The 205,236-nt window shown below is 44.7% G+C and overlaps 1 protein-coding gene across 4 annotated transcripts; it reads left to right on the forward strand.

Moving 5' to 3' along the window:
* The first annotated feature begins 53,574 nt into the window (after positions 1-53,574).
* WDR33 (WD repeat domain 33) lies at positions 53,575-204,535 on the forward strand. Of its 4 annotated transcripts, XM_073581161.1 has the most exons (22): positions 53,575-53,775; positions 71,207-71,279; positions 77,025-77,254; positions 77,636-77,704; positions 77,990-78,094; positions 78,200-78,295; positions 96,063-96,214; positions 166,316-166,413; positions 167,813-167,939; positions 175,553-175,707; positions 175,797-175,875; positions 175,953-176,063; positions 176,218-176,312; positions 176,455-176,541; positions 176,635-176,774; positions 177,774-177,926; positions 178,478-180,148; positions 199,025-199,106; positions 200,496-200,886; positions 201,032-201,192; positions 201,729-202,022; positions 203,466-204,535. In XM_073581161.1, exons 1-22 carry the CDS (start codon positions 53,767-53,769, stop codon positions 203,648-203,650), a joined length of 4,563 nt encoding a protein of 1,520 aa, XP_073437262.1. In that variant the 5' UTR covers positions 53,575-53,766; the 3' UTR covers positions 203,651-204,535. The 4 variants fall into 4 exon arrangements, with proteins under 4 accessions (XP_073437262.1, XP_073437263.1, XP_073437264.1 ...); XM_073581162.1 differs by lacking the exon at positions 71,207-71,279; XM_073581163.1 differs by lacking the exon at positions 71,207-71,279 and having other exon boundaries at positions 53,575-53,764.
* The last annotated feature ends 701 nt before the right edge of the window (positions 204,536-205,236 follow it).

A 205,236-nucleotide genomic window follows, 5' to 3' on the forward strand; every position in this document is an offset into this window, starting at 1 on the left:
AAGTGAATGGGAGGCAAAACCAAACACAAAGAGAACACCTTCAGGGGGGCCTGAAAGATGACAAAACAGCTCAAATTAGGGGCAGACACCATAAAAAGCGACATCACATACCCAGAGTACCAGTTTATTTAACTCATATAGCACCATTAATTCCACAGCGCTTTACAGACAATGTCATCACTGTCACCGATGGGGCTCACAATCTAAATTCCCTATCAGTATGTCTTTGGAATGTGGGAGGAAACCGGAGTACCCAGAGGAAACCCACGCAAACACGGGGAGAACATACAGACTCCTTGCAGATGTTGTCCTTGGTGGGATTCAAACCCAGGACCCCAGTGCTGTAAAGCACCAGTGCTAACCACTGTGTCGCCAAAATAGTATAATTGCACAGCATGGGACAGGGCTTGGACCACCATTTCTAGCCCTGCCAAATGTAGGCAACACACAAGTCCAAACATTTCCAAAAATTAAGTTGTAAGGAGGTGGCGGGAAACCTCATGTGCCTTCTCTCCCTTGGCTTTTATCTTAAGTCATATTACAAGACTCGTTAAAGGGTTGATTGTGACTTGTAGGATCGCTACTACCAACAGGTGGCGCTATAGAGTCCTCTTTCTATCTGAAGATGCGATTTGCATATAAAATTCTCTCCTTTGGACGCTGTTCGCACAATTACGGCACCTCATTGTTCATTAATGTGAAATGTAATGTTCATGTACTGTGATGTCATGTATCTGCCATGTACTGTGTATATGTTTAGGATTAAGGATAGAAGTTAGCATAGAGTAAAAGCAGGGTTAGAATAGAGGGGGGCACATTAGAGAATAGATAGGAGTATTAGGCTGGCTTCACACTAGCGTCCAACAGGGCTATGGATGGCAGCCTACTTCTTTCTTCCTCCATTAAGCCCCGCCCACTGCCGCACCTCTTCTTTCATCTCCGCCTACATCTGCATGCATCCTGCGTACCTATTTTTAACATTGGGTACGCAGGCCATGCAGATGTATGCTGACGCATCCGCATGCGTCGTTTTGACGCGCACGCCGACCGCAACAAAATGCAACTTGTTGAGTTTGGCGCAGCGTCAAAACAACGCATGGCCTGCATACCCAATGTTAAAATTAGGTATGCAGGACGCATGCAGACGTAAGCGGAGCTGAAAGAAGAGGTGCGGCAGTGGGCGGGGCTTAACGGAGGAAGAAAGAAGGAAGTAGGCTGCCATCCGCAGCGCTACACTACGCAAGTGTGAAGCCAGCCTTAGTTAGATGCAGGTAGCATATAGGTTAAGCAAATGGGAGGGGCCACAGAGGAGAGCAGCACAGAGTCAAAGGGATATAGGAGAGACACTTCCTGTATAGGCAGCAGGGTCCGGGCAGGCTTGCCCAGGGCGAGCAGTAAGCAGCAGATAAGCAGATGGCCATGGGGATAAAGCTGTTATGGCACCAGCTCAACGGGATCATCCTCAGGAAGGATCCGGGGTCTATGACCAGGGCAGGAACAGTAGAGATGGCATTCCTGGCACCTTTCCCAATTGGAACCAGACGAAGGGCTGACAGGGAGCTACTGATGTCGGTGGCTTGAAAGGGACACGAATTGTCCAAGGAAATGGCAGGGATTGCCTGTACGAAAGAAAGAAAGAGTACAGAAAGAGTTGAGTCTGCCCGGAAGGCAGGGAAAGCGCAAGATGTGTGGCTCTATGTGAATTGTGCTGACAAGGTGATGAGTGCCCTTTAATAAATAAAGTTGAATGGTTTGAAAAAGACTGGGACTCTGAGGTGTTATGTGAAATTTGGAAATATGGAACCGAAGTGCTAGAACTTTATGGAACTCTGACAGTAACCGTATGTGTTTTGATGCGCACTCTGCACGTGCAGCAAAATGGACATTGTGTTTTATACAGTGGGGAAAAAAAGTATTTAGTCAGTCAGCAATAGTGCAAGTTCCACCACTTAAAAAGATGAGAGGCGTCTGTAATTTACATCATAGGTAGACCTCAACTATGGGAGACAAACTGAGAAAAAAAAATCCAGAAAATCACATCGTCTGTTTTTTTTTCATTTTATTTGCATATTATGGTGGAAAATAAGTATTTGGTCAGAAACAAGCAATCAAGATTTCTGGCTCTCACAGACCTGTAACTTCTTCTTTAAGAGTCTCCTCTTTCCTCCACTCATTACCTGTAGTAATGGCACCTGTTTAAACTTGTTATCAGTATAAAAAGACACCTGTGCACACCCTCAAACAGTCTGACTCCAAACTCCACTATGGTGAAGACCAAAGAGCTGTCAAAGGACACCAGAAACAAAATTGTAGCCCTGCACCAGGCTGGGAAGACTGAATCTGCAATAGCCAACCAGCTTGGAGTGAAGAAATCAACTGTGGGAGCAATAATTAGAAAATGGAAGACATACAAGACCACTGATAATCTCCCTCGATCTGGTGCTCCACGCAAAATCCCACCCCGTGGGGTCAGAATGATCACAAGAACGGTGAGCAAAAATCCCAGAACCACGCGGGGGGACCTAGTGAATGAACTGCAGAGAGCTGGGACCAATGTAACAAGGCCTACCATAAGTAACACACTACGCCACCATGGACTCAGATCCTGCAGTGCCAGACATGTCCCACTGCTTAAGCCTGTACATGTCCGGGCCCGTCTGAAGTTTGCTAGAGAGCATTTGGATGATCCAGAGGAGTTTTGGGAGAATGTCCTATGGTCTGATGAAACCAAACTGGAACTGTTTGGTAGAAACACAACTTGTCGTGTTTGGAGGAAAAAGAATACTGAGTTGCATCCATCAAACACCATACCTACTGTAAAGCATGGTGGTGGAAACATCATGCTTTGGGGCTGTTTCTCTGCAAAGGGGCCAGGACGACTGATCCGGGTACATGAAAGAATGAATGGGGCCATGTATCGTGAGATTTTGAGTGCAAACCTCCTTCCATCAGCAAGGGCATTGAAGATGAAACGTGGCTGGGTCTTTCAACATGACAATGATCCAAAGCACACCGCCAGGGCAACGAAGGAGTGGCTTCGTAAGAAGCATTTCAAGGTCCTGGAGTGGCCTAGCCAGTCTCCAGATCTCAACCCTATAGAAAACCTTTGGAGGGAGTTGAAAGTCCGTGTTGCCAAGCGAAAAGCCAAAAACATCACTGCTCTAGAGTAGATCTGCATGGAGGAATGGGCCAACATACCAACAACAGTGTGTGGCAACCTTGTGAAGACTTACAGAAAACGTTTGACCTCTGTCATTGCCAACAAAGGATATATCACAAAGTATTGAGATGAAATTTTGTTTCTGACCAAATACTTATTTTCCACCATAATATGCAAATAAAATGAAAAAAAAACAGACAATGTGATTTTCTGGATTTTTTTTTCTCAGTTTGTCTCCCATAGTTGAGGTCTACCTATGATGTAAATTACAGATGCCTCTCATCTTTTTAAGTGGTGGAACTTGCACTATTGCTGACTGACTAAATACTTTTTTTCCCCACTGTATGTGGGGCACTAAGGTGTGGAAACTATAGAGCCTGTTGCCACAACTACCACCCTGGCCGCTTTACACCATTTGGAGCCCTACTGCTACAGGCAACACACATGAAGGAGACCCAACTTGGAGTCTCCACATTTCAAAAAATTATTGGCACACTCCAGTAAAGTGGCATCACTTTCCTCAGAGTAGAAACAGTCTAAAAAGACTCTGACGCCCCTTCCACTACAGGCAAACCACCAGAAGGAGACCCAACCTGGAGTCTCCACATTTGAAAAACTTGTTAGTCACATCAGCAGCAGTAGCAACAGTAGGCACAGAAGACACCAAAAAGATGGCACGGACTGCAATAACGCAAGATCAATACATGACACTAAAAACGACACCATCTGTCCAACCAGCGACTGCTGTGCAAAAGTCATTGGAGATCCGTGACTTGTTCATCTTGATGAAAGTTAGGCGGGCTACACTTTCAGGGGACAACCGCATATGCTTATCTGTCCGGACACCACCAGCAGCGCTGAAGACACATTCTGAGAGGCTGGCGGGCATGACAAAACCTCCAAGGTGTGACAGGCGAGCTCAGGCCACTCTTACATTTTTGAAGACCAAAATGCAAAAAGGTCCAAACCAGCCCTGATGGCATTGATATTGAGGTTGAGATACTCCTGAACCATCCTCTCCAGTCGTTCTCAACGTGTCAGAGCACGGGCTAGTCTGAAAAACTGTGTCAAGCGACTCACAGAAATTGCTTCTGCTACTTATACTGCTGCTGCTAATGTTTTTGCATTGAGAAGTAGACATTCCCAGGGTTGGAAGTATATAGGTGCAATGCACACTGTCTGCCTCACTGCTGTCTTGGGGAAAACCATTCATAAGATTGTCTATAAGCGTATTTCGATACTCCAGCATGCGCACGTCCCTTTCTGGGGGGGAAGCACCTGGAAAACTTTACTTTTGTACCGTGGATCTAACAGAATGGCAACCAAGTAATCAGCACTATTTCTAATCCTAATAATATGGGCATCATGTTGCAGATAGAAGGTGCTCATGTGTTGGGCACTTCCATGAGGTCCAAGTCCAAGGTGTGTTAGTGGCGGGGTAACATTCTTGCTTGCTTCCTCTGCCCCCTCCTGCCAAGCACGGACAACATACAGTGGATCATTATCCTCTTCATCTCTTGACTGTTGCACGCCACTCACCTCTTCCTCCTCCTCCATTTGTTCAATGGCTCCTGCACCTTCAGTAACAGTTTATCAGGTACCATGGGCCCTCCTTCGATTGCTGTAATCCACCCTTCTATGGGCCCGCCTGTGCGACGACAGTCCGAAACTTAGAGATATTGTTATCCCTTCCGCATCCTCCTCTGCTTCCACTTCTTCATCTGGGACCAGCACCTCCTCCTGCAGACTATTCTCTGTGCCCCAGCATGTAGATGAACGGAATAATGATGCTGATGGCAGCATCGTCAATGCTTGCCATCTTAGTAGCCGTTTCTAAACTGTGCAGAAGGGTACAGAGGTCCTTCATCTGTGCCCACTCCACAAACGTGATTTGCACAACGTCTGTACTGTGTTGGCAAGGCTATGCAAAAGGACATACTGCACCAGGGCTCGTCGTTGCTGCCACACCTGATTGCGGTGAGCCACGGTTGTGCAGTAGGGAGGTGGGGGAGATTCTCTCTGCACTGTTGGAGTGCTTGTCTCATTAAGGGAAGAGGATGAATGAGCAGATGGAGGAGGCAGAAGCAGTGGAGGAAGTGTTATATACAGAGGTTTGTCCCACAAGCCCTGGAGATTCCAAGACTTGTGGAGCAGCCCCTTGCCCACCTGCCCGCAAAGCCACCAGTGTCATCCCGTGTCCAGTCAGTGAGATGTAATGCCGCTGGCCATGTTTTCTCATCCAGGTGTCAGTGGTGAAATGCACCTTGGCAGACATAGATTTTTTTAAAAGAATGGGTGATGTCTGCAACATGCTGGTGTAGCACAGGCACAGCTTTCTTAGGGTATGTTCAACGGCCCAGAATCCCTGCGCTTTGGACGCAGCGGATACCCCACTCCACCCAAAGCACCGCATCCTGTTGTACGTGCGGTGATACCACATGTGTTCATTGAACACATGCGGAATCACTGCATCCTATTCATAGACTGGGTTATTTATCTTGCGGAGACGGAGCGTCTCCACAAGATAAATAGACATGCTGCAGTCTATAAAGACGCGCCGAATGTCCGGCTATATGCAGGGCCGCCGGATACAGCCGTGCACACATAGTGGAAATGGGATTTCATAAAATCCCCTCCACTATGCTGTAACATCTGGATGCTGCAGATTGGACGCTGCAGCTGTACGCTGTGTGTAAATGGGTAAGTAACTGGCTTAGTGATAGAAAGCAGAGGGTGGTTATAAATGGTATATTCTCTAACTGGGTCGCTGTGACTATGGTTAGGGTTGTGGTTATGGTTGGGATTACGGTTAGGGTTGGGATTAGGTTTACGGGTGTGTTAGAGTTAGGGTTATGGTTAGGGTTGGGATTAGGGTTAGGGGTGTGTTGGGGTTAGGGTTGGAGTTAGATTTGGAGGGTTTCCACTGTTTAGGTACATCAGAGGGGTCTCCAAACAAGACACGACCATTGATTCCAGACAATTTTGCATTCAAAAAGTCAAACGGTGCTGCCTTCCTTCTGAGCCCTGCCATGCACACAAACAGTGGCGTTTCCCCACATATGGGGTATCGGCGTACATAGGAGAAATTACACAACAAATTTTGTGGTCCATTTTCTTCCTTCCACATTGCTTTAGCTCTCGTAAAGCACCTGAAGGGTTAAATAACTTCTTGAATGTTGTTTTGCTCACCTAGAGGTTTGCAATTTTTAGAATGGTGTCACTTTTGGGTATTTTCTGTTATATTGACCCCCCAAACTCACTTAAAATGTGCCCCTAAAAAAATTGTTTTGTAAATTTTGTTGGAAAAATAAGAAATCGCTGGTCAACTTTTAACCCTTAAAACGTCCTAAGAAAAAAAATTTATGTTTACAAAATTGTGCTGATGTAAAGTAGACATGTGGGAAATGTTATTTACTAACTATTTTGTGTGACACCACTCTCTGATTTAAGTATACAAAAATTTTCAAAATTTTTGCCAAATTTCTGTTTTTTTCATAAATATACACAAGTTATATCGAAAAATTTTTACCACTAACATGAAGTACAATATGTTACGAAAAAACAGTCTCAGAATCAGTGCGATACATTGAAGTGTTCCAGATCTATAACCTCATAAACTGACAGTGGTCAGAATTGTAAAAATTGGCTTGGTCATTAAGTATCAAATTGGCTCTATCACTAATGGCTTAATTACCCTTACAGCTCTGTACAAATTTTTAACAATCCAATAAAGTTATATTTTTTAATATTACATCTAGGTTCTTTCTTGGTGTTTTTTTCTTTATATGTTTCAATATGCCTTAATGCACTGAACCATTTTGGACTAATCCTTCTATGTTGACACAGGTGTCTATATTAACATTGACATGGTGTATTGTTACCTCTATATATTTTATCTGGTTCATGCAAGAAGTAGTTAAGTCATTGCAATTTTTGCCTCTACTGAGTTGGGTCATCCTTTGTGGTCCCAAAAAGGCCCAGGCTAGGCAACTTTTGCTGCCCTGCAACCACTGCTGTTCACAGCCACAGTTGTTTCTTAGGATTCAGTGCTTGTCGTGGTTGCATCACTCCATGTCTGTGCGTCAAGCCACAACTTAACCTCCTCATCTTCCTCCTCTGCTGAGCTACTCAGCTGTGTGCGTCTAGGTTCACACTAAGTGGGATCTACAACCTCATCATCATCCTCTCTGTTCTCCCACTCATTGACCCTGAGAGTCACCCTTTCTGCCCTGACGATGTAAGAAGATGAGCCAGGACAGAGTCAGTGGTTCCCTCTGCACTTTGGGACCTGAACTATTGGGACTGTCACCACTGTTGCCGGGGGGCAATTCATCTGGGAGGGGAGCACCTTTGCACTGGACAGCAGGGGGCATGGGGGAGATAAAAGGGGCTGAGCGCTGGAACAGGGGAGATTTAGCGGGAAGGTGACAGGAGAACAAGGAGAAGGTTGACTCCCTCCCGACTGCGAATGTCGCTTCCTCTAGTTCCCTGCAGATTGACTTACCAACGGAGTGTGTCCTGACTGAGCTGCCCCTGGACGTTCCTGTACTGTTCCGGTCATTCTCGCTCCCAGTGAAAGATAATTTTACTCGCTCTGTTCATAGCGAGTCCGTTAGAGGTTCACATGCTTCCGAGGCCTGCGGGCCTGCATGCTGCTCGTGTTCTGCGCTATCCCAGAGGAATCAACATAAGAGACTGTTTCTACATTCCAAGGTACTCAAGCCAAGTGAGTCCGGATCCATCAGCATGGTTGGGAGGCAGTGCATTTCGTTCCTCTGTTGTGAGTTCATTTTCCCCTTCACCATTGAGGTCTGATGAACTCCCTCTTCTGGTGAAGGAAGGTAGTGAGGCTGATTACCAAGCACCTGAGCAGACTGATGATGACTGGGTGACTGGAATTGCTGACTGGATATAAGGCAGCCAACGCCCTTCTGCCTTGCGGGTGATTTCTCTGAGGGATTCTAGGAGACCAGTCTGATTCCTGCTCCTCAAAAGCTAAGTTTTCTGCTCTGCTTTTTGCATTTGTGTTTTGGTTTTGTTTTGCCTTGTTTTTCTGGATTTCTGCCATTCCCTGCTGGGGTGAGCTGAATTCCTTTTTGCTCTGTCTTCAGAAAATACCTGAGTGCTGATATAGTCTTTTTGAAGCCTAGCGTCTTCAGGGCTTTTATCCCTATCAGTCTGTTGGCTCTTGTTTTGATAGGGTTTTTGGCGGATTGCAGACAGCAGCTTTTCTATCCTGTCCTATTTAGTTAGTTTGGGCCCCATCATTTGCTCAGCTTATCTTTCTATCTGTGTGTGCTTTTTCATCTTGCTTCACCGTCATTATATGTTGGGGGCTGCCTATTGCTTTGGGGTCTGCTCTGGGGCAGTTTAGATTTCCCTTTCTGTCTTTAGGCTATTTAGTTCTCTGGCTGTGATCGAGGGGTCTAGGGCACCGTAGGAACCCCCCACGGCTACTGCTAGTTGTTGTTGATAGGTTCAGGGGTCTGCAATCCGATAGCTGCCAACTTCTCTGGTTTTCTGGACTTAGCTAGTATTTCTGTTTTTGCCTCCTACGGTGACTCATTCATAACTTTCCTCCGTAACAGAGCCATAGACATTGTCCACAATCTGCGACGTCGGCAGGAGATATTCCAGCCCTCCCCAACAAGAACTTCAAGCGATAACTTACCTTTTCCATACACCCTTTTTCCCAAAAATTGTGTTTTTGTGCAAATTCTGTTGTTGCGCTCAGTGTTCCTGTGCCATTTTGTTGTTGATTTTACCTCCCTGTGCGGAGTATTCATTGTATGTCAATAATCTGTTTAAGTAAATTCTGTTAACCCTTTCTCTGTCTCCGGCTTTTCACTGGATCCAACGAACATCACTTCCAGTACCTTACAACAGTGCTTCAGATATCTCATCAGGATCGCCATCACCCCAAGGGGGGGGTTAACATCTGATGATGAGGGTTTGGATTCTGCTTGGACTCTACATCGTCCAGCCCCTGTTCCAACAGGAATAAATTTTGGGCATCGGTACAAATACTTTCCTCCTCTGGATTCTGTAAATCTTTGGAGGAGACCTCTGATGCACGTTTAATAGAATGTGTAAACTGCTCTGCGGACTCGCCCATCTGTGGTTCCCCACAGTCAATTCGGTGGTTTGAGAGTTGTGACACGGGGAAACAAGGGTAACTGGGGTGCCATCTCTGAGGACTGTGCTGTGTGTGATGTTATGGTGGAGGAAGAGGAGGAGAGGCCACTTGATGCAGCGCTTGCCATCCACTGGAGCACATGCTCTTTCTGGCCCTCACCTACAAGACTTACCGCCGTACGGCTGCCAAATAAAGGGAGTCGAGTAGCCCATCCAGTAACAGATATTGTCAGTTGTCTTTGGGTAGGATGAGACAGTGTTTGTTCAGTAGAGCTTTCAGTAACATTACCATGTTTCAGACCCTCAGGTGTTTAATCATTGTAATCTAGGGCTGTGTGCCCACGTTGCGCTTTTTAAGCATTTCCGCCGCGTTTTTGCCACTGCGGAAACGCTTAAAAAACGCATTCCCATGCAAACCTATGGGATTCCGCAGTTGATCTGCCAATGCTGCAGATTTTTCTGCTGCAGAATTGCATAGCGGTAAAATCCGCAGCATGTCCATTAATTCTGCGGAATCACGGCGATTCCGCCGCCATAGGATTGCATTGAAACACTCACTTTATGCATGTGGCTATGCCCACCATGCGTAAAGTGAGCGCTTCATGTGTGGATGGTACCCAGGGTCTGGAGAGAGGAGACTCTCCTCCATGCCCTGGGTACCATATTCCTGTAAAAAATAGAATTAAAATAAAAAATAGGGATATACTTACCCTCTGTCGGCCCCTGGAGTCCTCAGCGGTGCACGCGGCGCTGCCAGCAACTTCAGTTCCCAGGGATGCATTGCGTGAATGACCTCTGATGATGTAGCAGTCACGCGAGACCACTACGTCATCAGAGGTCATTCGAGCAAGGCATTCCTGGGAATGGAAGTTGCTGGCAGCGCCGCGTGCACCGCTGAGGACTCTGGGGGCTGACAGAGGGTAGGTATAGCCCTATTTTTTACTTTTTTTTAATTATTTTTAACATTCTATCTTTTACTATTGATGCTGCATAGGCTGCTATGCTAGGCTGAAGTGGATGAATGTCATCCACTCAATGCCGACTTTTATTTCCCATTGACTTGCATTGGGGTCGGGTTTCGGACGAAAATCCGACTTTTTTTGCACTAGTCGGACCAGTTTCATCTGAAACAAATTTTGTTTCATGAAACCCGATCCAACTAAAGTCGCTCAACTCTACTGGAAGCTTGAGCTATCACTACCACTGGTCAGCAGGATGTGAGAGACTGAAATAGCCCAGCTAGCTCCAGAACGAGGCCGAGGAGATTAACCCCCGCATGACCAGTCCAGAGTGAAGACAGCAGAAAATAAACTTCGGACTGGACCATGACACTCTGGCCTTGATGTCACCCGACAATATAAAGGTGACATCAACCCCCCATCTATCACCCCACTTGCCATCGCTACATGGCAAGTGGAAAGAGAGAGGCTAAGCACCAGATTTGGAGCATCTTATAGATGAGCTGGTGTTTTTAGTCTGGGAGGGGTGAATATCCATGGCCCTTCCCAGGCTATTGATATCAACCTGCAGCTGTCTGCTTAGCCTTGCTGGTTTTGATTTTATAGGGGGACCCTACGTTTATATTTTTCTTGGATCCCCCTGTAAACTAGCCAGTAAAGGCTAAGCAAACAGCTGTGAGCTGAAATTGATAGCCTAGGAACCTTATGGCTATTAGATCTTTTCCAGAATATTAACATCAGCCCTCAGCCATGGGTTTTCCATCTGCTGGTTATGAAAATTATGTGGGAGCCCACACAATTTTTTTTTGTAAATACTAACAGTTCTTGTTTGACTCCAGCCTATGTAGGTTCATACTGTTAATGCTCCTACATAGGCTGGTGACAATGTGTGTGTGTTTTACCGCTTGAATAATGAGTGTGTCATTACTAAACCTAGAGCTTGGTGTCAATGGCAGCTGCTGACACCAATCCCTAATCCCATTACCCTGATGCTACTGCATCAAAATAAAAAAGATGGTGTTGAACCAAGAAATTACCTCACAAAACTGTTTTTTTTAAATATCTTTATTTAGCTAATTAACACTTTAATTGCTGTACAAAAACGCATGTCAATACGCATGTAAAAAACGAATGCAAAAACGTGGCAAAACGAGAGATTTTGCTGCCAAGGGATGCAGGAACCTTGCAGAAATTTCTGCAAGCAAATACTTAATGTGGGCACATATCCTAATGGTTCACATGGTATAGTAAGGGGTGGGTGATAAATGCAGAAGTGGTGACGTGCTTCTGTGATACTTTCCCTCTGTTACACTCCTGGTTTTGGCTTAGAAATACTGAGGTAAAAAAACTCACCAAATACTGAACGTGTGCTTTAGGTCAGAATGACCAGCAGGGACAAGAGGTGATGGTGGAACAGAGTGGGTCTTGACATCAGGGTCGGACTCAGGCACGGGACACCAGAGAATCCTCTGGTGGGCCCCGCCCCCAGCCCCAGCTCCTGCCTCCTTCTTTATTCCCAGCCAGGGCCACCATCAGGGCATGACAGCCCTTACAAGTGTATGGGGCCCGGTGATTAGGGGACCCGAGCACGCTGGAAGCCCTGTCCGCGCTAGGCCCCCCCACATTTTGTTCAGGCTTCTCCATCTTTATATTAAATCAAAACCAAGTGTCTGCCGGGCTCCCCGGGTAGGCCCCCTGCACCATGGTCCAGCCAGCGCCGCAATCTCCCCCGTGCACAATGGTCCAGCCACAGCGCCGCCCTCACGTGACGTCTCACGCTGCTCTGCTCCGCTTACTCATTCCGGAGCAGAGCAGCGTGCGGTGTGCCACGTTGGACTGGGAGGCAGTGGGAGCAGTCGGACTTGCAGAAGACGGTGGACGTGGACTGTGAGGCGCAGACCGACGGCAGGCAGAGCCGCAGAGACACAAGGAGGCGGCAGGGTAAGGTAAGTAGCATGTCTGTGTCTCAGTCTGTCTGTTGTGAACTCTCTTAATCTTACTTTTGAGGCAAGGCTCCCTCTGGTGGATACTGCTGGTAGTGGAGCTGGTCAACATGATGTTAACCCAACAGCTGCAGATGATAATTGGAGGAGTGGGGGTAGTGACTGGGACTACATAAGCGAGAAAACTTCTCTCAGTAGCTGCCAGTGACACACCTTTCTTTGCTTATTGAGGATTTCTGTCTCCTGCCTGATCCTGCATTTTTCAGCTAAGTGTCTCTTGCTAAACCCTTTGCATCTGATTTTGCCTTGCTGTCAGGGGTCAGCTTGCTCCCCCAGGGGCTGCTGGCTCCTGCCCTGCATTTTTGTATCTTGTGTTTGTTTGCTCAGTCCCCTGCTGTATTAGCCTGTTGCTAGCCGCCAGTTCACACCTGAGTGCTAATATAGTGGGGACGAGGTTTGTGCAAACCTCAGTATTTTTGTACATCAGTCGTGTTGGAATTTTTAGGGTTTTTGCATGATTGCAGACAGTGCCTTTTCTGTCCTGTCCTATCTAGTCAGTGTGGGCCCCATCATTTACTCAGTCTATTTTCTGTCTGTGTTTGTGCTTCATCTTGTCTCACCGACAATATATGTTTGGGGGCTGTCTATTCCTTTGGGGATCTGCTCCGGGGCAGTTTAGATTTCACCTTTCTGTCTTTAGGCTTAGTTAGTCCTCCGGCTGTGACGAAGTGTCTAGGGCAACGTAGGAATGCTCCACAGCTACTGCTAGTTGTGTTGTTAAGATCAGGGGTCTGCAATCCGCTGAGCGACAAACCTCTCTGGTGTTCTGGTGGCATAGCCTATTGCGCTCTCCTCCTCGGTGACCCTTTTCATAACAGAATCACCGGCCCAACTGTAGATTCTAGGGTACTCAAAAGAAGGAAAAAAAAGTCAGAATTTTTTATATATTTTTTTTCCTCTTTTTTCTCTGGGGCCATAGGAGTATTTTTCCTTAATGGAGACTAAGCAATTGTCCGATCGTGTTGAGCAGCTCGCTGCTGAAGTGCGGAGAATTTCTGCTTATCTTGCCCAATCATCTGTTGTTGAACCAAAGATCCCTACTCCTGATGTGTTTTCTGGGGATCGGTCTAAATTTCTGAACTTTAAGAATAATTGTAAACTATTTCTTGCTTTGAAGCCTAACTCCTCTGGGAGCTCGGTGCAGCAGGTTAAAATTGTAATTTCCCTGCTGCGCGGCGATCCCCAGGACTGGGCCTTTTCTCTGACAACTGGAGATCCTATTCTGGCTAATGTAGATGCGTTTTTTCAAGCTCTGGGGTTATTGTATGATGAGCCTAATGCTATTGATCAAGCTGAGAAAACCTTATTGGCATTAAAACAGGGTCAAGATGCTGCTGAGTTATATTGTCAAAAATTCTGAAAGTGGGCAGTCCTTACTAAGTGGAATGATGATGCCCTAGCAGCTCTCTTTCGGAAAGGTCTGGCAGAATCCGTAAAGGATGTTATGGTGGGATTCCCTGTCCCTTCTGGTCTTGACGACTCTATGTCGTTGGCCATTCAAGTTGATCGACGTTTACGAGAACGTAAAACTACACGAGAGGCTGTGCCGCCTTTCGAACAAACCTCTGAACCCATGCAATGTGATAGAGTTTTGTCTAGGGCGCAACGTCAAGAGTTTAGAAGGCGTAATAAGTTATGCTTCTTTTGTGGAGATGCTTCTCATGCTATTTTAGCCTGCCCTAAATGAGAGAAACGTTTTGCTCACTCATTTACGATGGGCAGTGTGCAGCCTAAGTTCCTTTTGGCTGTTACCTTGATCTGCTCCTTGTCCACATTTTTCGCTAAGGCATTTGTGGATTCAGGAGCAGCTTTGAATCTGATGGATTTTGACTTCGCTAAGGGTTGTGGTTTTCCTATGGTACCCCTGCGGACCCCTATTCCTTTGAGGGGCATTGATTCTACCCCTTTGGCGGAGAATAAACCCCAGTTTTGTACCCAGGTGATTATGCGGGTCGCCCCGGACCACCAAGAGAATTGTAAATTTTTGGTGTTGCACAATTTACATGATACTATTGTAATAGGTTTTCCATGGTTGCAGACCCATAACCCTGTGTTGGATTGGAAATCTGTGTCTGTGATGAGTTGACGTTGTCAATGTGCTCTTGGTGACACTCCTGTTTTCTCAACCTCTCCCCAGTCTCAAGATGTTCCTGACTATTTGGCTGATTTTTCTGATGTATTTACTGAGAGTAAGTCTGCTTCTTTGCTTCCTCAAAGGAGTTATGATTGCGCAATTGAGTTGATGCCCGGGTGTAAATTTCCCAAAGGTCGGCTTTTCAACTTATCGGCACCTGAACATGATGCTATGTGCTCTTATATCAAGGAGTCATTAGAGAAGGGTCATATAAGACCATCCTCTTCACCTTTAGGTGCTGGGGGTTTTTTTGTGGCCAAGAAAGATGGCTCATTAAGGCCATGTATTGACTATTGCTCCCTTAATAAGATCACTGTTAAATATCAGTACCCGTTGCCCCTGATTTCTGATTTATTTTCCAGGGTTAAAAGTGCTTGTTGGTTTACCACACTTGACCTTAGGGGGGTGTATAATCTTATTTGCATCAAGTACGGGGATGAATGGAAGATGGCTTTTAATACTCCGGAGGGACATTTTGAGTACCTGGTGATGCCTTTTGGGTTCACTAATGCCCCTTCTGTCTTCCAGTCTTTTATGAACGATATATTTCGGGACTTTGTGGATAAGTTTTTGTTCATTTATCTGCATGATATTTTGATTTTTTCTAGTGATTGGGATTCTCATGTGGAACATGTTCAGACTGTGTTCCGGATCTTGAGAGAAAATACTCTGTATGTTAAGGGATCTAAATGTCTCTTTGCTGTACAAAGGATTTCGTTTTTGGGATTCATCTTCTCCCCGTCTGCTATTGAAATGGACCCGGCCAAGGTACTGGCCATCTATGATTGGGTTCAGCCCACTTCTCTGAAGGCTCTTCAGAAGTTTTTGTGTTTTTCTAATTTCTATCGTAAATTTATAAGTAATTTTTCTGGTATTGTTAAACCACTGACGGATTTGACCAAAAAAGGCGCTGATGTGGTGAATTGGCCTCCAGAGGCAGTCTCGGCTATTATGAATGAGTCACCGAAGGAGGAAAAAACAAAAATACAAGCTAAGACCAGAAAACCGGAGAGGTTGGTAGCTATCGGATTGCAGACCCCTGATCCTATTCACACAACTAACAGTAGCCGTGGGGGGTTCCTACGGTGCCCTAGACCCATCGTTTACAGCCGGAGAACTAAATAAGCCTAAAGAAAGAAAGGGGAAATCTAAACTGCCCCAGAGCAGACCCCAAAGCAATAGACAGCCCCCAACATGTATTGTCGGTGAAAAGCAGATGAAAACACAAACACAGACAGAAAGACAGGTTGAGCAAACGATGGGGCCCAACTAACTAAATAGGAAAGGACAGAAAAGATGCTGGCTGCAATCTGCAAAAATACTGCCAAAATAATGTCCAACACGTCTGATAGAAAAAAGGCCCTGAAGTCACTAGACTTCAAAAACACTATATCAGCACTCAGGTGTTGTGAGTTCATTTTCCCCTTCTTCACTGAGGTCTGGGGAACTCCCTGTTCTGGTGAAGGAAGGTAATGAGCCTGATTATCAGGCACCTGAGTCTAATGAGGATGACTGGCTGAGTGGAGTCACTGACTGGATATAAGGCTGCCGACGCCCTCCTGCCCTGCGGGTGATTTCTCTGTGGACTCCTAGGACACCAGTCTGATTCCTGCTTCCCTAAAGCTAAGTTTTCTGCTTTGCCTGTTAGCATTTATGTTTTGTTTGTTTTCCTTGCTTTTCTGGATTCTGCCATTCCCTGCTGGGATGAGCTGAGTCTCCTTTTGCCTGTTGCTCTGTCTTCAGAATATTCCTGAGTACTGACATAGCTTTTTTGGAGCCTAGCGTCTTCAGGGTCTTTTTCACTGTCAGTCTGTTGGCTCTTATTTTCATAGGGTTTTTACGGATTGCAGACAGCAGCCTTCCTGTCCTTTCCTATCTAGGTAGTTTTGGGCCCCGTCTTTGCTCAGTCTATCTTTCTGTCTGTGTTAGTGTTTTCATCTTGCTTCACCGTCATTATATGTTGGGGGCTGCCTATTGCTTTGGGGTCTGCTCTGGGGCAGTTTAGATTTCCCCTTTCTTTCTTTAGGCCTATTTAATTCTCCGGCTGTGATCGAGGGGTCTAGGGCATCGTAGGAACCCCCCACGGCTACTGTTAGTTGTTGCGATAGGATCAGGGGTCTGCAATCCGATAGCTGCCAACCTCTCTGGTTTTCTGGACTTAGCTAGCATTTTTGTTTTTGCCTCCTACGGTGACTCAATCATAACAGAATCACCCGCCATACCGCAGATCCTAGGGTACTCAATAGCAGGAAAGAATTGTGTTTAAAAAAAAAAAAAAAAAGTGTGTATATTCTTTCCTCTATATCTCTGAGGCCGTAGGGGGAATTTTTTTTTTCTCTCAATGGAGATAAAGCAATTGTCTGATCGTGTGGAGCAGCTCGCTGCGGAAGTGCGGGGAACTTCCGCCTACCTTGCTCGTTCGCATGCTGTTGAACCAAAGATCCCTACACCTGATGTATTTTTTGGGGATCGATCTAAATTTTTGAGTTTCAAAAATAATTGTAAATTATTTTTTGCCTTGAAGCCTAACTCGTCAGGGAGCTCCGCGCAGCAGGTTAAAATTGTCATCTCTTTGCTGCGTGGCGATCCCCAGGATTGGGCGTTTTCTTTGAAACCAGATGATCCTATTCTGACTAATGTGAATGCGTTCTTTCAAGCTTTGGGGTTGTTGTATGACGAACCTAATGCTATTGATCAGGCTGAAAAGACCCTGTTGGCATTAAACCAGGGTCGAGATTCTGCAGAGTTGTACTGTCAAAAGTTCCGAAAGTGGGCGGTCTTTACTACCTGGAATGATAATGCCTTGGCTGCTCTCTTTCGGAAGGGTTTGTCAGAAGCCGTAAAAGATACTATGGTGGGATTTCCTGTTCCCTCTGGTCTGGACGATTCTATGTCATTAGCCATTCAGGTTGATCGGCGTTTACGTGAACGCAGGATTGCACGAGAGGTGTTGCCACCGGTTGAACAGACGTCTGAACCTATGCAATGTGATAGAGTTTTGTCTAAGGCGCAACGTCAGGAGTTCAGAAGGCGTAATAAGCTGTGTTTTTTCTGTGGAGATGCCTCGCATATTATTTCTGTTTGTCCTAAACGAAACGCTTTGCACACACGTTTTCTGTTGGTGGTGTTCAACCTAAGTTTCTTCTGGCAATTACTCTGATCTGCTCCCTGTCCACATTTTCCGCCAAGGCTTTTGTGGATTCGGGAGCAGCGCTAAACCTAATGGACTTGGATTTTGCTAAACGTTGTGGATTTCCGATGACACCTCTGCAGACGCCTATCCCTTTGAGGGGGATTGATGCTACTCCTTTGGCTAAAAATAAACCAGTTTTGGACCCAGGTGGTCATGCGGGTCGCCCCAGACCATCAAGAAAATTGCAGATTTTTGGTGTTGCATGGTCTGCATGATGCCGTTGTTCTGGGGTTTCCCTGGTTGCAAATTCATAATCCAGTTTTGGATTGGAAGTCTGTGTCTGTGGTGAGTTGGGGTTGTCGGTGTGCCTTTAGTGAGGCTCCGGTTTTTTCCACCTCTCCTCAGTCGCATGATGTTCCTGACTATTTGGCGGACTTTTATGATGTATTTAGTGAGAATGAGTCTGCGTCCTTGCCTCCTCATAGGAGTTATGACTGTGCAATTGAACAAAGCCCGGGGTGTAAATTTCCCAAGGGTCGGCTCTTCAATTTATCTGTACCCGAGCACGAGGCTATGCGGTCCTATATTAAGGAGGCGTTGGAGAAGGGTCATATTAGACCATCCTCTTCACCCTTAGGTGCCGGGTTTTTTTTGTGGCCAAAAAGGATGGTTCTTTAAGGCCTTGTATTGATTATCGTGCCCTCAATAAAATCACTATTAAATATCAGTATCCGTTACCCCTGATTTCGGATCTATTCTCTAGAGTTAGAGGTGCTTGCTGGTTTACCAAGCTTGACCTCAGGGGGCGTATAATCTTATCCGCATTAAGCAGGGGGATGAATGGAAGACGGCGTTTAATACTCCGGAGGGACATTTTGAGTACCTGGTGATGCCTTTTGGGCTCACTAATGCCCCTTCTGTCTTCCAGTGCTTCATGAACGATATTTTCCGAGACTTGGTCGATGCATTTTTGATTATCTATCTGGATGATATTTTGATCTTCTCCAAGGATTGGGATTCTCATGTGGAACATATTCGGACTGTGTTCCGGATCTTGAGGGAGAATTCCCTGTATGTCAAAGGATCGAAATGCCTTTTTGGAGTACAGAGGATTTCATTTTTGGGATTTATTTTGTCTCCGTCAACTATTGAAATGGACCCGGCCAAGGTACAGGCCATTTATGATTGGGTTAAGCCCACTTCTTTGAAGGCCCTCCAGAAGTTTTTGGGGTTTGCTAATTTTTATCGGAAATTTATAGCAAAATTTTCTAGTATTGCCAAGCCATTGACTGATCTGAGTAAGAAGGGTGCTGATGTGTTGAATTGGTCTCCGGAGGCTGTTGCTTCCTTTCAGGAGCTGAAGCGAAGATTTACCTCCGCCCCGGTTTTGCGGCAAACGGATGTCTCACTCCCGTTCCAGGTAGAGGTAGATACTTCTGAGATTGGTGCAGGAGCTGTTTTGTCCCAAAAGGATCCTGTAACATCTAAAATGAATCCCTGTGCTTTCTTTTCCCGAAAGTTCTCTCCATCTGAACGTAACTATGATGTGGGGAATCGGGAACTGTTGGCCATGAAATGGGCATTTGAGGAGTGGAGACATTGGTTGGAGGGAGCTAAACACCAAGTTGTGGTCCTCACTGACCACAAGAATTTGATTTACCTAGAGTCAGCTAAACGCTTGAACCCTAGACAGGCTAGGTGGGCCTTGTTTTTTACACGTTTTGATTTTGTGGTTTCTTTTCTTCCTGGAACTAAGAATGTCAAGGCAGATGCCCTCTCTAGGAGTTTCTTTGCTGATTCTCCTGTGGTGACCAAGCCTGCTACCATCTTAGGCGAAGGGGTAGTTCTTTCTGCCATCTCGCCCGATTTGAGACTTGCTCTGCAAGAGTTCCAGGAGGACAAACCTGAGCGTTGTCCCAGTGGAAAGTTGTATGTTTCTGACCAGTGGAAGAAGAGAGTGATGTCTGAAGTTCATTGCTCTGCATTGGCTGGTCACCCAGGTATTTTTGGTACTAGAGGTCTGGTGAGTCGCTCTTTTTGGTGGCCCACCTTGTCTCATGATGTCAGGAATTTTGTGCAGTCTTGTGGGACTTGCTCCCGGTCTAAATCTTGTTCTCGCTCTAGTGGGTTGTTGATGCCTTTGCCGGTCCCCAGGAGGCCATGGACCCATATTTCAATGGATTTTATCTCTGATATGCCGGTCTCGCAAAGAATGACTGTTATTTGGGTGATTTGTGATAGGTTCTCTAAGATGGTTCATCTTGTACCACTCCCTAAGTTGCCATCTTCCTCTGAGTTGGTGCCCCTGTTTTTGCATCAGGTGGTTCGCTTGCACGGGATTCCTGAGAACATTGTATCTGACAGAGGAGTTCAGTTTGTGTCTAGATTTTGGAGGACTTTCTGTTCCAAGCTGGGAATTCAGTTGTCCTTCTCCTCTGCTTTTCACCCTCAGACCAATGGGCAGACAGAGAGAACAAACCAGACCTTGGAGTCGTATTTGAGATGTTTTATTTCCGTTGTTCAGGATGATTGGGTTTCATTTTTGCCCTTGGCCGAATTTGCTTTAAATAATAGAGCTAGTTCTGCCACTTTGATGTCACCTTTTTTTTGTAACTTTGGGTTTCATCCTCGATTCTCTTCAGGGCGGGTGGAGTCTTCTGCCTGCCCAGGTGTTGACACTGTGGTGGAGAGAATGCACCAGATTTGGGACCAAGTGGTGGATAAGTTGTCTCTCTCCCAGGCAAAGGCCCAGTGGTTTTCCAATCGACATAGGACCATTGGTCCCCAGTTTAAGATTGGTGATATGGTGTGGTTATCTTCAAGAAATATTGCTATGAAGGTGGCTTCTCCTAAGTTTAAGCCTAGATTTATTGGACCTTACAAGATTTTGGAGATTATTAATCCGGTCTCTTTTCGTTTGGCTCTTCCTGTCACATTTAAAATCCATAATGTGTTCCATAAGTCCTTGTTGAAGAGGTTTGTTGAACCAGTTGTTCCTGGGGTGGCACCTCCAGACCCTGTATTGGTTGAAGGTAACATGGAATATGAGGTAGAGAAAATACTGGATTCCCGTCTGGCTAGACGGAGACTCCAGTATTTGGTTAAGTGGAAGGGTTATGGTCAGGAGGATAATTCCTGGGTCTCTGCCTCTGATATTCATGCCAAAAGATTGGTGCGTGCCTTTCATCGGGCTCATCCTGATCGCCCTGGTGGCGTGGTTGAGGGTTCGGTGACCCCTCCTCAAGGGGGAGGTACTGTTGTGAGTTCATTTTCCCCTTCTTCACTGAGGTCTGGGGAACTCTCTGTTCTGGTGAAGGAAGGTAATGAGCCTGATTATCAGGCACCTGAGTCTAATGAGGATGACTGGCTGAGTGGAGTCACTGACTGGATATAAGGCTGCCGACGCCCTCCTGCCCTGCGGGTGATTTCTCTGTGGACTCCTAGGACACCAGTCTGATTCCTGCTTCCCTAAAGCTAAGTTTTCTGCTTTGCCTGTTAGCATTTATGTTTTGTGTTTGTTTTCCTTGCTTTTCTGGATTCTGTCATTCCCTGCTGGGATGAGCTGAATCTCCTTTTGCCTGTTGCTCTGTCTTCAGAATATTCCTGAGTACTGACATAGCTTTTTTGAAGCCTAGCGTCTTCAGGGTCTTTTTCACTGTCAGTCTGTTGGCTCTTATTTTCATAGGGTTTTTACGGATTGCAGACAGCAGCCTTCCTGTCCTTTCCTATCTAGGTAATTTTGGGCCCCGTCTTTGCTCAGTCTGTGTTAGTGTTTTCATCTTGCTTCACCGTCATTATATGTTGGGGGCTACCTATTGCTTTGGAGTCTGCTCTGGGGCAGTGTAGATTTCCCCTTTCTTTCTTTAGGCCTATTTAATTCTCCGGCTGTGATCGAGGGGTCTAGGGCATCGTAGGAACCCCCCACGGCTACTGTTAGTTGTTGCGATAGGATCAGGGGTCTGCAATCCGATAGCTGCCAACCTCTCTGGTTTTCTGGACTTAGCTAGCATTTTTGTTTTTGCCTCCTACGGTGACTCAATCATGACAAGGTATATTCTGAAGACTGAGCAAAAGACCAACTTGACCAGAGACAAAAATGGAGCTAAGCCTGTACCAACAAGGGCAGGCAGAACACAAACACTTAGTAAACAGACAATATCTCATGGAAAAATAAGAGAGCAAATACTTAGCTTTCAGAAGACAGGTACTGAACTGGTTTGCAAGAGCTCAGAGCAGAAAGGATCACCAGCACCCCTGTAGGGCGTCGGCTGCCTTATATCCACTCTCAGTGATTCCGGGTGTCCAATCAGGCTCCACCTGTTCAGATGACAGGTTCTTCCCAATCAATTTCACTACCTCTCTTCACCAGCAGAGGTAGTTCATCAGACATCAACGGTGAAGGGGAAAATTAACTCACAACAGTACCTCCCCCTTGAGGAGGGGTCACCGAACCCTCATCCACGCCAACAGGATGATCAGGATGGGCCCTATGAAAAGCAAGAACCAATCTTTCGGAATGAATATCGGATGCAGGGACACAAGAATTATCCTCCTGGCCATAACCCTTCCATTTAACCAAATACTGGAGTCTCCGTCTAGCCAGATGAGAATCCAGTATCTTCTCAACCTCATATTCCACATTACCTTCAACCAATACAGGGTCAGGAGGTGCCACCACAGGAACTATTGGCTCAACAAACCTCTTTAACAGAGACTTATGAAACACGTTATGGATCTTGAATGTAACAGGAAGAGCCAATCGAAAAGAGACCGGATTAAGAATCTCCAAAATCTTGTAAGGTCCAATAAATCTAGGTTTAAACTTTGGAGAAGCCACCTTCATAGAGATATTCTTTGATGACAACCAAACCATATCACCCACCTTAAACCGGGGACCAATGGTCCTATGCCGGTTGGAAAACCACTGGGCCTTTGCCTGGGAGAGAGACAACTTATCCACCACTTGGTCCCAAATCTGGTGCATTCTCTCCACCACAGTGTCAACACCTGGGCAGGCAGAAGACTCCACCCGCCCTGAAGAGAATCGAGGATGAAACCCAAAGTTACAAAAAAAAGGTGACATCAAAGTGGCAGAACTAGCTCTATTATTTAAAGCAAATTCGGCCAAGGGCAAAAATGAAACCCAATCATCCTGATCAGCAGAAATAAAACATCTCAAATACGACTCCAAAGTCTGGTTTGTTCTCTCCGTCTGCCCATTGGTCTGAGGGTGAAACGCAGAGGAGAAGGACAACTGAATTCCCAGCTTGGAACAGAAAGTCCTCCAAAATCTAGAAACAAACTGAACTCCTGTCAGATACAATGTTCTCAGGAATCCCGTGCAAGCGAACCACCTGTTGCAAAAACAAGGGCACCAACTCTGAGGAAGATGGTAACTTAGGGAGTGGTACAAGATGGACCATCTTAGAGAATCTATCACAAATCACCCAAATAACAGTCATTCTCTGAGAGACAGGCATATCAGAGATAAAATCCATTGAAATATGGGTCCATGGCCTCCTGGGCACCGGCAAAGGCATCAACAACCCACTAGAGCGAGAATAAGGTTTAGACCGGGAGCAAGTCCCACAAGACTGCACAAAATTCCTGACATCACGAGACAAGGCAGGCCACCAAAAAGACTGACTCACCAAATCTCTAGTACCAAAAATACCTGGATGACCAGCCAATGCGGAGCAATGAACCTCAGACATCCCTCTCTTCCTCCACTGGTCAGGAACATACAATTTTCCAATGGGACAACGCTCAGGTTTGTCCTCCTGAAACTCTTCCAGAACACGTCTCAAATCGGGCGAGATGGCAGAAAGAACTACCCCCTCACCTAAGATGGTAGCAGGCTTGGTCACAATAGGAGAATCAGCAAAGAAACTCCTAGAGAGGGCGTCTGCCTTGACATTCTTAGTGCCCGGAAGAAAAGAGTCCACAAAATCAAAACGTGTTAAAAACAAGGCCCACCTAGCCTGTCTAGGATTCAAGCGTTTGGCCGACTCCAGGTAAATCAAATTTTTGTGGTCAGTAAGGACCACGACTTGATGTTTAGCTCCCTCCAACCAATGTCTCCACTCCTCAAATGCCCATTTCATGGCTAACAGTTCCCGATTCCCCACATCATAGTTACGTTCGGATGGGGAAAACTTTCGGGAAAAGAAAGCACAGGGATTCGTTTTAGATGTTACCGGATCTTTTTGGGACAAAACAGCTCCTGCACCAATCTCAGAAGCGTCCACCTCTACCTGAAACGGGAGTGAGACATCAGGTTGCCGCAAAACCGGAGCAGAAGTGAACTTTCGCTTCAGCTCCTGAAAAGAAGAAACAGCCTCCGGAGACCAATTTAGCACATCAGCCCCCTTCTTAGTCAAATCAGTCAATGGTTTGGCAATACCAGAAAAATTAGCTATAAATTTCCGATAAAAATTAGCAAAACCCAAAAACTTTTGGAGGGCCTTCAAAGAAGTGGGCTGAACCCAACCAAAAATGGCCTGTACCTTGGCCGGGTCCATTTCAATAGTTGACGGAAGCTAGACAGAATAAAGCTGCCAAACTGTTTGCTGGGTTTACCGCTGAATCTGCACATGTTTCAACAAGCTCGAATGTGGAGCTAGAGGATTTGTTAGCACTTATGCTAAAGGAAAATCGGATATGGTGGAATGTGAGTTCGTTAAGAAATTATAGAGATAAAAACATTATTCCAAGAGGACTTAGAGTTAAAAAAGTCCCTAGTACAGTGTACTCAGATGGGTTTGTACAAGAATGGAATAATATATTATTGGACTGCTCCTTGAAATTGATTTCCCTAATCATAAGAAATGAAGAAATTCTCTTGCAAGATTTACAAAAACAAGAGATATCTTGAAATCACTAATAATATTAGTGTGCGCTTGGAACACTCAAAGAAGAGGGAAATCTAAATTGGGTGGTTATAGAAAAAAAAAAAAAAAAAACCTCTTTAAAGTGCTCTTTATGTAGCTGGATAATAGCGAGAAAATAGCAATTAGTAATAGTCAATTGTAAGACCTCAGAAGAAGTGCTTAAGGGAAAAAGAATATATATAGATGCTGGTGGCAATCTTAGTTCCAACCTGAACAATCACAAACTAAAAAGGCATGAGTGAGGGTAAAAACCTGGTTAAAATAGCGCTTTTTGCTCCAGCGCTGCGGAAAGTCCATTGGTCCCCGTCGCAACCACCAACAAGTGAAACTGACGTGGTCATGTGTTGACTCACATCACGAAGGTCCTGTATACCTGGAGCAGCTCACAGACGCCGGGAGCACGAGAGGCCGCTCACGTCTGCTCCACAGCTGGAGGTACACTGACAGGAGGCTGCCACCGGCCGGGGCAGCCCCTGTAACTCGTCTATACCCCAGTGTACAAACCCCCCCTCCTTTTCCAAGCGCTGGAACAAAAAGCGCTATTTTAACTTGCACCGCTTACTGGAGTGAGGACTTCGCATCGCACTATCTTTACAGGTACCACTCTCTGACTTGTGCATTTACTATTGCGGCTACTCTGCACAGCCGTTCACAGGCTGCAATTTGACTTTGACTTTTTTTTTTTTTTTAAGCTACTATCAGGGAGAATTACCCTGCAGTATATAACCTGTTCAGTGATTTCAGGTTTTTACCCTCACTCATGCCTTTTTAGTTTGTGATTGTTCAGGTTGGAACTAAGATTGCCACCAGCATCTATATATATTCTTTTTCCCTTAAGCACTTCTTCTGAGGTCTTACAATTGACTATTACTAATTGCTATTTTCTCGCTATTATCCAGCTACATAAAGAGCACTTTTAAGAGGTTTTTTTTTGTTTTTTGTTTTTTTTTTTCTATAACCACCCAATTTAGATTTCCCTCTTCTTTGAGTGTTCCAAGCGCACACTAATATTATTAGTTATTTTACCTTATTTCTTTGACACCCTTGTGACAGGTGTCTTAGTGTTTGCTGCTGGAATTACACTCATACACAAGCGCCACTGAATCTCCATTTGCATATCTTGAAATCAAATGCGCAAGATAAATTATCGAAAGAAGTTTATGAGGAATTTTTGCATAATACTACTATCAAGATTAGAATCATAGAATCATAGAATCGTAGAGTTGGAAGGGACCTCCTGGGCCATCTGGTCCAACCCCCTGCTCAAAGCAGGATTCGCTGCTTTGAGCAGGGGGTTGGACCAGATGGCCCAGGAGGTCCCTTCCAACTCTACGATTCTATGATTCTATGATTCTAATCTTGATAGTAGTTTAATAAAACTGAGGAAAAGATTATGGATACTAAAAAACGCAAACTGGAGCGTGATTTATCTGATTATTCCAAAGAGCAGGTGTACGAATGGGGGAGATGGGAAAATGCTTACACGTCTCCCAGGTCTATACTACGAAGACCTAAACGACACACCAGTGCTAATCAAACTCCCCGACAAGTGACTTTCAGTTCATCTGATGCTGAAACTTCGAATGGAGCTACATCAGACTCTGACATGGATGTGACGAGGCAGTCAAAAAACTCATATTACAAGAGAAACAGATCCAGAAAAAAAGAAGGAGAAAGGGAAGGAAGCATAGGAACATCAAGAATAACGCAAAGATATCATCTGAGGAATCCACGTTAGGTGACTTTGATGTTATTAATCTTTCATCATTGAATCTAACTGCTGATCAACGTGAGTTACTTTCATTTGGACTTTCTTTTGTTCCTAGTTGTAATTTTAATCTTTTCTCCACAATATGTGATGTTAATAGATTTATTAGGAATATTACTTTGAAATTGCATTTTGAAGATAACCCTGATATTATTGTGGAAAAAGATGTGAATTTTGAAAATACTTATAGTAATTGTTCCTTTCCAGAACAAATGTCTATTATCAATTTGCAGGCTTTACAAAATGAAAGCGTGCCAAATGTTGATATTGCTGCTTCTTTAGCAAAAGGCATGAGTATTCCTAATCCAAACTATTATCCGGTTAAAGCAAGGAGACCTGTGATGGATAGGTTTCAAAGTGCTGTTGAAAATTACCTAAGATTATTATCTGAAAAAACGCATGGTGTGAATTGTGCCTGCAGTAACTTGAGGCCGTCCCTGAAAAAAGCATTGTTAGAACTGAAGGCAAATGAAAATATTATAATAAAGAATTCAGATAAGGGTGGATCGATTGTCCTTATGAATAGGGATGATTATGTGAACTGGGTTGAAAATATGCTTAATGACCCCATGATTTATAAACGTATTTTAGAGAATCCTTCTCTTAATATCAAAGAGCGTATTTTTCAGATTATTAATGAAGGCTTTTGTATGGGTTTTATTACTATGAGAGAGAAGGATTATCTAAAGGTGTTAAATCCAGTTACACCAACGCTTTATGCGTTACCAAAAACCCATAAAAAAAGCTTTCCTCCACCCATGAGACCGATTTTATCAGGGATAGGATCTGTGAGTGAGAAACTAGGGGAATGGTTAGATCTGCTTGTACAACCCTTGGTTCAGAGGGTCCCTGGTTTTATTAGAGACAGTACAGAAGTATTAAACTCAATGGATGGTTTAATCTGGGATTCCAAATTCTCATGGATAACTACTGATGTTGTTTCTCTCTATACATCGATTCCACACACAGTAGCAATTAACGCATTAAAATTTCATCTACAAAAATATAGTAATTTCTCGTGTGACTTCCAAGATTTCATCTTGGATGTCACTTTTTTGTTGATTTCCAACAATTATTCTATATTCAATGAGAATTACTATACACAAGTAAATGGCGTATCCATGGGAGCTAAATATTCCCCTTCCCTAGCAAATCTCGTTATGAGTTGGTGGGAAGAAATGCATATCTACAATCTTGATAATCCTTACACTGATTGTATACAGTTTTACGGTAGATACATTGATGATATTGTCATTATTTGGAAATCAGATATAATAACAGTACAGAAATTTGATGCATATATCAATTGCAACTCTCTGAATTTAAGATTTCTAACACGACATGAAAAGACCACTATTGATTTTTTGGATTTAAATCTGACTGGCATACCTAACAAATCCGTTATTACTCGTACATATCGCAAGGAGACAGCTGGGAACACAATTCTCCATGCAAAAAGTCATCACCCCAGGCACACAATTAAGGGTATTCCTGTGGGTGAAATGACGCGTGCTAAGAGAAATTGTAGTTGTCCCTCTGATTATAAAAAGAAGTTTTTGACATTAGACAACGTTTGGGTAGGAGAGGTTATGATCGATGGAGTCTAGACAGGGCTGAAAAGATTGTTTCAAAAAAATCTCGTTTTAAAGACTCGCATAAACTGTCCAAAAATTCTGCTAATCCTATAACAATGGTGTTACAATTTAGTAATCAGTTTTCCAATATTAAAAAAATAGTTGAGGATAACTTGGCAATTTTAAAAGAAGATCCAGATATTGAAAAAATAATAAAAAAAGGACTAAGGATAGTTTCCAGAAAAGCACCATCCTTAAAAAATAGTTTATCACCAATTTTTCTTTGTACTCAGCAAGAACATATGGGCAATTGGTTGAAAACGAGGTTTTTTTTAAATGTGCTGCCAGTCAGTGCAAGATGTGTACCTATACCAAAAGGTGTGATAAATTTGGAGATTTTGATGACAGTAATCTATTTAACATCAAAGATTTCATAAACTGCAACACCAAAAGTGTAGTTTATATCATGGAATGTGTTTCATGCCGACTAAAATATGTGGGTAGCACAAAACGCACGTTAAAAACTAGGATTAGAGAGCACATTCTCGATATAGAGAATGCTAATATGAATAGAAACATATCGCAGCTCTCCCGACATTTTATTGAGACTCATAGTAAAAAACTGGACTCATTAAAAGTATATGGGATTGAGAAAGTCCACAATCGGATTAGAGGTGGGGACTTAGAACCTGTGCTTAGGAATAGGGAGGCGTGGTGGATGTTCAAATTAAACACCAGTATGCCACGAGGCTTGAATAAAAGAAAAGACACCATGCTCTTTTATTAGACTAGCACTTATCCACCCTTTCCTCTTTGAAATATCTATTTTATTACATTTATAATGAATCCTCATGTTCTGATTAAATATATATTAAAGTATGTGGGAATTTGGTAGTTTTTTTGCAAGGTTTTTCATAGGGTATTTTTTGTGCATAGAACTGTATTTTCATGCCGTTTTTCGAATCTGCATGTTTAAAATATAAAAACTAAAATATTCGACAATTTTGTGTTGATCAGTTACTCAGGAAATACTTCATTTATTTGGGAAAGTTTATGATAATAATCTCTCTATATATGCATTAGAACGGTTTTTTTCAGTGATGAAGGGGAAATATAATAACCGAATGCTCCCCCCCTTTTTTTGGGTTGCAGATACAAACGAAAAATTAAACATAACGAAAACATTTTTTTTTTTTTTTTTTTAGTGTAAATTGAAGTTTTCCATCTTTCTGTCTTGAGAAAGTTTATAATAATGACTTTTCAATAAATATTAGAACGGATTTTTATGATTGGTGTATGATGGGGAATAAAATAATGAAATGCTTTTTGGCTGTGTATATAAACAAAAAAATCATATACACTGAAAAAAATTCTTTAGAACAGTGCAAATTGGAGTTTTCCATCTCCTCTTTAAACGAATATATTATGGCTGTGTGCACATTTGGTGCGCTAATTGAAATAGTCCCTGAAAAAATCTTTCTAATCTTGATCCCCTTTTTTTTTTCTTTGTATACATGTGTATACCCAAAAAACGGTTTGTTGTGCTAAAATTAACATTGCACAAAAAAGAAATAAAAATTTGACATGTAATTGAAAACCGCATGTATTTTTAAAAAATTGTATCTATGTGAATTTTACTGTTGTGAATGGTTGCAACATTGAGATCTGTTATGTTTCTCTTCTATTTCAGAAGTTTGCTTCATTTTTTCATGGATAATAACAAGAGACTAATGAATAAAAATTAAGAAATAAAAAAAAAGATAAAATACTACTGAAGGCGATAATATTGTATCTTAATGAATCAAATTGTTATATTTAATTGTGATTGTTAGTTTTCTCTCCATTTGTTTTATATTTGTTTTAATTAATTATTTAACCGGTGTGTAGACCGGATAAAGTATATAAGATCTACCCATGGACAAAGCTGCGTATCATGATTAAGAGTGCTTAGCCACTCGAAACGCGTAGATCGATCGCATGCCTTGTAACTCATGCTGGCTTTTAAACCTCATTTCTATTGAGTGAATAAAGAATATTTTTCACTACATCGTGGAGCTGGACAAAGTTTTTTCTCATTGCCTTGGATTGTGCGCTTTGACACAGCGGTCTCGTGCTCCGATGTTGGAATGCTATGTCTGGTGAGCTGGATTTGTATCTAAAAAGAACTACCCCCTCACCTAAGATGGTAGCAGGCTTGGTCACAATAGGAGAATCAGCAAAGAAACTCCTAGAGAGGGCGTCTGCCTTGACATTCTTAGTGCCCGGAAGAAAAGAGACCACAAAATCAAGGTTACTTTTTTGTGCATTTAATCTGTCAGATCCAACCTGGATCATGACAAAGCTCTGTTCTGCTCAAATATCTCTGGAGTAAGCTCTGTTCTTCTCCCATATCTCTGGAGTAAGCTCTGTTCAGCTCCCTTATCTCTGTAGTAAGCTCTGCTCTGCTCCCTTATTTCTGTAGTAAGCTCTGTTCTTCTCCCATATCTCTGGAGTAAGCTTAGTTCTGCTCCCATATTTCTGGAGTAAGCTCTGTTCTGTTCTCATATCTCTGGAGTAAGCTCTGTTCTACTCCCATACCTCTGTTCTGCTCCCATATCTTTGGAGTAAGCTCTGTTCTTGTTAGGAACGGCGGAACGCACTAAATAAAAATAAATAAAGTGCGTTCGCTGCTCGGGGTCCACCGTGCAGTAGGTGTAAACACTGCTGCTAAGTAGTGACATACGAGCAATAAGGCGGAAATGCGCACGCGGGTTGAACGTCACCCAAGTGCGCTAAGCAATCTCTGTTTTTGTTTTAAACATCTTTTTATTGGTTTAACAAAGAGAAATAATATTACATGTGACTGATATGATCAAGCATTATTAGTTTCTCGCATTTCAAGTTTGATCTTACTAATCATATATTCACATCTCATATATAGCTGCTTGATACTCTTTGCTATGCAGTAAACCAGGTAGTATCCGTCTACGTTTTATTGCTTAAACTCATGAGTCACAGACAAAATCTTTGACGTAGATCCCTGGAAAAGATGTACACATCAGTCGTAACAAAATACAAACTTTTAACTGAATAGGAAGAATAAAAGTTAGGTAGAGAAGTAGAGTGGATAGAAGGGGGCGCAATTAAGGGTGGGATGGAGTAGGAATTCCAGTCAGGGGGGTGATGTCCATTCGGCAGGGGGTTTTGCCCTATTGTCTGAATGGTCAACCAATGTTGCTCCAAGATTAGTTGGTCTTAGGGCAATTTGATAAATTTTACTAAGGGTTTAGTAGTTTTAAGTATTCATCTGTTTCGCTAAAGAGTGTCCAGGGCGCCCAGGTCAATCTGAATTCACCTATCTTAAAGGTCTTGCTGGCTATTATTTCTTCTATGTAATATATTTGATTCACCTTGTGCAACCATTCTGCCAGGGTAGGACAGTCCTGTGATAACCAATGTAAGGGGATAAGCATTTTGGCTGCTGCTAACAAATACATAAGAAATTTTTTATGATTGTATTGTGCAAGATCGCTTGACCAGTTTGGAAAAATCAATTTCAAGGATGGGGGGTTTGGAAGCTGACAAAGTCTTGTTGCAATTTTAAGTACTTTCCTCCAGAATGGTTGAATATTTTCGCACTGCCACCATATGTGTAAATAAGATCCCCTCTCCCCGAAACATCTCCAACAATTAGAGGGTGCATCAGGCTGCCACTTCTTTCTAGTGTCAGGGGTGGTGTACCACCTAGGATGGACTTTGTAAGAATTTTCTTGGCTCCTCACACAGCCAGAAGGACTATGCGAGCTTTTATATATCTTTTCAACCTCCCAATCTTGCAATACAACCTCAAGGTCCCTTTCCCATTTCATTATAAACGCTCGTTTAACCGAGGTTGAGTGGGCCAGGAGCATCTGGTAAAGCTTACCCAACACGCCCCTTGGTTTATTTCTCTGAGTCAGCAACTTTTCAACTCTCTGTGCGGAAGTCAAGATTGTAAATACGATCTGATCGAGTTTTTGAGCCTGTTGTAATGAAGAAAGTTAATATGATAGTGTGGAAATCTCATTTGTAAATCTTGCAGAGGGAGGATCACACCATCCTCCATGAAAGCATCTAGACTTTCGTTTATTTTATGTAGAGAGTCTGTGTCCTTAAGAAAAGGGCGATCTAAATAGAGGCCAGGTAGGTCCCCTACTTTTATCAGGGGTGATGGAAGTGGCATTAGTGAGGATGAGAATCTGGCCCAGGTCCTGATTAAATTTTTTGTTATTGCATTTGGGGAGAGAACCTTCTTTATAAAACCCGTTGGCGAGTGAAGGATAGTAGAGATTGGTACTGACAGTGACTCGCTAGCAATCCCTGTCCAAAGTTTATGATTACTCTCTCTCGTCCAATCGATTAATAGCGACAAAGTTGCCGCTGTGTGGTATTTTTGTGGGTTATACCCCCCTTTATGTTTAGGTAGGGAAAGAGTATTATAGCTTATTCTAGGTCTTAAGCCCCCCCATATATACTTCCCAAAAAGAGATCGGACCTTCTGAATAAACGTGTCAGGGACTTTAATTGGTAGCATTCTGGATATATAACTATACTTGGGTAAAATAAATCCTTTGATGAGATTTTTTCTTCCTATCCAGGAAATATAGGGTGCTCTCCACGACTTAATGGCTTCAAGAGTATCATCGAGAAGGGATACAAAGTTGAGTGAGAAAAGGGAGTTCCATTGAGGACTCAGTTTAATACCTAAATACTTAATATATTTAGAGTTCCATTTTATTGGGAATTTAGCTTTCAAATTTTGGATTGTTGTATGTCGAATATTTATCCCCATCGTCTCAGACTTCTCTAGATTAATCTTAAAGTTCGATAACTCTCCAAATGCCTCAATCCTCTCCAACACCGCCGGAATTTCTTTTTCAGGGTCCGATAGAAGCAAGAGAAGGTCTTCTGCGAACGCTGCTACTACATGTGAGGAGTCCGAGATCTCGATACCCCCTATTGCTGGATGCTGTCTAATACGCTGAATTAACGTCTCAATGGTTAGGACAAATAAAGCTGGTGAAAGGGGGCAACCCTGATGTGTGCCGTTTTTGATCTCAAAGGGTGGAGAAAAATCCCCGTTTACCCTTACTTTCGCAGACGGTGACATACATTTGAAAAATGGCGTCTATAACTGTGGGAGGAAAACTAAACCTCGCAAGAGTCTCACGCATGAATGTCCAGTCCACCCTGTCAAACGCTTACTCTGCGTCGGTGCCCATTAAGACTAGGGGTTTGTGGTGGCTGTGCGCATGCTGCATCAGGTACAGTAGTCTAAGGGAGTTGTCTCTTCCCTCCCTACCCCTGACAAAACCTACTTGCTCAGGTGAGATGAGTGTGTCGAGGATCAGGCCTATCCTTGTGGCTAACATCTTTGCAAATATTTTTAGGTCATTATTTAATAGTGAGATCGGCCTGTAATTACTGCATAGTTCGGGGTCTCTACCTTCTTTGTGTATTAAGGATATGTGTGCTTCCAGTGTCTGTCCTGCAAAGGCCGCACCCACCAGTACACCATTGCACAGCTTCAATAAAAACGGACTCAACGTGTCCTGAAAAGTCTTATAATAGGATGCCGGGAGGCCATCTGGACCAGGGCTCTTGCCCATAGGACAGTCTGACAGGGTAGACTGGAGTTCCCCTATCATGAAAGGGGCTACCAGTTCCTGTTGTGTTTCAGATAAGGTAGGGAGGTTTATAGATTGTAGGAATTCCTTTATATTCACTCGTCTTTTTTCTAACTGTTCTACATTCTCTCCCAGTCGCAAATCATACAAGGTGGAATAGTACTCCCTGAAAGCTGAAGCTATCCCGTCTGGGTTTGTAATTTTGGCTCCATCCGACCCCTTTACCGTATATATAAGAGACCTAGCCTAAAGGTACTGTCACACTTAGCGATGTACCAGTGATCCCGACCAGCGATATGATGCGGTCAGGATCGCTGGTGCATCGCTAAGTGGTCGCTAGTGAGCTGCCACACAGGCAGATCTCACCAGCAACATAGCAGGGGTCGGGGGTCGCTACTTACCTGTCAGACGAGGTGATCCTGACGTCCTCCCACCCGCGTCCACGCGTCGCTCGTCTCCACAGCAGGAAGCCCCAGCAGGAAGCTGACGACGAGAAACGGCCCAGGACGTTCTCGCGCGATCAGCGATAACCAGCGGGGGAGCCGGTCGGAGGTAAGTATCAAACATAGCGATACTGCTAGCAATATCGCTATAACGTCACAAAACCAGTGACGTGCTAGCGATATCGCTTAGTGTGACAGGCCCTTTACGCTTTTTAATCATGGTTGTCATAAATTTTGACATTTTGTCTCCATGAGCAAATACCCTGTTTCCATCTTGTATAAATTTTTATTGAGTCTATGTTTAGTAAGTCTCTAAAAGATTGTCTCTTCTGTGACAGGAGAGCTAAGGCATCAGGGTCCAGTGTCATTCTATGATCTCGTTCCAGTGTTTGGATCTCTTTATAAAGAGTGTCGGTTTTTTCTTTTCTGCTTTTATTCTTATGCAAGGCCATAGAAATCAATTCACCTCTTATTACGGCCTTGTGAGCCTCCCAGATAGTAGAAAATTGAATATTTTCACTCAAGTTGATCTCAAAGTACTCTTGAATTTTATTTTATTTCTGGAGGGTTCATCTGCAATTAAAGTTTCGTTTAGCCTCCAAGGGATATTATTTGGTCTATGGCCTATCATAAGTTTGTTTATTAAGATGGAGTGGTCGGAGTGAACGCTCAGAATTATTTGTGAGTCTTTCAGATGTAAGGACATCTGGAATGGGATAAAAAGATAGTCAATTCTACTATAAGACGATTGCGCTTGTGAGAAATGTGAGAAGTCTCGTACAGTGGGTGGAGAAATCTCCAAGTATCAATCAGTTAGTTCAGATGTAGGGTTGTTCGGATGCATGTTAGTGCATTCTTAGGAACACTAGATTTCCCAGTAGAGGAGTCTATTGGTGGTTCAAGAGGAACATTCAGGTCACCTCCCAGGATCAAAGTGCCCTCTACAAATTGACTTGCCTCTCTCATAATTCTGGAAAACCAGGAGTCTTGTTTTGTGTTGGGGGCATATACACATCCTATCATGACCAGTTTGTGTGCCAACTTCCCCTTCATGAAAATATATCTACCATCTCTGTCATGAACCATGTCGATATACTGAAATGGTGTATTTTTTGCAGGAGTGATTGCCACTCCCCTCCCCTTCCTGGAAGAGGAAAACGAGTGAAACCATGTATAAATAGTAGTGTTTCTCAAAACTCGGGGATTTTTCCTGTATAAAGTGGGTCTCCTGCAGGAGTGCAATGTCAGCCCCCAATTTCTTAATATGTGCCAATACCTGAGCTCTTTTAATTGGCGCATTCAGTCCTCCTACGTTGTATGATGCTATTGTCGTTTCTCGCATACGATCAGCCATGTCGGGTCAGTGGGCGCCGGGGCTCAGGACAAGATGAAAGGTGATTCGCCGATGGACATGGGAAAGGTTGGGGAGGGGAAGAGAGAAAGGTAAATGACAAAAACATTAGCATATATTCAACAAAAAGGGCTTGTTGCCCTAAATTAACAACGTTCTTTGTAATAAGCAAAATTACAAATACCACTGTAATACCCATCAGGGAGTGTAAAGGAGAAAACATGACAATTTTTCAATTTGTTCCATATGTTAACTAGGCAGTCTCTGTGGATCAGCTTAAAGGATCCATACAGAGATGGTTAGGAGACAAGGGTCCCTAATTCAATCGCTGGAGGAATGCTGCTTCCCTGCTTGTCGTTTTCTGCTTCTTTGTTCTTTAGAGTTGCTCGCTCTTCTCCAGGGTTCTTGCAATGGCAGATCCGGAAGACTGAAATTAGTGCGGGCGAGACGAAGATCAGGCAGCGAGTCGAGTTGAATACCCAGCTCTGCACATACTTTGGCAATGTCGGAAGATGACTTAACTGTAAATCTCTTGCCGTCTGTTGTGATGAATAGACCGAATTGAAAAGCCATCTGAAAGGAAACTGTCTCTGCTTGAGGGTGTCCGTAAAGGGTTTCAATAAGAATCTCTTAGACAAGGTTGATGGTGCCAGATCCTGGAAAACACGAATTGTAGAGCCTTTATATTCCAATGAGCTTAGTGTCCTTGTCTTTTTTGAGAATTTTCTCTTTCATGCGGAAGTCCAGAATTCTGCAAATTATATCTCTAGGGAATTCTGATTGTTTGGGCTTGGGTTTAGTGCCCTATGTGCGCTCTCAAGAATTAACATCTTTCCTTCTTCTGTGTCTAGCATAGGCAGAAAGAGTTCATAAAGAATGGCTGGTACATCCTCTCGGTTGGTCACCTCCGGCACTCCCTGGACTCTGAGATTGTTTCTTCTGTTCTTGTTTTCAATATCTTCCATTGCAGTATAGACGGAAATGATATGATCTTCCTGTTGCTGAAGGCCCATTTTTAGATCCCCAGCGAAGGCGGACAGCTTCGACTGCGCCCCCTCCAGCTCCTCCACTCTGCTGCCAATCTGCTGAATGTCCTTTTTAATTGTAGATAAATCTTTCGCAAGGGGGGCCAAGGCTGAGGACAATACACTTTTAATGAAGCTTCTAGAAATAGGTTTATCTGAGTCCGCAAAGTCAGAAGGATCTTCCTGCGATTCCTCCAAATCTGGGTCATCACCTGGGTCCCTATACTGTGATGGCCCTTGTTTAGGTCCACTTTGTTTTGTGATAAATTTTTCCATCTTTTTGGTTGTTTGTGACCCACTATTAGCGTTTGTGTCAGCTGATCTACCAATCTTAACCATGGTCCGCTTTTGCTGAAGACAAAAAAAAAACTGTTGATGTAAATTTCGCCACTAAAAACCGTGGGCAGGTATCCGGACTGTTAAATGTAATATCTCTCGGTAGAAGTGGGATGAGAGATCAGAGAGATTTCTCAACTGGCACTTTCCAAATGCACCACTAGATGGGCATCACTCCCCTTTTCCTCACAAGCCTTTCAGTGGCCTAGCCACTAGTGTACTTTATAGCATGGATAAGAAAGAAAAAAAATTGCCTAACAGCAGCTTGGCGGTTCATTCAGCAGTCAGCATTATTTTATGAGAGAGAAAGTAGCTATGACTCATGGGAGTCCCAGGTCTCCCCATCTCCATGGAAATTTCATATATGTACCTCCCCGGTGGGCATAATGTCAGTTCTTTAAATCATGACAGGAACGGAAAGACTGAGCGGTTGTTCAGAGAAATAGTGCTTAACAAAAGCAGAGATAGGTGTCGTGCATAGCGTTGCCTCTAATAAATGTTGAAAATGAATGCTCTTATTTGGAGCTTCCAGCTATGATCGCTGCTGCATATATCTTCCTCCAGGGGAGGGGGAGAGCAACTGTTGCTGGGGTGAGTGGGCTTTATATATCGCCATGAAAATACAAGTCAATTTGGCATCTGGGCCTAATGGTGGGTCTATTAGTGGGTCCCAGTGGCACCTGTTTCTTCCCACTTTACTCGGGCAGATTGTCACCCCTCTGCTACACCAGTCACCCACCTAGTGGATGTTGGTCAATCCTCTGTGTTTCTGCTCCTCTGTAAAGGCTGCAGGCACAGTTCAGTTCAGTAATAGGAGCAGGGATGTTTACTCACCGACAGTAGGGATCTTCTTGTCTAGAGCTGTGAAAGCAGCCTGGCAGCCATATTGGGATCTTGCAGCAGTGTGATCTTATTATCTTCTGTGATGAATATCTTTGGATTAAATGGTCCAGGGGTTCGACTTAGGGAATAATCCTATGGTGAATTGGAACCTCAAAGTCCGCTTTTGAGTTGCTTTTCAGGGAAATCCTGTGGGAGCTCCAGACTTCTGCTTCCTCACATGGCAAGAGCTAGGCCACGCCTCCCGCTAAGCAATCTGTTTGCTCACAGAGATGTCAGCAGAGGTAAACATAAAAGGCTGAGCCTGTAAAGGCCCCGTCTCACATAGCAATCTCGCTAGCGAGATCGCTGCTGAGTCACAACTTTTGTGACACAACAGCGATCTCACCAGCGAGATCGCTGTGTGTAACAGCGATCAGCGACCGGCCCCCCTGCCGGTATCGCTGATCGCTGCAAGAAACCTCTGGACATTTTTTTCGTCGCTGATCTCCCGCTGGCCAGCACGCATCGCTGCGTGTGACAGGCGGGAGACCAGCGATCTGCTGTAAAATAATAAAAAATATTGTTATTCTCACCTTCCGATGTCCCGCACAGTCTTCCCACCTCTCTCCACACTCCTGGTCCCAGTAATCCTTTGCAAGAATGACCACGAGACTTAGCAATCCCGTGAGAACGGACGTCATCTCGGTAATTCTCGCAAAGGATTACTGGGACCGGAGCGTGGAGAGAGGCGGGAATGCTGCGCGGGACGTCGGAAGGTGAGAATAACAATATTTTTTATTTTAATTCTATTTTTGACATGAATATGGCATCAGCGCTAATGAACACAGTGATGCCGCACGCTTGGCATCGCTGTGCTAATCGCTGGTGAAGCTGTCTGTTTGACAGCTCACCAGCGATCACATAGCGACTTATCAGCGATCCTGACACGTTGATATCGTTGTGGGGATCGCTGGTAAGTTGCTATGTGTGACTCCAGCTTTAGTGTCACAGGTCTCAGGTAAATGCACACACGGTATCTGGTCACAGGAGCAGGACCCAAGACAGAGGAGCTGCGTCCGTCTAGACCTACCATGTGTGCGGTGTCACTACTGCGGACGCCAAAGAGGACTGCAACTGCAGCGCGGCGTAGGACACTGCCGCCAGTCGACAAAGCAAGGAAGCAGGAGCAATGTCGGACGCTAGCACTGTGGATGATGCTGTAGTGGCTTGAGGCTTGCCACGCGCTGGTACTGACTCTAATCTAAGTCCCTGTACACATTCGTAATATCAGAGGGAGGGGATCTTAATGAGTCATTCGCAGGTTCATACATCCATCATCATTCACACAGTAGCAACTAAAGACTATACTAGCGCATGACCGAACGGTCATGCGCGCTTTTTATAGCCGGGACCTTCCAGATCTCCGAGATGGACCAATGAGATCTGGAGTAGGACCTGGACACATGACTCCAGTTCTCCAATGGGAGATCGTCTCATGAGCATGCCCAGTAGGAGAACAGAGGGACTTAAACTCTGGAGTGATCTGCTGCAAAGCAATCTCCTCTGTGGTAGACAGCAGGAGACCGCAGAATGTTAGGCTCTGGATTCCTGCAGAGCAAATGCAGAAACCTGACGCCTAACATTACCCCCCTCCCCTCTGAGCCTTCCAATCCACCACCTTGTGCCCATCAGAGGCATAGGCCTCAGACTCATCCGAAGGCAAGTCTGATGTCCCAGCAGGTGACACGGAAAACCGGGACACGTGGAAGGTATCAGAGGCAGCAAGATCGCCAGGTTTAAGAAGGGACACGTGGGAGACAATGGGAGCGGAAAAATCGCCAGGAGCAGAAGTTGAAGTGGAACGCCGCAGTGTGTCAGCGGGCGTCATCACTCTCTGTTTAAGGAAGCTATTCCGAGCACAAGAGGCACATGCCCGAATATATTTTTTAATGTCCCGAGCCCTGTGCGGCCACCAATAAGACCCTGCCAGGAGTTTTGTGGTCTGCATGTAGCCACAGTGACCACCCACCCTGGACGCATGTGCCCACACGAGAACCTTCGGCCGAAGGCGAGGGGGGACAAAGGTCTTGCCCAGCAGCACAGAGCTTGGCCATTGCGGGGCCCTGTTATCCTGGGGAACAGAGTGCTGATAGTGGTATACGCGAGTGGAACTTAGTGCCGGGCGCACCTCGAGACTGGAGCGAGACACCTCCATGGGCTCTGGGAGTGAACACACTCTGGCTCTGGTAATTCTGGAGGTTCAAAAAGGTTGGGAGCCGAAGTAACCATCCGTCTGGTTTGAGCACGCTCCAGCCCGCCCTCTGAAAAACGGAGATCAATGCGGGTGGCAATGGCAATCAGCTCTTCCAGACTTACAAGAACCTCTCTGGTAGACAGAGCATCCTTAACATGCTCCACTAAACCTCTCCAAAACACAGGGATGAGGCCTTTATCAGACCTCTCCAGCTCGGAAGCCAGTGTCCGAAAATGAACGGCATACTGGCTGACCGAGAGAGATCCCTGAGTTAATGCAAGTAGCTGAAGAGAGGTATCGTGAGTGACCCGTGGTCCTAGGAAGACCTGCTTGATAGATGTTAAGAACTCAGCAGCGGTCCGAACCTCTGGGTCACCACGCTCCCATAGTGGCGTGACCCACTCCAACGCCCTGCCCGACAGTAGGGAAACAATAAACCCCACCTTAGCCCATTCCGTAGGGAATCGCGCAACCAGTAACTCCAGCTGGATAGAACACTGGCTCACGAAACCCCTACAGGAGGCACCAATCGCCAGAAAATTTATCGGGCAACGGGAGGCGGGAAACTGTCGGCACAGGGGAGGACGTGGACATACGTGAAACCGCCTCTGCGATTGCCTGTACAGCAGCCTCAGTAGACTTCGCAGCTGAGATACCACTCTCAAGAGTAGCCAACCGGCCCTCTAGCTGCCGAATGTACTGTAGGAGTTGCTGCTGATCTGCCATTACTAGCCAGACCCTGGCGCTAGTATAATGTTAGGAACGGCGGAACGCACTAAATAAAAATAAATAAAGTGCGTTCGCCGCTCGGGGTCCACCATGCAGTAGGTGTAAACACTGCTGCTAAGTAGTGACAGATGAGCAATAAGGTGGAAATGCACACCCGGGTTGAACGTCACCCAAGTGCGCTAAGCAATCTCTGTTTGCTCACGGAGATGTCAGCAGAGGTAAACACAAAAGGCTGAGCCTGTGTCACAGGTCTCAGGTAAATGCACACACGGTATCTGGTCACAGGAGCAGGACCCAAGACAGAGGAGCTGCGTCCGACTAGATCTACCATGCGTGCGGCGTCGCTACTGCGGATGCCAAAGAAGACTGCAACTGCAGCATGGCGTAGGACACTGCTGCTAGTCGACAAAGCAAGGAAGCAGGCGCAATGTCGGATGCTAGCACTGTGGATGATGCTGAAGTGGCTTGAGGCTTGCCACGCGCTGGCACTGACTCTAATCTAAGTCCCTGTACACATTCGTAAAATCAGAGGCAGGGGATCTTAATGAGTCATTTGTAGGTTCATACATCCATCATCATTCACACAGTAGCAACTAAAGACTATACTAGCGCATGGCCGAACAGTCATGCGCGCTTTTTATAGCCGGGACCTTCCGGAAGCTTCCAGATCTCCGAGATGGACCAATGAGATCTGGAGTAGGACCTTGGCACATGACTCCCGCTCTCCAATGGGAGATTGTCTCGTGAGCATGCCCAGTAGGAGAACAGAGGGACTTAGTCTCTGGAGCGATCTGCTGCAAAGCAATCTCCTCTGCGGTAGATAGACTGCAGGAGACCGCAGATTGTGAGGCTCTGGATTCCTGCAGAGCAAATGCAGAAACCTGACGCCTAACAGTTCTCCTCCCTTATCTCTGTAGTAAGCTGTGTTCTGCTACCTTATTTCTGTAGTAAGCTCTGTACTGCTCCCACATCTCTGGGGTAAGCTCTGTTCTGCTCCCATATCTCTGGAGTAAGCTCTGTTCTGATCCATAGCTTTGTAGTAAGCTCGGTTCTGCTCCCATATCTCTGGAATGAGCTCCATTCTGCTCCGAAATCTCTGGAGTAAGCTCCGTTCTGCTCCCAAATCTCTGGAGTAAGCTCCGTTCTGCTCCCAAATCTTTGGAATAAGCTCCGTTCTGCTCCCAAATCTCTGTAGTAAGCTTGGCTCTGCTCCCATATCTCTGGAGTAAGCTTGGTTCTGTTCCCATATCTCTGGAGTAAGCTCGGTTCTGCACCAATATCGCTGTTGTAAGCTCGCCTCTGCTTCCATATCTCTGGAGTAAGCTCGGTTCTGTTCCCATATCTCTGGAGTAAGCTCTGTTCTGCTCCCATATCTCTGGAGTAAGCTCTGTTCTGCTCACAAATCTTTGGAGTAAGCTCTGTTCTGCTCCCATATTTCTGGAGTAAGATCCATTCTGCTCCGATATCTCTGGAGTAAGCTCTGTTCTGCTCCCATATCTCTGGAACAAGCTACGTTCTGCTCCCAAATCTTTGGAGTAAGCTCTGTTCTGCTTCCATATTTCTGTAGTAAGCTCTGTTCTTCTCCCATATCTCTGTAGTAAGCTCGGTTCTGCTCCCTTTTCTCTGTAGTAAACTTGGCTCTGCTCCCATAACTCTGTAGTAAGCTCGGCTTTGCTCCTATATCCCTGTAGTAAGCTCGGTTCTGCTCCCATATCTCTGTAGTAAGCTCGGTTCTGCTCCCATATCTCTGTAGTAAGCTTGGTTCTGCTCCCATATCTCTGTAGTAAGCTTGGTTCTGCTCCCATATCTCTGTAGTAAGCTTGGTTCTGCTCCCATATCTCTGTAGTAAGCTTGGTTCTGCTCCCAATGTTACGGGTTGGCGGAAAGCACCAAATAATGAAGATGGTATTTAGGTGCATACGCAGCCTGTGGTCAACCATGCAGAGGTGTTAACTGCTGCTCGGTAATGGCTGGCGGTATAATAACGGACACACGAGGTTAACCTCACCCAATGTATACAGAGGTGGACTCTTATCTCTCAGAGCCGCACAACCACCAAATAATAAATGCCGTAGCCTGTTATTGCTCACAGAGCTCGGCAGTGTGAGCGCTAGCATATAGTCACAGAACTCAGCCCTTAGACCGCAGGACTGAAGTCCCTCTAGACCGCTAGCGCTCGGCACCGTAACTGCGATGCCAGCAAGGGTTAAATCACGTGTGCAAGTGTGCACAGTGCCACTCAAGTGGACGCCACTAATCGCCCTGGGTTGGGCCAGGTAAGCGCACAGGTTGCGCAAGGCGTTGCCCCGACATGGCTGTCACTTGCTGCGGTTCGATAGTGCCCTGCAGTGGGCGACACCATCGGACGCTAGTGTGCAGATGGCTGGTATGCACTGTGGCCTATAGACTAGCCACTGACAGGCGCTGACTCAGACTCTAAACCCTAACCACATTCGTATTATCAGAGGGAAGGGGTTTCATAATGAGTCAGGCACCAGATACATGCATCATCATCATACACTCCAAACTATTTCAGTCTATACTAGCGCATGGGCGAGCGGCCATGCAAACCTTTTATAGCCACGGGCGTCCGGGACCTTCCTGGCTTCTCGGATGGGCCAATCCGAACACGAGCAGGACTTGCGCACGTGACCCTCGATCTCCAATGGGAGATCACTCCACGGGCATGCTCAGTGGCCCGACATGAGGACTTAGTCCCTGGAGAATCTCGCTGCTGAGCAGCATACATTGTCATAGCTGTGCCAGAGGTGGCAGCAGCAAGCAAACCCATGAAGTTGGCCTGGGCAGAGCGCTGGGAGCGACGAATCTGCTGAGCAGGCTCCACTGCGGCCGAAGAAGAATGGGAGACCGCTGGGTGCAAGGCTCTGGATTCCTGCTGTGCAGTGGCAGGAACCCGACGTCTAACATTACCCCCCCTCCTATGGCCCCCTCCCCTCTGAGCCTCGCTACGCTCAAACGCTGCAATGAGGAGCGGAGCGTGGATGTTCTCCACTGGCTCCCAGGTCCGAGCCTCTGGACCATGACCCTTCCAATCCACCAAATAAAACTTTTTGCCCCGCATCACCTTGCATCCCACGATGGCATTGACCTCAAACTCGTCCGAAGACAAGTCTGATGTCCCGGCAGATGACTCGGAGAACCGGGACAAGTAAACAGGCTTAAGGAGGGAGACATGGAATGTATCAGAGATAGTCAAGTGTGGTGGAAGGGCCAAATGGTAGACCACAGAGCTGATCTGCTCGAGGACCTTGAAGGGGCCAATGTAGCGCAGTGCGAACTTAGCGGACTCTACCCGCAGCCTGATGTTTCAGGCGGAGAGCCACACCAAGTCGCCAGGGGCAAAAGTCGGAGCAGGGCGCCGGTATGCATCAGCAGAGGTCCTCATTCTCTCCTTGAAAGCCGGGATAGCATCTTGGGTGCGATCCCAAATGTCGCGTGCCTCCACCGCCCAGTCTGCCACCCTGGAGTCGGTGGATGACATGGGCATGGGCACAGGGACGCGTGGATGCTAGTCGTAATTTAGGAATGGGGTCTGACCGATGGAGTCGGCCACAGCATTGCTCAAAGTGAACTCTTCCTACGGCAGCAAGGATGCCCAGTCGTCCTGCCTGGCCGAGACAAAATGTCGAAGATATGTGATCAGGGTCTGGTTGGCTCTCTTTACCAACCCGTTTGTCTAAGGATGATAGGCTGAGGAGAGATTCAGCTCAATGCTGAGCAGGGAACAAAGCTCTCTCCAAAACCGGGACGCAAACTGAGGACCTCGGTCACTGACAATCTTGTCCGGCATGCCATGCAGGCGGAAAACGTGCTGATGAACAACACTGCCAGGCCCCGCGCAGAAGGTAACCGGGAGAGAGGTACCAGGTGCACCATCTTAGAGAAATGGTCGGTGACAACCCAAATGACCGTGCTGCCACTGGACTTGGGTAGCCCCACCACAAAGTCCATACCGACCATCTCCCAGGACCTGTCCGCTACCGGCAGAGGATAAAGAAGCCCAGCGGGCCGCTGCCGAGAGGACCTATTCTGGGCGCAAGACGCATGCCTGAATATAGTCCCTGATGTCACGGGCCATATGCGGCCACCAGTACGTCCTCGTCAGAAGCTCAGAGGTCCGTTTGTCCCGAAATGTCCACCCACCCTGGACGAATGAGCGCAAGAAAGGACCTACGGTCACAGACGGGCAGGGACAAATGTCTTGCCGGGAGGTACTGACTCAAGGGCAACCGGAGCCACAGTCCCCAGGCTCTCGGATGGGACGATCAGCCGAGGCTCCTCCTCCTCTGATGACACCACGGAGCGGGAGAGAGCATCGGCCCGGACGTTCTTCTCCCCGAAGACAAAATGGAGGGTGAAGTGAAACCAGGAAAAGAACAAAGACCATCTGGCCTGGTGAGAATTTAGCCACTGGGCTGTTTGTAAATACACCAAGTTTTTGTGGTCGGTGAACACCTGGAAAGGATGGCGAGCCCCCTCGAGGAGGTGTCTCCACTCTGAAAAGGCCAACTTCATTGCTAGCAACTCCCTGTTTCCGATGGCATAATTCCTCTCCGCCGGTGTAAAGGTCTTGGAGAAAAAGAAGCATGGGTGCTTCCGACCTTGCGTGTCCTTCTGAAACAGGACCGCTCCAGCACCGACGGAAGAGGCATCCACTTCCAGAATGAAGGGCTTATCTACATCGGGGTGATGTAGAATGGCAGCGATAGCGAAATGGGACTTAATGGAGAAGGCTTTGGAGACCGGTTCCGACCACAACTTGGGGTTTGCATCCTACCAAGGGTGCTACCAAAGTCGAGAAGTGGGGGGATGAATTGGCGATAGTAATTTATGAACCCCATAAAGCGCTGCACCGCTTTGAGAGAATGAGGATCCTGCCAATCCATCACCACCTGTAGCTTGGCAGGATCCATGGCCAATCCCCGGGCGGAGATGATATAGCCCAGGAAAGGCAAGGACTCCTGCTCAAACACACACTTCTCCAACTTGGCATAGAGGGAGTTTGCCCGCAGGTGATCGAAAACTTTGCAAACATCTCTCCGGTGGGAGTCAATATCTGGTGAGTAGATGAGAATATCATCCAGATAGACTACAACCGAGGTGGTAAGCATATCCCGGAAGATATCGTTCACAAAGTCTTGGAAGACGGCTGGGGCATTACAGAGGCCGAAGGGCATCATCAGGTATTCATAGTGCCCATCCCTGGTGTTAAATGCCGTCTTCCATTCGTCCCCATCACGGATGCGAATCAGGTTGTAAGCCCCCCGCAGATCAAGTTTGGAAAACACCCTCGCTCCCCATAGCCTATCAAACAGCTCTGATATCAGGGGCAGAGGATACTTATTCTTAACGGTGATGGCGTTAAGACCCCTGTAATCAATGCAAGGACGTAGTTCCCCACTCTTCTTCTGGAAGAAGAATCCCGCCCCCGCTGGTGACACTGACTTCCTAATGAATCCTCTTGCCAGATTCTCCCTGATGTATTGAGACATGGCCTCTGTCTCCGGGAGAAATAGGGGATAGACTCGACCCCGGGGAGGCTCAGCACCAGGCAAGAGGTCAATAGGACAGTCATAGGTGCGATGCGGTGGAAGGTTCTCCGCCGCCTTTTTGGAGAACACGTCCGTATACTGTCGATAGTGTCTGGGGAGCGAGGAGAGATCTGCGGGAACCACGGTGGAGGCAACCTGAATGCACTCCCTCAGACATCTACCCTCACATGATTTACTCCACCCAATAATCCTCCCTGAGGACCACTCTATATGGGGGGAGTGGTACCGCAACCAGGGGACCCCTAGAAGTACCTGGTCAATACCCTCGGGCATGACGAGGAGGGATATCGTCTCCTGATGAAATGGAGCCACTGAGTAACAAGGGGGCGGTCTGGTGGGTTATCTGTGAGGGTAGAGTGGCGCCGTTCACCATTCTGACGGTGACTGGTGTAGACATCATAACCAGGGGTATAGCGTGCCGTTGAGTGAAGGCTGACGACATAAAATTGCCCTCTGCCCCGGAATCCACGCAAACCTCCACCGCCAGAGTGGAAGAATCAACCTCAAGTGTCCCCTTAAAGGACAGCTTGGAGGAAAACGCCGCTGATTCTAGTGCACCGCCTCCTACGGCCACTAAGCGTGAGCGTTCTCCCAGCTGCTGTGGGCATCGGTTGGCAAGGTGACCGGACTGCCGGCAAACATGACAGCTCACAGGAGCTTGAGCGGATCAGGGCCTGGATCCCTTACGGGAAGCCCCCTGAAGCTCGGAAGATTCCAGAGGTTTAGCAAAGCTAGGTGCCAACCTAAACCTCTGCCTACACTGGGCCCGCTCCAACCTTCGCTCAGCGAAGATCAATACGGGTGGAGACAGTGATAAGCTCCTCCAGTGTAGCAGGAATCTCCCTGGTGGCCAGAGCGTCCTTCACATGGCCAGCCAAACCTCTCCAGAATGCTGGAATGAGGACCTTATCTGGCCACTCTAACTCCGAGGCCAGCGTCCGGAACAGGATGGCAAAGTGGCTGACCATGGACGAGCCCTGTGATAATGCCAGCAGCCGGAGCGCGGTGTCATGGGTGACTCGTGGTCCCAGGAAGACCTGCTTCAGAGTGTCCAAGAACTGCGAGACACTCTGCACCACATGATCACCACGCTCCCACTGCGGTGTGGCCCACTCCAAAGCCCTGCCCGACAAGAGGGAAATAATAAATCCCACTTTAGCACGCTCAGAGGGGAATCGTGCGGCCAGCAGCTCCAGCTGTATAGAGCACTGGCTTACGAAACCCCTACAAGAAGCACTATCACCCGAGAACTTCTCGGGCAGCGGGAGGCGGGACAAAGTCGGGGCAGGGATGGCTGTGGTCACACGGGAGACAGCCTCTGTGGCTGCCTGAACAGCAACCGCAGTAACATCCGCAGCTGAGGCTGAACGCTCGAGAGCCGCCAACCTGCCCTGCAGCTGCCGGATGTACTGCAGCAGTCGCTGTTCATCCGCGATTACTAGCCAGACCCTGGCGCTAGTATAATGTTACAGGCTGGCGGAATGCACCAAATAATAAAGATGGTATTTAGGTGCGTTCACAGCCCGGGGTCCACTGTGCAGAGGTGTTAACTGCTGCTCGGTAATGGAGGATGCTATATGGCGGTATAATAACTGGACACATGGGGTTAACCTCACCCAATGTGTACAGAGGCGGACTCTTATCTCTCAGAACCGCACAACCACCAAATAATAAATGCCGTAGCCTGTTATTGCTCACAGAGCTCAGAAGTGTGAGCGCTAGCGTATAGTCACAGAACTCAGCCCTTAGACCGCAGGACTGAAGTCCCTCTAGACCGCTAGCGCTCAGCACCGAGACTGCGATGCCAGCAAGGGTTAAATCACGTGTGCAAGTGTGCACAGTGCCACTCAGGTGGACGCCACTAATCGCCCTGGATTGGGCCAGGTAAGCGCACAGGTTGTGCAATGCGTTGCACTGGCGTGGCTGTCACTTGCTGCGGTTCGATAGTGCCCTGCAGTGGGCGACACCATCGGACGCTAGTGTGCAGATGGCTGGTATGCACTATGGCCTATAGACTAGCCACTGACAGGCGCTGACTCATACTCTGAACCCTAACCACATTCGTATTATCAGAGGGAAGGGGTTTCATAATGAGTCAGTCACCAGATACATGCATCATCATCATACACTCCAAACTATTTCAGTCTATACTAGCACATGGGCGAGCGGCCATGCAAACCTTTTATAGCCACGGGCGTCTGGGACCTTCCTGGCTTTTCGGATGGGCCAATCCGAACACGAGCAGGACCTGAGCACGTGACCCTCGATCTCCAATGGGAGATCACTCCACGGGCATGCTCACTGGCCCGACACGAGGACTTAGTCTCTGGAGAATTTCGCTGCTGAGCAGCATGCATTGTCATAGCTGTGCCAGAGGTAGCAGCAGCAAGCAAACCAATGGAGTTGGCCTGGGCAGAGCGCCAGGACCGACGAATCTGCTGAGCAGGCTCCACTGCGGCCGAAGAAGAATGGGAGACTGCTGGGTGCAAGGCTCTGGATTCCTCCTGTGCAGTGGCAGGAACCCGACACCTAACACCCATATCTTTGTAGTAAGCTCGGTTATTGTCACGCTGCTACAATGTAGGTAGGTGCAGGCACCAGTAGAGTGGAAGCAGGGCTGCACCTAAACAGAGCTGGCCTACAGCGCAGCAGTGAGGCTACTACAGGTGACACAGTTGTGACGGAAGGTTGGCAAGTAAACTGGGACCAGGGGCACCTTTCCTGGCCCTGACACTAGGGGTCACCCTGTTCCTAGGGATACCTCAGATGGTGAGGACACTGGGGCCTCCGCCCTAGCCCTGTCTCCTACCCTCAGCCCTGCGTCTGTCCCCTTCCTCCCACCCGGGGAAGAGAGGCGCTACCGTGCACCGAAGTACACAAACCTGACAGACAGGGGAACAAGAGAAGGGTAAAAGAAAATTCCACTCACAAATAATACTCTCACAAACCACAGAGGTATACACCAGAGCATGAAGGACAGGGGAAGAAAACAAAGCAGGATGGGATGAGGAATTTCCAGTCGCACAACAAATTCCTCCAGCTCTCCAAACACCAGCTTCTCCTTCTCCAGACCTTTGCAGCAAATTCTAAGGGTGGTTTCACATTAGCGCTTTTTAAGCGCACGCACGGCCGGGGGTAGCTCCGCCCCCGAGCCGGCTCTGTGCCCGCCCCTTGCTTGTAGCGCCGCCTCCTATCGCACAGCGGCGCCTGCGATCGGCGCACCCTATCTTTAGCATAGGGTGCGCAGATCGTGCGCTAGTTGCGCTTTGACCTGCGCTGCGCACTTTTGACGGTGCGTCGTGCGCGCCAAAATCCGACTTTTCGGATTTTGGCGCGCACAGCGCACCGTCAAAAGTGCGCAGCGCAGGTCAAAGCGCAACTAGCGCACGGCCTGCGCACCCTATGCTAAAGATAGGGTGCGCCGATCGCAGGCGCCGCTGTGCGCTAGGAGGTGGCGCTACAAGCAAGGGGCGGGCACGCCGGGCAGAGAGCCGGCTCGGGGGCGGAGCTACCCCGGCCGTGCGTGCGCTTAAAAAGCGCTAATGTGAAACCACCCTAACTCAGACAAAGATCTGGCCAGCAGACCTAGCTTTTATAGGAGAGAGGAGTGGCTAACCAAGCACAGCTGGTAGCAGGGATTTCCACATGGCAGATTAACCCCTGTCCTGCTGAAAGAAAACAAACACCCTTAATATGCCGGAGAAGTGCTTCTTCTCAGCGGCAAAGCAGGAGCCGTCAGACGCTGCGGTCTTCCGGCTCTGTTCTGTCACAGTAAACCCGTGACAGTTCTGCTCCCATATCTCTGGAGTAAGCAGCTCTGTTCCTCTCCCATATCTCTGGAGTAAGCTTTGTTCTGCTCCCATATTTCTGGAGTAAGCTATGTTCTGCTCCCATATCTCTGGAGAAAGCTCTGTTCTGCGCTCAGATCTCTGGAGTAAGCTCTGTTCTGCGATCATATCTCTGGAGTAAGCTCTGTTCTGCTCCCACATCTCTGGAGTAAGCTCGCTTCTGCTCCCATATCTCTGGAGTAAGCTTTGTTCTGCTCCCATATCTCTGGAGTATGCTCCGTTCTGCTCCCATATCTCTGGAGTAAGCTCTGTTCTGCTCCCATATCTCTGGAGTATGCTCCGTTCTGCTCCCATATCTCTGGAGTAAGCTCAATTCTGCTCCCATATCTCTGGAGTAAGCTTTGTTCTGCTCCCATATCTCTGGAGTAAGCTTGGTTCTGCTCCCATATCTCTGGAGTAAGCTTGGCTCTGCTCCCATATCTCTGTAGTAAGCTTGGTTCTGCTCCCATATTTCTGTAGTAAGCTTGGTTCTGCTCCCTTTTCTCTGTAGTAAGCTTGGTTCTGCTCCCATATCATAGGGCAGCATGGTGGCTTAGTGGATAGCACTGCAACCTTGCAGCACTGGAGTCCTGGGTTCAAATCCCACCAAGGACAACATCTGCAACGAGTTTTTATGTTCTTCCTGTGTTTGCGTGGGTTTCCTCCGGGTTCTCCGGTTTCCTCCCACATTCCAAAGACAATACTGATAGGGAATTTAGATTGTGAGCCCCATCCCGGACAGTGATGATCATGTGTGCAAACTGTAAAGCGCTGCGGAATTTGTTAGCGCTATATAAAAATAAAGATTATTATTATCTCTGGAGTAAGCTCGGTTCTGCTCCCATATCTCTGTAGTAAGCTCTGTTCTGCTCCTATATCTTTGGAGTAAGCTTGGTTCTGCTCCCATCTCTATGCAGCAAGCTCCATTCTGCTCTCATATCTCTGGAGTAAGCTCTGTTCTGCTCCCATATCTCTGGAGTAAGCTCCGTTCTGCTCCTATATCTCTGGAGTAAGCTCTATTCTGCTCCATATTTCTGGAGTAAGCTCTGTTCTGCTCTCACATCTCTGGAGAAAGCTCGCTTCTGCTCCCATAGCTATGCAGCAAGCTCTGTTCTGTTCCCATAACTCTGGAGTAAGCTCTGTTCTGCTCCATATCTCTGGAGAAAGCTCTGTTCTGCTCCCATATCTCTGGAGTATGCTCCGTTCTGCTCCCATATCTCTGGAGTAAGCTCAGTTCTGCTCCCATATCTCTGGAGTATGTTCCGTTCTGCTCCCATATCTCTGGAGTAAGCTCCGTTCTGCTCCCATATCTCTGGAGTAAGCTTTGTTCTGCTCCCATATCTCTGGAGTATGCTCCGTTCTGCTCCCATATCTCTGTAGTAAGCTCCATTCTGCTCTCATATCTCTGGAGTAAGCTCTGTTCTGCTCCATATCTCTGGAGTAAGCTCCATTCTGCTCCCATATCTCTGGAGTAAGCTCTGTTCTGCTCCCATATCTCTGGAGTAAGCTCCGTTCTGCTCCCATATCTCTGGAGTAAGCTCCGTTCTGCTCCCATATGTCTGGAATGAGCTCCGTTCTGCTCCCATATCTCTGGAGTAAGCTCGCTTCTGCTCCCATATCTCTGGAGTAAGCTTTGTTCTGCTCCCATATCTCTGGAGTAAGCTCTGTTCTGCTCCATATCTCTGGAGTAAGCTCTGTTCTGCTCCCATATCTCTGGAGTAAGCTCTGTTCTGCTCCCATATCTCTGGAGTAAGCTCCGTTCTGCTCCCATATCTCTGGAGTAAGCTCCGTTCTGCTCCCATATCTCTGGAGTAAGCTCCGTTCTGCTCCCATATCTCTGGAGTAAGCTCCGTTCTGCTCCCATATCTCTGGAGTAAGCTCCGTTCTGCTCCCATATCTCTGGAGTAAGCTCCGTTCTGCTCCATATCTCTGGAGTAAGCTCTTTTCTGCTCCATATCTCTGGAGTAAGCTCCGTTCTGCTCCCATATCTCTGGAGTAAGCTCCGTTCTGCTCCCATATCTCTGGAGTAAGCTCCGTTCTGCTCCCATATCTCTGGAGTGAGCTCCGTTCTGCTCCCATATCTCTGGAGTGAGCTCCGTTCTGCTCCCATATCTCTGGAATGAGCTCCGTTCTGCTCCCATATCTCTGGAGTAAGCTTTGTTCTGCTCCCATATCTCTGGAGTAAGCTCCGTTCTGCTCCCATATCTCTGGAGTAAGCTCTGTTCTGCTCCATATCTCTGGAGTAAGCTCTGTTCTGCTCCCATATCTCTGGAGTAAGCTCTGTTCTCCCATATCTCTGGAGTAAGCTCCGTTCTGCTCCCATATCTCTGGAGTAAGCTCCGTTCTGCTCCCATATCTCTGGAGTAAGCTCTGTTCTGCTCCATATCTCTGGAGTAAGCTCTGTTCTGCTCCCATATCTCTGGAGTAAGCTCTGTTCTCCCATATCTCTGGAGTAAGCTCTGTTCTGCTCCCACATCTCTGGAGTAAGCTCTGTTCTGCTCCCACATCTCTGGAGTAAGCTCTGTTCTGCTCCCATATCTCTGGAGTAAGCTCTGTTCTGCTCCCATATCTCTGGAGTAAGCTCCGTTCTGCTCCCATATCTCTGGAGTAAGCTCCGTTCTGCTCCCATATCTCTGGAGTAAGCTCCGTTCTGCTCCCATATCTCTGGAGTAAGCTCCGTTCTGCTCCATATCTCTGGAGTAAGTTCTTTTCTGCTCCATATCTCTGGAGTAAGCTCCGTTCTGCTCCCATATCTCTGGAGTAAGCTCCGTTCTGCTCCCATATCTCTGGAGTAAGCTCCGTTCTGCTCCCATATCTCTGGAGTGAGCTCCGTTCTGCTCCCATATCTCTGGAGTGAGCTCCGTTCTGCTCCCATATCTCTGGAATGAGCTCCGTTCTGCTCCCATATCTCTGGAGTAAGCTTTGTTCTGCTCCCATATCTCTGGAGTAAGCTCCGTTCTGCTCCCATATCTCTGGAGTAAGCTCCGTTCTGCTCCCATATCTCTGGAGTAAGCTCTTTTCTGCTCCATATCTCTGGAGTAAGCTCCGTTCTGCTCCCATATCTCTGGAGTGAGCTCCGTTCTGCTCCCATATCTCTGGAGTGAGCTCCGTTCTGCTCCCATATCTCTGGAGTAAGCTCCGTTCTGCTCCCATATCTCTGGAGTAAGCTTTGTTCTGCTCCCATATCTCTGGAGTAAGCTCCGTTCTGCTCCCATATCTCTGGAGTAAGCTCTGTTCTGCTCCATATCTCTGGAGTAAGCTCTGTTCTGCTCCCATCTCTGGAGTAAGCTCTGTTCTCCCATATCTCTGGAGTAAGCTCCGTTCTGCTCCCATATCTCTGGAGTAAGCTCTGTTCTGCTCCCATCTGTGGAGAAAGCTCGCTTCTGCTCCCATAGCTATGCAACAAGCTCCGTTCTGTTCCCATATCGCTGTACCAGCCTGTTATCTCTGCTGCTTTAATGCAATGGCCAGAAATAAGCATGGAAATGGGAGGCCACCATAACTTGAGGGCCTCTGCCTTGTGATTGCCCCCAAGGCTGAAAAGTGCCAGCCTCTGCCCTGAACAACCAATCACAGCTTTCAAGTTACCATAGTTTAAAAAAAAAAAAAAAAGAAAGCCTGGCTCTGATTGGTTGCCATGGGTACCAAATAGCTTTCCTTGAAGACAGTGTTCTCCCCATGTGACGCGCATTACGGAAAAGTGACTTGCCCACAGCGTGAACTGTATACATACAATCTGTGCGCAACGTCCTCTGTGTCCTTTTCAATAAAGTTCTTGAAGGAAAAAAAAAAGCGATGACGTAATCCTCAGCCGATCACTCTAGTCAGGGGAAGGGGCGGGTTGTCGTCCTGTCACGTGATTAATGGCGGAGCGCGGCTTAGCACGGCCGAGGGGGAGAGAAAGACCGAGACAGAAACCGGAAGCGTAAAGATTGTCGTAGTCGTTAACGAAAAGGGGGTGATTAAGAACGAGGAGGTGACGGAGGGCATTGGCCCTAGCTTCGTATGTATATAGTACGTCCGTGCATGGTGGGATGGGCGGGCAGTACACGGGCCTTCCCGCTGCCGATACAGCCTCCGGCGGCCCTGCTGCGGCGAGGCTGTGAGAAGCCCCCTGCTAAGTATGTTCCCCACGGCCTCCTCCGCCTGGCTGTGCAGTGAGGCCTCCAGACGGGGCGGCCCTGCCTGCTGGCGGGGGACTCGCAGTGCGGCCCCCGGAGGAGTGCGGCCATTGTGAGGTGGGACGCTGTGTAGCGCATCTGTATGGTGGCAGCTGCTCCTTATTCCTCAGCACACGTGGAAAGCAGTGCCACCGGCCTTGTCCTGGTGGTCACAGGGTCAGATCACAGCCCAACACCAATAAAAGCCTCGCCCCAAATCCTTACCCCTGAAAAATACTTAGGTTTCTGTACTTTTATGAACAGTCGTGGCCAAAAGTTGAGACTGACACACTTTGGTTTTCTGCTTCAGTGGTTTTAGGCTTTGTAGTCTGATGGTTCTAAGCATTTCATAAGTTTGTGTCAAAACGTAATATGTACTGTGCCGACCCTTATTTTTCATGACGTCTACAATTTGTCCTGGAGGCTGTCTTCTGGCCATATCATGACTTGACAGTTTCACAATTTCTGTCTGTCCTCCCACTTTGAGGATTGACAGGTTCTCATTGCCATTGGGATCTGGGGAGTTTCCTGGCCATGGACCCAAAACTTAAATGCTTTGCTCACCGAGCCACTTGTCACTTTTGCCTTGTGACATGGTCTCCATCTTGCTGGAAAACATTTATCACCAAATTGCTCCTGGATATTTGGGAGAAGCTACTCTTTGAGGATGCGTAGACCCAATTCTTCATGGCAGTGTTCTTGGGTAAAATTGTGAGTGAGCCCCCTCTCCATGGATGAAAAGATTCCACCCCACACGGTGGCTTCACAATACTTTTCTGTTTGCATGACACAGGACTCCTAGCGCTCCAGTTTTCTTCTTTGGAAATTTTTCCAGACTTCCGACAGTCTGAAGGGGCTCCATCGAGGCGGGGAAAAAATACCCGGCCTTCTGCAGTTCAGTCCCTATACTCCATCTGTCCCTGCTTTTAGTAAGTAAAGTGGCTTCTTTGCTGCCTCTTTTTATACCCAGCCAGCCTGCAAAAGCCTTGGTCTCACTGTGTGCAGACGCACTGACATATCTGCCTTATTCCATTCCTGAGCAAGCTTAGCATTGGTTGTGAACAAATACTGTAGCTGAATCTTTAGGAGACTGTCCTGGCATTCACTGGATTTTTTTTTCTGCTCCCTGAGGCCGCCTTCAGAGCAAATGAACCTCTTTGAATCAAATGGTTGATTTACAGGCAATGTACTTGCCTGTAAAGCTTTTTAGCTGCAAAGCAATTGACTGCATGCGTTTCCAATGGAGGTAACTATCGTTAGCAGAAGACCATTACTTCAAGCACCAGTCCCCTCTTTAAAGCAACCAGTCTGTTCTTGGTCAATCAGCATGACTGAGTGAGATCGCTTGCCCTGTCTTCAGTAACACATTCTCCTGTGCTAAACAAGATCACTGAAACTATATAGTCATGTCCTTGTATGCGGAAATTCAGTGCAAAGGGATTTTTTGTAATTAAGTTAAATTTCATGTTCACCAATGCTTTTGCAATTCATCTGATTATTCATATCAATCTAGTTAATGCAAGTTGCCACTATAAAAACTTAAGCCGGAAATTGAGAACCTAAATCTGTGTGGGACTCAAAACTTTTGGCCACAACTGTTACTTGCTAATATATTTTGTTTAGTAGAAGCCTCAGCTGATGCTTTTATCCCTTTGTCTCCTTCCATTGGCCATGACATAGAAAGGGGGCTGTGGGCTTGGCTACTGAACTGAGCCATGCAGGCAGTCACCTTATACTTCATCCAGAGTCTATGATTCCCGTACATCTTCTATCAATGTTTTTAATTAATAGATCATAATGGGACTGTTTTTATGTCTGCATGGCTTTTTTTTTTTCTTTTTTTTTTGGGGGGGGGGGGACTGAATGGTCTACAAAAAATTACTTCAGTGTCGATTTTTTTATCAGTCACGGAATTAAATTCTATGTGCCTGTGAAAATTACAGTCAGCATACTGGTGGCTGAGTCATTGGTGTGCAGTCCATGTTTTGTTACTGATTATCAGTGCAGTGGATTATATAATAATAATAATAATAAATTTTATTTCTATAGCGCCGACATATTCCGCAGCACTTTACATTTCGGAGGGGATTTGTACAGACAATAGACATTACAGCATAACAATAATCACATACAGTAGATTATAACAAATACCAAGAGGAGTGAGGGCCCTGCTCGCAAGCTTACAGTCTATGAGGAAAGAGGTAGACACGAAAGGTGGGTGGTAACAATTGCCCTGATTGTATGGACCAGCCATGTGGATTGAAGAGATTTGCAGTTTATTCAGCCGTGGAAATCACACACACCGACAAAACAGTGACAACAATTGGATCCAAAACTCTGATGAACAGTCTTTATTACATATAAGAAATATGATGGATCAAGGGGGAAAGTGAGGCATCAATTGACCTTCACTATCTTAAGTTCTGTGGAATTGCAGAGATCGCTCAAAAAAATAGGTTTAAATTTAACAGCTTCTTTTAGGGCAACTTGTCAGGAATTAAATGGCTGTTTTAAATTGTACTGGGACTGATATCATGACCAACAGGTATCTGGCTGCAGGTTCAGGTAACTGGTGGTTATTAAATCATTGCTTACAGCCCGAAAAACTGTCAGTGGCAGAAGTAAAATGGAATACTCCTTTTAAAATGAAATTTGGCAGACTCCCTCATTACAAATGGGTGTGTACTAGAGTTGAGCGACTTTGGTCGGATCGGGTTTCATGAAACCCGAATGAAACAAAATTTGTTTTGGATGAAACTGGTCCAACTAGGGCAAAAAAAGTCGGAGTTTTGTCTGAAACCCGACCCCAATGCAAGTCAATGGGAAATAAAAGTCGGCATTGAGCGGATGACATTCATCCACTCAATGCCGACTTTTATTTCCCATTGACATGCATTGGGGTCAGGTTTCAGACAAAACTCTGACTTTTTTTGCCCTAGTCGGACCAGTTTCATCCGAAACAAATTTTGTTTCACGAAACCCAATCCGACCAAAGTCGCTCAACTATGACATCCTATTGTTTCAGAGAAAGCACAGTTTGATGAGCAGGCTGATCTCGGGCGGAAGTGTCTGCTGAATGGCTTCCTCTAGCTTCTCTTGTCTGTACTTGACTGACAGGTCTCTCCTGATTTGTGTATATGGATTGACCTGTCAGTCAAGCTATGCACAGAGTTACCTGAGGACGCTTCCTAACAACACTGAATAGGTGATTTCAAAACCAGTTTAAAAATGCCTGTCTTGATGACTATGGTGGTAATATTACATAGAAGAGTTTTTTTTTTTTTTGGTTTTTTTTTATTCCATCATGCTTTGTTTAAAAAGGGAGCTAGAGGAAAAAGAAGGCGCAATAGGGTCTTATCCGGGTAGTACTGGGAGTAGAGGATAAGAAATTCACTCACCTTTTCCAGGGGAAATAAAGGCACATAATCGACTGTCAGCTGCTGCACGCCCGAAGGTCCACTCCGTGAACGCCAATGTAGATCCTTATGGATAAAAAGTTTTTTCGGACTCACTGTGCGCTGCTGGACATAATTCAGTCTTACAACATAAAGGGTATTAGCAATTTAATTCCCAACGCGTTTCGAAGTTTCTAATTTTTCTTCCTCAGGGGATGACATGAAGTGAACAAGTACAGCCATCTCTAGTTATATACATACAATATTTGAAATTGAGCGCCAAAAGCACATGTGATAGTGGGACAAATGTCAGAGTTCACGGGTTAAGGACTTCGCAAGGTGTATTGATCCATTTTGATTTGATTGAAAATGGATCAATACACCTTGCGCAGTCCTTAACCTGTGAACTCTGACATTTGTCCCACTATCACATGTGCTTTTGGCCCTCAATTTCAAATATTGTATGTATATAACTAGATATGGCTGTACTTGTTCACTTCATGTCATCCCCTGAGGAAGAAGTATTAGAAACTTCGAAACGCGTTGGGAATTAAATTGCTAATACCCTTTATGTTGTAAGACTGAATTATGTCCAGCAGCGCACAGTGAGTCCGAAAAAACTTTTTATCCATAAGGATCATGCTTTGTTTATTATATGACAACTGCACCAGGTTGCCATCAGTGTACCCTTTACTTTGCTCTAAAATGACTACCGATCCTCTTTTGACACATCTGGTCTTCGGATATATGATGCTACAGCTGTCGCCCAAAATAAAATGTGATTATTTACTGACAAACCAAGGACCCCTGAATATGCGTTTTGCATCTAATTATCAATTCCTTGCTATTTACTGATTAGAATATATTTTTTTTGTAGTATTGGTTCCTAGTTGCCCTTTGCCTGCTACTGGTTTTGCTTAATTCCTCATGTTACCGAACTGCCAATTTTTTATATTTTTTTGTAGTGCCAATATATTCCTCATTACTTCATTTCTGCTTTTTAGAGGTACATGAATAAACAAAATCAGACCTACGGAGTCACACATTACACCAAACATGAGTGACCTGCTCACAAGTGCTTACTATCTGTAAGGAAATACGGCCGACACAAGATGTAAAAAGTGCTTGTAGTTAGAGATGGGAGAGTGGATTCGCAGGACTCCAGACCACTGGACAGAAGACCTGCTATTCTTCTTCTTTCCCGACATTCCTGGCTCTTTTTGATTAGACTGGCTGGTGCAGCGTCATCTTTGTTACAGACTCGCATGCAACATCATGCGAGCCCTGGCTAATCGAAAGAGATGCTGAGAGGTAAGGAGATTTTGCAGGCCTCTTATCCAGTGGTCACTGATTACTGACCTGGCTGATCCTATCTCTAGTTGTATTGTATCTTTAGAATATATAAGGTACTCAAGTAAAGCTGCATTAACCAGTCACCAGCATGTATCTGTATATGTCCAGATAAAAAGCTATTGCGAGTATAGTGTGTGGTAAAAGATGGTATAAGGGACTAGTTTCTGATCAATTTGTGGGAGAGAGGAACAGTTATATTAGGCGCAGGGGTGGGCAATTTAAATTTCCTTAGGGGACACATGAGAGACAGTGACTGTTGTGGAGGGCCGAACCAATAGGCTGAAATTAATTCTGCCCAATATTATATTTATTTTATTGATAGTTACAATTAATATATCACTTAATGTTGAGCAGAATTAAGTATGCTGACTTCCCACATATATCGTTTGAACCCCAATACAGCCCTTTCTATATACCTACCGTTTGAGTCCACCCCCCCAGCCCCTTATATACGGCACGAGCCCCACACGCAGCCTCCCCATGTCCTGCAAAACATCCCATACATATGAAAAAAAAACACCACCACATACTCGCCCATTTACTCTGCCAAGTTTGAGACCCCTGATCCAGAGGAAGGCAAAAAAAACCCATGTGGCAAACAGTAAGCTTCACATTGGGGAAAAAAATTCCTTCCCGACTCCACATACGGCAATCAGACTAGCTCCCTGGATCAACGCAATATTAAGGAAACTAGTGTATATACCCTGTAATATTATACTTTTCTAGAAAGGCATCCAGGTCCCTCTTAAATTTTAGTAGGGAATCACTCATTACAACATCATATGGCAGAGAGTTCCATAGTCTCACTGCTCTTACAGTAAAGAATCTGCGCCTGTGATTATGCTTAAAGGGGATCTGTCACCCTTTTTTTTTTTTTTTTTTTTTTTTTTGCCTATCAGCTGCCGGCATTGACTTCAGGGGCTTATCCACAGCATTCTGCCCCCGATGTAACCTGAAAGATAAAAAAAAATATGTTAAGGTACTGTCACACTAAGCGATATCGCTAGCAATATCGCTATAACTTGTGACGTTATAGTGATATTACTAGCGATATCGCTGTGTCTGATACCTACGACCCGCTCCCCCGCTGGTTATCGCTGATCGCGCGAGAACGTTCAGGACCGCTTCTCGTCGTCAGCTTCCTGTGGAGAGACGAGCGTGGAGCCAGCCGGGAGGACGCAGGATCGCCTAGTGTGACAGGTAAGTAGCGACCCCCGTCCCCAGCAATGTCGCTGGTGAGATCTGCCTGTGTGGCAGCTCACTAGCGACCACTTAGCGATGTACCAGCGATCCTGACCGCGTCATATCGCTGGTCGGGTTCGCTGGTACATCGAAAAAGTGTGACAGTACCTTTAGATTATACTCACCGAAGGGGGCGGTCCGTCCAATGGGTGTCGCGGTCCGGCGCCTCCCATCTTCATACGATGCCGTCCTCTTCCCTTCCTGTAGTGGCGCAGGCGCACCTCTCTGCCCCATTAAGAGCAGAGCAGAGTCCTGCAGTGCGCAGGTGTCGGGAGAGGTCTGGCGCCTGCACACTGCAGTATTCTGCTCTGCCCTCAACAAGGTGACGGATTCCTTTTAAAGGGAATCTGTCACCCTTTTTTTTGGATTTGCAGCTGCTGGCATAGACATCGGGGGCTTATCTACAGCATTCTGTAATGCTGTAGATAAGCCTCCGATGTAACCTGAAAGAGAAGAAAAACAAGTTAGATTACACTCACCGAGGTGGGCGGTCTGGTCTGATGGGTGTCGCCGTCCGGCGCATCCCTACTTCATGCGATGACGTCTTCTTCTCCCATCCTGTAATGGCTCCGGTGCACTGCTCTGCCCTGTTGAGGGCAGAGCAGAGTCCTGCAGTGCGCAGGTGTCGGGAGAGGTCTGGCGCCTGCGCACTGCAGAATTCTGCTCTGCCCTCAACAGGGCAGAGCAATGTGCCTGCGCCGGAGCCATTTCAGGACGGGAGAAGAGGACGTCATCGCATGAAGAAGGGAGGCTCCGACCGGACCGCAACACCCATCGGACCGGAACGCCCACCTCGGTGAGTATAATATAACGTGTTTTTCTTCTCTTTCAGGTTACATCGGGGGCTTATCTACAGCATTACAGAATGCTGTAGATAAGCCCCTAATGTCTATGCCGGCAGCTAATAGGGGATAAAAAGGGTGACAGATTCCCTTTTAAACCTTCTTTCCTCCAGACGTAGAGGATGCCCCCTTGTCCTGGTCACAGTTCTAAGAGTAAAAAGATAATTAGGTCTTTGTATTGTCCCCTCATATATTTATACATTGTGATAAGATCACCCCTAAGCCTTCGATTCTCCAAACTAAATAACCCCAAGTGTAATAACCTGTCTTGGTATTGCAGACCCCCCAGTTCCCTAATAACCTTGGTCGCTCTTCTCTGCACCCGCTCCAGGTCAGCTATGTCTTATACACCGGAGACCAGAACTGTACGCAGTGTTCTAAGTGTGGTCGCACTAGTGACTTATATAGAGGTATAATTATGTTCTTCTCATGAGCATCTATGCCTCTTTTAATGCATCCCATTATTTTATTTGTGTTTGCAGCAGCTGCCTGACACTGGCCACTAAATGTGAGTTTGTCGGCCACCCATACACCCAGGTCTTTTTCAGTGACTGTTTTGCCCAGTGTTTTACAATTAAGCACATAATTATACATCTTGTTCGTTCTACCCAAGTGCATGACCTTACGTATATCCCCATTAAAGCTCATTTGCCGTATCAGCCCAAGCTTCTAGTTTACTTTAACCCTACAGCCATTCATACAGAAAAATCTCTCTCTCGAATTCTATTCCTTTGAAATTCCTGCTACGGCTGCTGCGACGGATCCGTCAAAAATCTGATCCAGTTCATCAGTTTTTTTACAATCTGCTCAGGATCCGTTTTTTTTCAACACTTTGACAGATTGCGACTGATTCTAAAAAAAAAAAAAATGTGTGAAAGAGGCCTCATGTGCACATGCTGCGGATTCACCCGTGGATTTGTATCTGCGGATATACAGGTAAAACCGCAGGATTCAAAACTGCAGCTTTTCCGCAGTTGAAAAACCGCAGCATGTGCACTGCGGATTGTAAGTGACATAGACTTACAATTGTACTGTACACTGTCTGCAGAACTGCTGCGGATCCGCAGAGGCCCAATCCGCAGCGGATCCCCGCAGCAGAATCCATAGCGTGTGCACATTGCCTTAGGGCGATGATGTGATGCCTGTCTAAAGAGAGGTTTGTAGGTCACGCTCACAGAGGACCTGTCAGTAGGTCAGAACTGAACAGTTTTTTGTCTTAATTTAATCCCTCTGCTCCTTTTGAGTGTTATTTTTTTTTTTAATTTTAATTTTTTTTTAGAACAGTGGCCATACAGTTAGTCGTATTTGGTGCTATTCTTTTTCCAAAGGGACATTACTCATAGGATATGATATTAATGCAGAGCAGACTAATGGCACACCCCAGAGAATCCTGTGCGCTATAGCCCTTTAGTAAACACCATAAAAATTAGCAATAAATAATATAGATCATGTCTCTGGAACACTATGGCTGGTCACTTAAAAAAAAAAAAAAAAAAAAAGGAGCAGCAGGACTAAAATGGGCAAAAACTTGGTCACTTTTGACTTGACAGGTCCATCTTTAAAGTGGTTTTACCGCAATCTAAAGTTCATTTTAACCCTCTTAATGACCGGAGTTTTAGTCGGTTTTTGTTTTTTGCTCCCCTTCTTCCCAGAGCCATAACTTTTTTTATTTTTCTGTCAATATGGCCATGTGAGGGCTTATTTTTTCTGGGACGAGTTGTACTTTTGAAATTCGTCATTGGTTTTTGCATGTCGTGTACTCGAAAACGGGAAAAAAAATTTCAAGTGCAGTGAAATTGCAAAAAGTGCAATCTCATACACGTTTTTTGTTTGGCTTTTTTGCTAGGTTCATTAAATGCTAAAACTGACCTGGCATTATGTTCTCCAGGTCATTATGAGTTCATAGACACCAAGTATGTCTAGGTTCTTTTTTATTTAAATGGTGAAAAAAAAATTCCAAGGTTTGCTTTAAAAAAAAAAAAAAAAAAAAAAAAAAAAAAAATTGCGCCATTTTCCGATTCCCGTAGCGTCTCCATTTTTCATGATCTCGGTTTGGATGAGGGGTCATATTTTGCGTGCCGAGCTGACGTTTTTAATGATGCCATCTATGTGCAGATACGATCTTTTGATTACCTGTTATTGCATTTTAATTAGTTGAGCGACTTTGGTCGGATCAGGTTTCGTGAAACCCAACTGAAACAAAATTTGAGTCAGATGAAACTGGTCCGACTAGGGCAAAAAAAGTCGGAGTTTTGTCCGAAACCCGACCCCAATGGAAGTCAATGGGGAATAAAAGTTGGCATTGAGTGGATGAATGTCATCCGCTCAGTGCCGACTTTTATTTCCCATTGACTTGCATTGGTGTTGGGTTTCAGACGAAATTCCAACTTTTTTTGCCCTAGTCGGACCAGTTTCATCTGACTCAAATTTTGTTTCAGTTGGGTTTCACGAAACCCGATCCGACCAAAGTCGTTCAACTCTAATTTTAATGCGATGTTGCGGCGACCATTAAAACGTAATTCTGGCGTTTTGATCTCTTTTCCCGATACACCGTTTAGCGATCGGGTCAATCCTTTCTTTTTTTTTTTATTGATCGGGCGATTCTGAATGCGGCGATAACTAAAATATGTGTATGTGTGATTATTTTTTTTTTCAATGGGGCAAAAGGGGGGTGATTTAAACTTTTTATTTTTTTTACTTTTCATATTTTGTAACTTATTTTTGGCATGTTTCAGTAGCCTCCATGGGAGGCTAGAAGCATCCACAACTTGTTCGGCTCTGCTACATTTAGACGATGAGCAGATCGCCTATATGTAGCAGAATTACAGCATTGCTATGAGCGCCGACCACCGGGTGGCGCTCATAGCAATCTGGCATCAACAACCATATGGGTCTCTAGGAGACCTCTGGTTGTTAAGCCAACGCATCGCTGACCCCCGGTCCCATGACGGGGGTCACTGATGTGCGTATTTCCGGCCCGGTTGCCGGAAGCACTTGTTAAATGCCGCCGACAGCGGCATTTAACTAGTTAATAGGCACTGGTGGATCGCGATTCCACCTGCGCCTATTGCGGACACATGTCAGCTGTTGAAAACAGCTGACATGTCCCGGCTTTGATGCGGGCTAACCGCCATAGCCCTCCCTCAAAACGGGGGATCTGACCTTGGACGTACTATCCCGTCCAAGGTCGGAAAGGGGTTAATCAATAGATCTCTGAAGAATAATGAACACATTTAAATGTAGAACTTAAGAGTAATGTGCCCCTGCTGTGTACTGTGTAATGGCTGTGTCTGACAGTAAAGGAACATGGTCTGATCATACCACAGCTCCTGGACACGGGGGAAGGATACAGACAGGACAGCAAGGTATCACAGCTAATTCTCTTTGTGATGTAAAACAATTCACTGCCTGTTTGTAAACAATGTTTTACTTCACGGTGCAGCAGTGTGGAGATCTCCTTGGTTAAGTGTGATAAGTTTGTGATGCGCTCTGTTGCGGCTAGGCAGTGCAATGACTGGCACAGGCTGAAGGCATTGGTGTACTGGCTGGACAGAATTGAGCCTGACTGTTGTATTCAGGATAACGTGGAGAGTTTACTGAATGAACGAACAATTGGTGATGTTTCCGAAGTCAACCCAGAAAAAATTGTAGTTACAGGAAGTTATTGCAGTTTCAAAGGTAAGAAAAGTGTCGTGTTTTGGAGATGGTTTTTGAGGTGCAGGTGACATGAGCACATGATTGATTGGATTTAGGTAGTGAAGAAAAGATCTCGGTCAAATATATCCCCAAGACAACAGTGAACATGCTGCCTGAGAGTTTAGACCAGGTTCACATTGCGTTATGGCAGTCCGTTTAACGGATGCGTTACAAAGCGGGATTAACGCAATGTAACGCAACCGTTAGCGCACCCATAGACTGCCATAACCTAGTGCATCGCTAACGCATGTCAAAATCGGCATGCGTTAGCGATGTCCCGTTATGCTGTGACGGACCCTCGGACGCGGTCTACCGCGTTTGAGGGTCCGTCATGGCTAGTGCAGAAGGAGCAGCTGCACTAACGTGATTGCTCAACTACGATCAAAAGAAGACTAGCGTTAGCGCAGTCCATTTAACACATCCGTTAAAGGGACTGCCATAACACAATGTGAACCTGGCCTAAGATAGCTGCAAACGCGAAAATGGGAATATCATGTGTGGGCAGGTTAGAAGAGGGTGAAAACACGAAGGTCCGTTTTGGAAAGCTTCAATTTCATACAGGAGAGAGGTCATGATGCATACAGCGGCCAGACAATCACTGGTATCTTGTAGTAGTAGTAGTAGTAGGGTGTGGAGAGGATTTATAATTAGGTGTCATCAGCATACAGATCTTACTGAAATCTGCTTCTGGTTTTCCGATAGTCTATGTGCCCACGTTCCGGATGTAGCAGCGCTTTGGACGCAGCGTATTTTTGCTTTCAATTGAATGCAGGTAAATAAGTCCTCTGTGTTCACTGAACCATGTGGATTTACCTCATTGAGAATATTTCTATTGTTGTAATTTCTGTTGTGGAGACTCGTGTCTCAGCAAGGTAAATTGACATGCTGCTGTCCTGTAATACACACCGCATGTCAGTCTCCGCGGGTGAGATCTGCAGGTGCACATAATCTCATAGTGTACATGGGATTTCTAGAAATCCCATCCACTATGCTTTAACTCTGGCTGCTGCAGGTTTGAGGCTTCATAAATACGCAGCATTCAGTTCCTGAACGTGGGAACCTACCCATAAGGATTTTGTAGAGCGAAAAGAGGAAAGCCAAGGCAGATCAGTATTCTTAAAGGAGTTGGCCACTTCCTTGGGGTATTTTTCCTTTTTTTTATTTTTAATTATAAATGCATTTATTTTGGTTTAAAAAATTTACAATTGGGTTTTATTCCAAATTTAACAGTTTTGCTTTTAGACTCTTCCTGCAAAATCAACATTTAATATAGTCTTTGGCCATAAATCAGCTAAGTGGAGTTCAGAAAAAGGCATAAAATTTGCAAACTTGTCTATAAGACCGAGCTCACTGACAAGACTGAGAAGTGGGCAGCAACTAACAGAATGGTTTTTAACAGGGAAAAATGCAAAGTACTACATCTAGGCAAGAAAAATGAAAAAAGCATATACAGAATGGGAGGAATAGGGCTAAGCAACAGAACATGTGAAAAGACTTGGGTATACTAATAGATCACAGACTGAATATGAGTCAACAGTGTGATGCAGCAGCAAAAAAGGCAAATGCAATTCTAGGATGTATTAACAGAAGCATACAGTCTAGATCATGTGAAGTCATTATTTCCCTCTACTCCTCTTTGGTCAGACCTCACCTGGAATACTGTGTCCAGTTTTGGGCACCACATTTTAAAAAAGACATCAACAAACTGGAGCAAGTTCAGAAAAGAGCGACCAGAATGGTGACCGGTCTGCAAACCCTGTCTTATGAGGAAAGGTTGCAGGATTTGGGAATGTTTAGTTTGCAAAAGAGAAGACTGAGAGGAGACTTAATAGCTGTCTACAAATATCTAAAGGGCTGTCGCATTGTAGAAGGATCAACTTTATTCTCATTTGCACAAGGAAAGACTAGAAGCAATGGGATGAAACTGAATGGGAGGAGACACAGATTAGATATTAGAAAAAACTTTTTGACAGAGTGATCAATGAGTGGAACAAGCTGCCACGAGAAGTGGTGAGTTCTCCTTCAAGGGAAGTCTTCAAATAGAGGCTGGACAGACATCTGACTGGGATGATTTAGCGAATCCTGCTTTGAGCAGGGGGTTGGACCAGATGGCCCAGGAGGTCCCTTCCAACTCTACGATTCTATGATATTTGCTCACTTTCTCTTGTTGGTGCAGTTTTCCTTGCCCACATGCTCCTCCACCAGCACTTCTGTCCATAGGGTTAGTTTCATTACAAATTTTGACTGAGTGTCAGGTAATGGGGTCAGACACTTTCTCTTGTTAGTGCAGCTAGACAAGCACTGCTGTCCATACAATGGCTGCTGATGGAGGAGCATGTGTGAGCACACCTGTCAATCAACTTCCTCCAATTTTAAACTGCTCACATGAAAAAGCTGCATATCTATTGGAGAAAGCGGATGGGACAGGTCTGGTCAGATGCTCCTCCATCAGCAGCCATTGTATGGACAACAGTGCTTCTCTAGCTGCACTAACAAGAGAAAGTGTCTGACCCCATTACCTGAGACTCAGTCAAAATTTGTAATGGAACTAACCCTATTACAAACATCCTCCAGAGAGATCCATGACAATCAGAAGAGTCGTGACTATAAGTCAAAGGTGGAAAGTGAACTTGATGACCTGCAGGGTGGATTTGGATCCAGTAATCTTAATTAATCCCTTTTGTACATAGTCCAAAAAAAACATTTGTGTGACTGTACCCTTTTTCACAGTCTTCCACTAATTAGAGAGATGGGTCCTGTATTCATCATTTTTTAAGTTCCAGAGATAGACATGGCATCTGTGTAATATTAAGGCATGCCATGTATCTTGCTCGATATTGTTGATCAGTGTAGGTCAGGCTGTTTAGACTTTACGTATTTTAGAAGTGGCAGACATGCAAAGTGCTTTGATCTACTTTGACCTACTTTGACCTATTCAGCTCTCTGACTTGCAAAGAGCTTGTTCACCACTCTCAGATAAGAGTCCACCTCAGCTCCATGATACTTTTATGTAGCAGTTTTATTGTGTCCTCTTTTAGGGTGTTGGCAGACTGCTGTATAAATCAGACCAAGATTGTAACACAGTGTACGGATTGGCCAGCAGCTCTTCTGACCCGAGCGTGACTGCTTCATGTATTTTTATGCAGTCAGGAGAGCCACCGTCCAGTCTATGCACTGCGTTCCGATCTCGGTCATTTTTGTACATCCATGTGACTGCGTGCTTGTAAGGCTATGTGCATACGTTGCGGAATTCCATTCCGCGGGAAAATCGCATTTTAAATTCCTGCGATTTTCCTGAGGAAAAAATAGCGATTTGCAAGCGTAATTAGCTTGCAGAATGCTAGCGTTTTCCTAGCGATCTGTAGCATCGCTTGGAGAACTGATTGACAGGTTGGTCACACTCGTCAAACATAGTGTTTGACTAGTGACCAACTTTTTACTATTAAGGCTTCCTATGCAGCGTCTAGTAAAAAGATCTAATGTTAAAAATTTAAAAAAAATAAGAAATCGGGTTATATTCACCTTCCGGCGTCCCGCGCAGCCTTCCCGGTCCTCAGCGATGCTTCCGTTCCCAGTAATGCCTTGCGAGACCTTTGATGACGTCGCGATACTGTAGCGATCTCGCAAGGAATAGGGACCGCTACAGTAATTGCAAGACCGCGACGTCATCAAAGGTCTCGCAAAGCACTACTGGGAACGGGAGCATCGTTGAGGCACGGGAAGGCTGCGCGGGACGTCGGAAGGTGAATATAAACCCGATTTTTTTTTATTTTTTTTTTTTCTTCAGGGATATGGTGCCCAGAGGACAGTCTCATCCGGACCGTGGGTACCATCCGCAAATGTTCTGCTTACTTTTCGCATGGTGGGCACAGCCACATGTGGAAAGTAAGCAGAACAATGCATTCCTATGTGGGCGGAATCCCCGCGATTCCGCAAAATTATTGAGCAAGATGCTGATTTTTCCACGATGCGATTCCACCACGGGAAAATCCGTAGCATTGGCCCAGCATTGCGGAATCCGTTTTCGCTGCAAAAAAGCGCAAAAAAAAGCGACGTGTGAACGTAGCCTAAGTGTCACTTCAGAGAGGTGCACACCCTATAACAAAATGTCTTTCAATGGGTTTCTGACTTGGCCTTTATCCCTGGCCGTGTTGCAAGCCTCCTTACAGGTTTGGACATTGATTTATTGGGAATCTACCTCCCCTAGGTGGTATTGTTCAACTTAGTTTCTTGCTTTCTGCAAGAGAAATAACTTGTATCTAAATTTTATACTTCCTTGGAGCATTACCTGTACGTGTGTATACAGAGTTCTTTTAAGGCGTTGAAATTTTTCTAGTGGATACTCCTTCACAAAACCCTGTAGGGAGTTTTTTGTTTCCTGAAGCTGTTTGGATGTGTGATGGGATACAACCTAGTTTTCAGCTGACTCCTTCAGGAACCGCTTCAAAGAAGTGACATCCACTTTTCCAAGAAACCAAGCACACCATTGTTTTTCCACTTTTCCAAGAAACCAAGCACACCATTGTTTTTCTTGTGAAATTCTCAATAAGTTTGATGTGTCACATGACCCTCTTTCCATTGAATAAAATAAAGTTGGATCCAAAATGGCTGACTTCAGAATGGTCACCACCCATCTTGAAAAGTTTTCCCTCTCTCATATACTAATGTGCCCCAAACAGGAAGTTGATATCACCAACCTTTCCTATTTTATTTGTGTATCCATGTAAATGGCCCATCCTGTATATCCCTTAATGGTTGAGTTTCCTGACGTTTATCTTGTCTGTTAAAGGGAATCTGTCACCCCATTTTCGAGTATCAGCTGCCGGCACCGACATCAAGGGTTATCTACAGCATTCTGTAATGCTGTAGATAAGCCCCCGACGCAACCTGAAAGAGAAGAAAAATGAGTTATATTATACTCACCGGGGGGGCGGTCCGGTCTTGGTCTGATGGGTGTTGAGGTCTGGCGCCTCCCATCTTCTAACGGTGACGTCCTCTTCTTCGCTGCCTGTCTTGGCTCCTGCGCAGGCGCACTGCTCTGCCCTGTTGAGGGCAGAGTAGAATACTGCAGTGCTCCGGCGCCGGACCTTTCCCGGCACCCATCGGACCAAAACCGGACCTGGACCTGGACAGAATGCTGTAGATAAGCCCCTGATGTCGGTGCCGGCAGCTGATACTCGAAAACTTGGGGTGACAGATTCCCTTTAGGCTGTGTTCACACACAGCGTTTTTTTAGCGGTTTTTAACTCGGTTTTCATTATAAAACCGCTAAAAATAAGCTTCCCAGTCATTTCTATGCATTTTGCACTTTTTGTGCACATTGATGCGTTTTTTACCGCTAAAAAACCGCATCGTGGTAAAAACCGCAGCATGCTAATTAATTTTGCGGATTTTTCAGCGGTTTTGGCTTCCATGCGGTTTGAAACCGCTGCGGAAAAAAACGCATAAAAACTGCGCAAAAAACCGCCGCGGGAAAATAGGTGTGGTTTCTGGGAAGGGAGTCAGGTTTTTGAGTAGAAATTTTCTGCAACGTGTGCACTTAGCCTTAAGGGCAGCACAATCTATTTTTTGGCACAGCTGGTGTGATTGTTAGTTTGCTGATAGGTTATCGGTTGTAGTTTCATATGGTAATATTTTGTTGCTGTATAAGCTTGGGTCATTTATGTTGTGAGATTCTGTCCGGAATTATCCCTGGTATATTAAGAGATCAAGTTTAGCATATCCTGTAGCATTTTTTTATTGTTAAACTTTCCAAAGCCCCAGTTGTTATATGTAATGGAGTTTGCTGGGAATCTCCACATACATCTAGTGAGCGGTCATGTCTATTCTCCTAGAATGAATCACCTGATGCGTTGCTTTTATTTGTGCTTATTTTCTGCTTATTGTGTGAGTTGCATTCAGTTTGAACAAAAATCTCACTGTGAATGGTCAGTTGTTTTGCGTCCATTGTTCACCATGCACAGAATAGTTTAAAGTTGCTTATTACATTCTGGTATTATTTTGGGACTTGTTGTCTTTCATATTTGTCAAATGTTAGAACTGTGTTTTATGCTAAATTAAGGGTGAAGTCTAAGTATATGGACACTTTGAGGCATTTTTTTCTTTAATACTTAGTCAATCGGTTTGTAGGACTTTCAGTAATAACCCAGAGTTTGTGCAGGATGGGGTAGAATGAAATCTCTCCTAAGATACCAATTTCATCAGCTATCTGCCTTATTTGGGGCAGTGGCTACAGGGAGAAAATGAACTTCTATCCTCCCTGGAGCTGCTCTCTGACAGTCATCGGGTGAGTACAAGGAACGGCTTAAGTAAGCACTGTCTGTAGTCACTCTCCAGCACTTGTGGCAGCTTGTTCTGCTTATACATTTCGTGCAGACACGCTGCACATTAGGTTGTTAAAATGCTCGGGAGTGATTACAGCCGCACTCTGTGCCTAGAATCTCCCCAATGACTGGGAAGCGAGTGGCTACAGGGGAGAGAAGTTTTTTTTTTTCTCCCTGTAGCTACTGCTGCAGGCAGGCATGATTTTACCCATTTTCCTATAGATTAACGCTATAGGTAAATAGCATTTATGAACATAAGTTTCATCAAAGCAGTCCCAGAGCACCTCTGAAACATCGCAGTACCTCACTGTAGGCTGGGTGTTCTTTTTTTGTATATGATTTATTTTTCCTCCTCCAGACATACTGCTGACCCATTGAGTTAGTATTGTGCAACCTGAATCCTCAATATCTGCTTCTACCTGTTCTTACTGCAGGTGTTTTGCGGTGAATCTATGGTTTTTGACCACCTGTTTGGAATCTGGCAATGCTTCTTTCTGCTACATTCAGGTAGTGTCTTTTGTTTCAATCTGTATCTGTTGGCATTTGTTCAAGAGAATAATCTCGTCTCTTTTAGGAGTAGTAACTACGTTTCCAATACTTTACTGGCAGAACTTCCTTTCCCGCACTTCCCATAATATAGTGTTGTCTTCAGTAGCGAGTACAGTGCTTCTCCAATCACATTCACGCTAGTCTCCATATAATGCCCAACTCCCTTCTATGGTCTCCCAAGAGTCTGGTTACAGAAGGAGGACTTCAGTCTGGAGGAGATTTACACCAATAAGAAAGACCACAGAGAGGAGAAAATTTGAGGCAGTATTAGGGGGAGAGACCTGTCACTCCAGGGAAGCAGGTGGGAAGAAGCCACCGGGGACCCGCCTGTCTAGTCTCCGGCAACTTTTATAGTGTATCTGAAACGCGGCAGCGTTTGTCGAGCATACTTCGATGCAATCAGTGTCTGCCACATGTTGCGTGGATCTGCTGTCAGGATGGGATGTATTGCCCAACCTCCTCTGCTGTGCTGATTAAGAAAGTACATAGTGGAGGGGCTGGGCATTCTCCTGATGAAATGGATTGTCCGCCCCCTGCTTCCCAATTTGTGGAAATACGATGCAAACAAACTCGCTTGAGGTCCACCCGACTAATGAAGCGTTAAGTCAACAAGTTTTTCATCAGGACCGTTCCGTTTTAATGTTTTGGAGCACTTTCTTGGGGCAACACCTCGTTTGATCAGTTTCCGTATGAAGGATTCTAATGAGGGGTTAAATAATTCTGGACCTGCAGTAATCATTAAGTGTCATTTTGTGTTGAGTTTGGAGAAACCACTTATGTTTTTTATGCTGAGCTATATAATTCTTGTTTGGTTTATTGCAAACGACGAATGTTCGTGCATATTGATATGGCTTCATTCAGATGTCCATATAGCATGTGCATGTTCTATCCATGGCTTTTCAAGTCTAAAACACCTACTCATTATAGACTGTGGGGCAGTGCACATATCCCGTGTTTTTATCAAGAACAGGTTTTTTGTGACAAAACTCAGACGTGTTTGACTTCAAAACGTGGATGCTAGAAGAGAAATCTGAGTGCATACTGAGAGCTATGAACACAGACTAATCTTTCCAGGCCTCTAGCAGCGACAAAATTGCAGTTAGCATTAGGCTCAATGCACTTTACACACAGGCTGTGTGGATGCATGATCAAGAAAAAATTTTCTATCCGAATCTCTTCAATGCATATCATTTTTTGGGTATCACTCAAGCCATTTATAAGCTATGAATACTGTATTCTGCAATTGCGAGGCACAAAATTAGTGTGAACATGACCTGAAGCGTCCTGTGCTTACTGACCATTAATTTATAATGAACCCCCCCCACAAGCTGAAAAGTGACAATCATAAGGGAAGGACATGATAGGTGTAAATGCTGATTACGGATTCTCTTCAGGCCGTGTTCTTGAGGCTAAATTCAGATGCACTTGTATCATGGTCTGGACATGGATTGTACTCGTTTTTTCTGGCCAGAGGTTTACCATCTCATAGGCATATGTGAAGCTATCGGGAGAATCTCGGCCGGTTCTTGCATCACAGTTCATTCTCTGACCGTAATAGACGCACACCACAATTTGTCCTTGAAATTAAAATTTTACCAGAGTTGAACATGCCTGCTTTGTTCTGCGAGGTTGTCTCCAGGATACACTCATTAGTTGCCTTGACTCTTTGGTAACAGGTTTTCTCAAAGGATCTTAGTCTTATTGAACATGTAATGTTAATAAAAACTAACAGCACAGTGGCAATCATATAGGTGTTTAACCCCTTCACTTATGAGTTGTCAATAAACATCCTGGGCAAACAAATGATTTTCTGCTAATGGAAAGGTTAAAAGGACTATGTGAATACAAAATGACTGCTCAAACCAAGCATAGGTGCTTTGTGCACTTTTGGTGTTGCTGAACAGTTCAATACACCTTTTTCTATTTATTGATTTCCGCCAATATTTTGGTGTAGAGAAGTTTGAAATTATGGTGCACACCATATTTGCACTTCAAATTTTCATCTTGTCTCCTCTCAAAACATTTGAATATTCATTAATATGTGAGCAGGTTTAGTCAGAAAAAAATTGAGCCTTTTTCATTTCTAAAGACAAAATGAGTTCAAATCTAAACCATGCTCGTAACAGTCAAAATTTTTTTTTTCGTTTTTAGGACAGCAAAAGATGTGCCACATGTGCACCTTTAAAAAAAAAAAAAAAAAAAAAAATGTAAAAAAAAATGCCAGTTTCTTTCTACACACCATGTATACTTTTTTGGTATTTGACTAATCACTAAAATGCCAGTCCTTATTCTGGCCACCTTACTTGGCTCATTGTGTCCCCATATACAGTAAGTCCTACGCTCTGGAAGCAGGATGCAATGTTTTGAAAGCCTCTGGTTCTCAAGCCTAAAAATAATTTCCACAGTGGATACATATATACAACTCGGGCAAAAATTAAGAGACCACTGCACAGTTTTAGAAAAATCAGTTTTTCTCCATGTCTGACATCCATTCCATTCCAGTGTCAGTTGAATTCCAACCAGAGTACACCTCATTCTACTTAATGTGCTTCTGATTAGGTGATCACCTGAACTAAATCTTATATAATGAAGGAAAGTATAAAGAAAAACCCTGCTGTGCTGTACACAATCCTCTTGCAATAGGACAAGCTGGATAGCAAAACAAGTGCTAGTAATATCCCAAAAGTAATAGGAATGAAAAAATAACTTTTAACCATGCCAAAGGAGTTGAAAAGAAAAGTCTTGAGTGAAGAAAAGAAGGGCTCAATTCTGTATTTACTAGCAGAGGGATACAGTAAGCGTCATGCTGCCTCCATCCTTTAAAGGGAATCTGTCACCCCTTTTTTGAGATATCATATAATGATATCATTCAATTGTGTGTCACATAAGGATTCTCTTAGTACTTTTGCTTCCCCCTGACCCCGCACCTTTCATGTATAAATACCTTTTTTATATCGGTTCAGATGTATGTAAACTGTCATGGTTCGGTCTGCTGGGCGGGGCTTATTCACCTGCTCCCCCCCCCTGTCTTGCTCTACACAAGTAGAAATGCATAGAGCAAGACAGGGAGGGGGGAGCAGGTGAATAAGCCCCGCCCAGCGGACCGGACAGCGGCAGTTTACATACATCTGAACCGATATAAACAAGGTATTTATGCATGAAAGGTGAGTTGTCAGGGGGAAGCAAAAGTACTAAGAGAATCCTTATGTGACACACAATTGGATGATATCATTATATGATATCTCAATAAAGAGGTGACAGATTCCCTTTAAAATTTCTAAAAATGCAGTCCATTACAACAAGGTCAAGCAGCAGACATTGGTGACAACAAAGCTACAGACCGGCAGGGGGCGAAAACGACTCCACTGACCGGGATGACCGTCATCTTATTCGAATGTCACTCAGCAACCGCAGGATGACATCAAGTGACCTAGAGAAGGAATGTCAAATGGCAGCTGGGGTGAAGTGCACGGCAAGAACAGTTTGTAACAGGCTCCTAGAGGCAGGGCTCAAGTCATGTAAAGCTAGAAAAAAGCCTTTCATCAATGAGAAGCAAAGTAGAGCCAGGCTGAAGTTTGCCAAAAACCGTAAGTATTGGACCATAGAGGGCTGGAGTAAGGTAATCTTCTCTGATGAGTCTAATTTTCAGATTTTCCAACATGTGGTCGTCTAATAGACGGAGACCTGGAGAGGCATATAAGCCACAGTGTCTTGCACCCACTGTGAAATTTGGTGGAGGATCGGTGATTATCTGTGGATGCTTCAGCAAGGCTGGAATTGGGCAGGTTAATCTTTGTGAAGGACGTATGAATCAAGCCGCATACAAGGTTATCCTGGAAAAACATTTGATTCCTTCTGCTCAGGCAATGTTCCCCAACTCTCAGGACTAGTTTTTCCAGCAGGACAGACAATGCGCCATGCCACACAGCTAGGTCAATGTGTGGATGAAGGACCATTGAAAACCTCTGGAATGTAATCAAGAGGAATATGGATATTCACAAGCCATCAAACAAAGAAGAACTGATAAATTTTTGTACCAGGAATGGCATAAGGTCACCCAAAAGCAGTGTGAAAGACTGGTGGAAAAATCATGGTTATTCCACAAAATATTGATTTCTGAACTCTTCCTGAGTTATAACATTAGTATTGTTGTTTCTAAATGATTATGAATTTGTTTTCTTAGCATTATTTGAGGTTTGCAAGCACTGCATTTTTTAATTTTGACCATTTCTCATTTTCTGAAAATATAAAATTTATTGCTTGGAAATTCGGAGACATGTCAGTAATTTATAGAATAAAAGAGCAATTTACGTCTTACTCAATAATATACCTATAAAGAGAAAAATCTGACAAAATGAAAATTTTTCAGTGGTCTCTTTATTTTTGCCAGAGCTGTATGTCTATGATCTATAGAAAGACCATTCACATTTATTCTCAGCTTCTAGCTCATGTCACACACTGCATAAAAAATGAGCTTGCCAGAATGGACTGTGCTGAATGTAAATTTTTGCTGAATGTTTTATACATTGAGCATATTGTACTAAAAGTCTGCAATAGATATGACATGCTTTGAATTAAAGGGGGGAAAAGCAACATGCCATCAATCGGCTGTACAGTTGTCATACTGTATGTTAATAGGGATTTGAAAAATTCCAACAGTGTAATGAAACCGCCAGTACATTGTTTTGTTTTTTTTTAAATTTTCTTGCAATCTTAATCCAGAGATGGATTCAATAGAAATGTGAAATATATTAATATTTCTACCACTTTGGCCTCCTGCTGCACCCACATCTGGCTCCAAAAAGCATCAGAAACTGCAGTGAAGCTTTTCCCCAAAAATCTGCAAAGTGCTTGTAAAAAAAAAAAAAAAAAAGCAGGAACGGGTTTTGTCCATTTTTTACTTACCCCCCCCCCCCCCCTTCCAAAAAAACAAAACATAGAGTTCAAGAGTTCACAATGACTCTGCTCTGATGAGCACGGTGTCTGGTTTTCTATTGGAATCCCCAAAAACTGTAATCAAATGGACAAGAGCCATTCACTTGAATGAAGCAGAGTCACTGTGGACACTGACCTTTGTCCCTGCGTATTCGCTTTTTTCAGACACGCACAAAATGAATTTCAGTATTGCTGATGGATTTAAACAGTGTGTAAAGCATGTAATAAATTTGACATCCACTATGTACACCACCACAGTTGTGGCACATTTTTACTTGTTAAATTTTTCTCATTGTTTCACCAGTCTTGCGTTAAAAGAAATCTGTCACTACAGTAACATGATGTAGGTGTAGAGACCCTGATTCCAGTGATATATCACTGTGTTGTATGCTTTATTTTTGTTAAAATTATTTTCTCTGCTGCAGATCTCCCAGTTCTCTGTATAACCCTGCCCACACCACTGATTGGCAGCATTCTGTGCACACTGTGCATAGGCACAAAGCTGCCAATCAGTGGTGGGAGCTGGGTTATACATATCTTATCAATATGGAGGATTACATGGCAGATGGCTTACTAGCTGTGACTTTTATCATCACTACAGTAAGCAGCCCAGAAAATAACATTGCAGAAATCAGGGTCTACATGAAGCTGGTGACACATTCCCTTTTAAGATCAAACTTCTCCGTGGTTAATATTGAATTATGATTATTCTTTAGATATATTGATGGAGTTTTTTCTAATGTTGGTCTCCTTCATTTTATATTTAAGTATCCCAGTCCTCTGTTAACGTCACAATGGCTACAGAAATTGGTTCCCCACCTCGCTTCTTCCACATGCCGCGTTTCCAGCACCAGGCCCCCCGCCAGCTCTTCTATAAACGGCCAGATTATGCCCAGCAACAGGCCATGCAGCAGCTCACCTTTGATGGCAAGCGCATGAGGAAGGCTGTGAATCGCAAGACTATAGATTACAATCCTTCTGTCATAAAGTATCTGGAGGTGAGCATTGCATAGGGTTAGATGATTTTGAGGTGCTTATCCCAATGTCATAACTAAAATTGATAAAAATGTTTGATATGACATTGTATAAAGCTAATTTCTTATATATAATTGTTTCAAAATTGCTGGGCCTGGGGAGAGAAGGGGCTGCTGTGCGACTCCTTTTTGCCAGACACTGCTTGACTGTCAGGTCTTACACTACATTTATATAGACAGAAGACTGTCAGTCAAACGTAGCCAGATAGCTACCATAAAGAGGGCATCTGCCCAGCGGCTCCTTCCACCTAAGCCCAGAGTGAAGGACCCTGCTGCAGCTTCTGCTTTTGGTTGCTCTTTCTAGAGCTGCTGCTTTGACAGTGTGTTTGCTTCATATCTTGTCAGAACCGAGTATGGCAGAGAGACCAACGAGACATGAGAGCCATCCAGCCAGATGCCGGATACTATAATGATGTAAGCCGAACCTACTGCTAACCATACAGAACGATGTAGTTTACCTTTCAAGCTGCAAGTGTTTTCTTTCTTTCCTTTTTCCTCAAAAAAAATATAAAAAATATATATAATTTAGTATGTCAATAATTGAAGTTTAACTCCTGCATCTTTGATTTTTTTTTTTTTTTTAGCATATTTAGAATTTTTGTGGATCACTTTTGATCATTTATCATTTTAGCCATTACATTTGTGTAAGATGTATGTCACTTGAGATGGCAGAATTAATTTCCATCTTTAATTTCACAGTTAGTGCCTCCCATTGGGATGATGAATAATCCTCTGAATGCAGTAACTACGAAGTTTGTGCGTACATCTACTAATAAAGTGAAGTGCCCGGTATTTGTTGTACGGGTATGTATTTAGCCTTATATTTTTGACTTGTTAAAATGTTTGATCTCCTTGAGCCTATGTTCAGATTATTAAAATTAGCAATTGCTGCGTTTTTTTTCCCTTTAGTGGACTCCTGAAGGCCGCCGTTTAGTAACTGGAGCATCAAGTGGGGAATTCACTTTATGGAATGGGCTAACGTTTAATTTTGAGACCATTTTACAGGTTAGTTTTTCTAATTTAAATGTGAAGTTAAATATTATTGGCATGGTTGTATTTTTTTGTGAAAGCAAAGTGTTTTGATATCATTATTATCCATCCTTGTATGTTTGTCACTGCACTTTATTCCACTCATGAAGGGATCGTTAAAGGGGTTGCTCAGCATAAAATCCTCACTGCGTACGTACTGAGGGCTGTAAGGATTCTCCGCCGTCATGTGACTGCAATTATGCTGTATTCATACTCCCAGCCAGAATCAGACTTTCTGGTGTGCTCAATGCAAGTGTATTGCACAAGCCGAGAAAGGCGCTGCATAGGTGGAGAAAATGTATTTAGGCATAGTAGGCTTCCTTTAACCCCTTCAATCACAGATCTTTTTTCGATTTCTCGTTTTCGTTTTTCACTCCTTCTTTCCAGAGCCATAACTTTTTTTATTTTTCTGTCAATATGGCTATGTGAGGGCTTTTTTACGGGACGAGTTGTACTTTTAAACGACACCATTGGTTTTACCATGTCGTATACTCGAAAACGGGAAAAAAATTCCAAGTGCGGTGAAATTGCAAAAAAAGTGCAATCCCACACTTGTTTTTTGCTTGTCTTTTTTGCTAGGTTCACTAGATGCTAAATCTAACCTGCCATTATGATTCTCCAGGTCATTACAAGTTCATAGGCACCAAACATGTCTGTTCTCTTTTATCTAACTGGTGAAAAAAAATTCCAAAATTTGCTTAAAAATTTTTTTTTTAAAAAAGCGCAATTTTCTGAGACCCGTAGCGTCTCCATTTTCTTTATCGCCTTATTGGGGGACACAGAATACCATGGGTGTATGCTGCTGCTGCTAGGAGGCTGACACTATGCAAAAACAATAAAATTAGATCCTCCCCGGCAGTATACACCCACCGACAGGCACCAAGCACCTCAGTTTGTGCTTAGTGTCTGTAGGAGGCGGACCGGGATCTCCCCAGATCCGCATTTTTCTTTTCAGGTTTAGTCTGAACTTTTTAATTTTTCCCTCTTTTGTCTTTTAGGTTATTTTCCATCGGGAAACAGGGTGTAGTTGTCACCCTGATTTCCCATATCATGCGGCTGAGCGAGCAGTGTGGTGTCATCCACATCGCAACTCTCAGTACCGCAGGCAGGACTTTTCCCTTTCGCCTTCCGGTGATAAGGGTTGTGGACAGGTGGCTAGTCCTTGCCGAATCCCCCTCCTCACCCCTCTCTCGGGACAGGGCTGAGAGGAAGACGGCGATCGCAGGTGTTTCAAGCCGTCTTCTGCAGGATGCGGGTACAGAGGACTCCCTTCCCCCCAGCGGCCTGCCGTTTCCCCGTGGGCCCCTGTGGTCATCCTCTTCAGGGACGTCAGGTAAGTGCCTGTATGTTCCCTCCGGCCCCGCATAACCTCAGTGAATGGCAGAAGTTGTACCTTTGTGATTTCAGGTCCACAATTTTTGAATTTCCCGCCCTCTCTGCCTGCCGCGCGCTCACGCCGCTTGTTTCTCACTCCCAGGGAGACACTGGGGATTCCTCCACTCACCACACAGCGTCACAAGCAGGGGAGGCAGACTTCCCAGGGCCACTGTCAGATCAGCTCCGTTATGTCGGCGCTGGCATGGGGCTGCGCCGTCTTCACTTTCACTTTCACTTTCCCTCACAGTCTCCTCATCGCTGTGCTCCCTCCTCCCTTCCTGAACACGCTCTTTTCAGCGCGCCTTTACTAGCCCATCACAGGGCTCCTTTTCGTTTCATATGCCAGCCTCCTCCTTCGGCCATGCCCTCTCCTTCGCTGTTAACCAGTCATGGAGCGGCCGCTAAGCTCCGCCCCCAGCCTCCAGCACAAGGATTTCCTGGTTGTTTCACTCCTTCCTGCGCTGTTTGGGGGACACTTCAGCGTTTTCTGCTGCTCACAGAATCTCGGTAGGCTCTGCTCTGAGGCAAAGATTAGCTCTCCTCGGCAGTTATTCCTTAAATCCTGCGGCCATTCAGTGCAGTCTACTTATGCCCAACCCTTCAGGGGATCTCTGCTTCAGGCCCACCGCTATCTATTACGCCTGTGCGCGCTGTAAAAAGAAGTGGGCATCGGGTCAGTCGTCTCCATTCTGCCCCCCCTGCAGTCCTTCCAATATGTCAGCATCTCAGGAGCGCACAGAGTCCCGGGCGGAGGGCGCTCTTCCCTCCTCTCTCCCCCCGGAGTGGGCCGTTACAATGTCACAGTCTGTTTCTGACTTGACAAAAGTATCACAGTCGCTGGTCCAGGTTTTAGAACGATTACCTCAGCTATCCTCAGCCACCTCTGCCCCGACCACCTCTCGGGGTGAGTCGTCCGCACCTGACCGCGACCTTCAGAGAGACAGACGGGGAAGGTCTTCTAGGAAGCGGGCTCTGTCCACTTCGTCCTCGAGCTCGCAGGGCCCTTCCGCTCCCAGGCCTCCTTCTCCTTCCTCAGATGACAGCCTTCAGTCAGGCGATGATTCTCATTCGGAAGCTAGCTCTGAGGGGAACAGCGTTTCTAAAACGCGGGACATGGTCGATAGTCTTCTTGCAGCTATCTTCCAAACACTAAAACTTAAACAGGACGAGGCTCCAGCTCAGGAAAGCTCGGTTGTCCTTAGACGAGCCAGACCTCCGTCCCGAACCTTTCCCAATCACAACGATTTCAATACTACCTTAGCCAAACACTGGGAGCGCCCTGAACAACGTTTCTCAGGCCGCAAGTATTTGGACGTTCTGTACCCCTTTGACGCAGAACTGCTCTCAAAGTGGTCCAAGGCTCCAGAGGTAGATCCTCCAGTATCCCGGATAGCCTCTAAAACGGTGCTCTCTCTGCCAGACGGGGCGTCGCTCAAAGATCCTACTGACAGGCAGATTGAATCTCTGGCTAAGTCTATCTTTGAGGCATCTGGCGCCTCTCTCTGCCCTATTTTCGCATCCGCCTGGGTGGCGAAGGTCATTTCCGCTTGGGCAAAAATCCTTCGCAGAGGCATCTTAGCGTCAGCTCCTCAAGACGAATTGGCAGATCTTGCAGATCAGATTAACCAGGCGGGAAAATACCTTTTGGCCGCCTCCTTGGACGCGGCCGGCTGCGTAGCAAGGGCTAACAGCAACATAGTAGCTGTACGCCGAGTCCTTTGGCTAAAGTCATGGAATGCGGACACTACTTCGAAAAAGTCGCTTACCAATCTGCCATTCCATGGCTCTAGGCTCTTTGGAGCAAAGCTGGATCAGATAATTTCCGATGCCACTGGAGGCAAAAGTACTTCGCTTCCCCAGTCTCGACCAAAACGTCCCTTCAACAGAAGGGGGTTTCGACCATTCAGGCCTTTTCGTCCCTTCTCTGCCACGGAGACAGCCTCTCAACAGGATCGGCCGCCTGCCACCAGGGAGCGGGATCAGAGTAAACCTTCCTACAAACCCGCTCCTCGCTGGAGATCTAGAGGACAATATTCCAGATCTGCAGGAGCCAATTCCGGCAGATTTTCGTCTAAGTGACGGGTCACCCCCACCTGGAATTTCTTCCAGGGTGGGCGGCAGACTTTCCTTTTTCGCGGATGCTTGGCTGTCCGTTGTAGACGACGCTTGGGTCAGAGAACTCGTCGCATCCGGTTACAAAATCGAATTTGCTTCACTCCCGAACAGACGGTTTTTCCTGTCTCGGCTTCCGCGACAGCGGGCCCAGATTCCGGGTTTTCTGCAGGCCATTTCCTCCCTTCTTTCCGCCGGAGTCATTGTTCCCGTTCCCTCAGACGAACGGTTTTCCGGGTTCTACTCCAATCTCTTTGTAGTCCCGAAGAAAGACGGCTCTCTTCGTCCTATTCTGGACCTCAAATTGCTCAATCGCCACGTGAAGATTCTTCATTTCAGGATGGAGTCTCTTCGGTCGGTGATTGCTTCCATGGAACCCGGGGAATTTCTCTGCTCGGTGGACATTCGGGATGCCTATCTCCACATTCCAGTATGTGTGCAACATCAGAAGTATCTTCGATTTGCGTTTCAGGGAGACCACTTTCAGTTCACAGCTCTTCCTTTCGGCCTGGCTTCAGCGCCCCGGGTTTTCACGAAGGTGATGGCGACTGTGATGGCCATCCTTCGCTCCAGAGGGATCCTCATCATCCCTTATCTGGACGATCTTTTGATCAAGGGTTCGTCTCGCCAGGACTGTCTCCGGAGCCTTCAGATAACCCTGGACACTCTCAGCCGCCTAGGTTGGCTAGTCAACAAGGAGAAGTCCATTCTGGTCCCCACCCAGCGTCTGACCTTTCTGGGTATGGAATTCGACACGGAGCTAGCCCGTGTTTTTCTTCCAAAGGAAAAATTTACAACTCTGTCCAAGTGCATCAAAACTCTCAAGAGGCCTGCTCCCATTCCCATTCGGTTCGCCATGAAGGTCCTGGGGAAGATGGTGGCCTCCATGGAGGCAGTGCCCTTTGCGCAGTATCACCTTCGCCCTCTCCAGCTGTCTCTGCTTTCAGCCTGGGACAAGACCACGATGTCCTTGGACCGTCCTATTCGGCTTCCTCTCAGAGTGAGGCAGTCTCTCACTTGGTGGCTACGGCCAGCGTCAGTTCTCCAAGGGAGGTCCTTCCTTCCGCCTCAGTGGCAAATCATCACCACCGATGCGAGCCTTCTAGGATGGGGAGCCGTGTTCCATCAGAAAGCGGCCCAAGGACGCTGGAAGCCACAGGAGTCTCTCCTTCCAATCAATCTTTTGGAGATCAGGGCGATTTTCCTGGCCCTTCTTCACTGGCAGCCCCTCCTTTCCGGCAAGCCGGTCCGCATTCAGTCGGACAACGCCACGGCCGTGGCGTACATAAACCATCAGGGGGGTACGCGCAGCAAACAGGTAATGTCAGAAGTGGCCAAGATATTCCGCTGGGCGGAACGTTACGTTCCGACAATCTCCGCCGTCCATATTCCAGGGGTGGAAATTTGGGCAGCCGACTTTCTGAGTCGCCAGGGCCTAGCGTCCGGCGAATGGTCCCTGCACCCCGCGGTTTTCTCTCAGATATGCGACCGTTGGGGCACCCCGGATGTCGATCTCATGGCATCTCGGATGAACCACAAGGTGCCGCAGTTCGTAGCCAGGTCCAGGGACCCTCTAGCCGTCGCATGCGACGCACTGGTGACTCCGTGTTCCCAGTTTCAACTTCCGTATCTGTTCCTGCCTCTGGCATTGATCCCTCGGGTGGTCAAAAAGATAAAATCGGAAGGCGTACCAGTGATTCTAGTTGCTCCAGATTGGCCAAGACGGCCTTGGTACGCGGAACTGGTCAACATGCTCGCGGACGTTCCCTGGAGGCTTCCGGACCGTCCAGACCTTCTCTCGCAAGGCCCCCTTTACCACGAGAATTCTCAGTCTCTGAGTTTGACGGCATGGCCATTGAGACCGCAATTCTAAAGGAATCAGGTCTGTCCAGTCAGGTTATTCAAACTATGATCAGAGCCAGGAAACCAGCCTCTTCCCGCATTTACTATAGGTACTGGAAGGCTTTTTTCCGTTGGTGCGATGATAGAAGAGTCTTCCCAATGTCGTTTTCTATCCCGTCTATCCTAGGGTTTCTTCAAGCTGGGTTAGACGCGGGTCTGTCCCTCAGTACGCTCAAGGGCCAGGTTTCCGCTCTCTCTATCCTCTTCCAAAGAGAGCTAGCTTCTCTACCACAGGTCAAGACCTTTCTACAAGGGGTTTCCCACGTGGCTCCCCCTCATCATTCGCCAATAGACCCGTGGGATCTCAACCTCGTTCTTAGCGCGCTCCAGAAGGCGCCGTTCGAGCCTCTCCAGGACATTCCTTTGTCCCTTCTCTCTTGGAAGGTCACCTTTTTGATCGCCATTTCCTCCATCAGAAGAGTTTCTGAATTGGCGGCCTTGTCATGTCGTTCCCCTTACCTCATTCTCCATCAGGACAAAGCCGTCCTCAGGCCCGTTCCTTCTTTTCTTCCAAAGGTGGTTTCCGCTTTCCATATCAATGAGGATATCGTCCTTACTTCTTTTTGTCCGGCTCCATCTCATCCTCTTGAGAAGTCTCTCCACAAACTGGACGTAGTTAGAGCCCTGCGTGTCTATCTTGCCAGGGCCTCCTCCTTCCGTCTGTCCGATTCCTTGCTAATCATCTCTGAAGGTCGCCAGAAGGGCCTTCCGGCTTCCAAATCCACGATCGCTCGCTGGATTCGTTCTACCATTCTGGAAGCGTATCGTCTTCAGGAAAAGCGGCCCCCTCCGGGAGTAAGAGCTCATTCTACCCGGGCTGTGGCGGCTTCGTGGGCTGCTCGTCACCAGGCCTCGGCCATGCAAATTTGCAAGGCTGCAACCTGGTCATCTTTGCACACCTTCACGAGGTTCTACAGGGTTCATACCCAGGCCTCGTCTGATGCTGTGGTTGGTAGGAAGGTTCTGCAGGCGGCGGTGGCTCACCGGCCGACCTGAGCCTTTCGGGTTACTTTCGTTCCTTTTTGCTGTTCCCACCCTTGGGACTGCTTTGGGACGTCCCATGGTATTCTGTGTCCCCCAATAAGGCGATAAAGAAAGATGGATTTTTGGTTCTTACCGTAAAATCTCTTTCTTGGAGCCTTCATTGGGGGACACAGCACCCTCCCTGTTTCAGTTGTACCGTGTTGGGTCTTAGAGTCCCCTGTTGGGTTGGTACATATGGTTCGAGTTTTTTCTCGTTGCTTCTCCTACTGCTTTTTCACCAACTGAGGTGCTTGGTGCCTGTCGGTGGGTGTATACTGCCGGGGAGGAGCTAATTTTATTGTTTTTGCATAGTGTCAGCCTCCTAGCAGCAGCAGCATACACCCATGGTATTCTGTGTCCCCCAATGAAGGCTCCAAGAAAGAGATTTTACGGTAAGAACCAAAAATCCATCTTTTCGTGATCTGGGGTCGAGTGAGGGCTTATTTCTTGCGTGCCGGGCTGGCGTTTTTAATGATACCACTTTTGGGCAAATACGTTCTTTTGATCGCCCATTATTGCATTTTAATTCGATGTCGCGGCGACAAAAAAAAGTGTAATTCTGGTGTTTTGCTTTTTTTCTTGCTATGCCGTTTAACGATCGGGTTAATGCTTTTTTTTTATTGATCGGACGATACCTAATGTGTATGTGGGATTTTTTTATTGTTGTTTTGATTGGGGCGAAAGGGGGGTGATTTGAACTTTTAGGTTTTTTTTTTCTTTTTAAACTTTTTTTTTTCTTTTTTTTTTTTTTAACTTTTTGCTTGCTTCAATAGTCTCCATAGGAGGCTAGAAGCATGCACAACCCGATCGGCTCTGCTACATATGGGCGATGAGCAGATCGCCCATATGTAGCAGATTTACTGGTGTGCTTTGAGTGCCGGACACCGCCCGACCATCTGCCTGGAACAACCATAGAGTTCTCTGAGACCTGTGGTTGTCCAGGCAATGCTTCGCCGACCCCCGATCACGTAACGGGGGTCGGCGATGAGCTCACTTCTTTCCCGGCGGCCGGAAGTGCTATTTAAATGCCCGCTGTCACCTTTGACAGCGGGATTTAACTAGTTAATAGAGATGGACGGCGATTCCGCTCGCGCCTATTGCAGGCACATTTCAGCTGTTCATAATTGTCGGGGCTGGGGTGGGCTGGCTGCGGGCGGTAGAGACAGCGGGTGGTCAGTGCTCCCACTCATTAGGCTCATGTGATATTCACTGCACCCGCTGTCCATCACCTCTGTGCTGAAGCCACGCCAAGTTGGTAGACATGGGAGCAGCCATATTTCAGGTGCCTGCACTCACCCCCCCCCTGTCTCTATAGTCACCTTCCGATGATGGCTCCGTGCTCCCAGTTCCCCTGTGGCTCTTCCTGTGTCTGTGCTGACTTCCGGGAGCTGCTCATACAAGCACTTCATTGTAGCTTAAGGACCTTATATAGGAATATAGGGACAGGGGGCGTGTGCATGCCAACAGGGGGCAATATAGGGACTACTTTTTAATCCACATGAGGTTCTAGACGTGATCAGAGCACTTGCCAAGCCTCTGCCCCCCTGTTTTTATTCTGCGCCTAGTTCATCCGTCTAACAAGTCACTGGCTTGACTGCAAAACTCTTGCATTATGTAATTACCTCCTATTTGTAGAGTAAAGATGTTTTTCTGATCTTTCAATAAATTGCATAAATAAAAGTTTAGGGTAGGGATGTTTGATCATTTTGATACAGTCTCTTGAGTACCTTCACATTTCTAGCAGGCTTGCTTCTGTCAAAGATCGGACAACCCTCTGTTACTGAATATATCAGTGGTAGATCTTCAAGGAGGGCTGATCACGTGTTCGGTGTAGTTGTAGGTGGGCAGGAGAGCAGACATCAGGCTGCAGGAGGGAGGGTGGAATAGCCCAGCTGGGTATCGCTGTAAAGGGAGAGATGTGCATACTCAGGGCTGGCCATATATCAAGGGTTAGTACATTCCTCAGGATCTGTGTCTGTCACACAGGGGAGAGGACTCAGACTCACATCCAGGAGGTTTTATATTTGCAACCTGCTACTATTGTCAAACTTTTCTCATGTAAACTTCAGCTAAAGGTCTGGAAATTAATGAATGGCCATAATGAAGGTTACAGTCGGAAACTTAAGGGGGACCTGTCACCTGAAAAAAAATGCTATTAACCTTCAGATTTGGGGGCAATCTGCAGATTAATAGCGTTGTGAACTAGAACAGTACCGTCACTCAGAACCCCGCTGTTGGGAGGAAATTAACTTTATTCTTCCCAGCGGCGTTCCAGTTTTACTCACGGGGCCGCTGCTGATTCAGTTGCTGCTCTGTATATAGAGAGCTGTAACGGCTGCAACTGTGCCACCGGTACTGACTGACAGCAGCTCGGATTCAGCAGTCGCTCTCTATACACATAGTAGTGACTGAACCAACGCTGTGCCCGTGACTGAAACAGGAATGCTACCAGGGGGTATAGTTCATTTCTTTCTGACAGTGGGGTCTAATTGCTGCAGCTGGGCAGATTTACAACGCCAGATTAACCCCACATCTTTGGGTTAATATCATTTATTTCAAGTGACAAGTTCCCTTTAATGACACATTTCTCTATGAAAATATTTGTTTTTTCTGTCAAATGTCCATAAAAGGAACTTTAGTCATATGTATGTGAATGCTGCTGGGTTTGAGGGCACGGGGGAACCTGATAGGTTCCCTTTAAAGAGTACCTGCGACCAGGTGTAAAGTGGCCACTTTTACTCTTATTTCTCCTACGCCTCATTGCAGGACACAGAGACAGTGGGTTTTATGCAGCTGGCCACTAGGAGGACACTAAGTAAACCAGAAAAAGAGTTAGCTCCTCCTCTGCAGTATACACCCTCTCGCTGGCTGCGATTTCTCCAGTTCTTTGCTTAGTATCTGTAGGAGGCACTTGGGTCTGGTTTCAGACCCCACCGTTTTTTTTATTTTTGAATTTTCTGTAAATTTTTATTTTTTAATTAACGTAGTGAAGGGGGCGACGGTTCCTTTCTACGGCCCGCTCTCCCCCGAACCAACAACAGCCAAGCACGCGGAGTATACCTCCCCATACAGTTTCCTGCGACGAATGGGGCTGATTCCTCTGACGATGGTTCCCTTACGGTCGGTACTCCACGGATACGAGGGCAAGCGCAACAGGACATAGCACAGTAGTGCATGGAGAAGGACTTGAGCAGCGCTTTTTTGGATGCCCTGAATCAGCCCCAGAGCTCTTCATCCCCCTACCACACATCACCCGGAGGATGAGACAGCTGGAAGACCCCGGACAGCGACGACCTGCCTGAGCACAGGAGTGGAGGTATGGGGTCGGGTCCTGCCCCCCTGGAGAAGCGCTGACTTAACGTCAGCGGCAGTGCACGGGCGCCCCATCGTGCCCCCCACCCCGCTCTCGGCGCTCGGGTAGGCCAAAAATTTAGTCCCCAGCTTATCCGGCCTACTAGGCCGCAATTTGATTAGCGCTGCCCGCGCTAATGTCGCCGCCCCCTCCTCTTGGCACCTCATTACGAGATGCAAAGCACAAGCCGCGGAGACACCATCACATGTTTCTCAACGCAAGCAATGACTAGCCAGGTCTTTCCCCGGGAAGGAACAACCACGGGAAGGGCAGTCTCCAATGAAGGAAACCACCTATGCCAAAACACAGACAGCTGTTTCGGGGTATTGCCCCTCATCAGTGTGGAGTAGGAAACTGGCTAGTAGGAGCAATGCCTAGTAAAAGACTGTGAAAAATGAGGATGAATGAACTCATGGAGATCAACATCCAACACTGCGGAGACACCATCACACGTTTCTCAACGCAGTGATTCTAGAGCAATGCCCCCATCCCTTATGGGAAATATGCAAAACATGCAAAACACAAGCCGCGGAGACACCATCACATGTTTCTCAACGCAAGCAATGACTAGCCAGGTCTTTCCCCGGGAACGGCAGTCTCCAATGAGACCATCACGTTTCTCAACGCAGTTATTCTAGAGCATATTTCCCATAAGGGATGGGGGCATTGCTCTAGAATCACTGCGTTGAGAAACATGTGATGGTGTCTCCGCAGTGTTGGATGTTGATCTCCATGAGTTCATTCATCCTCATTTTTCACAGTCTTTTACTAGGCATTGCTCCTACTAGCCAGTTTCCTACTCCCACACTGATGAGGGGCAATACCCCGAAACAGCTGTCTGTGGATGGATACCATGTTTTGGCATAGGTGGTTTCCTTCATTGGAGACTGCCCTTCCCGTGGTTGTTCCTTCCCGGGGAAAGACCTGGCTAGTCATTGCTTGCGTTGAGAAACATGTGATGGTGTCTCCGCGGCTTGTGTTTTGCATGTTTTGCATATTTCCCATAAGGGATGGGGGCATTGCTCTAGAATCACTGCGTTGAGAAACATGTGATGGTGTCTCCGCAGTGTTGGATGTTGATCTCCATGAGTTCATTCATCCTCATTTTTCTCATTACTTACGAGACACACAATTCTAATCTCAGGGGCCAAGTCTTCAGCTGCCGTTAACCCTTTCAAGAGCGCTATGCCTGCTCTGGACACCGGATACCGGGTGACACCACAGGGCCACCACTTTCCTCCCGGGGGGCACAGCACAGGACCGTGGATAAGCTGCATCTGCCCTCAGTTTAAAGCTTAACCCCCTCCCGACACAATTCCCTGCAGCTGCAGACACTCTGCCGTTAACCCTTTTAGGAGTGCTATGCCTCAATCTAAGGAGGCTAAACGGGCTGTTAAGAAGCACACTGCGTTTTTTACCGTGTGTACCACTTGCAAGTCTGCCTTACCCAGTGCACAGATTAATCCGTTATGCACGAACTGCGACCTGGACTGCGCCCTGACCTGCGCTCCAATGTCTCTCGCCGCAGCTGCTGACGGGCCTCCTGCGTTTAGTACCCCAGAGTGGGCTGTGTCCCTGTCACGGTCGGTGGAGTCTCTGACCCAGGCGTCGGCCGGGAACCATCCACCAGCAGGGGCCATACTCGTCCAAGGGATGGTCAGGTCTCTAGAAAGCGGACCCATGTCGCGTCCCCTAGTCAGGTTCGCGCCTCAGCATCGGCGACTCCTGTCTCTCGCTCGCCCTCTCCTGAGGTTCACAGCGAGCATGACTCTGAATTCGAATCTGACACGTCAGCCCCTCAGAATCCCTCAACTGATCAAGTCGCTTGATTCTCTTGTAGAATCAGTCAACAGGATTCTGAGGTTGGATGAGGAAAATACTCCCGCTCCAGCACACCCTATCTCATTTAAGAAAACCTAGCGTGTGCGCAGGTTATTTACCAGCTGTCCAGAAACATAGCGATCGGCCACATGAGCAGTTCACAGGGCAAAAGTCTACTCAGGCTAAATACCCTTTTCATCCAGACCTAATGTAGGATTGGTTTCAGTCCCCTCCGGTGGACCCTCCTGTATCGCGTCTTGCTTCTAAAACGACGCTCCTATCTGTTTCTGATGGCTCCTCAGTCAGAAACCCCTCCAATTGTCAAATTGACTACCTTGCCCGTTCAGTTTTTTGAAGCTTCAGGAGCAGCGCTTTTTCCATCTTTCGCGGCAATTTGGGTCACTAAGGCAATGGCCGCTTAGGCAGAAGTCTTGATTACTTCCTTCCAGGGCACCAATCTTCCTCCGGAGGCCACCACTGTCGCCAGGCAGATAATTCACGCAGCGGACTTTGTAGTAGACTCTTCTTTTGATGCCGCCAATTGCGCAGCTCAAATTGCCACTAATGCGATCTCCATTAGAAGAGCCCAATGGATCCGCGGCTGGCGGGCGGATGCCACACCTAAAACATCGTTGAGTTCTCTCCCCTTTCAAATGGGTCGTCTTTTTGGAGAGAAACAGGACCAGCTCATTTCTGATACTACCGGGGGAAAAAGTAAATTCCTTCCTCAACAAAAAAAGGCTGTTCGGCTGTTTCGCAACCAACAGCCGACGCGTTTTTGATCTTCTCGCAACAATTCCAGTTGGTCCTCCTCTACCTTTTCTCCCAGATCAGGTTGGTCCCCGTGCGGAGACAGAGGCTCCCAGGTCTCATACAGACCTAACCGCTCTTGGAAACCAAGGCCTAGGGCTTCTGGAACTAGGGGAGCCAGATCTCATAGATCAACCCGATAACAAGTGGGTCAGGGAGCTGGTGTCCTCCGGATACAAGATAGAATTTTCTTCTTTCCCCCGCCTCCAACTTGGTTATTCCTTTCCTCTCCCCCCAAGGAAAAGACATGAGCCTTCCTTCGGGCTGTTCAGGCTGTAAGGGTCGGAGTCGTCATTCCGGTCCCTCATCACGAAAGGTTCAGGGGATTATATTCGAACCTTTTTTGTGGTTCCAAAAAAGGACGGGACGATGCGACCCATTCTGGCTCTCAAACTGTTAAATCAGTTTGTCAAGGTACGGCAATTCCAAATGGAATCTCTCCGATCAGTTGTCGCTTCCATGGGAAAAGGAGAGTTCCTAGCACCCATCGACATCAAGGGCGCTTACCTTCACATTCCGATCTGCCCGTCCCACCAGCAGTTCCTGCGTTTCGCAATTCACAAGGTACACTTCCAGTTCGTTGCCTTGCCCTTCGGACTCGCCACCGCCCCCAGGGTCTTTACCAAGGTCATGGCAGCTGTCATGGCCATTCTCCACTCTCGGGGAGTGGTGATGTTACCGTATCTGGACGACCTGCTCATCAATGGTCCGTCCCTTCCAGCCTGCGAGGAATCCATGGCTAACAGTAAATACACTTTCTAGCCTGGGGTGGTTGATAAACTTCGAAAAGTCTTTACCAAAACCAGCTCAGCAGAATTCCCTTTTAGGAATGAACTTGGACACTTTCCGCGGGTTGGTCATTCTCCCTCCAGGAGAGACCCAAGGTTTACAACAGGCAGTGCGGACTCTTTCCCGACCGGTTTCTCTCTCCATTTGTTTCAGCATGAGAGTTCTTGGAAAGATGGTGGCAGCGATGGAAGCTGTTCTATTTGCACAGTTCCACCTCCGTCCCTTACAACACGCGTTGCTGTTAGCTTAGGACAAGAACCCGTTTTCCCTGAACCGTCGGATCCCTCTGTCCCTGCGGGTCAGGCAAGCCCTCAGGTGGTGGACACAGGTCCTCCCTGAATCAAGGCAGGTCTTTTCTCCCAGTAAGGTGGTTGGTAGTAACCACCGACGCAAGTCTCCTCAGCTGGGGTACGGTCTTTCGTCGCCACGCGGCACAGGGTCATTGCTCAACCCGAAAATCACGTATCCCCATCAACATTTTGGAGATACGAGCGATCAGATTAGCGCTACAGAGTTTCCACCATCTCCTTGCAGGTCACCCCATCAGGATCCAATCCGACAGCGCCACGGCTGTAACTTATATCAACCGCCAGGGAGGTACCGGACCAGGATGGCCGTGCACAAAGTGAGTCACATCCTCCATTGGCCGAGCGTAGAAGATTGGGCGGCAGATTTTCTCAGTCGCCAAGGCATTGCCTCGGGGATGTGGTCTCTTCATCCGGAAGTCTTTCAGCACATTTGTCATCGTTGGGGGACTCCGGATGTGGATCTCAGGGCCTCAAGACTAAACAACAAGGTTCCTCGGTTCATTGCCCGATCATGCGATCCATGCGCCTTCAGAGTGGATGCTCTAGTTCTGCCATGGCACCGGTTCCGGCTCCCGTACATCTTCCCTCCTGTTCCCTTGCTTCCAAGGGTCATCAAGAAGATCAGAGCGGAGGGACTACCAGTGATCCTAGTCGTGCCAGATTGGCTGCGCTGAACATGGTATGCAGAACTAATACAACTAGTCGCCGATGTCCTCTGGCGACTTCCAGATCGTGTGGATCTACACTCGCATGGCCTGATTTACCACCAGGACTCCGTGGCCCTGTCTTTGATGGTGTGGCCGTTGAATCCTGGACTTTAGCACAGGCTGGGTTCTCTCACGAAGTGATTTCCACCATGATTAGTGCTAGGAAGCCTGTGTCCATGTGCATCTATCACTGCACCTGGAAAACCTTATTTTCGTGGTGCAAGGATCATGGTCGATCACCTCTGGTGTTTTTTCCATTCCAGCCATATTGGAATTCCTTCAATCTGCATTAAAATCAGGCCTCGCGCTTATCTCGCTCAAGGGCCAAATTTTGGCCTTGTCAGTGCTTTTCCAACACAAAATTGCCACCAAACTTCAGGTCAAGAAGTTTATTCAGAGAGTTTCCCATGTGGCGCCTCCTTATAGAAGGCCATTGGAATCATGAGACCTTAACCTGGTTCTCTTGGCCTTACAGGAGGCTGCTTTCGAACCGCTGCAGGATGTCGCTGTCCGTCCTCTCTTGGAAGGTGGTCTTTCTAGTGGCAATTACGTTAATCAGATGAGTTTTGGAATTGGCAGCCCTGTCCTGCCGTTCTTCGTTCCTGAATTTTCATCAGGAAAAGGTAGTTCTCAGGACGTCCCCATGCTTCCTGCCCAAGGTCGTCTCCTCTTTCCATCTCAACGAGGAAATTGTTTTGCCTTTCTTCTTGTCTGGCACCAGTACATCGCATTGAGAAGGCCCTCCACACCCTGGATGTGGTTAGGGCGCTGAGACGGTACATCTTGCGGACGGCTCCCTTCCACAAGTCAGATGCCCTGTTCATGCTTCCAGAGGGGCATAGGAAGGGTCTAGCCGCGTCAAAAGCAACGCTAGCCAGGTGGATTCGCTTGGCGATTTCATGAGTCCTACCGTGTCAGGAACGCGCCTGTCCCAGTGGGGATTAAGGCGCACTCTATCCGGTCAGTGGGCGCCTCCGCCCATTCGGCACCAGGCCTCGGCAGAACAGGTCTGCAAGGCTGCGACTTGGTCCAGTTTGCATACTTTTTACAAAACCTTACCAAATTCATTCTCAGAGTATGAAATAATAGTAGTAAACATAACACATGTAGATAGAGAATAATTATAACAATAATAGGGCAGATTGCCAAATATCTATTCACCATGTGTATCGTAAGAGGACAGTCACCGTACAAAACTGCAATGAAGCAAGCTATACAAAAACTGGAAAGCAGTCACAGTCCCATAAATTCTTTTTATTAGTACAAAAAATTGAAAGCAAATAGAATGGGAGCAAACATATTGTGCACAGCAAGTGGTCACACACTAAAGGGCATATAGGCCAGAACCTCCACATCCACATAAGAAATAGTCAAACCCACAAACTTAGGTATAGGTGAGTATTTTTGAGATAAAGTCTCAGTGTGCACATAACATATGGGATATATATGTGAGTATACTGTTTGTAAACAATTAAAGAGCAAATGCCCATATATAATATTCAAGAAATTATTATACGTAAACTTAAACTCGCATAAATACCCATACCTTATTCACAGCCAAAAATCATCAGCCCATACAAATATATAAAGCACCATCATTAATATGATGCATAGATCATTATACAGTGTTTCCTGCAGTGACTAAAGACTATATTCAGTGTTGCACCACATAAATGCATATGGCGCAAGAAACATCCACAATGGCACAGGCTCACTAGAGTGCCAGAGCTATAACAAAATGAATTCAACACCATATACCAAATTCAACATTACCTCAATTACAGGAGATGTGGGAGGAAACGGACCCTCAGCCTTCCCCGACGCGCGTTTCAGAGCTACAGACTCCTTCCTCAGTCTTTAGCCACTGCAGGACACACTGTATAATCTATGCACCATATTAATGATGGTGCTTTATATATTTGTATGGGCTGATGATTTTTGGCTGTGAATAAGGTATGGGTATTTATTTGAGTTTAAGTTTACGTATAATAATTTCTTGAATATTATATATGGGCATTTGCTCTTTAATTGTTTACAAACAGTATACTCACATATATATCCCATATGTTATGTGCACACTGACACTTTATTTATCTCATAAATACTCACCTATACCTGGGTTTGACTATTATGTGGATGTGGAGGTTCTGGCCTATATGCCCTTTAGTGTGTGACCACTTGCTGTGCACAATATGTTTGCTCCCATTCTATTTGCTTTTATTTTTTTGTACTAATAAAAATAATTTTTATGGGACTGTTTGACTGCTTTCCAGTTTTTGTACAAATTCATTCTCAGGCCTGTCCGCAAGGCTGCGAATTGATCCAGCCTGCATACCTTTACAAACATTGCTTAAATCATTCTCAGGCCTGCAGATGCAGATCTCAGCAGACACAGTCGGCAGTACCTCAGTGGTACATGGGGTATTAGCAGATGTATGGTCCCCACCCAGGGACCGCTTTAGGACGTCCCACTGTCTGTGTCCCCCAATGAGGCGTAGGAGAAATAGGGATTTTTGTGTACTCCCCGTAAAATCCTTTTCTCCGAGCCAATCATTGGGGGACACAGCACCCACCCTGTTTAGCCTATTGGCTCACTGTAGCATTATTAGGCTTTGACTTAGTTATGGTTATTATTGACTGTTAATGCTCCTACTGCTTTTTTCACCGAACTGGAGAAATCTCAGTCAGCGAGAGGGTGTATACTGCAGTTAAGGAGCTAATTCTTTTTCAGGCTTACTTAGTGTCCTCCTAGTGGCCAGCAGCATAACATCCACTGTCTCTGTGTCCCCCAATGATTGGCTCAGAGAAAAGGATTTCACGGTGAGTACACAAAAATCCCTATTTTAGTCACCAGAGTGTTTTTTTTCTTCTCTTTGAAATTTGCCATACGATCACAGAGGTATTGGCTTTTTTTATTTGGTACCAATTTTTATCATCCTTATTAGTGATGAGCGAGTGTGCTCGGATATTGTGTTATCTGAGCATGTTCGGGTATTATCGGTGTGTCTTGGGTGCTCGAATAATATGCTCAAGTCCCCACGGCTGCATGATTCTCAGATGTTAGACAGCCACAAAACATGGTGGGAATTTCCTGTTAGCCACAAATCATGCAGCCGCGGTGACTTGAGCATATTATTCGAGCATGCCCAAGATACTCGGATAACACCCAAGCGTCCTCGTTCATCACTAGTCATTATAATTGGGCATGGCTCACAGGCTAATGGTGCAGAGTAGCGTAAAGACACGCCCTCAGGATCCTGTAAGCCACACCCCCTTGTAGAAATTATAAAATTAGCACTAAATATAGAGGCCTATAGCTCTGACCTTATAACAAATGTAAAAAAAAAAAATCTCAAAGAGCAGTGGGAATAAAGTAAAAGCAAAATTGGCCACTTTTGACCTGGTGACAAATACCTTTTTAGAGCAATCTAAAGGCATAACGAAATGGCTGATTAAAGAAAACTTCTAAATGTTACATAAACATTATTCCTTGTTAATAATCTGAGTAGACACAAGTTAAAACTTTTCTACCTTCTGTTTAGGCTCATGACAGCCCAGTCCGAGCTATGACCTGGTCCCATAATGACATGTGGATGTTGACTGCTGACCATAGCGGATATGTGAAGTACTGGCAATCCAACATGAATAATGTCAAGATGTTCCAGGCGCATAAGGAGGCGATTAGAGAAGCCAGGTTTATAACCACTCTACCCTTTTCCATAGATATTGCTAATCTCTGCCATCAATGTTGTATATATTTGAAGTCTGCAGTCTTTCGTTGGGGGGCAGGCTCAGTCAGGTTGAAGCAGTATCTTATGCACGTCCATTCCTGTTGTTCTTTGTGTTCGACCACAGCATTGTGTACTGTTTCTCGCACAAACTGTGTATGCCAAGACGTTTGCTTTATAAATAAAGAATTCTGTGCCTTCCAATAGTTCACAGATGCAAAATAAAGCACAATACAATAAAACTGACAGCTACACATACTATGACAATAAAAAGCACTCGACTCCCACAGTGCAAAATCCTACAGGTAATACCCTACTGGAATATTCTTCATTATTAGGAAGGGCTGGCACACTTTCCCTTTATGATTTTTTCTCTAAAAGCTGACTTATGCTTTTCCAGGTATCAATTTGGAAATATTCACACATTTTTTGTAAATAATTTGTTTAAAAATCCACTTGATCCAGCTAATTATTCTTTTTAAATGCATTTAATTCTTTAACTTTTAATCTTGGAATATTGTACAAACCAAAATCTGCAGCACAATGCAAAGTAGCATGTCAATATTCTTCTAATACAAAATCCATAAATTATCCATGACTTTATGGTAACCAGAGTAGGTTGAAAGTGAGACCACATGCAAGATGGGTTCAGATTCGTGTAGTATTCATCACAAGCATACTAATATTTTGGAGGCATAAAAGGCACACTCTTTTACTTGATGCATCACTTGACCTGTTTCATTAGTTCTCATAAAAATCCTGCTTTATTAGCGAAAGTCATCTGTGTGATGCTATGGCTGCCCAGTCCTCAATATTCATGAGTGGCAGACTACCCGCTGCTGATTGACAGCAGTGTAGGAAGACAATCAGTGGCAGGTCTGCAGCGTTACCATGCTGCTTATGAATATTGAGGTCTCTGAAGTACAGCAGTGGGAGAGTTACATTGCTCCAGCTAACAATTTTTTTTTTTTTTTTTTTAGAAAAATGAAAAACCTAGATTTTCATGTTAGTGTCATATTTTAGTGGCAAATGTATAAGGTATACAACAGCCTTCTTAAGTTAAAAAATTGCAAAATTTGACAAAAGTCAAATTTTAAAAAACTTGATGTGAAATTGGCAAAATTTAGCATGTGAGGACAGAACCTCTCACAGGCCGACATATATAATACTGATTTTGCCGGAAGTTGGTGTAAGATATGGTGCGAATCTTTGGTGGCAGCTCATTAACAGATTTCGATTTGGTTTTGTGGCAGACTGACAGACAATGATGTGACCAAATTATTAGGAGGTGTCTGCCACTTAATATCCTTGAGGGCCGTACTCCACTGCTTTTTATGTTTAATGAGGCTGACTAGTGAAAAATTGCTGATCTGTGATAACCTTCACTAATTGACATTTCACTGAACTTTTATCCTCAGTATAAAATGCAGCTACAGTGTGCATGCCCAATCGTTTCTCCATTAATTCTATGTAGGGCTGCTGGAAAAAACGGAGCAGGCGATTAATGAAGCAGCTGTCGTGCATGTGCACTGGCGCTCCACTCTATAACAAGGAAAGCTCCCCACTCTGCCAATTGGTGCAGATCCCAGCGATCGGACACCTACCCATCAATAAGTTATCACGGATCCTCGGCAAAAGGGTCCTTTTACGTGGACCCACCGGCAGCGTGATATAACTATCAATCAGTACATTTTTACCAATTGGCGGTAGTTTCAAATAATCTAATGTTTTCAAAGTAAAAATATTTGAATACTAAGCTTGAGACCTTAATGGAGGTTTACTGATTTTGTTTTTCAAACAAAAAAAAAATACTTTATCTGCCATACTAGCACATACTGAGCCAGTGGTAAAGCGTGTCTATATGATTAGATTACATTGTATCATTGATTTCAGAAGGTATTCAGTATATTGTTTTACTGTTAAAGAAAGAAACAAAAAAAAACCAACCATTTATGTTGCACTTTTATTCAATGGAGCATCTTTTACTGATCAGGCCCTTCAGATTTGCTTGTCCAACTTTGAAATTGTGAAAGTTTGATTTTGAGGTAAGTAATTATTGCCACAAGGAGCTATTATACAGCTTGTATTATCATGGTCACCACAGGCGAGATGTATATCGGAGTACTAGGTACAGTGGCCCATTATCAATATTGCTTAAATTTTAAACTAGTAGTCTAAAATTGTACCAAATTTACCACCATGGCTCACACTGAGTTTGTGCCATTTTTTAGACTGTTTAGTGTCATTTCGACCATTAAATGATTTACCTTGAGTCAAAAATTGGCACTGTCACACTTATTCCACATACCTTTCCATTTGTCAACACTGTGATATACCGAAGCTCTGCCCTTTTGCCGGTCAAGGCACAAAGTGTTAGAAACGCATAAGGGTATGTGTGCACACTGTGTATGGCTCAGTTCTTGCTGCACAAACTCAACCAGCGAGGAAACCTTTATTGTTAAGACACAAGAATGTCTGATGAAGAGACTAGAGTAGTCTTGAAAGCTTGTAATTTACCATCTTTTTAGTTAGCCATTAAAATCAACCATTGAGGACTCTCAAATCTAAATATTGTTAAAAGACAAATACTTTAATGCATATACATTAAAATTTCCTAAGTGTCAAAATAAAATTATTTATCGTAGTATATATTTACTGGAAACCAATTGGGGAAAGTGTGGCAAAATAACCACAACAATATTCCTGTAAGGCCCTAAACCATGAGGCCTGTCTGTCCATGGAGGTTGACACCCTAATAGGCCACGCATGTGAAGGCGCCCCTGCCCCTCATGTAGCCCTGAGCACTGATAACGACCCTAGATAGGTGTTTTATCCTTAGAGCACAGATTCTACCATAAGAAACAGACATGATAGTCTAGAAGACACTCACAAGCAGTAGTCTCCTTATGTTGCAATAGAAGCATCATATGGATACAAGGAAAAGGTGTTAGTATCCAAAATATGTGCACCGCCGCAAAAAATAATCAGCCGTGCAAGTATAACGGCGTCTCGCAATGAAAATAAAGCAATAAACTGTGTGAAACCGGATGCCATACCAGGGTAACAATCCAGCCTGCTCAGATGCTATGGTTTTAGACACACATACAGAATTTGCAGATGACTGTCACTAATAGTTGTCCATAATCAAACCCAAAGCGTTTTCTCCAGGATAAGAGTCATCAGGAGACCAAGAAAGATGGACGAGCATGACTCCATAACATAATTGATACAAGACTTCTTTTAGCATTTTTGCAGCGTTTGTTAACCCATCTAAAGCAAGAAGAAAACCAGTGGAAAGACACAAATGGGTTTTCACTGCATTTTTTGAAGCTTTATATTATAAAAAAAACCCAAAAAAAAACTTATTAAATATGTATTTTAGTCCAAGATATAATCCCTACGGAGAAAATGCTGAAAAACTGTTTTGAACTCCGGATTAATCCTGTCAAGAGAGCCCATTTTGGCTGTAGAAAAAGAACACCGCAAAAACTGTGCATGTGAACATAGCCTAGTCTGTTTTATACGGCTGGTGTATCTGGACCTCTGTAGAGTACATTGTGCTGTTTACAAATGCTGAAGGGTTGAGCACAAGAAAAAAAAAAGCTTGAAGGAGTGCTCCCATGAAAGTTTATCTTAAACTAACTTCCAAGGTCTGCCTTTGGCTGAGACAGATTAACCCCCAACCATAAGGCACACACCAGAGCTTTCATTCTGAGAGAGGGGTCGCTAACCAATTTCTGCATCATTTTAGTATGGGCACTGTAAATGGATATAGGTTCAAGTATACATTCTTAATGCAGGCATGGAGTGCACATATTAACTTTAAATACAATGGAAAGGAATTTTGTTGCCGACTCCAGCTTCCAAATGTAATGGCTTGGAGCAGACCTCCGCTTCCACCGGATGACACTGCTTCATAGGGCTTTCGTCCATTACTTTGTGGAATCTTTAGTGCTACTCCTCTAGATTCATAGGACGCCTCAAAAGCAGAGCTATGTTATTGTGAAGGAGACGTAATAATTTATAACCCCCAGTGTAAGAAAATGTAAGTTCTGTAGAGGTGGCAGGTCGCAGCTGGCTATTTTTTTTCCTAGCAGTTCTTGTAGAATTTTTACAAAGACAAAACATGCGTATTGACAGGTTTCTAAAGTTCTTGCTCTTAGTTTAAGTCATGGGTTATTCAGTTGCAATTAGAATTATTCAACCCCCACTGCAAATTAGGTATTTTAGCAAAACTCTAAGTATCGCAACATAACTTCTATATAAAGTGCCCAAATTTTTTCTCCAAATTCAACACAAAAGGCCACGTTTAATGATTACTTCAGACTCTTTATAAAGAGGAAGGGGACCTGAACATTGGTGCCACATATTGGAAATGGCAATCTTAAAAGGCAGTATCGACCCTTTTAATGAGCTTCGCCGCTTGATTTTCAATAGGTGGCGCTAGAGTTCAGGTCCTCTTTCTCTCTGAAGGGGAAATTTGCAGATTTTTTTCCCCCCCCCCGGAGGATCATTGCATGGTTTATGATACGTTACTTTATTGATCCCGAGGGAAATTATGGATTAAGCCTCCTTATACTGGCATATAGCATAAGTTCTTTCAAATGTTGATCTGAGTAGGTTTTTGGATGCTGTCCAGCAGGTGCATAGTCAGTGACATTCACCTTTTATAGCAAGGAAAGCATAATAAAATAAACCAACGAATACAGTTTTCAATAGCAGCTTGCCACCACCCTACCTCAGATTTCTGCCCACAAACAAGCAGGCACGTCGGCTGACCTCTCCCCATATAGCATGCATATTGTTGACAGCACCCCTCTCTATGCGAGATGATGTCCTTTCAAGAACAGTTTCTTTATTTTCACCCCCCACTCTAAGAACGAATGAATCCATGAACGACTTTTACACTAGCGCAACATCTGCCATGAAGGGAGTCGAGCATCTTTCCATAAACGGTCGCTGTGTTCTTGCCAAGAGAGTAATTCAGACTGCTGATACACTGGCCATCGTCACCATGTTCTCTGTGGGCCAGAGCTAACACATCGTGGCAGTATGACTCGCTTTCACTCTGCCTAAGGGCTCATTTACACTGCCGTATTTTTGGTTTGCATGATGACTGTGAAAAAATAAACACGTACAGGACTCAGACCAATGGCATTCAATGAAATAGAGCATATATATATTGTAATTCTGTAACATGGGAAACTCTTGAGTGTTCTTGAAAAATAACTGCTGCTGTAAAAAAAAAAAAGCAAAACTGATTGCATACAAACTGAACATGGATGACAACTGAGAAAAAAAATCATCCCTTTTCACTGGATTGAAATGAACTTTTTTTTTCTTTTTTATACACGTGAACCTGACCTTATAGTGTCGGTTTCATCACCCAGCACAGTTAGTCCTGCCTACCTGTGCTAGTTTTTCTTTATAGTAATGGGGTTGTGGTCATGTAGCCAAGCAGACTCGCTCGTACAAGCAGCCAAGACAACTTTGGTTACTGTCCAGGTCCATTGGGTGAGTGACTCCAGCCATGATTGACTGTATCTACCTATCAGAAATGCAAGATAACCTGTTTGCCAGCATGTTTTTTCACACCAAAAGATGATTGTTTACTGACCCTCACATGATTTTAGTATTACAGGGTTTAGTTTATTCTGATTTGATTTCAATATATTGGCCCCTTATATCAGCCACTGATGTGAACTGTGGAAGTTCTGATTTGACTTCAGCCCTTTAATATGAGCTTTGTAGTGGCTCATTTACATCTGTACACCGTTATAGGATCTCTGCAGGGGCTGTCATATGATCTTTGTAGGTTTTAGGCAATAGGACATGTTAGAAACTCCCATTCATATAGGTAGTAGCCACTGTGGAACTTCAATAGCCGAAAAGCCGCAACTTTAAAAATATACCCTGTGGATGTCCTACTGTGAACCTTTGTCGCAGTCTTCAACATTAAATTGACAGGTTGTGGATTTTAAATCACACTCTTTGATGCTTGGGCTGGGCTACTCCCCTGTGTGACCTGCTCAATGACTGCACCCGCTCTGCTGCCAGCTCAGATCAGCAGTAATGAGCTGGTACCAGAGCATGCAGATATGTGCATTTTATGCACTGCTATGTTCATGTATGTGATTTTTTTTTTTCACTGCTGGTATACATTTAATGTACAGCTTTGTATCATATACAGTGCTGTTGAGTTTACGCTATAGAAATACAATTTTAGGTTTTTATTTGAATGGATTTCTTACTGAAGTTTTCTTTTTGGGGTGGTTAGAACGCAGTTTTTATTTCCACTTAAAGTACTGTTATTACTACTTCCTTTTTCCATGACTTTGAGCATCTCTGTTGCAAGCTGGGATACTAAAACTGAGTGTCATCAGGGGAGAGAGGCTGTAGCCACAGCCTCTGCCCATCCTTGAAATTTAGCGTCAGTGAAGCACGTTTCAGGGGCAGAGCTGTCCTCTGCGTAATGTGCACAATGACAACGCACGCTTTGTTGCCTGTTCACATCAACACTAATGAGCCAGCACCAGAGCATGCTGTTAGGCTAGTTTCACGTGGTACCTCCGTGGTGGCAACCGTGTGCCGCATGTGTGCCACATCAGGACCACACGGATGGCGCCGGGAAGAAGCGCTACAGTAAGCGCTGTTCCTGGCGTCTGGTGCTGACAACAGCTGTCATTCTGCTCTGCCGGCAGGAGAGAAGAATGAGTGAAAACCCGACGTGGGGTCCCCCTCATTTTCTGAACCAACCAGACGAAACTTGCAGCTGGGGGCTGCAACCCTCAGTTGTCAGCTTCATCAAGGTTGGTTGTGGAGAATAGAGGGGTCCCCACGCTGTTTTTTTTAAATTATTTAAATAAATTTTAAAAAACGGTGTGGGGTCACCCCTATTTTTGACAACCAACCTGACTAAAGCTGACAGCTGAGGGCTGATATTCTCAGGCTGGTAAAAGGCCTTTGATCTATTAGATGCGCCTACTCTGGAGCTTTGCCTGGTTCTTCCCACTTGCCCTGTAGCGGTGGCAAGTGGGGTAATAAGGGGTTAATGCCACCTTTCTATTCTAAGGTGACTTTAAGCCCGGATTAGTAATGAAGAGGTGTCGATAAGACACCTTTCCATTACTAATGTTACAGTAAATAAAGGGTTAAATAAACACACAATAAGAAGAAATTATTTTAATGAAAGAATACAACACACACATTTTCATAATCTTTATTACACTCATAATTCTTTTGCGAAGCCCTTGATCTTCTGCAAAAAAGGTGAAAAATAAAGCAACACTATACATTACCTGTCCGGCGCTCAGTGACGTCCCACGGCGTAAATCCATCTCGGGGGTTAATACGTTTACAGGCGGAGCGCTGATAACACAAAAAAATGACTGGGGAATGAATGGAAGCAGAGTGCAGACTCAGTGATGAGCGGTGACGTCACCGCTAGTTACTGAGCATGCGCCGACTGCTTCCATTCATTCCCCAGTCATTTGCACTCGAGATGCATGCATGTATGTATTTGACAGATACTCCACCTCAGCCCTTTTCCAATTTACCATCAGTAAAGCGCCCTCAAGACTTTTGCTTTGTAACTTTAGGCTGTCAGATCTATTAATAGAATTATGATTTTTTTTTTTTCTTTATTACATTGTATCTTGTAGGATTGTTAATGGTGATCTGAGCATTTTGGAGTTAGGCAGTGTTCTCATTGACTGTAAAGCCTCAATTTATTTATTTTTTATTTTTCAATCACTAACTTAATTCAGCTTCCTAGGAAGAATACAGTGACATGTGTAACTGCCCTCGATGGAAGCCATGCCATAGATTTGAGCAAGGTCTAGATAATGTGAAAGTAACTTTGCTACTTCAATAATAGTTAGCTTTTTGCTTTGCAGCGCTGGGGTCCTTTGTTCAAATTCAGCAATGGACAACATCTGTAACGAGGTCTGTATATTCTCGTGTTTGCCTGGGTTTTCCGGTTTCCTCGCACACACCAAAGTCATAGATTATGATCCCCAATGGGAACAGCGATGATTGTCTGTCCATTGCTGTGGTAGTAATGGAGCTGTATAAGCAAGTAAAATAATTATGGGCTATGCACTGTATTGTGTGTATCTATAGCGCGTTTCTGCTTAGGTGGCTGAAATTTAAATTCCCCATACAATAGACAAGCTATGACTGTTCTTCCTGTTTTCCCTTTTAACTTTTAACTTTGATTCTTATTAAATTGTATTTCAGTTTTTACTTTTCTTATTTATTACCTAGGTTTCTCTCCCTCATGGTTGGGCAAAACTGCTGTGATTTTTGGTGTTTTTACGCCAATCCAGGCCATCTCCTCCAACTTTCTGAAAAGTGGGTGGAACTCAAGTGGGATGAGGTTGTGACCAAGCATGCCCAACATATTAATCATAATTTACTTCATAAACGTCCTCCAAATTATGACAAATGTATGCCAGAAAAGGGTTTGCGTACATTTATGGCGGTGGTGCACTTTAGTTGAAAAGGATGTCAAATTTATTAAAGCATCTCAAGCCTCTTAATAAATCTGATGCATCTTACTCCAGCACTCCTTCATTAAAGCAGGCATACAAAACATCAGTCTTAGGCCGACGTCACACTACAGTAGAATACAGGCGATTGGTCTTCGAGCAAACATTGCACAGCACTCGGCCCAGTGTTAATCTATGGGGGCAGCTCACATCACTGTTTATTTTCTCAGCCGTATTCGCCGTGTGTGTAAAATCGCAGCATGCTGTGGTTGTCACAGAGACTCGCCAATACAAGCCTATGGGTGCAAGGAAAAAAATGCAGGGTGCTGTCTGAATTTTACGCACTGGTGTCCTATGAAGATCCGGCAATTCATACAGTAAAATCACATGGACAGGATAGAATAGATATATACATATAGAATGCACAGATTTCAGTGACGCACACATAAATATGTATGTGTATATATATATTACATTGAAAAAAGCCGGCAATTCATCTGCCGTGTACTCTAAAATCACTGCAGGAGCAGACAGCATAGAGGAGATGGATTATTTACAGTAAATACACATAGAATAAGTAGATATACAGATGTCCGTGCAAATACAATTAGTACAGTGTGCAGCTTTCTGTACATGTATTTAATTAAAAGATTATTTTTCTGAAAAAAATGGCATAACCAGCAGAGGGAAAGCCGTCGGTTGGGGGCTGATGTTTGTAGCCTGGGAAGGGGGTAATACCCAAGGAGCTTCCCAGGCTATTAATAGCCGCTCACAACTGTATACTTAGCCTTTACTGGCTATTAAAATGGGGGATCCTTAAAAAAAAAAAATGACATGGGGTTTCCCTATAATAACCAGCAAAGGCTATGCAGACAGTTGAGGGCTGATATTAATAGCCTAGGAAGGGGCCGTGGATTACCCCCCACGCACCGGCTAAAAACATCAGCTCTCAGCCACCTCAGAAAAGGTGCATCTATAAGATGCTCCAGTTCTGGAACTTAGCCTCACTCTTCCCACTTGCCACCGCTACAGGACAAGTGGGGTTGATAGTTGGGGGGGTTGATGTCACCTTTGCATTAACTGACATCAAGCCCCGAGGTTAGTAATGTAGAGGCGTCAATATGACACCCCAATTACTCACCCCATAGTCACTTTGTATGAAAACACAGAAACCCAGAATAAAGTTCTTTAATTGAATGCAAAAGTGACATCAACCCCAGCAAACTATCGCCCCACTTGCCATTGCTACAGGGCAAGTGGTAAGAACGAGGCTAAGTGCCAGAATTGGCGAATTTTAGAGATGCGCCTTTTCTAGGTTGGCTAAGATCTGCTGTTTTTAGCCTGGGGAGGGGGGAGAAGTATCCATGGCCCCTCCCTAGGCTATTATCAGCACTCAGCTGTCTACATAACCTTTGCCAGTTATTAATTATAGGGGGACCATACGTCATCTATTTTTTTTTTTTTTAAGGGTCCCCCATTTTAATAGCCAGTAAAGGCTAAGTATACAGCTGTGAGCTGATATTAACCCCTTAGCCCCCGGAGCTTTTTTCTGTTTTGCCTTTTTGTTTTTCGCTCCCCTTCTTCCCAGATCCATAACTTAATTTTTCCGTCACTATGGCCATGTGAGGGCTTGTTTTTTTTGCAGGATGAGTTGTACTTTTTAAAGACACCATTGGTTTTACCATGTCATGTAGAAACAGGGAAAAAAAATCAGTGTGGTGAAATTACAAAAAAACTGCAATCCCAAGTTTTTTTTTTTTTTTTTTTTCCTTTTTCACTAGGTTCACTAAATGCTAAAATTGACCTGCCAATATGATTCTCCAGGTCATTACGAGTTCATAGACCCCAAACATGTCTAGGTTCTTTTTTATCTAAATGGTGAAAAAAAATTGCAAACTTTGTTAAAAAAAAAAAAAAAAAAAAAAAAGAGCCATTTTTCGTGTTCTCTGGTTGGGTGAGGGCTTATTTTTTTGCTCGCTGAGCTGATGTTTTTAATGATTACATTTTGGTGCAGATATGATCTTTTGATCGCCTGTTATTGCATTTTAATGCAGTGTTGTAGTGACCAAAAAAAGTAATTCTGGCGTTTTGACTTAAGACTTTTTTTTTTAATCGTGTTTTTTTTTTTTTTTTTTTTTTTTTATTTTGAATGGGGCGAAAGGGGGTGATTTGATCTTTTAAACATTTTTTATATATATTTTTAAGAACATTATTCTTTTAACTTTTGCCATGCTTCAATAGTCTCTATGGGAGACTAGAAGCTGCCACAACCCGATTGGCTCTGCTACATAGAGGCGATGATCAGATCACCTCTATGTAGCAGTTTTACTCACTTGCTATGAGCGCCGACCACTGGGTGGCGCACAGCAAGCCATAGAGGTCTCCAGGAGACCTCCGGCTGTCATGCCAATACACCGGTGACCCGCGATCACGTGAGTGGGGTCACTGGTGTGTTTATGTCTGGCGCAATTGCCGGAAATGCTCGTTAAATGCCGCTGTCAGTTTGACAGCGGCATTTAACTAGTTAATAGTGGTTCCACCTGCGGCTATTGCGGGCGCATGTCGGAAAGGGGTTAATAGCCTTGGAAGTTCATGGGTATTACCCCCTTCCCAGGCTTTAAACAAAGGTCCTCAGCCGTCGGCTTTCCCTCTGCTGGTTACAAATATTACGTGGGAGCATATGCCATTTTTTTTACAGAAATTTAAATTACATACATTTACAGTAAGATGCACACACTGTACTAATTGTCTTTGTCACTGACATCTATTATGTGTATTTACTGTATGTAATCCATCTCTTCTATCCTGTCGACTGCTGTGATAGGTGCAAAGCTCCCAAAGGCATATACCAAACCTTTATGATGCAAAAAATCCAAAAAGCAGGAACAGCACACCGGTTTTTCAGGGTTAAATGAGAGCTGTTTATTTAGCCCATAAGTGCGACGTTTCGGTTCAAGTGGCGAGCTTGAAAAAGATTCGCCACTTGAACCGAAACATCACACTTATGGGCTAAATAAACAGCTTTCATTTAACCCTGAAAAACCAGTGTGCTGTTCCTGCTTTTTGGATTTTTTTATATTTACACTACCATTCAAAAGTTTAGGTTCACCCAGACAATTGTTTTCCATGAAGACTCATACTTTTATTAATCAAATGAGTTTAAAATCTAGTCCAGACATTGACAAGGTTGGAAAAAAAAAAAAAAAGATTTTTATGAGAAATAATAATTACTCTGTCGCCTCATTGGGGAACACAAGACCTTGGGGTGTTATGCTTTCTGTCCACTAGGAGGCGACACTATGCTTAATCTGAAAAAGATTTGGCTCTGGCTCCTCCTCCACAGTATACACCCCTGGGCGGCATCCGCCTTACCTCAGTTTTTGCTTAGTGTCGCAAGGAGGCACACCATAAGAAGATTCTTCTTGACACAGATGAAGAAAAGAGGGTCTCTCTGAGACTCCCGACATGGCTCCCTCCTCGGTCCTCTTTTTAGCGGTACCCGGTTGAGGTAGAGATGGCTCTTCCCCATGTCGCTCCCTCCCCAGCCCTTCGGGTGCATGGTTCGAGGTCGAGAACCCCCCTCCTTACACAGGCCCTGGGCTTTTTGGTTGAGGCTGAGGTGAGGAAGAATTCCTCCTGATGGCGGTGAAGCGCCCTCCCTAACCCCCTCTAGGGATGTTAGGTTGAGACGCCACAGGTAGGAGCTGCGTTCGCAGCGCTAACTTTATTGTAGCCCCAGCACTGCTGTGGTCTGCTAAGGGGCCAGGGGCTGTCATATTTGGGCCACAGTATGCAGGGATTCCTGTCCCTGCGGCAGCGTCAGCCCTCTAAAGGGGTCAAAAAGACCCTTCACAGGGCTGCGCTGCGTATATATGGGCTCCGGGCGATATGGCACTCATCCGGGGGGGGTTTTGGTTCGTTTTCCGCCCCCCCTCCGGACTACCGCGCCGCTCTGGAGCCCTTCCCGGCCAGGATTTTGTACTTTAGTCCGCGGCTTCAGCCTAAGCCGAAGCCGCCGCCCTTGTTACCGCCCCCGGCCTGCCCCCCTGGATGATGATAATGACGCTGCACAGCGTCATACAGGGGCCGGATCGAGCCAGGAAGGCGCGGTTTTGCCTGGCTGCGCGCCCTTTTTCTGCTCTCCACCCCTCCTCCCTCCCACCTCTTTACCTCAGGGAAGACAGCAGCGCTGCTATATTACTCAAGAACGCTGCACAGTCTCCAGGGGGCGCAGAACCGAAGTTTTTCTGCTGGCGCCGGATCTAGGAGCACACCGGTGGGGTAAGGCACAGCAGGATAATATCCTGCTGTGGACGCAGACTCCCTATAGGTTCCCTATAGCGCTCCTCTGCATAGCCATCCCTGTAAGGTTTTTGGTCAGAATAACCTGCCGGCACTCAGTGCACTATGTCGGTCTCCAGGTCCGAAAGAAGAAGAGAGAAAAAACAAACAAAAAAAAACGTTTATCTGCTGTTACGCAGTCTGTTCAGCCTGCAAAGCCAATCTTCCCAGTGGCAACATGCACCGTACTGCTAGAGTTGTTCCCAAAATGCTGGGTCAGTGCCCCAAGAGGCTCCTGTCACTGTTTCAACTCCACTGACATGCCGGTATGGGCTGCATCTATGTCACAGTCCATAGATACGCTGACTTCCACATTGCTTCAGGCTATGCAGGGTCATATCCCAGCTATAAGCGGACAGGCAGTCCCTGGCAATGCTAGTAGTGAACGGCCCCATAGGTCACGTTCAGCTACGTCCTCCCATGGCTCACGGTCGTCCCGCTCTAGGCAGAGACACCGTAATTCTAGGTCTCCTAGACCGCCTCGTTCCAGAGACGGGCGCAGCAGATCTCCACAGAGATCTTCGGGCATGGAAAAGCGGCGGTCCAGATCTCCCTCCAGGCAACGCCTCAGCGATGCGCAGGATTCAGAGGGCATCTGTGACTCCGAATCAGAAAAGGAAACATAGGATTCTCAGGCTCATTGACCTCCTAGCAATACAGCGCTAGTTGAGGACATTATCACTTCTATTCGTCGGGTGCTGGTTTTATCCGATGCTCCCCAAGACCCCCCAAAACATAAGATCTGTTTTGAGGGGCCCCTGAAGTCCCTATAGTTTTTTTCTGATCACCCAAGCTTTCAGGACATCCTTGATAAGCATTTTTCGCAGCCTGCCAAAAAATTCGCCAACCGTAAATAAAACCGTAAAAAAGGGCTAGATACTCTTTTTTCTCAAAAAGACCAAGAAGTGGACAGATCCACCGGAAATCGATCCCTCTATCTCTAAGCTTGCAACACAGTCTCTCCTCTCACTGCCAGATAGCTCAACCCTGAAGGATACAGCAGATCGGCAGGTTGAGCGCATGGCTCGTTCAATTTTTGAGGCTGCAGGAGCCTCCCTGGCTCCCGCGTTCACCTCAACGTGGGCAGCCACGGCCATTCTGTTATGGGCCAAAAGATTGCAGGAGAACCTCCAAAAGTCTGCTCCTCAGATGTTCGATCAACTAGTTCAGATAGCGGTGGTGGCAGATTACATACGCCTTGCAGCTTTTGATTCTGCAAGAGGCGTAGCAGGTATAGCAGCGAATGTAATTACAATCAGACGTATCCTCTGGCTGTGAGAATGGGAAGCGGACGCGTCTTCAAACAAGCCTCTTACGGATCTCCCGTACGTCAGTGGGAGATTTTTTTCGGGGAAAAATTAGACTAGATGATTTCCAATGCCACGGGGGGTAAGAGTACCTTTCTTCCCCAACCGCAACCTAAACGTACGTTTAAGCGACGTAACCAGGCTAGGTTCCGGTCTTTTCGGAACTCCTCAGGCTAGGCCGCTTCACGTCCTTCACAGAATTACAACCGTTCCCCCTCACAGGGACAAGCAAAGGACAGCACAGAGGACGGACAAGAATTGGCGGTCAACATCAGGCCAGGCAAAGCCCAAAGGAGGGAAATTCCAGAATTTCTCCTCGTCATGACTCACGAAATACGGAAATCACCCCACCTGTAGGCGGTCGACTTTTAATCTTTCAGCAAGTCTGGCTGCCTATTACAGAGGACAGGTGGGTCAAGGAAATAGTGTCTCTCTCTCCTTCAAGCAGGAGTCATAATACGGGTTCCTGAAAGCGAGAGATTCCGAGGACTCTACTACAACCTATTCGTGGTTCCCAAAAAGGGAGGCAGCGTTCGGCCAATACCTGGACCTAACGCAACTCAAAAAGTTTGTAAGAGTTCGGCAGTTTCGCATGGAGTCCCTTCGATCCATCATTGCTGCTATGGAACAGGGAGAATATCTCGCCTCCATAGACATACAAGAGGCATACCTGCACATCCCTATTGCGCCTGCTCATCAAAGATCTCTCAGGTTCACAATAGGGCAGAATCAGTACCAGTTCGTGGCTTTGCCTTTCGGATTAGCCACGGCTCCCAGAACATTCACCAAGGTTATGGCAGCCACCATGGATGTCCTACACTCCAGAGGCATAGTGGTCGTCCCATGTCTGGATGATCTACTCATCAAGGCACTTACTGTCAAAGACTGCGAAGACAGCGTCTCGATCACGATCAACACACTAACTCGTCTAGGCTGGCTAGTCAACTTTAAGAAGTCGTCAACTACTCCCGAGTCAGTCACTGATCTTCCTAGGGATCCTGTTCGATACCTCCAGGGGTCTGGTACACCTTCCCAAGGACAAGGTACAAGCTATCCGCTGTGCAGTTCGCAGGTTAATCCACATACCTTGCCGATCTCTTCGGTTTGCCAGGAGACTCCTTAGCAGGATGGCAGCAGCAATGGAGGTGGTACCATTTGCCCAGTTCCACCTCAGACCTCTTCAACTAGCCATTCTCAGATCCTGGGACAGGAACCCTTTCTCCCTCGAAAGGGAGTTCCGACTGACGGAGTCAACCAGGAAATCACTGTACTGGTGGCTCAAACCACCCGTATTGGCCAAAGGAAAATTTTCTTCCCAGTCGATGGAAAGTCCTGACCACCGATGCGAGTCTAACAAGATGGGGTGCAGTGCACCTACTTCACAGGGCACGTGGTCTCCAATAGAAGCGACCATGCCCATCAACATTCTGGAGATACGAGCTATCTTCCTGGCGCTAAAAGTTTTTTGCCATCTGCTGAAGGCCTCTCACATCAGAGTGCAGTCGGACAATGCCACGGCAGTGGCATATGTGAACCACCAAGGTGGGACTCGCAGTGCCCAGGCAATGAGAGGAGTGGCGCGTCTCCTTCGCTGGGCAGAAAACAAGAAATCAGTACTCTCAGTGGTCCACAGTCCGGGTGTGGACAACTGGGAAGCCGACTACCTCATCAGACAGGAAATGGACTCGGGGGAGTGGTCTCCATCCCAAAATCTTTCGTCGGATCTGTTATCGCTGGGGGACTCCGGACGTGGACCTAATCGCATCTCATCTCAATGCCAAGGTCTCCATTTTCATGGCAAGGACACGCGGTCTGAGGTTGCTCGGGGCGGATGCCCTGGTTCAGGACTGGACTCAGGTCCAGCTTCTGTACATTTTCCCACCTCTTCCCCTGATGGCCAGAGTCATGAGGAAGATCAAGCAGGAAGGAGTTCCGACCATCCTAATTGCGCCGGACTGGCCCAGACGTACATGGTACGCCGACATCCTTCAGCTTACAGCAGACACCCCTTGGCGTCTTCCAGACCGTCCCGATCCCCTGTCTCACGGCCTGTTCTACCACCAGAATTTAGGGACTCTCAATTTGACGCCGTGGTCCTTGAAACCTGGGTTTTAACCCAGGCAGGGTTTGCTCCAGACGTCATTAGAACCATGATCAGGGCACGGAAACCAGCTTCCGCCAAAGTTTATTATCGTACCTGGAAAACGTATTTTACTTGGTGCGACTCTCGCGGGCGAATTCCGTTCCCTTACTCTCTTCCGAAAGTTCGTGGTTTCCTTCAATCAGGTCTGGACGCCGGCCTATCCTTAGGATCGCTTAAGGGTCAGGTGTCAGCGCTTTCAGTGCTCTTTCAGAAGCGCATTGCTAACAAACCACAAGTCAGGACGTTTCTTCAGGGAGTCTCCAGATTGGTCCCTCCTTACAGACGTCCACTGGATACGTGGGACCTTAATTTGGTCCTAACTGCTCTACAGGCACCTCCTTTTCAACCTCTTAAGGAAGCTCCACTTCGAGTTTTATCACAAAAGGTGGTCTTCCTCGTGGCAATCACCTCGCTACGCAGGGTGTCTGAGCGGTCAGCACTCTCCTGCAAACAGCTTTTCCTATTCTTCCACCAGGACAAGGTGGTTCTCCGTACAGTTCCATCCTTCCTTCCAAAGGTTGTGTCTGATTTCCACCTCAATGAGGGCATCTCATTACCGACCCTTTGCCCGGCTCCGGTTCATAGAGTGGAGAGGGCCCTGCATACTCTTGACCTTGCCAGGGCATTGCGTATGTGTGTGTCTAGGACTCCACCCTTCCGGATGTCTGATTCCTTTTTTTCCTTATTCCAGAAGGCATTCGCAGGGGTTTACCGGCTTCAAAAGCTACCCTTGCCAGGTGGATCAGGTCCACCATCCATGACGCCTACCGCCTAAACAATTCTCCTATTCCGGCCGGTATCACGGCACATTCCACACGGGCGGTAGGAGCCTCCTGGGCCATTCGATGCCAGGCTTCAGCACAACACGTGTGTAAAGCGGTCACTTGGACTAGCTTACACACGTTTACAAAACAATACAGTGTGCATACTCAGTCCTCAGTGGAAGCGAGTCTGGGTAGACGGGTACTGCAGGCGGCAGTGTCCCAAGTCTAGTGACCTGTCAGCACAATATTCGTCCATTGCTTCCCACCCAGGGACTGCTTTGGGATGTCCCAAGGTCTTGTGTCCCCCAATGAGGCGACAGAGTAAAGGAGATTTTTGTGTACTCACCGTAAAATCTCTTTCTCTTAGCCTCTAATTGGGGGACACAGCTCCCACCCTGTTGCCCTTGCGGGCTGTTATTATGTTGGGTACTCATATTGTTCCTTGAGCTGTACATAGTAGCCTTTGTTTATAGGCTTGGTTATGTTGGATTTGTTATCTCCTCCTACTGCTTGGGTACAAAAACTGAGGTAAGGCGGATGCCGCCCAGGGGTGTATACTGTGGAGGAGGAGCCAGAGCCAAATCTTTTTCAGATTAAGCATAGTGTCGCCTCCTAGTGGACAGAAAGCATAACACCCCAAGGTCTTATGTCCCCCAATTAGAGGCTAAGAGAAAGAGATTTTACGGTGAGTACACAAATCTCCTTTTTCTCCTTCAATCTTTGCTTTCGTCAAAGAATGCTCCCTTTGCAGCAATTCCAGCATTGCAGACCTTTGGCATTCTAGCAGTTAATCTGGAGAAATTTCACCCCATGCTTCCAGAATCCCCTTCCACAAGTTGGATTGGCTTGATGAACACTTTTTGCGTACCATACGGTCAAGTTGCTCCCACAACAGCTCAATGGGGTTGAGATCTGGTGACTGCGCTGGCCACTCCATTACAGATTGACTACCAGCTGCCTGCTTCTTCCCTAAATAGTTCTTGCATAATTTAGAGGTGTGCTTTGGGTCATTGTCCTGTTGTAGGATGAAATTGGCTCCAATCAAGCGCTGTCCACAGGGTATGGCATGGTGTTGCAAAATGGAGTGATAGCCTTCCTTATTCAAAATCCCTTTTACCTTGTACAAATATTCCACTTTACCAGCACCAAAGCAACCCCAGACCATCACATTACCTCCACCATGCTTGACAGACAGGCAGTCTTGCAGCATCTTTTCAGCTTTTCTGTGTCTCACAAATGTTCTTCTGTGTGATCCAAACACCTCAAACTGGGATTCGTCTGTCCATAAAACTTTTTTCCAATCTTCCTCTGTCCAATGTCTGTTCTTTTTCTCATATTACTCTTTCTTTTATTAGCCAGTCTCAGATATGGCTTTTTCTTTGTCACTCTGCCCTGAAGGCCAGTGTCCTGGAGGTGCCTCTTCACTGTAGATTTTGACACTGGCGTTTTGTGTGTACTATTTAATGAAGCTGCCAGTTGAGGACCTGTGAGATGTCGAGTTCTCAAACTACAGACTCTAATGTACTTATCTTGTTGCTCATTTGTGCAGCCGGGCCTCCCACTTCTCTTTCTACTCTGGTTAGAGCCTGTTTGTGCTCTCCTCTGAAGGGAGTAGTACACACCGCTGTAGGAAATCTTCAGTTTCTTGGCAATTTCTCGCATGGAATAACCTTCATTTCTAAGAACAAGAATAGACCGTCAAGTTTCACATGAAAGTTCTTTTTTTTTTTTTTTTTCTGGCCATTTTGAGCGTTTAATGGAACCAACAAATGTAATGCTCCAGATTCTCAACTGGCTCAAAGGAAAGTCAGGTTTACAACTCTAATCAGCCAAACTGTTTTCAGCTGTGCTAACATACTTGCACAAGGGTTTTCAAGGGTATTCTAACCATCCAATAGTCGTCTTACACAGTTAGCAAACACAAATTACCATAAGGCCATGTGCACACGGTGTGGATTCTGCTGCGGATCCACAGCATTTCAGGCTCTGCAGGTCCGCAGCAGATTTAGGTGCGTGGAACAGTACCATTGTTTTCAATGGTAAACTGGAAAACGCTGTGCACATGCTGCAGACTTTAACGCATGGATTTGCTGCGGGTTGAAATCCGCAGCGGTTTCACACCTGCTCCATTGTAGACGTGTGAAACCACAGGCTAATCTGCAGTTAAACCGCAGGTCTTTTGACCTGAAAATTTACCTGCGGATTTTTCCAAATCCGCGCGTAAAAATCCGCAGGACCTCAAACTACGTGTGCATATAGCCTAAGAACACTGGAGTGATGGTTGTTGGAAGTGCGCCTCTATACACTTATGAAGATATTGCATTACAAACCAGAGGTTTGCAGCTAGAATAGTCATGTACCACATTAACAATGTATAGAGTGTATTTCTGAATCATTTAATGTTAGCTTCATTGGAAAAAAACTGTGCTTTTCTTTCAAAAATAAGGACATTTCTAAGTGACCCTAAACTTTTGAATGGTAGTGTGTGTGTGTGTGTGTGTATAATATGTGTTTGTTTTCAAAGGGAATATTCTTCCAATGTGGAAATGACAGAGTTTAGCTCTATGTAATAGCTCATGTTAAAATTGCATTGCAATCGGATGCTAGGTGTGAAAAATCGGTTTACACTCGAATGACTCGCTCAGCTCTCAACAGGGAGACTCGGACCGATTTTTCATACTTAGTGTGACTTTTGCCTTAGGGTATGTGCACACGGTGCGGATTCTGCTGCGGTTCCGCAGCGTTTCTGCAGCTGCGGGTCCGCAGCAGATTCTGCTGCGTTGTACAGTACCTTTATTTGGAAATTAAAATAACGCTGTGCACATGCTGCGGATTTTTCCGCGTTTTACAATCCGCAGCATGTCAATTGTTTGGTGCAGAAACGCTGCAGTTTTACACCTCATCCATTATGAGGTGTAAAACCGCAGGGATAAACCGCAGGACTTTTGTCCTGCGGTTTTCTCTCCAAAATCCGCACACCAAAAAAAACTTTGTGTGCACATAGCCATAATGTCATAATTACTGCCTCCATTCTGCAGGTCAAACATGCTAATTGGGTGGTTCTGTCAACCCTTGGTGTGGCCAAGAGACTTTGTGCACTGTTGTATTGTATGTTTTGTTTCCCCCGCCTTACTCACTGATGATTTCAGCGCTGGCTTGCCTGGAATCTGACTTTTCAGTGAGAAATGCACTTAAACTCCTGTGCCACCTATGGGAAATGGCAATCCTAAAAGTTAACTAGTCTTCCTCTCTAAAGAGACAATTTGCATATCTTATTTTTAAAACAGATTGTGATACATAAAAATAAAAAATATTGCCAACAGTTTAAAATAAAAATGTTTAACTTAAGATTCTGATTTAAATATTAAATTATTTTTTGATGACGGCTTCCCGTTATACTTTTTTTTTTTTTTTCTCTTCTTTACCACAAGAGAGTTTCTCAGTTAAACAAAGCTGTTTGTTTTACTGAGCGGTTTGTAGCCGATCCTTGTTTTATTCTACCTGTGAATCCATATATTCCCGTTGTAGGCAATGTCTCATGCTATTTTCTTTTTGCTTCAATAATTCCATGTCACTCTAGTAGGATAATTTAAGCAATCGCCTCTAAGGCTCTGTTCACACCTTGCGTTTTTGCTGCTTTCTTTCTGAAGGCAAAATCTGCTCTCTTGGCAGTAAAGAACCTACTTACATAAAGCAGGTTTTTGTGGCAGGTTTTTTTTTTTCCCCTTTTTGCTGCGTTTTATTGTCTCTTGTGCATGCTGATATTTTAGTGCACCAAGGAAAACAAACATTAAGCATCCTCCGTAGGTTTTTGCACCAAAAATGCAGCAAATCCTCTGATCCCTGCATTTTTTGCAGCATTTTTGCACTTGCTCATTGCTTTCTGTGGGTGAAAAAATGCTGAAAGAAGTGACTTGCTGCAGTTTTCAAAAACACAGTAGTTTTCCCAATTGTCTGGGAAAAAAAATGTGTGCATGAGAATCCTGAAATCTTACAGCTTTTGCTGGTCCTGAAAAATGTAGCTTAACCCCTTTCCTACATTGGACGGACGTACTGTCCATGGGACCTAAGTCCCAAGGACGGAATAGTACGTCTAATGTGATCAGCGGCGCTCACATGGTGAGCGCCGCTGATCGCAGCCGGGTGTCAGCTGATTATCACAGCTGACACACGGCACAATGTGTCAGGGGCGGTCACGGACCGCCCCCGACACGTTAACCCCTGGCACACCGCGATCAAACATGATCGCGGTGTACCGGGGATAAAAGGAAGCATCGGCAGGGAGGGGGCTCCCTCCGTGCTTCCCTGCGACCCCCACAGCAGCGCAACGTGCAGCGCTGCTGCGGGAGGCTCTTTCCCTGCAGGTCCCCGGATCCAAGATGGCGACGGGGGCCAGCAGTGAGCTGGCTTCCTCACTGCCCGCAGAGCGCAGGCATGAGGAAGCCTGCAGCAGTGCCTGTGACAGATCGCTGATCTGTCACAGCGATCTGTGATGTGACAGATCAGCGATGTCCCCCATGGGACATTATAATAGTTAAAAAAAAAAAAAAAAATATTCCCGAATTCATTTTTTGAAAATAAAAAACAATAGAAGTACACATATTTGGTATCGCCGCGTCCGTAATGACCCACCCTATAAAACTGTCCCATTAGTTAACCTCTTTAGCAAACCCCTTAAAAAAAAAAAAAAAAAAAAAAATGAAGCAAAAAATGATTATCATACCGCCGAACAAAAAGTGCAATAACGCGCGATCAAAAAGACGCATATAAATATCCATGGTACCGCTGAAAACGTCATCTTGTTCCGCAAAAAACGAGCCGCCATACAGCGTCATCAGCGAAAAAATAAAAAAGTTATAGCTCGCAGAATAAGGATGCAAAAATAATTTTTTATATAGAAATTGTTTTCATTGCATAAAACCGCCACAACATAAAAAAATGACAAATGAGGTATCGCTGTAATCGTACTGACCCGAAGAATAAAACCGCTTTATCAATTTTACCGCACGCAAAACGGTGTAAACGCACCTCCCAAAAGAAATTCATGAAACACTGTTTTTTGTTCATTCTGCGTCCTAAAAATCGGAATAAAAAGTGATCAAAAAATGTCACCAATAAATGGTACCAATAAAAACGTCAACTCGTCCCGCAAAAAATAAGACCTCACATGACTCGGTGGGTCAAAATATGGAAAAACTATAGCTCTCAAAATGTGGTGATGCATAAACTATTTTTACAATAAAAAGCGTCATTTAGCGTGTGACAGCTGCCAAAAATAAAAACTGCCATAAATAGTAAGTCATACCCCCCCCGTTATCACCCCCTAAGTTAGGGAAAAATGATATAATATTTTTTTTTTTTTTTTTTTTTTTTTTTTTTAATTTCCATTTTCCCATTAGGGCTAGGGTTAGGTTTGGAGTTATAATTGGGGGATTTCCACTGTTTTGGCACATCAGGGGCTTTCCAAACGCGACATGGCGTCCTATCTCAATTCCAGCCAAAAAAGTTAAAAATCGCTGCTTCCCTTCCGAGCTCTGCCATGTGCCCAAATAGTGGTTTACCCCCACATTTGGGGTATCAGCGTACTCAGGACAAATTGTACAATAACTTTTGGGGGCCTGTTACTCTTGGGAAAATAAAAATTGGGGGTGAAAAGATCATTTTTGTGGAAAAAATGATTTTTTTTTTTAATTGTACGGCTGTACGTTATAAACTTCTGTGAAGCCCTTGGGAGTTCAAAGTGCCCACCACATATCTAGATAACTTCCTTGGGGGGGTCTAGTTTCCAAAATGGGGTGACTTGTGGGGGGTTTCCACTGTTTAGGTACATCAGGGGCTCTCCAAACGTGACATGGCATCCAATCTGAATTCCAGCCAATTTTGCAGTGAAAAAGTCAAATGGCGCTCCTTCCCTTCTGAGCTCTGCCATGCGCCCAAACAGTGGTTCCCCCCACATATCAGGTATCAGCGTACTCAGGACAAATTGCACAATAACTTTTGCAGTCCAATTTCTCCTGTTACCCTTGGTAAAATAAAAAAATTGAACCTGAAGTAATTTTTTTTGTGAAAAAAAGTTAAATGTTCATTTTTTTTTTAAACATTCAAAAAATTCCTGTGAAGCACCTGAAGGGTTAATAAACTTCTTGAATGTGGTTTTGAGCACCTTGAGGGGTGCAGTTTTTAGAATGGTGTCACTTTTGGGTATTTTCTATCATATAGACCCCTCAAAGTGGCTTCAAATGTGATGTGGTCCCTAAAAATAAAATGGTCTTGTAAAAATGAGAAATCGCTGGTCAAATTTTAACCCTTATAACTTCCTAACAAAATAAAATTTTGGTTCCTAAATTGTGCTGAAGTAAACAGGTGGGAAATGTTATCTATTAAGTATTTTGTGTGCCATATCTCTGTGATTTAAGAGCATAAAAATTCAAAGTTGGAAAATTGCGAAATTTTCGCCAAATTTACATTTTTTTTCACAAATAAACGCAAGTTATATGAATGAAATGTTACCACTATCATGAAGTACAATATGTCACGAGAAAACAATGTCAGAATCACTGGGATCCATGGAAGCGTTCCAGAGTTATTACCTCATAAAGGGACAGTGGTCAGAATTGTAAAAATTGGCCCGGGAGTTAACGTGCAAACCACCCTTGGTAGTGAAGGGGTTAAAACTTGCGTTAAAGTCAGCAAAACCACAACGTGTGAACATAGCCTAAGGGTGTGTATCAAAATGCATACTGATCTAATTCTTGAATGCCTTTTAAATCTGTGGCATAAAACTGAGATTTTGTATAGACCCATGCACTGCTGTTTTTCCTCTGATCTTGAAGTAATGGGGCAGATTTACTAATCGTGTCCAGTCTCCACATGTGGTTGGTACTGGACAATAAATTTTGTTTCTACACTTTTTGACACTTCTTTGGTTTCCTTACTTTGCGCCACTTATTTTTATTTGCCGCAAAACATTTTTGTCAAATTTGGCAAACAGAAGTTGGCCACTGCTTTTTTTTTTTTTTTTTTAAAGGCCTGTCCTCTGGATTGGTCATCAAGTTCTGAGATGCTGCGAACACACAACAGCTCTGTCAAAACAATAGTGGCTGTGACCGGATAATAACTGATCTACGCCCTACTCCTTACTCCCAACATAATTTTATTTAAATTTTCTTGTAACTTTGTTTTTTTTTTTCCATCCTTTTGCTCCCTTGTGCATCCAGCCTCACTCACATACCTGAATGGACGATCCTGACTGTAATGGTATGTTTCCACGGTCTGGAATCCCTGCGCTTTGGACCCAGCAGAAACCCCACTCAGCTGAAAGCGCCGCCCCCTGTTGTATGCGCAGTGATTCCGCAAGTGTTCATTGAACACATGCGGAATCACCGCACCATATCCATAGATTGTATTATTTATCTTGCGGAGATGGAGCGTCTCCGCAAGATAAATAGACATGCTGCGTTCTATAAAGACGCACCGCATGTCTGGATTCGTGGGTGTGTCACCCGTGTTTTAGTACGCATAGTGGAGATGGGATTTCTTAAAATCCCCTCCACTATGCTGTAATATCTGGACGCTGTGGATTAAACGCTGCGGCTGAACGCAGCGTTCAATCCGCAGCTAATCCTGATGTAATCCGGAGCGTGGAAACATACCCTCACATCTACACTTCCTAGCAGCATTTTGTTCTCCTCTGCTGCAGAGCTTCCCCCACCCCCTACTGTGTGTTCCTGACTAACCTCACCTCTCGAGTAAAGGCCCCGTCACACAAAGCAAGATCGCTGATTTTGTGACACCACAGCAATCTCACCAGCGATATCACTGTGTGACATACCCCCCTGCTGGGTATCGCTGATCGCGCTCAAACGTCCTGGGCTCAAACGTCCTGATCGTTGGTCTCCCGCTGGCCAGCGCGCATCGCTGCTTGTGACAGCGAGAGACCAACGATCAGCGACGCTGGGAGCTGGTTTCCAATGTAAACAGCGGGTATCTAAGAGCCGCGCTGCTCTTAGATACCCGCTGTTTACATTGAAAACCAGCTTCCTCGCTGGTCCTGATCGCTGGTGGGTCTGTCTATGTGACAGCTCACCAGCGATCACCTAACTATGTTCCAACGATCCCATACGTCAGATCGTTGGTGGGATCGCTGGGACATTGAAGCGTGTAATGGGGCCTTAAGCTAATCTAAATTTAGAATTCATCACATGCTTCTGTGCACTCTTTGCTTCTGTACAGCACCTTGCCTGACTAACTGTATCGTCTCCTAGCTACACAGTACAGCTGCCTGTCTGGTTTTATACAATTAGTTTGTTGTAGCAGAGCTCATCTCTTCTGTATGCCTTCACAATGACAGTGCAAAGCAAATCCGTTTTGTGAAACTGCAAATGCTGCTGTGTTGATGAATATAACAGATAATTCTGTCCTATTCATCACTAGAGTGGCCTATGCAATTTCACAGCTCTGCTTTCTCAGCAGCAACCAACAAACACAGCAAAACTACCATAATTTCTGTCCCTGAATATAACCCCATCCTGCAGTACGTCGCTCCTTTCAGCCACTCGGTCTTTTCTTTTGGCCCATCTTAGGCCGGGGTCACACTAACCGACGCAAAATACGGTCAGTATTTTACATGCGTAATACGGATGAATGGCCCCTAAACTGCTCCGTATGTCATCCGTAATCAAGGTGTGGTCGCGTTTTTTTCCTATCTAAGCATCCGTATGTAATCCGTATGGCATCCGTATGGCCAGATTTTCTCGCAGGTTTGCAAAATGGACATATAATGGAGCCCTATGACAGGGTTTCTAACAGAAACGAAATAATAGATATAGACACATAGAATACATATATGTAGGTATATACATATATGCATTCTATGTGTATATATCTATTCTTTCGTTTCTTTATTAAACCTGTCAGTGTGAGTTTACTGTATAGCGCACTGAATTGCCGGCTTTGCTAAAAGACACCTGGTGCGTGTTTCTCGCAAGTCACATGTGTGGTCCGTGTGTAATCCGTATTTTTTGCGCACCCATAGACTTGCATTGGCGTATTACGGCCGTAGTACGCTGACAATCGCAGCATGCTGCGATTGGCACGGACTGTAGAATACGGATGAGAAATATACGGCTGGTGCGAGGGACCCCATAGAGAATCATTGGTCCGTGTCTTATGCGTACTTTTAGCGCCTCTCACTCGGCCGTATTCCTCGCCAGTGTGACCCCGGCCTTAAAGTAAATCTCTCCTCTCGGCTCGTCCTGCGGTGCATTCCTCCTCTCGGCTCGTCCTGCGGTGCATTTCTCCTCTCGGCCCATCCTGCGGTACATCCCTCCTCTCGGTCCATATAAGCAAATGTGTACGTTATTCCCGAAATCACAATGTGGTCTTATAACTACTACGAGTCTAAGGGCGGGATCAGACTAGCGTATGGCATCTGATGCGATATGCTAATGACCCTCGGCTCCTACTCTGCTGCGGAGGAGGTGGAGAAACTAATTTCTCTCATCTCCTTAATTGCCGGGGTCAGCGTACATCGCACAGCTCTCGGATGATATCCGAGTGATGTGCGCTGTCACTCGCACCCATAGACTTATATGGGTGCGAGTGAGCCGAGATTCGGCCGAGTGTTGGTGACTATCTCAGCATGCTGCGATTTCACTCGCATCTAGAAAACGGCAGAGAAAAAAACCGCCGATGGGAGCTGCCCCGTAGATGAATACTGGTCTGAGTGCTATGCGATGTGTTAGCACGGTCTTATAAATGTTCTGGCAAAAAAAGTCTACTCATACAAATAGTACACGCATCCTCAAAAAATATAAAGGTTTAAGACGCTAAAAATGCAAAATGTGAAGTTCAAAATAAATCTTTATTAAATATTTGGCACATACAAAAATTATTTTTATTCATCTTTTATGGTCAAGCCTCAGGAACATGGGAGAAAAAGGGAACGGGGAATCATGCTAGGTAAATACCAAACACTCATATGCTTATAAAGTGCAAAGAGTTAATTACAGCAAAGTGCATATATAGGTGTCTCCGGCACGATGCACTTTACAGGTAAGGCTACTTTCACACATCAGGTTTTCGGCGTCAGGCGCGATCCGGCGTCGTGCCGGAACGCCGGATCCGGCAAATGTTTCTTAAAACCGGATGTGACGGATCCGGTTTTCTGCCGGATCCGTCTTTTTCTGGACAGACAAAACCGGATCCGTCTCATCCGGTTCATCCGTTTTTCTATCCGTTTTTTCGACGGATTACGCCGGATCCGGTTTTTAAAATTGACCCTTGTGGCCTTCCGAACGGGATTGGCTACTGGAAAACTATATATAGCGTGTTCCTACAGCCCTTCTTTGACAGGTTGTAGAGGAGAAAGTGCAGGTTGGAGAGAAGAGCAAGTTACTGGCGAAGATGGATGTTGTCATTGGAAATATTTTGAAGAATTTGGTGGATTTTACAGCGGAGGCAAATCGTTTGAGGGTGATTGTTCTGGAGAAGGAGAGAGCGAGACAGCAGCGCATCAGGCATCGTAGACGACGTTTGTGGATCCACCCCATCACAGCCAAGAGAATGACGCGTGGGGTCTATTCTACACTCTGCATGGACCTTCGACGAAACCCGGATAAATTTTTTGGATATGTTAGGATGAAAATGGAGAATTTTGATTACTTGGTGGAGCGCATTGCACACCTCATAAGAAAAGCGGACACCTATTGCCGCTTCTCTGTTTCACCCGCAGAGCGTCTGATGGTGACTTTAAGGTAAGCCACATTTATTGGATATGATCGCATCAGAGCACACTTTCACTGCAATCTTGTTGGTGGTAATTTGTATCTCCAAGTGTTATAGGTCAGTTTTGGTATGTAATGCTGTGATTTAAAACTAATTTATTGTTTTTTAATTCCCCACAGATTTCTTGCAACTGGAGAATCCCTTTCGTCACTGCATTTCCAGTACAGACTCGGGATTTCCACCATATCTGGAATTGTGAAGTACACATGCCGTGCACTGTGGGACTCCTTAGCTGAAGAGTTTTTACCAGAGCCCACAACAGAGAGGTGGATTGAAATTGCTGACAAGTTTCAACAGATATGTCAGTTTCCAAACTGCTTGGGCGCTGTGGACGGGAAACATATCCGCATTGTAAAGCCAGCTGGATCGGGATCGGAATATTTCAATTACAAGAAATATTTTTCAATTGTCCTCATGGCCATCGCTGACGCGGAATACAAATTTATTGCGGTTGATATTGGGGCCTATGGCCGCTCCAATGACTCTCAAGTTTTCAAACTGTCTGCCATGGGGCGTAAACTGTATGGAAACACCTTCCAGTTCCCACCACCTAGACCGCTGCCGCAAACATCTGGTCCACCTATGCCATTTGTCTGTGTAGGGGATGAAGCCTTCCAGCTGTCAGAACACCTTTTGAAACCGTACTCTAGCAGAGGATTGACAAGACCAAAACGCATTTTTAATTACCGCCTCACAAGAGCAAGAAGAATGGTTGAATGTACCTTTGGTATTCTGACAGCCAAATGGCGGGTCCTATTGACTGCGATCAACCTCAAGACAAACTGTGGACGAGGTGATCAAAGCGTGCGTGGTACTCCACAATTTTATCTGCAAGGAACCCATTTCCATTGAGGACACCTCTGAAGAAACCACCTTGCAAGATTACCATGACATTACCACTAGAAGTTCTGTGACGGTTTCAGTAATGAGGGACAATTTTGCACTATACTTTGTCACCTCAAGGCAGAGTACACTGGCAGGATGACAGAGTGTGAAAGATTTGTGCCCTAACCAAACTTGTGTACCTTCTGGACCAACAGTATATACCTTTGCCAACCAAAGTTGGCTATCTTGTCATGGTCTCTATTTTTAGCTTTAGGCCACAGGTGTGTACCTGGTTGTGTTTTATGCAAAGTATTTCACCTTTTAACAAAAGTTGTGTACATTGTTAGGAAATCACCAACAATAAACACAACTTTTTAGGTGAAATACTTTGCTTCAAACACAACCAGGAACACAACTGTGGCAAAAAGCTAAAATTTACCCACAGTTATATACCTAGTTTTGAATACCATTTCACCTTTTAAATACCCTGTATTTAACCTTAACTTTTATTGAAAAATGTTTTTTTTAGTAAACTTTTTTAAAATTTTAATAAACTTGTTTAATAAAACTTTGAAACTATAAAACTGAAACCATAAAACTGGTCATTTTTATTTAAATACACACATTATAATTCTGTGTAGTGTGTGGTGGAAATACTGCTGTAGGGGCTGCGGGACACTTCGACACTGGGAGTGTGGAGAGAGGACTGGGATCGTGGTGGAGAAGGAACAGTTAGAGGTGAAGGTGTGGAAAAAACTACAGAATGGGTGGACATGTGGGAAGCAGAAGAGGTGGTGGGTGGTGGAGTGGAGGGTTGGGCAGGGACTGTAGGAGCAGATGATGTTGATGGCAAGTTGTATGGGGAAGGAGTTTGGTACGGGGCAGGTTGCTGGAAGTGGGGAGATGTCTGGTACGGGGCAGGTTGCTGGAAGGGGGAAGGAGTTTGGTACGGGGCAGGTTGCTGGAAGTGGGGAGATGTCTGGTACGGGGCAGGTTGCTGGAAGTGGGGAGATGTCTGGTACGGGGCAGGTTGCTGGAAGTGGGGAGATGTCTGGTACTGGGGAGGTTGCTGGTACTGGGGAGTTTGCAGGTACTGGTGAGGTTGCTGGTACTGGTGAGGTTGCTGGTACTGGTGAGGTTGCTGGTGCTGGGGAGGTTGCTGGTGCTGGGGAGGTTGCTGGTGCTGGGGAGGTTGCTGGTGCTGGGGAGGTGGATGGTGCTGGGGAGGTGGATGGTATGTAATAGGAGGGGGAGGATGGAAAGTGGCTGGAGGTGGATGGTATGTAATAGGAGGGGGAGGATGGAAAGTGGCTGGAGGGGGTGTAGATGTAATAGGAGGGGGAGGATGGAAAGTGGCTGGAGGGGGTGTAGATGTAATAGGAGGGGGAGGATGGAAAGTGGCTGGAGGGGGTGCAGGTGGAGGAACTACTGTGGTGGGAGGAGGAGGAGGTTGGGAGGTAACTTGCTGGAGAGCAGCGTGGCATGAATGCATTACATGCATCTGCTGGGCAGGAGAGAGCGTTTCCATGCGCTCCACAACAGACCTGAAAAAGGTGTGGTTTGGCGAAGATCTTGCTTCTGAATGCATGGTTTGCAGAAGTGTCTTCACCTCCAGAATGCTGGAGTTGATCTGCTGATAGCCTGCGGATATTTGCTCTGACAAGACTTTTAGACAGTTCTGGAAAGATGCATTCAGATGCAAGAACTCTGGCGCATAAGTCTTTTCCTGACCCCTCTGCCGCTGCCGCCCAGTACCCGCAGGTGTACTAGAGGTGGCAGGGGCAGAAGGGTGGGGTAAAGGGAAAGCGATCTCCTCACCAGCAGCTTCATGTAATGTAGGCGGCCACGATGCTCCTGTGCTGGTGGATGGGACAGATGGGTCGAATGTGTGGGAAGGCTGGGAAGGTGCAGATGTACCGGGGCGGTCGAAGTGTCCCTCGGTGCCGGTCTCCTCAGGGATCGCCTCAGAAGGGTCCAATCGTGCCGGCTCCCGAGTGCTGCTCACCGTGCTGTGGAATAAAGAGAAAAAAAAACAATTAAAATACTGACATGGTATGGCCCTGGCTGAAAATTTTTTTTACATATAACATTTTTTTTCACATGTGGTGTGTAATATTTACCTTCTGGTGACCATTGTTTCCCGGAGGAACGACAGGGCTTCTGCGTACTTGTACTTGCTCCTGCGTCCTCCAGATCCACTCGGGGCCCGCATCTCTTTATTGAACTCCTTCTTGAAACGATCTCTCACAGACCGCCACCGATTCACAATTCTGTTCCCTGAAACGAGAAAGGAGTGGTTAGTATACAACATCAGTGTTTCCCAAACTCCAGTCCTCATGGTCCCCAGGGGTCATGTTTTCAGGATTTCCATAGTAAATAGAAATCCTGAACACATGATCCGTGGGGACCACGAGGACTGGAGTTCGGGAAACACTGGTTTACATCAAGCAACCGGTACTGTATATACTTACGCTCTTTAATCTGGGCCCGAGCTTCGAGGTCCTCCCAGCGGCCAACAAGGAGCGAACAGATTTCCTCCCAGAGTCGTCGGGTAACGATCAGGTCAGCGTGGCGGCGGTCAGCCATATTCCAGAGCGGCTCCCTTTCTGACGAGATCGATGAGGCGGTCCACATCAATCCCTCCATCCTCACCGTCAGAGTCGGGAGCACGCTGTGAAGGCTGTTAAAGAAAAAGACAAAAATAACATAATTAGCCTCCACAAAAGAAATGAAATAAAAAGTGCAAAAAAACAAAGCAAAAATATTTATACTTACACGCTGGTGACCGCCGCGTTGCTGTCGCCGACGACCCTGGGAGGCAATGCGAGGACCTCTTGGCCAAGCACCAGATTGGGAAGACTAGAGAAGAAAACAAAAAATGTTATGTCTTTGGATGTAGGCATTTGTTTGCTGTGTGTGGTCTGCAGAACATTGTTTTCTATGTGTTGTGTGTAGTGTGATGTTGTGTTTCTGCGTTTGATGCAAAAAACTTACGAATTGTGAGCCCACTCCAGGTGTCTGTCCACCCCTTCCTTCTTCTTCTGGGAGCTCCTCTTCATCTTGTGATTCCTGTTTTGAAATAAAAGGCAATGAATAGACATATATTACAGAGAAGATGGATTTTGGAAATAAAAACTTACCGTCAAACGCTGACGATGCGAGGGAGGGCTCCCAGAAGATGATGTGCTGTGGTGGCCACACTCCATGCCTGTGGGTGGTGTTCCAGCTGCTGCCATTGCTGCTGCTGCTGCATCTATTGGGCGGCTGTTGAATAAAGAGAAACAAAGGGCCAATGAATATCTTGATATTCAATAGCCCTAGTTTGGAGGAATGGGTTATTTGATAATTACAGTCTCTCATCTGCTGCTGGCCTCCCCTCCTCAGCATGTTCTATTTGCTGCTCCATTTGGGGTGGTGGTGGTGCGGATGGTGCTGCAGTGGTCTCCTGCCTTCTCCTGCGCCTGGTTGCTGTCTTGGGTGGCATGTTGGGTGTGGCTGTGGGTCCCACTGTCTTGCTTTTATATATGTCTTGTGGGCAGAGCTACTGAGCATGCTCAGACCAAAAAACCGGATCCGGCCGACGGATCCGGCCGACGGATCCGGCGCATTGCGGCGCTCATAGACTTTCATTGTGTGAAAAAGCCGGACGCGCCGGATCCGGCGTGTCCGGCTTTTTCGAAGTAGACAAAAAACGTTACAGTCACCGTTTTTTCCAGACGCCGGATCGCGACACATTGCCGGATCCGGCGAAAACCGGATGAAACGCATGGCCATCCGGCGCGATCCGGCGCAAATGCAAGTCAATGGGGGGAAAACGGATCCGGCATTGCATTTCGCCGGATCCGGTTTCTGTCAAAAGCGCCGGATCGCGCCTGACGCCGAAAACCTGATGTGTGAAAGAGGCCTAACTCCTATCCACTTCATTATTCTTTTTGATACACTTGTATCAGCTAGTGGCTATGGAAACTTCTTTATTAGGAGACAAATAGTGTTAGGTTATGCTGCTATGCTATGGTCACTTTGTTTCAACTCCTCATGTGGGAGAATTACTGATTCTTTTGAAGTATTTATACTTTTGCACTGTGCACTTATTATACTTATGAATCGGTATTGTTTTTTTCCTCACTCTATATAAAGGCTTTGCTTAAGGGTATGTGCACACGCTGCGGATTGCAGTGCGGATTTGGCCGCTCGGATTTTGTAAAATCTGAAGGTAAATCTGCAGGTCAAAAGACCTGCGGTTTTATCTGCGGATTGCTCTGTGGTTTTGCCCTGCGGTTTTTCATCTGAATGGAGGAGATGGCAAACCGCAGCGGAATCCGCAGAAAGAATTGTCATGTCAATTCTTTCTGCGGTTTTAAAACCGCGCGGAAAAATCTACACCGTCTGCACTACGGTTTTGTATTCCCATAGGGAATAATGGTACTGTACACCGCAGCAAAAACTGCTGCGGACCCGCAGCGGCCAAATCTGCCGCGGAACCGCAGCAGAATCCGCAGCGTGTGCACACACCCTAAGAATATATGCACTTTGCTGTAATACATTTTTTGCACTTTACAAGCATATGAGGGTTTGATATTTACCTAGCATTATTCCCTTTTCCCGTGCTCTTTTTCTCCCATGTTCCTGAGGCTTGACCATGCAAAAATTCTTCTTATTCATCTTTTATGTGTTGAATATTTAATAAAGATTTCTTTTGAATCTTCACATTTTGCCTTTTCAAGAAGCTGCAATGTACTGATCGCTACTCATTGTAAATTCTCAGTTCTCTTTATATAAATTGGTTCTTATTATGTACATTCATGTGATGCGTTGGCACTTTGTAAGGGACATAATTTTCCACATAAACAAGATATTAGACCCTTTCACTGCAAGTAATGTTTCGTATATGTGGGTTTTGGATTTGTACAGCTAATATGTAATGTTACCTTGCAAAGTTTTTGGTAAAGTCACTTTTCCAGAAGACAAAGGAAAAAAATTCCATCTAATTGATTCTCATTTACACAATTTAGAATATTTATTTACCCTGGAGGAATCTGTTCTTTTTTGCATTTCAAGTCACTTAAAGATTATACCTGATAACATATGTAAAGATTAAACCTTTCACAACATGTTTGTTGGATCCATGTGCAAGTAAATTCCTATCCCTTGTATCCTCTTGAATCTTAACGTTAACCCCTTCATGGCCCAGCCTATTTTGACCTTAATGACCTGGCCGATTTTTGCAATTCTGACCAGTGTCCCTTTATGAGGTAATAACTCAGAAACGCTTCAACAGATCCTAGCGATTCTGAGATTGTTTTTTCGTGACATATTGGGCTTCATATCAGTGGTGAATTTAGGTCGATAATTTTTGCGTTTATTTGTGGAAAAAAAAGGAAATTTGGTAAGAATTTTGAAAATTTCGAAATTTTCAAATTTTGAATTTTTATGCTGAGTTATGTAACACAAAATAGTTACTAAATAACATTTCCCACATGTCTACTTTACATCAGCACAATTTTGGAAACCAATTTTTTTTTGTTAGGATGTTATAAGGGTTAAAAGTTGACCAGTGATTTCTAATTTTTACCACAAAATTTACAAAACCATTATTTATAGGGACCACCTCACATTTGAAGTCACTTTGAGGGGTCTATATGGCAGAAAATACCCAAAAGTGACACCATTCTAAAAACTGCATCTCTCAAGGTGCTCAAAATCACATTCAAGAAGTTTATTAACCCTTCAGGTGCTTCTCAGGAACTAAAGCAACGTGAAAGGAAAAAATGGACATTTTAATTTTTCCAACAAAAATTTTCTTTTAGCATCAATTTTTTTCATTTTCACATGGGCAACAGGATAAAATGGATCCTAAAATTTGTTTTGCAATTTCTCCTGAGTACACCAATACCTCATATATGGCCATAAACCACTGTTTGGGCGCATGGCAGGGCTCAGAAGGGAAGGAGCGCCATTTGACTTTTTGAATGGAAAATATGCTTGAATATTTAGCGGTTGCCATGTCGCGTTTGGAGAGCTCCTGTGTGCCTAAGCATTGGAGCTCCCCCACAAGTGACCCATTTTGGAAACTAGACACCCCCAAGGAACTTATCTAGATGTGTGGTGAGCACTTTGAACCCCCAAGTGCTTCACAGACGTTTAGAACACAGAACCGTAAAAATAAAAAATCTTTTTTTTTCCCACAAGATTAATTTTTTAGCCCCCATTTTTTTTTTCTCCCAAGGGTAACAGTAGAAATAAGACCCCCAAAGTTGTTGTGCAATTTTTCCTGAGTACACTTATACCCCACATGTTGGGGTAAACCACTGTTTGGGCACACATCGGGGCTTGGAAGGGAGGGAGCACTGTTTGACTTTATTGAACGCAAAATTGGCTGGAATCAATGGTGACGCCATGTCGCGTTGGGAGACCCCCCTGATGTGCCTAAACAGTGGAAACCCCTCAATTCTGACTCCAACCCTAACCCCAACACACCCCACACCCTATTCTGAACCCTATTTCCAACCCTAATAATAAAATAAATAACATTTTTATTTTTCTATCAGTCCCTACCTATGTGGGTGATAAGGGGGGGTGATTTACTTTTTTTTTTTTTTTATTTTGATCACTTTGATAGATTCCTATCACAGTGTTCAAAATGAATGAATGGAATCTGCCGCTTGGCAGATTCGACGGGCACACTGCGCATGCGCCCGCCATTTTGGAAGATGGTGGCGCCCATCACTGGCGGCAGGACACCGGGAGCGACAGCGGGACTCAGGATACTGGGGGGGAGGGGGGTGATCGGAAGGCGGGAGGAGCAGATGCTGACAGCGGCAGATCGCCATCGTCAGTCGGTGGCGGGGACAGATCGCCCCCGTCAGTCGGTGTGGGAGGGGTCGGATCAAGGTCTCCAGCCATGGCCGATGATATTTCAGCATCGGCCATGGCTGGATTGTAAAATGTCATCAAATTTCATTGATGAAATATTACTATCGCTCTGATTGGCTGTTGAAAGTGAAACAGCCAATCAGCGATCGTAGCCTGCGGGTCAGGTGACCTTTCAGTGACCCCAGTCACCTGACCCGCAGGAACATGATTTATACCATTACGACAACGTAGGCGTCATGAGTCGTATTGGCACGGCTTTTCATGACGCCTACGTAGGCGTCATGGATTGGGAACGGGTTAAAACATTTCTCCAGATCTTACTGAAGGGCCCTAGCAAAAGGGACTACTCTAATCAAACAGCCTTTTAAGGAAGTTGTTTTTTATTTTTCCTACCCCTCATTGAGGGATACAGGACCCTCTCCGAGGATCTGTTTATACCAAGGAAGGTGACGGTCACAAGGGGGCATTCTCTGCGTCTGGAGAAGAAAAGGTTTTTCCACCAACATAGAAGAGGATTCTCTACTGTTAGGGCAGTGAGAATCTGGAATTCCCTGCCTGAGGAGGTGGTGATGGCGAACTCAGTCGAAGGGTTCAAGAGAGGCCTGGATGTCTGCCTGGAGCGTAACAATATTGTAGCTTACAGTTGTTAGGTTCTTTAGAAGGATGTAGATCTGGGCATTTATTCTGACTGAATTTTATAGGCTGAACTGGATGGACTTATGTCTTTTTTCGGCCTTACTAAGTATGTTACTATGTTAGGACCATGGGTGTTATGCTGCTTGCCACTAGGAGGACACCAAGTGAACACAGAAAAAATTAACTCCTCTCCAGTATACACCCTCTCGCTGGCTGAGATCTACCCAGTTCTTGCTTAGTGTCTGTAGGAGGCACTTGAGTCTGGCTTCAGACCCCATCGTTTTTATTTTCAATTTTTGTATTTTTTTCTGTAAATTTTTATTTTTTAATTAACGGAGTGAAGGGGGCGACGGATCTTTCAAGGGTCCATTCTCCCCTGAACCAACAACAGGCGAGAACGTGGAGTATACTTCCCCGTACCCTCACCTGTGACGACTGGGGCATGCCTGACTCTCTGGGGCGACGGTTCATTTACGGTTCCGAACTCCCCACAATGACTAAAGGCGAGTGCACGGAGCGTCTCACATACTCTCACGGCAGAGACCCCACCTGATGGCCTGCTTCAGCCCCATGGCCTCTCCATCCCTCTGTCTATAGGGAGGATGGATCGAGGTATATACCTTTAAGAACTCCGGCTCTGCTGCATCGCCCGGGAGGATGAGATGTGACAGCTGGGTCCCGGACAGCGCGACCCTGCAATGGAGGTAAGGGGTCGGGTACTGGTCCCTGGGAGAAGCGCTCACTTAGTGCCAGCGGCGGTACATCGGTGCCCCCGTCATGGCTCCCGTTTTTTCTTTCAGTTGGAGCTCAGCGCCGGCAGGCCCAGAAATTTAGTCCCCGGCTTTTCAGCTGGACTAGGCCGCAATTTACATGGCGATGCCCACGGTTGGGGTCGCCGCCCACATCCCTGGCGCTTCTCGCTCTGAACGAGAAGCACCCTGTTAGTCTCGGGGGGGGGGGGGGGGGGGCATACTTTTTTTCTTCACCAGCCTGCTCTGTGATGGCTGTGGGGGGAGTGCACTGCCAAGCGACACTGCAGGGCCCCCTACCTTTCTCCTGGGGACACAGCATCAGGACCTTGGGTAAGCTGCATCTGCCTCAGGAAGAAGCTTAACCCCTTCTCTGCACGCTTACACGTCTATCTGCAGCCCAGACTCTGCCTGTAACCCTTTGGGGGCACTATGTCTCAATCTAAGGAGGCCAAAAAGGCTAGCAAAAAACACACTGCGTTCTTTACCTCTTGTGCCACTTGCAAGACTGCCTTGCCCAGTGCTCACACTTCTCCATTATGCACAGATTGCGACCCGGCCTGTGCTCAAACGCGATCCGCCGCCACCGCCCTCTTGAGTTTAGTCCCCCTGAGTGGGCTGCGTCCCTGTCACGGTCTGGGGAATCCCTGACCAAGGCTATAGACTCCCTCCGGGACGCCTCTTTAAGTCAGAACGTCTCTTTGCCCACCGCGGAGGGCTCTGGCGACGGTCTGGAACCGTCCACCAGCAGGGGCCGTACTCGTTCAAGGGATGGTCAGGTTTCTAGAAAGCGGACCCATGACGCGTCCCCTGATCATGCTCGCGCTTCGGCATCTACGAGTTCTGTCTCTCGTTCTCCCTCTCCTAACGTTCGTAGCGATCATGACTCTGAATACGAGTCTTCCCCTTCATTTCAGGACCCCCCCCCAGAATGATCAAGAATCACTTCATTCTCTTATAGAGTCAGTCAACAAGATTCTGAGGTTGGACGAGGAAAATATTTCCGCTCCTGAACACGTTATGTCCTTTAAGTAGACTTAAACGTGTGCACAGGGTATTTGCCAGCTATCCTGAGTTTAAGGGCATTGTTCAGAGACATAGGGACCGACCAGATAAACGGTTCTGAGGTCAAAAGCCTATTGAGTCTAAATACCCTTTTGCTCCAGAGCTAATGAAGGATTGGTTACAATCCCCTTCAGTGGATCCTTCTATATCGCGTTTTGCTTCAAAAACGCACCTATCCGTTTCTGATGGTTCTTCAGTCAAAAACCCCTCTGACTGTCATATTGACTACCTTGCTCGCTCAGTTTTTGAGGCTTCAGGAGCGGCACTCTTTCCATCTTTCTCAGCGACTTGGGTGGCAAAGGCTGTGGCCGCTTGAGCAGAGGTGTTATTCACAGCCATTCAAGATGGCAATCTTCCCCCAGAGGCAGCCAGCCTCGCCAGTCATATAGTTCACGCAGGAGACTTTGAAGTTAACGCTTCTTTAGATGCCTTCAATTGCACTGCACAGGCAGCTGCAAATGCAGTCTCCATTAGAAGGGCCCTATGGCTCCGTGACTGGTGGGCAGATTCCGCTTCCAAAAGATCGTTGACTTCTCTGCCTATTTGGAGAGAAACTGATAAGTTCATTTCTGACGCTACCGGGGGGAAGAGTAAATTCCTTCCCCAACAAAGTCCGACCGTTTCGGAATCAACAACCGATTCGTTTTCAGCCTTTTTGCTACAATTTCAGTTGGTCCTCCACAACTTTTTCTTCTGGATCAGGTCGGCCCCTGTGTGGAGACAGAGATTCCCAGGTCTCATACAGACCTAACTGCGCCTGAAAATCCAGGCCGAGGGCATCTGGAACAAAGGGAGCCAGATCCCATAGATCCTCTACACAATGATTTGTTGCGGTATCCGGCAAAGTAGGCGGTCATCTGCTTTCTTTCAGTCAGGTCTGGCTCGCTGTCGTCCATGACGAGTGGGTCAGAGAGCTGGTGTCCTCCGGATACAAAATAGAATTCCCCCCCCCCCCGATAGTTTTTTCCCGGTCTTCACCCCCCCAAAGCAAAGACAACAGCTTTCCTTCAGGCTGTACAGTCATGGCCAAAAGTTTTGAGAATGACACAAATACTAATTTTTACAAAGTCTACTGCTTCATTTTTTCTAATGGCAATTTGCATATACTCCAGAATGTTATAAAGAGTGATCAGCTTAGCAGCAATTACTTGCAAAGTCAATATTTGCCTAGAAAATTAACTTTATCTCCCAAAACACATTTCAACATCATTGCAGCCCTGCCTTAAAAGGACCAGCTAACATCGTTTCAGTGATTGCTCCATTAACACAAGTGTGGGTGTTGATGAGGACAGGGCTGGATATCAATCTGTCATGATTAAGTAAGAATGACACCACTGGACACTTTAAAAGGAGGCTGGTGCTTGGCATCATTGTTTCTCTTCTGTTAACCATGGTTATCTCTAAAGAAACACGTGCAGTCATCATTGCACTGCACAAAAATGGCCTAACAGGGAAGAGTATCGCAGCTAGAAAGATTGCACCTCAGTCAACAATCTATCGCATCATCAAGAACTTCAAGGAGAGAGGTTCCCTTGTTGCCAAAAAGGCTCCAGGGCGCCCAAGAAAGACCAGCAAGCGCCAGGACCGTCTCTTAAAAGTGTTTCAGCTGCGGGATCGGGCTACCAGCAGTGCAGAGCTTGCTCAGGAATGGCAGCAGGCAGGTGTGAGTGCATCTGCACGCACTGTGAGGCAGAGACTCTTGGAGCAAGGCCTGGTCTCAAGGAGGGCAGCAAAGAAGCCACTTCTCTCCAGAAAAAACATCATGGACAGACTGATATTCTGCAAGAGGTACAGGGAGTGGACTGCTGATGACTGGGGTAAAGTCATTTTCTCTGATGAATCCCCTTTTCGATTGTTTGGGACATCTGGAAAATGGCTTATTCGGAGAAGATCAGGCGAGCGCTACCACCAGTCTTGTCTCATGCCAGCTGTCGAGCATCCTGAAACCATTCATGTGTGGGGTTGCTTCTCAGCCAAGGGAATGGGCTCTCTCTCAGTCTTGCCTAAAAACACAGCCATGAATAAAGAATGGTACCAGAATGTCCTCCAAGAGCAACTTCTCCCAACCGTCCAAGAGCAGTTTGGCGATCAACAATGCCTTTTTCAACATGATGGAGCACCTTGCCATAAAGCAAAGGTGATAACTAAATGGCTCAGGGAACAAAACATAGAGATTTTGGGACCATGGCCTGGAAACTCCCCAGATCTTAATCCCATTGAGAACTTGTGGTCAATCATCAAGAGACGGGTGGACAAACAAAAACCTTCAAATTCAGACAAAATAAAAGCATTGATTTTGCAAGAATAGACTGCTATCAGTCAGGATTTGATCCAGAAGTTGATTGAGAGCATGCCAGGGAGAATTGCTGAGGTCCTGAAGAAGAAGGGTCAACACTGCAAATATTGACTTGCTGCATTAACTCATTCTAACTGTCAATATAACCTTTTGCTACTCATAATATAATTGCAATTATATTTCGGTATGTGATAAAAACATCTGACAAACACACATAAAAACCAGAGGCCAGCAGATCATGTGAAAATATAATATTTGTGTAATTCTCAAAACTTTTGGCCATGACTGTACATGCGCTGCAAAGGGACGGAGTCGTTATTCCGGTCCCTCAAGACGATGGGTTAAAAGGTTTTTACGCAAACCTTTTTTGTGGTTCCGAAGAAGGACGGAACGATGCGGCCCATACTGGACCTCAAGCTGTTAAACAAGTTTGTCAGGGTACGGCGATTCAGAATGGAATCTCCGTTCAGTCGTCGCCTCCATGGAAAGAGGAGAGTTCCTAGCATCCATCGATATCAAGGATGCTTACCTTCACATCCCAATCTTTCCATCCCACCAACAGTTCCTGCGCTTCACAATTCGCGAGAAACACTTCCAGTTCGTTGCCTTGCCTTTCGGACTCTGGAAGTGGTGGTACTTCCGTATCTGGACGACCTACTGATCAAAGGCCCAGCCCTTCCAGCCTGCGAGGAATCTGTAGGTATCACAGTGAATACACTTTCTCACCTGGGCTGGAAAATAAACTTTGAAAAGTCTTCTCCAGCACCGGCTCATCAGATTTCATTCTTTGGAATGATCCTCGACACTTCCTGCGGGTTGGTCATTCTCCCTCCAGAAAAGGCCCTAGCCTTACAACAGGAGCACGAAGTCTTTCCTGACCAGTTCCTCAGTCCATTCATTTCAGCCTGGGGATACTCGGAAAGTTGGTAGCAGCGATAAAAGCAGTCCCATTCGCGCAGTTCCATCTCCGCCCTTTGCAACATGTGCTGCTGTTGGGTTGGGACAAGAACCCGTTCTCCCTAGACCGTCAGTCCGTCTGTCCCTGCGGGTCAGACCCTCAGGTGGTGGACGCTGAAGTCCTCCCTGAATCAAGGAAAGTCTTTTCTCCCAGTACGTTGGCTGGTGGTGACCACCGACGCCAATCTTCTTGGCTGGGGTGCGGTTTTCCGCCACCACACGGCACAGGGTCGTTGGTCCATTCGAGAGTCACGTCTCCCTAGCAACATCTTGGAAAAACGAGCGATCAGGCTAGCCCTACTGAGTTTCCATCATCTCGCAGGTCACCCCATCAGGATCCAATCCAACAATGCCACGGCTGTGGCATATGCCAACCGTCAAGGGGGTACCCGCAGCAGGATGGCCATGCATGACGTGAGTCACATCCTCCGTTGAGCCGAGACCAACCATTCGGCCATCTTGGCAATCCACATCCCGGGTGTAGAAAACTGGGCGGCGGATTTTCTCAGTCGCCAGGGCCTCGCCTCGGGAGGGTGGTCTCTTCATCCGGAAGTCTTTCAGATTTGCCGTCGCTGGGGGACTCCGGATGTGGATCTCATGGCCTCAAGACTAAACAACAAGGTTCCCCTGTTCATTGCCCGATCCATGCGCCATCCGAGCAGACGCCCTAGTTGTGCCGTGGCAACTGTTTCGACTCCCGTACATTTTTCCCCCTCTTCCCTTGCTTCCAAGGGTCATCAAGAAAATCAGAGCAGAGGGGGTACCAGTGATCCTAGTCGCGCCGGATTGGCCACGCCGGGCATGGTACGCAGAGCTAGTCCAACTTGTTGCCGACATTCCCTGGCGACTTCCAGATCGCATGGATCTACTCTGACAGGGCACAATTTACTACCAGAACTACGGGGCCCTGTCTTTGACGGTGTGGCTGTTGAATCTTGGATTTTAGCATAAGCTGTATTCTCTCACGAGGTGATCTCCACCATGATTTAGTGCTAGGAAGCCCGCGTCCATGCGCACTTATCACCGCACCTGGAGAACCTTCTTCTCGTGGTGCAAGGACCATGGACGATCTCCTCTGGTGTTCTCCATTCCTTCCATATTGGAATTCCTGCAATCCGGATTAGTCGGCTCTCGCGCTTAGCTCGCGCAAAGGAAAAGATTCAGCTTTGTCAGTTCTGTTCCAACGCAAGAATGCCACCAGATTACAGATGAAGATGTTCATTCAGGGAGTTTTCCATGTGGTGCCTCCCTATAAAAGGTCGTTGGAATCATGAGATCTTAACTTGGTCCTTTTGAGCCTTACAGGAAGCCCCTTTCGAACCACTGCAGGAAGTCAATGCCAAAAGTCGTGTCTTTTCATTTCAACTGTTCGGCACCAGTCCATCATATCAAGAAGACCCTCCACACCCTGGATGTGGTTAGGGCTCTTAGATGGTACACCTCCCGGACGGCTCCCTTCTGCAAGTCAGATGCCCTGTTTGTGCTTCCAGAGGGGCACAGGAAGGGTCTAGCCGCCTCCAAAGGCCACACTAGCCAAGTGGATTTGCTCGGCTATTCAAGAATCCTACCGTGTCAGGGGCACACCTGTCCCAGCAGGGATTAAGGCTCACTCTACTCGGTCAGTGGGCGCCTCTTGGGCGATTCAGCACCAGGCGTCAGCAGAACAGGTCTGCAAGGCTGCGACTTGGTCCAGCTTGCATACTTTTACAAAACACTACCAAAATTATTCTCGGGCCTCTGCAGATGCAGCTCTTGGCATGCGCATTCTGCAATCGGCAGTACCACAGCTGTAAGCCAGAGGTACATGGGGAATTAGCAGTTGTGTTGCTCCCCTCCCAGGGACTGCTTTAGGACGTCCCATAATCCTGTGTCCCCCAATGAGGCGTAAGAGAAATAGGGATTTTTGTGTGTGTAGATCGTAAAATCATTTTCTCCGAGCCAATCATTGGGGGACACAGCACCCACCCTGTTAGCCTATTGGCTTGTTGTCTCGTTCTTAGGTTTTGACATAGTTTATTGCTCTTTGTTTAATACTCCTACTGCTTTTTCACCGTACTGGGTAAATCTCAGCCAGCGAGAGGTTGTATACTGCAGAGGAGGAGTTAATTTTTTCTGTTTTCACTTAGTGTCCTCCTAATGGCAAGCAGCATAACACCCATGGTCCGTCCTGTGTCCCCCAATGATTGGCTCAGAGAAAAGGATTTTACGGTGAGTACACAAAAAAATACTTATTTTTGGTCCCTTTTTTCCTGGTTTATGTGATCCGGTAAATCTTTCATGAATATACTTTAGTATTAACAAATACTTTGGCACTTCATGTTTAACAAAACTAGTGAAAGTGATTTGTCAGGTTCTCTTAGCATCTGAACTTCTCTTCCTAATTAGATGAAATGTGAAGGCTTCAGCCTATCAATGGCTGTTGATTGGTTGCAGCTGTCATGTGACTACCTCTGCCAGATATTTTTGCCAGGAGACCGAAAGGACAGAACCCAAAGTGTAGAAGAGAGTATAGGTTTATTTTGTTTTCAAGTTTTTTTTTCCCATCATCCTGTTCCATTAAGTTTGACATTTAGGCTGTGTGCCCACGTTGCGTTTTTTTAAGCGTTTTTGAAGCGTTTGTGCCGGATCAGACGCTTCAGAAACGCTTAAAATAAGCTTTCCATTCAATTTAATGCATTTTCGCCTTTTTGTGCCAATGCATGTGTTTTTTTCCGCTCAGAAAACGCTTAGAGGCTAAAAACGCAGCATGCTCATTATTTTCCACATAGGTCCTCGTTTTTAGCTTTTTCCAATGTTCCTAGAAAACGCGCTGAAAAAAAAAGCATCAAAAACGTGCGTTTTTTGTGCAAAAACCACACGAAAACTGGTTTTCTGAGCGTTTTATAACGCGAGCGTGGGCACATAGCCTTAAAGCATTGGATTTTTAAGCGTTAAAACTTGACAAACATGGACTTATTGGAAAAGACAGAGGTATAGCTAAAGTGCACACTACATCAAATCAACAGACTTTTCAAGAGCAAACATTTTAGAATCTTTAGTTACCTTGGTATTGTGTGTGGGGACTAAGGGTTTTTAAATGTAAGTGATCATTGGTATTACCTTTAGAACTATAGATATATCTTAAAATGTACCTCTATTGTTTTAGTTTTTTTTATAGTGTGTCCTAGCGTTCTTTTAAGTTTTTTGTTTAAAACAAACACACTGGCCCTGATTTAGTAAGGCTGGCGTTTGCCACAGTCTTCATGAAAGGTGCGCTGCTATAAGATGTGCGTAATTCAATAAGAGTCTCCTGGCTTGTTCCTCCATCATTACTCCAGCCAGGAGCTAGCGTACATTTCTGGCATAATTTACATCACCTATGTGGTGCAAATTATGAATTTGACTGGCAGGCTTTGTTATACTTCAGCTTTGCCTAGTCTTGTGGAGCTAGCCTACAACTGCTAAATGTTGCAACATTTTATGCTTAACTTCAAGGCTATGTGCCCACGTAGCGTTTTAAAACTAAAACGCACAGTGAAAACCGAACTCCTTCCCAGAAATCGCGCGTTTTTTCCGCGCGATTTCACTGCGATTTTACCGCGATTCTGTTTGCGATTTTGCTGCGATTTTCTCAAGCACTTTCCAAGCGATTTGAAGCATCGCTTGGAAAGTGATTGACAGGTTGGTCACACTCGTCAAACATAGTGTTTGACAAGTGTGAGCAGCTTTTTACTATTGAGGCCGCCTATGCGGCCTCAATAGTAAAAGATAGAATGTTAAAATGCTAAAAAAAAAATACAAAATTGGGGTATATTTACCTTCCGGCGTCCCGCGCTGCCATCCCGGGCCTCAGCGTTCCCAGTAATGCCTGTGATAACGTTGGTCTCGCGTTGCTATAGCGATCTCGCGAGACCACGTCATCACAGGACCTTGCCGCAAGGCATTACTGGGAACGTTGAGGCCAGGAATGCAGCGCGTGACGCCGGAAGGTAAATATACCAATTTTTTTTTTTTTTTTTTTTTTTACAGGGGTATGGTACCCAGGGCCTGGAGGACAGTCTCCTCTCCTCCACACCGTGCGTACCAACCGCACATGAGACGCTTAACTTCCCGCATGGTGGGCATAGCCACACGCGGAAAGTAATCGGTTCTCATGCATTCCTATGGGTGCGGAATCGCGGCAATTCTTTGCGATTCCGCACAAAAGAGTGACCATGCTGCGATTTTTTTCCGCGATGTGATTCCGCCGTGGAAAAAAGCGCAGCATTAGCACAGCATGTGCGGAATGCCATAGGAATGCATGGGGGGCGTTCTGTACAAGATTTTTAAATGTTTTCGCGCTGAAAATCGCGGCAAAAACACTTAAAAATCGCTACGTGGGCACACAGCCTAAGGCTGTGTGCCCACGTTGCGTTTAAGCGTTTCCGCAGCGCTTTTAGACAAGTGTTTCTGCTGCGGAAACGCTTAAGAAAAGCATCTAATGTAATAGAATAGAAAACGCACATGTGCTAATGGTGCGTTTTTTTCCGCTGCGGAAACGCTTAGCAGAAAAAAACGCAGCATGTTCATTAGTTGTGCGGAATCGCGTGCGATTCCGCATACATACACTGTAATTGCAAAAACGCATTGGAAAATGCATGTCAAAACGCTTGACAATCGTGTCAAAAAGTGTGTCAAAAAGCGCATGCGTTTTCCCTGGCAAGGGCATGCGTTTCTGCTCAGGAAAAAAAACGCTTGAAAAGCGCTACGTGGGCACATAGCCTAAAAGTTTTGCAAAAATTGTGACATTTCAAGTACTTTTATGCCAGACCTCTTGCAAAATTTTCTTGATAAATCGGGTACATTGAAGTCGCAAAATGTTTCTGTGACATGGATTTGCGCAAAACCTTTGTTTTTATGACCGCTTCAGGCAGCACTGGCAAAGTGGACAAAGATAGGGAGGAGCAGGTACATGGCAAAATATAGTTGCTGTGTTTCTTACGCCACAGATACGAATTACTCGTATTACTCCAGTCCCTGACTGAAGCAAAATTACTGGTTAGGTGTATGACACTCATGAGATGAATTTGGCACACCATATTTTTTTGCATGCTCCTTATCAAGACTGTTGTACTAAACGCCCGTCTTCATGAATCTGGGCCTGCATGTTTAATATAGGGCGCCACGGGGACTCGGTGGTTAGCACTGCAGCCTTGCAGCGCTGGAGTCCTGGGTTCAAATCTCAGCAAGGACAACATCTGCAAGGAGTTTGTATGTTCTACCCGTGTTTGCTTGGGTTTCCCCCGGGTTCCCACATTCCAAAGACATACTGATGGGCAATTTAGATTGTGAGCCCCATTGGGGACAGTGATGATGTCTGTAAAGCGCTGTGGAATTAATAGCGCTATATAAATAAGTAAAATAAATAAACATTGGAATCCTGTAGGAAGTCCTGGAATACACGTTCTCTGCACTTTGGTGAGAGGGTAAGACTAACATCGTTTCTAGCAGAATGCAGTTAGCACTTCCACATCCATATACTGTAACTTTAGTGGATACAAAAAAAGTTGAAAGTTATGAAACATTTTTACCTTTTCTCCCTCCTTTGTCTATCCCCACCTACGAGGAGTAATGGAAACTACAGCCAACATCTCACATGTCACTGGAATGCTGTATTTCTCATGGCTTCACCTGATACACTACACATAATGTTCCCATACCACATCCAGCAAATTTAAAGTGTTATCCTGAATTATAGTACAATTTTCTTTCTTTTAGCTTTACCCTCTTGATCGTCTGATTTTTTTTTTTTTTTTTCCCCCTTTTTGTTAAAAAATAAATTGTGCAACATAAGAGCGATAGTTTGAAAGATATTTTGGAGCAAAACTTTTTACTTGCCCAAATCAAAATATTTCCTTTTATTTGAAGCCTATTAGATGGTTAACGGTCACTTAAGAGTTTTCTCATGAGATCCCAGTAACAAATGTCCCCCTTGCTGGTGGGACAGTGCCGCTCCTAAAAAAATTTACTGTTCTGGCTAGTCACAATAGTGACCTGCCGGCCCCAGCTGTGCTTTGCCTCTGCAGGATCGGTGAAGTCTCGGGGCTCTGAAGCTCTCTGCATCTATACGACCAGTTTCTGCGCTCCTTGCCTAGGAAACTGGCTATTGCGGAAGTGGCTGGTAACCTAGGCAATCAGCTGTAAACTATAGAATTAAAACTCCCATCCATCCTTTAGAACAGAGATAATTTGTAATAAGAGGAAAATTGTAAAGTTGCTAACAACTACTTTGCAATTTGACTCAATTATGAATATGAAACAACACATTTTTAAAGAGGACCTTTCATTTAAAGTAGGACTATCCCCACATCCAGCTGGCAATGCGCGAACGTACACACCTTTATGAGCATGCAGGTCTTTAAAATGTGAACTTTAGATCTTCTATATGTGCTGCAGTCCTGAGTTATTAACTTTTTCATTCATATGTAAATATGAGGCATTAAGTGCTATGGGTGCTGCCCAGCACTAAACAAGCCACTAACTCCTGAAGGCTGCTTCTCCACCCAACACTTGTCTTCCCTAGCTCATTATCTGATTTCCTTGTCTTGGTGCCTGACATTATACAAACTAAGCTAACAATCAGCATAAAAATCTGGTGATGAGCTTGGAAACAATATAGGGAGGCAGAGGCTTAAGACATGCTGTGTCCGCTCAGTGTAAAGGTACTGTCACACTTAGCGATGTACCAGCAATCTCGACCAGCGATATGACGCGGTCAGGATCGCTGGTACATCGCTAAGTGGTCGTTAGTGAGCTGCCACACAGGCAGATCTCACCAGCGACATCGCTGGGGACGGGGGTCGCTACTTACCTGTCAGACGAGGCGATCCTGACGTCCTCCCGCCCGGCTCCACGTTTGTCGCTCGTCTCTCCTCAGAAAGCGCCGCAGGAGGCTGACGACGAGAAAGAGGTCCAGGACGTTCTCGCGCGATCAGCGATAGCCAGCGGGGGAGCCGGTCGAAGGTAAGTATCACACATAGCAATATCGCTATAACGTCACAAGTTGTAGCGATATTGCTAGCGATATCGCTTAGTGTGACAGGCCCTTAAGTAGCACCTCATTTGCATATGGATGAAAACTCCAATTTCAGCATTGTATGAATGCAGCAACGGATAGAAGATATAACGGTGTCAGTGGATTTACATTTCATAGACCTGTATGCCCAACTATGCAGTTGGGTGGGGAGGGTTGATCTTACTGACAGATTCTCTTAATACTGAGTTTCTCCTCTAATTGAAGGTTCTCAGTTGAAATTAAGAATATCAAGTAAAAGGTCCTCTTTAAGCTTTATCAATCACACTTTTCTAGCATGTGTGTTACACACTACCAAAATGTCATGCATATTACCATGGCTATATTTGGTAGCAATGTTTGAACTCGGTGGTTTAGCTCATTCAGACACTGGATTTACTACGACCACCTTTATAGTTGGTGGTCCGAGCCTATAGTTGTACAGGAAGAGTAGATGGTCTTCTATTGAGGAGGATATCATTTTACATTTGCAATAAAAATGCGTTTGTATTAAAAAAAAAAAAAAAAAAAAAAAATAATTAGTTTGTACATGATCCTTAAAATAAAGTGCCATATATGATATCTTGAGGATTCGTATTGGTGTAATAAATTGCATTTTGTAGCTTTGTGGAAACCTATATCTGTTTGCATAATGATTTGATTTAAAAATCTGACATGATAGAAGATGGCAGGCGTCAGGGCTCAACAATCCTGTCTTACTTTCTTAAGTTTCAGTTTTTTGTGCAATGTGTATTAAAATGGTATTTCAATTCAGCAGGATAATACGATTACATTTTTTAAACTTCTAACCTGCCATTGTTTTAACAGCTGATAAAAAACAATAGTCAAAATTGAGTCTACTTCAGTTAGCCATTAAAGTTAACTACTAAGATGACATACAGCACGTTTCCAAGATCAATTGATGCTCCTCATCAGGCAAGGTTTAACACTATGAGAAGTCAAATATTAATACACAATAGGCCATAGGAATAGTGCAGTAGTAAGTCAAGTGATGTGAAATAGGCATTTCAGTATATGAAAGGGAGAGACAATGAGTGTTTTATGAAGTGCACCAAAATTTACTGCCACAACTAATTCCATATTGCACTGTATTGTTCTTCCTGTAACAGTGTTAAAGAAGCCCTCCTCCCATCAAAGTTTTTATCCTCTTAATATAATGCATTCTTCATATTATATAGCACTGTGTACTTACAATTGCTCATTTTGCCTTTCTACCCAGCTATTTCTTTTTTCCTTGCTCTATGTAGAAACAGGAAGTCTATTGTCACTGCATTTATCATTCCCCTCTTCAACTCCTGACCCAGCAGCTCTGCTCTTCCCTCTGCCAATGACTTTTGCAGTTACTTATAAGTCGTATATAGAAAATTGACCATCTGTTTCTACTTAGAGCTTAGAAGGATTCAGCTAGTCAGTTTTTAATCACATGATGTCATAGACCAAATGGAAAGGAGAAATATTAGTAGAAAGACAAAAAGAACAATTGAAAGTGCACAGTGCTATATGATTGCAATATATTAAAAGGATACAAATGTTGATGGGAGTGTTTCTTTAAGAGGAATACAAAGCTGGTAGTCCTGTGATTGGTGTTTATCTGCACCAATAACTCTGACTGGCATTCATACAAGACAGTGATCTGTGCTTAGCTGCATCAATAAGAAAGTGTTGTAGGGTATAGTATAAGTGTAGAGACAATCGCAGAATCAACTCCACTAAGGGGGCTAAAACAAAAGATCTTAAAAAGTAAGAAGATTTGCAGGTGCAATAGCTGCATCCATAAAAGATCAATCTGACAAAATGGTTGCATATCTAATTGAAAGAGTATTTCAAGTGGGGTATCACAAGGCACTGTCCTGGCCCCAGTGTTGTTCAACATTTTTATTAATGAGCTAGATACGGCTAGGTCCACATTGCGTTATGGCCCTGCGTTTAACGCATCCGTTACACAGCGGCACTAACGCTATGTAACGGATGCGTTAACACACCCATTGGCTGCCATTCTTGTAACGCATCCTAACGCATGCCAAAATCGGCATGCGTTACTTCATGATGCACCCGAGAACGCGGTCTGCAGTGTTTGAGGGTGCGTCTGGTCTAGCACACAGCGAACGGACACGTTCGCTGTGCATAGACCTGTATGGCTAACACATGGTAGTGCATGGTAACGAAATGCTACCATGGGTTAGCGCATACCGTTAGCGCTAGGGCACAAACGGCACAAAAGATGTAAAAAATGACATCAGCGTTAGGGGCATCCGTTAAATGGATGCGCTAACGCAATGTGAACCTAGCCTAAGGGTACCGTTACACCTAGCGACTCACCAGCGATCCCGACCAGCGATATGACGCGGTCAGGATCGCTGGTGAATCGCTGGGTGGTCGTTAGTGAGCTGCCACTCAGGCAGATCTCACCACTCACCAGCGACATCGCAGGGGACGGGGATCGCTACTTGCCTGTCAGACGCGGCGATCCTGCGTCCTCCCGCCCGGCTCCACGCGTCGCTCGTCGTCACAGCAGGAAGCGGACGACGAGGAATGGTCCAGCAGCTTCTCGCGCGATCAGCGATAACCAGCTGGGGAGCCGGTCGGAGGTAAGTATCACATGCAGCGATATCGCTAGCAATATCGCTGCAACGTCACAAAATCGGTGACTTTACAGCGATATTGCTAGCGATATCGCAGTGTGTAACGGGGGCTTAAGGGAACTGAAATTAGACTGATAAGATTTGCAGACAATGCAAAGCTAGGGGGTTAGTTAACACTAGAGAAGACAGGATTCAGAAGAATCTAGAGAAGCTTGAACACTGGGCAGCGACTAATAGAATGGTATTTACCACAGGAAAATGCAAGATTGTACACCTGGACAAGAAAAATGAAAATTCATCTACAGAATGGAGGGAATATAGCTAAGTGTGTGAAAAAGACATGGGTATACTAACAGATCACAGACTGCACATGAGTCAACAGTGTGATGCAGCAGCAAAAAAAGGCAAACACAGTTCTGGCATGTATTAAGAGATGCATAGAATCTAGATCACGTGAAGTAATTATCTCCCGCTAGTCCTCCTTTTTCAGACCTCATCTGGAATAGTGTGTCCAGTTTTGGGCACCATGTTTTAAAAACCACATAAACAAACTGGAGCAAGTTCAGAGAACTACCAGTATGGTGACCGGACTGTAAAGTGTGTCCTGTTACGATTAGGTCACCGAGGAGGATAGCCGGGGAATAAGCTAGGCAACAAGAAAGGTTGGTAACTAAGCAGATTGCAGACCTCTAAAACTAACAACACAACTAGAATTAGCCGTGGGATGTACCTACGATGCCCTAGATGCCTCAGCACAGCCAAAGAGTTAACTAAAGCAAGAAAGGGGAAAGCTAAACTGCCCCGGAGTAGAACCTCAAAGAAATAGCCCCCAAACATATATTGCCGGTGAGACAAGATGAGGCACAAACAGGCGGAAAATAGAGTAAGCAAATGATGGGGCCCAAACTGTCTAGATAGGACAGGAAAGATACTGTCTGCAATCACGAAAAAACCCTAAGAAAAATCCAACACGTCTGATATGCAAAAATACTGAGGCCACACGACCTCTCCCCCACTAGATCAGCATTCTGGTGTGAACTGGAAGCAAAGCAAAAGATACTGATATAACAGGGGTCTAGCAATACTGAACAGACTGACATAAGCTGTGGCAAATGGAACTGGGTCCAGCACTGGTCCCAGCAGAGAACAATGCTGAACCCACACAGCAAAGCAGAGAAAGGCAAAAACTGGATCAAATGCAAAAAGATTCCAGCAAACAAATAACTTATCTGAACGATGCAGGGGGCAAGCAGACTTCAAAATGCACAGGAAGAAAACCAAATCAACAGCAACAACTGAAGGAAGCTTGCTGACTTAAATCTTCCCAGTCTGTAACACCTGACCTCCAATCATCCTCTTCAGGTGATTGCCTTCTGTCAACCCGACCAGCTCCATTACCCACAGCGACCACCAGAGGGAGCCCAAACTCAGAAGTCAGGTCAAAAGTGTTCACAACAGTGTCCTACGAGGAATGGTTAAAGGATCTGGGAATGTTAAGCTTGCAGAAAAGAAGGCTAAGAGGAGACTTAATAGCCATCTAAAAAATATCTGAAGGGATTTCTCAGTATAGAGAGATAATCATTATTCTGATTTGCCCATGGAAACATGAGAAGCAATGGAATGAAACTGAATGGGAGAAGATACAGATTAGATATTAGAAAAAAACTTTTTGACAGTGAGAGTGATCAATGAGCAGAACAGGCTGCCACGGGAGGTGGTGAGTTCTCCTTGAATGGAAGTCTTGAAACAGAGACTGGACAGACATCTGTCTGATGGTTTTGTGAATCCTGCATTTAGAAGGGGGTTGTACACGATGACCCAGGAGGTCCCTTCTAACGCATTCTGTGATTCCATGAATTAATCCCATTGGTAAAAACAATTAAGACAAAATAATTCAAAATACCAGAATTGTTTTTTTGTCTTGTTTTTTGACACCACAAACTTGCAAAAAAAATGTTGTCCTCCAATAAATAAACCCTCACACAGTCCCGTCAATGAAAAATTGAGTGTTTTGGGTTTTTTTCAATATAATTTTTTTTTCACGACTTAAAAAAAACCCCAAAACTATGCAGGTTTGGCATCGGCGTAATCTTCGTGTGCTGGAGAATGATAATTTGCTATTTTGATAAATTTTACTGCACAATGATCGACATAAGCTAAGCCCCAAAAGCAAGAGCAGAATTGTGGTTTCATTCACAATTTCATCTCACTTGGAATTTTCCCACTTTCCAGTATACAATAAGGTAAAATGAATAATGAATGGTGTCACTCAAAAGCACAACTCGTCCCACAGAACGCAAGCCCCCATATGGAGATGTGGGCTGAAAAATTCAAAAAAGTCATCGGTCATGGAAGAAGGGAAGGAAAAAACTAAAGCAAAAAGTTGAAAAAATTCTGGTCCTCAAGGGGTTAATGGATTAAAGATGCCATATGTTCCCCACGATAATATTGGGTGATTTTAATAGTATAACACATTAAATAGATCGCAGGAGTCAGGGGGAACATTGAGGGATCAGATGCCTTTTGGGAGACTGTTGGATGAGGTTGAGCTGGTGGATCAATGGTGACGAGATAATCCACAAACAAGATTGTACTCATGCATGTCCCTCTCATGGCTCGATGTCCAGGATTGATATGATACTGGGTAACCCACAAGCAGTCTGGCTGCCCAGAGGAGTGGAGTACCAACTTGGCGCCTTGTCAGATAACTCCCCTGTTATGGTGACGTTTAATTGGGAAAATGGCGGGAGAGGGGAACGGGCACCATGGTCATTTAATACATTCTGGTTACCTATTATTCAGGCAGATGCTAGGATCCCTGACTTACTTAAAAAAAAATTTGCTGTTAATGAGGGCAAAGCCCCCAGGAAAATAAATGAATCAGCGCGCTGGTAACTAACGTACACATTGGGTTTCTAAGGGATGCACGTCCCTTGGATACCCGATGTGTATGTCAGTTACCAGCTGATCGCTGGTCTCCCGCCTGTCACACGCAGCGATGCATGCTTGCCGGCGGGAGACCAGCGATGGAAGAAATGTCCAGAGGTTTCCAAGAGCGATCAGCGATACCGGCAGGGGGGCCGGTCGCTGATCGCTGTCACACACATTCGGTTGGAGGTTTTACTTAGACCTAAAGAACTGGGGGGCTTAGCGGTTCCTGATCCGTTTCTGTATTATCTTGCAGCTCAGTTGCAGCATTTTAGAGGATGGGGGAGGAGGATTCCATCGTGCGAAGTTCCTCGGGGCGTATGCTCACATGCATGGTTGGAAATGACTTGCTGGTGCAGGCGCTGTACTCGGGGCGGTTCCGTCAGGTTCGAGCTATCAATAGTAAGACAATGAAGTGCATGGATAAGGTATGGAATATGGCCAAAGAAATATTGGGTATACAGGGAGCCACGGGGCATGCCTTGATCTGGAGAAACTTGACGTGCAGAGCTAAATAAACTAGAGGGCTTTGAGCTATGGGAGAGGAGAGGGCGTAAACTAATATCTCAACTTTATTCGGAACGGGAGCTTAGATCTTTTAAGGACCTCAGACGTTTTTCATTACTAACGTAAGAGTTTTCCAATATCTGCAGCTGCAACATGCCTGTGAAACACCACGGCGACTCACCCCACTAGGTAGACCAGTTAGAACTCCGCTGTTAGAGTGGTGATGGGAGGAGGATCAAGAGATATTATATCCATGATATATGCAGCAATGTTGGAAAAGAGTGGCAAGCTTGGAGACACTGAAGAATAAGTGGCAAGTTGATGTAGGTGATTTAACAGATGATGAATGGGAGGATGCATTGCGAGAAGTCACGAAAGTCTCGGTTAGCGAGGCTCAGAGAGTGTCACATCTTTTTTTGCTTCACCGAGTATATCGAACTCCTGTACAGTTGTTGAAAATGGGCTTTGCTAGAGAGGCTGATTGTTGGAAATGTGGAATTCCCAAAGCGGATCTGATACACATGACCTGGAACTGTCCCAGGTTACGTAGGTTTTGGGGGGATGTGACTGATCTACTTAATACTGTCTATCAATGTCAAATGGTACTAGACCCCAAAATGGCCCTTTTGGGTCGGGTGGAGACTTTGCTGCTTTCGGAGGGACATCAGCTGGCAGTCTCACGAATACTATATCAAGCTCGTAAGAGAGTGGTGGCTTACTGGAGGGGATCTTCTGTACCTACAATCATGGAAGTTACTGATGCAGTTAATAATAATATAGATATGGAGAAATATGTGTATCAAAAGAGATGAACAATTAAGAAGTGGGGAAGATATGTGGGCGCCCTGGTTGGACACTTCCGGGTTGGCACCTTCTAAATTAACGTGGATGAGAGGGCTGAGGAGGTTATAGCCGGAAATCTGTAGCTGTGAGGGACCAAATGCATCGGGAGAAAAGAGTTTTTTGTTGGGTAAGGGTGGGGGGTGAGATGGGAGGGAATTTTATGGGGCTCTAATGTGTTTATGTAATACATTGTTTGGGAATTATCCTGTATGTGATTACGTGTTTTTTAAATTTTTGAAAATGTTCAATAAAAAATTACCTGATTAAAAAAAAAAAACATGCCAGTCCAGTTTAACCCTTTCCTGAAAAAGTATGTTGTATCCAGGTCCTCATGCTTGGGGGGGGGGGGGGGGAACCTCAGCAGTAGAGCTCCCTCCACAGATGGCAGATAATTGCTTTCTTACAGTAGTGTTTAAAATAGCAGTGTGTTCAAAAACATGAGTTGATCACAAAATCTTTATACCAGTTTATTATTTCCAGCACTGGGAACATTGCACACTGTTTTCTAATTCAAAACATGAAGAGAAATGTTATATATTTTTTAATTACTTTACAGAAAATAAAAAAAATTAACATTGGGCTGTTCTAAAAAAAAATAGCCGTGTCTGCATTTGTCTTTATAAACTCACAATATATACTTTATTTTTTTATAATAATTTAGCATTCCTGTGAATCACCTAATAATTAGTTGTGTACCCACAGTTTTTTAGAACTTCTTCACATATCTGCTGCATAGAATCAACCAACTTCTGGCCCCTGTCAGCTGTTATTCCAGCCAAAGATGCTTGGATCACATCCCACAATTTTTTGGCAATTGTTAGCTTTGCCTCAGAAACGGCATTTCTTATGTCACCCCACAAGTGTTCTATTGGATTAAGGTCTGGGGATTGGGCTGGACACTCTGTAACCGCAATTTTGTCAGACTGGAACCAAGATTTTGCTTGTTTAATCCTCTTTCACACTTCAGTCTTTTGGCGTTAGTCAAAATCCACCCTTTTTTTTTTTGCGGAATCCGTTTTTTTCCCCCCATAGACTTGCATTAGTGGCTTATTGCGACGGATGGTCGTCCATTGGATCCGCCATTTGACGGATCCGTCAGAATTGTGGTGTCCGCTGTCTTGATACAACAGACCTAGGAACGTTTTTTGTCTGCGTTGAAAAGGCAGACGGTGATGGATACGTCGCCGTCCGTCCTCTGCTAGAATGGACGTCTATGGGCCACATGACGGAATCCAGTGACGGATTCCGTTTTTTTCATCTGAGCATGCCCGGAAGAATTTCCTTTCATAGAATTTAACCCCAAAAGCCGTTCTGGCACAAGAAAAAAAATCTCTCTCGATCCGGTGCATCAGTTGTTTGCAATCTGCAACGGATCCGTTTTTTTCACACTTTAACGGATTTTGACTGACGTCAAAAGACTGAAGTGTGAAAAGAGGCATTACTGGTGTGTTTTATGGTCGTTGTCTTGTTGACACACCCATTTCAAAGGCATAACCACTTCATTGTAAGGCAACATGACCTCTTCAAGTATTTTAATATATTTAAACTGGTCCATGATCCCTGGTATACAGTAAAATAGGTCTGGCACCATAGTAAGAGATACATGCCCATATCATGATGCTTGCACCACCATGCCTCACTGTCTTCAGAGTGTACTGTGGCTTGAATACAGAGTTTGGGGGTCGTCTGACGAACTGTCTGCGGACCTCGGACCCAAAAAGAACAATTTTACTTTCATCAGTCCACAAAATGTTTCTCTATTTCTCTTTAAACCAGTTGATGTGATCTTTGGCACATTGTATCCTCTTCAGTACTTGAGGGTTTTTTTAACAGTGGGACTTTGCAGGGACTTCTTGCTAAGAGATTAGCGTCACACAGGCGTCTTCTAACTATCGCACTACTCGCTGGTAACTTGAGACCGTCTGTAATCATCCTGGAGCTGATCATTGGCTGAGCCGTTGCCATTCTGGCTATTCTTCCATCCATTCGAATGGTAGTCTTCCGTTTTCTTCCACGTCTTCCTGGTATGGCTTTCCATTTTAAAGCAATGGAGATCATTTTAGCTGAACAGCTGATCATTATCTGCACTTTATAAGTTTTACCCTCTCCAGTCAACTTTTTAATCAAAGCCTCTGTTCTTCTGAACAAAGTCTTGAACGACTCATATTTCTCAGGCTGTCAAACAGAAATGCAAGTACAACATGTCCTGGCTTCACCCTTAAGTAATGGCCACCTGATTCACACCTGTTTCTTCACAGAATGATTGACCTCACTAACTGAACCCCACACTGCTATTATTTTGAACACCCCCCCTTTCAATTAATTACTCTAATACACAAATCTACTGCACCAACTGGTAAATTGTTTGACATGTGGTAATATAATTTATACCAAAAACAGTGATTAATCTGGTTAGTCATATTGGACTGCTATTATTTTGAACACTACTGTAAATAGCTAGCAGTTTTCTGTAGCTGGCACAGAGATACGGATGCGGCTGTCAACCATTTACATGCTGCCGTCGTTTTTTGACAGTGGCTTTTAAATGGTATGCGGACTGTGACACCACCCCCCCCCCCCGACATCAACTTTTATTGGCCCCCGAGATGCCATTGTCCTGATGGATAACTATGACAGCCGGGGGTCTGCTGCTGAAGACCCCCACCACTGTCCTCTGTTTTCCAGCATTATTGCAGTATATAGCATAAGCGAGTAAACTTTCATAGGTTCAAGCCTACAAAAGGGGACAAAATTATGTAAAAAAAAATTGATTCAAGCCACTTATTTTCCCCCTGTTCAAAAATAGAGGAAAAAGCTTAATATATTTTATATTGTCCGGTTCATAAAAGTTTGATCTGTTAAAATATGCATTTAATTAACCAAATCTGTAAACTGCAAAAATCTGTATGCTTTGTCCGCTCACCTTTGGAAAAAATACAATAAGCAATGAAAGCATATGTACAATGAAAAGGTCAGCTCACTAAGCATAAAAACAAAACAAGCCCTTACTCAACTGCATCAGCAGAAAAAATAAAAATGTTACCCATCTCAGAAAACGCTGAAAGAAAGTAGGATTTATTTTTTTGTATTTACAATATTCTGAATTTCTTTCATCACTTATGTAGAAAAAACAATGCATGCGTGTCCAGGATAGTCCAACTACGGCAATACCAATTATATTTCGAGGTGTTTTTATATTGCTCAATGAACGCCACAAGCCCAAAAAGCAATGGAGGAATTCCTTTTATTTTTCCCCATTTCATCACACTTTCAATTTTTTTTCCTGTGTTTCTGTACATTGTGTGGTAAAATGAGTGATGCCATTCAAAACTACAACTCGTCCCTCCAAAAAACAAGCTCTAGCGTGTCTGTCGATGCAGAAATAAAAAAGTTATTGTTCTTGAAAGAAGGCAAAGAAAAAAACAAAGTGCAAAAAATGGGGTTATGGTCTGTTAAGTATTGCTGATACGCTGTACTTTGTTTTTTAAATAAAATGTTTTAAAATTTTACCATCAGAAATAAGCAAAACAATCACAATTTGGCTTACAAATCAGAGGATCAGAAAGAATGAAGAGATATGCTGCACTTTCGATTTTTGGGGACACAACTTATTTTTTTAAAGAAATTTCATTATAGAAGATTTAGCTTTTTTGGTGTAAAAAAAAAAAAAATGATGATCATAATCTTTAATGTCGACTTGATGGTGGCCAAAGCTGTGTTAATTAGTTGGAGTTGTACTTTGTTTCCTGGCTGTATTGCGCATTATTACATGGGGATGGAGCTCTCCAATCCAGGCAGAAGACCCATACGTACATCAACAAGTTTTGAAGCTGGTTCTGTATCAGAAAGCAAGCCGGTCTGAAAATTGAGAATTAACTAGTTTTATTAAGTGTATCTGGATCTCTTTTTCTTTCTAAGATATCGTTTACACATCTGTAATGGGAGACAATCCAAAAATCATTTAATGTGTCAGTGTGAATGTAAGCTGCTGATGGAGAAATAGAAATAAAAACTACCTGCTTCTTTTGGATGTATGATTGACAGGACATATAAATTTCAAAATGTAGAAACATTTTTAATAATGTTTAGTACTGATGATCAAATAGTCACGGGTCTATGATCTGCAGTGTTTTGATGTGCACTTTAGATATTTTACCATACCATCAGTTTAAATCCTCCAGATTCAACATGATATACGTTACCTGGGTTTAATAGAGATATCAATATATATACATATATAGACTATTGTGTAATGGTTAAATTAAAACTGGACATGCCATCACAGCCTCCCCAACAAGGCTTTGTACCTTTATACATAAGGCAGTTAAAGGGAACCTAACATTTGATACATATTACCCGATCCATGGGCAGCATGTATCAGGCTGTATGATTCTAGCCATGAATGTTTCACTCTGAAACACTGCAGCATTTCAGAGAAAAACATACCGTACTTTAGAAACTGTGGGAGAGGCGGATCCCGGTCCACGTGCACGCAGGACCGGGACCTGTCACTCGGACTAGTCTCCCATGTGGCTCAGTCCCAGACACTTTATAAGTGTATTTTTTGCTAAAATGTTGCAGCGTTTCAGGGTTAATCATACCTGAGATAATACAGCCAGTGTCTGATACATACTGCCCTTGAATAGTCTAACTAAGCGCACATTTTTAATATGTATTAGACACCCTTATTTTATTTAAAAGATTATTTTTAGGTAGATGTGTCTTTTAATACAGTAGATCTTCTTTAAATGTATAAATTTGTGTAATCAATAGAAAGGACTGGTATTTGACTTATTACTTCTAAAAACCATACTAAGGACCGGGGGCACTCGTTATGGGTGGAAGAATGGCGATTCTGGCAGCTAAATAGGAAATGGTTCTTTATAGTTAGAGCAGTCACACTGTGGAATATACCCGAACACAAGAGGTAGTAATGGCAGACACTATAACAGCTTTTAAAAAAATGCCTGGACTATTTCTTCAATACACATAACATTGTGGGTTTTAGCTAATTTAGTGGCAAAATTTATAATTGGTGAAGAAAGGTTGAAATTGATGAACCTAGGTCTCTTTTTTTTCAAGCGATGTAACACTTGTGAGACAACCTCACAAAACTGCATTGAAAAGTGGCCTGTGGGATTGGCCTTCTTTACTAACAGAAAAAAAGTGTTTCTCATGCATAATAGTTGTATCAAAGCGAGACTTTGGAGAGCCTACACTAGTTTGTTTATGAACTGAAAGGGGTTGTCCACTTCCAGAACAACCCCTTCTTGATCAAATTTTTTGGCCTCGATAAAATAATAAAGCTTCTATTTGCCTCTCATGCTGCTGCTGCTCACGCGGTGTCTGCAATCACTGTCCCTGGGGCTCTCATGCAGTGTTGTGACGCCGGCGCCCAATTAGGGCTGGCGTCACTGTCTCCGCCTTCGGACGAATCTGAAATGAAGAGGAAGTCCGGGATGCCGCCAGACTTCATGTTTTGGTTTGTCCAAAGGCGGAGACAGTGACGCCAGCTCTAATTGGGCACTGGTGTCACAACAACAGCACGGGAGTCCGGGAAGAACTAGGGCCGACGCCTGCACAGGAAGTGAGTATAAGGTTTATTATTTGATCAGGGCTAAATGAGGTATGAGAAGTTGTCCAAGTAGTGAACAACTTCTTTATGAGCCAGTCAGCTTAACCCTGTAATAACAGACAATACATCTTTTAACAGTCCTGAGATGTAAGAGAATAGCATCCCCATACATGTAACAATCCAGCAGCTGTCGGCTGTACACTATAGCTGACAACTTGCTGCATTAGCCACGATCAGTGCTTGCACCGTCCAAATCTGTTTAACCCCTTAGATGCTGCTGAGAATAGTGACTACATCTTTATAAATGGTTAACAGTGTGAGGGCTTCCTCTTTATCCCCAATGGTGCTTTCAGATCATGATTGTGTAGTCTTGATGTTTGCCATGGCAATTCATGACTAAATAGTGGCTTTAGAGTCTGACTGCTATAGTAACATGTTCAGACGTTAGTGACATTTAGGTCGTAAAAATACATTTTTTCATTCCTGTTATGTCACTTTGCTTTAATTACTGAAAAGCACCTGAAGGGTTAATAAACTACCTGACAGCAGTTTCCAATATGTCAAGGAGTGCTGTTTTAAAATGGTTTCACATTTGGGGGTTTCCAATGTATAGGACCCCCAAAGTCACTTCAAACCTGGATAGGTCCTTAAAAAAAATATTTTGTAAATTTCCTTGGAAAAAGGAAAAATTACTGCTACATTTTTAAACCTCCTAAAATGCTAACAAAAAAAACATTTTACAAATGGTGCTGATGTAAGGTAGACATGTGGTAAATGTTATTAAGGTTTTTGTGTGGTGTGACTATCTGGATTAGGCTGGAGTCACACACAACGTAGAAAAATGCGGACCGTATTGTACGGCCGTAATACGCATAAATGGTCCCTCAATAGTGCTCCGTATGTCATCCGTTGTCAGGGTGTGGCCGCGTATTTTTCTCATGTAATCATCTGCATGTGATCCGTATAACGTTTTGTTCTCGCAGGCTTGCAAAATGGACATATAATGGAGCCCAATGACAGGTTTTCAAATCCAAACGAAAGAATAGATCTAGACACATAGAATACATACACGCGCACACACACACACACATATACATACATATATATATATATATATATATATATATATATAATAATTTATATTTCACAGAGTTCTTCACAGCAGAATAGCCGCTAATTCAATTGCCGGCTTCTGTCAAATCATTCCGCAACCCGACATGACACATGGTTTACATACAGTAAACCATTTAATTTCATGTTTTTTTGTATATGTCCCTGACTAATAATTAGTTGAGGGTTTGTGTGCAAAATTTGGGAGGTGTAGGTGTTAATTTAATGGGTTAATTCGTTGTCAAAAAATGCATGGGTTCCCGCTGTAATTTGTCAACCAGAGAGGTAAAGCAGGTGAGTGAGGGCAGATTTTAATAGCCATGAGAGGGACCATTGTTTTTGCCCCCCGGCTACAAAAATCTGCCCCCAGACACCCCAGACATGGTGCATCTACAGTTGTGGCCAAAAGTATTGACACCCCTGCAATTCTGTCAGATAATACTCAGTTTCTTCCTGAAAATGATTGCAAACACAAATTCTTTGGTATTATCTTCATTTAATTTGTCTTAAATGAAAAAACACAAAAAGAATTGTCCTAAAGCAAAATTGTATATATTTCCACACCAAACATAAAAAAGAGGGTGGACAAAAGTACTGGCACTGTTCGAAAAATCATGTGATGCTTCTCTAATTTGTGTAATTAACAGCACCTGTAACTTACCTGTGCACCTAACAGGTGTTGGCAATAACTAAATCACACTTGCAGTTAGTTGACATGGATTAAAGTTGACTCAACCTCTGTCCTGTGTCCTTGTGTGTACCACATTGAGCATGGAGAAAAGAAAGAAGACCAAAGAACTGTCTGAGGACTTGAGAAACCAAATTGTGAGGAAGCATGAGCAATCTCAAGGCTACAAGTCCATCTCCAAAGACCAAAATGTTCCTGTATCTACCAAGCACAGTGTCATCAAGAAGTTTAAAGCCCATGGCACTGTGGCTAACCTCCCTAGATGTGGACGGAAAAGAAAAATTGACAAGAGATTTCAACGCAAGATTGTGCGGATGTTGGATAAAGAACCTCGACTAACATCCAAACAAGTTCAAGCTGCCCTGCAGTCCGAGGGTACAACAGTGTCAACCCGTACTATCCGTCGGCGTCTGAATAAAAAGGGACTGTATGGTAGGAGACCCAGGAATACCCCACTTCTTACCCCGAGACATAAAAAAGCCAGGCTGGAGTTTGCCAAAACTTACCTGAAAAAGCCTAAAACGTTTTGCAAGAATGTTCTCTGGTCAGATGAGAAAAAAGTAGAGCTTTTTGGGCAAAGGCATCAACATAGAGTTTACAGGAGAAAAAGCGGCATTCAAAGAAAAGAACACTGTCCCTACAGTCAAACATGGCGGAGGTTCCCTGATGTTTTGGGGTTGCTTTGCCGCCTCTGGCACTGGACTGCTTGACCGTGTGCATGTCATTATGAAGTCTGAAGACTACCAACAAATTTTGCAGCATAATGTAGGGCCCAGTGTGAGAAAGCTGGGTCTCCCTCAGAGGTCATAGGTCTTCCAGCAGGACAATGACCCAAAACACTTCAAAAAGCACTAGAAAATGGTTTGAGAGAAAGCACTGGAGACTTCTAAGGTGGCCAGCAATGAGTCCAGACCTGAATCCCATAGAACACCTGTGGAGAGATCTAAAAATGGCAGTTTGGAGAAGGCACCCTTCAAATATCAGGGACCTGGAGCAGTTTGCCAAAGAAGAATGGTATAAAATTCCAGCAGAGCATTGTAAGAAACTCATTGATGGTTACCGGAAGCGGTTGGTCGCAGTTATTTTGGCTAAAGGTTGTGCAACCAAGTATTAGGCTGAGGGTGCCAATACTTTTGTCTGGCCCATTTTTGGAGTTTTGTGTGAAATGATCAATATTTTGCTTTTTGCTTCATTCTCTTTTGTGTTTTTTAATTTAAGAAAAATTAAATGAAGATAATAATACCAAAGAATTTGTGTTTGCAATCATTTTCAGAAAGAAACTGAGTATTATCTGACAGAATTGCAGGGTTGTCAATACTTTTGGCCACAGCTGTATAAGATGTGCCAATTCTGGCACTTATCCTCTCTATTTCCATTGCCCTGTAGCGGTGGCAAATGGATTAATATAACAAAGCCTTAATGTCACCATTCGATTGTAAGGTGACATTAAGCCTATTAATAATGCAGAGGTGTCAATAAGACACCGATCCATTATTAACCCTATACTAAGAAAGGGTTAAAAACCACACAGATCTTAATTAAAAAGTCTTTTAATGAAATAAATACACCAAGTTTTTGACAAATTTTTATTAGTCTGGTAATCCAAAATAAAACCATGACCTGCAACAAAAATAACATAAAAAAGCAACAATCTTCTTACCTCTCCGCCATTCAATCAAGTCCCACGCTGCAATCCATCAGAAGGGGTTAAATAGTTTACAATGAGGACCGGTGCTAATTCGACCAGCCTCCCTGTAATCTACTACAAAATGAATTGATTCAGCTCTGCAAAGCCTCAATGGCTGCCTGCAGATGAACTAATTACCGTGGGAAAATTTCTGACTTTTTTCCCACGCTCATTAGTTCATTCACAGATCAGCCGGGGACTCCTGCTGACGTCACTGAGGCTACGGGGAGTCCCCGGCTGATCTGTGAATGAACTAATGACCGTGGGAAAAAAGTCATATGTGTGTGTGTGTATTCTATGTGTCTAGATCTATTCTTTCGTTTCTTTATTAAACCTGTCAGTGTGATTTTACTGTATAGCGCACTGAATTGCCGGCTTTTCTAAAAGACACCGAGTGCGTATTTCTCGCATGTCACACGTGTGGTCTGTGTGTAATGCGTATTTCCTTAGACTTGCATTGGTGTACTACGGCCGTAGTAAGCTGACAATCGCAGCATGCTGCGATTGGCACGGGCCGTAAAATATACGCAAGAAATATACGACTGATGGGAGCTGCCTCATAGAGAATCATTGGTCCGTGTGTAATGCGTTTTTTTAACGCCTCTCACTCGTCCGTATTCCTCTCTAGTGTGACGCCGGCCTTAAAGTGATAATCTTTCAAAATTTGAAAATTGCAATTTTTTTATAGTTTTGTCAAATTTCTGATAATTTTTAAAAATAAACACAACACATATTGACCTAAATTTACCATTATCATAAAGTACAATGTGTCACGAAAAAACAGTCTCAAAATCACTGGGATATGTTGAAGCGTTCCAGAGTTATCACCACTTAAAGTGACACTAGTCAGATTTCAAAAATTTGGCCACGTCACTAAGGGTATGTGCACACACTGCAGATTCACCTGCGGGTTTTTTCCCGCGGAACCGCAGGTAAAACCGCAGGTAAAGTGACCTGCGGTTTTGCTGCGGTTTCGCCTGCGGTTTCACACCTCTACTATGTTAAAGGTGTGAAACCGCAGCAGAATCCGCAGAAACAATTGACATGCTGCGGGAAAAAAAACGCAGCTTTTCCGCAGGTAAAAAACCGCAGCGTGAGCACTGCGGTTTTGAAAACCCATAGGCTAACATGGTAAAGTACCATGTCTGCGGAACTGCTGCAGTTCTGCAGGGCCAAAACCGCAGCGTGTGCACATGGCCTAAGGGGTTAATATATGCTATTTACCAATATATTTCAGTGTAATCTTAACCCCTTAATGGCAGGAGCTTCTTTAGTTTTTCGCTCCCCTTTCCAGAGCAATAACTTTTTAATTTTTCCGTCAATATGGCCATATGAGGGGTTATTTTTGAGGGACGAGTTGTACTTTTGAACGACACCATTGGTTTTACAATGTAGTGTATTCGAAAACGGGAAAAAAAAATCCAAGTGTGGTGAAATTGCAAAAAAAAAGTGCAATCCCACACTTGTTTTTTGTTTTGCTTTTTTTCTGTCATCTTTGGAGTTTCAGGCCTACGTACTTCCCTTGGACTGGCGGGCTGCAAACTAGGTTCACTAAATGATAAAACTGATCTGCCATTATGATTCCCCAGGTCATTACGAGGTCATAGACGCCAAACATGTCTAGGTTCTCTTTTATCTAAGTGGTGAAAAAAAATTCCAAAGTTTGCTTTAAAAAAAAAAAAAAAGTGCAATTTTCCAAGACCCGTAGCGTCTCCATTTTTCATGATCTGGGGTTGGGTGAGGGCTTATTTTTTGGGTGCCGAGCTGACGTTTTTAATGATACCACTTTTGTGCAGATACAATATTTTGATTGCCCGTTATTGCATTTTAATGAAATGTTGCAGCAACCAAAAAAAAGTGATTCTGGAGTTTTGATTTTGTTTTTTCTCTCTACGCCATTTAGCGATCAGGTTAATCCTTTTTTTTTATTGATAGATCGGGCAATTCTGAACGCGGCGATACCAAATATTTGTAGGTTTGGTTTTATCATTGTTTTACTTTGATTGGGGCGAAAGGGGGGTGATTTTAAAGTTTTATGTTTTTTTTTAATTTTTAAACACTTTTTTTTTTTTTTGTTTACTTTTGGCATGCTTCAATAGCCTCCATGGGAGACTAGAAGCATCCATTACTTGATCAGCTCTGCTACATATAGGTGATGCTCAGATAGCCTATATGTAGCAGAAATACAGCATTGCAATGAGCGCCGACCACAGAGTGGCGCTCAGCAATCTGCTAGCAACAACCATTGTCCTTGCAACGCATCGCTGACCCCCGATCACGTGACGGGGTCGGCGATGCGTTCATTTTCGGCCGGGCGCCGAAAGTACTAATTAAATGCCCGCTGTCAGTGTTTGACAGTGGGATTTAACTAGTTAGTAGGCTCGGGTGGATCACAATTCCGCCCGCTCCTATTGCGGGCACATGTCAGCTGTTTATAGCAGCTGACATGTTGCGGCTTTGAGGTGGGTGCACCGCCGGAGCCCACCTCAAAGCAGGGGATTTTGACCGCTGACGTACTATCCCGTCAGTGGTCAGTAAGGGGTTAAAGAGCACCTGTCACCTCGATAAGTGCTATTTACCTACAGTTATAGAGGAAATCTGGTAAAGCTATGTTCACACTAGGCGGTTTTTCAGCTTTTTTTAATGCAAATTTTCAGCTTCGTTTTACAGTACCTGCAAAGTCTGAGATTTCAGAAATCTGATGCACACACCTAGTTTTTTTTGTCATCAGTATTTTGTGCTTTTCATGTTTTTTTTTGCACAATAGAGCATGTAGCTTCTTTCAGTGTTTTTCTTCCATTAAATGAAATGGATGGTGAAAAAACACTAAAAATGTTCACCTAAAACACAGTTTTCAGATTATACAGTGATTTTTGTGCCAATTTTAGTAGAATAATTTTTTTTTGCACTAAACTTTATCAGCATGCACAAAAGACAAATGTAGCATGACAGAAATGCAAGAAAAAAACGAGCAAAACCTGCTTTTTTCGGCATCTTCTTTCCTGCCAAGAGATAAGATTTTGCTGCTGAAAAAAACACCTTTCCATAATAGTGTTTAAACATGATGTATTCAGCTTACAGGAACACTGGCTACAGGGAGAAAAATTAAAGTTTTTTCGCCCAGAATCCGCTGGCTTCCAGACATCAGGGCAGTGCAGGGAGAAGCTAGTCAGGACTTGTTTCACAATTAGTGCGGCTCTTATCATACCCCGGCACTTTCACAGCTTGCTCTACAAAGAGGCACTACAGAGGGAGGCTGTCAAGCAAAGTGTCGGGGAGTGATTACAGCTACAGTGACTATAACCACCTCTGTGACTGGACGTTAGCGCTACAGGGCAAATACTCATTTTCTCCCTGTAGCCTTTGCTCCAATAAGCCAGATTACTCCTATATCTGCAGGTAAATGGCACCTCCGGATGTGACAGGTTCCCTTTTAATATTTCTTGTACTACGACTGATTTTACTCACTTATATAGCGCCGTTAATTTCAAAGACGACATCATCGCTGTCCTCATCAGTGCGCCCAATCTATATTCCCTATCAGTATGTCTTTTGGAGTGTGGGAGAACCCGGAGGAAACCCACGCAAGCATGGGAAGAACAGATGTTGAAGATGTTGTCCTTGGTGGGATTTGAACACGACTCCAGAGCTGCAAAGCAACAGTGCTAACCACTGAGACACTGTGCTGCCCATAAGTTTTTTTTTGGTTTTTTTTTGTTTTGTTTTTTAAGGCTCCAATACCCAATCACAGGACACCTGACCAAAATTAGCAGAGCCCTACAAACTTACCAGACTGTTTAGGTCAAGAGACTCATGGTAAGGCCTGCAATGGTGGCCAAATAAATATTCACTTAATGCTACTATATGGTCTTGTAAATATAACTTCAGGTTATTGTTTGTTGAAGTTTAGGGTGCCCACCACTATTTTCCTATATAGGTTAACTGTGCTGTATAACACATTAGTAGTATAGATGCGTGTCTTATGACCAAAGTCTGCCTATCGTGTGCTTCTTAATGAATTGGGAGCCTCTGACAAGTGTTGTGTGCCCCGTCTCAAATCTTACTCCAGTCCTTGACTGGAGTAGGATTTCTGATGTATCGCATGCTGCTGTTTGTTATGAAATAGTCTCGCTGTGGTGTCACAGTCCTCTGTCCCGCTAGCGTGAAAACCTCTGAAGTCGCTACATTTTTGTGCAGCTCTGTTGTGTAAAAAGGTAACGACTTTACACAACAAAGCTTTTGATACGATGCCACACAAAAGGTTGATACATAAAATGAGAACAATGGGGATAGGGGAAAATATGTGTAGGTGGGTTAAGAGCTGGCTCAGGGATAGGAAACAAAGGGTGGTTATTAATGGAGCTCACTCGGACTGGGTCACGGTTAGCAGTGGGGTACCACAGGGGCCAGTTTTGGGCCCGCTTCTTTTTAACATATTTATTAATGACCTTGAAGGGGGCATAGAGAGTAGAATTTCAATATTTGCAGATGACACTAAACTCTGCAGGATAATCAATACAGAGGAGGACAATTTTATATTACAGGAGGATTTATGTAAACTAGAAGCTTGGGCTGATAAATGGCAAATGAGCTTTAATGGGGATAAATGTAAGGTCATGCACTTGGGTAGAACGAACAAGATGTATAATTATGTGCTTAATTGTAAAACACTGGGCAGAACTGTCACTGAAAAAGACCTGGGTGTATGGGTGGACAACAAACTCACATTTAGTGGCCAGTGTCAGGCAGCTGCTGCAAAGGCAAATAAAATAATGGGATGCATTAAAAGAGGCATAGATGCTCATGAGGAGAACATAATTTTACCTCTATATAAGTCACTAGTGCGGCCACACTTAGAATACTGCATACAGCTCTGGTCTCCGGTGTATAAGAAAGACATAGCTGAACTGGAGCGGGTGCAGAGAAGAGCGACTAAGGTTATTAGGGAACTGGGGGGGTCTGCAATACCAAGACAGGTTATTACACTTGGGGTTATTTAGTTTGGAGAATCGAAGGCTTAGGGGTGATCTTATTACAATGTATAAATATATGCGGGGACAGTACAAAGACCTTTCTAATGATCTTTTTACTCTTAGAACTGTGACCGGGACAAGGGGGCATCCTCTACGCCTGGAGGAAAGAAGGTTTAAGCATACTCACAGACGCGGATTCTTTACTGTAAGAGCAGTGAGACTATGGAACTCTCTGCCATGTGATGTTGTAATGAGTGATTCCCTACTAAAATTTAAGAAGGGACTGGATGCCTTTCTTGAAAAGTATAATATTACAGGGTATATACACTAGTTTCCTTACTATTGCGTTGATCCAGGGAGCTAGTCTGATTGCCGTATGTGGAGTCGGGAAGGAATTTTTTTCCCCAATATGAAGCTTACTGTTTGCCATATGGGTTTTTTTTTTTGCCTTCCTCTGGATCAACATGTTAGGGCAAGTTAGGATAGGATATGGGTTGAACTAGATGGACTTAAAGTCTCCCTTCAACCTTAATAACTATGTTACTATGTTACTGTGACTTTTCAAAGCATTTTACTCCAGAATTCTGGCTTAACTGTTTTGATGAATCAGGGCCAAAGTGTCTCATGTTAGGTCGTGCTCCTTTTCAGAGAAGGCACAGGTGTCCTAAAAAGCACATGGGGCAAATCCCAAAGACACAAATTACAACAGGATTCAGGTGCATTTAGCTTGATAAATTTGTTCACATCTAGTTTATGTATTATGCCTTACGATATCTTTAAAACCATGACATTTAAGCCTGCCCCCCTCCCTTTCCCCACAAGGAAGCAATAAGAGAACAGATATGTCACCTGCCTGTTGCTAAGACTTTCCTCTTGATGCCTGTTTATTTCAGTTTCTCTCCTACGGATAATAAATTTGCCACCTGCTCTGATGACGGTACAGTCAGAATTTGGGACTTTCTTCGGTGCCACGAAGAGAGAATTTTGCGAGGTATTTTTGTTCTCTATTTTTTTCTCCTTTCAGGATATTAGCTGTACATTGCAATTATTAGTTTCATATATTATGTATGATTAAGGAGCCTTAGCTTATATTTTAATATTAATTGTAGATTTTAGTCTCAGTTAAGGTACTGGTATAGGAAAGAATCTGGTATCATTCAGACATCTGTGAATCACATATATGTCCTATCCTTGATTTTCACTGATGGGATCATGTACCCATTAAAGTGTATGGTGCTATTCACATGCACTTTTTTTTCCTTCCCTCTTTTTGACATATAAGCCGTGTTTTTATTTGCAGGATGTGTTTTTAGTTTTGAATTACGTCATTCATTTTACCATATAATGTACAGAAAATTGGGTGAAAAATTCCAAGTGGACTGAATCAATAAAAAAACAATACACAATTCTGCCATTTTTGGGGTGTGCATTATGCAATTCAAATCGCTTGGCAATATGATCCTCCAGTTTTGATACAGTTACATTGATCCTAAGCTTGCATACTTTTATCAATATTTTAATGGTTTAAAAAATCTTCAGAACTTAAAAGGCAACGCAAAAGTTTTTTGTTTTTTTTTTTATACGGAGATCTGTTCCCTTTTTTGATCTTCTTTAGATGTCGCTGTGTAAGGGTTTGCTTTTTGTTCGTCGAGCTGACTTTTTTATTGATACCATTTTGTGGTACGTGACGCAATTTAATTGCCTTTTTAGTTCACTTTTTCTCAAGGGCCTTAGCATATCTTTAATATTAAATGCTTGGAGGATGAAGGGGTTGTCCACTACTCTGACAACCTCTTTTTAAATCCCTATGTTTTCCCCCAGAAAAATAACAATGCTTACGGTATACTCTACTCCTGTGCCGGCACTGTTCCAGTATTTTCTTCGCTGGCTGTCCCAGGGATTGTGTGACGTTGTCACGCAATCCCTGCAGCCAATCAGCGCTGGCTTCTCTCTCTCTTCTCCCACACTCTCATAAACCATTAAAGGTATAATGAAACAGATATAACAACAAAGTACAATACAGCAGCAGCAACAACAAATATTAAGGTTACTTAATGAAACTCACCCAATGCGTGTTTTGCCATGGCTTTGTGATGCCCCTGATGAAGCCAGGATGAAATCTTAACTAACAATTGTCCTATTCTGCTTTACTGTTGTTTGCCATACCTGATTCATTATACCTTTAATTGTTAATGGTAGTGCGCTTCTAAATGTTCTTTTTTCATGTTGTCCACGTGGTCACATATAATGCATCATTTTGTTATGCTATGATTATGTTTTTTTTGCTGTTTCTCTGTTACTTGTATTTAAATCTTGTGAACATAATCAAATTGATTGCTTTTTAATGTTCTGGTTTACAGCAGTTATGTAAATTGTTACTTTTTTTTAAGGGCATGGTGCTGATGTCAAGTGTGTTGACTGGCATCCAACCAAAGGACTTCTTGTCTCTGGAAGTAAAGACAGTCAGCAGCCAATCAAGTTTTGGGATCCCAAAAATGGTCAAAGTCTTGCAACGCTGTAAGTAAATAATGATATACCTACTTTAAATGATTTTTGCGCTCCCAGTTCTTATGCCAGATGCAGTATGATTCAAATTGCCACAGATGCCAAACTACTACCATCTCTGGGGCCTTTTCATCGATTCACCCTGTCCTTGTTAAACTGGAGCAGCGCTTGACCATTTCCAAAAGAGTCAGCTAGAAATTGGTCACAATGCAAATACTATTTTTTGAAAATGGTTAAAAGGTTTATACCCAGGTTTAAAGTTATTCCCTATCCACAAGATGGGTAGTAACTAGTGATGAGTGAGTATGCTCATTGCTCGGGTGATCTACGAGTATTTGGAAGTGCTCGGAGATTTAGTTTCTGTTGCCTACTTGACAGCCTGAATACATGTGGTAATTCCCTAACAAACAGGAAACCCCCACATGTATTCAGGCTGTCAAGTAGCCGTAAATTATGCAGCTGCTGTGACAGAAATTAAATCTCCGAGCACATCCAAATACTCGGAGACCACCCGAGCATGCTCAGCAAAACCCAAGCAACGAGCACACTCGCTCATCACTAGTAGTAACTAACCTGATTCCTAAGGATCAGACCACTAGGACTCCCACTGATCCCAAAAACTGGGCTCTGAAGATCTGTCTGTCGATTCCATGTAGAATGAACGGAGAGGAGGTGTGCATGCTTGACATCCTCTGTATTCAGACAGGGCTTTTTCAGAACCCATTCTTGAAATTGGTGGAAGTCTAAAAAAAAAATCTCACCCCGTAAGACTGAGAAATGTATCTCTTACTCTGTCGCCTCATTGGGGACACAGAACCATGGGTGTTATGCTGCTGTCCACTAGGAGTCGACACTATGCATAATCTGAAAAAGATTAACTATGGCTCCTCCTCTGCAGTATACACCCCTGGACGGCGTCAGCCTTCTCCAGTTTTTGCTTAGTGTCGCATAGGAGGCACACCTAAGATTTTTTTTTTCTACTCCGTTTTTTCGACGGGTTTACAGATGAAGAAAAGTGGGTCTCTTGTGAGACTCCCGGCATGGCTCCTTCCTCGGTCCCCTATTATGGGGTGACCGGTTGAAGTCAAGATGGTTATTCCCCATGCCGCTCCTTCCCCAGTCCCTCGGGTGCTGGTTCGAAGTCGAGAGCCCCTCTCCTTCCCCAGTTCCTTTTGGGTTCTGGGTCGAGGTTGAGGCGAGGATGAAGCCCCCTGATGGTGACAGCAGCACCCTGCCTAATCCCCCTCGGGGGGCATTAGGTTGAGACGCCTCAGGTAGGGTCTCTACAAGCAGCACTCTGCATCTCCCAGTAATGAGCCAGCATACTGCAGCTGCATCCAGGGACCCCAGCACAGCTGCGGGCTCCTGTTGGGGCCCGGGGGGAGTGCAGGCAGGCATGGCACATTAGAGACACACGGCTCCCTGCGCCCCTGTCTCTGCGGCAGCACCAGCTCTATAGTGCTTCAGGGGGACCCCTCACAGGGCCCCCCTTCCACTTATAATCCCACCGCTATCCTGCCTTTCAATCCGGGGGGGGGCCGGTTCACATCCGACCCCCTCCGGGACTTCCGCGCCGGCCTGGAGCCTTCCTGGGCATCAGGCACCTAATTTAGGCCACGGCTTCGGCCTAGCTGACGCCGCCGCCTCCTCTCCGCCCCTCGGCCCGCCCCCCGGATGACAAATATGACACACTGCAGTGTTATAGAGGGGGCGGATCGAAGCAGAAAGGGTGCGTTTCCACACAGCTCTGCGTGCTTTTTTTCAGCTCTCCGCCCCCTTCTTCTCCTTCCTCCTTTTCTCGGCGGCCATTTCTGCTGCAGGACAGAGAGCTCAGCAGGACTCCAGTCTCCGGGGGGACTGTGGATCTTCGGCGCTGGACCTAGGGGCAAACTGGTGGGGTAAGATCACAGCTGGGTTTTTTTACTCAGCTGTGAAGTCCATATTCCCCATAAGGCTCCCTTATAGGTTTCCTCTGCATAGCCAGCCCTTCTGCACTCTTGCACTATGCCGGGCTCAAGGTCCAAGAGAACCAGGCAGGATTGTTTTTATGCATTCTGCACGGCCTGCAAAACCAATCTACCCAGTGGCAGCACGTACCCGCACTGCCGGGCCTGTATTCAGAATACTGGGTCAGAACCCCAAGAAGCCCATACCAATGCCTCGGTGTCGGCTACCACGCCGGAATGGGCTACCCCAGATGTCACAATCTATGACGCAGTCTATAGATAACCTAACCTCCGCATTGCTTCAGGCTCTGCAGGGTCATACCTCGGCTATGAACGTTACCCAGCAAAGGGAGAGCGCGACTCAGGGACATGCTGTTCCTGATGCACCCAGACGCAAGCGGACCCGCAGGTCGCGTTCATCTGCGTCATCCCATAGCACACGGTAATCCCCCTCGAGGGAGAGACACCGTAGTTCCAGGTCACCAAGACCGTCCCCTACCAGGGACAGGCAACGCGGATCTCCACAGCGATCCCCGAGCACAGAAAACCTCCACCCCGGTTCACCCACCAGGGGACGCCTCAGCTATACACAAGATTCGGAAGGCATCTGTGACTCCGACTCAGACAACGAGACGGAGGGGTCCCTGATACCAATTCCCCCTAGCAATACAGCGCTAGTCGAGAACGTAATCTCTTCCATTCATCGGCTGCTGGATATTTCTGATCCGTCCCCAGAAGCGCCAGAACACAAGATTTCCTTTTGAAGGTGTTCTGAAACCGCCTAAGGTCTATCACCCAGAATTTAAGGCGATCCTTAACAAGCAGTTTTCACAGCCTGAGAAAAAATTCGCCAATCGCAAATATTTGGAGGCAAGGTATCCCTTCCCGCAGAAGGACACCAAGGAATGGACAGATCCACCCGAAGTGGACCCCCCAGTCTCTAGACTAGCAACATAGACCCTGCTCTCATTGCCGGATAGCTCATCCCTCAAGGACGCAGCAGACCGGCAGGTTGAACGCATGGCTCGTTCAATTTTTGAGGCTGCAGGGGCCTCCCTGGCTCCCGCGTTCGCTTCAGTTTGGGCTGCCAAGGCCATTCTGGCTTTGGCCAAAAAATTACAAGCCGGCCTCCAAGCATCAACCCCTGAGCTGTCGGACCAAGAGGTTCAAATAGCAGTTGTAGAAGATTACATGCTTCATGCAGCTCTGGATTCGGCAAGGGGTGTAGCGGGGATAGCATCCAACGCCATCACGATTCGGCGTATCCTCTGGCTGCGGGAATGGAAAGCGGACGTGGCCTCAAAGAAATCCCTCACGCACCTCCCGTACCTCAGTGGGCGGCTTTTCGGTGAAAAGTTGGACGCAATGATATCCAACGCCACCGGGGGTAAGAGTACCTTTCTCCCCCAACTAAAGCCTAAACGCACTTATAAAAGGCGTAACCAAACACGATTCCGATCCTTTCGGAATTCTTCGGGCTGGTCCGTATCGCGTCCAGCACAAAATCGTAACCGTTCCCCACGCAGGGACAACTCATGGCCGCCGCAAAGGCCGGACAAGACCTAGCAGTCAAAAGCAGGCCAGTCGAAGCCCAAAGGAGGGAAACCTCAGACTTTCTCCTCATCATGACTGACTAACTCCGGAAGACACCCCACCCGTAGGCGGACGACTTTTGCTCTTTCAGCAAGTCTGGCTGCCTATTACAGAAGACAGGTGGGTCAGGGAAATAGTGTCTTCCGGATACAAGATAGAGTTCACTTCCAACCCACCGAATCGGTTCTTCCTCTCTGTTCCCCCAAACCCGCCAGCCAAGGCTCGTGCCTTTCACCAAGCGGTTTCTTCCCTTCTCCAAGCAGGAGTCATAGTATCGGTTCCCGCGGCCGAGTGTTTCCGAGGGTTCTACTCCAATCTATTCGTAGTCCCCAAGAAAGGAGGCAGCGAACGGCCCATATTGGACCTAAAACAACTCATCAAATACGTACGGGTTCGTCATTTTCGCGTGGAGTCCCTTCGGTCCATCATTGCGTCCATGGAGCAGGGAGAGTATCTCGCCTGCATAGACATACAAGATGCATACCTGCATATACCGATTGCTCCGCCCATCAAAGATTTCTCAGGTTCGCAATCAACCAGGACCACTACAAGTTCGTGGCTCTCCCGTTCGGACTCGCCACGGCTCCAAGAACATTTACCAAGATCATGGCAGCCACCATGGACGTTCTACACTCCAGAGGCATAGTAGTCGTTCCATACCTGGACGATCTCCTCATCAAGGCGTCCACCTTCAAAGACTGCGAGATCAGCGTCTCAATCACAATCGACACTCTGAGTCGCCTGGGCTGGTTACTCAACCTACAAAAGTCATCGACTACCCCGAGTCAGTCTCTGACCTTCCTGGGGATGCTATTCGAAACCTCCAGGGGTCTGGTGCTCCTTCCCAAGGACAAGGCACTGTCTCTCCGCCTAGGAGTTTGCATCCTCCTTCGCAGCCCCCCCCCCCCGATCTCTCCGGTTTTCCATGAGAGTCCTCGGCAGGATGGCGGCAGCAATGGAAGCAGTCCCATTTGCCCAGTTTCACCTCAGGCCTCTCCAACTAGCCATTCTCAGGTCCTGAGACAGGAACCCTTTTTCCCGCGACAGGGAGTTCCGACTAACATCGTCAACCAGGAGGTCCTTGCACTGGTGCCTCAAGCCAATCTCGCTTGCAACGGGGAAATCCTTTCTCACAGGTCAATGGAAGGTCCTGAGCACCAAGCGAGCCTGACAGGTTGGGGTGCGGTGCACCTACATCACAAGGCACAGGGCAAGTGGTCACCAGTGGAAGCGAACATGCCTATCTATCCTGGAAATTCGGGCCATCTTCCTGGCGTTGAGAGCCTTTCGTCACTTACTGGCAGCCTCTCATATCAGAGTACAGTCGGACAATGCCACGGCAGTGGCATATGTGAACTAAGTACCCAGGCATTGAAAGAGGTGACACATATCCTCCACTGGGCAGAAGACACGGGGTCGGTACTCTCAGCGGTCCACATCCCGGGTGTGGACAACTGGGAAGCCGACTTCCTCAGCAGACATGGAATTGACTCAGGAGAGTGGTCTCTCCACCCCGAAATTTTTTGCCAGATCTGCCATCGCGGGGGACCCTGGACGTGGACCTCATGGCATCCCATTTCAATGCCAAGGTCCCCAAGTTCATGGCCAGAACACACGATCCGCGGTCGCTCAGAGCAGATCCCCTGGTTCAGGACTGGACCCAGTTCCAGCTTCTGTACATCTTTCCACCTCTCCCCCCTCATATTCAGAGTGGTGAGGAAGATCAAACAAGAGGGAGTTCCAACCATCCTAATCGCACCGTACTGGCCCAGACGTACATGGTACGCCGACATCGTACAACTTACAACAGACGCCCCCTGGCGTCTCCCCGACCGTCCCGATCTTCTGTCACAAGGCCCGTTCTACCACCAGAACTCAGGGGCTCTCAATTTGATGGCGTGGCCCTTGAGATCTGGGTTCTAACCCAGGCAGGGCTCTCACCAGATGTCATTAGAACCATGATCAGGGCACGGAAGCCAGCCTCCGCCAAGATTTATTACCGTACTTGGAGAGCCTTCCTTACCTGGTGCAAATCTCGCAGCCAGAGCCCACTCCCTTGTTCCCTTCCCAAAGTACTTGGTTTTCTCCAATCGGGTCTGGACGCCAAGCTGTCCCTTGGCTCGCTTAAGGGCCAGGTGTCAGCGCTCTCAGTGCTTTTTCAGAGACGCATTGCTAACAGGCCACAAGTAAGGACCTTTCTTCAGGGAGTTTCCCAATTGGTTCCCCCTACAGACATCCACTGGAAACGTGGGACCGCAACCTGGTCCTGACAGCATTGCAGGGACCACCTTTCGAACCCCTTAAGGAAGTCCCACTCCGCCTTCTATCCCAGAAGGTGGTCTTTCTGGTGGCAATTACTTCGCTTACGCAGGGTGTCTGAACTGTCAGCACTCTCCTGCAGACGGCCCTTCCTGGCTTTTCACCAGGACAAGGTGGTTCTCCATATGGTCCCATCCTTCCTTCCGAAGGTTGTGTCCAACTTCCACCTCAATGAGGAAATTTCTCTGCCATCCCTTTGCCCGGTTCCGGTTCATAGAGTGGAGAAGGCTCTGCATACGCTTGACCTCGTCAGGGCATTGCATATATACGTGTCTAGGACTGCGCCCTTCCGGAGGTCTGATTCCCTTTTCCTTCTTCCGGAAGATGTCCGTCACGGTCTGCCGGCTTCGAAAGCTACCCTTGCCAGGTGGATCAAATCTACCATACAAGAGGCTTACCACCTTAAAAATTCTCCTCTTCCGGCCGGTATTACGGCACACTCTACACGGGCGGTAGGGGCCTCCTGGGCCTTTCGGCCCAACAAGTGTGTAAGGCGGCCACTTGGACTAGTCTACACACATTTACGAAACACTACAGAGTCCATACCCAGTCTTCAGCAGACGCGAGCCTAGGTAGACGGGTTCTGCAGGCGGCGGTGCCCCAACTTTAGGGACCTGTCTGCACAATATTCGTCCATTGCTTCCCACCCAGGGACTGCTTTGGGACGTCCATATGGTTCTGTGTCCCCCCAATGAGGCGACAGAGTAAAGGAGATTTTTGTGTACTCACCGTAAAATCTTTCTCTTAGCCTCTAATTGGGGGACACAGCTCCCACCCTGTTGCCCTTACGGGCCGTTGTTACGGTTGAGTTCTCATATTGTTCTTTGAGCTCGTACATGGTAGCCTTATTACAGGCATAGTTATGTCATTTCTGTTGACTTCCTCCTAATGCTTTTGCACAAAACTGGAGAAGGCTGACGCCGTCCAGGGGTGTATACTGCAGAGGAGGAGCCGTAGTTAATCTTTTTCAGATTATGCATAGTGTCGCCTCCTAGTGGACAGCAGCATAACACCCATGGTTCTGTGTGCCCCAATTAGAGGCTAAGAGAAAGAGATTTTACGGTGAGTACACAAAAATCTCCTTTTTTCATCAGATAGGGGATGTCTTGAAATCTTAAATTGTATGACAGAAAAACACAACCATACTTGCCAATACCAGGTCACAATAATAATGCAATGCAGGGTGCAGCAGACCCCATAATAAAGGTGGAGGAAGCACAGGTGCAAAATACTGATAAGCCAACCACTCATACACCTACCATCTATGGTGAGGGGCGGCTGCCTTGTATTCTATATGCACATAGGGCGCCAGTTACACAGATATGTGTAGTGCACAGTGTCTGGCAAATGGCCTATTGGTCACACCCATAATATTAGATCAAGTGGGCAGCCCAGCACTCTGTGGGTGCAATTACAGGGTGCCAGGCAGCCCGCTTGATCTAATAATATGGGTGTCACCACTAGGCCATAAGCCAGACACTGTGCACTACACAGATCTGTGTAACTGGTGTAATTTAGCACTTGTGCTGCCTCTGCCTTTTATCATGGGGGTCTGCTGCATCCTGTAGTCCATTAGTATTGTGACCTGGTATTGGTAAGAATGGCTAATTGTTTGTTTTTTTTCCTTTTTGCTTGAAATCTTGGTACAAAACCTTTAAATAATGATCTTAAATGGTTACTAAATAATGAATTGTTAATGCACATGAGCAATGTAATACGCTATTACATCAAGTAATTGCAGTGTATTTTTCCATTGTATCTGATTAGACATGCTCATAAGAATACGGTGATGGAGGTGAAGTGGAACTTGAATGGTAACTGGCTCCTCACTGCTTCGCGCGATCATCTCTGCAAGCTCTTTGACATCCGCAATCTTCGAGAAGAACTTCAGGTTTTCAGAGGTCACAAAAAAGAGGCTACAGGTCAGGAAATATATGGGTGTCCGTGTCACCAGGGAAAAGTGGTCCAGCCCCCAGTAGAATAGTGATCTAAGTTTCTCTCCTTATTGCAGCCGTTGCATGGCATCCAGTACACGAGGGCTTGTTTGCCAGTGGTGGTTCTGATGGCTCACTGTTGTTCTGGAATGTTGGGTACGTACGTCATTCTTATGCCATTGCTGGGTGTCTATTTTGGCCAAGGTTTCTATAATGCCATATTTCTATTTAAGTGTGGAGAAAGAAGTAGGTGGTATGGAGATCGCACATGAAGGAATGATTTGGAGTCTTGCCTGGCATCCCCTCGGCCATATTCTGTGTTCTGGATCGAATGATCACACCAGGTATTTGTTATATATATATATATATATATATATATATATATATATATATATATATATATATATATATATATATATATATAATTTATTTTTTTTTTTACAGCAGACACTTTCTTTTGGGTACATGTTCTCCTTAGTAAAACTGTTTTCTGTTTAGTAAATTCTGGACCAGAAATCGTCCAGGAGATAAAATGAGAGATCGCTATAACTTGAATCTTCTTGCTGGCATGTCTGAAGATGGTGTTGAATATGGTAATCCCTTTTCTACAAGTCGTTTTAGTCATTCCCTTATGTTTTCACACGTCTGCCTTGTTCTGTTCTGTATTTTTCAGAATTTATCGAATTGTTTTATTATCTTACATACAGATACGCAGTAATTTGTGTTCTTTTGTAGATGATATTGAGCCAAACAATCTAGCAATTATACCTGGCATGGGTATCCCAGAACAGCTGAAAATGGCAATGGAACAGGAACAGTTGGGTAAGACAATGCTACAGGTTTTTATTTATTTATTTTTTCTGCTCATAGTCTATTATTTGACACGTGATATAAATTTACTGGCTTATTTTCTAGGAAAAGAGGATGCTAATGCAGTGGAAATGTCAATCCCAGGCCTGGACTGGGGAATGGATGATTTGATGCAGAAGGACCAGAAAAAAGTCCCACAGAAAAAAGTTCCATACGCCAAGCCTATACCAGCTCAATTTCAGCAGGTTAGTCGGCAAATATTATTTGATCTCTCCTTAATGTTTGTGACAAACATGTACTTCACATGTTGGGTGTGCGTGTATGCAGCTGAGCTTGCACTAAACCCAATTTTTAAAAAATTACCGTAAGTGTCTTTTTCTTTGGTTGGCAGCAAAAAAAACCTTTGGTTAAAAAAACAAGCCCTTATACACCTATGTCAATGCAAAAAAAGTTATCACTCTTTGAAAAGGGGGAGGAAAAGAAAGCACACAAGTGAAGGTTTGCTGCAGCAGGAGGGAGGTCAACTAATACCAATCATTATAATCATCTTGAAAATAGTTCCTTATGCCAGATGGAATCAGATGCTTGTTATTTGGTAGATCTCATTGCCCCTACTGAGGACAAAGTTTTGTTTTATTTTAAGAGTTTGCTAGTGAAGACAACCTCACCAGGTATTATGATAAAGAGTAGTGATGGGCAAGTGTGCTCACCTCTACTAGATCGAGTATTTGTGTGCTTAATTGAGTAGCTAGTGGTGCCGAGTATAGCATGGTGCTCGGGTCCCTCATTTTAATCTGAGCCTTGCAGCGCTGGACCTGAGGAATCTCTCTAGGACAATTGTGCGACTGCTTCATCTCTCTTCCAGCCGTCGAATACAGGTCACCTGGAAAAAAATGCTCAGCGTCTTCATTGACGTACATTATGTTTGGTAATCAAGCTGACCACCCGTGCAATCTGACGTACTCGATTTGAGTACCGAGCAGTTTACTGCCCGCTCATCACTAATAAAGAACTTTCCATTCCAAATGCTATGAGATGAACATCTTTGATGTCTCTGTAACATATATAACATATAGAGCAGGCTGCGGACTTGAAAACCCTGAACATGACTTAAATCCACTGTGGATTTTTCTTTTTCCGCTGCATATAAATGGAGTTTCTAAAAACTGTCATTCACTTCCAGTATAAAGGAGGATTTTACTACATTCATTGTGTAAAATCATATTGCATATTAATCATTTCAGGCCTGGCTACAGAATAAAGTGCCCCTTATGCCAACTTCAGAAGCTGTCCCAGAACGGAAAGAAGAAGTAAAATCTGATGAGAAGAAAAAAAATCAGGCTGAAATTGAGCAGGAGATGGCAGCTCTACAGTATACCAACCCCCAACTGCTTGAGGTAAATGTCTGATGCCAGAATGAAGAGTGGAATTTTGTGTGATTGCTGGTGACAAAATTACATCCAACTTTCAAGGGAATCAGTTGGAATAAAGTTTCCTTAGATTGGGGTCATGTTGTGAGTCTCAGGCAATTATTGACCAAGAGGTTATGTTATTTGTATATGGTGCCTCACATACAAGAATACTCTATCTTTATGGGTTGCCCAACTATATTTGCAAATTCATTTTATTTACGGTTGAGATTAAGGTGTTGGCTCACCATGACAAACCCAATATTAGAAAAACAGCAGTGTGCACTTTTATATGCGAGAATTCCTTTTAATGCTCTTCTATTAGGCTGGCGGTGATTTGATAATTGAAGATATGCCTTAGTTTAATCTCCTGTTCCACTTTATGTACTCTGATCTTTTACAATTTGATGTGGTCACTCATTGGTTAGGTTCTGTTAGATGTGGACATTATACTAATACTTAAACTTTTCTATTTCATGCAATTATGTGAATACTGATGAACTTTGTATTTTATACCTTTTTTTCTCCTGTTTTGGCAGCAATTAAAGATTGAAAGGATAGCACAAAAGCAAGCAGAAGCTCCAGGACAATCCCAAGGCCTTGCTTCACCTTTAGGCACCGCACCACAAGTTCCTTCGGCATTTCCTGCCACAGGACCACCTTCCCAGCCGCCTCTAAATTTCCAGCAGCCTCATCCATCACAACCAATGGCAATGAACATGCAGCATGGCCCTCAAGGACAGTTCAGACCACAAGGTCCTCAAGTATCTGGCCCACAAGGTTTCATGGGTCCAGGCCCACAAAACATTCGACCTCAGGAAATGCATCCTGGAATGCCTAGACTTCCAGTGCCAGTTGGACCTATGGGTCCACAAGGTCCTCCAGGTAATCCTGGGCCACCAGGTCATATGGCTCAAATGCCACAGGGGGGTCCCAGAGGCGCTCCACCCCCTCATCATGGGATGCAGGGAGGTCCTGGTCCTCAGGGACCTTTAATGGGTGTTGCTCCTAGAGGTGTGCAGCAAGGTCCTAATCAAGGAATGCTTTTAGGTCATCCGGCACAAGATTTGAGAGGCCCTTCTGGTGCAATACTTGGACATGGACCTGATGTTAGAGGACCTATAGATATTAGAGGACCGTCAGATATGCGTGGACCCCAAGATATGAGAGGACCCCCTGAATTACATGGAGATATGAGAGGGCTTTCTGACATACGAGGCCCTCAAGACAGTAGAGGTGGCCCCGATATGCGCGGTCCTCTCGACATGCATGGACCTCCGGATATGAGAGGACGTTCTGATATGCATGGCTCTATAGACCTGAGAGGTCCCCCAGATATGCGAGGTCCTCATGACATGCGTGGACCTCATGACATGCGTGGTCCCCCTGACCTTCGTGGTCCCCCTGATATGCGCCTTGGTCCTGACCTGCGTGCCCCTCCGGATATGCGCGGTCCTCCTGATATGCGTGGACCTCCTGACTTGCGTGGCCCTCCAGAGATGCGCGGACTTCAGGATATGAGAGGACCACCTGAAATGAGGGGTGGCCCTTCTGAAATGAGGGGAGGCCCTGACATGCGTGGCCCTTCTGAAATGAGGGGTGGCCCCGACATGCGTGGTCCTCCTGAAATGAGGGGAGGTCCAGATATACGTGGCCTCTCAGAAGTGAGGGGTGGCCTTCCTGAAATAAGAGGTGGTCCTGACTTGCGTGGTCCACATGATATGAGGGGTCCTGACCTGCGTGGTTCCCAGGACATGAGGGGTGGTCCACATGATATCCGAGGCCCACATGATATGAGAGGCCCATCTGATGTACGTGGTTCACAGGATATGCGGCGATCTGATATAAGAGGGCCACTTGATATGCGTGGCCAGCAACATATGAGGGCTGTTCAGGACAGTAGGGGCCCATCTGATTTACACGTTTCTCCAGACATACGGAGTTCTCAAGATATAAGGGGTTCTCAAGACATGCGAAATCTTCAAGATATTAGAGGACCACCGGATATGAGTGGTCCTCATGAAATGAGAGGTCCCCAGAGCAGGGGGTCAAATTTGGGACTTTCTCAAGATACTCGTGGACAGTCAGTAGGCCAAGGTTCCACAGGAAATTCTCAAGGTCCTCACAATTCGCAGAATCCATCAAGGGCATCCCACCAATCACAACAGAAAACCCCATTACTGGGAGATGGTCCTAGGCCTTTTAACCAGGTAAATGCCTTTAATAACGACAGGAAATTCTTTGATAGGAGAAGCCATTTCACATGCTATTCTGATTGATTGAATTTACAACCTACTGATCTTTACATTTCCAATGCAGTTTAAGCAGTAGAAACACCTGGAGCAAAGTGCTTCCTACTTAAAACAAAAACAGCTTTAAGAAGTCTGTTACATGAAGTGTTTTTGGTGATCTAAGCTAAATGTGAGTGGGGGTTTTTAGACAGTTTTTGAGCCAGTCATGGCAAAACATACATGGTACTTTCCTATTCTGTAGAGAGTATAAACCCTGACAGTATTGTCTTTGAGAGAAAGTTTGAAGACCAGGTGCAATGGAACGGTCCACTTTTTCAAGTTGTGCTTTAGTCAGGGAGTTTGGCTACAAGTGAAAATCTGTTGATGTGTTCAGCACTGTGGATGGTTGCAGATTAATTACAGTATATTTTTACAAAAGCATATTGAAATTCTTCAATGATAATAAATTTTTTACATTTTTGCATCATTTCAGGTCTCTGCACCGAAAAATGTTTTTATTGAAAGGGGTTTGTTATGTAATTTTGAAGCCGGGGTTCTCTGGCCAGAAGGTTCTTCTTACCTGCAGAATGGATTATGTATAAATAACAAAATGAATCCTGTTCACCTGCTGTCACCTTCCTAGATCTAGCGAAGGCCGCTCCATGGTCTGTACTGGCATCAGAAGCAATCATGTTACTGTTCGTCCATCCACAGGACCACTGCAGCTTATGACAGGCTGCAGCAGTCCGGTAACTGCGCGTCATTGGATAGTTTTCTAATGATGCGTGGTTCAAGTCACATGACCGCTGCAGCCTGTGCATGTGGCCGGTTGGTTGAAGTGATTGATTTTATTTTTTCTTGATGAAACCCACAGATAACGAAAGCACCTTTTACCTTGACAACCCATTTAATGCACCCCAAGATCACATTAACATCTTTTCGATATTACCCATTAGTTTATCTTGTTGACAGTTCATAGAAACTGAACCCACCAGTTTACTAGATGCCTGAGGGCTGTAGAGGCATTCTTAGATAATTATACCAGTGATGCTGGTATGGAACAAATTTAATAGAAGTGTAGTTTTCCTTTTCATGAATGGTCAGCATGTAAGTAAAAATAACTACTGAAAAACCTCTGTAAATGACCACCTCATAGAGAAGACCTCGCGCCTTTATCCAAACCACACTTCTGACATATTTTAAGTTCCACTGTTTATGAATTTTCCTGTTACTTTGAGAAGACCACTCCATAGAAGACCACCTTTCAGTGCAATATTTGGTGGACATCTGAGGTTCCAGTTAAACAAGGTTTTATAGTACACTGCCTATATTGTAAGATGCCCAAGTTCCATGCTAGTATTTCTTTTTAATTTGGAACGTTTATGACTGAAGCTCCACACATAACTAATAATCCAATTATTGCTTGTAAATTTAATTTCCCTGATGGCAAAACTGTAGGAGTACAAAGTCTCCAAATAACCAAAGCACACAAGGTCGTACTATATGAGGAAGGTACTTTTGTTGTAGGCTTCTGCTGAATTACCATATGGCACTACAGACTGTTAATGCACACTTTATGAGCAAATGCAATTATATAACGAGAAAGTCTCCATTTGAAGAGAAACAAAGTCAGCCAGTTCATCTGCAGCGGAGTGTCTTTGACACCCATTGTAAGTAACATCAGGGTAGAATCAAAGAAATATTTCTGAAAAAGATTTTATTTCCATTATGTCACGGTATGATTACATTGACTTAATATAATTGGGATAACCAACAAAACCCAATAAATATAATTAAGGCAAAAACTCAAAATTCAATTCATACACCACAAGACATGAGTCTAAATTGTCAAATGTACAATTTTTATTAAATGCAATAGCATAATATACATTACTCAATAAAGAACATAGATAAAATAAGGACACTGCTATCCAAATAGGGAGCCTATATTGCACAATTGCCTAAAACAGTATATACTAGTTGAATAAGTGCATGAAGACATCATACATATGCTAAACAAAGGTTACATCCATAAAAATGCATCTGAACTGAAAAGAACTTTCCACAGTGGAAACAGGCATAACCAATCAACAAGTTCATATGGATTCTAGGTATACACTTTGTACTACTCAGCTATTACTAAGAAGCGAAACGCGCGTTGGGGCGATAGGGAAGCCAGTGCCACACACTTTAACTATGTAAGTGCCTTTTTGGAAACATCCTTTTATTTACTAAACTTTGTTTGGGTTCATACTGTAATGCTATATGGTCAAGGTACTTAGTAATAGCTGAGTAGTACAAAATGTATACCTAGAATCCATATGAACTTGTTGATTGGTTATGCCTGTTTCCACTGTGGAAAGTTCTTTTCAGTTCAGATGCATTTTTATGGATGTAACCTTTGTTTAGCATATGTATGATGTCTTCATGCACTTATTCAACTAGTATATACTGTTTTGGGCAGTTGTGCAATATAGGCTCCCTATTTGGATAGCAGTGTCCTTATTTTATCTATGTTCTTTATTGAGTAATGTATATTATGCTATTGCATTTAATAAAATTTGTACATTTGGCAATTTAGACTCATGTCTTGTGATGTATGAATTAATATAATTGGGAGACTACTTATGGTGGAAATCATTAAAAATGGTTTTAATTGCTGACTTTATATGACCTCAACTCCCCATTTTCAGCAACCATAACTCTACTACCATTCTGGAAAATCATGCCATAAAATGGCAAACCAAGAATCCCTTTTTAAACCCTTAACGACCACCGATATGCGTGAAAGCGACGTCCACTAAGGGGCCTTATTCCCTCATCTCTATTTTAAAACGGCTATCGAGAATAAGGGTAACGTGCCCCCCAAAGTCCGAAAATATCCTGGGTCTTAGCTACCAGAGGTACCAGAGACCATGGAGAACACGATCATTCAGGGCTGGATTTTTCAATAAATAACTGTGATCACGTAAAAAAAAAGTATGCCCGCAAGAAAATTATTTCTCTCTGTTCTGATATGATTTGTATGTCAGTGGAGCAAGAAATGATGTCCCCAAGCCCTCCTGGTACCTCTGCCATCCCACTGCCCTCCGCCTCCTCTTCTTGAGATAAAAATGGCGGCCACATACGCAGTGCGCCCGCTGAGATTTGCCACCCAGCAACTGCAGGCCAAAAAACATGCGTGGATTATTTGCCTTACATGGGCAATCCCTACATGTTTTTTTTGTATGACCAACAACTTTAGAAACATTCAAGGAGGAGACTCGAGCATGTCACTCATTTTCATATTCAATATGACAGCCTAATATTATCAAATTCCGTGTAGTACCTTTGGTTTCAAAATCCTCACTATATGCCTGTATAAAAATCTTTGAGGGGTGTAGTTTCCAAAATGGGGTCACATGTGGGGGGTTTCCATTGTTTAGGCACACGAGGGGCTCTTCAAATGCAACATGGTGTCCGCTCTCTATTCCATACATTTTTGCTTTCAAAAACTCAAACGGTGCTTCTTCCTTTCCGAATCCTGCTGTGCGTCTAAACAGTGGTTTTCCCCAGATACAGGGTATTAGTGTACTCGGGAGAAATTGAACAACAAATTTTGGGCATTCGTTTTCTCCTTGCAAAAGTTAAAAATTTGGGGTTAAATAACATTTTTGTAAGAAAAGTAAAATGTTCATTTTTTTTCCTTCCATACTCAATTCCTGTGGATCACTTGAAGGGTTAATAAACTTCTTGAATGTGGTCTTGAGTACCTTGAGGGGTGCAGTTTTTAGAACGGTGTCACTTTTGGGTGCTTTCTATCATATAGGTCCCACAAAGTCACTTCAAATGTGAGGTGGTCCCTGAAAAAAATGGTTTTGTAAGTTTTGTTGGAAAAATTAGAAATTGCTGATGAACTTTTAACCCTTATAACTTCCTAGCAAAAAAGTAGTTTAAAAAAATGACACGGATGTAAAGTAGACATATTGGAAATGTTATTTATTAATTATTTGGTGTGGTATAACAAAGAGCACAAAAATGTAAAGTTTGAAAATTTCTAAATTTTTCCCCAAAAAAATTTGTCAAATTTTCGATATTTTCATACGCAAATCTTATCTACCAAAGTTTACCACTAATGTGAAGTACAATATGCCACCAAAAAATGGTCTCTGAATCACTGGGATCCAATGAATTGTTCCAGAGTTATTACCGCATAAAGTGACACTGGTCAGAATTGTAAAGTTTGGCCTGGTTATTGAGCTCAGTCACTAAGGGTTTAGGGAAGCATGGAAGGTGCCAGTCAGAAAAAGTGAACTAACTGTTGCATGAGCTAACCTGTTCGCAGGTACTGGGATGTAAGGGGTAACGTTTCTCCTTGTGAAGAGTGACATACCAGGCCTGGCATGCCAGAGTGAGGAGACTTATATGCATGCTCCTCTGTGGAATTAAATATGCAAATTGCCTTTTCAGCGAGGGCGAGGACTTGAACTCTTTTGCCACCAATTGGAAATGGCAATCCAAAAAGTCACTAGCGACCCTCTAACGAGCCTTATGATATGACTTAAGATAAAAGCCAAACCAGAATCTCAATTTGCCGACACAGTTTTTAGGGGTGTTGCCCCTCATCAGTGCAAAATATGAGATCTAATTTGGATGTATTAAAGACCTGTGACTGGGGTCTAAGCTTTTATCCTAAGTCATATGGCAAGGCTCATTAAGCCTCTCACCTAGTCCTCTTTCTTTCTGAAGAGGCACTTTGCATATTTGCAGGTACTGTTCCTTTAAAACTGATAATTGCTTAGAGAAGGCAGATTTGGTCTCATGACAAGTGTGCTGCTGTACCATGGTGTCACACAGCTCCATAATTTTGTGTTGCATTGGTTATAGAGGAAAAAGAGGATGTGCTGAACATGTGTATTGAGTTCTTTACTTAAGGTTGTGTCCTGCTCCTTCTACGTAGACTTCACCAGAAAGTACAAATAAGATTCCATTCCTCTGCTGCCTGATTAAATGGTTGTTTTGCTGTGAGGTATCACAGCTGCCACATGGTACAACCACCAAGCTAAGTGCCATTGCCTGTAACTGTTATGGGCGGTGTTCCATAAGTTTAGTCATCATGACTGTCCTGAAGTACAGTAACAGAGATGCCAATGGTCGACTGGGCTGAGAAACCCTTGTATGTTTGCCCTGGGAGCAACACTCTTCTTGTAAAACCATAACAATTAGCATATTTGTTGCACTTCATAAAAAGGACCATATCTTAGGAACTGTATTGCAAGTTTTAGATAAAAGCAACAAATAAAATAAGATGAAAGACTTCTACTTGTGACCTGGTGACGGGCCGTCTTTAAGCTTGTTAGAATGGGTCTTGAGTCAAGCTGTTTTGATGTTGTCAAGTAACCAGTGTGAGACCTTGGATGACACTAGCTAAGTTAGAGACTTTGTATGAGGATACTATATCAGTTATTGGTTTCCACGAAGATTTCTGTAGGTGTTTAGCTGGAAGACAAAATCGTGCAACAGTACTCTGTAAAGTTTCAGAGACTAGTTCATTCTGGGACTAAAGGGCTGACAATGCAGTGCCTCAGAGACTAGGACCAAATTCAATGTTTGCCGTTTTTTGAGTCTCTTCTTTTTTTCTCTTGTGGCATTTGTTGACATTTTTGTGCCAAACTCTTAAAAATGGTTCACATGGCTCATAAATTTTGTGTAAAATCAGAAATGCTCTTCATTTGTGCTCTAACATTTTAGAAACATTTTAGGACATCAAAACATCTGAAAATCCCAAACCCCGACTTCCCTTGACAGACAAAAAAAAAAGACAGGTGAAAATTTAAAAAAAAAAGTCGCAAATGAAAAAGAAGTGAAATAGTATACAAAAAAGGCACAAATACAATAATGAGTCAGGCTTTTATCTGGATGTCATTTTAGCAAATATTTTTCTGGAAGTAATTGGGTGGCAGAGGGAGAAGGTTGACTGTGTACATATGAATGCTAGATAAAAAATAATGCCCCTCCTCCCACATTTGCGGACTTGGAGCTTGACAGCAAAGTTTTCTCAGAATTTAGGAAGAATGTGGCAGACATAATCCGAGAAACTTAGAGGAGATTTGGGTAAATGAACATAAGTCTGATTTGTTGATCTCTCCTTACCAATAAAGGAAACCTGCCTGGAGTGCGTCTATACTCGGAGTGTGGTAAACCAAGACTTCTGACGAGAGACTGTCAAACTAGTAGGGTGATTTGACAAATGCAATGAAACCAATGCAATGAAACCATTGCAATGAATCCAGAGGCACCCAAGGCTAAGAGCCAAGCAGCATATTCAACATCTTCAAGCTACTCTAGGGACAGCCACAATGGAGCATTAGATCAAGCTTCTATTAGACAACCTAGGGAATATCTACCAGATAAACCTCCATAGAAAAAATTCAATGATATGGTATGTTGTTCACGTTATATGGCCAGCATACAGAACGTTCCAAATTATTACGCAAATTGGATTTGTGTCATACAGATTTAACTTTGGATCTTTCAAATTACCTCATGGATGGTCTTGTGTCTCAGGGCTCTTGGGATCACTGAAAACCATTTCAAATACCTGTGATAATTAATTTGCCAGGTGAGACCAATTAAGCATGCCACAGGTTTCAAGCAAAATGGGAAACAAAAAAAAGTTCTCTCTGCTGCCAAATAGTTCAATTTCTTGGACAAGGTATGAAAACATTAAATATTTAATGAAAACTTAAACGTGATATCTTACTGTGAAGAGATTTGTGGCTGATACAGAGCACAGATAGCTTTGTGCAGATAAAGACATAATGAGGAAGGTTTCTGCCAGACAAATTCTTCAGAATAAGGCTACTTTCACACTTGCGTTTTTTTGCACTGCGTGCGCAGTGCAAACGTGCATAAAAAACGCATCATGCTGTTGTATGCGTTTTCTTGTTTTCTGTGCATGGTTTTTGCAAAAAAAGCATGCTTTTCGTCAGCGCTCCCATAGACTTTAATGGGTTTTTGGGTGAATTTTGTGCGCATGGATTTATTTGAGACAGGTCGGACGCACAAAAAATGCAACAGGATGCATTTTGTGCGCCCGGGCGCACACTACAAAGAAACGCATGCGCATACAAACGCATAGAAACGCATGACAATGCGCACCCATGTTAAGTATAGGAAAAATAACACATGCGTATTTATGCGCAAAAACGCAGCGCAAAAAAACGTAAGTGTGAAACCAGCCTAAGATAGCAACTTCTAAACTACCCTTACAAAACATCAATCTGGTATTTGAAGCTGCTGGTGCCTCTGAAGTCCCACAGACCTCAAGGTGTAGAATCCTCCAGACACCTTCAGCTGTGCATAAACCTACTATTTGTCCACCTCTAAACAGTGCTCACAAGCAGAAATTGTTGCAGTGGGCCCAGACGTATATGATGAGTGCCATGCAAACCTGGGTGGTCCAGGTGGATGGTTGGTGGATGGCCACTTTATCCCAAGAAGGCTACAACCTCAGCAAGGAGGAGGCAGAGTCACCTTTTGAACTAAAATCACGGGAAGAGAGCTGGTAGGCCCCATTGGGGTCTCTGAATGTGTAAAAATGACCTCGGCAAAGTTATATAGAATTTCTGACTCGCCTCTTTCTTCCATGGAACGAAAAGTAGAACTATGCCATCCGTTTCAAAATCTTCTTCAAGCATAACAATGCACCATCTCAAGCTGCAAAGAATACATTTGAGTAATTGCCTGCTATGGGCATAAAATGAGAAAATCTTAAGAGGTGGCCACCATCTTCCCCTGACCTCAACCCTTTTTGAGAACCTTTGGAGTATCATCAAGCAAAAGATCTGTGGGTGGGAGGCAGTTCACATGAGCAGCTCTGGGAGGCTATTCTGACGTCTTGCAAAAAAATTCAAGCAGAAACTCTTCAAGAAGATCAATGGATGCAAGAAATGTGAAGGTGACATCAATGAAGGATTCTGTTAACATGTACCTTGGCCTGTTAAGATGTTTTTGATTGAGAAAAAGCTTTTGATTTCAGTAAATCTGACCTCGTATTGCTGCAAATTCAACAAATGACCATTTTCAGTTCTTTACAATCTAACATGTTTGGAGACTCTATTGTGCATATTGTGGACCGTTGCATTTTGCGTTTTTATTAGTTTAAAAAACAACAACTTAACTTTGGAAGCTTTGTCCCATTAGAATGTGATTTATACTCCACCGGTTGATGAATTGAACATTATACTGACTCGTGTGCATCGACCATTTAGGAAAATCCTAGAAAGATATAATTCACATCATTTGGGACACGATGTAAATCTTGTGTGATTGATACCAAATCATAAGTGACCACCATATTCAATTAAATTTATCGTGTTTGTTTCCAATGATGAGGAAGATTTATGGTTCAATATGAGCACCGCAAACCATCTGCTTGCACTGTGGTGGGACTCATCAGATACCGTCCATAGTAATAATGGTTGTCAGGAACTGTGTGAAGCTTAAGGTTTATGTGATCTGCATGAATGTGAAAATTTAGCTGGCTAAATTGCTGTAAAAACAGCACGGAAAACAAGTGCTGGCAACCCAGGAATGTGCTACTTTCAAGTGATTTCTTGCACAGAGCTTGTATGGTTTTATCAGCCACAGGAAGAAAAAATGATGTATTTTTTCAGTACATGGCCAGAGAACGATATCGGCTGTGGCTAAGTAAATAATGGGAGGTTAAGGCCGGGGTCACACTACCATTAGTGATGTGAGAAACTCGCACAAGTCTCTCACATCAACACCTGGCACTGCCGCCGGCACTCAGGACCGGAGCTGCAGCTGCATGTATTTCTATGCAGCCGTAGCTCCTGTCCTGAGTGCCGGGGCAGTGCCAGGTGTTGATGTGAGAGACTTGTGTGAGTTTCTCGCATCACACACGGTAGTGTGGTCCCATCCTAATAGTCCGACATGGTAGAGGATGGCAAAGCATCAAATGCTATTGGGCTCAGAGAATGCCTCTCCAAGGGAGTCAGTTTGCTCTAACTTAATGAAAATATAACACAGGCAACCATTGAGTCTTATCTATCAATCCAGGAGACGACGCTGTGACTAGGCCACCTTCTGTTCACAGTTTACTTTTCACCCCCCAGAATAAAAGGGAGAATACACTACAAGCTGAATTTTAGAATCCCTGTGCCCATAGTTGCAGTATGCCACCCTTTACTAGAACAGGGACATAGTAAGAGGACCACTGTTGAATGTTCAACACACATGCTATATCTCTATATACATTTATCTCTATCTTTATTTCAACATGCTTTATCTCTATATTTATATTTATGCTGGGACGGTTATACCTCTTAATTTATCACAAATCTATACATGATTCTTCATACAAATGGATAGTTTTGTTGATGAATGTAAAGGTTAATGAATGGAACTTTTCTATGGAAAAACAATGCTGTTCTATGAACTATAATGCCAGGTCAATATAGTGGTACGTGATTAAGGAAACCTCTGCATTTACATACATTTCTGATGTAGAAGCTGAACATACCAGTTGAATTGATCTTTTAATGTGTAAGATTTTGGGAAATTGAACAGGTCCTCTTGGTATTAGTAGAATATAGTGGGTTTTTTTTTGTTCTTTTTATAGTTGTTAAGGTTTGGGTAGATGGGTAAAGGGCATCTCTAGACCCTCTCTAACTACTCTTTATACAGAATACCCCTTGCAGTAATTGAAGCTTTTTTTCTTTTTTTTTATACTGTAAGAATGTCCAGCTTTATTCCTACATTACATGCTCATAACAGATAATTACAACAAAGCTACATGATACGGCCAAATGTATTGGAACTAACCTTTTAATAAATAAATTCAGGTTTGTCATTAGGCACCTATTACTAAAGGTGTAAAAAAAAAAAAAAAATCAATCCCCTCACCATGCCCTTTACAAATATTTGTGAAAGAATTTGTAGTTTTTAAAGCGCACTGATCACTGTGTTACCAAGATTTTGTCCCTCGGACACTTTTGAATGTTCCTGATAGATTTTTTTCATGCGGATTTCAGAAATGACTTCAGATTTTTCCTATTACGTAAGGTTTTTAAGAAATTATTCGAAACATAATATTCTGTTATAATTCTAAAAACTCATATGAACTTTTTCTGAAACCGTATATTCTGAATTTTTCACTGAAATAACATAAATCGCTGATCCACACATATGCAAGCACTTATGCGAATTCCGCTATGGCGCAGTGAATCATTCGGCTGACCGTGTATGGAGAATACCACATCTCCTGGGCAGGGGAGGAATCAAAAGACAATACTGACATACTTAGAGCATGGCTGAATGTATTACGACCTTCAATGCCGTTCGCTGTCCTAACGATATGGAGAGAGCAGAGAGATCATGTAACAGATTGCTACTTCTGCCTTACAAATGTAACATGATATCCAGCAAAGAACAAGAAATCAATAGAATATCCTAATCTTCCTTCAGCCATAAGACCAGTGCCACACGATGAAGGTCTTTGTGTTCCAAAGCCGCCCAAAGTATGGACAATGGAGGACGACGAAGATGGACTAACAATGTCATTGGAAAATGAAACTGCTGCAAACCCAGACTTTGAGCCTTCTACATCTAATCCACATCTGTTCAGTCAAGCTGATCTGAGTGACTTGGTCAGAGATTTGAAATTGTCAAAGAGGCAGGCAGAATTATTGGGATGAAGGCTACAAGAACGGAATCTCTTATTACCAGGAACAAGAGTTTCTGTTTTTTGCAGTCGTCAAGAAGACCGTAATCAATTTTTCAACCATGTCGACAGTTTAACCTTTTGCAACAACGTCTTGGGGTTGTTTGGTGCTCTTGGATGCAAACATGACCCAAAGGAATGGCAACTGTTCATTGACTCGTCAGTTTTAAGTCTGAAGGCTATTTTACTTCATAACGGAAATATCTATCCTTCTATACCTATTGGACATGCTGTACACATGAAAGAAACGTGTGAGAATATGGAGTTACTGTTGACCCACATTAATTATATAAATTATAACGAACATATGTGGTGATCTAAAAGTTGTTGCACTTCTTCTTGGACTGCAGCTTGGATATACCAAGTATTGTTGTTTTATTTGTGAATGGGACAGTCGTGCACGAGAAATGCACTTTCAGAAAGGACTGGCCACTCCTCGAAAACCTGGTTGCTGGACAAAAGAATGTTAAACATAATCCTTTCGTTGATCCAGCAAAGATGTTTCTCCCTCCTTTGCATATTAATCTTGGGCTTACGAAGAATTTTGTCAAAGAATCGGAAGCCTTTTCTTACTTGCGACAGAAATTTCCAAGAATAAGTGATGCAAAGATTAAAGAAGGTATTTTTATTGGCCCACAGATCAGAGATATAATGAATGACAGTAGCTTTGATGGTCTTTTGCAAGGTGATGAACAAGTGGCATGGAGAGCCTTTAAAGATGTGACCTTTAACTTCCTTGGCAACAGCAGTGCACCGAACTTTGAACAACTCGTGGATAACATGCTCACATCATATCATTTGATGAAATGCAATATGTCACTAAAAATGCATTTTCTACATTCTCACTTGGACTTTTTTCCAGCCAATCTTTGTGCCGTTAGCGATGAACATGGTGAAAGATTTCACCAAGACATTGCGCTGATGGAGAAAAGGTACCAGGGAAAGTGGAGTACGTCAATGCTGGCTGACTATTGCTGGAATCTTATTCAAGAAGCATCTGACACGGATTATAAACGAAAGTCGTCTGCAAAACACTTTTGAACAATAGCTTTTGCTACTGACATCGATGCACATGTATGTAGTGTTTCGGACGTCATAATGTAGACTATAAACTGTTGTTTCTTAAAACCCTTACGTGATACAGACTTGGAGCACATATTCGTGTTCAGAATATCAAAATCTATAAGATACAATAACATTTTCTCAGGGGACAAGAACTTCCCTGAAATTTGTTGCGCAGTGTTATTTTTTGTTTTTATCACGATGCTGTAGTCTGATGCCACCATTGTAACAAGTTTTGTTTGTGGAATATTTAGGAGAAAAATTCACAATCAACTGTGAGTGGTACTGAAAAGTGGAGTGTTTTGTAACTTGCAACTGAGCCATGAAGTGGAATCAATGTAAAGGTAGAGTGGAGTCACAGAGTGCTAAAGAGCAGAGTGCATAAAAGTAGCCAACAGTCTGACTCAGTAACTGCAGAATCCAAACCTCGTCTGGTATTTGCATCATCACAGACATTGTGGTATGGGAGCTTCATGGCATGGGTTTCCAATGGCAGAGCAGCTGCATGCAAGCCTTACATCACCAAGCACAATGCCAAGTGTTGGATGACGTGGAGTAAAGCTGCCAGTGGACACGAGCTATGAAAATGTTCTTTGTGGAGAGACTAATTGCACTTCTCTGACAGTCTAATTTTGACGAAAGCTGTAAGAACCTGGTACAATGCATTCAGGAAGGCAAAGTTTGGTGGAGTAGGGATAAGACTGAGAGGTTGTTTTTCAGGGGTTCGCCTAGGCCCCTTAGTTCCAGTAAAGTGAAATCTAAGTGCTTCAACATACCAAGACATTTTGAATGATATACCCAACTCTATGGTAACAATTTTGGGGAGGCCCTTTCTCATTTTAGCATGACTGTGCCTCCGCGCACAAAGTGAGGTTGATAAAGGCTTGGTTGGGTGACTTTGGTGTGGAAGAAAATGACTGGCCATCTAAGAGCCCAGTTCTCAACTCCATCTGGCATCTTTGGAGTGAACGAGAACAGAGATTGCCAGCCAGGAATTCTTGGTCAACATCTGCGTATTACCTCACTAATGCTGTTCTGGATGTGAAAGGGAAAAAAATCCACACAGACATTCACTCCAAAATCTTGTAGAAAACTATCCCAGAAGAGTGGAGGCTATCTATAGGTTGCCATGAAAATTTGTAACAATTATTCAGTTTTAAGATACAATAATATTCTAAGATCTTTTTTCCTTTGGAATGATGGCTGATTGTATTGGCATAATAATTTATATTGCATATACGTGACATTTACATTTTCATTCATTTTGAAAGGTTATTTTGGACAGTGCACCCACATTCTGTAGTTTTCCTGCATTTTCCACATTTCTACTCTTCTCTTCAAGAAGCAGGCGGAGTTCACGATTTCTTGTATTTAATGTTGCTTTGCTGAGACATGAAATTGGAAATGAACAGCAGACTCTGATGCGATAAAGGCCTTAGTATACCCACTCAGCTGTTAGATTGGATAGCCATTAAATGCTCTATATGGACAATGAAAAGGTCTGCTTATTGGAATACATCTGCTAGCCCAATTTCTATTTAGGTGGTCATCATGATCAAAGCACTCTTCAACTCTTATATGATCATTGACATAAAGTGATTCCCCCTCTCCTATGTTGGTTGACTACACCACCAATAATGACTACTGCTGATGATTACGGGTAGACCACCTGCTTTAGCTGTGATTACACCGACATAATATTTTTCTTCGCAGTCACAGAACGGTTTCTTATGCACCTTCTATAATATGCAATATTAGGAAATCCTGAAAATACTTCCTGGCATGGCTTGAGTTGTCAACCTATTTACTAAAGAATGGATTTATGTGAAATTGGAAATCTTTGGGAGAAATGCTGGAGATTTCTAATACCTCAGCTGAAGGGTCAGATCATGTACCAAAAATGTAATGACTGAGTTTCAATGGAGTATGTTAGGGATTTGCCAGTTTATTAGGAAAATCAATTTATTAGAAATAAAATGGGTCCAGAAGACTCTTTGGCTAGGGTTACATGGCAGCTTGTGGCTGTGCAAAATTTGATCCAAATGTCTCTTTGCTCAAATTGCAACTGAGGCTAAGTTCACACATTCATATCAAAAATTGTCAGATTTTACCCAGAACTCAGATGTTTGGTTTTTTTTTTGTTTTTTCTTTAATTTTTCATCCATATGCAATCTATGCATTTTGTTTTTATGTAAAACCAGTTATTAAAAATGTACTAGACTAATTAGTTTCGTATGTTAAATAATTTCAATGTGTCTGTAAAGATCGGATGCTACACAGTGGCTCCATATGATATACGATTTTTTTATATACCGTATATACTCGTGTATAAGCCGAGCCCCCTAATTTTGTCACAAAAAACTGGGAAAACTTATTGACTCGTGTATAAGCCTAGGGTGCACAGTGAGTGGCCCCAGTTATGCTGCACAGTGAGTGGCCCCAGATAATGCTGAACAGTGAGTGGCCCCAGATAATGCTGCACAGTGAGTGGCCCCAGATAATGCTGCACAGTGAGTGGCCCCAGATAATACTGCACAGTGAGTGGCCCCAATTATGCTGCACAGTGAGTGGCCCCAGATAATACTGCACAGTGAGTGGCCCCAGTTATGCTGCACAGTGAGTGGCCCCATATAATGCTGCACAGTGAGTGGCCTCAGATAATACTGCACAGTGAGTGGCCCCAGATAATACTGCACAGTGAGTGGCCCCAATTATGCTGCACAGTGAGTGGCCCCAGATAATGCTGCACAGTGAGTGGCCCCAGATAATGCTGCAGTGAGTGGCCCCAGATATTGCTGCACAGTGAGTGGCCCCAGATAATACTGCACAATGAGTGGCCCCAATTATGCTGCACAGTGGGTGGCCCCAGATAATACTGCACAGTGAGTGGCCCCAGTTATGCTGCACAGTGAGTGGCCCCAGATAATGCTGCACAGTGAGTGGCCCCAGATAATACTGCACAATGAGTGGCCCCAGATAATGCTGCACAGTGAGTGGCCCCAGATAATGCTGCACAGTGAGTGGCCCCAGATAATACTGCACAGTGAGTGGCCCCAATTATGCTGCACAGTGAGTGGCCCCAGTTTTGCTGTACAGTGAGTGGCCCCAGATAATACTGCACAGTGAGTGGCCCCAGCTATGCTGCACAGTGAGTGGCCCCATATAATACTGCACAGTGAGTGGCCCCAGATAATGCTGCACAGTGAGTGGCCCCAGATAATACTGCACAGTGAGTGGCCCCAATTATGCTGCACAGTGAGTGGCCCCAGATAATGCTGCACAGTGAGTGGCCCCAGATAATGCTGCAGTGAGTGGCCCCAGATATTGCTGCACAGTGAGTGGCCCCAGATAATACTGCACAATGAGTGGCCCCAATTATGCTGCACAGTGGGTGGCCCCAGTTTTGCTGTACAGTGAGTGGCCCCAGATAATACTGCACAGTGAGTGGCCCCAGTTATGCTGCACAGTGAGTGGCCCCAATTATGCTGCACAGTGATTGGCCCCAGATAATACTGCACAGTGAGTGGCCCCAATTATGCTGCACAGTGGGTGGCCCCAGTTTTGCTGTACAGTGAGTGGCCCCAGATAATACTGCACAGTGAGTGGCCCCAGTTATGCTGCACAGTGAGTGGCCCCATATAATGCTGCACAGTGAGTGGCCCCAGATAATACTGCACAGTGAGTGGCCCCAGTTATGCTGCACAGTGAGTGGCCCCAGTTTTGCTGCACAGTGAGTGGCCCCAGTTTTGCTGCACAGTGAGTGGCCCCAGTTATGCTGCACAGTGAGTGGCCCCAGATAATGCTGCACAGTGAGTGGCCCCAGATAATGCTGCACAGTGAGTGGCCCCAGTTATGCTGCATAGTGTGTGGTCCCATCATATTGCTGCCGCCAAGGCCTCCATTACCAAAAAAAAAAAAAAACTATTCTCACCTCCGTCACTGCCCCCTGCTCATCAGCGTTGCGGGCTCTGCAGTGACACTGCAGGCAGAGGGCGCGATCACGCCCTCTGACCTGAATGTCACTGCGGAGGACGCAAGACAGCAGAGTGACGCGCAGGGACAGTTGAATATGCCCCCCCCGTTCATACTCACCCCCGTCCTGACGCTTGTCTCTGCAGCGCAGCCCCCCTGCTTGTTCCATGTTCTCGGCGCTGCTCTTCCTGCTTAAGCGGCCACGTGGTACCGCTCATTACACTCATGTATATGCGCATATTCATGAGTTTAATGAGCGGTACCACGTGACTGCTGAAGCAGGAAGAACAGGGGGCGCCGAGAACATGGAACAAGCAGGGGGGCTCCAGAGTAGGGTGGGTATGATCTCTGACACCCCCGATCCCCCTCCCCCGCCGATCTCCCCCAGTATATAACTCGTGTATAAGCCGAGAGGGGGACTTTCAGCCCAAAAAAATGGGCTGAAAATCTCGGCTTATGCACGATTATATACGGTACTTGAATGGTCGAATCTCATCTGACACAAGGGAAATGCTTAGTTTGTACTGCAATTTTTTTATTTTATTTTATTAAAGCTCAGATTCAGTCCATTTTTCCAAGGACAACAATAGGACAGAAAATAAGGTCATGTGAACCAAGGTCTCGTGCAGACCATTTTAATCAGACAAATGCTATCCGTGGTTTTGACAGATAAAACTCTTACCAATGTTATTCTATTGGGCTGGGCACATGTCTTTTTTTTTTTTTTTTTTTTTTTTCCATCTGCACAACTAGCCTCTGGGAATTGGATAGCACTTGCCTGTCCAAAATTTCATTTTCTAATGACATGGTAGCAGTTATGCAACTACATTCCCTTTCATGTGTTGAAGTGTAATGGCTGGACATTTTGGCATTGTCTTATGCGGCCACAGTTGCTATGTATCAGTATCCTAATCAATATACAGCTCTGTCAAAAATTAAGAGATCACTGCACAGTTTTATAAAAAATCATCTCTACATATCTGACATCCATTCCATTCCAGTGTCAGTTGAATTCCAACCAGAGTATACCTCATTCTACTTAATGTGCTTCTGATTAGGTGATCACCTGAACCAAATCTTATTTAATGAAGGAAAGTATAAAAAAAAAACCCTGCTGTGGTGTTCACAATCCTCTTGCAATAGGACAAGCTGGAGGGCAAAACAAGTGCTAGTAATATCCCAAAAGTAATAGGAATGAAAAAATAACTTTTAACGAATGCAAAGGAGTGGAAAAGAAAAGTCTTGAGTGAGGAAAAGAAGGGCTCAATTCTGGCTTTACTAGCAGAGGGATACAGTGAGCATCATGTTGCCTCCATCCTTAAAATTTCTAAGACTGCAGTCCATTACAGCAAGGTCAAGCAGCAGACATTGGTGACAACAAAGCTACAGACAGGCAGGGGGCGAAAACGACTCTCCACTGACCGGGATAACCGTCATCTTATTCAAATGTCACTGAGCAACCACAGGATGACATCAAGTGACCTACAAAAGGAATGGCAAATGGCAGCTGGGGTGAAGTTCACGGCAAAAAGAGTTTGTAACAGGCTCCTAGAGGCAGGGCTCAAGTCATGTAAATCTAGAAAAAAGCCTTTGATGAATGAGAAGCAAAGAAGAGCCAGGCTGAAGTTTGCCAAAGACCATAAGGATTGGACCATAGAGGACTGGAGTAAGGTAATCTTTGAGTCTAATTTTCAGCTTTGCCCAACACCTGGTCGTCTAATGATTAGACGGAGACCTGGAGAGGCGTTCAAGCCACAGTGTCTTTCACCCACTGTGAAATTTGGTGGAGGATCGGTGATGATGTGGGGATGCTTCAGCAAGGCTGGAATTGGGCAGGTTAATCTTTGCGAAGGATGTATGAATCAAGCCACATACAAGACTATCCTGGAAAAACAGTTGATTCCTTCTGATCAGGCAATGTTCCCCCAACTCTTGAGGACTGGTTTTTCCAGCAGGACAATGCGCCATGCCTCACAGCTAGTTCAATCAATGTGTGGATGAAGGACCACCACATCAAATCCCTGTCATGGCCAGCCCAATCTCCAGACCTGAACCCCATTGAAAACCTCTGGAATGGCAAGAGGAAGATGGATAGTCACAAACCATCAAACAAAGAAGAAGTGCTTACATATGTGTACCAGGAGTGGCATAAGGTCACCCAAAAGCAGTGTGAAAGACTGGTGGAAAGCATGCCAAGACGCATGAAAGCTGTGATTAACAATCATGGTTATTCCACAAAATATTGATTTCTGAACTCTTCCGGAGTTAAAACATTAGTATTGTTTCTAAATGAAGACATGTCAGTAGTTTATAGAATGAAAGAGCAATTTAAATTTTACTCAAAAATATACCTATAAAGAGAAAAATCAGACAAACTGAAAATTAACTGTATTCCTCCCAGTAGTGTTCGGGTTTAAGTCACTGCTCTGTGTATAGAGAGCGGCAGCTGTAACCGCACCGCTGGCTCTGACTGACGGTTGTCACTAAAACTGAATGAGCTGTCTGTGTCGGGGAGGGAGGTTACAGCTACCGCACTTTATGTGGCAACTGACCCCGGGCCTGCGCCATTTCCGCAACTGAAACCTGAACGCTGCTGGGATCATTTCCTCCAGGCAGTGGGCTCTAAGTGTGGGCACTTGGTAGTTTCAGAACGCTATTAGCCTGTCAATTAACCACATAGCTGCAGGTTAATAGTTTTTTTCATGTGACAGGATCACTTTAAATTTCTTTATGGTAGTGGTTTTAAACCCAGATTGGTGACCAATTTCACAATTTTGCTAGAATGCATTTAGGCATAGAATGGCATTGTTGCAGAGCTTAATGGAGAACTTGCTTTGCAAAACAAATTGATGAAAGGGCTAGAATTGGACAGTGAAATGGCAAATGGCTCCTGCACATGGGAGAAATGGCAAACACAAGCAGATTAAGCCTTGCATATAAAATAACTTTTGATCTTTATGAAAAAAAAAAAAGTGAAACCAGATATAAGAAGGTGTCATGGTTTTTAGTACAATCATTCTTTTATTTAGTGCTGGCAAATGATGGGTATTTTCAGTAAGACTTTATTATAGGCCTATATCTAATTTATTCCTCAGGGTGGCAAAGGTCAGGCCCCTCCTCCATTATTACCAGGCCTAGGAGGACAGCCGAACTCGCAAGGACCCAATCCTAACAAAGGTATTTTTGTCCGTCTTAAAGTTGTTGTTAACACTTGTGTTTTGGTGCGACTTCTATCCATTGAAGAGAATATAAATCAAAGCAAAGGTTTTTATCTAGGATGCCAAGACTTGCATATTCATTCTATAAAGAAGCACTCCTCCCATCAAGGTTTTTGCATTGCAATCATCATTTTATACAGCACTGTGCACTTACAATTGCTCATTTTGCCTTTCTACCCAGTTATTTCTGCTTTTCTCTGTTCTATGTAGAAACTGGAAGTCTCTTGCCTCTGCAAAAATCGTTCCCCTCTTCAGCTCCAAACCCAGCCGCTCTGCCCCTCCCCCTGCCTAGGACTTTTGCAGTGACTGATGACTCATACATAGAAAACTACCCTCCTGTTTCTACTTAGAAGGATTCATCTAGTCAGTTTTTGATCACATGATTTCATAGACCTAGTTGAATAGAGACAAATAATCTGGGTAGAAAGAAAAAATGATCAATTGTAAGTACACAGTGCTATATAATATGGTGACTGCAGTATATTAAGAGGATAACAATTCTGATGGGAGTGCTTCTTTAATATAAAGGTAACGATCCATATTAGACAGTCGGCTGATGATTGAACACCTCTAAACAAACATTACTTAGACACAGCCATACAGTATTTTATCTAACCATACATGTTAAGTGAGGGTGAAGGATAGACGACTGTTTTTGGAACATCTTTTAGAGAAAGATCTTTCTTTGGCTCCCAACAAAATGTTTAAACATGCCAACTTCTTGCTAGAAGATGACAGCATGTCATTGTACGACTAAAATGATAGTTCAGCGGTAAATTTCACCTGACAAATTAACGTTTTGATCATGTTTAGACATGATGTGCAAGAAGAAACGGTAAAGCCACATTGCCTCTAGGGTGATGTATTTGTTTTGAAATATCATTTGCCAAATAAGTGGTTTTGAGAAATAACTATGAGGCCAGGCTACTGCACCATAATCATTTTTGAATATTGAAATACGTTATTAAAAAAATAATAAAAATAAGCGTAATAAATTAGCAGAATTTTTACAGATTTTTTTTTTTGATATTTTTTTTTTTTTAGATTTTGTCAATTTGTATTTACTCCATAATCTAAGAACAGATGAACTTACTGTACTTCAGTCTCTCTTCTTCTTGTTGTTGAAAATGCAATATTCAGTATATTTGTCTTAATATAAAGTTGTGCCACAATAACATTTGATGGGAGCGTGCAGCCTTCAGAGTGTATCCACGATGCAATATAACCTTTTGCCTTTACGTACTTTTTTTTTCTCCTTAGGATTGTAGTCATGCTCTGCTGTTTTTTATTTTGAAATGTTATCTATCCCTGGGTCAGAGAATTTCTCTTGCGTTTTTTTGGCTTGTAGGTGACTTACGTGGTCCTTCAAATCAGTCGGAACGGAGAAGGGAGCCAAGTCCTTTCAGAGGTGGAGCAGAGTGGATGGACTCCAGAGACAGTAGAGGACCACCTGACAGAAGGGGTCCACACTCTGACGTACATGAGCACCCTGACAATTATCAACAGGATGATCGTTTTGGACCTCGAGGACGTGAATTTGATGGAAGAAGCAGCGGATCTTCAGTGCAAGATGAAAAGTGGAGGCGTAGTGGTTCAGGCCCTCAGTTTCCTTCAAATCATAGAGATTTCCCAGATCGAGAGGGAAGAGATTCTAATCGATGGGAGGGAAGAAGACACTCGGATGATCAGTATGCCAGGGACTCGGAGGATGCAAGGTTCCGTGGACACAGAGATGATAGGTGATTTGAATGTTTTCAAACAACATACACATGTGATTTGGTGGCTTCTTATTAGGGATTGTATTGTTTTTATATTGAATAAACCATACAGAACTCGCTGCATAAAAACGTAGCTTTTTTTCCAGATTGCTTTTACTTTTTTCAGTTTTCGACGGAGTGGTCCTACCAGACATGAGGGTCGTAGTTCTCGTGGAAGAGAAGGTTTTTCTAATCCTGAAGAATTTGGTTCTAGTGATGGCTATGATAAGGATGAACCTGGTAGAGGGCGAGAGAGTTCCAGGGGACGTGGCCGGGCTCCTCAGAGAGGTGAGCTGTCTTTGAGTATTTACCTATCAGCAAACTAACTTCAGCTGGATAGGTTTCGAACTGGAAAATGGTTAGTTTGCATCTAGTATACTTTTATAAACGTTGTTCTGAAACTTCACACACACACACACCCCGTCTTCCACCTTCTACTTAATAACCTATTAAATATATGTAGGGTACAGATGGAAAAGAAGTAAGACTGCAAAAAAAAAATTGATTGAGATGGTGAAACTTTCAATTTGATGGAGATGACCTTTCAATGTCTACAGAATGTTAATTGGTATTTCCAAGTGCAATAAATTTAAAATAAGAAAAAAAAATGTTAAACCTCCCACCTTGTGTTGTGCCATGATCTCATGTGATCCTCTGTGTGAATTAGTGGACACATGACAGTGACCCTCCTTTCATTTATCGCATAGGAGATTATTTAATACTTTTTTACAAGGCAGTGTAGTATTAGTAGTAGAAATGTATGTGAACAGGATTATGGTTATTTGTTAAGAACATCTCCTGATTACGACTGTATTCTTAAACAGAGCCAAGAAAAGGACTTCTCCCAACTCCAGATCAGTTTTCTAGTTCAGATCGTGGTCCTAATCACCAGTCCCGGGATTCAGGCAGAGATGCAGGTCCTGATCAGTTCCAAGGCAGCCCTCGCCGGGATATTCCAACTCCTGATGACCACTCCCCATCCAGCAGGGAACGTTCCTCTTCTTTACAAGGCATGGACATGGCTTCCTTACCACCACGCAAGAGACCTTGGCATGATGGCCCTGGAACTCCTGACAACAGAGATATGGATCCTGGTCTATCAGATGACCCAGGAAAAGGTAAGATTTACACTTGCTGAGAATAATTAAATAGAAATAAAAGTGATACCATCTGCTGTCTAGGAGTTATGTTTGGCTCAGCGCTGTCTGCTTTTCTTTCTATATTCAGTCACATGCGCATTCATGCTACCAGCACCTCCAAAACCTCTCCAGAATATGACCTTTCCTTACTTGTAGAATTGGTCAAAATATTTAAAAATGCCCATTGTTCCGTAATCTGATTTTTTTTTTTTTCTTTTACCCATAGATGTTTGAGGGCTTTTTTTTTTTTTTTTTGCGGGACAAGTTGTACTTTTGAATTACACCATTCATTTAACCACGTAATGTACTGGGGGAGATGGGGAAAAGATCCAAATGCGGTGAAATTGCAGGAAAAAAATAAATTCTGACATTTTGTTTTTGGGAATTGTTTCTACAGTGTTACATTGTGTTATAAAAAATGACCTGCCAGTATTATTCTCCTCATTGGTAAAATTAGTTATTATTTTAGGCTAGTTTCACACTAGCGTTTATGAGCGCAGCGACGGCCTTCGCACGGCCGCCGCTAAGCCCTGCCGCGCCTCCGCCGGTAGCTCCGCCCACCGGCACATGACGCTGCATGCGCCCTGCGTCCCCTATCTTTATCACTGAGGGCGCAGGCCGTGCGCAGTATGCGTTTGGCGGCGCATGCGTCCTTTTGACGGTGCGCCGACCTGCGCCAAACGCAACCTGCTGCAGTTTGGTTGCGTCGGCGCACCGTCAAAAAGGCGCATGCGCCGCCAAACGCATACTGCGCACGGCCTGCGCCCCCAGTGATAAAGATAGGGGACGCAGGGCGCATGCAGCGTCATGCGCCGGTGGGCGGAGCTACCGGCGGAGGCGCGGCAGGGGGCGGGGCTTAGCGGCGGCCGTGCGCAGGCCGTCGCTGCGCTCATAAACGCTAGTGTGAAACTAGCCTTAGTTGTGAATAAAATTATCCAAATTTGTGTAAAAAAAAAAAAAAAATCTAAAGCACGCTGTTATAGCCACTGTCAGAGATTAACGGTGGCTTTTAGAAAGTTAACAGTCCCAGACAGAGCTCCACTTGCATTTGCTAGAGGCAGATCCTGGCTGTGTTTCACAGCCATCATCTGCTAGCTATGGGGCAGGTTCACCCTTTGAGCCCGCTGCGTACACCTGCTCCCAACACTTGTCCCATACATTTACAGTAGATGCTGGGAATAATGTAAAATTAGTCCTGCTGAGCTGCTTATGTAGGATTAGAGATCATTTACATGTATAATTCAGTAGAATAATGGACATTGACGTGTTTAACCCCAGAAACCATTTACCTGTGGTCCATTACACTCATATGAATGGGGCCCTAACACTGCTGTAGGATAATTTAATATTATAGGGATGTCGTGTGGCTATACTTTAGTCGCACTGTGTATTAAAACTTTTTTTTTTTGCTAATTCTTTTAGGGCCACCCCCCAGGACGCAGAGACTAAGCCGCTCCAGCTCTCAAGAACAAGATGAAGGCTCATCTAGGGGTAATCGAGGGAGTTGGAGTAGAGAGGGATCTGGATCAAGCAGCAGTATGAACTCTCAATGGAGAGGGGGTCCTCGGGGTAGCGGAGGTAGCAGTGGAAGTGGGAGAAATCGATAAAATCACCTGATAAATATTCCCAAGTCCATATTGGACCAAAGTTAATTGTACTTATAGTGGATAACACCAGCATCTGTGCTGAGAAGATCCCTGTTTGAGGTTCTAGACACATTTACAAGAACTGGAACACTGGAAGCAGCAATGTGATGGACGTCACAGAACTCCGAATCCAACCACATTTGTTTTCTTTATCTGTTAAGGTTTTTCATATCGTGTTCAGTCCACGCAACCATCACTTCTCTCCTCCAAAGGCAACACTTACAAGCAGCAAACCCTGGTCTACAGTTTGTCGGCAATTGCGTTGTTTAATTTTTTTGTATGAAATGCTGAATGTAATATGTTTAAGAAATAATTAAGGGAGAAAAAAAAAATCTGCTGTAGTTATTTGGGACTGAGGGCATGAAATACTTGAGTGTATGTAGCAACCGGTCCATGAAAGAAACGGACTGCAGCCGGATCTGTGTGATCTGGGTTGTTTTTTTTCTTCTATCACTGACCATACACAGACGCGTAAATAGTCCATCAGTCCACAAAATGAACTCAAAAAGTCAGTCCACAAAAAATGAGTCCTGTCCTACTCTGGTCGGTTTTGTGGATCAAATGTGACATGGCAAATGATTGCATCAGCTAAAAAAGACAAGACCACATATAGATGTCATCTGAGCACTGTCTTTTTCATGGACCATTAGCTTACACAGTGCCTCATAGCAATATCATGGGTGTCTTTTTTTTTTTTTTTTTGTGAAAAATGGATGACTCGATTTTAGGCCTCATTCAGACGTCTGGTTTTTACGTACACATTATTTGTGTTTTTCCAAGTGGATAACATAATCATTAAAGTCTGTGGTGTTATGCACACACCATGTGTCCTCAAAAAAAGAAAAATCACTGAAATTACTGTTTTTAATCAATCACAAATCAGAATTGCCCTTATTAAGTCATTGACCGCACACAGATGGCACCAGTGTACAATGAGTGCGCCGTACGTCATTAACATTGTAATGGAGAGGAGAAGCTTTGTCATTTTATTCTTTTTATCTTCAGTAAAAATCATGCCAAAAAATAACACTGATCAAATGCTGAAGAAAGTCATAGTCCAAAGACTGTTGAAACTCTGGCTGTTATTTGCATATGTAAAAAAATCACTGACGTGAATGAGGCCTCACAGCCAAACAGACGAGAGCAAGAAAGAGGGGATATACAATATTAAGCTTGGATAGCTAACTAGAATGACAAATGTCCCAAAATTTGCTAACAGCAATGTAATATCACTTCCCACTGCCTAGACAGAATGATGGGACGGCATAAGTGCATGCACTCAAAATTGTGTAGAAGAAACTCCTACAAAGACTAAACAAAGGTACGTTGTCCAGAGAGTATATGCACATACACACAAACCACCAAAATATTACAACCCTGTGTGACGTAAAATAGCTCCACCACATAAACAGTGGTGCAATACATCAATGTCAAGGTAATACTTAAAAGTATGGGCAAAAGCAAGATTATGCAAAACAAACATACAACCCATATGGGCCTAAGAGAGTCCCCTGATGCACGTTTTGCGTATGGCTTCTTCTCAGGGG

The sequence above is a fragment of the Dendrobates tinctorius genome, unplaced genomic scaffold, assembly GCF_039654945.1.
Source record: "Dendrobates tinctorius isolate UK_male_01 unplaced genomic scaffold, ASM3965494v1 ptg000069l, whole genome shotgun sequence".
Lineage (NCBI taxonomy): Eukaryota > Metazoa > Chordata > Amphibia > Anura > Dendrobatidae > Dendrobates > Dendrobates tinctorius.

Excerpts from the sequence above, each read along its gene's own strand:
- WDR33 (XM_073581161.1), top strand. Across the intron at positions 78,296-96,062 it reads ATTTTGAGACCATTTTACAG|GCTCATGACAGCCCAGTCCG; the intron begins GTTAGTTTTTCT and ends CCTTCTGTTTAG. Across the intron at positions 166,414-167,812 it reads CGAAGAGAGAATTTTGCGAG|GGCATGGTGCTGATGTCAAG; the intron begins GTATTTTTGTTC and ends CTTTTTTTTAAG.